Raw genomic sequence first — 220703 nt, forward strand, 5'->3', positions numbered from 1 at the left:
CAGTCTTGCTGAATGTTCTAGCCAGTCTTGCAGATGGAGCAGCTAATTGGCAGTTAGTTGATTATGGATTAGCTAGTCGTTTTCAATTAGTGCTTGCTTGAAGCAGCTGCAGTCCATATCTGCTTTTGTTCAGAGGCATCTAATACGACAGTACAGTCCAGAAAAACGAGGGCCTCTGGTGTCAACAGTGCGAAAACCTCTCTGACCCCCCTCCCCGCAATAATGCTGCCTCATTGTTTCAGTGCTGATCTCCCCCACTCCCTCTCCCCCCGGCACTTTGCTCTCCTTCCCACTCAAACTGCAGATGAAGGTGCTATCTGGCGCAGAGAGCATACTCACGCATTAGATGGGGACCGTCTTTTTTTTTGTAATCAGTGTAAATAATATGATTTCAATTATTTTGATATTGATAATATATTTCTTTAACTTAACTAGAGAACATAGCAATTGCATACGTCATTGTTGAGCTGTGAGTACGTGTATCGACCATAAGCACAAAGGCGATGACGTGAGGGAAAGACATCCTTGACTTTGCTGGGAAAAGCTTGTGTCCAAGAAATCTGTCGATATACAGTATAAAGAGGTTCCACTGTACAGTGGAATGTTTTAGGGTAAGATTCAGGGTTCACAGGCAGATGTTTTTGCAGATTTGATGTGAGACCTCACTGATGAGGAGTAGCTGGAACTAGCGCCCGACCGACACATAAGCTTACCAATGAAATCTGCTGATATCAAGGTTCATCAATTTACTGGTATCAGTTCAAATATTGCCAGTAAAGTACTGATGCATATAAGTAAATGTGTCAATTGCGTCCAAAACCGTAGTATGAGGAAAATGTGTTATATTAACATTTATGTAAAGAGAACTGATGAAAGAGGATTTTTAGCAAATTTACAAATAATCCTAATATCCTGGCAAGCTCTGCTTTAGTAATACATTATTTTTACTCTTTAAAACTCTGTCAGAGTTTTGGTTGTGTTTAGTTTTTTGTAGTTACCAAATTCTCCTCCCAGTTTACAGCTGATGACTGACAGGCATGATCAGTAAAGCATGGGGTAACTAAAACCATTGGAGTCGGTCGGGTTCTAGTAGGTGCATCCGTCTACGCTCCTGTCTGCTCTCGTCATGAGCTAGAAGATTGTTCACAATGCAATACAACCATAACATTAGCGTTTCAGTATCCACATCCTTTATCGATTGATTAGAACCTTTGAGACTTTGGGAAAGGGAAGAAGACGATTGTCACAGTGCTGTGAGCTATAAATGAACGCTACAGTGACTCCAAGACAGAGAGCTGGACAACATAGTCTTAGATCAGATCAATCTAATGAACATCTAAAATGCGTATATGTTTACCTGCAAATATATAACCTGCATTCGCTCCAGAACTGACCGTGACGCGGTCTAAAGGACTCACCCATACTGCTTCTGCTCATTCAACATACTACAAAAGAACTGAACAACCAAACCAAGTTTTGTGTACTTCCACAGGCAGTGCTAGACCGGTTTCACTTGTATTTACATAATTTGCACCACTATTATCTGCCATAATGGATATTACCTGGCATTATGGAAATCAACCTTATTGTGTGCCCGGTAAGGGCCGACTGTCACACCGAAGCAAATAAAGTCTTGTAAAATAAGGAATGTGAAGGTTTGTGGTTTCACAGGTTTCAACCTACTACTTTTTCTTTTCTGTTCAGAACCACATCAGGGCAGTAAACGGCTCAGTGGTTAGAGCTCCGAGCTATTGATGACAGGGTTGTGGGTGCAAGCTGACACTGTTGGCCCTTAAGCAAGGTCCTATACCTCTCTGCTCCCCTGGCGCAACAATGGCTGCCCACTGCTCCGGGCATGTGTGCTCACAGTCATACACAGTGTTTGTATGTGTGTGTGGTTACTGCGGGGATGGGTTAAAGGCAGAAGGCATGAATTGACTCAAAGTATGGAGGTAAAGGTGAGGGACAACCTGGGGGCATTAAACAGTAAAAACAGAAATACATACACTTTAGCCTTGAAGGGTGGTTCCACCAATGCAGAAAACTGACGTATTATAACAGTATTAATTCTCTTCTTAGCGGCTTTAATAACCTTCATTCAATAAACATTCTAGGAACAACATCAGTCCGTTATACTTCTTTGTAGAAGTGGCCATATTGACTCCTGTGAGTCATTTCAAGTCAGTAAGGATGTAGAATAGACCAAATCTGTCATTTTATCAATAGCTACAGTCTAGTCATTCTTTGTGTGTTCTGTTTTAAACCAGTCTGCTGGTTTCACAAGGTATGACCATTAGCAATATGACCTTATACAGGTCAAGTGACATCATCTGCATGACTTCACAATAACGAGGTGGACTCGGGGCCCTGAGGTCAGTTCGTTCATTGACTGTATATGACCGTATAAACACCATGGTGCTATGAAAAAGTATTTGTCCCCTTTGGAGGTTCTCTGTTATTGGATAGTTGTAGTGAATTCTTTTAGATACTCCATCAAAAGGTTCTATTAGATACGTTAAACCCTATCAACTTTATTATTGCATTTATTTAAACAGCAAACTACATGCAGATCAGCCTTGTGAAAGATGCCCAACCAAATTGCAGTGATAGGACTTGGATGATTAAATACAGCCTGTTAAACTGAATGTAAGCCTTACTTAAACTGTTCAGCATCAGATCTGTTTGATCCGGGACCTGTTTTAAACCAGACCCAATATTGCTGGTCCTCACTAAAATCACTATGGTAAAAAGTCAATGTTGTTTTCAATTGCTGAGAAGAACATGGACATGCCATGCAGGACAAGCAGTACATTTCCCATAATGCTCCAGCATCTTTCCAATAGCTTGAGCAAGTAACGCTTAAAGAAAGTCGACCACACAACACACACAGACAAGCTAATGATATCTCATAGATCATTGTTTTGGTTATTGGCACTTATAACTGTATAACCTGTCAATACATATTAGACTGCTGAAGCAAAGTCATCAATAAGTTCATTACAACAGTAGAGACATCAGATACATTAGCATAGGCATAATTATGCTAACTAGTTAAAGGGGGATTGATAACACTGAATGATCTGATCAGAACACTGGAAAAACACCATTCATCCCAACTGACTGCCTGTAGCTCTGCCTCAGTGTAGAGCACAATACCTACATGTGGAGCACGTCATTAATGTTCACCATAATGAAAGAATACTGCAACTGCGCTGTCTGGCGTGTAAGTTTCTGGAGTTAGACGTTGAAGAGCTGCTCATGTTTCTTGTAGCTTCATTTTGAGAATTCTCACAGAAAACCAGCAGTCTAGTTAAAGGCAGTGTTCACATGCCGGCCCCCGGCCTCGTGCGACATCGCTACCCACTGCGCTCATATGCCGGCCTCCCGGCCTCTTCCAACATTGTTTACCATGGCTTTTTAAAATAGATCTTTGTGCCCATAAAACAGTTTATATTATGATCAAATGCCATATGTTAGAGAGAGCATCCATTATTTAACTAACTATATAATTAACCAGTTAAACCAGTTGTGATTTTCTATCATGTCAATATTACCCACCTACCCTGAACAGAGCAACATGCTCATCTTCCTCTCAGTCTCTTCCACACGTCTTCTTGCCTAATCTATTTCTGTTAAACTTTTGTTAATCACATCTTTTCCTTTTTGGCTGTTTCTCAGCCATCTCATCTTCACGATGCATGTAGTTCAACACATCGCTAGCTAGCAAACACCAGATACACAGTCTCCCCTGCCCTGCCCTGCCCTTCCCCCTTCCACCAGGGCTGAGTAGGAACATTGGAATTATGTGTAAAATTGCAATCACCTCAAATCTGGCAGGCTGTGCAAACCGGGTAGCTACAACACCTATGTCATTGCCACAGCATCCCATGCAGATCCGGAGAGTAGCACACACGTGGATAAAATTGCTGGTACCCCTCGGTTAATGAAAGAAAAACCCACAATGGTCACAGAAATAACTTGAATCTGACAAAAGTAATATTAAATAAAAATGCTATGAAAATTAACCAATGAAAATCCAACATTGATTTTCAACAGAATTATTTAAAAAAAATAAACTCATGAAATAGGCCTGGACAAAAATGATGGTCCCCTTAAATTAATAATTTGTTGCACAACCATTTGAGGCAATCACTGCAATCAAACGATTCCTGTAACAGTCAATGAGACTTCTGGACCTTTCAGCAGGTATTTTGCCCCACTCCTCATGAGCAAACTGCTCCAGTTGTCTCAGGTTTGAAGGGTGCCTTTTTTCACATGGCATGTTTCAGCTCCTTCTAAAGATGCTCAATAGGATTTAGGTCAGGACTCATAGAAGGCCACTTCAGAATAGTCCAATGTTTTCCTCTTAGCCATTCTTGGGTGTTTTTAGCTGTGTGTTTTGGGTCATTATCCTGCAAGACCCATGACAAGCTTTCTGACACTGGGCAGCACATTTCTCTCTAGAATCCCTTGATAGTCTTGAGATTTCATTGTACCCTGCACAGATTCAAGATGCAGCAAAGCAGCCCTAGAACATAACAGAGCCTCCTCCATGTTTCACAGTAGGGACAGTGTTGTTTTCTTGATATGCTTCATTTTTCCATCCGTGAACATAGAGCTGATGTGCCTTGGCAAAAAGTTCCATTTTTGTCTTATCTGTCCATAGGACATTTTCCCAGAAGCTTTGGGGCTCTTTTTTCTGGGCTCTTTTGTTACCATTCGTATTATCCATCTCTTTGATTTGTCAACAATTTTCCTCCTGCGGCCATGTCCAGGGAGGTTGGCTACAGTTCCATGGATCTTAAATTTCTGAATAATATGTGCAACTGTAGTCACAGGAACATCAAGCTGCTTGGAGATGGTCTTATAACCTTTACCTTTAACATGCTTGTCTATAATGGTCTTTCTAATCTCCTGAGACAACTCCTTCCTTCATTTCCTCTGGTCCATGTTGAGTGTGGTACACACCATGTCACCAAACAGCACAGTGACTACCTGTAGCCCTATATATAGGCCCACTGACTGATTACAAGATTGTAGACACCTGTGATGCTAATTAGTGGACACACCTTGATTTATGATTGATTACCTTTGGTCACATTATTTTCAGGGGTACCATCATTTTTGTCCAGGCCTGTTTAATGAGTTTACTTTTTGAAATAATTGTGTTAAAAATCAATGTCTCATTTTCATTGGTTAATTTTCATAGAATTTCTATTTATTATTACTTTTGTCAGATTCAAATTATTTCTGTGACCATTGTGGGTTTTTCTCTCATTAACCGAGGGGAACCAACAATTTTGTCCATTTGTGTACTATCCAAAAATACACTAGATGGGCAAAAGTATTGGGACACACCTCTTAATCATTGAATTCAGGTGTTTCATTCAGTGCCATTACCACTGGAGTATAAACCCCAGCAACTAGCCATGCAATCTGCATTCACACGCATTAGTGAAAGAATGGGTGCTTCTAAAGAGCTCACTGAATTCCAGCATTAAGATGGCACAGTTGCACATCTGTAAAAATGTTTCCCTCTTTGATATTCCACCATCAACTGTGAGTGGTATTACTGAACAGTGAAAGTGTTTAGGAACCACAGCAACTCAGCGACTGATTTACAGAACAAGCTCGCTGAGTGCTGAACAGCTAGGAGCATTCATGGCCTGCATGCAAGCCTTACACCACTAATCACAACAGCAAGTGTTGGATGGAGTGGTGTAAAGAACACCACCACTGGACTCTGTTCTGTGGAGTGACTGATCACGCTTCTCTATCTGGCTGTCTAATAGAACTGCAAAGTTGGACCAACTCTATATTAATACCTATGGCTTTAGAATAGGGCATCATAAAAGCTCCTGCAGGTGTAATGTGTAGGTGTCCTAATACTTTTGTCCCTAAGTGTATCTCTAACATACTTTACGACCAGTCATAATTAAAGTGGACATATACAAATAAACAATGAAAAAGGAAGCGACACCTGAGAGGGATGTTTTGGTTGGTTTTATTGTAAATACGACAAAAAGGAAACCATTTTATTTTACAGTTATTGATTTTTATATATTGGCATGAAGTAATATTTCAACATTTGAAGAGACACCTCCTGTGAGTTTCTGGCTTATTCAAGTTGCAGCAAATGCATGAAACAGCAGATGGGGGAGCCAAGTTCATCAGGTAAGATTTGTACTCTAAATAAAATGTCCTTCTTTGACTTTTCCCACCAATAACTGTACCTCTCCTCTCTGCAAATGATACACAAAATAATAAATTAAACATATGCAATGATCAAATCCACCACACCAAATAAAAAGAACAAAAATATTTAGCAAATGTACAAAGTAAATCAAATGTACAGTACTAACCACTCACCTAAATCACTGACAGATTTGCTATTTAACTACTGCATCTCTGTCTCAGTCATATGCATGGCCGTGGTCAACGACCAGGCCCAAAAAAAAACCAAACAAACAAAAAAAAAAGTTCTTTGCATAATTTATTATTCACTGTTTTTTTTCTTGTAACTTTCAGCTGACTTGTGTCATTTACATCTTTGCGAGAAATAAAAGGATACATGAGATTTTTAGTCTCATAATGTAGATCCAAAAATATTGTTTTAGGAGGATGAGGGAGAGGAGAAAACAAACGGCGTCATATTTAAGTGTATAATGTTCTCTAAATAGCTTTAATACTCGTATAAACCAAGCTTCCCCTCCTCAAAAGCTATATGATTGATTTATAGTTCTCTCCTGGCTACAAAGTTATGATATTGCTTACTGTGGTTGTGGTTGTACAACATAATCATCACACATGATTTTAATATTGATCAAATACAACAAACATCGATGCACAACTCATACAATGGAGGGGGGAAATGGGCCTAAATGTGGCTGCTGTCGATCAAAAAATAAAATCGTTACACTAATAATAAATTACGGCATGTTATTGGTGCAAAGTGCCATTACAAAAAACTTCAACATTAATTTTTTTTTTAATCATAAATAATTCGTGTGTGAGTGTGTGTGTGTGTGTGTGTGAGAGTGAGGGTTACTTTTTTTTTTTTTTTTTTTTTTTTAATTCTTCACTCCATTAAGTCCCTCTTACATGCCTGTCTGCTCTAGCCATCACATTATGTACATATATGACAAAACAGTTACCAAATATACAAAGAGGAAAACGAAGCTCGTTTTCTGATAGAACGTCATCTCCAGTGTACTGGCCGCACTCATTTCACATCTCCACCTTTATCATCATCATCATCATCATCGCAGTATGCGTAGTCATGTCATTATTAATACACGTTATTTTACATACAGCAGGTCGTTAAAATTAAAGGTGATGGGACCATCCATACGGGAAGGGGGTGGGGGAATACAAGGACCTGCGCTCTCCCCTCGCAGGGAGGAGGACCTGCTGGGCCGCAGTGAGGACAGATTTCATATTTACAAAGACTACGTTCAGCCCGGACTCCCGGACTCCCCTACCCCACCAACCAAAACCAGAGTAAAAGCATTCTTTGTTTTGTACCGTTTGGCGGTTCGAGTCTTTGAGGGTAACTGCAGTACGAGACTCGCTCTCCTCTGTCTAGGGTGGTGCTCAGGGTGGGTTTGTGGTCATGTTTATGTTTATGTGATCACAGTTTGCAAACGAGGACTTCAGGCAACCTATGTGAAAAGGGGAAGACCACCCAAAAAAAACCCTAAAAACAAAAAAAACCCCAAATGAACCAACAAACAGAAACAGTCCTAAAGATCTAGGTTACAACAGAGATAGCTTTTATGTTCAACGTCTTTTCACTCGGTGTGACGATCCATTCGCTCTATTCCAGAACATCGACACGCTCTGCAGTTCCACAAACCTCTCGACGGACTAGCGGAGCGTGAGTCAGTAGGAATTCTCCCAGCTGATTCTGTGGCCAGCAGGCTGTAGACTAGGCCTCCTCTTTCCTCCTACTCTTCTCTCTGTATCTGTTCTCAGTATCTGTTCTGGTGCTCATAGTGCCAGCGGTTGAAATCGATGTTGAATGCCACGATGCTCCCAGAAGCCATTCCAGTGATTAGAGTTCTGTGCACAGAAAGGTAGAATACGGTCAGCAAAACATCTGTACACTTTTACAATTGCAAACAATGTTAAAAGGATGATTCCGGCTGTTCATGCGGATTACTGTGATGCTGAAGAGGGTCTTTCTTTATTAAATAGTTCATTTCATCAATAATTCTTTCAGATTTTTTACCACATTTTCTACCCAAAACTAGCACGTCACATGACATGACACATGTAAAGTTAGCCACCACCTCTTTCTGAACTGCTAGGTAGCCAGTGCGGCTTCCCAGCTCAGAAACAACAGCTAACAGACGCCTCTGCTGACCATCATCACACTGGGAGAAAGGAAGGCCAGTTGTGCTCTCTTGAACTCTAGTTGCTCATGGCAAGCAGCCTGACCTGGGATTCGAACCAGGTTCTCCTTAGCATGCCTTAGTCCCACCCCTCCTTCCTTGCAGACCATTCATAACATATGTGTAGGTAAGTAGTTTTAACCAACATATGGAAATTGACACATCTATTCATCATGATTGGATGACCAGTCACAAGTGGTCAAGCAGTTCAGACTGAAATGTAGAGAACAGGCTGTTAAGCCTGGGACATGGAAAATGATAAAAAGTTGTATGGAGCATTTCAGCCTGCACATCTGCGGCAGTCTGGCATCTGTGTCCATTTACATATTTCAGTAATTGAGGCTCAGCTGGGATAAGGGATGTAGAAATATATGGAATACAGGACTTTATAACATATTGCATGGACTCTTAATATATATAATTAACTATATCATAGTTGTTATTCTAAAGTATTGTGCAAATGTTTAGGAACGCCTGGTCAAATGTTGATTTTCTAAGTGAAAAAACTGAACAAATCCTCTACATCAAAATACCTCAATTATTATTATTTTTTTTTTTTACATTTTTAACATAATTATGTTCTTGTATTTTTTTTTTACATATTTGACAAAAAAGACATTTAATGTGCCATTTTTGTAAACATTTAAAATAACTCATTTGATTTCCTCAACAAAATGTAAGAAAAATAAAAACTGTAACAAGTAAGCTACCTGATATCACCTTTTGACAAAGATGACACTTTGCGGAAATTACTGGCAAAAGTTTATAAACTGATAATGCTACAATCTCAACTAATAAAGCCATAACTTGTTTAATCTTGACCATCAGTAATATCCTGCGGGATAGGGATGTTTCTCACCTCTGGTCATGAGACAAGTCCATGGCTCTGATGCCTGCGTCACAGCCGGGGTAAATGTAGAGCTGTTTGAAATCGCAGGCCTGCCACACCTCCACCACACCGTTGTCCCCTCCCGTCACCAGGTTCTGCCCATCACTGCTTAGCAGGATAGCCTGAGAGATACAGAGACGGAGATGCTTTTCACTGTGTTATCTGGATGATGTGACACAGCCTTGTACAGTTGCTTATAGGTAAATTCACATTTTGGGTAAGCCATACTGTATCGGAGTACCAGTGCTGATTTGGGTTACCCAAATCAGGTGTCGAGGTACCAAGTGTACTTAACTGGGATCTGTATGGAAAGCTTGTGCAGACCACTGACTGGTTAAACAGTCATTATACATGCACTGGAGTCACATAGCTACTGTTCAGCTACAGTCATTTTCCACAAATTCCACATCATAGAAGCTTCACGCTTGTTCTGAACAGTAACGCATCTTTCCGTCCTTGCTTCAGCCTCTTTAGTTGGCAATCAAGTCGTTATCCCTGCAGTGAGGCTCCCAAAGCAGACAGAGGACCTCTTCTTACTCTCAGGACTACTGTTTAGAGCTGGAAAACGGATAGAAGCACTCCAGCAGGATATGGGTAGTTCTGGATTCCGAGTAGGAGGCACACTATTTGGTGAAAAAAGGGGCGACTGATTGCTTTGCAGTGTGTGTGGAGTGCTTGCTCTTACTCTAGTGGAGTCGTTGACTTCCATCTGAGCCAGGAGTTTGCCGTTGATGCTGAAGTTACAGAAGCGCCCCCTCTCGTAGTAGATGATGCAGTGTCCCTCACTGGACACAGAGATCAGTCGTGGCCGCACGCAGTTCTCTGGCCCCTCCAGAGCCCTCAGCAGGTCTCCCGTGATGGTGTGCACCAAACACGGCCCCTCTATGATAACAACAAACACACAGAACACAGAACAAGTGCAGCAAAAGTGCTTTTAAAAAAATGTTACAAAAAACAGAATGTTGTGGATAATCTCTGGTCAGTTCTTTACATGTTAGCTTTAAAGTGCTAATCTAAGACCCATTAAGAAGTTCATAAGGCATGCAAAACCTGCCAATTTACTGTATTACATATAGGACAGTTACCCCGATGAATCATACAGAAGTATCTGTTTGATACAAAGGAGTTGTGAGAGTGAGAGTGAGAGCGGTGTTATTCAGACTGACCTTTGGCTCCACTGATGACAAGTCCCAGCTCAGCACACACGGACACACACACCACCTCATGGTCGTGACCAGTCAGAACTGCTCGGGGAGCTGGATAATCACCTAATCATGAAAAACCACCACAATCAAACCCAGACTGAGAAACTACCAAACAAACAGCTCTTCACACACATTACACTGGTCTCACACAGGTGTCCCTGATTTTAGTGCAGTTATAAAATAAACATGAAAATCTCATTCATTGGTATTTGTTTATGCAGCTCATGAGCTGATTTTTAAACAGAAATCATGCTTGCTTCAGGGTTTGGGATTTTTTTTTAATGTTTGTATTGGGGATGTGCATAGGCACTCATACTCTGTTCACTGTTAACTGTCAATATTAGGGGATTCATTAGGTTTCCTCAGGGCGATGATGGAGAAATTATTTAGGCCAAACAGTGACTTTGCGTTTTAATAGAACTTTATGAAGTGAGTATTTTACAATCTGTCACTCTGAAATTTGGGCACAATCATACATGAGTCAAAGGTGCATTTTGTGAGGATGTGACCGAGCCCTGCTGAAGGGGTGGGGGGGTGGGCAGCCTGGCTAGCTCAGGTTTTCGAGTTGGATGGCGTAGCTGGTCTACAAGCATGATCAACATGACCAAGCTTGAATGAGATGGTGGACCAGCATGACCAAGCTGTATTCCGCTGGGTCTCCATTGCATTGTTCTACTGCTTTTCCCCTCTTAATCCCAGCGCAAACCCCTCAAAAGGTAAGCCTACAGTGTTTTTCTCCCTTCCCTGCTGTTTATCAATTAATATTTAACTCTCATGGATACTTAAATATTCTAAATAGTCTGAAAACATATATCTATTTTTTAAACGTGTCAGAAATAAGAGTCAAAAGCAAAGTATTTACATTTCAACTGTACAGCAACTACAGTTGTGTTCAAATAATAGCAGTGTGTAAAAACATTAGTAAAGCAGAAAATCTTTATAGTAGTTTTTATTTCCATGCATTGGGAACATTGCATACTGTTTTCCAAATCAAAACACGAAGAAATGTTTATAATTTTTAACTACTTTACAGAAAATAACAAAAAATTAAAATTGGACTGTTAAAAAAAAAATAGCAGCGTCTCCATTTGTCTTTATAAACTCAAAATATGTACTCTTTTTTTTTAGGATTTAGCATTCCTGTGAATCACTAACCTAATATTTAGTTGAATAACCACAGTTTTAGAACTGCTTCACATCTGTGTTGCATAGAGTCAACCAACATGACCTGTTCAAGTATTCTGATATATGCAAACTGGTCCATGATCCCTGGTATGCGGTAAATAGCCCCAGCACCATAGTAAGAGAAACATGCCCATATTATGATGCTTGCACCACCATGCTTTACTGTCTTCAGAGTGTACTGTGGCTTGAATTCAGAGTTTGAGGGTCGTCTGACAGACTGGCTGTGGCCCTTGGACCCAAAAAAAACAATTTTACTTTCATCAGTCCACAATATGTTTCTCCATTTCTCTTTAGGACAGTGAAGGTGTTCTTTGGCAAATTGCATCTGCTTCAGTACATGTCTTTTTTTTTTTCTTTGCAGGGACTTCTTGCTAATAGATTAGCTTTACACAGGCGTCTTCTCACTGTCACAGTACTCACAGGTAACTTGAGACTGTCTATGATCATCCTGGAGCTGATCATTGGTTGAGCCTTTGCCAATCTGGATTCTTCGATCTATTAGAATGATAGTCTTGCGTTTTCTTCCACGTCTCTCTGGTTTTGCTCTCCATTTTAAAGCACTGGAGATCATTTTGGCTGAACAGCCTATTATTGTCTGCACTTCTTTATAAGTTTTACCCTTTCCAATCAACTTTTTAATCAAAGTTCGCTGTTCTTCTAAACAAAGTCTCGAACGACCCATATTTCTCAGGCTTTCAAGGAGAAATGCATGTACAGCATGTGCTAGCTTCACCCTTAAATAAGGGCCGCCTGATTCACACCTGTTTCCTCACAGAATGATTGACCTCACTAATTTAACTCCACGCTGCTATTATTTTGAACACACCCCTTTCAATTAATTATTCAAATACACAGACTCAAGAGCATGCATATCATGAATGCTGAGTCTGTTGGTTTTCTAAGAATCTACTGCACCAACTGGTACATTGCTTGTCATGTGGTAATATCATTTATACCAAAAACAGTGATTATCTGGTTAGTCATATTGGACTGCTATTATTTTGAACACAACTGTACATACAGCAGGGTTTGTATGACACAAATGTATTAAAGCAACTCATCGTCACTGTGGTCAGAAATGAAGCATGTGCAGTGTACTGTCTGTGAACTCACTGTTGTTTGGATTGTCTCCGATGATGTGGTGCCGCCCACTCCAGTACCACAGCAGCAGTGTGGCGTCTCGAGAGCCCGACACAATGTAACAGTCTCCCCCAATGTAAGATTCAGATCGGGCCAGACACGTCACCACGTCCCAGTGGCCAAACACGATCTGAGTCAGTTTACCTGAGGACACAGCCGACCAGCAGAGTCAGAATCACATTCAGATTCAGTGTACAATTATAGCATGATTCAGGACTGCAGCTGATGTGCACTGAGCTGCATTAGAACACAACAGAGCACAGCACTCTTTCGCTATTCAGTTTTTAGATTAATATATTTAGAGGAATCATTCTCAGTCTTTAGATTAATACAAAGTACTGTGCCAGACACAGGCTATAGAATGAGCTACAGAGAAGCCTGAAAGACACGCTAATGTGTGCACACACATATACGAATACATTTACACACCTGTCTCTGTGGAGTACACCCGGAAACTCTTGTCCCAGAAACCGCAGACCAGAATGTAGCGATTGTCAGCAGTGACCACGAAACAGTGTGTGTTGATCTGAATGCTCTGGTCCACAAGATCAGTGATCTGTCTTTTATTCACTCCAGAGTTATTAGCTGAGGTTGTTGGAAACAGAGGAAAGAAAAGTGTGGAATTACAGATAACAAAGAGGTGATCACAGTGTAGGCATAACTGAGGTTAACAACACCATGCTGTCAGTGCTGATCCGTCAATGAATAATCTATACACAAAGCAAAATGTGCTCAGATTTTTATTATTTATTATTTATATTATATATTTGTCTTCTTATTATAAATGATCTGAATAAAACTTCAGTGCTTCAGTACAAAAGAATAAAAAGAAGCATTTGGGAGAGAAAAAAAAATCTAATGATCTAATAAGTTGTAATTATAATAACATATTACATAATACATAATATATAATACAATATTTTTATATTAATATGTTATGGACATGAAATAGGCAATAGTTCCATATCTTCAATATAGAGTATAAATACAAAAAGCTGCTTCAATCTTTTTCAGTAGAAATCAAATCAAATCAAATCATTTGTTGGTCCAAGGATCAAATATGATTTATTATTCCATTATAAACACAATTCCATTATAAAATTGATCCATGTTACCTATCAGAGGATCCATCTCAATGGGTAGGTGATGAGCCTGCTCCAGTGAGTATCCTGGGGCTCCCCTGAGACCTAGTAATAAAATAAAATAAAAAAAGCAACAACAAATTATTAATAATTAAGACACAGTTCCAGTCAGAACCATTAACACATGTACTCCTGAAGGGTTTTTCCCCAGAAGACAAAAGACATCAGAACTAAAATGACACATGGAGTCACACAGTGACCAAAACTGTTTATTATTATTATTATTACTACATAATTTAAAACAGGACTGAAGCAGGAATATGCAGAGTACTTGTAGGCTTCTGAAAATGACCTATTTGGGTCAAATGACATTTTGTTGAATTTCTTCCTTTATTTTCTTTAATAGAAGTAAGTATTAAGTATTTCACTTAAATATCAATGAAATTACCCCCAATTTGTGTTTTCAATGAATGTAACAATAAGCATCAACTTTACAATCTGTCTTACAAAAGGATTCCAAGGGTTTGTTTCATTTGTTAGATCAGAAAAACAAACATTCAGCCAAGTGCGTCCAACCTCTTGGAGCTCTGTATGTGTACAGTGTGAAGAACCCTGTATATGATGAGTGTTAAAGCTTAGAGCTGACACTGCTGGCTGTGTTAGGGGTGGTGAGGTACAGCAGTGCTCACCGACAGTGTTGTGCCAGCGGTTGACAGCGAACAAGCGGCTGCAGGTGACCGTGACTGCGGCAGGCACGCTCAGGTGAGGTAGCGTGTTTGCGGCCACGTGTGTCACCGGAGAGTTAGAGGGAAACTTCAGCACCATGATCACATCCTGCTGCATCTGATCCTTAAACATGAGCGGACTCTGAGGAAGGAAACACTGATGAAAAGAAAGAGAGCGAGAGAGGCGGGCAGGCAGACAGAGAGAGAGAGAGAGAGAGACGCAGCCAAAGAGGTAGAAAAGGAGGGTGAGGAGGAAGAGGGGAGAGGAGGAAGAAGGTAAAGAGGAAGGAAGGAGGAGGGAAAAAGAGGAAGGAGAGAGGTATGTTAAAGTGGAACCATACGAGGTAAGGATGAGGAGCTTTAGGGGTGGGAGAACAGGGACAGGGGTTAGGTCTGATTTGGGTTAGAGGGAGGAGGGTTTGGCTGGTCTAATCTAAGAAAGGCTCTGATGTAGACTATATGTCCAAATGTTTGTGGACACCACTTCTAATGAATGTATTCAGCTACGTTCATTTGTACCCATTGCTGACACATGTGAAAATGCACATATACCTTGTCTACTGATGCTATCTGATGCAATCAGATTCTCACAGCAATGCTCCAAAATCCAGTAGAAAACCTTCCCGGGACAGTGCAGAGAGTTGCTCAAACAAAAGCAGGATAAACGCTTTAATTACCCTTGACTTCAACAATGAATAAGCAGGGTGTCCCAATACTTTTGTCCATATAGTGTATATCATGTGTACACACATGTACACTGTACTTCCAAATGTTAACACCTACTCATTTGTTTTACATTTTGCTTCAGTAACAGCCTCTGCCCTTCTAAGAAGGCCACATACTAGTACACTAGGATCCTGGATCACTGCTGTGAGGATTTGATTGCATTTATCCACAAGAGCATTAGTAAGATCAGATCGACTAATGGATGTTTAAACATTACCCAGCTCATTTTGAGGGTATTCAACCAACACAGTTCCACTGTACTGGGGGATGTGAGGTGGTACAGCTTCCTATTGCCAATGCTTTTCTATGAAGATGAAGACTTGCTTTTTCTATAAAACTGTGTGTGCAGTGGAACAGTTTTGTAATACACAGTTTACCAAAAAAATAGCTGAATTTACTCATTAAAAAGGGGAGTCCATTACATAGAGTGGGGCAGACATCTAACATTTGATCATTATGTTATAGCCACTGCTTGCTTAATAACCTATTTTTATCACATTCTTCAGTTGGTCTTGTGAAAGCAAGAATCCCACATCATCCATGCATCACCTGGTTTCTAATATCCAGAATGTATGCTTTGTGAAGGTGAACTAAAGTCAGCTTACTCCATATATTATATATAAATATATATAGGCATGGACTCCACAAGACATTTGCAGCAGATCCTACAAGTAAGTTGTGATGTGGGGTCTCTAGGAGCATCAATGTGCCTTAGATGCCAATGACCCGGTCACCGGTTCATCAGTTGTCGTTATGGTAGGTACATCAGGCAGGTAAGACCCATCCTCTGACCCGGTCGTCTAGCCATCACAATCTGGTTTCTCGTCAAAGTGGCCAAGATATTTAGTTTTGCCCATTTTTCCTGCTTTTAACACATCGTCATCTGAGGTTTGTATAAAATATTCAGGATCGAAGTGGCATACTTGGTGTTTTTTTTTTTTTTGTTTTGTTTTTTTTTGACAGCATTTCCTGCTTACACCAGGTACAGTTTTCATTACAGACCATTTACGTTCGTGTACATCCAAGTCGGAGACATTACAAATAAATGTTTGTTGGAAACGAGTAAGAAAGAGAACTTTTGAGATCCTGCTGGTGTGGAATTTGTGATGTGATGTGAGTGTAAATGACTCCCCCTTGTAGAGAATCTCCAACCTACTAACCACAGCTTAGTACAATAACCTACACAGAGCCTGTTGAAGATTCTGCAAAAGAACCTCTAAGCAGAGTCACTGACAATTCCAAACCTGACGATGTGTTTATACTTGATGCACTGTTAAATCTTAGCCCTGGATTATATGACAGAAGTCTGCAAGTAGAGGTCTGCACAAGGCGGGTGTGTCTGTGAGTCCTGCAATAACTAGTGGGCAGGATTAAATCTGCGGCACCATGGTCATAGTGGGCAAACATCCTGCAGGTTGTGGGTTAAAACGGGTGGGTAATATCTCTCACTGGAAGAAGCAGAGCTTATAGGTCACTGGCTGCTTGTGGAAGCAGGAAGCAGGGATAAATACACTGCAAGTTAAAGTTAAACCACATGTTAAAGCTGTAAAGACTGCAATTCTAACGGTGACTAGTTTTGAAACACTGTGATAGAGTGTGGTACAGTGTGGAAGTGTGCAGTTTGGCAGACAGCCCCACTAAATGAAGCGCCAGACAGAAAAAATTGAAATAACACACGTTGGGAGGTCTGCACAAAGTCTCAACTCTAACAGCAAGAATACCTGACCGTCTGAGCAGCTTGTTTGGTGCACACCAAACTTCGATAAGCCGCATTTTCACTTACTCCAACGAACCGCACTAACAGAGCAATCGCACCAGGGTTCATTTTAATCAAGCCAAAGCTGAGAAGCATAAAATCAAGTAATCAATTTTAATCTAATAATTGGGACAGTCCTAATGTTGTGCTATATAACATCATAGGAATGTAGTATAACGCATAAAATGAGTGGAGAGCTCAGTCTCACCAGATGCATGGCTGAGCTGCGCGGAGGATGGGGCTCGATCAGCAGCTGAGAGGGTACCTGTCCGAAGGTCTGGATCTGGGTCTCCATGGACTGAAGAAAAGTGAGAAAGAAAGAGAGAGAAAGTGTGTGAGAGCATGAGAGAGGGAGAGAGAGAGAGAGAGTGCTCCAAATAGGTAGCTGTAAAAGAGCCAGCAGCTGAAGCTGAAGTGTTGATCAGTGCCCGTGTGTCTCTTCCAGCTTTGTCTGCCTAATTAGACAAGCAGACAATAGAGCTTTCACATGAGGACCAGAGATGGAGTGTGAGGCCTCTGGCAATGCTGAGAGCCAGCAATAATGGGAGAAATAGAAAACAGAAACAAGAACAGGAAGCAAGAGAGAGGGGGTGGGGAAAAGGCAGGTAACAGAACAACCTGGATGAAGAGAACGCACTGCATTGTACTACGCAAAATAGGCTGAGAGGCTGTCTGAGTTGAGGGTCAGAGAAAAGAACAGCACTGAAAGCTGGCCTCCACGCTGTTCAGCTGAACTAGAAATTACACTGCTGCAGAACAAAGGCAAAAGACAGTAATCGAGGACACTAAACACGTTTTAGTGATTTGGATTTCAGCCCTCATAGGAAAACCGTGTAGGAGGTGGATCACTGAAGCCTGATTCTCTTCTAACTACGTAGGAGGAATGAGTAGAGGAATTGTGTTTGTACCCATGTGTGTGTGTGTCTGCCTCACCTCTCTGAGCTGCAGGTCTGTGATGGTGTCCAGGTTGATAGAGCCTTCGTAGGACATGTAGTGGAACACGTTGAGCGCCCTCACTGCTTCCGGTCCTCTCTGCTTATAGCCAAAGATCAGGTCGATCCACTGGTGCAGCTGGCATGACACAAACTCGCTCTCCAGTGCCTGAGACGGACCACAGCAGTTAGTGAGGTTTGTAGGAATGTAACGATACACAAAACTCAAAATTCAATTCGCTAAGATACAACGATTGCTGTATTGGGAATTCTATCCTATCCAGACAACATTAGGAGTAATATGTTAATGTTCACATCATTCGCTCTCTAATGCACCCTTTGACTTAAAAATAAATAAGTTTTCCCTATCATTCTGCACTCAACAACCCATCATGAGAAAGTGAAATTATAAAATATTGCATTGACATAAGTATTCAGTGCCTTTACTCAGTACTTAAAACACCTTTGGCAGCTCCATACAGCCTCCAGTATTCATGGGGATGATGCCACAAGGTTTGCTGTCTGGCTGTCGGTGGACAGGCATTTTTAGGTCTCTTCAGAGGTGTTTGACTGGGTTCAAGTAAGGGCTCTGCCTGGGCCACTTGTTCTTGGTCATCTCTATTACCAAGCCCCTTCTCCCCTGATTACTTACTTTAGTACGGCAGGCAGCTCTAGAAAGAGTCTTGGTTGATCCAAACTTCTTCCATTTAAGAATTATGGATGCCACTGAGCTCTTGGTAACTTTCAGTGCAGTAGATGTTTTTTATAGCTCTCTACAGAGCTCCTCTTTCCTTCTCATCGTTTGGTTTTTGCTCTGATATGCATTGTCAGCTGTAAGACCTTATATAGACAGGTGTGTGTCTTTCCAAATCATGTCCAATCAACGGAACCTACCACAGTTGGACTCCAATCAAGATGTTAAAGAGCAATGGGAGGACCCCAGAGCTAAATTTCAAGTGGTCTGAATGCTTATGTCCATGTGAAATTTTAATAAATGTGCAAATAAATTCTAAAATTGAGTTTTTACTTGTTCAGAAGTTCAAGTTGGTGAAAACACTCATTGCATGTGGATGTCCGACACAGTTCAATTTCCTTACCATCCTGTTGATGCGAACAAAGTCCTCTGGCTTTTTGGCCCAGACCGGCAGCTCAACGTCACTCACAGGTGTGCGATCCTCCCTCAAGCCCAAATCATAACCATTACTGTTCACAAACATCTCCGGGAGGTAGTAGAACTCAGGGATCAACTCCTGTGCAGCAAAGACATTTAAACAACCATGAAAAGGGTAGGGGGTTCTAGGTGGTAACAATGGAATAGCAGTTCATTTGGCCATTCTGTCTCACCTTGACATCGGACGTGTCCCTCTGGCAGCTCCTCCAAGAGCGCATGATGCCAGAGAATGTTCTGTCCGGGTGGTCAAACTTCTTTTCATTCCCGTTCAGGTAAAAGGTGGTGAAGGGCTCCTAACACAGTAGACACAGAGAGCGAAAGTAGGAAGATCGAGTTTAAGTAGATCTCATTTTCAGTTCAACCCTCTTTGATTAAACTGGTGTCTTATCATAACTAAGTCTATATATATATATATATATATATATATATATATATATTCTGATTGGCTGTGTTGGCTCATTAAAAAAACGCACAGTCCTTCAGTGTGAATGAGCGGGCGGCTGAACTGCACTCAGAATTTTTAAACTTGATGGTTACATACATCATATGGACAGAAGTGTTGGGACATCTACAAGTTACACCTACAGCTGGTTTAAATCCATAGGCATTCATATGTAGTTGGTCCCTCTTTGCAGCTCTGCAGTTATAGAGTCAGCAGAGCATTGTAGACATTTCTGCATTCTGTGACCCCGCTTTGTAACTTCACATGGTCTGTTCCTTCATGGATAACTTGCTGTGGTTCCGAAACACTTCTACTGTGCAGAAATACCACTAACAGTTGATAGTGGTAGACACTGGCTTGTTAAACCAGTGGCATCCTATTACAGTACCACAGTGGTATTCAGTAAGGGTTTAATGGCTAGTATGTATATCTAATGTACGATAACTATGATTCGGGTGCCGTACACACGTGCAGTACAGTGTAAAAGTCATAGTGTAGAACATGAGAACTCACTATTCTGTGAAGCCACAGTAGGGTGGAGGCAGCCGTGGAGTAGAGGGAGGTGTAGTGATGCGGCGGGGTACCATCCTCCTCCCAAGTCTCGTAGTGCTCTGCATAAAAGGCTGCACGCTTTGGATTCAGGGCTCCGATTGGCTGAGAGAAAGAAAGTGCCGGAAGAGTGAGTGGGATAAAATGTATGTTTCTAAGAACTTGTTTTTGATGACGATCTTGTGTTGATGGGTTCAAAATGTTTCCATTAGGATGGTCAGAATGTACCTTTGACAGGTCCCTGAAGTTGCCAGGCAAAGTGAGGTCCAGTTCCTCAGACTCGTAGTTGGTGAGGACCCAGGGGAAGACTGGGTACTGGTTCAGATCGTTATACGTTCTCCCTGGACACAAAAATTGTGAAAGGTCTTCAGGGCTGCAACAACTAACTGAAGATTAATTATCAATAACATTGATAAAATACTGCCGGAAACAAATCTGGTTACTGATTGGCTGGCTTGCTGGTGTTTCTTTTGAACATCCTTGTAATGTAAAAAAAGGAAGCACAGAGTATATATTGTTTTTGCTGGCGTAACAATTGTGCTCTCTTGGACTCTGGCCACCAATGGCAAACCAGTTTAGCTCGGGATTGGCACCCCCAGGCCATAGTGGCTATTCCATGAACTATTCCTTTACCAGCCATGGATTCACATACAAACACTTGTCTTGTCCGACTGTTTTATACAGATATATAAAAAATAAATATGCTGCAGTAAGAATAAAGAACACATAATGGATGTGGAAGGGGAAATAAAAAAAAAACCCACAGAGGAGCAGCGGTGGAGTGATTGCGGTACACTTTGAGCAGAGAGCGGAAATTACTGCCACTCCACTCACATACTATGATTAGAACAGGATAGAGTCTGGTGTTACAAGGACTGCTAGAGCAGTTTGTAACTCCTTGTAACACCAGACTCCATCTATTTTGTTTTCGGCTCATGAACCATCACAGGCTTTTTTCTTCTCACCATATAATCACTAGTGATCAGTGATGTGTAAGGCTGTCGTTTGTTTTGTAGTTATTGCTATATTAGGCTTTGCAATACGAATACAGCTGAAAGCATTCTGACCAATCACAGTTCCATATGAGTGTTTTTTGTGGCTGATGTAATTAATCAACGTATTTCTGTAATTCACCATAAGCAAATGACTTTGGACGAATGAATGCAGGGTACTAGTATACCAGTATTCGGTCCGGACCACGCTTCTCTCGTGGTGTGCGTGCTCACCTGCGATGGTGTTGAGAAACATGAGGTATTCGAAGTTGGAAATCTCCCGCCTCTGCCAGCGCTGGGTCATGTTGGAGGACTTAAAGAGCTGCCGAGGAGTGGCCAAGGAGATACGCCTGCATGAATGAAAAACAGTCATGTAGATGAGAAACATCAAAAGCAACAATACACAAGTTAATGTCTAGAAGCTCGGTTTTACAGGACTGCCATTGGCTGTGTGTCTACAGTACAGGGTTTAAAGGAAAGACCTTTGTGCAGATACTAGTTAATATTCTGGTGCATTCTGGTAAGTACTTAAAGGGACAGTTTGGTGAAAAATGTGATTAGCACGCTTTATCACTTCCCCCAGATTCAGTGGATCAGCCAGGACATGTTTGATATCGGAATTTTGCTTCTTTACAATAGAACAGGAGACGCTAGGCTAATGTTCCTAACACACACTGGATTTGAATAGTTACCAATCTCACCATACACACCTGAAAACATCTTTCAGCCCAATGAAAACACACTCAGATGTTCCACTATTGTTTAGAACTGCTGATTTTATTCTATAAAAACACTGTAATCAAAAAGGGTACTATATCAATTCTATATACAAATAATTTGTAGATAGTGGAGCACGTATTGTGCTATATACACCACATTTACCACTTCATAATTTATTTTTTATATTACTCTTTTTGGAAGGCCATTACCCCATCCATGTGAACACCATTCATTCAAATGGTTTTCCATCCATAAGAAGAACGCTTTAACCAGTCAAGGAACCATTTAAGCACCCAAATGTGTTGTTCGTGTTCTAGACGTACCACTGCCTTTACTAAACAGCCCCTGAGGAACCCTGTTCAAGCCATTTTAAGTAACTGGAGCCACTTTTGACTCAGCAAAGCATGTGGTATCATTTCATGCACTGCAGTCTACTTTGAAAGTGGCTGCTGAGATGAGATTGGTAACAGTCCAAGTCCAGGGTTTGTTAGCAACATTAGCCTAACGCCTCATTTCTAAACTTAACACATGTTGGATATCAAACTTATCTTGTCTTGGATAACAGACTGCATCTGGTGTAACTGATAAGTGATCAGACTATTCCTCACAAACAAGAGAAAAATCTGATCTAATGTCAGTTCTTATCCTATGCGACACATTATAAATGCTGGACGATGTCCCACCTTGCTTGAGGGAGTCCGTAGCTGGTGCCGACTCCGACTCGGGGTAAACTGTACACCACCTTTTTGACTGTAGCCTGGTCCGGGAAGTTAAACATCACCGATGCTGTGGGACAGAGGGTGTTCAGTTTGCGGGATGAAGGATGAAAGGGTGTGAAGATTGTTTGGCAAATCACAAAAGGTGTACAAAGACCCAGTGTGATCCTTACAGTGAACTATTTGCACTTTCAAATATTACAACTTTCTTGTCTTACTTCTATTGGCCATGAAGACCTCCAGTCCAGTGTTCTGCAGCAGATACCGCCTGGCAAACACTGCCCTGATCTCACTGAACATCCACTTCCCATGGAGACCCTCAGAGTATGCCAACACCTGAACACATACCAAACACAATCAGATCCATTCACTCACACACAGAAGTGGATAGTAACTAGTTACATGTACCTTTTGCTGGATTTGCACTTTCAAATGATCATTTTACTTAATATTTCTACTAAAGAATATTTGTCAGGACAGTAATCAAAGTTTCTTATTTAATTAATATAGTAATATATAATTAATTTAGTTAATATAATTAAGTTTTTTTTTTAATCAAACATCATTACAACCTAATCACACTTTTTCTAGGTTTTTCTTTTAATTCAATACCAAACGGATCCAAAAAGAGAAGAATGGGATGCATGCTTACTTCTTTATTTCTAAGGTTCATCCTTAGTTTGCAAGGCAGGCTGGCTTTTAAATATATATTTAAAAAGTTAATACTGTTAATACTCTTGTCTTTTGGTTAGCCTAGAAGCTGGGTGCCCATTAGTTGATTGAAGTGTTGATTCAGGTGTAGGTTAGCCAAAATGTGAATTGCAGGGGTGGTGCTAACAGCCTGGTGTGGACCACGCTAGCTGAGGCAAGGAGGGAGAACTACAGAAATTTGGGCTAGAGTTCTGGGGGGCTTTGATCGGATGGAACTCAAAGCCAGACCCCCCCCTGCCAGGTAGAGGTTGAGTATAACTGGATCATCAGGAGGAGCAGGGGTGGTGGTGGGGTGCAAGTTTTCGTCATGAGAACGAGAAGGGAGAGGAACGGTTTTATAGCGTGTAGTAATGGAGGGGAGGAGTTTGGTCATGGTCCTCCTCCCAAACTTTCAGTTATTACATAACTCCATTAATTGTAAATATAACAGGGGTGTATGCACTCAGAAATCAGTGCGCTTGCTTTTTTACTTGGGTTCAGCCTTAGTTTGCAGTGTAGACGGGCTTTTGACTATACTTTTAAGTAGATCCTGTTAATCTATCCTGTCCAGGCACAGAAGTGGTGGAACGTACTTCCTCTGAGTGTAGTTCGCTGTCCTCAATAACAGACTAAAGACTCACCTCTTCCTAGAGTACTTAGGCAAAGTGTAGTGTATCTTGAGTGCTGAGGTCTCCATACTGACTTTTGTATTTAGTAGTTGTATCTAAGCTTGGAGGCATCTTTTGGATGCTAGGCTATACAAACTAGCAAAGGATTTTTAACTAAACAGTAAAAATAAACGTAAACAGTAAAGCACTTCTGGAAGTCACTCCGGATAAGAGTTTTTTGTAAATGCCTTGAATGCAATGTAAATGTAAATGAATAGAGGTCAGTACCTATGCTCATACATGCACCAAGAAGTTCCACTGCAGTACTTAATCGCAAATGCATGCAAGTGAGACACTGCTGGTGTGAGTTCATGGCAAATTGCTAATTGCTAAAATGCTAATAGTGTCCCCTGCAGGAGAAACTTAATACTGCAAGTCCATGAGTCCCACAGTTTAGAAAAATACAAAGGTTGTTCTGTGGTTGCTGGAGGTTTCGGTTGTTCTGTGGTTGCTGGAGTTCAGCTATGGGTACCTGTGGGATACCACCAATTATTATATTTTGATAAATGTACAGCTACATCTTTACTGAGGGGATCCTGTACTTAAGCTGTACGCAAGATCCTTATGTCAGTGTTTTAGTGGCTCAAAGGCTAAAAAAATTAATAAATATGGCAACAGTATTTAAAGAGCAAGTCACATCCCTCCACATGCTCTGCTCTGATACACAAAAACGGAACGCAAAAGTTCTCCTCTAGGACATTAATCAACGTTTCAAACTGTTGCCAACATTTGAGTTGGCAGCCAGCCAAGAGTTTGCTGCAGGGGATTTTGCACTCTGACTCTGAGAATTACCGAAGCATAGGTACTGATATGTGAGAAACAAAATGAACGTGGATCAGAGACTCGTACTTTTGCGTCTATCTTCTTGAAGGCGGCATCATCTTCATCCACCTCGAAATAAATCTCGGTGGTGGTGATGGAGAGTGTTCCCCTGGCAACGATCACAGGAGCCACCAGCTGAGCCGGTGTGCTCAGAACCACGGGACCTGAGAGAGACAAGGATATTCATCATCATATCAGCACTCAGACATAAACAGTACAGTGCTCAGGGTTGTACTACACAGATTTGGGCAGATTACATGGTCAGTATAGTGATTTTTTTTTCTAATCCAACACTAATCATTTGTTAATTATAGAATTACACAGCATATTAAACCACAGAATCATCAAGAACAACAAAAAAACTTGAACATTAATCTGTTCAAATAAAGATCAAATTAGTCAAGTGTGTTATACACTGTCAGTTGCTGAATAAGGTTGATGAGTGCAGCTGCCGTGCAGCCGGTAATTAGTTCATTTAGTGAATCAGCTTTTGAATGGCGAGTGTCTCATCAGCAGCAGCTTTCATCAGCTGTGGAGGAAGCCTCTCTACACTCTTGTGCAGATTCAAGAGCAATTTCTACCCAAAAAGCTTTCGGCTTCTTGTGTTTGTTAGGGTACCCATGAGTTTTAGAAGGAAACTTGCCTCGGGAGGTAAATACTCTGGGACGAAAAGACACTAGAAATAAAGTACATTTACAAACATTTACAAACACAGCAAATAAAAACAAACTAAAATGCAATATCCAAGAAGAGCTCATCTGGGGATGGGGCAAAAACACTTTAGTCTGATCTAGGTTGGCTTATCATTTCGCTTCTAAGACTTTCAGGAAGATTCAATTCTTAGATCATGGCTTGAAAGGTTTCTTTACTTCAGAGTAGGTAAGATACCTGCAAGATTGTCAAGCTCCTTCTCCTGCAGCAGGCTTACTGCATCGTCATCCCCCTCCAGCATTAGCTCGGTCTCCGGGTTCTGGCTGACCACAGACTGGCTCCGAAACGTCTTTTTCGACTTCTTGTTCTCCTCTTCTTCAGGAGCTGAGGACACAGTGGTGACCAAAATCATTCCCAAACTACCACCAACAGGATGCTGGAAAAATACCATCCCAACCTAATTACCAACTGCATCAACAGAGTTGGAAAATCTACCAAATCTAACAAACTGGACAATGTTATTGCAGTTATTTGAAACTAACCAATTAACTGACTACACCTCTCCTAACAAGGTGCACACAAATATAGACGTATATAATATAACATGAATAACAAACTTCTAAAAAAAATTTTTTTTATTTTCTTATCAGGTCAAATAGGCATATTTTTTCCCTATCTCTCCGCATTGGTGAACATATTTGTGAAGCAAACATAAGTGATGCACTCACAAGATTCACTGGAAGCTGTACTGGGAGCTGTACTACTTTTACACACACTGACTTTATTAGTATTTTTTATAAAGAGCCACACTTTTATTACACTTTGTTTAGTGTAAGTTCTATCTGTTCTCTCCTCTGTACCAGTTCAGGTTACTCACTGGACCTCACTGGGGCTTAAATGTCCAAAAATCTAGAAAAACATTGGGGTATTCTAAAACTTCTAAACGTACAGACTATAACTATGTTTACTGATGTAGGCTATAGTCATATACTTTGGCTATTGGATTAGCTCCACTAGCATGTATATGAAAAGCCTTGGTTGAGGAGGAGAGATACCTGGAATAAATGTATGTAGCTACAATCAGTGCAAGACTTATTACTAAACTGAATTAGGTAGTGCCTCGAGTCAACAAGACAGAACAAGACAGTCCAACTGGGTATTTCAACACCCAATTCCTCCTCCCATGCATTCTTTTTTGGCTCCACAGTTTTAAAGTTCTGAAAAATAGCCGACAAATTGGAAACCACACCTCTTATACCAATGCCTGCTTTTACACTCCGATCAAGAATCTGATTTACTCTTTTAAACATCCATGTTCCAAACACCTTATCCTGTAGATTGGGACCCATCCACTGCTGTTAGAATGTGAGGAGAGCTAGATAAATCACTGACCATAGTCCTCCAGGGCTTTCAGTGCCACATCTGGGTGGGTGGAGCCAAAAGCATTGCGTACAAATCTCCGCCTCCTACGAAGGTCATCCTCCCAGTAATCCAAACGCCAGAAATCATGCAGCTGGCTGAAGAGGGCAGAGAGGAGTGGACAATGGGTTACGTAAGCACACTTTCTCAACAACAGGATGTAATCATCTTTCGCCCTCGAGTGCACTGTAATCATTTCACAAGCGTCTTTTCATGCTTCATTCTGATGTGATCTCGCGTCTCAATCCAAGTTTAGCAGTGTGGTGAGCAGACAGGGGGCTCATATCCACAGTGAAGCTCTGCACACTGATAAACATCATTATGAATACCTTAATATCCTTCCAACCACGCGCAGTAAATTACAGCAGTCATAACACAGAAGCAGCTCATTGAAGCACTTTGTCAGCGTTGCTGGGAAGACTTGGAATGGCCGTGTTGGTGTGTACCTCTGTGACATCGTGCCCCATGCTCCATGTTTATTGGTGAGGATGTTGAGGATCTTTTGCTTCAGCTGGTTGGCGGTGACGTGGTCTCTGTGCTTGGCAGCACTGATCAGGTGATCGCACATCTTCTCTTCCTCTCGTCGATCTGCTGCATACTGAGCGCAGTTCGACTAATGAAGGCAGAGTTAAAAGGAGAACAGGGTAAACATGACTGTGGATTCCGGTCCAAATCTCATAATAAAGGATAACTGAGTGCAATCTCGTCAATCTTCTACCCATTCAGTCTTTTTAACTGAAGCTCTTACAACTCAAGCCTTTTCCACTCTTAGAGATTTCGCTGAAGCTTTCCTTTACATGTACTCTAACTATTAATCCTCTAACTGTTCTTCTTCTTATTGTTATTACTATTAACCATCATTACTTTTATTATTAAAACTACTACTGCTGCCATCAATGACTAGATCAGTACTCCCAAGCTTTAAGGTGACTTTACACCATTTATTAGTCCTTTATAAGTGGTTCTGTTCAGAGAAGCATGGGTCCCCCCCTTGTGAGTCTCTCCTTCCTCCAGCTTTGAGGGAGGTTTTTCTTTTTGCCACTGTTGCCTTTGTCTTGTCTCACTTGGGGTCACATGTTACGTAAAAGAATAGTGACTCTAGACTTCTAATGTGCGCGAATAAGCAATGACTCTACACTTCTAGCGCTACGCAAATGAGCAGTGACTCTAGACTTCTAACATTACATAAATGTGTAGTGACTCTAGACTTCTAACGTTATGTAAAGGAGGGTTACTCTTGACTTCTAATGATTGCAAAAAAGCAGTCACTCTACACTTCTAACGTTACGAAACTAAACTAGTGACTCTAGACTTCTAATGTGCGCGAAGAAGCAGTGACTCTAGACTTCTAACATTACGGAACTGAGTAGTGACTCTAGACTTCTAACCTTACATAAATGTGTAGTGACTCTAGACTTCTAACCTTACATAAATTTGTAGTGACTCTAGACTTCTAACCTTACGTAACTGAGTAGTGACTCTAGACTTCTAATGTGCGCGAAGAAGCAGTGACTCTAGACTTCTAACATTACGTAACTGAGTAGTGACTCTAGACTTCTAATGTGCGCAAAGAAGCAGTGACTCTAGACTTCTAACATTACGTAACTGAGTAGTGACTCTAGACTTCTAATGTGCGCAAAGAATACATAAACATGTGGTGACTCTAGACTTTGTTTTATGTAAATGCGTAGTGACTCTAGACCTCGAACTCTGCGTGTTTATGGACATCCTCTGCCCTCTGTCTGTTAAGGATAAACTCTGCCTCGTTGGCTACACGAACGATGTGGTCCTTCATGGCGTGACACAAAAGCCTGAAACACACAAACTGCAGTTAGCCAGCAGGAATATCCAGCACACGCTCACACAAACTGGGTTAGACTGTGGCTGAATAACCGTTCACTGAGTTAATAAAGTGTATGGTGTGTTTATGAGGTCCATATGATGCACCTTTTCTACATAAAAAATAAACATCCTTACCTGCCCTCATTAATGAGCTCAATGAAGGCAAGTCCTGCGTTCTTCTGGATGGAGTTCTGCCACTCCTAAAACAGCAAACAAACACAGATCAGCACTGTGAAGTCATCCTATCTGTATCTCACAGCATGGAAAGCTGGATTTTCCTCACTTGTTTGTGAATTGGGGAGTGAACAATGTTATTTAAAAGATTAGCGGTGTCTGGATAGTACCATCAAACGCCATTAATTTAAACTCCTTATCCAGAAACTAAGCTGTATAAACAACCCTCAGGTTGTCTTAAAGGTACAGTAACAAATCAGCCTGTTTAATTCTAAGAATAATAAAGATGGACTGGATAATGGTTGTGTAAGCATGAATTATTAGCATTTTTGGAACATCAAGCAAATGTTTATATATAATGTTTATATAAGCACTATGGATGCAATAAGTTATTATGGGGGTTTCTCTGTGATTTCCCTTATCCAAAATGGCCAAGTCACCACCAAATGGCGCCCACTAGCTAGGTCTTTACAGTCACATGATGCTACTAAGACTGTGAGTGTGCTTCCTTTAAATCACATTAAGTGCTGAATCCACCATTTGAGTCACTTCTATGAACTGTGTTGCGTTGTTGACCACTGGCTATAAGCTGGGAAACCAAAAACACTGCTAATGACACACTGCAACTGCAGTAAAATGAAAAAATATTGGATTACATTACATTGTTAACAGAGATACACCAATTGACAATCGATTGGCCGGAGACTGGATCAATCTCATAGAACCAATTCTGTGCCGGTCACATTTACACTGCACAAGCACAAGCACAGCCACAGCCACACACACACACACCATGGCTGAGACTAAAATGGCTCACTGTGTCGTCCACCTGCAAAGCGATCACTGGTCTTCAGCAGTTCTTAAGAAAACTTCATTGGGCTTTAGCACAGCCAACAGGAGGACAGTTCACATGTCTGGAAGTACCTCCAACATGGACAAGGGCTAGTTTGACTAGACCAAAGTACGTCAAGTAGAAATGAAAAACATGTGTGTGACCCTGCACATCTCAGCTCAGCTGTGAGACCCAGCAGTCAAAATTCTTCCACTACATTAGCGAGATTAGCCTTTTTAATCCCAAATATGAGAATGTGCGTCCCATTGTCCAGCCTTGCGTTCACTCCGGTTCGATTACTGGATACTCTGGTGTGATTGGTTGAATTATGGGCGGATTTAGGAACTGGCAGTGGCCTCAGCCATTGTTTACAAAGCAGTAGCAGGTTACTACTAACACTACTACTTATGCTTCTGCACTAATATTTGTTACATGCTTTACATAAAATGTGTAAAATATTTTACAAGTTATATATTAATATCTAACAGTATAAATGCAGCCATTTATAATTCTCAGAAAGAAAGAAAATAGGAAATGTCATAGTAAAAAAAGAATAATAATAAAAATCAGTGCATCTCTAATTTTTAAACAGTATTCCTGTGAGCATATTGAATATGGAGTTTTTATTTTGTATGTTGGCAATGTGCAAACTTTTCCAATCTTTCATTTACCAGTACCAATGTCCTCAAGCAAAATTACATCACTCCTTTTCTTTCCTATGGAAAACCACTCTTATCCAATTAGTTCTATTAAGCAAAAATAAATAATGTTTAATGACCACATGTGGTAATGGACCATCAGGTTAAACCACGCTGAGTACTCCATGCTGTGCTAAATGATGTGCACCTAAAGTGGGAGAATTGTTACATGGACTGGTGGATTTTATGCTTGATAAACTAGAAAGTCAACACATCTGCAGCTCAGGCGCAGGCGTAGTCACAGTCTATCACAGTCTAAGACCTATCGGAGCAGACATATCGATGATCTGTCCTCACTCAGTGGCTGGTTGCCAGGTTCATATCAGAAGTACAGAGAAGAGAGGGAGCGGGTGGGGGTGTATGGACAGGATGCACTTAGGCCGAGCTGCTGATGGTTCTGTAAGGCTCCATCATTAGAAGCTTCAGTTACCACCCTCTTCCTGCCAATCAATATTTTGGGTTCGGTTTCGTCCCCAGAGCCCCTAATGGAGGGCCAGCGTGGAGCCAGCGTAACATTATCTGTGCTGACGGGGGGGATGAGGGCAGAAAGGATAACGGGAAAAGAAGGGGGGAAGGGGTGTTATGGGTGGGACAGATCATAGCTCTAAACTTCTGCTCATGAGCCAACAGCAAAGACCGGAGGTGGACAACTAGGAGAACTAGGATGTTCAGACTGTGTTCGATATCAGTGTAGACCTTTTGGATGACATGCCTTGAAGTTCAAGAGCTCCTTTAAATTCATGGAATGAGTTCAGACTAAGGTAAGCACAGAAGCTACTTTGCTTTTTAACAAAAGGATAACAGATTTCTAACAGTACCTGCTGTAATAGTAGCTTGTGCATGTTCACTACAAACCTGACTAACTATATTTATCACAGACTCTTACGAGAAGGTAATGCAAATGCATGCAAATGTCTGTAAAAGCTGGATCAGTTTAACAAATGAGTTTAACATAAGTGTGGGGGGCTGATTCAACGCTGAAGCAGTAGCACTCAGAGCAGGCTGAAACAAGGATCTGTTGTTATTAGAAGCTGTGACTGCGTACACATTATCAAATCAAGACAGAATCTGTGGAGAGAAACAGGATACAATTTTGGCCAGTGTGAAAGTTTATAGCATGTCTTATGAGGACGTAAGAAAGGCAACTATTTAGGTGAGCATCTTTGCTAGATGTCGAAAAAGCTGCAAAAAAAGACGTCTTTGGTGACCTGCAGGAAAAACTTACCCGATTAAGGCCTGTATCTGTATTTTGATCAGCCTACGTCTTTATGTGTGAATAAAGAACGGCCAGGCTGGCCTAAAACTGGGCGTTCATGTAGCTCTTACGGCAGCTGGTGCTTACTGGGGACGATAAAGGTGAAAACTGCAAAATGCTAAATGCAGGCCTATGTGCTTTTACTGAACCTGAAAACCTGTTCAGGCAGTATCATAGCTTTCCCTCTGAATTCTATTTAGAAATCTGACAATTGGTTTATATATATATATATATATATATATATATATATATATATATATATATATATATATATATATATGCACTCTGTTAAGGTCAAAGCATCTAAAATACCTGAATGGACTGAAAACTCTTGTTTATGAAGGTCAGCGACAATCTGTCACTGCTAAAATGTTGCTCTGATTTTGTATAGGGGGGCTCATATTCGAGCACAACATGCTTCTCTGGGGAAATCCCTGCAAGCTGCACAGCAATCAAACAGATTAACCCTGGACACCTCCAGTGTGTATAAATCACAAACATCAGACCTATACTGTTTTAATCACATTCTTGGTGGCTGTCATATTGCACCATTTTGAAGCACAATAGCAATTCACAGTGACGCAGCTAGCCTGACTCATCAGTGCCTGCAGGAATCATCAAATTAAAATGTAATACTTCTGAAAAAGTTGTCAAAGCCTCAAATGTAATTTAAGACCAAATGCAAAAGCTAAAATCACTATTCAGGTATTCGATATGCTGCACTGCGGAAAGTCTCAGAGAGAACAGACAAGCAAATACACAACTGGCTTTTTACAGGGATGGTAAAGGCAGATGTTTGGCTTATGCTTAAGAGAGGAAAAAAACAAAAAATACGACTACACCAACAAAACACTCCTTTTAAGAATGATATTGGTTGCATTTTTATGGTTGCTATGTTTTTTATGGGTTTCTTTATCAGGCAAAAGATTTCCCATGGCCAGTTTTGAATAATGCATGTTCTGCAATGGTCGCAATAACAGAATGTACTATCAAGTGTACAGTTTTGTTTACAGCTCTTTTGTGCTACTTGTTCATTTAGCCTGCTAGACTCTCCCTGTGAGTAAGAACTACAATGCATCAGACATCAGACAAATAAAAAAACATATTGGTCCGTTAATTGGTTCGCTGATCAATACCTGAATATGAAAGCTAATCAAATGCACATCCCTCCAGTTTAACAGCAGGTAGCAATAGGTTAATGCATGTCCTGCATTGGGGAAATTGCACACGAGACATATCATCAAACCCGAAAAAAAATCATCCAGGCACCAAAGTACAGCCTCCACATGAAGCAGCACATATCCCACAATGCATTTCAAAACTGTTTATGTACTAAAGAGTTAGATTGGAAAGCTAATCTGGCTCAAAAAAAGAATATGTACAGAGGACCCTACTGAATTACTCTGACTGCATTTCAATCAATTTAGTAGACTTCTTAGCAACTCCTACAACTGACTCCCCAGTCTGTGATCGTTAACCCCACCAATGGGACGAGTTGGGTTGTCCCACATCCCACATTTTTTAAAATAGCACTGCTCATAAACAGTAGATGCTTGCTTATTAATCCTGCACAACTACTACAAAATGATCTCTACTGGAATGTCAGTCTCACCTGTGAACACAGCAGCATCACCAGCTCCACCACTGACGTGCTGGACTTCATACACACCAGACCTGCAGTGGAATGGAAGCAAGAGATAGATTTGAACATACAATAAAAACACACATGCTGAAACACAGAGACAGCTTATAAAGCTACAGATCATCGGCATGCAATGCTGTCTTCATGTGATACCAGCAGTGACTAGAACAATCATCTCGGACAAACAGTAAAAGACAAGACAGTCAAAACGAGACAGTGAGGCCGAGAAGGACTCGAACAGAGAGAGCACCAGAGAGAAAAGCATGAGAGGGAGGGAGAGAAGGACAGAAAGAAGAAAAGGTGGGAAGAGAAAAAGAGAGGATGATTGGCAGAGGAGTGAGGACAGTGACAAAGGACAGTGGTAAGACAAAAAGCAGATGGGATCTGAACATGTGCGAGATTTGTTCAGCCTCCCTGACCCTTTATATGTCTTTCAATCATGAGTTAAAGCAGCAGTATGTGAAAACGGGTATTTCTTGCATATGGCTCCCCCTTCTGTCAGGAGGTGGAGTTGGCACTTTAAACCACCCATAAAGGACTTGTTTACATGCATTTCTGGACAAGCTGAAAGAGATTACAAACTGCAGTTGGAAGCGTGCCAAGCCTGAGGTGGAGTACCCCAATGATTTTGAGGCTGTTATTTTAAGGAAAACATGCTACATAGGGTTGCTTTAACTGGAAAAAACAACAACAACTTAAAAGCAACTTAAAGCTGAATATATTCATTACAAGGGGTGTCCACAAACATTTGGACATACTCGGTGATCCTAGGAGGACACCGCAAAAACAGTCCAATCAAGTTGCAGTTTGCAAAGCTTATTTTAATCTGCTAGATGAAGGAAAGTGTAGGGTAGTGCTCAGGGTGAGAAATCAGATTTCAGGGTTAAGCAGCTGTAATCTCTGCCTACTCCGCTGGAGCTGTGGTCAGGAATCTTTATCTTTTCTAATTCCCTAAACACTCCACACAGACTCGGTCAGATCTTACACCATAAAGTGACCTAAACCAAGTTTAGCCGGTACTGGAACTGGAACCCTGCGACATCCTGACCTCATACCTCAATCCATGGAGTTTGTGTGTGCATGAGGCAGCCAGTGGTGCAGACACACACACATATGCACATACGCACACGGCAGACAGTGAGGGACTCCACAGTGAGACGCCAGCTAGAGAGGAAAAAGGAGCACTATACAGCACCTGTACCTTCAATCAGCAACTCCTGCCCATGACTGCCCAGCAGGGTCCTGGACAGGAAGGGCGCAAAGTCCACGAAAATCTCCCTCAGCAGGGGAGCCACCTTCTCCAGCGCCCGCTCCAGCTTAGTGGTTATGCTGTAGAGGAGAGATTTTGGGGGACAAGGGGGGGGGGTGAGAGACAGAGAGACAAAGACAGAGAGAGAGGTATTAAGATGGTGCACAGACAGGAACAGACAAGCCTGTCTCATTAGCTTAGCACATACATATGAGCTATGCACTACAGCACACCCATCCAGCACTAGTAGGTTAGTATGTAAGAGTTAGTGGGTCAGTGGGTGTAGTACAGTGGTTTACAGTCCTGGTTCTGGAGCCCCTTGGCAGCTTGGCAAAAATCCAAATGAACATGATCGATCACTTATCTCAGATGCAGACGATCAGCCAAGATATATTTGGTATCTGATCAAATGTGTGCTTCTTTAGTTTGGAACAGGAGACGCTAGGCTAACGTTGCTAACAAACACTGGACCTAAATGGTCAATTCCAGCCAAACACGTCAGCCTAAATATTTAATTTGATGCTAATTTAATACCAATACCAACTTGTTAGAAGTGAATAAATTAAGATCTGAAAATGTATTTACCTAGAAGAGATTGGTGACAGTCTGAATCCATTGTTTGTTAGCAAAATTAGCCTAGCATATCACGCTGTAATCTAAAGAAGCACACATCAGATAGCAGAAGTGGTTTAGCTGATTGGCTGCATGTGGGGAAAGTGATAAATCATGTCCATTTGTTTTTTTGTTGAACTACTCCTTTACGCAGCGTTTACGTTCTCTCAGAAAACTTGGTGCACAATCGCTAAGCTGAAGAATAATGAATTATTTTGACAAATGATAATTGCCTGCGAAAAATGGCCGCCAAAAACACTATCACGATCCAAATTCTGTTAAAAGATTTGACATGTGAGCATCACAGCCTGCATTTTTCCTGATGGTCATTTTATTACTATATAATGACCACCTGGTCTAGTTCTAATATTCTAGGTCTAGTCTAGGTCTAGCTTCTAATATTACTTAATCATGTCCAACTTTAGCTTGCATTACACTACATGGACAAAAGTATTGGGACACCCTACCCCACTCTCTCCTCAACCCTAAAAGTTCCACTGCTCTACGGCCTAGTACTGGAGGGGCTTTATACCCTCATAGCCCATGCCTGGCATTGTTTATCTGAGTCTCATTCTGCATCAGCAATGAGTGAAAAAGTAGCTAAATGCATTTATTAGAAGGGGTGTCCACATACATTTGGACATACAGTGTACATTTACAAAATATTAACCCCACCTCTTTTAGCTAATCAAGCACGTCTAAAGGCAGTGATTAGATGAATCTGGTAAGGTCGGTTAGGGTTGCAGGTACAGTGTTGAACGTACATAAACATACATGAACTCAACCCACACCGCTACATAGGATATGTACTAGCACAGATTCTTCCACATGAACATTAGCCTCATCCCTGATATATCAGCTTTTATAGATTTTCCTTAGTTATTTTATTAAAATTAAATACTGTATTTATTAAAGTAATATTACTTTCAATAATAGTATTATTAAAAGTAAAAAATATGTATGCTATTTTACTGGTAAACATACCTGTAAAGGTCTCTTCCTGTGTTGAGAGCAGAGAAAACACTAAAATGAGCAGAGCATGGATGCTTCACAACCAGGACTAGTAAAAACCACTGCTCTAGTGTTATGCTGCTAACAAGCACCAAGATTCTTCCACAAGGGGGAGCTGTGGTGAGGGCAAAGGCTTCACAAACACTGCTACAATAGCACCCCCACCTCTACAAGCTCAGCGGACCTATGTCGAGGCTACGGCTACAGGCTGGTGGATGCAAACGACACCAGACTCCGAGGTCTGAGGGGCTGAACGAGGACAGAAAGCCGAGGAGAGACTCTGTAGCATCCAGGGCGGTGAAACCAGGCTTAGAGCAGGAGCAGTTGATGGAGCTCATGGTTGCCACTGTTATTAAGCAGCAAGCGGTAAAAGAGCAGGAGGAGGAGGAGGAGGAGGAAGTGATTCAGTCCCACTTCAGAGTATGGAAAGCCCATTGGCGGATATTGCCAAATGTAAATATAGCTCATCTGTTCATTTTCTGTGAGTCAGGATTTTTCCAGGGATGAAATGAAGTAAATCTGTGAGAATGCAGTGCGGTTATGTGTGTGTGTGTGTGTGTGTTGTTGCGCTGGTCTTGTCCATGAGGTGGGACTGAATCAAAGAGGTAGGGGGCAGTGCAGTCTGGCAAGTAAAGGGTCACTCCCACCAGCATCCACCTCCCTGTCAAACAGGAAAGTCAGCCTAGAGAAGAATATGTGTATGTGTGTGTGTGTGTGTGTGTGTGTATGTGTGTGTGTGTACGTGTATGTGTGTGTGGGTGGAGAAAGTGTGAGAATTATATTTTTACTGGTCACTTTATTAGAAATGTCTACCTCGACCGGCTGCCTTGCCTCCTCACTGGTCAGTTTGTGCCGATTTACTACTGTACTGGTTCACCAACCAAATGACATCCAGTCAAGAGCGGTCCAGCAGTCGAAACTGACCAGTGTAGAATGGGGCAGTTGTGCATGACCACAAATACAGGCTACAGTGTGCAACCAAACACTTGTACAGAGCCTATACCTATAATGTCCATGCACTGTATACAGGGAGCAGAATCACGAGACAGGTGTTTCTGATAAAGTGGACCGTTTGTGTACAGTTCTGTGCAAAAGTCAGAGACCATCATTAGTTTATCGAATTTCCAGTCGAAACAGCCATCAAGTACAAATCTCTCATTTTTCAGAAGATAATCCACCTGTGGAAAATAACTGGTCTGAAACTGTTGGATGTGAGGCTGATTAAGGGTGTACTCACACTAGGCAGGTTTGCCTTGTACCATGCCTGAGCGCTATTGCCCTCCCGGCCTGCGCTTAACGCTTCAGGCCTGAGCATGCTTATGTCATCATGATGTTAATGATCTGTCTGATTTGGACTGCAAACTTCATGGAAAATGACAGGGGCCCGTCCAAAGATATTAAATACTGAATATTTAATATTAAATAAAATTTCTTATTCCAAGAATAAAAAACAATCATAATCTGTGCATTATGAACTGAAGCTTTCCAATCCTGGATTTCTCCCTACATTCCATATTTACTGCCACATATCTTCCTTTCCCCCCCCCCCGTCTCATTCCATCAAGAAGAGTTTATGACATAAACAAGTGAAGTTGTGGTAGATTTAACACACACACTAGATTCGATTTACTTCGAGGCTTATTTATGGTTTTGGGCGCTGACACATGATTTAATAGATTTATGCAATACAGCGACGCATGACTGATGTCATGCCAGAGGTCTGTGCGCGGGAATTGTTGAAAAAAAGCTAATAGACAAACTGCTAGGGTCCAGACCTCAACATCATTAAATGTGTTTGGGGTCAACTGGATGGTGAGAAGCAGAAATCTCCCTACAGATTCCTAAAAACTTAAAAGAATGGAGGCTGTAAAAAGAATGAGGGTATACTTAACACAGATTTCTGATGAATCTACTGTGAGACGCGTCTCCCTGCTTTTGAATGAATGATTAACTTGCACTGGATTGCACTTAGTAGCCGTTTTTGACTGAGAATTAAATAAATTAAGTGTGGCCTCTGACTTTTGCACAGTGCTGAATACGCAGAGAGATAGAGAGACATAGACAGACTGAGAGCTGCAGAGCTAGGTACAGTGGCTATGGAAGAGTCTGGGCAATCCTGCTCAAGTTTCTGTTACTGTGAACAGTAAAGTCAGTAGAAGATGAACTGATTTCCAAAAGGCATGATGTTTAATAAATAAATAAATAAATAATAAAAAAAACACTCTTGTTCTACACAAGTTTAGAGTGGTAAGCAAGGAGCACCATGCCGAAATCTGGGCACCCCAAGAGATATGAACTTTCAGACTTTTACCAATGTCTCGGACCTTAAATAGCTTGACCATAGTCGTTATTAGGAACAGGTGATGCAAATTTTAAAGCTTTCTAAGTACTCTGGACTCCTCAAAGCAACAGTCAGCAGGCATGGGTTGCTCTAACCATCTATCTAGCACACTTAATGCAACTGCTTCCATTAACAGAAACAGGGGAGATGAAATTGAGGTCTGGAAGACCTGCTCGTAGAAATGCTAGAAGCCAAATCAGGGCAAATCGGGACACCCCATCTTTAGCAGATTCTGTAGTGAGGTACACTGTTTTACTGAACAGCAACCACCTTTTCTGGGTGTACTCGCCTTCAAATTTAGCATCAGAAATATTTAAGGAACATCTAAACAAGACCTGCTTACAAATATTAAAGAAATGCATCACCTTTAACTGCCCTTTATGCCCTCGGAAATCAGGTCACCTTTCACCTGCTTAGCTACTCACCAGAACAGAAATTTGAACCAGGGGTGCCCAAACTTTTGCATGCCACTGAAGGTAGATAGATAAATAGATAGATAGATAGATAGATAGACAGAAAGAAAGAAATCAGGGAGGTGGGAGTCATCATGTCTGTCGTGTTTGTAGGGCTGGGTATGGACTAGTTGAAGCTTCCTTGCCTAAGACACTGTCCTGCATCTCTGGGAGCTGTCTGGAATCCTGCCAGTGAGCTAAAGGATTTGAGCTCAGGAGGTGTCAGGCCGGTTCGCAGTGGACACTGGTCCACTTCACAAAAGGCACTGCAATACAAATGGGCACAGACAGTAATTACAGGCACTTTACAGTAGTTCTCACAGACTAGCAAGTAACAGAATGCAGTGAGCTCAGCTTTCCTTGCCCTGATTAACAGATAAATGACGGCTTCAGTCTCAGTCTGCATTCCTGTATTTAATGTATGAAGCTGATTATATCAAACACAATATTAAACATACGTGCATGAATGATATGACAACACACTAGTGGTATTTAGCTGTATGTTTGTTTGTTTTTTTTACTTCATTTAATCTTATTTCAATAGTGCTTATCTAGCACCCAAGTCTCACAGTAATCTGCATTTGCAAGTGTTATACAGAGCAATCACGTTACTTGAGCGCCATCTAGTGGAGGATGGCAGATTGACATGCAGGTTTGCCAGTCTTTTTGCCAAAATTGTCAATACACCCACGGTGTCTGAGGACTTCCTTTCACACACACACACACACACTCACACACACATACACACACACCACAAAAGAGGCAGACAGGCTTTCATCGAGGCCGACGCCTGCACGTGGGGACTACAGTAAAGCAATGCTAGGTCTGTGAGCGAAAAGGAGGGAGAGAGTGTGAAACAGAAGGAGAGAGGTAAAGAAAGGAAAGCAACAGAAGAGACAGGTCAAGTAGAGGGGAACGCAGCACGCTGAACGGAAATAGAAGATGACTCACTTCGCCTGGTGTACGAGTGTGAGAAAGAGAGGGGCGGGGGAGGGGTTCGCAGAAAAAGAAGGAGAGGTCGGAATTCGAGAAGTGGAGGAGAGATGGAGAGGGGAGGTGATGGAAGGAGAGGCTTTGGAAACTGAGCTGCACCTCATGTTCTCCACCGTGTCCTCGGGCATGGGGGCCACCGTCTGCACAGCGGGAAGGTTTTTACTGGTCGCTCCGTTTACGAAGCTGGAGGAAGAGGAGGAGGAAGAGGCAGAGTCTGTGGCACCTGCGGGAGAGGATGAGAGACATGCTGACTTAGAGACAAGCGTACAGCGCTGCAATTGAGCAGAGGCTTTGTTCAGAGAGGCAGCTGAAACCCGGATCTTTCAGTCACGCCACAAAAACTATAAGAACTCAGGCCACATTTGCCTGTTATTTCAAACCTGGTTCAGACTGGATCTCTGGAGTAAAACCTAGGGTCGTTCAGTGTGTGATGCCTTGTAGTGTCCGAAGGTGCGACAAGCAAAGCTTTCCTAAGCAAAAAACAAGCTCTTCTTAAGACTTAGCAATAAATACACTGCTCAGGAACCCATGCATGAGTTTTTACACACTGATCTGCCAGAACATTAAAACCAAGAGCTTCTACCCCTCCACCCCTCTGACATTAGACATGGTGCCAATAGGTTCACATTTATCTGCTCCAGAGAGTCTTATTCTATTGTCAGTACTTCTCTTCAAGTACAAGACAAGCTGTGTGTGTGTGTGTGTGTGTTTGTGTTCATTTGCAAAGTAGCCTAATTCATTCATTAGAGGGGGTGTCTACAAACATTTGGACATAGTTAAGACTATTCGCCAATAATGGTCTCACAAAATGTCTTGCTTTCATATGTAGGACATACATAATTAGCTTGCCGAAGTCATGTGATGACTACTATAAACATCAGATTCAGTTTGAATTTGAATTAAACAATATTAGTGTTAAATGGTTTATATATGGTTTATTATATATTTATATATATATATATAGTGTAATCTGCTTAGTGGCTACGGACGGCAAAACGGTACACCACTTCAACGCTTCAGCAAACAAGAACTAGAAAAGCCTAAAACACCAGATCATTTCCCCCAAGACTATCACCTTTTTCTTGGAATTGAACCCCTTTAAATCCAAAAAAAGGCTTTGCATCACTCCCAATGATTTAAACTGCCTGCAAAAGCAGATGTAGAAGTGAGAGAGATAAATCCCACAGGTCTGGACTACAGTGTGTTCAGTGCATTAGTCTAAGATTAGGTTTAATCTGTGCCCAATTAAACTGAGCTCTGCAGAGCAAATGCACAACTTGATTCAGATCTGCACTGCAGGATTAAAAGTACAGCTGATTAAATGTTTGTGACCACAGACGACTTAAACTTAAACAAAGCGGTACCGACCAGCTCTGTTCTAGAGCTCTAGTGCTGGGAGCGGACAGCTGAAATACCACTCTAGTGGACACTGAGACCACATAATACTGGTACTGAGGTTTGTTGATCTCACCCTCACACACACACAAAAAATGTGTGTGTGTGTGTCCGTTAAACGCTGTTTCTGTACGTCAGAAGATTAATAGTGAGGTTTCTAATGTAAGATATAACCAGCTGGAGTCACAGCCGGAGCTTTAGTAAACAGACATTGCTCAGTGCTGTCCTGCAAAAGAGTCAGGAGTGCTGTTAGGAGTCCATGCATGCTCCAGTAACAGTTAGCAAGGTTTCTGCTTTCTTTCATCGTTCATATGTTCATATTTAGTCTTTCTCTCTCCACCTTGCGTTACACCCCTGGAATGCGTACCTGTCGTGTTGATCATGCTCTTAGGCGTTGCGGTGGCAGCGGCGAAGATGTTAGGCGTGCTTCCAGAAGAGGGCACCGCACAGGTAGTGGGAGTGCCAACCGTGTTGACAGCCAGACTGCCAGGAGGAGGCTTCTTTACAGGTACGACAACACTCCTGTGAGTGTACACACACACACACACACACACACACCACAAGTGATTAGATAAAATACAATGCATAATAATATATACATATATACTGATATATACATATATAAACCAAATTATTATTTATGTCTCTACACTTTTATATATTGTTTAATATTGATTGCAAAGACTTGAACTCTGACTAATTATGGTACACTAAAAGGTGATTTAGTGGATCTATTGGAAGGAAGAAGTCTAGCCATTCGCTCACAACAGCACAAGTCACTATATCAGTTAAAGTCATCTAGCCAGCTAGTTCCAGTTGTTGCATGCATATTGCATGTTGAAGGCAAAGTAAAATCATTACTTAACTGATGCCCAAAATGGCATTAAGAAGTAAATAACTGATACACATAATTACAAAAGTTAAACAACATTTTAAACACCCATTAAAGCAGCATTTTGCAAGATTTGGAATTTTTGGCTCCTGGGTTTTCCCCTACAGCCAGAAAGTGTAATTTGGCACTTGTACTCCATTGCTCCACTCCTCCCTCTGAGGGACACGCTTTACACATGCATTTCTGGACAAGCTGAGAGATACAGAAGCGGCATCTGCAATGAAAGAAGCATGCAGAGGCAGCAGACTGCTATTACAGGATTTTACACTAGTTTGACTCGAGTTATTCAGTGTTACTCAGCATTTTTGCGAGAGGTCCTGTGCAGCTCCACCAAAGTTATGTAGTGCAGCAGCCACGTTTCTGACGTGGTAATGATAGAGACGCTAGTCATCCTCCCCCTTACAAGTCAGTGGAGCATCATTTTTCAGGAGAGAGTTCTGACATTAGACATTAGATTTAAAATGGTCTGCTTGCAAAAGGAGCATCAAAATAAAGAAAGTAAGCGGACAAAAAAGGTTCCTAGGAAAAGAAATATGGAACAATTAAAAAATTGTGTAGTTTTATCTACACAATCTGAAGAATCTGAAAAATGAATATCATATGTACTGAACGGTTGTTTTGGTGGGAAGATAAATAAATGAAAGGTTGTAGGACTGCCCCCCCCCCAAAAAAAAAGCAAAACAAATATGCTCAATACCATTTATAACATGAGCAGTAACACAGTGAAGCAAGCCTTGAAGAAATCTACCCTCTGCATCTCATTTACAACTTACTGCTCAATGGAGGAGTACAGCACAAGCAGACAAAGTTGAAAAAGGAGCTTTTGATAAAATATTAACCCTTTCCTATCAATTATTCATCCTTAAGGAGCTGATGAATGAGAAACAGTGTAATCCAGAGCATGTTTTATTTATCAGGTTTTCTTAATTGGTGAGAACAAAGCAGATTAATGTTCTGAAGAGGTTTGTGTGTACTGTGAAGTCCATGCACAAAAGCATGTATGAACTCCCAACGGCTTGGGAACATTATACTGCCATAAGCAACTCAGGAAAAGCCTGGGGGGGAAGGAGGAGAAAATAGCTACAGACCAGAGACTTGCTCTGGAGTACCAGTGCTGCTGGTCTATAAATGAGGGATAAAGTCAAAACATGCAGAAGCCACATTTAATCTGAAGACAGCAGCTGCAATAATGGGATAATGATAGTAATAGCTAATCATCATCATCATCATCATCATCATCACCATCACCATCACCATCACCATCACCACCCATCCATAGCAGTAGAGATATTTAGCTGTGTAGGACTGAACACTACTGGTGCCCTTCTCTACCTGTCAAATGAGTGGAACTGCATGGGCAGCATGGCGGCGGCCTCCCTCTTCAGGGCGGGGTCAGGGTGGTAGGGTTGAGGCTCAGGCCCCGCCTCTGCCCCCTCCACTGGTGCAGCCACAAGGCTCTTCAGGATCTCCTTCACATTGATGCCCTTGTTTGCCTGGCTGATGCTGGAGATGGACGCGGCTGGCTTCATATGAATGTCCACGCCGGGAGGGGACTCCAGCAGGGACTCGCGGGACTTGCGCACCTCTGAGGAGAGTGTGCAGAGCAGCTCGCTCATGGCGTCTGGACCCCCGCCAGAGCCTGTAGAGCCCCCAGAGGCCTCGCCCCCAAGCTCTGAGCCATTGAGGGCTCCGCCCACCTGCTCATCTCCAATGCCTGAGTCGGTGTGGGGCAGAGAGCCCTCCAGAGGGAGCTCGTCCAGGGGACGCTCGCCACGGCCGCTGTCTGAGAAGGAGGATGGGTTTTCTGTGCACACACACATATACACACACACGATAATAGATTAGCTAGCTTTAAGGAAATAGTTCTACAAGCACTTTACAATGCAGCAAATCTACAGGCTAACGTAGCTAAACAGTAATTATATTTTAAGTACACACTAATGGTCCGATATTAGTCTGACCGGGACCGATCTCAGGTCTTACAAGCTATGGTCATATAGCAGCACAAGACCTACCAAACAGGACCTGCCCAGTCAGCCATACACACCTTTACAAACATAATATTCTAAAGGGACCTTATACTGGAAATGTAAGTGACAGTTTGTTCTGCTTTGTAATTCTGCAAGGAGACTCGGAGCCTGAGACCAGTCTGGTTTCTCACACCCATCGGATTTACAAAACTTTCCCGTTACACCACACTGGTTCCTCAGTTCACAGCTCATCTTAACCGAGTGATTATTCACACTGGTGTGTCTAAAGCATCTGACCTGCAGAATAGCAGTGTGGTACATACACATGTGTGCATCCAGGCAATGGTTATAAACATCCCTGACACACAAACACACTCAACAGCTCTCTCTCCCAAGGACACTGCAGCGGTCAAAGGAGTAAAAGTGTGCAGCAGTGAAGAGGGAGGAGTCCTGAGCGTCACCTGTGCTGGTAGGGGAATTAATCTCTTGTCGGATGCTTCTTCCCGATAGGCTGCTGGACCTGCCAATCTCACGCTGCGGCTCCAGGATGTCCCGGTACTTGGACACCATGAGGACAGAAATGAAGTAGACTACAGCCAGAGCCAGGAACTGAGCCTGCTTACTGTCATCCTACACACACACACACACAGGGAAAAAGACAATCAGATACAGGCTGTAAAGCGAAAAACAGCTCTATCTAGCCTAATCTCTCTCTCTGGGTCTCTGATGTGGAGCATATCTAGTGTGACAGGACTTTCTTTTGAATGATGAGACACCGAACCGAACTCTCATTATTCAACTACGTCAAGGTAAATACAGTGTTCCAATCTATGGCACATTTAAATGAATATGTTGGGGGAAAAATTCTAATTATTATATTATAATTATTATAGAATTCTAACATATTATACAGTGCATACACACAGATACTGCTAGCAAACTGACAGCTCCCTCTCTAGCTGTCCATTTGTCTGTCTCTCACACGCCCTCACACACGTCTCACCACATCTCTGAAGACGACGGCTCGCAGACGGTTGATGTCCACGTCCTGCAGCAGCCTGTCAGGGTCCTTGATGGGAGAGAGGTTACGGGGGACGTTGGCAATGGCACTCTAGAACAGGCAGAACACAACGGCTCAGAAAAGCTACTGTCACTCACTCACACACACACACACACACACACACACACACACACACACACACACACACACACACACACACACACACACACTCTACTGCAGTTAACACGTTAAGAGCCGGCAGCAGTTCGTACTTATGAAACGTGAAATTCTCACAAAGACCCTGACTGTAGCAATCCTTCATACCGCATAACTAATTCTGCAGACTGTGTAGCTGATGCTTCACGGTGTAGCTTTTACAGGCTTGTTTATGCAGCAGGGAGTGTTGGTTTCTGTGTGTGTGTGTGTGTGTGTGTTGAGCGAGAGTGTGTCACCTTGCTGGCGGACGCCGCACTCTGAAGGTTCTCCTGGGTCTTGCTGATGGGCAGTGAAGACTTGCTACCTCGATCTCTCTGCCTCTGCCTGCACTCCAGACAGTTCCTCACAGCAACACAGCACACTGGAGACACAACGAGACAGTCAGACAGACAGGTAGACAAAGACAGAGTTAGATAAGACTTCTAGACTGAAAGCAATCATACATCTCTTTTAGTGGAAGTGAAAGATACAAAAAATAAAAATAAAAATAGCCTGTTCTGACTTTGGACAGCTTAAAAAAAATTGTCCCGTCTATCTATCAGACCTTCAGACCTTTCAGTTTGATCCGTTCCAAAACAGCAGGTGCGAAACGTGTCTTGGACTATGGTCAAAACATCTGGTCCAAAAGGATGATCCAAAAGAGGTGGTCTCAGTCCGGATCAAACTGAACCACGGTTGGGTTGGTTGGGTGTGTAAAACCCTTTTTTGGATGAATCAGATAATCAGACCTACAACTACAGGAAGGTGAAGCAGGCTAACCATAACCCATTAAACTATAGAAGGGAAAAAACACAGAAAAGACAAGTATTTCATTGAGATTTAATCACTTCAAACTAGTCCTATCCCATACTATTAGCATAATATTAGCATATTAGTGGCAACCAAAGCTATCCATTCATTCGTTCATTCATTTTTTTCTGGCTACCTACCAATCAGACATCAGACCACCAATCAGTCCTCCAGGATAGCTAATATCTTGTCCTTTTAAATTCAGTTGGCTAGAGTTAGCTTTTAGCCTAGCATGGACACCCGCTTCCCTTGCTTTCGCTTCCTTGCTCCCAGGCCTCAGGCAAAGCAGTGGTCATGAGGCCTTGTTTATCTTGCAACCTGTTTTCAGATATCTAATGAAGTCTGGCGGTGATGTGCCGCTCTGCAGTGTTACTGATTCATAATCATGTGAGGTATTGCCTCAGAAAACTGACCACAAGCATCAACAATACATTATTCTCCTAAATATGGTCTTCCTTAGTGGCAACCAAAGCTATCTATTCATTCATTCATTCATTTATCTACAAAACTGACAACACACTGACATCAGAAGCACAACCTTCTACAAGCCAATCAGTGTGAAGTATACAGGTGATGCAGCCCACGTAAGTGATGACGACGGGACGCTGAAGACTTCCAGGTGTGTAAACGCCTTTACTATATCTTTATTTTTGTCCATTTTTAGATTTCTAAAAACTACAGGGTTTAGGTTTGAGCCCTGTAACGGCTCTGTACACTGTGTAAATCATTTTGGATGAACAGACCAATAGAAAGGCTCCACATTCCTCGGAATAAACTCTAAATTATTTTACATTGACTTCCATTCAAGGTCACAAACATTTTTGACCTCCTGTAAACTCACCATTTTGGATCAGCATGTTCTTCACTGGACAGAGCTTATATGCTTTGTGACGGTGGTTTATGGTAACAGAATCTTTGCAGGTGTTCTTTTCCAACTTAACCCAAGAGTAACAGTGAAAATCCTGCCTTTCAAAACAACTCAGATTGTTCCCGCAGTTTAAAAAGGCTTTACATCCTGGCATTTATGTGCAACATCCACCAACACCACACACCTAGTCGCAGGCACTGTCGCATCAGTCCTCCAGAGGACATGTTCTTCTCAGCCTCGATCTCACTAAAGTTGAGGGAGCTGGCGAACACCAGCACATCCACCATGGCCATCAGCCTGCTGAGAAACGTCACTGCTGTCTCTGAAGACATGCCCTGCGTTGCCTCCACGTTCTCCAGCTCAGCCTAACACACACACACACAGTCAAGAGAATGTTAACATTACAACATACAACTTAAGCACACACTCACAGCTTGTGTAATACAAACACACACACACACACACACACACATTTCAAACCCTACTTAAAGCTTAAAACAGACACAGTGTGTGAGAGTAAGCAGCCAGGCTATGATTGGTGAACACACACACACACACACACACACACACACACACACACACACACACAGTACGTGTGATTATTGTGAACCCAGGGAGGTGTGAGTGAGGGAGGTAGCAGTGGCAAACAGGCCGAGTGAAGCGCTGTGAGAAGACCTACACAGAGAAAGTGCTGCAGATGCTCAGGCAGTGCTCTTCATCAAGTTCAGCATTCTCACACTTTAACAACTGCCGAGTTTTTAAAAAAGGACCAGCATACAAGCCACTACTGCGACACAGGGTTGTAGAAAACCCTTCAAATGCTTTAGGAGGATGTTTCTTAAGGTATCTACAAAGCCTCGCTCCAGGCTTCGGTGAAACTTCAGTCTGATGCTCCACTGAGGTGCTGTGGTGATGCTCACCTGGTCTTTACCAAACACAGCGGTTCACCCACAGTGGACCCTATGCTCTTTGACCCGAGAAGCCTACAGCCTTTGATTTCTTTGCGGTGGCGGTGACAGGAACCAGGAGTAAGTAGGTTAACTATGTAATGCCAACCTAAACAAGACCTCAGAGTTTTATACATAATGTTGATGGTGGTAAAAGAGAGGTAACATGAATGGAATGGGTCTTACTCCATCATCTTTCTATTTTTTTTTTTTATTATTTATTAATATTACCCCCCCCTTACACAGCGCCCCCGAACACTAGCAACAATATTTTCTTACATTTATTCTTGAAAAAAAAAGCACTGAAAACAAAAAGTCTACATCATGATGTGTTTCTAAACCGCAGAATTGTTCACAGCTCTGTTGTTGCAGTGACAGAACCCGCTGGGTTTCATGAAAACCCTAAAAAAAACTCTCTGCAACACCTTTTTAAATACCTTTCTGTGGTCGCTTTAAAGCTCTCGCGAACACATTTTGATATATTGTTTTATTTGATATATAACTAAACGTAAGGGAGGGTGTTAAGTGAAGCATTTAGAAAAGTGTAAATAGAAAACACAAAGCAGAAATATGATAAAGCACTCCTCAGACCTCTCTGAACGGCCTGGGCGTGGTCCTAATATTCTAATAAACGTGTGTGATTGACAGCCCTCCATCACTGGTGAGCAAACGTGGTTTACATTACATTTACATTTACATTTATGCCATTTAGCAGACGCTCTTATCCAGAGCGACTTACAAGGTTACACGTATTACAGGGGTGGGCCAATGTAGTGTTAGGAGTCTTGCCCAGGGACTCTTATTGGTGTAGCGCAGCATAGTCACCCAGACCGGGAATCGAACCCTGGTCTCCCACATGGTGTTGTTGTAACGCAATGGTAGGTGGTGGTGTTATCTGTTGCGCCACACCAACCGCATTACCATTGCAATGCACACAGTTGCGGTTGTTTCACAGATCTTCAGGGTTTGCAGAGGTTCTGATAACTGCAACTGAATTACCAGCCCATGTATATACATACATACATACATACATACATACATACAAGCTCTCCTGTCAACGATCCAGTCCTCACTGCTTCTTAGCTTTGGTGGCTGGCTACGCGCTGTGCCAGTAGGGAGGGGTACGGGTGGGCGGCCCGTTACCTCTCCGATTTGCTGCTGTGAGGGATGAACACAATAAAGGGGTGTTCGGGGAAGCCGCTCCCCCAGTCAGGGCTCGAGGTTTAGTTTTAGCTTTCGCTCTTTCTAGGTTGCTTAGATTCTAAGAGAGGCCAGAGCCAGGTTAGCCTTGTGATTGGTCAGGGGTATGCTGACGTAAACATGACCCCCTTTTAGGACCGCCCATTTCCACACTGAGAGGAGAGCAATACTGACGAAATGCGTTAGACTTTGGGAAGATCTTCATAAGACGTACTTTGTATTTGGCCCTGAGGAGATCAAGGTCCTTAGGGGCTTTAACCGAATTTTAAGCCATGTCTGGTTCCTAACACCACCACTGCACACACCTCTGACTTACAGCTTAACAACTGAAATGTGGAGCGTTCACTTGAATTAGGTGAAGCAGGTATGCTAGATGAGTGAAAGCAGAAAGATGCACAGCGTTTGGGGTCCCAGGACTGAATTTGGGAACCCCTGTTTGTGTGGACAGTCAAAATATAGTCCTATTTCGTAAAAGTACATCTCCATAACATGAGCACACTAACATTACTTTCCTTATCTTATAAAATTCCCATTTTGGACGTAATATGTTCTGTTATGACAGCTGAGACTAAACAAAACTACTACGATAGAAATCAGTAGTAGACGTCAGTGTGATGCTGAACGTGACTTTTATGCTGAAAGGGTGACAGACTGATCTTTTAATATTAGGATCTGGATTGAGGGTTAAAGGCAGCAGTGCACTGTGAGAGCCTTGCCCAGGGTTCCACCCACCTCTCCCCCTGAACTGCCTGGCAGGGGGTTCACTTCACTGCTCTTAACTCCTCTCTGAGAGCAAGAGCTCCCCTGCTTCTTCATGATCCACACATAAGACACACACACACACACACACACACACACACACACACACACACACACATATATATATACATATACAAATATATATTCATACATACATACAGTCATGTGAAACGGTTTGGACACCCTATGAAAACCTTTTTGTATGTTTATATATTTAAACATATGGATCATCTGTGAAATGTAATTAACAGAAATGCTAATACCAGTCTCTGGCATCAACTGGGAGAATGTTTTTCCCACTCCTCCATGCAGAACTCTTTCAGTTGCAGTGTTTAGACAGATGGTCTCACATTTCCTTAAGCTCCCTCTGATACAATAAAGAATTCTTAGTGGACTCTATATTGGAGAGCACTCCAGACCCCAAACCACGGCATGTCCACCTCCATGCTTCACAGCATATCTGAGATCTTGATTTCAAATGCTGCGCCTGGTTTGCGCCTAACATGTCTTCTGTTACTGTGTCCAAATAATTCAACTCTGGATTCATTTGTCCAAAGCTCAAAAATGTTCCACATGTCCTGGTCTTGCTCTGATTGTTTTTCATGACAGCAAGGCTTTCCTCCTTGCACAGCTCCAATGAAAATCAAACATTTGTCTCTTTGAGATGCTGGTCTTTGACATACTTTTCACTCTGTGGAACGACTGATTTCTGAGTTCAGAGATCTTTTTAAATCCCTTCCCAGACTCTTCTGCAGCCAACCTTCTTTCTGAAGACCACAGAGAACTCTTTGAATCTCACCAAAGTAACACTAATAACACTGGTAATAACACTTACTTTACCAATTAAGAGCAAACCAGACTAAATGTCTGATGATTAAATAAGACAGGCTCCTCCCTCTAATGATGTTCTAATCATCTACAGCTGATGTGCTGCACCTGATTCTAATTTTTAAGGCATTTTAAGTAGTATGAAATGGAGTAGGAGTGTCCTAACTTTTTACTCACAGGAAAACAGTATATTTTATTAATTACCATTTACAAAGTGATTTGTAAAAGACACTCCTTCAGTTCTATGTGTTTAGTTATATCACCTCCATCTCCCAATATTGTTCAAGTGAAGTGATCAAATGTCCGTATGTTCAAATATATTAAAAAAGAAAGGTTTTCAAGGGGTGTCCTGACTATTTCCTACATGATTGTACATATATATATATACCAGGCTGAATACATGTAGAAACACTCTAGGCTTGGATTCTTACACAGATGTAGGACTGACTGTAGGTTTGCGTTCATTTGAAATGTGGAGTTTGAGAAAATTAACAATGTAGGGATGGAAGCACCCAACTAAATTAACTAAAGTAGGTAGCTAGAAGTAATTGTACATTCATTGGGCCTACAAGCAGTAGTGAAGCAAAAATATTATTGATGTTGCTTGTTAGCCACAACTGAAGACGCAAACTTCAAACTCCAAACATGAGTGCATTCAATTGTTTTGCCAAACTACTGCTTTTAAAATACAGCATCAATGATAAATGACCCCCAAATACATTCCTTCACTGTGTTAGTGATGTAGAATGCAGCAAAAACTAAGCAAGAATCTGAAAAAAGTGCTCATGAACACCTGCTATCACTAGGGATGCACATATTTTGATTTTTGTGGTCAATTCTAATTTCAATTTCCTCATAAGCTAACCTGAACTTTTTGGGACGCTTATACCATGTGCCCTAAATGAACACACGCACATCTCTAGTACTTTCTAATCAGCCACAAAATAAATGTGTGCTCTTAAACGGGCCATTTTGAACTTCATAAACAAAAAAAAATATTCACCTTTTTTGAAATAACACATTAAGAGCCATTTCAAAAGTGAGTGGCAACTGCAAGACTTATTTGCCCTAAAAAATTTAAAATAATAAACTGGCCTAAAGCTTGTTTGGAGTGGCTGAATGGATTCCGAGGGTGCACCCCTAGTAATCACTCGATGCTAAGGTTGTTAGTTATATAGCAATGGAAATCAACAGTTAATAAATGTTAGAAAAGTGTAACAAAATGGGAACTTACAGGATTTGCACTAACCTTAGAACTCTGTACATGCAAAAGACAAAAAGAGAGAAAAAAGACAAAAGACAGAGAGGACAGGGTACAGAAAACAAACACACAAAAGAAAATGGTTAAAAAACATTAAAATATTAGAAAATTAGTTAAGAAATAAATCAAATTTGCAGAGTTTAGTAGAAAGATTTAAAGGGGATAAAAAGCAGAGGAATAAAAAGATGCAAAATAGAAAAGTTGAGGAAATTAGTGCTGTTAAATGGGCTGGTTTTGAAGACCCAGATTAAGGCGAATCCTAGACTAAAGGACTTACCAATGCTGCTTCAAGACTAAGCTCAATCCATTAGACTACATTTCCATTCAGAGTGCAGGGAGTAGTCTAGGACAGTGTTTAAACCCAGACCCATGTATTAGAGATTAAACCTGACGGAGAGGCAGCTGAGAAGGGCATCTTTCAGGCCTAAATCCATCACAGTCAACCTGAACATTGCACACATTAGATACTACAAAACCTGTAATTCAGCCATATTTTATCACCTGTTCAAATCTAGGAGAAAATAGCTGGAGGCTAGCAGCTAGCAAATAACAATATCTGAAAAATAATCATTTGAAAAAGCTGATGAAAATGAGATAATCCACTATTCAGGAGATCGTTCGCTACAAAACCAAACCCCAGCTGCACACTGCAGCAGCAGGCGATCTTACTGGCGTGCAGCCCATAGGGGGTGCTGTGGTGCCACTTACAGAAGGCGAGGTGGCAGCGGAGAGCAAGGGCAGGATCCCTCCACAGGCGATGATGATGTTATCAACCATCTGAGAAATGAGGTGGATGGTGTTGTGCACAAATATAATGTTCTCATTACTGTTCACAAAGTCCATGACTGATTTAGTTGAGTGGCTGAGGAGAAAAACAAGAAGAATGGAAAGAAGAGAAAGAGAAAATTAAAGCTTGGGAAATGCATTCAGAAATGTTCAATACTAAATAATATTTAAAATATTAATAGACAGTGTTTTTTTGGTCACTTTCGGTTCAATTGTAACTTACCCAGGACATGTGTTTGACATCCTTTTTCTATATCAATACATCCTACCCACAGCAAAAGAGCCCCTACTAGACACAGCCCCATGCTACTTTTTCTATTTCTTTCAATACTGATATTGTAATCTGTAAAGCTGGGTTCTCAGGTGGCACAGCTGTCTAAGTGTTTGCCCCTGTCACCTATAGGTCGTCAGTTTAATACTCTGCAATGCTACAGCCATCAGTGGCCGGGGGTCCCAGAAAGCGCAACTGGACTTGTTTCACATTATGGGGAAACCCGGCAAAAATGGAGATTTGGAGAGTGCTATGATAGCTAGCTAGCAAGCTTTCACATTCCCAGCACAGGTAGCACTGGTCATGTAATTGGGTTTGGCAAGCATCCAGCATTGTCTGCTAATACCAGCCCAACCACAATCGGTCCACAACGACATGCTACTCTAACCCCTTTAGCCCCCTACTGGACACTCACCTCCTCCACACGTGCACGTCTGTCTCCAGGGCGAAGAGCAGGTCTGTGAGCAAACGCTGGTGCATGGGCGACCACTTGAACTCTGGGATGCGGAACATGGTGGTCCGTGGGCCGGGGCTGAACTGGCGCCGCTGCTCTTCAGTCATGGGCATCCCCCTGAAGCCCAGATCCACCCTCAGGTCCCGCTCTATTTGACTGCCTGAACGTCCATGCAGAGCCTACAGGAGAGCATTCATCACTCATCAGCTTCTCTTGTCACTTTTGGGACTTTACACATTACACAAATGGAACCGCACTGGCCGGATTCTACACTGTTTGCAGGGGAAGACTAGATGGAAACAAATGAAAATAATGGCAAAGCAAAAACACAAGTATGATCGGTGTATCAAAACATCCAATTTACCCAGTTTCCCCCTTACATCAAACATAGTCATATAGACCAGTCGAGATTCAAGTGTTTAGTGTCTGAGGCTTGCTGCTTTATCCAGCTCTGCACTGAATCTACAAAGCTAACGTGGTGGCATGCAATAAGTAGTAAGGGGTAGGCGATAGGGTAAAAATTCTAGATCATGATTTTTAGACACTTATAAACAATACACACTGCAATATGATGACTACCAGTTGAGACTACCAGCTATGCAAGTACTCTCCCATACTTAGCACAGTGACTTGTACCCAGAATAATCTGCATTCCATCCAATCAAACGGCACCAACTCTCTCTGCAAAGAAATGTGCAGTTGGCGTTGTGTTCTGCAGGCTGCTCAACCCCAAGTTCCCCCAAGTTCCCAAGTATTGTGTCTCAGATGGCCAATCCTTTGGACTTTTACTATCTAGGCAGCTGCAACAGGATGTATCTGCCTGACCCTGAAGCTACCGACCCTTATCCTCTGGACTATCTGCATCTCCAGAAAGTCATTCCTGGTTCACCTGGTCATCATCAGATCATACTACATTTTCCTACATGTAATGTTCAATGTAATACTCGACAATAGGTCAGTGATCTGTAAGCACTGACCGATTCCACAATATGCTCATAAAAGCGATTACCATTGCCCAGCTCTAAATGGATTTAGAGCAGATTTGTACCTGTGTGGTGGCTGTAGTTTGGATCTTCTTCATTTCTTTATCCTTGCCATCATCTGACCTCTCCGTGTCTGACGTGGTGCTGACCGCATCTCCACTCTTGGCTGTGGTGGCATCTCCAGACCTGCTCTCAGGTCCCTCAGCCCCCCTTGCTGCAGCCTGGGCCTCGGCCTCAGCCAGCCTGCTGATGTCGGCCAGCGAGTCCTGCAGCTTGAAGCCCTCATCCTCTGGCAGCGTCCCTCCATGGCTCGGGCCAAGGTCGGCGCCGCAGGACGTCATGTGGGCCAGCAGGCTGAGGTCGTCGCTGGCACTGGAGGCGCAGGGCGGCTTGTCGCGGCCGGTCAGCGCGAGTGGCTCTGCTGGGGCCAGCGAGGGCAGGAGCTTCTCGTCAGCTTTTGGGAAGCTGAGGAAGCCATTGTTGCTGGGCACGCTGTCCTTTTCGTCGGCCAGCGTGATCAGGGGGCCCAGGTTGCTGTCTTCTTCTCCCAGGCCCACTATGCCCACTTCCTCTTCCTCCTTGGGCCCCAGGCCACCGTTGAGCTTGCGGACGGCCGCGCAGTAGGCGCTGTCCAAAAGGGAGTCCACTTCCACCAATGGGCCGTTTTCCATGCCCCCTGTGCCACCCAACGCCTCTGGGGACAGGTCCAGGTCATCCAGCTTGACCTCCGTGGCCTCCACCTTTTCGGCTTTGATGTCTACCAGCAGGTCATGGACCTCAACCCTGACCCCAGGCCCAGTCCTCTCAGGCTCCGCTTCAGGGCCCTTGGCCTCAGCCAGCAAGTTGCGAGAGTCTCCACCCTCGCCGTAGTCGGCCTCGCTCTCGGGCGTCTGCGTCTGGGAAGTGTCGTCCATCTCACGGATCTCCAGGTTGCCGTTGACTGCGGCCGGCTGTGCCGACAGGCCTGAGATGGTGCTGACTGAGCCCTTCTTTCCTTTCTTGATGTTCTCCTCTTCCTGACGCTGGTATTCCTCATACATCTTAGCCAGGTACTCCTTGTGGGCCTCGTACGTCACCTGTCAAGAAAATATAGCAGGCTCTGGATTGAACATAGAAGACCTTGACCTTGAGTGTTTCGGATCTCATTTGTTACATACAGAAGCACACTTTAACATATACACTGCTGGTCTTAAGGGACTTTTCCTATGTTATTAAAAAACACCTACAATGAGTTTGATAGTATAAAGCAGCTATTTACCAATACTGGTACTGCATACTACATACCAGAATGATATGGCCACGATTTGGATTTTACCATATTGCTGATGCCATGATAAGGTATAATACTATTGACAACAACCTAGACTATTGACAACAACCAAACAAGTTGTATCTTCAAATTACATATTATATTAAAGTAGAAAATACTTAATAGTGCACAGTCAGCACTTAATACTCCTCTTTTGCAGCCAAGCTAAGAGTCTTCATTTTATTCTTTTCACAAACACTTCCTTGCAGAACACTTGCCTAGCTATGCCATATTCTTGGCCAGCCTTGGTCAGCTAACTCGTCCTACATCCTTTTGCTGTTTAAGGGTTTATTACATTCTCTTTCTTGGCTAGAATATTATATATAATCTTCCCTCGACTTCCACAGTTACTCTTAATCTTTATTTTACTTCGTCAATCCATTTCATTCATAACTGCCGCTAGCACTAGCAATGCGCCCCAAACTAGGAGGGCAAGCACTTTTCCCAATACACGTGAAGCCAGCCACCACCTCTTTTTGGCAGAAAATCGCCGGGTATCCAGCCCCGCCACACCATATAACGGATGCCTGTGCCAGCCAACATCACTCAAGAGATGTGGGGAGAGAGCACCATCTAATCGCCCGGAGAGTGCACAGCCAATTGTGAAGAAAACGTCATAGTGATTGCCATTTCTTATAGACAAGAACAGGGAAAACTGTGAGCTGTAGGCATTTCTTAAGATTCACTTCTGCTTCAAACAATAGAAACATCACCGCCCATATACTTCTATGCGTCTTTTACAATGGCATGGAGGTTAAGCAATACATCCACTAGCGGGAAGGTCAGAGTCAAACGTGTCCGTACGCCAGCGGTCAGGTTTGGCTTGTGCCACCTGACATGAATGAGCCTTTATACTCTCTGTCTGATCCTCAGCTATTCAGAAGAGCCTAGTTTGCTAACTGGACAACTTCTGCACATGCCATTTTATATTTCTGCAGGTGTCTTCCCACTTCAAAAGTCAAGTAAATATGTAAATTGACCTGTGCTGCACAATGTTTTGTATGTTGAGTGTACAGTCTGGTGTCATCAGAGCAAAACAAACTGTGACTCGAACCTTAGAGTGGGCGATGCTAAGCGTGTCCACCCACACGCGCCAGCCACCCCACTCGTACTTGATGGCGTGGTACAGCAGGATGCGGAAGATGTTGTAGACCATCTCTGTGATCTTCTGCTCCTCTGGGTTCTTAGGGTTTATGTATCCGAGAGAGAACATCCAGTCCTGCCACACTGAACACTGCAGCAGACACCTACGGAAACACACACACATGCACGCGCACGCACACGCACACAGTGGAATAAGTATTAGAACACTTCAGAGGAACTGTTATGGTGTGCAGTGCAGTTCCCTCCATCATTATCATATGTATAGTTAGAAGAGAGTGAAACAGCTGTCTGGCACACATTTTGCTGCTTGTGTGTATTTGGCCTGCAAGTTCTTACAGCAGTGTTTTGGCTCCATCTGCTTCCAGCATAATGACAGCGTTCCAGGAACTACGAAAATACTCATCTGAGTTTTTGGCTGACTGTTGTTAGCGTGGCGACAGCTGAGGCGCTGCCACTCGAGAAGAGCGAGCTTTAAACTTGTTTAGAGAGGAGCGCAGCACGAGCTAACTGCAGCGCGCTAACGAGGCGCTGAGGCTAACGTCAGCCAGCGGGAGACAAAGCCAAACTCAGCCTCCATAGGGGCCATTAAACAGGACACAACAGGGGCCAGTGCCCTGTTTTCTCCCTCCGCTAGGGGCTGCAGTAATTATGACGGTAATTGTTTTAATGGAGAAAGGACGGGTCCTACTGTGAGGATGAGGTTCAGCGTGCATGTTTCTGATGATTATTGAGAAAGTGTGAGTGTGTGTGTGTGTGTGTGTGTGTGTGTGCGTGCGTGCGTGCGTGCTTGAGTGCTAGTGTTTATGTGTACCGTCTGTTCTCTCGGCTGTTGCTGAAGAGCTTGATCATGTCGGACAGGAAGAGGCGGCGCACCTCCATCAGCTCAGTGCTGGGAGTGGAATTCTTCAACAGTGTGGCCACCACCTTCAAAATCACTAAAAGAGAGAGGGGGGGGGGCAGAGAGGGGGTGAGAGAAAGAGAGAGGTAGAGGAAGTGACAAAAAAAAAAGAAAAAAAAAGAAAGGAGAAAGTGATGGAGAAAGGACAGGAAGGAGGAAGAGAGAGAGGATGGGAAAGAGAAAAAGACAGAACGGGAGGGGGAGAGGGTCCCGAAGGAGAGGCAGAGAAAGGGGTGAGAGACACAGAAGGCAAGAGAGAGAGTGAGAGAAGGGCAGAGAAAAGGTTTGAGAGCAAGAGAGACAGAAAAAGGGAGGCAGAGAGAAGGCGAGCGCGAGAAAGAGCGTGAGAGAAAAGTTAGAGAGCGAGAAAGAGTGGCCGAGAAACGGAAGGAGAGGGAAAGAGAGAAAAAGAAAGAAAGAGAGAGAGAGAGAAAAAAAAGAGTGAGAATGAGAGGCAGAAAAGGGGCGAGAGAGAGAGACAGAAAGAGACAGAGAGACACAGAGAGAGAGAGAGAAAGAGAGAGAGAGAGAGAGAGAGAGAGAGAGAGAGACACAGAGACAGAGAGAAAACGAGAAAGAGAAAGAAGAGAGAAAACGAGAAAGAAAAGAGAGAAAACGAGAAAGAAAAGAGAGAGAGAGAGCCATTTCCATCCTTGCAGTGTGTGTGTGTGTGTGTGTGTATTCTACTGTTCTTCCGTAAGCACACTTACTGGGATTCTGGATCTTGACGGTGGAGTCGGGCTCTGGGTGGGGCTTGTGGACCACCTGAGTACACACCTGCTCTGTAAGAATCTGCAGGGACAGAAGGACAGGTGTTCAGCAGTCAGTACAGGACTGAATAACTTAAGAGGGTAATCCTCCACACATACAGGAGCGATGTGGAGAACGGTCTCCGCTCCGCTCTGGACGTGTGTGAGAGGTATGTAGTAGTTGTGTGAAAAAAAACAGGACAGAGAACAATAACTGATGCAAGCCCTTAGACAGAGAGCTCCTCATTATCCGCCGGCTGTGCTTGCGAAATAAGACCAACACAGCGAGCCAGACCAACAGTTTTAGAACAGAGCTACAGTACTAGAGGGGTGTGTGTGTGTGTGTGTGTTGGTCAAGGCAAAAACGAAAGCCAGAACCAGCAATGTAATCATTCCTAACTGTAGCCTGCGCTAGCTAGCATCGTGCTGAGTAATGAGGAGGAGGGACAGGGGGGCTCTCTTGGACTCAACCATGCACAGACCTGTGATCTCCTAATGATGGGGCCAGTTTTATATGAATAAGGAGAAATAAAAACGGCAATTAAGCTGTAAAAAGTTGAACATTCAACTTCATGCAGAGGAGTTAAGGTGTGTGCATGGTGACACTTGCCACAGTAAAAGGTTTTTTGCTCCCAATTTGGTTCTGTCAATTTACTCACACATTCGTAACTCCCCCTATCACTAGCAACACTCCTGACACTAGGAGGGTGAGGACTCCGATACATATGAAGCCAGCCAACTTGGTCAATAAGGCATTGCCAGGCAGCTGACATGCTTGGAAGAAAGCACTGGGACCAGAGCTCCACTGCACCAGCCAACACTGCTTAAGAGCGTCATCTACCCACCCGGAGAGAGAATGGCCAATTGTGCTCTCTGGGACTCCGGCCACTGATGGCAAAGAGGCATGGCTTGGGATTCCCGGTGGGGATACACAGTGTCGGATCATGGTTCGAATCTGTGAGCAATTATTCATTCTTTTGTTTTCCCCAGTAACAATAAAAACACAGCTGAAATGTGACTTACCAAGACCTGTACATCTGTTCCTTTATCTAATCACAGCAGCTTTAGAAAAAAACATCCGAATGGATCAAACAAATGTGACATATGGCCCTCCCTCTCCCCCATAACTCAATGCTAGGCAGCATGGGTGCAACAGAACTGGGAGTTAGTGCTCTCCTCCAAGTGCGTCTAGCTGTCCAATGACTGTTCCATCTGAACCTCACTGCATGACCATGCTTCTGACCGTTTATCTGCACGGACTTCATCATCTCACTCACGTTTTCATCTTATATGGCTTGACGGCACATTTGCCTCTTTTGTTCTATTCAGTTTAGTTTTATTGTTGGTTTTTATTCCTGTTTTGCTTATTATTGTTATTATCCAGTGTCGACCTGAGGAGGACGGGTTCCCCTTTTTGAGTCTTGGTTCCTCTCAAGGTTTCTTCCTCTCGATCAAGGTTTTTTTTCCTTGCCAACAGGACATGCAGTTGTAGGAACACTGTAATAGGTGTAAAACTTTTGCCTTATGTCCAAACCAAAAGAAATGATTTAAAAAATAATCAAATTAAATAAATAAATAAACATATATGGTTCTTGGCTTGGACATGCAGTTCTAGGAAAAGCCTTTAATGTGTGTAGAACATTTGTCTTATGTTCAGGTTCTATAATATTCACCCCGTCAAACCCACAGTCTTAAAAATAAAAAAATAAAAAATAAAATAAAATAATAATAATAATAATAATAAATAATATAATAAATAAATAAATTGGTAAGGCTCCTACCAATTTATTAGAACTGCACATCCAAGCACCAAGAACCAATTAGCAAACCTTTACTTTTAAAATAAAAAAGAAAAATAAATTAATAAATACATTTTAAAATCAATTTGTTCAGGAATAAAAAGGAACTAATTGTTCCTGAACTAGTTGTTGTTGCTGTTGTTGTTTTTTTATTTTTATACCGTGTCTGAACCCTGGTGCTGGTTGAGTGTGTTTGTGGCATACCTCATAGAGTGTGTTGTAGGTAGTGACTGTCACAGTGTTGGTGTGCATCATTAATCTCTCGCCCAGCAGCGTGAAGAGGCTGTGTGTGTGCATGATCTCCACTTTCCTCCTGCAGTGACACACACACACGGACACACAATTAGTGAGAGGGCTGGGGGAAAAAAAAAAAAAACAAGCACATTGAAAGTCACGGCGTGTCGTATGAAGCTGAAGGTGCAGGTAAGCATAACTTACAAATCCTTCCAATTTCAACACACACTCCTTCACACCATTCAGATCAATCAAAAGTTACTCTGAACTGACAGGTTGACATAATTGTTACAGACACCGCGCCGCTCAGGGGCACATCCCACACACAGACACACAATGAGGTGCAGGAGATCCCCCAACACACATAAAAAGGCATCCATTTCTCTTCTCATGTCCCTTTTAACACCCCATAAGATCGTCAGAGGAGCATGCCAGTGCCAAGGCCCCGACTTCGCAAGGCATGGTTTTTGGAGGGCACCCTGTTTCTAAGTGTGATATGTCACGTTGCGTAGCGGCACTCTCTTGCTGGTAAGCTCAAGGTGTCAGGTTTCGCTCTACCGTCATGTCATCAGCTATACTTTCACTGCTACAGGCCCATTGGAACTAAGATAATATCACTAAACCACTTAAAAGGCTTAGCCACAGTATCAGAATGCACCAGAATTTCATACTCATGGTATGCAGGAGCTGCTTTAAATAGTAATGGAAGGTTAAAATAAACAAATCTTTAAATAATGTTTTCAACACTGGGCCCTATATTAGCAATCTTTCGGGTGAGTCGTCAACCGTACACTGCGCAGCTTGATTTAGGGCTGCTTAATTAATCATGGGTGTGTTTTGAGCGTAACATGCAATAAACCAATCAGCGGGTCACTTGCCATTCCCCTTTAGAGCCAGGTGCAGTCTGGCTTTGGCAGAACGCTAGTTCAGGGGGTATATGCGCATTGGGCACACACCTGTGTTGACAATTCACTGCCAAGATAGCAATGGACGTCTGACTGTTGCCGTCTGCCTAGGTTGTTTTCAGTCAGTGTTCACTGGTGTTTTTTAGTTGCCAAGACAACAATACGGCAGAAATTTACCTGAACACACCTCATTTCGAGCCCACCACGCCCATCGGCGTAAATATATACCCAAGCACCGTCTATCTGCGTAAAAAATGGACTATTGGCAAGGTGTAAGATAGCAACGAGCATCGCGGCGTGCCTTGTGCAGTGTGTAAGATAGGGCTCACTGTGTAAGGTTCCTTTAGTGTAATCTTAATAAACGGTCCAATCAGAGTGGTTGGACTTTCCTTTAGCAACTTTCCGTAGCCGCACCCAGAAAGCATGGTTTATCAATGGCAGCTTATTTAGTTTAGTAATGCTATCATATTTTTTTTAGCTTATCCTGTAATACCCTGTACTTGGAAAATACAGCAATCAGCCATAGCACTAGTAACATTAGTATTGCAGCCTAATACTGACAAGGTCCCCCTTGTGCCGCCACAACAGATCTGACCATTTGAAGCATGGACTCATTTGAAGCAAGGCCCTCTGAAGGTATCCTGTGGTCTCTGGCACTAATAAGTTAGCAGCAGATCCTTTAAGTCTTATAAGTTGTGAGGTGTGTCACCATGGATCACATCAATGAGCCTAAGGCGCACATGACCCTGTTGCCGGTTCACCGGTTACCCTTTCTTGGAGACCTTTTGGCAAGTACTGACCACTGCATACCAGGAACACCCCTCAAGACCTGCCTGATGTTTTGGAGATGTTCTGACCCAGTCGTCAAGCCACGTCACCGGTTGGCTGATCAGTGTTTTGCTTTATTGAATTTGTTAAAATCACATTGTAGGATGCAACTGTCGCTAAGGGCAACACTGCGCTAACGAATAGCAAATGATATACTGCACAGCCCAGCCACACACACAGACTCGAACTGTGACAAAAAAAAGTCATTTTGACATCAGTTCCTGCAGAACTATTCCTCATCATTCTCTCTGCAACGGAGATACACTCAGTGTGTGTGTGCTCACACACAGGACAAAGTGGCTCACAGGCTTATTCAGTCAGTTAGCTGCTAACAACGGCATCTGTTCAGTTAGCACACTCCTCTGTTCACGTTTCACGAGATTACAGGATTAGTGCAATCATTACCGTCATTTCACTCTCATTTAAAGTGACTCTGTGATGGGGCAGTCGGTGTGTTCTGGGGAGAACGGTCCTCCACAAGCCAATCTGTTTCTACTCATCAGAATGAATGGAAAAGAAGCAGGAGCTGAAAATTCTCCCAACTTTCAGGAGCTTCAAGAATGATGAATGCCTTTCCCACTATTCACTTCTGCTGCATAGAAGTATAGCCTTAGCGGATGCACGCTCTGTCAGACTGATTATTCTGCTACAGTCAGTCGTGGAGTACCCCGCTCCCTTGCGGAGCTATTTCTCCTTATCGGAAAGTTTTCACGAAGACTGACTTTCTCAGGCTGTTCATAAACTGTGAAACACAACTAGCTTTTTTTATGGAAGCTCAATCTAATATCTTTGAAAGAGTAACTGTATAGGAGAAGGGACTCCTACCAATCCTACCAATGAACCAGCCCTGTGACCCCATCCGCATATCCCTACCGATAAACCAGCCCTGTCTCCCCATCTCCCTACATATGAACCAGCCCTGTCTCCCCATACCCCCAACAATTAACCAGCCCTGTCTCCCCAAACCACTACATATGAACCAGCCCTGTCTCACCATACCCCTAACAATTAACCAGCCCCATCTCCCCATCCCCATACCAACGAACCAGCCCTGTCTCACCATACCCCCAACAATTAACCAGTCCTGTCTCCCAATACTCATCCCCATACCAATGAACCAGCCCTGTCTCCCCATCCCCCTAACAATTAACCAGTCCTGTCTCCCAATACTCATCCCCATACCAACGAACCAGCCCTGTCTCCCCATCCCCCTACCAATAAACCAGCATCAGCAGTTATGTCCAGGAAAATAATCCCCATATATTGTCACTGTCTGACAAAAACCTTGTATCTCCATGTTTGCTGTTCTGTGAATCTGGCAGTTGTTCTTTAAATTGTTTATACACCTGGAGGAAAATAAATAAGTCAAATTTGCAAGATAACGTGATAAGAAGGATAATCTGATGTCACTCACTTGTGTCCGAGGTGTTTCAGGAAGTATCCCAGGACTTTGAGCGCCTGCACTCGGATGCTTTCACTCTTGGAGGCCAGGAGCTTGTAGATGACCCTAATGGCCGAGAAAATAAGAGTCAGAGGCTGTTCAGGCTCATTTTCCACATCAGCCACTGAAGTGCAGTAATAACGTGTCTGTGGTTTTATGTACACAAAGCAGTCACTTATTAAAACCTTAACTATGTTCACACAATACAATACTTTCCCTTATTTCTAAAACAAAGTGAGGAAAACCGTGCCTTCCATGATCTAGACCCTTAGGCAACCCACAGGCACAGTGCAGGGGAAAGCATTTTGGAAGGTGTCTTGGCTTGAAGGTCATTAGCTCTGGTCTAAGGGGAAGGAAGGAGCTTGTATTGAACGGAGCCAAGTGAAGCACAGACAGGCTGAAGGGCCATGTGACTGATGTGGCGGTGACAGGTCGAATCTACTTCAGTTATGTAAGTGCAGCAGGGGCAGGCGTGCATGTGTGTGTGTGTGTGTGTGTGTGTCTCTCTCAGGGCTCACCGTATTCCGTTTCTCTGGTCGAAGGCTGGGATCATGGACGCCGGGTGCTCGGACATGAGGGCCACCAGAAGTTGCAGAACGTCATGGATGTTCTCGTCCTATAGATGGAAGGAAGGAAGGAAGGAAAGAAGGAAGGAGAAGAGCAGATAAGATAAGCAGAGAGCTATTAAAATCATTGGAGAGTCCTCTAAAAGTATTGATATTAGCAGTGGTGAGGACATTGCATAAGATTTCAGGATTCATTTCCTTTACAAGAAATGATCTCGCTGTGTTACATATATAGTGTTACAGCAGGTTCCTGGGAAACCGCGACCGTCGCTTCACTGCAGTTTGTAATTGCTAAGATCACATCCCAAAGGACAAACAACAGAACCCAGTGCAGTATCTACAAAAACACCACAGAAGAGTACACACTAGTGGTCAAGGGGTTGGAATCACTTGCTACTGTGCCTTTTTTTAATCATGTGTACAACAACAAACTTTTACAATGTGAATTTAAATATTTAAATAATTTATGTTTTTATATAATATTTTTACCCTCATGTAAAAACCTCTCCAAAATGAAAACTTCACAGGTGGTGGACAAAAAAACTTTGTGGAAAGATTATGTGGAAAAAAAAACAGGGCACCCCCTAAAACGTTTAACATATTTATTATGTTAACAAATTTGAGGGATAAAATATAATTAACAGAAATGCAGTGTAGGAAAAGTTAGGACACCGTATGTCCTAATAGCTGTTTGTCCCCGTTTGGCTGAAATAACTGAAATTTTTTTCTATGACATTTTCTATAACCATGTACCAGTCCCTGACATGGACTAGTAGGAAGGTTGGTCCCCCTCCTCCATGCAGAAATCTTTAAGCTGTGTAATATTTGGGGTATATCTTGCATGCATATCCCATTTCGAAGCACCCCACAGCATCTCTGACTTCTGACTATTAAGCCATTCATTGATGCACTTGCTGGATTATTTTTGTCCATTGTCATGTTACATGGCCCACTTTAACTTTTTTTTGGGCAATATGGTCTCATATTTTATATCGCCACCAGTTAGCATCATCACGCAAACTGTACACCTAAATCATCCTGCACTGGCAACCCACATACATCCATGATATTAATTGCTGGGGTACAGGATACCATTTCTTGTAAGCTATGATGGCATTGTAGCTCCAGTGGAGCACTACAGAAGCCTTAAACACAAACATTTGCCGGTCGATTCATTCCTTCCATTCAAAATGCAATGAATTCTTGCTGTGCAGCCGTTCTTACAGAGCAAATGGTAGAAGGCTGGTAGTGTATATTGGGATCATTACCTCATGCATGGTTAACAGGTAGTTCAGAATGCTTTGTAGTTCATCTTCTTTCACACCTCGGTCCTGCAAAATAGGTGGAGATAGACAGATATGGCACATTTTTGAAGTAAGAACAGTAGTGTTACAGCACACATACGACTCATCACGCTTTACTCTTTGCTTGCAGTACACGTGTGTTAGCTACTTTCCACCAGACTGCCAGCATATAATTATTTCCTATGCCCAGTGCTAGTGAGAGTCTTTGCTACCAACTAACCTGATAACTTGTCGAGTCCACTAGCCCTGCTGCAGCGAAAGTCTCTGGGGGACTGAGAAGCTGCTCCTAACTTATAGAAAGTGGATTACCGAATACCAAATTCACAGTAGCACAGAAGTTCTGATAGCTCTTGGTAAGGTTCGGTAGTTCTTGGCATGATTTGGTATTTTTTAGGTAAGGTTTGATAGCTCTTGGTAAGGCTGGGTAGTTCTTGGTAAGATTTGATATTAAATTCATAGGGTTTAATATGATGTCAGGCCACCCTTTACAGCTAAAACAGCTTCAACTCTTCTGGGAAGGCTTTCCACAAGGAGCGTGTTTATGGGTATATCTGAAGCGCATTTGTGAGGTCAGACACTGATGTTGGACGAGATTTGAGGCCAGGATTGAGGCGCAGGCCAGTCAAGTTCTTCTACACCATACTCGCTCATCCATGTTTCATCAGGACCTTGCTTTGTGCACTTCCCCAAACTGTTCCTGCAAAGTTGGGAGCATGAAATTGTCCAAAATCTCTCAGTATGCTGAATCATTAAGAGTTCCTTTCACTGGAACTAATGGGCCAAACCCAAACTCCGGAAAAACAACCCCACACTATAATCCCCCCTCCAGCAAACTTTACATTTGACACAATGCAGTCCGCTGTCCTCGGGATGCTAGATGGAGAAGCGTGATTCTCCACTCCAGAGAACACCCCTGTATCCGAAGCTTGGTGATGTAAGGCTTGGATGCAACTGCTCGGCCATGAAAACTCATTCCATGAAGCTCTCTATACTGAGCTAATCTGAAGGCCATATGACATCTGGAGGTTTGTAGTGATTGACCCTCTGTCATTTCGTGGCTGAGTTGCTGTCGTTCCCAATCGCTTCCACTGACAGATGACTGTGGAATATTTAGTAGAGAGGAAATTTCCCGACTGGACTTGTTGCACAGATGGCATCCCATCACGGTACCACGCTGGAATTCACTGAGCTCCTGAAAGCGACCCATTTTCACAAGTGTTTGTAGAAGCAGTCTGCATGCCTAGGTGCTTGGTTTTATACATCTGTGGCCATGGAATTGATTGACAACACAGTGTGTATAGGAAATATACAATAGAGCATTTTTTCTGCCTATTTTAGAGCACAATTTCTATGTTTAGTAAAAATGAAGCAAATAATCAGTAGACCAGGGATGCCAAACATTTCTAGGTCACGACTAATATGAACATATTCCCCAGATATATTCTACTATAGCTGGTCATGGGCGTGACCCGCTGAAGCTCTGCTATATGTGACCATGTCAAATGAGCGTTTAACAGTCTTTTACTTCCAGGCAGACTGTGATAAAAATAAAAAGTGAGGTCCAATTAGTGGTACACGCAACCCACTGTGAATACCTGCCTGCTTCATGTGCATGCGCCATAACTAATCTGATTAGTGCGGGAATGTGTCTGGGTGATAAACCGGGGCCACTCACGCAGGTCACTAATGCAGCTAACATCTGGATGCAAACCAGGAAAATGGGAGGGGGGGGGGGGGGGGGGGGCAGGGGGTTGTTGAAAATGGCAGCAGCGAAAAGCGAAAAAGGCAGCGGCTAAACGAATAAAAGACGCTGCTTAGCAACCGCATCATGTTTTCCCCAGACAAGACAAAAGCCTAAAGCTAGAACACTGTGTCCATGTGACATTTCTTTCTCTCGCTCTCTCTCTCTCTCTCTCTGTCTCTCAAACACACACACATACACGCTTTCTCTTCTTCGGAGCGTTGATCCATAATGCAATTCTCTCTGCGTGCCGGCCCGCTCTGTAGCTGAACATTTTCATTGTTTCAAACAGCATGAAGACAAACAAATTTCTGTATGACCGCCTTACACGCTTACACACACACACAAAACACATAATAAAGCTCACCAAAGAATGAGGATAAACAGCTCTGCATATGAATAAAAGCTCAAATCCTCTTTCTTCTTCTGTCTCTGTTTGAAAACTAACAATTTATTTATGACTGTATAAAAGCAGCATCTGTATGAATAATTGAGAGACAAACTCCAAACATTACCAATATCTCAACGGCCTGGAGAGTGGGGTCACCCGCTCCACTAACACACCCTGAACGTACAGGTAGTAGAGCACGCTAATTAAAATGACACCGTATCACTGCATTAAAGGAACGAGGAGCGTGATCTCTCGGTTTCTCCTCTGCTTGATGCTGATTATTATGCAGTAGCAAAGTGTCCAGTGATAATTATGGGGCTCACGCAGCATACGCTTCTATAGCCAATTAATCACACTAAGCAGAGGGTGTGCTCACCTTGAGAATGAGCTGCTTGAGGAAGAGAAGCATGAAGGCGCGGAGGGAGATGATCTCCTTCTGTGTGGGACGAGGACCATCTGCAAAAAAAAAAAGGAAAAATAGCAATTACACACAGGTTATACACAGCCACGACACACGGACAGCGGTTTTAAACCTGCGCTGCTCAAAGTGCAGACGCCAGTGATGACCAGTACTGTAACAAAGCTATGTGGGGGGTACAGTGCCATCTACCCACCCTGGAGAGAGGTCTCTCAGGGCCTTGGCTGATGATGGCTAGCAGCATGAACGGGATTCGAACAGGCGGCATAGTGACAGCGCCTTAGTCTGCTTGGGGCCCCATAAAGTTCTGATAGAACGTAGTTATTATATACATATTAAAAAAAAAAAAACACACACACAAACACAACAGATTCACATTATCCTCAAAGTTAAAATATGAAGAATTGAGTTTTCTGCATGAGTTGAAAATGTATTTTAGCAACAAAACAGTCTTTTTGCCCCTCGACCACCACCACCACAAATTTTGCACTTTAAGCCCAAAACTTAGGACCTAGGCACCTAGGATCAGCAGATACATCAACTGGCCAATAAAATCAACTTGCCAGATTTGTTGGCATCATCAACAACACCACCACAAATATAACATATAACTACAACAAAACCATACTAAAGTATAAACTGTGCTAATGAGAAACAAGCAAAATCAGAGCTAATTTCAGAAAGTTTCAGACGTTTTCACAATAACACGTGAATCATACCCGACAATTCTTAGCTGACAACAGACAATCAGATTATTCACAAAAGCACTTGAACTAAAACTAACTGCATCTGTTTAATGACAGCATAAAATTCTACTGGCAGGCTCCCAAGTGGTGCAGCTGTCTTAGCTGTCACTGGGAGATGGGCGATGACACCGCTGTGCTCCCACTTAGCACGATGCTAACCAGTGTGGACATCTATTAGCTCTCATCAAGTGCATCACGCCGCCGTTCAATGACGTTGCATCAGCGGCCGTTTGAAACTATGTGAAGGTGCTTACACAGTGCAAGTGGACTGCTGAACAGAATGCCAAGGGGTGTGAAAGTAGGACACCCTGGCCAATACGTGGGATTTTTTTTTTTTTTTTTTAACAAAAAACAATAATAAGAATAAAAATGTCCCACTGTCTGATTTGAACGGTTATCATACATTTACAACTGCAACTATTGCTCAAATATCCCCATTTCTGAATAAACAGCATCTAACTTACCAGGCGTCTACACATTAAACTGCATCACAGTACCATTTATGGTTAAAAGTATTCAATATTCTTGCAAAGTATGCTAAGGTTAAACATCAGGCCTTCCTCTTATTTGTGGCCCTGCCCAAGTAAATACTTGTCCCATTATTTTCCCCTAATTCAACCATTTGTAATAAAAATTCCAACATTAGTGAAAGCTGTACATGCACAGATTTGAGGCAACTTTTATGAATGTTTGAAAAATCAGTCCCACAGTCTCACAGTTCCACAATATAATCAATAGGTCCAACTCCAGTCCTCATCAGATCTTGCATGCCACATATATCTCAATTGTAAATCCACTTTTATTGGTTGTATTTATTCAGTTCAGTTATTCGTAGAACAGCCAGTCATCTGGATCCAGCATTTGTGGGAATTTCTCCTTGTTTTCCACTGGAATCAATTATTCCCTCACCTGGACATCCCTACAGATTACTACTCAGTGGCGTGTTTTTTGCTTTACAGGATTAATAAGAACTCAAACATACTTAAAAACTAAGGAGGTATGTTATCATATGAGGGAAGTAAATGAGAATAAAGGCAGATCTCAGTCCTCAGTGATTTTGCCAACTGTGAAGCTGGATGAACTGGCAAATGTAGCAAATGTCATCCAATGCCGTGAGTGCAGGGCTGTCTGTCTGATGGCGATGACTGACGGAAGAAACCTGGCTGACTCACTATGACATGAATTCATTCCTAATGACAGACAGCTTCGGGGCTCCTCGGCGTATGGACAGTGGCTGAAAGGTAACAGGGGAATCTCAGAGTACCTCTCCATTAAAGTGACAGTTCAGCACATTTAACAGCGTTAGAGGCAGTTGATCAGCCAAAACATGTACGCTGCTTCTTTAGATGGCAATACTCTGGTAGTGAAGGTCTTAAACTATTCTTAGACTTAAAGCAACATTACGTAACATTTTGTCTAACAGCTTCAAAATCACGTTGATGCTCCGCTGACCTACTGGAGAATAGTGTCTCTATCTCTGCTACTCCGGGCTCGGCATGTTGCTAACTGCAGTATGTGACTTTTGGTGTAGTGAGGAGAACAACCAGAGTCATATTTGTATTAAGCCCTGTACTATTACTCTACTGCCTCAGTCCACATGCTTCTTTCACTTTCAGATGCTGTATGTTCTGTATCTCTCAGCTTGTCCAGAAATGCATGTTATTTAGTGGTCGTTCAAAATGCAAATCCCACTTCCTGGCTGTAGGGGGAGCCCATGAACAAGAAATGACTCAATTTTCACATAATTGGCCGTATTTATTCAGTTCAGTTATTCGTAGAACAGCCAGTCATGGCAAGAAATAACTCAATTTACACATAATGCTGCTTTAAATTGATGGAGAAAAAAAAAAAGCAATTCCTGGTACTAAATAGAGAAAAGTGCCTTCTGAGAAACTAGACTGCTTTATGTCTTATACTAAACTTCCAATACAAAAGCTGAGTGTAGTTTTAGATGCTAAGCTTGCTTTTATCCCATGTACAAATGCTCACAAAGTCACTATAGTAGCTTTGTATCATTTGAGAAACGTCGCTAAGGTTAGGTCTTTCTGAGAAACCTGTCCATGCATTTGTTACAAACAGAACTGTAAGACTAGAGACCCTACAGCGAATTGTGAGGACAGCTGAGCGGGACATTTACACCTTGTGCTATGTTGGCAAAGCCACCAGCATTGTTGACGATGGCTCTTCTCACTGCTGCTGTTTGGCAGAAGGTACCACAGCATCTGAGCCAACAGTGCCAGAATCTGCAACAGCTTCTACCCCCAAGCCATCACACTTCTCGACCCTCTCACTTCATGCACTCACACACACATATTTCATATGCACTCACACCTATTAGGATACTTGCTGGCAAATACTGTATTATATAAAAACTGCTCTTCTAGCTCTGTATCTGCTGTGTTCACATATGTCATAAGCTGACTGGGTATAGATATATGCCATAGCCCGTTACATACCTCTGCACCTCACCCCCCCACACACATTTAGTACAGAGTGCTGGGATAGCGTGGCACTGTCCGTGTTACACCATGGAGGACCTGGAGGAGTGTCATTTCGCTCCGCTGTGTACTTGTACTCAGACGGAATGACAATAAGGGCCTCCTGACTCTTAGAAAAGTACATTTCCTTAAGGAAGTGCAGAATGGCCATGCTTAAGCTTAAGTGATTCCCACTTCCACACAGGTGCTAGGCTGCTGCTATGTGGTCTCTAGGGTGAAAGTGCTTTTTGCAAGGTGGTTACTATGGTATACCAGGTGGTTGCTATGGTGTAGCTAGGTAATTTGTTTGAAGAAAAAAAAAATCTCCTAAATCTCCTAAAGGAAAAAGAATTGCTCAGTTTCAGGCAGATGCTAGACTGTTGCTATGTGGTCACTAGGGTGAAACCCTAGGGTGTTTTTGCCAAGTGCTTTTTTGCTATGGTGCTGCTGGGTGGTTGATATGACATTTACAGTACATTTACCTACATCTGAATCATGTTAAACAGGTAAGAGGACGTGCCCCACCTCCTTCGTTGCCATTGAGTTCCTGGTATCCCAGGTGGTTGATATGGTGTCTAAGGTGGTCGTTAGCGTTTAGAAAAAAAGTGGTTGCCATGATAACCTCATGTGGGTGTTGCCAGAGTGGCTTGACAATTACAGAAACACCACAGTCACATTCGGTTGACACATTTATAGTCTTCTTGTATAAACCGATCAGAGAGAAACTAAGTCAAAGTGAGAGAGTGAGAGAGAGTGAGAGAGAGAGAGAGAGAGAGAGAGAGAGAGAGAGAGAGAGAGAGAGAGAGAAAGAGAGAGAGAGAGAGAGACCCAGTGAACAATCGCAGTCATTTCAACACTGATTTCAAGACCAAACGTTTGGTGGGCAGACAGAAAAGGAGACAAGAGATGGTGAAGCAGGAGAGAGAAAGGGAAAAAAAGAGTGCATGAAGGGTGAGGGTCAAACTGAGAGAAATGCAGAGCGAGAGAGAGAGATGGAGATAAAGAGAGAGAGAGTTAGAGGCAAAGAGGCTAACAGAGAGAGAGATTAGGATTCTTCGTGAGTTATCAGTGCAGCTGCAGCACAAACATTAACATCACATTTTCAAACCAATAAAGCTGTTAAATAAGCTGCATTTTTTTAAATAAATAAAGTCAACACAATAAACGAAATGTCAACATCAGTGAACAACGTAATTATTTCTCAGCTCTAGTACTCTGTGTAATTCGAGGAGTTAAAGGATTCCCCGGGTTTCTAGAAAGCCTTTAAAACTCCTCTGTGCAAAGAGAAAATGACCTTTTTGGAGGCTGCTGACGACACACTGAGCCAAGCTAAAAAAGCAAAGAGCGGGAACAAGAAGAGCCAAAGCGAGGTGTGGAGAGATCCGAGCGGAGCTGATTGGAAATCTTCGAGCTTCCTGGGAAGCTGCTCTGCTGTGAAAACTTCGGCGCTGTGTCACGACAGGAGCAAACTGCAACGGTTTTGACAGAATGCTTTAAGCGGAGAGATGACCTTCGTAACTTCACAGCTCTTCACACTGTAGCTTACGTCAGTGCTGAGAGGGATAAGAGGCCTCTTTCAGCACATAAACAAACAGCCCAGCTCCTGCTAATAGTTACTCAAGAGCTGAACTGAACGGTGTTGGGCCTTTTTTTTTTTTTTTGGAAAGCACCGATGGCTCCACAAGTGATCCTGTAGTTGCGGCTTTGCCCTTTGCAGTTGAAAAGCCACTACAGGAAGACACATAATGAGGAATCTTTATTTAGCTTTTAGACCTGATTTCAACACCGCAGTCTGGATAGCTGGCTTTTACAAGTACACCCTCTGAGTGATGAAACCGCTGGTTCAGTCTGGGAGAACCTGAGAGTACATTTGGCCTTGCACTCCCAATCAGCTCTGTGCTAGTCTTTTTTTACCTGATTTAACAGATTTGGTAGTCAGTGGTCTCCTCCAAGCATGTTCAGCTCTCATTTACATTTACCCACTCAGAACATAAGCTTAGCTAGTTTGTATAGAGTAGGATCCAAAGAAACCTCTCAACACAGAAGTCAACATGGAGACCATAATACAAGTACAAGTACTCTCGGAAGAGGTGGGTCTTCAGTCGGCGTTCGGACACCCAGGGGAAGTTCGCTCCACCACTTCAGTGCCAGGACAGACAAAAGCCTGAATGCTTGCCTTCCATGGACCTTGAGGGATGGCGGGTCAAGCCAAGCCTTACTTGAAGCTCGAAGGGTCTTGGTACTGATCGGCTTTTGACCAAGTACAGAGGGGCTGGTCCAGTCTTGGCTTAGAAATGTTGAAGACGACCTGTGCTGCTGCATTCTGGATAAGTTGCAGGGGCCTGATGGATGCAGAGGGAGACCACGCTTAAGGGAGTTGCAATAATCAAGTCGTGAAGTGACGAGAGACTGAACGAGCACCTGGGCGGCCTCTCTAGAGAGGAATGGTTGAATTCTCCGGATGTTGTACAGGAGAAATCTGCATGACAGGGTCAGATTTGCAACATGACTTGAGAACGATAACTGATCATCCATGACTACAACAAGGTTTCATGCTTTTGTAGATGGAGTGACCAGTGAGTTCTCAAAGGAGATGGCAAGATAATAAAGTCCAGCAGTCCCTGGGATGTACAGCACCTCTGTCTTGCTGGGGTTGAGTGCTGTGATTTGGGTTTCCAAAGTGTTTGTGTATTAGAGTTAGTGTTAGCCTCTACTCGGTTCTGAATGCACTCTTCGGTGCAAAGAAAGGTGTCCGGTTCTCCTGCCAATAAAACAGAGCGCTTTCATGCTAGTTTTATTATTTACAGTTTTATTTACATTCTGAGAACGCTCCCCAGTGCTGCCAGCTGGGAGTACTGTCCGTTAATGGCGCCTTCAAGACACTAGGTGGCGCGTTGAACACTGCGAACACTTAAAACAAAGACTTCTTATAACTTATTATTAACTTATTATATTAAAATAGTCAATTCTATACCTTATCTATTTAAATATGCCCGGATCGTCCCAGATCCCAATCTACTATTGTGGAAACTTGTGTGGAAATAGTGGAAATGCTCAGTTTTCCCAGCGGGAAAAACGTGCGCCTTTGTTTGTTTTTAAACCAGCACTGAAAAGCACACTCAGAGTCCGATCTCACTTGATAGGATCAGGATCAGGATATCCCTAGTGGGAACATAAACTGTGACCAAATGCATTAGCTTGGGCACTGCAGTAAAATCTAATACTGCAGCAGCAGCAGCCTCTCCCACCGACCATAAACTTACACAGGCTTAACTGTTTGGCAAACAGCCCCCCAGCTCATACTGGCAAGTTGATTGGTTCTGCTGCTGAGTTTGATTGCCTGCATGATGTTCCACACCCCCACCCCCCTGACCCACCCGACCCCCCAAGACTGAGATTTCAAGACCACCATATTTACCATTTCTGTGTTAGACAGAGATGAAATTAGGCCTCTGCCCTTTAATTCATCCAGGTAGTAAACTTAGACATACACACTAATAAGCAAACACACACCGTGACAGTGGGGGGCAGCCATCGCTGCAGAGCCCGGGGACAAGGGAGAGGGAAGGGCCTTGCTCAAAGGTCCAATAGCCCGGTGCTCTAACCACTGAGCCACCACTGCCCCACCCAAAACTGGTCCTGCTGTGGAGATTCACCATCGCTTTGCAATTATGGGACAGCAGACACATTCATTTTTGATCAGTTCTCTGCAGTACTGTGAAAAGCTTGGCTCTTTAGTCCAGCTTGTAGTAGAAGCAACAGCTCTTAGGCTGATTAGAACCTCCTCATCAGTTCAGTCTTGGTAGTCATGACAGCGCTGCAAGGTGAATTGCATAGGATTTGCAATGGTGCAGCTTGGTGCAGACTGAGCTGAATCTGGGGAAGAGACAGGTAGACAGATTCCTGTGACTCAGCATATTAATACATTCTCTAAATATGGAGCCTCTGTAGAGATGCATAGATTTTCCTTTCTTTCTTTTTTTTTTCTCCTCATGAACTCACAGAAACGGAAGCGCTCAGCAGCGGCTACCTTTTGATGGCTCAGGGGGAAAAAAAAAACAACACTTGACAGGTCCTCTTTGATCCCCCCAATAAAAAAAAAATCTAATAATAACAACACAACAATATATAAACAGCAACTCCACTCATTTAACACTGCGTCAGAGGAGAGGGAAAACCCCGCAGGCTTTTAAGGAACTCTAAGCTTCCAATTCCAGCATCTAAACCATTCGGATTCACTCTAGTGGATGTGGGGGTGAAGCAGGAACCCCTGGCTGTCAGAGTGGATTAGAACAGCAGAGGCAGTTTGTTCAGAGAAGAACCCGGGCCTCAGAACTCAGGCCTATTAGAACACAAGCCACCACCGGGGAGACAGGCCTGAATTACCCACATCACCACACACATGGAGTCCCCTACAGCATCTCTGCCATCCTTCCTTCAGCACTCCCTTATTCATTTTCCCCTTCCTCTACTCTCTCACACACACACACAAATTCCAAATACTGTGTGCGGCACAAACACAACAATCCCCATTCTTCAGCAAACATCCCAGCAGTAAAGCATGGGGGTGGCAGCATCATGTTGTGAGGAAGCTTCTCAGTGTGCACTTGGCGTGTCTCGTTAAAGCTGAAGGACAGATGGATGGTGCAAAATCCTGGGAGATGCAAGATGCAAGACAACCTGCTTCCGTCTGCAAAATAAACTAAAGCTGGGGAAGGAACTTCGCTTTATGATCCGAAGCACAAGCCCAACCTGAACAACCTGGAGCAAATCTGAGAGGAAGGATGTGTGTAAGTTACTCCGAAACAGTGGGCCGCTAGAAACTCACCCAAAACTAACTAAGGCTGTTACTGCAGAAGAAGGTGGTTCCACCAAAGACCAGTCAGGGGTTTACTTCCAGCAAAGATCTGCTGACATATAATTAACTTTGAATTGGAAAAAACACAAGTTTGGCTGCGTATCTTATGTGGTTCCACTTCCAAGCAGCTGCTACATGATCCCTGCTGTTGCTCGATGGAGCTGCTTAGTGGCTGCTGGGGGGCTGCAAGGTAGTGCCTAAACAGTTGCTATGGTATCCCAGGTAGTTGCTATGGAGTTGCTAGGTGGCTGCTATGGAGGTGCTAAGCGGTTGCTTTGGTAACACAGCAGTCTCTAGTATATTTTTGCTAGGTGGTAGCTATGGAACACCAGGCAGACGGTATGAGGATGCTAGATGGTTACAATGATATTGCAAGGCGGTTGTTATGGTGTTGTGTGGTGATTGATAGGTGTTTGCTATAGTTCTGCCAGGTGGTTTCTTAGGTGTTGCAAGGTGGGGGCTAGGCAGTTATCGTGGTAACCCAGATGGTTGTTATGGTGTTGCTAGTGTATGTGTCATCATGATATAAGAAGGTGGGCAAACTTTTTTTTTTTTTTGCAGGTGGAAAGAAATTAGTAAAAAATAACAACAACAAAAACAGCTACGTAGAACTAGAAGAGCCAAAGAGCCGAACACCAATCTGAAACTGTGTGTGTGTGTGTGTGGGTGAGTGTGTATGGGATACCCACAGCCTCCTTCTAACTGCTTCTCCATGAAGCTATGCAGGGATGGGTTTGCAGTCCTACTGTGTGTGTTAGCGATGCTGGAGTGTGAGTCATGTGCTCTAAATGGTTTTTAGACTATTCCTGGACTGGAAAAGCTTTTAACCCTTTGAGGAGAGAGATAGAGAGAGAGAGAGAGAGAGAGAGAGAGAGAGAGAGAGAGAGAGAGAGAGAGAGAGAGAGAGAGAGAGAGAGAGAGAGACAGACAGAGTGAGCGAGCGAGAGTGAGCGAGCGAGAGAGAGAAAGATGCACTGGCTGCCTTCAGACAAATCACAGACTGCAGGAGAACGGCTGATATGCATGGCAATGGCACACGCTGTCACAGCCTGAAGTGCTAATGCAGAGGTGTCACATTATCTTCCGTCTGTGTGTGTGTGTGTGTGTCCTGAAGTGATCCTGTCTTACATCCCACACTGCTGTTTGCTGACTCTCCTATTTCCCCAGAGTCAACTGAAGGCCTCAGTCTCAGTGATTATATTAACACTTCTAACACAGACCGACCCACCGACCCACACACACACACAGAGGGACCCACCCCCGCAGACACACACACACACACAGAGACCAACACACACAGAGACCCCCCCAGACACACACACACAGAGACCCACACGTGTATAGGTTCATGAGCGATGGCCTTTGGGTGACGGTTAAGAGTAAATAATCACTGTGGAGCTTTATGCGCATCACACACACACATACTCTCCCTCTGATAAATACACATGGCAGAATGGGGCGGCAAACAGGGTTGTCATGACTACGCAGTATGTGCATCCGGCAGTGAAGAGTGGCCATAACTCAGCGTTATCTGAGGCACTCAGCACAACATGGAGGAAAAAACATCTCTCCATTCTGTCTCAGCAGGCTTATCCTAATTGATCTGTAGTGGAGAATAGAGTGCAGCCCTGTACAGTAAGAAAACACACACACACACACACACACACACATATATATATATAAATATACACACAACTACGGACAGTCCATTTACTGTCCACCTTCTGCAAATAAGAGCAACTGTAAAGTAAAAGTGAAGAAAGACTGCAGCACTGGATCGATTCCTGCTGGACTGTAGAGGAGAGGCTTCACATTTTGTCCTTCAGCACTATTGGGTTTTTGCTAAATAATGAAAACCAATTTTATTCAGACAAATGAACAACCTGAACATCTCTGCAGACAGGGTTGTTTCTGACCACAAACACAAAATCAGGCTGCAGTTTTTGTTTTAAATCATTTGAATTTGTACAGTTTTCGGACAATTAACCCACCCCTTCCTAGCTCCCGCTAGCACTGCTCCAGACACTAGAAGGATAAGGACTTAACACGTCTCCTCTGACCCATGCGATGCCAGCCACTGCCTCTTTTTGAACGGCATCGCCAGGCAGTCGACACCAGCTTCGCTGCACCAGCGAAAAGACCAATGCTGCGGCCAGCATAGCATTGAGAGTGAGGGAAAGTGTCACCCGGAAAGAGTGCGGCCAATTTTTGCTAATGGGATTCGAACTCATGACCTCTAGCTCTCCCTGTGAACTGTTTATAAGCTGGTGCTATTTTGTGTAGTGGTGCCACCAAGAGAGAATTAACATAGCGTTACAAACTAACATTAATTATTGTTATGAATTAATATTAAGAATTAGCATAATGCACTACATGTCCAAATATTTGTGGACATCCCTTCTAATCAATACATTCAGCTACTTTAAGCATGCCTAATGCCAGGCGTGGGCTAGAGGGGTATAAAGCCCCCAAGCATTGAGCTGTGGAGCAGTGGAGCAGTGGAGCTGTGCTCTGTGGAATGATGGTGCTCCACCCTATACTTTTGGAATGCGCTGGGAAGATGGGAATAAGGTGGGTGGGTGTTTGTGTGTGTATGTGGGTGGGGGGGATGCTTGTTTATTAGAGCTTGTAGACTGACTATGCCAGATCTGCCTGTGCTCCAGTAAACCATATCTCAGCTCAGCACCACAAAGCAAGGCCCTTTTTATGCCATCCTTGAGCACAAGGCCATCCCTGCCACTGAATTTGATGGATAATGTGCTTAACAGGGGTGTGTGTGTGTGTGGTGGTGGGCATGGGTGCTCTAATATGAACATGATGTGCGATGGCTATGCCACTTTTAAGCTCCTTGGTACAGCAGCCATACTTACAAAGTATGTAGGTATGTTTTGTCATGTCACACACTGGCCATTCATACGTTTGTGTTTGTGCCATTGTGTGCCTGAGATACCGGCCTAAGGTTTCACGCTACTGTTAGGAATGAGCCATCAAAGCAGAGGAGTCCAAGAGAGTCGATGTGATGTTCTTCCTCTCCATCGCGGAATAAATAAACGTACAACACAGAGGAAGAACATGCTAGTCCTTGTTCTTCAGGACTGGGGGAAGGCCTAGCTAGCAGGTGGAATTAGCAGGAGACTTGATTCCATGTTATTTGTAGCGGTCTATTCTGAAATGGCCATTCAAGACCAAACTCCTGACCGACAGAAGCTACCAATCAACGCTTCTAGCTCAGTTGGAATATGAAGTTAAGCTGTGAATAACAGATTCACAAGTCTCACTCGCATAAATGAAATGAAATTGCTTAGCCTCACTTCTCCCGCTATTCACTACCTCTTCACAAACTGGCTGTTTTCCAGCTGAGAGATGATCGAGCTGTACAGGGCTCGCATAGCAACGTTAGTTTAGATAACCTGGTCTCGTCACATCTGTTTGTTTACAAAAATACGGGCTGCTGTTCTCTGTGTCAATGTCAAGTCATGTGATTTACTGTGGCTTTCTGCGGTCTCAATACGGCTTTAACTTCACGTAGGACTGTCAGCATGCTGGGTGGTGCACCAGCTCAACACTAGTATAATCTGCTCGTATAATCTGCTCGACTGTGGCTGCGCCCCCCCAGACACTGAATTTGGGGCTGATTTTCTTGTCCAAAGAGACAATATGGAGACATATGGAGAGTATCCTACTCAGGAAGTCTGTTAAAGATTTTGGAGTGACATCACTGCGTGCACGCCCAGAGACCATGTGAAAATGGAGAAGGCAACACACATCATAATGTATATATTCTCCTTATCTAATACAATAAGCACTAAAGCAATCATATAAATTTAGGGTTTAGATAAAGTAACACGCTCCCCTTATTTTCGCTTATTTGCCTGAGCTTCAATGTTCTATATGCAGTGAACACACCGCAAGTACTGTACGTTCAGTAAAAGTTTATTAAGGGCCCCATTTCTAACAGGTTGTTATTATAATATTTGATATACTCACTGACTTTTTATTGGCATTGGTATTGTAGGCAATGCTTTTCAAAATACTTTTTGTGCTAGGGGGGGGAAGCTTTTTAAAAATTATGCTAAAATCACTAAAACATTAAATATGCGCTAAACATTGTAACCTTTTACATACCACTGCTGTTACGTATCTCCTGTAAAACCTTATATTTACAAGAAACTAAAGCCATTCTGGAGCATTCATTCTGAAATTTTCACACAATGTAATTATAGAGATGTTAGAGATGCACTATTTTAAAAAACAAAAATAACCACTGATTTACTTTCAACTGTATTTGCCATAAACATATTTTGTTGAGTTTTCCATATATATATATATATATATATATATATATTTTACCTCTGACTTCACGTCAACAGTGGATTAAAAAGGCAAGCATGCCTTGTCGGAAGAGGTAGACTACAGAAAAATATCAGAGGACAAAATACAGTAGTTTACATAGGCAAACAAAAGTGACACCGATGAGTAAACAAAAGCAAGCCAGGGCCGAAGAGCCATTAGACGAACAGACGAACGTGAGAGCTCATTAAACAGTAAAGAGAATGCATCCACACAAACACGCTTACTCCAATGTCACGTTACCACTGCTCATGTACAGACTAGTCAGTAATTGGACGCTATTTTATTTGAATGGCCTCTAGAGAGAGAAGCGGCAGCACACAGACGACATTGTGGGGGCAATTATCTGTTGGCTTTCGGGGAGGTAATGATGGGCGCTGGCAAGCAACTCTCTTTAGCTGGGGAAAAAAAAAATAAAATCATTACAGCTCTTTGAGCCGCGCCATGGCAGTGCTGCATCACGTTACGCATGCAGCTGCTGTTGTGAATGATGGCTGCAGCTCATGTGACCTCAGGCTTCCTGTTGACGTTTGTGTGGCGTGGCAGCAAAGCGCCATTCATCAGGATCTTCTGTTCTAGTGACGCAGTGTTTGCAAAAGATTTTGAGAGGATACCCGATTAACCCTCTGAACGAACTGGACTGATTCCCAGCCTCTACTGATCCATTTTTTAAATCTATTTTTTGGGGTGAATTCATTGAAGAGATTCACCTCAACAGATTTGAATCTTTTGCGCAAACTGAACTGAATCTTTTCCTATAATGAGTCAATCTTTCTCAGCTAATTTTTGGGGTGAATGCACTGTATCTTTCTGGTGTTATTAGAGACTTTTGGAGACTCTAAGGTGAACACATGTTTTTCAGTTACTGTCCTCAGTAGCAGGTGCTACCGGGGTCCCACAGTCAGAGCAGACCCACACCGCTGCACGTCCTCACTGCAAATGAACTGCGCATGCCCAAAGTCTTCAGTGTGACACGAGTTTTACTTCGTCTGGCAAAGTGTCTCTTTTAAGGTCCCTTTGCCGGTCCCAAGCCCGGATAAAGGAGGAGGGTTGAGCGCAGTTCCACCCCACATAACAGTCTCTTGACTCAATTTGATATGCTGACATTTAACAACACAGGACCAAATTGATTTATGCAATTTACATAAAAATGATTTATGTAATGTGGGTCTAGACAAAGCATTAAAGTCATGGAGTTATTTTGGGATATGACGGCCTATTTCAAAGGCTAAAAAAAGGAATGGAAGTTCATTTGTAGTTCATATCACAACTTTTCTCTCTCCCACAACATTATTCCTTTATTCTACAGCTTCAAATACAAGCAAATCAACAATGAATTATGCAAATTAGGCAATTACATCATTTAGCGACTTCTAGAGACTTTTAGGACAGCCAATTGCTACTTTCCTTACTGAGGAGTTGGCAACACTGGGTGAATGAAAGGAATTGACCTGCTCGAAAGATTCATTCTGCTTAGCTAATATAGGAGTTCATATATACAAGAACAGTTTCCTGTTATGCTGGTTAAGAAAGGCAAGTGTTGAAAATTGGACGATCTGAAACTTTAAGTTGCCGATTAGTGATCGATCAACATGGATTAACATTGATTTTGGTGTCGAATTGATTTGGCTACCGCTACTGAGGAAAACGAGGTACGGGAGATTTCGGAATTACAGTAACATCCTGACTGTGAAATCTTGTCCGTTTAATCACCAATACAACTTCAGTTAGGACTGAATTTAGAATGGAATCCATCACAGAATATCATTTCCTCAATTCTTCATCTTATCCGAACTCCAGATGAGAAAAGAGGATTACAGAAGTATCCTTTCCCAAATACGGCCCAAGCTTCAGGGTAAAAGAGGGACGCTTTTATGATCTAGGTGTGAAATGTGAACAGTAGAAATGCTCCATTTAGTGCACTTCAGATTGCATTTTCGTTTTTTAATGACAGTAACTGTCTAACTAGAACTTATTAGCTTAGCTGTGCTGATTATTGACCTTGAGTATTGAATAACAATAATGAATTTTATAATATTCATTTTTGAAAAAAATCTTCCCATCAGCTTGTTATACTGCTATTTCTTTAAATCTGTGGTAGGACACTGCAGATGTAAGCTTAGTTCTGACTAGATCACAGATACACTATATGGACAAATGTATTGGGACACTGGATCACTCGTTGTTTCTTCCGACATCAAGGGTATTTCTCTTCATCCAGCTTGTGTTGCTGCCCATGGATGATCTCCACCCCACCTCATCCTCAACTCCCTATCTCATCCCAAAAGTACAGGATGGGCATTAGGGCCAATAGGTTCATGTTCATTTGCTCCAGATTCCTATTCTATTGGCAGTACCTCTCTACAGGGACTAGACAAGCTGTGTTTGTACATTTGCACCATCTGTGTCAGCAACATGAGCAACTTAAAGCAGCTAAATGCATTCATTAAAAGTGTATAAAGCACTGTTTGGATTGGCTGAATAATGGCCTAACTGTTGCTGTGCTGAAAAGGGGCAGGAGTAAGGACCCCAATTTATCGGAATAATGTTTCCCAATCAACAACGACTAGTTTGCATGAGTGGCGATAGCCTATGTGTCCTACGGTATTCTTGAAGTGTTTCCTTCAGAAAAATCAAGCTCAATATCAGCGTTTGCTGGTGCATGGTTTCAGATGGTCTAAGATAGCCTACGCTGGTCATTTCTGCAAAAACACAGCCTATGCTTTAAACTGGTTAACTAGCTTAGCTCTTGACATGGCTCTACGTTTTCATTTGGGATTGATGGACTAGCAGGTGCATCAGCATGACCAACTTGATGAAGCTGGTCATTCAAACTTGTCATAGTCACTAGTCACTAGTCACACTGGTGCAGATGCATGGTCTTGTTGGTCAACAAATGTGACCATTCAGGTTAACTAGCTCGGTCAGGTCTGTAATAGTGGTAGACCAGCTACACCATCAAACCCAAAATGACCCCCCCCCCAAAAAAATTAAAGCTAACTTTACTGTATGAGCTTAAATGCAGTAAACCAAGCAGCCCACAAGCTACCGCATGACTTAGTCTTCACTCCTGAGTCGCTAAACAGAAGCTTGACTAAACTGTGAATGACTGAGACAGAAGGAATCTATTCAGTTTGTTTCTGAATGAATCACTGAAAAGAACAGTTGCTAGAACCAGAACTGCACCGCTCCCTTTTTACTGTCAAACCGCAGCCTTCCATTACGCAGTCGACGTGAGGATGCAGAGATGAAGAGCCAGTCTTCATCTTGGGGGGGCAGTGTGATGTGAGGAGCAAAAAGAGTGATCTGAGTGGGAGAACACGAGAAGGACAAAATGGAGGGGCGAGTAAACAAATGATGAACGGCGCATCAGACGCACAGGAGAGGGGAGAAAACTGCAGATTCAAGCCAGGAGCTAACACATGCAACTCAGTGCAAAACTACAAAGAGGGCAAAATGCTGGTTAGTTCTTCCCTTCCCACTGGATCCTGTCCCGCTGTAACACCCTCCCCCCCCCGCCCTCCTCCTAACGCCATGTGTTTTCCCCTTTTCCCCCCCGTATTGAGATGCCCAGTTCCAGCACCCTTCTGCAGGATTACGCTCCTGGCTGTTTACCTGCATGGACTTTATTATCTCACACACACTTTCATCTTGTATAGCTTGACGGCACATAAATAAATAAATAAATAAAATTCACTTACTGTCCGCTAAACCCCTCGTCTCCTCCACGCCCTTCTTTTAACTACTCTCAACCCACTAGATAAATCAATTTGCTATATAAATACATGTGAATGAATGAATGAATAAATGAATTAATGAATGAAAGACAAAGGAAACTGGTGTTCAACAAAATTAAAGCAACACTATGTAGCATTTTCACCTTAAACTAACAGCTTCAAAATCACTGCAATAGGAAGAATAGCAATGCTGCCAACTGCAGGATGTAGGCAGGATAACGCTCGCGAGAACTGCGTAACGGTCACGTGTGTGTGTGTGAAGTCCAGTGATTTTACTCTACAACGTCAGTCCACGTGCTTCTTCCACTTTCATTTACCGTTCTGTAACTTTCAGCTCGTCCAGTAAGACATGTCCTTTAGTGGCAGCTCAAAGCCTGAATTACACCCATGAGCAAGGAATGCCAATTTTCCATAGTGTTACTTTATGGAAAAATATGCAAACCTTGGCACACCAGCAATTATGCCCCCATTGATATAAGCAGCAATTAAGCAAATACTTTAATCTAAATGTAGAGGGTGTTTGGGTGTTTGGGATCGCTTGGATGATGAGAAGCAGAAAATGCTATAGCTTTCTAAGACGCTGAAGGTGTGGGAAAATCTTTCTGGAAGGTTCTGCTACATATACAGATGGTCAGAGACAAAAGTAGCCTAAAAGGAAAGAAGGGAAATAAAGAAAAGAAAGAAAGACAGAAAGGGACATAATGAAAGAAAGTAATGTGAAAGAGAATGGACTGGGTGAGTGGTAGGCAGAGTGAGAGCTGCATGGCTGAACCGGTGTGTGAAGCAGTGTGTGCTGCAGATAATGAAAGGCATTAGCCTCCTGGCCCTCCAGAAGCACTGCTACTGAACCCCCCAGCCTGTCTCCTCCACTCCACTAAGCACACATACACACACTCAAAGCTCAAAAGCCCAAAAGCCAGAAAGAGAACAGTAGGCGGAGACGTGCCAAGATCCAGCAGTACTATATGTTTTGTGCTGGACACAGCTGGCTGTTTATGACTTCACACTGCAGACGCTGGTGAATCACACAGCGCTTTGGGCAGTGGATGGAAGGTCACCGTAATAAATGTTGCAGTAGATTTGATTCCAAAAACAGAAGGGTTAGAGTCTGACTTCTTCTTCGCAGAAACCCTCAGATTTCCAGCCCACAAGTCCACACGGCAATGAAGAACACATGAGCCAATCTGAGCCTCTGCTTTACTGATACCCACAGGAACAGAGGCCTTCCACAAATATCTGGACACTATGTAAACACAATCTGTGTGGCCCTGCAGGGCTTTATGAAAACGCTTGGAAATATTCCTTTATTCAATCAGCTATTGACAAATTGTATATTGTCACTCTTGCGCAAAAATATTGCAGCTTGGAGAAGGAAATTAACTTCTTACCTTTCAATGGATGTAAAAAAAGATTTAATTAAAGTAATTTTAGGAGCATTTCTATTGGTCCACTGGAGATTTTTTATGACACTCTATATGGAAAGATAAGAATTAGCCTTACATAAGCCAGTTATTTCTATAATTACATAAACATCAACTAATCTAGGACAATTAATCTAGGTTCTTCATTTCCAACCCTGCAGGGCACGCCTGGTTTAACTAATCTGTTAACTGGAAGGTATAGCAGAGGTGTTAAGTAGAGACATCACCAAGCTATGCCAGATACCATCTCTAAAGAACCACAACCCTGTGTTGCTCCTGCCCCTGAAACTATAGAAAAGCTAGAAAAGGTAATACTAATGTAAATGTTATCAGAGGATGTCTGTGATCTTGGGAAATTACAGTCTTGCATTCAGTATACAGCACTGTTCGCAGTGTGTGTGTGTGTGTGTGTGTATATGTACTTACCGAGCCCTTTGGGTGTGATGCCACTGCTCTCCAGTGGATTGCTGGCCCAGTAGTAGTACTTTAGTGTGTGCATGAGCTGCAGCACGGTCCCCACTCTGCGGATGGTGGTGTAGATGGTGGCTGTGCCGATGAACTCTGCCGACAGATAGGTGTACAGAGAGAGCTGCACCTGAGAGACGTAAACACACACACACACACACACACACACACACACACACACACACACACACACACACAAAATGATTTCATTAAAAGAGTCTGGTTTTAAGTAAGGACTAGAAAAGTGTCCTCACGTGAGCTTTGTCCCATCATTGAGGGGACATTTGATCTGCACAGATAGTATAACACACACACACACACACATTTTGAGAAAACAGCAGCAACAAGAATAAGCAAGTGAGATCTTCCTCATTTGAAGTGCTTGTTCTCTCACTCTCGCTCGCTCACTAATCTCAGAGGGACGCACACTTACATGCATACACATACACGGACGTGCTAATTAGGCACATTCTTAATGAGGCCGCCTCGGAACACCAGGCTATCAGTGGAGCTAATCTCAGGCCCAGCTGATTGGGCTGTGGCTGGGATGTATTCTTCTAACCTTTACTCAATTACAGCTGTACACACACACACACACACACACACACACACACACACACACACACACACACACACACACACGCGGACCACCACTGTAGCTTTGTCTGCAATCTACTCATGTTGAAGGAGAAACAATGAAAAAATAACAAAAATCCCAATGCTAATCTACTGGGCCGAGCAGGAGTAGGCTGGCTTTGGCTTTGAGGCGAGTGGTAAAAGGAAAGATTACGGGTGGGCGTGTGGGAAAGGTTCCTGAAAACTGGCCTCAGGCACCATCAAAGCTGGCTGGGGAGCATTCTGGAAAAGGTCGAGCGATGACCCTAAGCTTCTTCATCTTTTTGAGCGGGGCAGTGGCTGAAGGAGTGAAATGCGCCTCAGGAAAATGATCACTCTCTCTCTCCCCCCCCAGTTACTGTGGCATCTTTCCTCATCTCTCCTCCTCTGGTCATCTCTGCTCTCCCGCTCATAAAAGGCGCACAGTGACCGCGGGGGACCTGGTCAGCCAAGTGAGAGAGGAAAAAAAGTTCTGAAGGAAGCAGAGGCGCCGTTCGTGTCCTCCTCAGGCTCGGCTTCCCAAGTCATTATCCAAATACCGACGCTGTCGGCCTTCTCAGACGACTGCGCTTCCTCCCCCCCAAATTACCTCGCATCGGCCTTGAGCTACGAGACTCCAAAACACTAGCTGATGACTGAGCAAATCCAAATGGACAGCAGATAGCTATGTTCCAAATCATTTTCCTTTCGCCCGCTCCCAAAGTTCTCCAAAGCCCTCGGTGTGCATTTCTGCCTGCACTGCTGCGGCTCAGACGCCTCCGTGGATATGGATGCTGGGTGTAATGATGGTACTTCAGCAATACATGAAGTGTGTGCTCCACAGTGGTTGAGTAATGATAACTCTGCAGAGTGTGAGAGTGTGCTAAATCACTGCGAGAGGGAAGCGGGAGGAGAGGTGCTCCAGGAGTAGCACACTTTAGGATTTTAGCAGTGCTGGTATTCGTGGATGGTCACATTCCCATAAAAAAACAGCAAGCCAAAGTCATCATGAAGTGAGTAACCTGTCCAAGCCAGGGATTAGACGGTACACGTTCGACGGTAACTATCCAGTCAGTTCTTGTAGTCTGCAGGCTCAAGCAAAGCGACAAAATCCAGACGAATGGGTCGCAGAATTTCCGAATTGGCAAGGTTTGCAGGGCTCCTAGGTCAGCTGTGGTGGGTAACTACCGACAGTGGTCCGAGGAGGGGACCGTGAACCAGCAACAAGGTGCCAGGAGTCCAAGGGTAATCGTATCCCATCTGAGCCAAAGTGACAGAAGGGCTACTCTGGCACAAGTCACAGAATTTTTTTAATGATGGCTACGGGACAAACGTGTCACAACACCGTTCTTTATGAGGCTGCACAACCACAGAGCCATCAGAGTCCCCATGTTGACTTGTCCAGTGAGTGAGGGAACAGGACCCTGAAGCAGTGGAAGGAGATAATCTGAAAGATCTGATGCTGGTGTCTTGGTGCCAGATACAAGGCACCTTCAGAGGCTTTACAGAGGACCAAACACAGTTTGGACAGTTGTTCTAACCCTCCCACCAAACACACTGCTGTTAAACTGGAGGAACTGAGGAACGTAGTCATTTGAGCAAATACACCTCAAACGTGCAACATCCATAATGAATCTTTGATGTTTTATGGCCCACCCCTTAGCCATACTACTAGGATTGGAAGAAGGGTTCTGGAGCTGACCTTGGCTGGAGTGTGGATCCAGATGGCTGCGTTGAACAGGACGTGATCACAAAGCTGCTTCAGCAGAGGAGCTCCATGAGTTAACCCGTCTAGATACTTAGCAAAGGACAGGAACTGCTCCAGAACTGCCCTGGTGATGTGCACACGGGACGACTGAGAAAGAGAGAAAGAGTGAGTGAGTGATGAGTCAAATGTTACAGTTACACTCTGAAATTCACATCAACAGTTCACAACAGTTGTGTCTGGCTCACCTTCTCCAGCAGGTAACCAATGACCAGAAAGCCCTTCCCTCCCAGCATCTGCTCCTGCATGGCTACTGAACTCTTCAACAGCTCCACCAGGAAGGCCAGGAGAGTGGCACTGTGGACACAGACAGTGCGTTTGTACTGTGAATCATGGGTATTACATCTACACAATATACCCCAAAAGTAGTCAATGAGCTAAGACATGTTTGGCGTGCAGCTACGAAGCCAATGCATACTATAGCTACCAATTAGCATGAGCAATTTTGTGCACTGGGGTCATACATTGCCAGAAAGTATAAGCAAAGTATGTATCCATTACAGGTAAGCCATATTCTCCTTGTCTTTGCAGTGCAAAACCTAAGAAGCAAACTCCAGAAACCAAACTGACGCAGAGTACCTATACAAAAAAACATTGCTACAAGGTAAAAAACAAAGAGTATCCCAATAATTACCCTACCTTTTATCACAGCTTGACACAATCACAATATTTCATTAGCAAAATGAATGGGGATGTCCCAACCCAGGTATTTTTGCCCCCTATCTGATCCAGGTACATTTTTGTTAAGCATCAGTGTGCGGCTAGGAATGTCCAGCTAACTGAGGCTCAAACTGTCAAGTGAATGGGTCTCGAGTGTGTTTTTTGACCATTTTCAGGCACATTTAGTATTCTGGTTCATCCAGGTTTGCTTGCTTCTTTTCATTGGACCTAGCATGTCTACAGTGGGCTTTTTTTATCCCAGAGCGTGACTTCACCACTCTGTGAGCTCCCCAATGTTTCAGTGCCTGGATTCCAACTGCCGCACGCTTTCTCTCTTCACTGCATCACTGTAGACTGCTGTGCTGAAAATCAGCAGTTTATAGAACTACTCAAGCCAGCTCATCCTGCACCAGTGATCGTGACGCTCGAAATCCCAGAGATCACAGATTTTTTTAAAACCTCATTCTGATGGTAGATGTGAACACTACCTAATTAGATAACAAGGGAGAAGATGGTGTACAGGTCTTCCTAATAAAGTGCTTTGTGAGTGTATATTATATTCTCTTAAACATGCTTCTTCCACTCGAATACAAACATTACAGGAATCCCACAGTATGCATATCCTAAAAGCACTATCGGTATGCGTAACACTGTGTTAGCCACCGTTTACTGTCGCTTCTGCTTGGACGTAATGTATTTCACAGCACAGTGTGCCAGTGAAGCAACTGATACTCAGCAGTAATCAGTTTGGACGTGCACACACACATACACACACACACACACTAAAACCATTTCCCCGCAGCAGTGCACTGCTGCTGCAGTCGCGGTGAACAACTGAGGCTCTGCAGTCTGAACGATGGGCTTTATACAATCAATCTCCTCATAAAATCTCCAGCATCTTTCCTTATTCTCATAGTCACTCTCTCGCTTCACTGCACAGTCCTAAGCAGAAGAATGGAGGCTCTAAACCCGCACGTCTTTGTTTGTCTGCAGCTCTCTTTTTTTCCTTTTTTTTGCCTGCATCGGCAAAAGCATCCCCCAGAGGCCCAATGCTACAACTGATAGATGCACTGCAGATCTGGATTCCACTGATGATGCCTGCCAGCTTACTACAACTCGGCTGATTATGCCTGGGAGCTGAGGGACCATGGCCGTGCGATGACTAGACATGGCTGCGTTTGATCATAACGCTCATGACTGCGCCGGTGTGTTAGCGTGGAACTGTACCGCCGGAGTGCACGCGCTTCAAGTTTTGCAAGTCTTCTAATCATCTCTGGAAAACCAGAGCTCGGGGCTTGAAACTCAGGGCTCTTCCTCATATTCAATATATATATATTTTTTGTTTCATAATAACTGTGTGAAATACAGACCAGACCTACTGAAGCAAGCAGTGATTTTAGATGTTTTACAATTATATTAATGATCAATTATTCAACTACACATTTATTTACATGCAGTTTAACCCAAGAAGATTCCTAAACATTCTGTTAGCTTGAAGTGTTGCATTATTTAAGGAATAGTTTGGCAGAAAATGAACATACATTTTTTGTTATTATTTTATATATATTTAATAGCAAAACACCACCGCTACGGTTTATAGATTCTAAATCTAGAACTGATCTGAACAGGTTTCCATTAAGTTTAAAGTAGCCCTATTAAAAGTCTAAAGAATTTGTGGTAAATAAGTATTTTTTGGTGGATAACTATGTTAGCCTCAGCGCTATTCGTTATTTATCAAGATGAACCTCAGTGAAATTCCTAAAAAATGTATCCAGTTGTGCATTCTTCAGATAATATATGATTTTACAAAAGTCTCAGAACAGCATTAGGTTTAATTCATGTGACGTAACGTGATGTCAGGGTGGACAGGGGACCGGGCCTCAGTGTGCTTTTTACATGTAATGCTTTCACATTCATCGTTTACTAGAAAAGTCTTTCCCAAAACTGGCTGTGACACACTGCTCGGCACGGAATAGTGTTTCCCCTGCATCGTGATGTTAACATCGTAAATGTCATGTGTGCCTCTTCACTTCCGAAAAAAAGGAGATGCGAAGCTAACGTTGCTAACAAACACTGGACATAGACTGTCACCAATCTTCCTAAATACAAGCCCATCTGCTTTTAGCTACAGTGCTCTACAGGAAACTCTAAAGACTGGCTCGCTGGATTTTTATTTTTTACTTTTGAAGACTTAATGGAAGTGGTAAAAAAGAAAAAAAAAAAAAAAGTGAGTAGTTTGTCTTACCTTTCAATAAATTAATTTACCATAGGGTCAATGCTATTGTTTTATGTTTACCACTCTTATGTGTGTATTACCTATTAGTTATTTATAAATGTTTAGCTTCAATTGGTACGGGTTATTTAAAGTATTATTTAATTGTTTTAAATAATTTGACATGTAAAATGTTTATAATATATAAACATTTCTTTACATGTCTTAGTCTACATTTTATGTATTGACGCTACGTTGTAAATGAGGGTCACTCTCGATGAACTGAGAGTTTAAAGTGATCATTCATGCTGACTTGATTTTACTCTTCCCGTAGGCCACGGCACAGCAGACGCTGCAGCGCGAGGAGCGGCATTAGGAGTTTCTGAATGCGAGAATCAGGTGGATCAATCTGACTCAGCTTTTCAGCCTGCGTTGTTTTAAGGAAAAAAGAAAACCTTAGGGCCAAACAAGTGACATGAAAAACCAATCTCTGAAACTGTCTCTGTGAGCAGAGCTGCCGCTCCGAGACGAGAAGATCTAAACAAGCTGAGCAAAGCTAATTTACAACAGCATCACAGTATGAGCTCAACTGCTGTAGATGCGGAAGGAAACTGTTTGATTTTAAAGGACAAGGCAAAGCTCAAGTGTTGATACAGTGCCAGAGGACTGAGGCACTCACCACACAGTGGTCTCCACTGGACTGTCGTTGGGCTGCCGGTAGTCCAGCTGGGAGAAGAGCGGGAACAGGACCTGGATGCCCCCGATGGAGTGGATGGCACTATGAATGGAGTGAGTGACAATGGCCTTCACATCCTGTTGGAGCAAATAGACACATACATACAAAGAAGGTGAGAGAAAAAATGCCCCTTCCTAACATTACTTTCATTGTATATGGTAATTCGATATACTATGGTAGTATGGTAATTCAATTAACCCTCAAAAGGTGACAACAATCAAGTGGTCATACCGATGACCTTTGTTCTGTGATGACCATCAACCCCCCTCACCTTCATCCCTCTCCTACAACTCCTTAAATTCCTCTTCTTCTTCATCTATTCCGCTCCCACAGTTCCCAATGTATATTAGGTCCTTCAGAAATATCCCTAACCAGACTGGATCGGATCAAATTAGGCTGGGTCGGACTGGCCTGGAACGGACTAGACATGGTTGGACTAGTCTAGACTAGACTGTCCGTGATCAACTAAGCTGTGCCCGTGTATGATTTTCTGCCTGCATGTGAATAAACTCCATCGCTAAAGATCCAGTCTCCTGACTCCTGAATCTGCCTCATGTATGCCGGATTTCTAACAAAGGTAACCATGGAGTAGAAGCGGCAAGTAAACTGAAGAGTATGCCGTCTTTATTCATACAACTCAAACATTCATGCTACGACTGCTAAACAAAGAGCTCATACTCATAAAACATTCAATTGTTTGTGTGCTTTTATGCATCAACAACAGTTGTAATGCACCTTACCTCTCATAGCAACCACAACCACCATGACTACTTTAAGCTGGGCTGTTTTTTGCAGCATGTATATGGACAGTATAGACTGTGGATTCTGGTTTACAAGAAAAGATGCATGCTGATATTGAAATTATAACAGTATCGTCTGATAACTGGTTATATGATATGATCATTACCTGCCAGATGTAAACTGATGTATTAAAATACATACATTAAAATACATTTCTTAGACCCAGTTTATGTATTGGTATAGGCAGATAAGTACATGAAAAATATCAGATATCTGAATCTGCTCAAAACTCCCATACTGGTGCATCTCTATTTACAAGGTTGCAGCAGTCAGATCATATTTGTCTGAAAGTCTGTGTTTGTTTATGTGAGTAGGTGTTTACCTGCAGCATGAGGGCGTGTGGCGAGTGGACGAATATGGAGGCGTTCTCTCTGGGTGAGGACTCCAAGCAGAGCTGGGCGTCTGTGGCCTTGGCATTGTAGGTGAAAGCTATGCTGTTGGCCAACTTCCCATCGTACAACACCTGCTTATGATGCTCAGCCAGGTGGATGTCACTCTCCGACTTAAACTTGAAGGTGCTCTACAGGGGGAGGGAGAGAAAGATTTCAATTACAATTTCAAATCTCCAAAACCTCTGCACATGCAATATCTGTGTATGTCATCATCACAGTATTAGCCTTTGCAGTACCGATACTGCAGAAGGCTGGAACATGCAACTGAGCCCTCACCGATGTTCTTTGGCCGTTTTCTGGATCATATAAATGTCTTGATTCACCCAAATATGAATCATTTATGTCAAACTAATGTGAGTGTTCTGTTTCAGTACCAGTTTTAGCAAGCACTCATCCACCTGGCTTCACCATCCCTGACATATTTTGTATATAAGTGCTGTTCCATGACTTTCGTTCACTTTTAGAGGCATCTAGTGTCGACTTCAACAGCAAAACATGCCAAGAAATCATTATAACCTGACTTTCTCCTCTTTTTAATCTAACCACAACAAAAATAAAGGCAACAAATCAAGCCTTACAGCCAGACATTCATGTATTTATACATAAATATAGTGAATCTATACTCAGACTGCACATTGGAAAGTTTGTATGCTAGCTGACGAGCACATTGATTAGCACACAAGCAATGTAGCACTTTTGAAGAGTTGAAATTGCTGAGGGCATTTGGAAATAACTCAGGTTTGTGGACGGTGGAGCAGATGGATGCCAGTGTTTTTGGGTGCTCCCATGTCTGTGTTACCTTCTGGCTCTGTCCTTTTATTTAGACAGTTATAGTCAGATCTGCCGGAGTCAGTTGCTACAATCTGATGATGTTCACATTCTCTTTACTCCATAAATCCACCACGCCGATCGATGGGGTCTCTTGCTACCTATCCCCAACCAGTTGGCTAAGTTCCATTCCCGGCATCTGCAAGAGTCAACACTTTTAAACTACAGCTCAGTGTCATGCTGATGAACCACTGGTTCAACTCTTGGATATATATAATGGGAGTGATTGGGTGTTGAGATGTGGGATGGGTGTTTTTACCATTTAAATAGTCATTTTTAAATGGTTTTGATCAGAAGAGGTCGAGTCCTGCTTCATTGGTTCATCCCAAGGTTTCTTCCTTTCTGTAAAGTAGTTCTGCTTAAACAGGTGGTAAAAAGTGTGTATGTATATATATATATATATATATATACAGTGAGTCCAAGAAGTATTTGATCCCTTGCTGATTTTCTTTGTTTGCCCACTAATAAAGACACTATCCTTCTGCACTTTTAATGGTAGATATATTCTAACATGGAGAGACAGAATATCAAGACAAAAATCCAGAATATAATTTTAAAGAATATATTTTAATTAATTTGTATTTCAATGAGGAAAATAAGTATTTGATCCCTCTTGCCAAACACACTCAATACTTAGTGGCAAAGCCTTTGTTTGCAAGCACAGCGGTGAGACGTTTGTTGTAGTTAACCACAAGTTTAGCACACACACCAGGGGGAATTTTGGCCCACTCTTCTTTGCAGATCCTCTCTAAATCATGAAGGTTGGTGGGCTGTCGCTTGGCAACTCTGACCTTCAGCTCCCTCCATAGATTTTCGATCGGATTGAGGTCTGGCGACTGGCTGGGCCACTCCATGACCTTAATGTGATTTTTCTTGAGCCAATCCTTTGTTGCCTTTGCTGTATGTTTAGGGTCGTTATCATGTTGGAAGACCCAACCACGGCCCATTTTCAGATCCCTGGCAGAGGGGAGGAGGTTGTCCCTCAGGATTGTGCGGTACATGGCTCCATCCATCTTCCCAGTGATGCGGTGAAGTAGCCCTGTACCCTTGGCAGAGAAACACCCCCAAAACATTATGCTTCCACCTCCATGCTTGACGGTGGGCACAGTGTTCTTGGGGTCATAGGCAGCATTTTTCTTCCTCCACACATGGCGGGTGGAGTTGAGGCCAAAAAGTTCAATTTTGGTCTCGTCTGACCACAAAACCTTCTCCCAATAACTTGGTTCATCTTTCAAATGATCATTGGCATACTTGAGGCGCGCCTCCACATGTGCTCTCTTCAGCAGGGGTACCTTTCGGGCACTGCAGGATGTGAATCCATTGTTGCGCAAAGTGTTGCCAATTGTTTCCTTGCAAACTGTGGTCCCAGCTGCCTTCAGGTCATTTGCTAACTCCTGCCGAGTGGTTGCAGGACGATTTCTGACTGTTCTCAGCATCATTGCCACCCCACGAGGCGAAATCTTCTTTGGAGCACCGGGCCGAGGTCTGTTGATTGTCATGTTATACTCTTTAAACTTTCTGATAATTGCACCAATAGTTGTTACTTTCACATCCAACACCTTACTAATCTTTTTGTAGCCCATTCCAGCTTTGTGAAGGTCAACAATTCTGACTCTGAGGTCCTGTGACAGCTCTTTGGTTTTACCCATGTTGGAGACTTGAAATCTGTGTGATCTGTCTGATTCTGTGGACAGGTGTTTTTCACACAAGTGATTAGTGAGAACAGGTGGCTTCAGGTCAGGTAACAAGTTGATTGGGAGTGTCTAACTGGTCTGTAAAAGCCAGAACTGCTAATGAATACTAAGGGATCAAATACTTATTTCACTCCATGAAATACAAATCAATTAATATATATTCCTTAGATTTATTTTCTGGATTTTCTTTTTAATATTCTGTCTCTCCATGTAAGAATACATCTACCATTAAAAGTATAGAATGATCATGTCTTTATTAGTGGGCCAACGAAGAAAATCAGCAAGGGATCAAATACTTCTTGGACTCACTGTATATATATATATATATATATATATATATATATATATATATATAAACACTATGCATACAGACGTGTGGCACCACTGTACTAAATAAACTCTACTGTATTTTACATTCTGTGAGTCATTACATCATTAAAAACCCAGAAGGAGGAAAAAAAAAACAAAAAGATGAATTGGTGACTTTCATCAGTCCTGGTTGCCCGAGTTCTCTCTCTTGGCAGGCTCTGCAGCAGTGCTTGCAGTGGAATATAAAACCCTGCTTTAATTTCTAAATCACAGCGCGGGCCACACAGCCACATGCGACAGTGCATTATCCTAATGAAGAGGCGGAGGTGCCATCCTTCTAATGGCCTGGAGATTGCCTGCCTCTGCAAAATCTCTATCGCGCCATCACACAGCTTACACACTCTCGCCACCATTACAGCATCAGGCAGCGACCCTGAGCACACAGCTTACGCCATCTTGTCGTACACGTCAGATCTGCTGTCTAAAGAACCCGTATGGCTGGATTTGCGCTTCTTCATTGCTTTTCATCACTTTCCAAATGTTTGTGGACACCTCTTCTAATGAGTGCATTTGGCTACTTTAAGCTGCACGTTTTGCTGACATAGATGTGCAACTGCACCATGACCATGACTAATGGCAGGCGTGTTCTCGAAGGGTATTGAGCTGTGGAACAGTCGAGCGGTTTTCTTTGGAATGATGGTGCTCCATTCAATACGCTCAGGATGAGTTGGGGACGAGGTGGGGTGGTGATCATCCAACATCCTGACCTCACTAACGCACTTGTCCCCACAGCAATGCTCCGAAATCTAGACAAAGGCCTGCCTTTGACAATAAGGACAGTTGACAACAAAACCAGCAGGCGTCCCAAAACTTTCGTCTATATAGTGTAGTATAGTGTAGCTATACTCTAATGAAAGAAAAGCAGGAGCCATGTTTTTTTTTTTTTTTTACAGCAGCAGACCTATTCTCCTGTGCCTGCGGGAGGCAGAATTAAACAAGCTCTAAACACACCTAAGCTTTAGCAATAATTACGGCAAAAGACAGGAGAACACTTCGGGGAATTCCAGTTGGGAAGACGCTTCGAGATCTCGCTCATGACAGCAGACTCAGCTCTATCTAATTGAGCTCCAGTTTTATTAAAACACCCTGGCTCCTGGATGAGAGTTAACACACTGTTGATTAATGAGGCGAGATTAACGGAGATGAATTCTCTCTTTTACTACTTTAATATTAATATTTTATTAGAGATTAATACTCACTTTACGCACAAGTGCGTGGACAGTAGTACAGGATGGGTGGAGGGGGTAGACTCTCAGGTATAGATCTGATGTGTGTGTTGGTTTGAGGCAAATATAGGCCAAATATATACACACACACACACACACATACACATACACACACACATACACACACACATACACACATACACATACACATACATACACACATACACACATATATATTTATTCACTGTATTTGTAACCCTACAGACAGCAGTGCAGCGTAGTGGGTAACAACACTGCCTTGCTATAAATTCTATAAATGTAATGTAAAGTGAATATAAATAAATGTTACATTTCACTGTAATGCTAATGCTGATCGATGTAGTCCCAATGTCTTAATTTGTTCAATATTTATAAATTTACATCAAGAAATATGTATGTTAAAATAAATCGGATATTGTCATCCCTATACTGAAAACATCATGGAAAGTTGGTTAGCCCAATTCCTATCCAGTAACCAGGACATGGTCACCTACACTGGAAGGGTTTAAAGCCAACATGTGCTTCCTCCAGATCACACAAAGAGCCACTGCATACTTTCGGACAGCAGCCAACACATCACTGGACAGCTGAACACGCTCAGAGGAGAACACTGCTGTGCCACTTGGGAGTCCACATTTTGGAAAGTTCCATCCAGAGCCAATTTAATTTTAGAAAGCTTTCTATATATTATTTAATCCATGATGTATCTACTGCTGTCATCACACACCTAATGATGGTGGTGGTGTAAGGGTGGTTCACACAACATTTTGGCAGGCTCAGGTGGGATTCGAACAAAACTAGCTCCTGTGGGTCAGAAAGTTGGAATGTGGCCAAACTTCCAGGCCCAATTAAAGCTCTTGTATGTGTTTGAGGCTCTGTGTGTATGGAGACATTTTTTTTATTTTTTAAATATGAATGCATGATTTAGGTATTTTGGTGATTGTCATCCTCTGCCTCAATCTGGTATTAGATGCAAAGGCCTGAACAGTTTATACTTTGATATACTATTTGGCGATGTGCACATTTCACTCATTAGCAGGGAGGAAGAAGTCTAGCCATTCACTTAAAACACCCCCTAGAGCCAAACAGGTATCTGGTTGGATATTTTTGGTGTGAAGAATGGAAGACGGCGGACTAAGGCACTGCCTCTATAATGCTGGTTCGAATCCCGGGTTCATGATGCCTGCCAGGGAGCACAACTGACCTTATCTCAGCAACACTTCAGTGTGATGCTGGCCGACACAGGCATCTGCTAGCCGATGCAACAGAACTGGGTACCCGGCTTTGGCTTGCCCGCTGACGTTGCATTAACGGCGGTAGCTGATTGTGCATGTGCCGGAGCAGGCATGTGTCAGTCATCACCCTCCATCACGTGTTAGGGGGAGTACTAACAAGTAAGTTGAATGAAATCCAAAACTTTTACACGTGCACCTTTATTTGGGAATTTACCATTCATTAATTGTGAAGAGGTGAAGAATGAACATAAGACAGAAAGGGGAAAAACTGCATTCAGTCTTGCCAATGCATGTCTCTGGGATTACACCTCTCCAAAGCTGAGCTTTATTTATTATTTATCAAGAATGATTATTTTTCTTGATAAATAATAAATAAAGCTCAGCTTTAGAGAGGTGTAATCCCAGAGACATTATAAATTAGTAGACCAGCCACTGGTTGAAATATGTATTTTAATATATATTGGAAGTTCTCATTATGAACAACATGGTCGTTCATGGTCGAAAAACGTGAGCGTAGGCTTGTGGGACTGAAAATAACTGCCCGGTGGCGTTGCAAAGATGGACTTGCCTATAAGGACTTTGGTAATCCTTACCTAAGCAAAGCAGATAAATCACCAAGTATCTGAGGAAGAAATGATGTGCATGAATTATTAGTTTTCCTATATAATTTTTCCCTCCATCTCACCTAGCCCATGCATTACCTTATCCTCATCACTCCATCTATCCTTCATGTCAATGCAGCATGGCTGTGTCATCTGCCGCTCTGCAGGTGTGGAGGCTTCACTGCTCAACCTAAAAAAACCCACGCAGGTCACAGCGCCCAGGCTACAGCTCGTCTCTTGGCCCTACACAGTTTCTGAACGAGGCTTACAGAGCAGCAAGTACACGTTATCTGGCAGGTGTTTGGAAGAACAGAGAACCAGCGCAAGTTTTTCATCTCACGACGTGCAGGAAATATTAGACAGAGGCGCGTTAAGCACTTCTGAGGCCCGATTTTACACGCAACAAAACAAAAAGCTGCACAGAGCCGACACCGGTGCCTGTCCAAGTGAAAAAAGCAGCAAACGAAATTAAGCGAGCCGCCATGTCCGTGAAATGAAGTCCATTAAAAAGCTCTCGGCTCAGCAGCCCGCCTTTCAGTCTCTCTGCTAACAGCTAAAGTGCTACCTGTCATATTAGAATACATCAGAAACCCTTTTCCCCCACATTTAGAGACATAAAGCAGGAACATCACAGCCGCAAACCATACGACCACACACACACACACACACACACTGACAGACCGACAGAGCGCCAAAGAGGGACAGCAATAGGAGGCCTGTCACGACCAGGAATTAGGTGGTGGAGGGGTCGTTTGGGGATTACTGCACAACTGTGAAAATGTCCATAAGATGGGGCTCAGAGTGGTGCAGTGGACTAAGGTGCTACCACTATGATCCCGTCCTGATATGGTTTGAATCCTGCTAGCCTTTATAAGCTGTATAACCAAAAACAAATCCCTTGTATGTGCATTCAGGATAATAAAGCCTGATCCTGAAGTGCACCAAACAAGAAGGAGGTCAGTTTTGGACCCCGTTCAAGTGAACTCTGGTGCAGTTTTAATGGAGTTGTACCAGAACTTGGCCCAAATACATCTAAATGGATCAAACCCAGGACAAACCATCATTGTATGTGAGAGAGAGAGAGAGAGAGAGAGAGAGAGAGAGAGAGAGATTGAGACAGGAAAAAAAAATGCCACTGAGATAATTTGGTTTAAATATGAGCTAGGCTACACAGTCTATTGTTGGTTATCACATTACAGCTCATCACAATAATACGATTGCCAAAGCTCATGAAACGTAAAGCCTCCAAACTAATCATTAAAGCCTTTATTGTGAGCTGTAAGCATCCCCACCAAATCTCACGCATCTCAGATGAGTTTCTGTGGGTGTCTGAATGAATCAAGTCACATTATACAACAAATAAATTGGTTTCGTCAAAATCCAGCAGGCTAGGCTTTAATCGTGTCACATTCTTTATTAATTTATGCATTTTTTCATATATGGGAGGCATACTGAAATAATAAAACTGTGATAGGGGCTTTTTTTGGTTAATGTTGTGCAGACGTAACCTGGCCTACTGCAACCCACTATGATATCGTCCTGTGACTGGGCGCACTGAATTATTTGAAGAGGGCATATCACCTTAAAAGTGCCACCAGAACATCTGTATCTTAGCATAGGTAAATAAGGAGAATCCGGTGCAAGGAGGCGCATGGAAATGCAAATGTGAACCTCAGAGACTGCTGCGCCTGCTTCAAAAGAAAGACTAACAGAAGTAAAACTAAAGCGAGGCTTTAAAATAAAATAATAATAATAATAATAAATAAATAAATAAAAAGGGTAAAGGCTAATGCTAGGTCGACCAGAGCAACCTGAACTGTGGTCGGCTGTGTGTAGGTCAGGGGACTGTGTGAGGTGCCTGGAAGTTAAAGGAGCGAGAAGGGAGAGTGGAGATCGACCTCAAAAGGTAAAGGGGCCGATCAAGTGCAAGGCGAGCAGGTGCTTGGCTAATAGCTATCCTAGCCAATCGGCTACGACCTCTTCATCTAAAAAACTGGGTGGAGAAGGCACAGCGGGCACAGACACAGACAGAGTACCAACTACCTGGTAAGACTCAGTTCTAGTTCTAAGCTAAGCTTCACTAGATTAGACTAGGCAAGACTGTGGGACATTGCAATTACATAAACCAACCAATAAATACAGAGCCCCCCCCATAAGCCCACCATAAGAGGAAAATCGAAAGTGTTTCATTCTAAGGCAACATAACAGGGTTGTAAATAGGTGTGTAAAACCGCATACATCTAAATAAAAGCATTGTGTGGCACCTTCAGCTCTCAACAGAGCTGAACCTCACAGTACTGCAGCACACAGCTCTAGCTGCAGAGCTTTCATCAGGACAGAGGGCAGAGGGGACGGCCAGAAAACTGCCCAGGAAACGGGTCATCTAGTCCCCCTCCGCTCCCTCACCTCTGTCTTTCTGACTTAGCGCACTCTCTTTTTTCCTCTCGTTCTTGGCTCAGACACGAACTGCCAACAGTTCTCAAGCACGTGCCTCTGTCTAAACCTTATACAAGGTCAAAAACATCCAACACACACTTAAAAAAACAAAAAAACAAACATGAGGTCCATATATCTGTGCATCAAGCCCAGATGGTTTTCTGAGTAAAAACATGAAAGCCCCCACACCCCACACTGTTCGGACATCTGGGCACCCTTTGGTATAGCGGAGGGTCATTGGTGGGTCATTCGCTGCAGTTCCACAAATGCACACATGCATCCATATAGACTAACACAGGCATACACACAAATCAGCGTGTGCTTGAAGAACGCAGGGTATGAGCGTCACACTAATTCGGTGAACTAATTCGAACGACCACTTAAGTCGAGGGTCCGCACAGTGGGTGCCGCTCATGTGCTTTCGGTCAAGATCATATAGCAAGAAAGTCACACAGTGGCATGCTGTGTGACCGGGAGACGGACACTGAAGTTTTTCTCCTCGGCACGTACACGGCTCTGGAATTCACTGAGAATTAACAGAATCACATTTAGACATAAGGAGCATTCGGTCATTTCTGGCGATTCTGGTTCTAGATTTTCACTTTTTTATTTGAAGTCAGGAATGGGTCTCTGAGCCATTTCTAAGCAACTGCATATTTCACAATCGTCAGTTGTTTTTTGGGAGGTTTTCCAAGGACAAATTGTCACCCTTTACATAAGAGGAAATTGGTTCGGATGGATCTGAGGATGGATGGTTCTGAGGCAGGATGGCTCTAAGGCTGATTTGGAACTGGTACAGTGCTCAACGTTGATGGAATAATGAAGGAGGAGGACTCCAACCTGGACCACAAACCTTCCTAAAGCCCTGACCTCAATATGTGGCCTGTGCTTAAAAGTCAAGTCTGAAGCTTGTTGAATGCTACCGAGGGTGTCTGATGAGGGTGCAACTTGCTTAAGAACAATTTTAAAGAATATTAGGTGTGGTGTGATGTCATTTGTAATGTGATCTGGAATTTTGACCCTGTGTTGATTTAAGAAACCAGCTCAGCCAAAAATCAAAACTTAGGCACCAAATTTGGGTTTGTTTCTATTAAAGATTGAGGCTTTTAAATAAAACCCTGAATTAAAAAAAATAAATCAACCAGACAGCTCTAGAATTGCCTTAGCATTTCTGTCCATTAACTTCCAACATGGCCAGTCACGATCATTATGCTTACTGTACTTATTGTATGGTATACAAACATAACCTCAAAATAATAACTGTCACCAATATTTTAGCCTTTACAGCCAGTATGAGAATAAAAGGGAAAAATATTAATACACATATCTTCCAAACTATTATTAATTTAAAGTCCACTGCTGTTTAAAAGGGTGTAGCTGCATTATTATGCTAATAATATAATAATATTGCTTATTGCAATTAGCATCTGCTTCTAACGTTTTGGTGCCCGACACATCAGAACTCCTTCAGAGGTGTAGGTAGGTGGTACTAATGTTATGGCTAATCAACCTACGCCATAATGCTACCAACACAAAGATGATGAAGGCACAAGGTCAGTGATAGGTCAACTGTTACCGGACAGCTAGCTGTCGATCCTGATACATCACCTACCCGAGGGTCACATCCCACCCACCCAGAGAGCAATGCCAACTGTGCTCCCTCCCCTCAGACCACGGGTAGCTGTGGTATCACCACGGGTTGAACTCCTGATCTCCTCATGACCGGGCCGGACGACTGCACCTCTTCCAAGCTCCTTCTTTTTCCTTTAACGCGTAGCACAGCGCGCTAGCTAGCTATCCAAGTACGCGATCCTCACAATACGGCACTGCTCTCACTGCTCAGTTCACATTCCCCACAGCAGGATGAGGCAGCGTTCCCCACTTACGGCCTGCCTCCGCCCCACAACGCATGCGGCCTGTCCCGCAATAAGCATATGAATAATCCACAGGCTCCGTCCGTTTGATTCGTCTGTGCAGTTTGAGCGAGCAGCAATCAGGGGCAGTGGAGACTTGTGCAGCTTCGCGCTATTCATGAATAATTAAAGCCTTCAGCCGGCAGCCTTCAGCCATGATGACTGGAGTGTGGATCAGAGGAGGTTAACTCACTGTGCTGGAACTAGCCCACAGACGGGGAGTACAGAGTGGGAGAGAGAGAGAGAGAGAGAGAGAGAGCAGGGAACTGAGAGACAGTGAGAGCGCGAGAGAGAAGGAAAGAGAAATATGCTACACTCTCACCTCCATTTTTAACGCGGGCGTTTAATGACCTTGTTTAGTAGGAGAACACCATCACTGCAGCTGCTAGCTCCCAACCATGATTCCACATAATATCACAGCCTCTACAGAAACACCATACACCATCGCTAGCATTAAGCCAGCTAAGCCCTTCCTATAGCGTTCCAAAGCCCAATAAAGAAGATAAGAAGAAGACCACCTCCCACTGCAGGTCAACCAGCTCATCATTATCAAGCAAAAGCTGGTGCTCCAGCAAAGCTGTTGGAGCGTAAAGCTCACTGGAAGATGCTAGAAGAGCAAATTAAGCACTTAAGACTAAAAGGAAGAAGCTGGACTGTGAAAGATTTTCTTTTTTTAGTACAAACTAATTAGCCACTTGTATTCCTGAGTCAGTAGAGCGCTGTATGCTAAAGCGCCGTGTCCTTACACTGCTAAGTCACCTTGCGACTAAAATATTCATTGAAAAGTCAGGTTGGCTTAGATTTGGTAGGAGGTGTTCGGATAAACATTTTTGTCTTAACCTCAATAACATCAGAACCACCAAATAACAAGACTGTAATTTTTCTAAATTTATAATATTTTAAAGAATATGATCCACGACTTAATAATATATATTTTTATTATTATATTAATATATATTATATATAATTTTTTTTATTATAAACATTATATATTTCTAAAAACAAACTAAAACCTATAGAACACAAAATTGCATTTAATCAATCATGTAATTGCACAGATTTTATTCATGATTTGATTTCCTTATTTATTTCATTCATTATCATTTATTTTTTTTTTTTTGTATATTCTATGTTTTTATTTATCATTTAAAGTCATACCATTTTTAATGATCACACTGATGTCAGAGCTATGAAATATCACACTTGGCTTTAAAGGGTTAAAAGTAACACACATTACATGTCCAAATGTTTGTGGACACCCCTTCTAATGAATGCTTTCAGCTACTTTAAGTTGCACCCACTGCAGACACTGGTGTGCACCTACACACACACTCAGCTTGTCTAGTCCCTGAAGTGATCCAGGGTTCTCTCTACAGTTGGGAAGCGGGACAAGCTGAGAGGTACAGAACCCACTTACCTGAGCAGGAAAAATGGGCTAGAGCATAAGGATCTAAACGACTCTGACCAGAATGAAATGAATAGAATTTTTTTACTTTCAGTTAACAGACCCAAACGCCCAACCAACTAAGCCTTCACATGCTGCACAGTTCATCTGGACCTTTTGAAAGTGCTGTATTTACATGCACCTTGCTTCATTTCAACTACTGAAGAGAATTCTAACTGACGGATTCGATTTAACCGAGCATTGCCGTCCTAACTGGTTAGTCGATAACGACAAGCATTGACGTGACCTATTAACTTCGCTCATCTAGGTCCTCCACATCCGTATGGCCTGCTGGGGAAAACCCTGGCTCAGAGGACCCCGTCCCCACCAGGGTCAGTCAGCAATCAGTTCCTATCAACGTTTGGAGTAAAAAGGCTGTCCAATCAGACGTCTGAACTAAGAGTTAACAAGAGAGACACCTCCACTGTGATTGCTGATGAGAGAGACAGGAAGAGAGAGAGAGGGGGAAGGGGGAGGGCAATAGACTGCTGGTGGGAAGCTTTCAGCAGAATTCAAGTATTGCATTGCCATCAGATGAAGCTTCAGCAATACGTACAATATGGCCTCAGAAACAGAAAGACCCCCCCCCCCCCCCACACACACACACAGATTTCTGTCTCCAAGAGGAACGCATCAACGTGAAGGTTGTCTCAGCAGACATAAGAAAATGAATTCACTTCATCCTGCTTCTGCTTGAATTCATTCCGGACTCCGGTCCCAGCATCCCTGCTGAGGATACTCTCCTTTGATTGGCTTCCGAGACGGCCAGGCCCTCAAAGTACTAGCATGGTTAGTGCATATTAGTCCAGAAATAGACACGTCACACCAGAAAAAGGACTGTTTGTTCCGATCACAACGGAGACCGAACTGCGGCAATAACAGAACACTGCAGCAGCCGAGAACGTCCAATCAGCTTCTGTTCAGCGCAGGAGATCTGTTCCCTGACTTACAGCAAGAAGTTAAGGAGGCACTGAAGACTATCGCCTGAAGACTATCCATTATCAGGATCAAATCCATCACATTTCACTGCTCTGAGGATATTGTCTACAGCACTAAACAACTCAATAAGTCGTTGTCGATGTCAATGCTGAAAATGTATCCAAGTCAATATTTAATATATATATATAATTTTTTTAATTTTAATTTTAATTTTATTATTTTTTTTTTTAGGTGTCCTTATGTTCCTCATCACCACTACGTAACTGCTTAATGAGGTCAGTCGTTTCTGGCTCCACTCCAGTTGGGTCCATTCAGAGAAATCCACTGGGGCTGCAGCAGAGTCTGACTCGGCTGCGAAGGAGGTTTTTAAAAGTTTCTAAAGCATGAAACAAGAAAGTGGTTTGTACACTGGCCGAAGTTTCAAAGGCATACAACAGCAACACTTGCGCAATACATGAGCACCTGAACACACAGGCACTTTTGTCGCCGAATAACTGTTGTCCATTCATGTTTAAGGTGTGTTCACACAAAGTGCAGAGACCGTCACAATGCTTGATGTTCATACCTGTAGCTCCAGCAACACTGGCGACTGCATACTTCGACACAAAGGCTGGAAGCTGCCCTTTCACGCACAGTACAAACCGTTGCTAGGAACATAGGGCATAGACCCCGCTGTTTATATGTAAAGGAGTTTTGGGCTGGCATGGATAACTGGGAGAAATTGGTCCCAATTTCTCTTAAAATCACATTCTATTTGATATTAGCATAAAATTATGTGAATTAATTTTTTTGCTAACCTTTATCACTGTATGTAAACACTCTGAACTCTCTCACATACAATCAAACACTACCTGCAAAAGCATTATTTACAGTTTGTTTAAAATAAAAGGAATTTTAAAATGCTCAATTTTCCTTTTTTGGAAGAAAATTAATCGTTTCAATTAACCGACTAATCGGAATAAAAAAATAATAATCGACAGATTAATTAATAAAATAATAGTTGTTAGTGGCAGCCCTAGAGCTTTCCTAACATTATAGTACACACTGCACTGTTATCATAAGCTTTCTTCTCCTACATGTTCACAAACCTCAGACGAATATAGTTATGCATGTTAGGGATGGGAATTTCAGTCAAAGCTGATATTCAAAGTTGTAATTAAAAACACTAAAAGAAAAAACACTGCAGGCTTATTATATTTTGTATTATATACCTTCTTTTAGCTCAAAAACTCTGGTAAAGAGTCATTTAGAAAACAATAAATCATAAATCAAACAGTGTTAAAAGTTAAAGATTCTGACCATTTATCTGATGCATTTTGTAAAAAAAACTGGCTTGTTGGTCAGTGGTTGGTGTTTGCAATCAGTCAGTAGTTTCTGGCTGGTAGACTGTAAAAGCAAGCAACCTGAGCGGTCGATAGAACCAGAGGAATATGAGAGAGAGAAATGCTTGAATTTAGCAATAGCCCCAGAATAAGACCCATATCTTCAGTAGCATCTAGTGCCATTCAATTTCTGTGATATTGAGGTTTCCACAGCAATACTACCAGTCATCTGCACCACTACATCCACAGGATACACCACTCACCAAGCATCTGAGGACACCTGTACTGTGTCATATATATCATTTACTGTCCAGGGAAGGCTTTCTGCTAGATTCTGGAGAATTGCAGTGAGGATGTAACTGCATTTAGCAATCCTGAGGTTGACTCTGAGGATGACCCAACTCATCCCATACGTCCAGAGAACACCCAAGTTCCACTGCTTCACAGCTCAATGCTGGGGGCCTTATAACCACTCTAGCCTATGCATGTCTTTAAGGATGGTGCCAAAAGGTTCATGTTTATCTTAGAGTCCGATTCTATTGGCAGTACTTCTTTACAGGGACTAAACAAGCTGTGTGTGTGCGTGCGCATTTGCACATTTGTGTTAGCAATGGGTGCAACTTAAAGCAGCTGAATGCATTCATTAGAAGGGGTGTTCACAAACCGAGAACTGTGTTCACTGGCGTGATGGTGCTCCATTCAATACTTTTTGGATGAGTTGAGGATGAGGTGGGATGGTGATCATTCAACATCCTGACCTCACGATCTGAGCTCTTGTCTGTGAATCCTCACAGCAATGCTCAAAAATCTAGTAGAAAGCCTACCTTGGACAGCAGAGACAGTTACACCAACAAAAGCAGGATAAAGCCTGGATTTCAAAAGAAACAATGAAACAAAAGTGTCCCAATACTTCTGTCCCTATAGTGTCTCAGCAACTATGTCAAGGAGTCCTGAGCTTTTGGATGGGCAGTGTACCTGTAAAAGTTCTTTGACGGTGTCTGTTCACGCAGGCAGTTCAGGTACAATACCTTGTATCCAGGTCCCAGCTGATGGATGGCGAAGATCTGCGCCGGGTTGAGCGCTTCGCTGAAGACGTAAACAGCTCCAAGCTGACCGCAGAACACCCGGTTGGCATCGGCCGTCTCCGACGAGCCCAGGAAACATTTATCATAGCTCTGGAGGAAAGGAGGAGGAGAAATAAAAAAGCAGAACAAGATTAAGCAGAGGAAAGCGTTAGAGGGGTGATGAAACCGACAGCACGGGTTTATCCTGGAATCTGCGCTGCTTTATCTGGGGGTCTGCACTGCAGCCTTTTGAACTTGTTTACCTGCTCGTATCCGATCACAGCTTTGCGTTATCTCACTCTTCATATCCTTTTATCAAATTTAACCATGTTACTATGTAAAATACATGCCTGCGGGCATACCCACACTCGCCAACCTGCATGCGCACACAGACCATGTCCAATTCATCATCCTTGCTGCTGCTGCCCCCCCCCCCCCCCCCCCCGCCTCACACTCCTTCCTTGTACTTGTTCACTCTTTCAGAGTGAAGCGTTTATCTAGACTGCGATCGGCACGGACCCGCAAGGCTTAGTCTGGCTGCACAAGGTGGTGATGAATAACTTTCATCTCTTTATGATCCTGGCCATTACTCATGCCCACCGGTACAGTTCTGTTGTCATGCAGGGGATACAATGCATGACATATCGACGGATGAAAAATGAGAAAATCCAATTATTATTATTGGCCCAATAATGGAACGAAAGCTGTTAAATTTCATAGATAATTTAATGCTTCATTCACTTACCATTAGGACTGGTCTCAATAATGAGCTGTTTCTCTATTTAGTACTTTTTCTTAGTTTTTAGAGGTTTTTCAAAGCCACAAACTGGTACTGCTAGTTATTTATACAGAAAAAAAAACTTTAGATACAAAAGTTATTGCATTTTTTTGCAATTTAACTTTGAATAAAAGACAAACAAATAAATAAATAACAATAATAAATAAAATAAAATAAAATAAAAAAAGAATAATAGAGCTGGTTTATTTTTTTTATTTTTTTTATTTTGGAGATTTTCATGGTATAAAAACCATCCTACAAAATATCACGGTTATACAGCATTCCACAATTATTATTCTTCCTATTATTATTAGTTACAATGACCTTTTAACTGTAATACATAAATACATAATGTATATAATAATGCAATGTATATATATATATATATATATATATATATATATATATATATATATATATATATATTGCAGTTATTTTATAGAAAAATAAACTAATAAATAAAGAAAAATCAATTTAAGAGAAATCAAATATTTGAATATAGTAAAAGTAGCCTAGTGATAACTGTGATGACTAATAAGGAATTTGTTTCGGTATGAGTTAATGCACATGTATTACATTTAATTACAGTACAGTAGCGTTATTGCACATATGAACAGTATAATTTGAGTATTGCACAGATATATAACGAACTATAGTGTTATAAATATTATAATTATAAATATGGATTAACCTGCTGATCAACCTGCTATTTTCTCTATTGACCAACTAATTTGGTTTTTGTAACCAAAGAAAATTAAAATCATAAGAAACTGATGAGATTCTTTGATGGGTTACTTCTGCAACCCTCTAGTGGATCTACTGCTTAACATCTAAGCCAACTTTAAGGACGCACAGGCTTATGGTAGCAGTGCCGGTTATGGCAGCACTGCTTGAAAACCCTACACCCCTGCATCCCTAAGAGAGAGGCCCCCTAATTACAGCTGTAATACTTACATCATTGGTGTTGACGTGCCAGGCCATGTCGCCGTAAGACACCAGTTGCCCGTTCACATAGCAACGGATCTCGCTGTTCCTCCAGCGGTTGTAGATGTGCACGATGCTGATCATGTACCACTGCGGAACAAAGCAGAAGAGTGATGGAGGCATGAAAGCAGGTGGGGGGAACAGGGAGCACATGGAGAAGATAGCATTTTATCACCGTTCTGAGGTCAGACAGCTGCAGCACCTTCCAACACAATGAAGCCACACTTGCTTTCACAGGCCTCAGACCAAACACACCCACACAGACGCACGCCCGTGCGCATACTTTCACAAGCCTCAGACAGAATTCATATCGAACGCTCTGAAGGCTGTCTGGATCGTAGAGATGAGCGGAATAATGAGAAAGAACCCGTCAGACTCTGGATAGTATTTAGAACCTTAGGAAAAAAAGGGGTCTTCTACTGGTCCATTAATTTGGGGGGCCTTCAGTCAGTTGTACATAATTCCTAAAGTTCCAGAGCGACTTACGAAAGTGCTTCACTGTTAACTCAGAAAAGACGAGTCCAGTAGCCGGGCTGTGCTAACGGTGTGGTGGCAATGTCAGACAAGTCTGGTTGCCGGGCTGTGCTAACGCCGCGGTGGCGATGTCAGACGAGTCCGGTAGCCGGGCTGTGCTAACGCCGTGGTGGCAATGTTGGACGAGGCCTGCAGTCGACTCAAGTATGCTACACTTCGCTACAGTGCCCTGCTGAACGGAAAATGCTCATGTGACCTCATTTGAGTACTAAACACACTTGTCTATGACTATGGTAATTTTCCTGCGGATGTGAGAGTTTGATCACTTACAGACGTCCCCCTAATGAAGTAATCCAGTCTGAATAAGGCTTCAGCTGTGGTAGGGGGTGACACGTATGCGTATTGTACTAAACGGTTCCTTTACCGCCATTTCTGTGCTTCAGTACGGCTGTACGAGGAGTTAACCTCCCTCTGGTTTAAAATGCAGAGTGCATCCGTTCCAGAGACTGAGCCGTGTCACTGTGAGGAGAGCTAAAGTGAAGTGATTCTACCCTGACATGCGACTCTTGTGCAATCAGTGCACCTGACGATTGCCCAGCGGTTCAGATCCGTTCCATTTCCCTCTCCTTTATCCTCTCTTTCTGTCTTTACTGATTGGCTTCTCCCTCGTTTTCCTCCGCTTACACCCCACTATCCTTCTATCTCGTGCACACACACATACAGACACTCGCGCACATACAGACACTCGCACACACAAACGACAGCCGCTTCAATTGTTGAAACAGGGCAGCACACTAATTAGGTGAGCAAGTTTCAGTGTAAAGCAGAGAGAGTGTCTGCGTCTGGCTGCATGCTGGAGGTGCAACCGGCATTCTAATAGGCAGACAGGCCTCTGTTCTCCTCCTGCGAGAACAGCCTGCACGAGGTCCAAAAATCCCCGGCCAAATTCATTCTCACTTGTCATTAAACAACGTGGGTTTATGGAGCAGAAAGCCAGAGGGGGCTGAGGGCGAACGGGGGGGACGTGATCAGTCAGACGATACCACATCTGTTACACACACACACAGACAGAGAGAGAGAGAGAGAGAGAGAGAGAGAGAGAGAGAGAGAGAGAGAGAGGGACCGAGAGAGGGACCGAGAGAGGGACCGAGAGAGGGACCGAGAGAGGGACCGAGAGAGGGACAGAAAGGCAGGTCAAGAGACAGAGAGAGAGAGAGAGAGAGAGAGAGAGAGAGAGAGAGAGAGATGGGGACATAAGCAGAGAGAGAGAGAGAAAAAGAGAGACAGAAAAAGAGGGACAGAGGGAGACAGAAAAGCAGGCCGAGAGACAGAGAAAAGGAGAGCGCGCGAAAGACAGAGAAAGAGCGGGACAGAGAGGACAGACAGAAATATGAGTAGAGCGAGACAGCGATAGAAAGAAGCGGGATGGGGGACAAAAAGATAGGTAGAGGGACAGAGAGAGAGAGAGAGAGCGAGGGAGACAGACATGGGGAAATGGGCAGAGAGGGAGAGACAGAAAGAGAGGGACAGAGGGAGACAGAAAGACAGGTCGAGAGACAGACAGACAGAGAGAGCAGGTGGTTGGGGAGAACTGTAGTGTTCTGTCCAGCTGCTGCCCCCCTGAGGCCATGCTGCGAGGTGCTGGAGCGTGAACACCAGCATGGCATCTACTTTGCCGCCAGTCTGTGTGTGTGTGTGTGTGTGTGTGAGAAAGTGTGTGTGTGTGTGTGTGTGTGTGTGTGTGTGTGTGTGTGTGTGTGTGTGTGTACCCTCCAGCCCTCCAAGCTGGTGTATTCGCTGTGCTCCTTCCTGCACTGAGGGAGACCTAAACAGGGCTGAAGGGCTCTTGTGGCACTCTTGTGAAGTCATCATGAGATGCGACTCTAGTGACTCCAGGTGATGTTCTGCCCATTAACATTCTGGGGACACCTGGCCTTCCTCCGAAACGTCAGAAATGAGTGATGTCTGATTTTCACTCTTGCTTTCATCTCTTTCTCAACCCTGCTCATGCTGTGAAAATATTCCGCTTTAAAATGAGCTGGTTTTAATTGAAGCCCTTCACTTAAAGCAGCATTATGTAGCATTTTGACCTACAAACACCAGCTTCAAAAATCATGTTGATGCTTCACTGCACTAGTCAGATTAGCACCTCTATCATTGCAACTCCGGGCTATGGATAACCCAGTTTAAGTGAGGGTTCTGGATCTATCAGCTTGTCCAGAAATGCATGTGTAAAGCATGTCATTTAGTGGGGGCTCAATGCATTAATTCCACTTCTCCTGACTGCAGGAGGAGCCCACAAACAAGAAATGCTAATACTCGCATATTGCTGCTTTAAGTAGTTTTAGTTTTAAGTATAAGTTTGACACCTTTCATATCAATGTGCCATCTGTACGAAAAAAAGAATTTCTAGGAATGACTGAAAATACTGAAAAGCTAGATTTCTCCAGCACTGGAAAGGCAGTGTCCACTCAGCAGTGACCGAAACCCTGCTCACATCTGGAATTTACATGAATCTTGATTGATCTTAAGTGTGAACGTAATGTATGATTTTCTCAGAGAAGCCATTAGAAGCTAGAGCATCTTGATGGATTCTTGACAGTAACTAAGTACCGCCAACATCAATCACATCCTTGCTGGAAAAATACGTTTTAAAACAAACACACACACACACACACACACACACACACACACACACACACAGAAATACTGTACTCAGTGTTATTTTGAGACAGTTTAAAGGTAAGGTACAGGTTTCCTGGGACATTTCAGCCTCAAGACAAAGGCAGTAAGAGGACGATGCTGTAAACGTGCAGGGATCTCCTCCACCTTCAAAATGCCAGGTGAAAACAGCTCCGTGTTTGGGCAGTCGCTTGTGATCAGATCAAACAAGACACATGTTAATGCCAGGTGTGAACGGGGCCTGAGAAAGCACAGCTGGTTTCTCCCTGTCTGAACTTCAACAGAAATGAGATCTCCTTCACCTGTGATCGGAAATCCGAGAAAACTCAGTGTCTCACCTTCCTGGGCTGGAAGTCGTACTTCACGCAGTGCTGGAAGCCTTTGCCTTTGGACTTCAGCGACGTCACGATCAAGCAGTTTCCCACGAAATGTGCAGAGTAGCCGATTCCTTTGCTGGTCCGGAAACTAGCGGGGGATAAAAAGTGCAGTGCAAAACGGTTACAGGGGAAAGATGCATACAGTCACAGTTCCTTACTTTCTTCCAGAGAGGCATTTCTGTGAAGGCTTGTCTTGCTTAAGGAATTCTCTTATTTGTAGGCAGGTGGGGCTAAATCATCTGGCATCATTCACCTTTTTGAAAAACAGTAGGAATACAATACAACCAAGCTTGTGCAAATGCTGGGGTATGAACCTATCAGCCATAACATTAAGAATTGCCTAATATTGAAAAGGTCCCTCTTTGTGCCGCCACAACAGATCTGAGCATTCGAGGCATGGACTTCACAAGACCTCTGAAGAAGGCCTGTGCTGTCTGGCACCAAGACATCAGCAGCAGATCCTGTAAAGCGTGAGGTGGAGACCTGCCTGATGTTTGGGAGATGCTCTGACCCAGCTTGTATTGCGGTCACAATTCAGCCCTTCAAGAACTGACTGTTCCCTTGCTGCCTAATACATCCATCCTTTGACAGATGCCACTGTAGATGAAGATGTTCAATCAATGTTTTTCACTTCACCTGTCAGGAGTGTCAATGTTATGGCTGATCAGTGTGTGTGGTCTAGACGGCTGCTGCTCGACAAGGCCGAACCACAAAAAAAAATCGACAGAATTCGGGTCTCGGAGCAGAGAGGGAGGGCCATCCTACCTACCCAGAGACACTCTAATGCTCTACTGCACTGTCAGAAGGAGCCTCTCCTATATCCACTACTGTCGATCTTTCTAAGTATGACCAGAAGACAAAATAGAGCCCTAACCTATCTTTAGGATATCATTAGAAAAGTCCAACCATGGCAATCATCCATTGCTGGGGTCCCAGAGATCATAAGTAGCCTCAGTCTATCTGTGCGGGTGGGCCGATGACCCTGCCCATAATTCAGAAGTGCGATGCTAGTCAGTGCCGGCATCTGTTAGCTGACGTAACAGAACTGGCAGTTGCTGTTCTCCTCTAAGCACATTCAGCGGTCCAGTGATGTTGCACTAGCAGCAGTTTAAAAAGGCTGCACTGTGGATGTGAAAGGCCCAGGACCTCATGAACATGGCTAGTGACTAACGCTGTGGAAGGGTTGCTGGGTGAGCGTTGCTGGGTGAGGCTGACAGTGATGTTAACATCGCAGTGGCGATGCAGGGCAATGCCGGCGTGGTTGTGCACGCAATACTATGCTAACGGCGCAACATCGATGCAAACAATGCGGTAGGTCGATGGCTAGTAGTGTAGTGGGGTGAGGCCGGTGCTGTAGTGCTTCCATAGCGATGTTAACGGTGGAACCGCAATGCGAACACTGCGGTACAGATGCCGGGCAAGGCTGGCGGCCAGCATGCTGGGGAAGGCCAGTGATGCTAACGCCATGGCAGTGCAAGGCCATGGAAGTGCCATGACCGTGATGTCAACGCCGTGGTACTGATGCTATTGTCGTGGAAACTAGGCTGGGACCAACAATTTATGCACATTAATGCCACGGTATGTCTTTGTACTATATATTGCCTTTACAATAATATAGGTAAGCTGAGGTTGAGCCTCCTTGCTGGGTAAGATTACGCCTCCTCTTGGCAGCAAACAAGAGGCAGTCCTCAGTCAATCCCTCAGTTCGTCAAACATTAGTATATCTTCAACTTAACTGATGACCGTGGATTACATAGCCAGTCCATTTCAAAATCAGCAACACTACACTGGACTCTTGCTGACCAAATGAGGAGTACAATGCTCATAACCCCTTATTTTCTTGCCTCAGCAGGATTGTGTGTTTCTGACCATGCTGTCATCAGCCTGTAATCCTGTTTCAGCTCTGGGTCCAGACATTTAAAAACCATTCAAGCTCCAGCCCCACACAGCATCCCAGCAGCTCTACTGTCTCCTCCACCACCGATGACTCAGCAGTAACTGAATATGAGGTAATCTCCTGTTTTTTTTCCCCCCATTTGGAAACAGGAATATGTCTGCAGTGCCGGTTTTCCAAAAGAAATGCCATGTTTCTTCTTTAGCTCTTTCCCCTCGGAAGAGCAGAATTCATCAAGGCCTTATCACAGCCTTTCAAACCAACATGGCTGCCTGTTTTTGGCAGCATGTAGCAGCAGTGTTTGCAGAGGGAGCTGGGTTGTGTCGATAAGGTGATGGGTTATCAGGGTCCAGGACTGCACTATTCTTTGCTCCTGCGCTCTCTCTCTCTCGGTTATGCTGCATACACCAGAGCAACATACAGACATGAAACAGGATTAAATGCAGGTTTCAGCACAGCTACAAACAACCCCCCCCCCCCCTTAAAAAATGTGAACATGGAAAATAATTAAATATTTCATATTTACATACACAGTCATAACAGAATATTATGACTACCCCTCTTCTTCACCCTGTTCATTAAGGCTCAGGAACACCACACAGGGCAGATAGTATTTGGCAGGGGGGGGCAGGTTATTCTCAGCACTGCAGTGACACTGATATGGTGGTGGTGTGTTAGTAGTGTGTGTTGCGCTGGTACGAGTGGATCAGACACAGCAGGGCTGCTGTAGTTTTAAAAACACTGTGTCAGGGGCTCGTCTGTTGCTGCACAGTTTGTGTTGGTCATCCTCTAGCCCTTCATCAGTGGTCACAGGACGCTGCCCACAGGACGCTGTTGTCTGGGTATATTTTTGAGGCTGGTGGACTGTTCTCAGTCCAGCAGTGATTCTAAGATGATTACACACTACAGCAGGACTGCGGTGTCTGATCTGAAATGTCAAAATCATGCCGCTTAGCTTAGATCAGACGTACATAAGTGACTGAGACTAGAGATTAGCATGGCGAGTACTATGTGAACAGTACACTAGCATTAGCAGCATGTTCATCATAGTCTGCCTAGTCTAACAGTATGTGGAGTCAGATGGGAAGCAGTCTATGGCTTCCTGGTATTTAACTGTGAAAATGATTTAGTTTGGAAACAATGGAGAGACTGGAGCGCTAGCTACCAATAACAGACACCTGCGCTGACCAGCAGCGTATCAACGGGGATCGACCCAGCGACCTCCCAGTAATAGGGCAACAACTAGACAGCTGCATCCATTAGACCTGGCTATGAGACCTACTTGAGAAGTGAGGACTGGTAAAGGTAAAGGTAAAGGTGCACGTATTTGTCACTGTACAGTGAAATGTGTCCTCCACATTTAACCCATCTGGTAGTGAACACACACTCACACACACACACATGTGTTAGGGGCAGTGAGTACACACACACACACCCAGAGTGGTGGGCAGCCAACTCCAGCGCCCGGGGAGCAGAGAGGGTAAAGGGCCTTGCTCAAGGGCCCAACAGTGGCAGCCTGCCGAGCCCGGGAATCGAACCCACAACCCTGTTATCGATAACCCGGTGCTCTAACCGCTGAGCCACCACTGCCAAGACACAAAACTGATAAAGAACTAGAGAGGACTCATTTAACTTAACTTCTAACCTTATAAGTTCATTACGGTCATAAATAACAGCACTTTCGAAGGCCCTAAAGTTGAACCTTGGGGGACGCCACACGATATGTTGAACCAAACGCATTCTCCTCTTTTTCTCTATCCCTCTCTCTCGTGTATGTGAACAACAAAGCCAGATTTAGACTGTGAAGAAACAAAGCTGACTAAAAAGGAACTTGTTAATATTCCACATGAGTCAGGGACCTCTTCGCTGAGGCAATGTTATGACCTGGTTGTTACATCAGATAAAAAGCACACTGGTCACATACAGTGTAGAGCTGGCAATGTGAGCTACAATGAGCAGGGGAGCTGGCACATCGCGTCTGTAGCATCCCATTGGCCGCGGACGCAGCTGTAGCACCCAGTGTCTGTGTCAGACTACTTCTCTGCACCATTTAAGTCAGTGCTAGAGAAAAAAGCTCAGCTTTCAGTGTGCAGGAAGTGTAAAATAAGTCAGTCATAAGTCAGTCAGTCAACTGAAGAGCCTGATAAAAAAGCAAAGCACTGTAACGCTGTTGGTGAGAATCTATTACTGTTGCGTTCACGAGGGGTTCAGGCTTCATGGGAGGACCTCTGCTGCTTTCACCTCAGTGCTTCCACCTTAACTGAGCATTAGTCCATATTCTCTCTCCTTTACTAACTTGAAAGACAGCACCCTGGCCCAGCCCCTGCCTGTGTTTACACTGACCTCCTGCAAGTCCGTATGACACTCTTCAGCACCCCATTACTTCACTTCCACCTCCATCTGTTCAGTTGAAACAACCCGGCCGAAGCCGGCAAGCGCCCCGCATCTCTGTGGGTGAACCTCCTTCAGGGAAGTATATGTACATATATATATATATAGCTAAGTAGTGACTGATAAACTAACGGCTTTCATTTCACTATCAGCAAGCTAAATGTCGGGGTGGTCCAGCAAACTAAGCCACTGTCACTATGATCAGATGAAAACACTGTGTCAGGAATCCCGGTCATACTGCTAGACATGGGCAGTTGAGGCCCAGCGAGAGCACAATTGGCTCTGCTCTCTGCAGGGTATATGGCTAGATGGCGCTTTTCTCCCTCCCCACATTGCTTTGTTGTGGTGCTGGTCGTCACTGGGGTCCACAAGCTGGTGCCTTAAAGGTGGGTAAGCGCCACCTAGGCGCGTTGGTCGCCCGCCGATGTTGCATGAGCGGCTTAACTGTGCAGACGCCGGATGCGCAAGCCCCTGACACCAGTGAGGTGGACATTGCATGGGATGGCGGGACATTACGTACAGGTTAAGATATTGGCAGTTCAAATTGGGGAGAAAATTGGTGAAAAACGGGTGTCGTACAATGTCGTAGACTGTCATAGTGGGCTGCACTACACATCAGGGTAAAATGCTAACATCATCACGCCCCTCAGACATGGGACTTTGATGCCCGCGCTGGTCAAACAGATAAATCTGTAGAGTATGTGGGGAACGTAATTAGACAATAAGCCTAAGAAAATTAATGAAAAATAGTTTGTGTTTTTTTTTCATCATATTTCCTCATCCTTGCTACTCCGGACTCGGCACGCTGCTAACTGCGCTGTGTAACTTTGGTGAAGCGGACAGGACAAGGCATGTGAGAACTGCACATTGTCAATACTGCTGCACCATGTCAGTCAATGCTTCTTTCAATTTCTGATATTTCAGAAATTATATATCTCGACTGTAGAGGGAGTCCAGGAGCAAGATACAGCAATGGTTAAGTCTATAGGAATAAAACAAGGCCTTGAGATCCTTCAGGGTGCTTTCTTCCTTCAGTAGATCTTTCTATGCCTCTGTCTCTGGACTAAATAGGGAAAAGTTCACAAAAAACACCAAGGAATAAATAAATAAATACATAAAAAATATCAAAAGACATCAAAAAAAGATTAAAAACACTGAACGGGGTTAAGCAGTTTTGGTAAAAACTGGGTCCAGATAAACAAGTGCAAACTCATAAGACTCATAACTCATAAGGTTTTACAGTCATATGCTGGAGTACGGACTTTACATATCTCATGATTGTTCAAAAGCAGAACGTATAAATGTTAGGCAGAAGACAAATTTGGATATCCACATGCTTTCAATGACTATGTACTGTATATTTCCAAAAATAAATCATAGCAAAGCCTTATTTTTCTTTTGCATTCTCAAACAATCTGGGTCACAGCATGAAAATGACAAAGACGACTAACCCTGAACTATCAAAAGACTCCAAAATATCAAAATACCACTTTGGTAAAAACACCACCAACATTACCATTCCTGTAGTTGAGATGTTTTTTTTTTTTTTTTTTTTTTTGCATTTCCCACATACTCTCTCTTTAGCCTGCACAATTAGACCTGATTGTTCATTACTCAGCCGCGAGATTATGTCTGATGTTTCCCCAGTAGAGGATTTCCACAGTGGTTTTACACTTTCACAGTCATTTATCTGGATCTAATTTTAAACTCCTCGTTTCACCACAGCAACAGCACTCAGATAAGCTCTCCAGCATTACTCTGCACACCTGTGTACAACACTGTAATAGCAACCTTGAAACTGACCTGACCTGAAAAAAAAACAAAAAAAAAAAACTAAGCACAACGGCCTTGAGGAAGACTAGACTGAGAAACATCAAATGAATCTGACTGTAGCTTTGGAAAACTCTTTTTCAGCTCAGGAAACAGAAAAGAACAGGCACGGTGCTCTGTTTTTTTTTCTTTTTTTTTTTTTCTCTAAACAAACGCCGGGACAGTTTGTGCCATTCACAGTAATGAAGCCGTTTTTCGTTTTGTTTGGAAGCGGCGAACGCCACAGTTTCGACGCTTTGTGTAGGCAACGGTGTAATGAAATCAAAAGGTCAAACCTAATGAGGCTTCTCATCGCCGCCTGACGAGGGGCCTTCGGTGCCTCGCGACAGTTTGTTTCTGGAATCAACGGCGCGTCCGGCTTAGCGGCTCCTTGTGACATTTAGCTATTCACATATTTACCCACTCCGCCCTCCAGGGCACCTTCCAGCACACAGGGTTTTTTTTCCTTAGTAACGCAAAATGTAGGCCAACGCTCCGCGCTGAGCAAAATTAGCCGTGGCCCTCCTGAGGCCACGCCAGGAGAGACTGCTCTCACCGAAAAGAGAAACGCTTCATGTTCCACACAGAGGTCCCTCCGTGTTTTCAGGTTTGGACTCCTGAGATCACAGGTGTTTGGTAGAAACGACCATAACGATGATGTTCTGAGATCAGTTCTGGATTCATGCTTATAAAGGAAAGCTGGCGCGCGAGTTACTTACCAGTACAGGTAGGGTTTGTCTTTGTCTACATTGATGTTGTTGAGAGGATCCATACGGAACCATGTGTTGAGAGTGAAACCGTTCTGGTAAGGCCACTTAGCAATGGGAGGCAGAGCGATGGCCTAGTGAGAGAAAACACTTAGATAAACAGACGGTCAGACAGAAATGCAGGTTTTAAAACAGTTACTCACAACGGCAACAGACAAAGGCCACACATATAACCCTTTACAGCCTGAATTATTTTATAATTACCAAAAAATGAAAAATGAAAAAAATAAAATAAACAACATATGTGACTTATTATATGCTATATTTGATAGATGAGGAATTGATCTGCTTGTAAACAAACTAAAACATGTAGAACACAATTGTTTCACTCCTCATACTCAGAGCTGCTTTAAAAATTGTACTAAACTAAATTTATCTCAGAAATCTCACTGTTTAACACATGTATCTGATTTACTTGTGGAATGAATGGTTATTTATTGAATGTATTATATATTATTGTTCTGATTTATCTATTACTAAATAATTCTTCAAGATAATGAATGACTTCATTAACACACTGATGTCCCACTGATGTCCCCCCTTCATTAACACTGCAGATGTCCCAAAAACTCTGATATACTGATATGTATCAAACAGGGTATACCTGGCTTAACATTTTGGAAATGCATTGTTTGCTAACGTAGCTTTTTAAGCACCTAAAAAATGAATGAATAAACTATTAAAGATTTCTATGTTTACATTTGAAGATTTCGACTTGTATGTGAAAGTGTGTGATGAATTCGGTCTGTAGTCTGCATAATGCTTATTAGACAATATGGCTGCAACCATGGCATCAAAACCTCATTACTTTTAATGTTTTTCTTATTACTAATTAATATAACAAATATTTTAATGACTATTACATCTCTAAGACAACAACAATGACGTATGCAGATGTGCATAAATATGCATGTACTGTACTTTAGTAGCATTTCAACTTAACATAATACTATAGGATGATGAAAAAACATTTATAATTATTAACAATATATTTTTGTAATAATTATTCCATTGCATTTCAACTCTGCTAAACTGGTTCCCTATCTGACAACCCAGAAGAGGTTGCTGGCTGTTTGAACAGCAGTGAGCGGCTTATGAGAACAGAGCAAACAGGGCAAACAGGGCCTCATTAACGATCATCTAACAAATGAAAAGTTAATGATCAAATAGTGTAAGAGAGCATTCGTTAAACTCCACCACGCCGAGTTCATCGTTAGGCGCAGTCCGAACATTCTTCTACAGCACTGAACAGAGCTCATTATTAACAGTAATAAACGCCACCGAGGACACGCTAGCAAGCTGCCAACCCGCAGGGGTAGCAATCGTATGTGGACTGCAGTGGTGATTAACTGTGAGGGTCTCCACGGTGAAGCACCCATATGCCAATTGCATGCTACAGGTGAGCTCCTCACATTTGGCTTTGATAAACAAGAGGATGGAAGCCCACAAAAGTGCAAGTGGGAAATTTGTTGCAGGCATCCATTACTTCAGGGCCCTGGAGGGCCAAATTTCTGCACAGTTTTGTGCTTTTACTGCTTAAACACTCCTGATTCGACTCACCTGTTGATTGGCAGGTTTAGTAAGCTTATTAAAGCTGGGGAATCAGCAAACTGCACTGGACTTCACCTCCACACTCCCCCTCCTGCATTATTCGGTAGCTGAAGAACCAGTAAAACTACAGAACCAAATTTCTCTGCACGTCTTGTCTGATCTACTAGATTTGAGTGAAGGTGGATGACATCTCACTGAACTACTCCTTTAAGCTCTAGAGGACCCTCCGTTCTGCCCCTAGCTTCTACTGTGGAGAACAACAGAGCAAGCTCCTCACCGCTGCGCTGCGTCCGGGGAAGTTGAAGAAGGTATCTGGGCCGTGTCTCTGAGGCATCTGGTTCAGGACAGACAGCAGCTTGATGGCGTGCCTCGGCTACATCCGGCAAACCGACAGCAGACCGGCCGCGGACCAGAGGAGAAGAACACAGGAAAAGACTAGTTTAGAGAATCGCTTGGAGGGGAATGGGGTGATAACAGAGTACAAGAGGAATGATGGAAGCAGAACATGGAGAAAAGGGCAAAGTTGTCGGAATAGATGACGGGATGAGTGTGTATGTGTGTGATGGGAGGGAGAGAGCAAGAGAGAGTGAGAGAGGTGCAAATAGAGAAAGAGACCGAGAGACAGGCAGTGTCGGACACAGAGTGTGAGACAATCAAACAAAAAGAGAGACCGCCAGAGTGGGAGGGGGCAGACAAAAGAGAGAGACAGAGCTGGAGAGAGACAGAAAGAGAGAGGCAGAGAGAGGGTGTGCCCCAATTGCAGACCTATCAGTGCTACTGACTGACTGCCTTTGGTGGGACAGGCAGAGAGAATAGGGGAATAGAGCAAGAGGGGGACAGGAAGAGAGACGGGCAGACAGTTTCATGAAGGATGTCTGAGATCATGCTCAGTGCAACCCCCACTACTTTGACCAATCGGCGGCCTGTCCATCACTCCAGCCTGGCCGCGCAGAAGCACGATCGATTCGCAGGCAGCCGTGAGCACATCTCAGGCCCGAGGCTCTGCTCGACCGGTGCTCAGGACCGCAGCTCTGTCTCGGGGGTCACCCATTAACCTCCTCTGAATGAAAGTGCTGATCCACGGCCAGGTTCCACCATCGCTGCCTAATGGATATGAAGGCAGACGGACGGGGAGCTGACGCCCAGATCAGCGTTTTTAGTTGACGTTGGACGAGAGTGGGGCTTCTACTCACCCATACGCCGTTGTCTCCCCTCAGCATGCTAAACAGCAGCTTCAGCTCTTTCACTGTGATACTGTAACTGGCCAGCACTCCCAGCATGTCCACCAAGAGGTCTGCGAGAGAATGAGAGAGAGAGAGAGAGAGAGAGAGAGAGAGAGAGAGAGAGAGAGAGAGAGAGAGAGAGAGAGAGAGAATATATTACAATGAGTTTGCATTAACTATGTTATGAAGTCACCGCATCAGGGCACGAAGCCAAATCAAGCCTTAAGGCACCTACTGTATCTCATTTCAGTATGCAACATCACACACACACACACACACACACACACACACACACACACCTGCAGGTACTAATAGTACAGTAAATAGCTAAGCGATGAAAATACGACCAGATTGCCAAAAGGAATGAAGTTAAGTATGGAGTAATAATATAAAAATAATCTAATATAATAATATTTGGAGCAATAAAAAATAAATAAATAAATAAATAAATAAATAAATAATAATAATAATAATAATAATAAAGCAAAAGTTTAAGCACCCTGTATGGTCAGTACTTAGTGACATCCCCTTCAATCAGACATATCACAGCTTTTAAACCAGGGATGTCCTGACTATGTTATTTTCCCCGCCAAACCCCTCAGTCTCCAAACGCTGAGTATCAGCAGATCCTGATCCGATCTGATCTGATCTTTGTGCAGAGCGTCATAGAAAGACAGGCAAGTGTCAAAGAGAGACAGGAAGAGAGACAGGCAGATAACAATCAAGCTGGATACAATCTAGATACGGGCTGGCAGTCTGAACATAGCCTGAACTCCCTTATTTAGCTTCTGAGAACGCCCCTTAGTGCTGTGCCTAGCCTGGGAACTAGACGTGGTAAAACGGCCGATTTCCGATCCATTAGAATATGCACGAATCGGCTCCTGCCCAGATCCACTGGATCGGATCAGGACATCCCTACTGTACCCACTGTATCCATAGCAGATAAAAAGTCAAAAGTCATTCACTCCCTATTTAGAGGATTTTCACCCCTTCTTCCTTGCAAAAGGCTTCTAGCTCTGGACAGTGGAGATTTTCGCTCGGCCAGGTGTATGATTAACGGCTTTACAGGGCTGATGAATGGCCAATTTTAGTGTGGGTCACTAATATCAGACTTTACATGATGTCAGACATACACAGACAACTATTGTTGTTGATGTGTTTGATCGCTGCTGGAGAAGTTGTGGTAGAAGCAGCTAACCTCCATCAGATTGCTTGTACTGCTGGAAGCTTGTACTGCGTTATTCTCCTTTACCGTTTCTGCTGCTTTCACTCACAGTAAGATACAGATTTTGAGGACAGTGCAGAAGATCTGTAGCTGTACCCTTGACGGATGTCCTTTATTCGTTTGCTTTTGTAAATATGAGTGACAAGAATGGAATATTTATGAATACAGCTCTACTGTGTTTTTATTATCATGATATCCAAGGGTTACATTTCCAAGGACTTTAATGGATCGAGTATCTGATATATACAAGTATGATCTCGTCCTAATCCTCCATTACTTTTTCTGTACATTGTTTACGTAAAGGATACAAAAGTAAACCAACTTCTGAAAAAACATTTCACTGCTGCAATTTACAGAAGCTAATAATCAGGAGTGAAACCACTTTAAAGTGGGAAATGAAATCAGGTCAAATCCAAGCTCGTCTTTGCATGTATTTGAGTAAGCAGAAATTATAGTATGTATTTATAACACTTACAAAATAAAATAAAATAAAGTATTCACATAAGACAAAAGTATTGGGACACCTGCTCTTCTGCAATCACCTCCTTCTTCTTCAAGAGTAACTTTCTCTACTGTCCAGGGAAGGCTTCCTACTAGATTCTGAAGCACTGCTGTGGGGTTTTGACTGCATTAAGCGACAAGAGCATTAGTGATGCCAGGATGTTGGATGATCACCAGCCCACCTCATCCCCATCTCCCCAACTCATCCCAAATACTGATACAAAGGACTACTGTACAAGGATAGTAAGCACCAAATAACTTACTATAGCCCACATCACCATTCTAGAGAACACTGTCCACTGCTCCACAGCTTAATGCTGAAGAGCTTTATACCCCTCTAGTCCACGCCTGGCATTAGGCATGGTCCCAAACAGGCTCATGCTCCAGAGAGTTCCATTCTATTGGCAGTACTTCTCTACAGGGCCTAGACAAGCTGTGTTTGTGCATTCTCGTCTAATTGTTTATAACAGGGGTTTTGGTGAGCCAGACCTGAATTTGTCCCGTGATGAAGACTGTTATCCTGCTAACTAAGCTAATGCTAACCAGCTTCTCTCTCTGTTGATTCAGAGCAGTTTCAACTTTGCAGGTATACCACAAACACGGTATGAAAAAACGTGGCTACTGCCCATTCCAAGTGGGTTAGCGGGGTATAAAGAGCTAAGCGTTGAGCTGTGGACCGGTGTTATCTTGATATGATGGTACTCCATCCAATACGTTTGGGATGAGCTGGGGAGTCTGCGATGAGGTGGGGTGGTGATCATCAAACATCCTGAACTCACTTACGCTCTTGTCGCAGAATGCAGTGAAATCCTCACAGCAATGTCCAATAATCCTGTAGAAAGCCTTTCTTGGACAGTAAGTAGGGTTACTCTGACAAAAGCAGGAAAAACAATACCCTTGATTTCACAAGAAACAATGAAGAAGCAGGTGTCCCAATACTTTTCTTCTGAGCCTGCATTAAAGCACACAGACGTCAACGGCCTGTTAGCGTACAGAAACATGCACTCCTCTGTAGATCTGTCAAAAGGACATGGAGAGGAGACTGTCTCCCAAACATGCCTACAGAGGCAATTTTACACATTAGCTCTGCATTAGCTGCACTGCACGCTCCGCTGCGCCTAATTATATAGACATATTGGTCACGGACGCACACTTCCGGAGTCAAACTGCAGCCTGTTTTCTTGCCATAATGGAGTATTGGAGCATACGGTGGAGCATGTGCTACCCTAAATGACACACAAAAACATTAAGCCTGTCAATCTTTCTTAAAAAAAAAAAAAAAACTAAATAAAAAAGGTTTTGACCCGTGAATAGCTAAGCGAGTAAAAGACGCCCTGACTTTCAAAATGCATAACGTTAATGATGTGTTTCCTTCGAATTAATATCATCTTACTGACTTCATCTTCTACAGTTTACAAAAACAATAAATACCTCTTGCTTGGGCTTCTGACATTTTATGTATTTTACCCTCCACCACTGAAATATTCCCCATGCCACTGGCTGCAACACAACCTCAACAGTTGGAGAGGTGTTCTTTTCTTAAACTTTGCACCCTTGTTTCTCCCAACATGCCTTCGCTCATTAATCTACAGAACATGTTTTCAAAATGTTTCTTTGAAAACCTCTGGTGCCAGACATTCTTATTTTCTTCTGATGACTCTTTTGTGAAGGAATGGAATATTTATGCAGGTGCCTGTGCACAGTAGACCAGTGCACCCCTAACCTAGAGTCTGCAATTATTATGACCACCCCTGGTTGGGACGTCCCAGGCTGAACTCAACGTTGCCTCCACAACGTTGCTTACTTTCCTACAATAAAAGTTTGATTGTATATGATGTATATTATGTATATCGTGTTTGTTGGGTTGCTAACTAACTAACTGGGTTTCTAGCCGAGTACCAAACCATCCTCATGGGCAAACGACACAATCTGACTGATGTCCAGAATGGCATGATAACAGGCTACCAGATGAAGGGTGGTAGCATCTCAGAAACCACTACGGCAGCTCCAGAGTTAGCGAAGGTGTACAGAGAACGGACTTCTCGGACATTGCTGGGAATGTCTCCCAGTGGCTTAACTGTGGTGCCCCACAGGCCATTGATTCCAGAGGTGAACGACGACTCGGCGAGTGGTACAGAGCAATTGACGCACCACTGTGGAGCAGTTAACCTCTATAACGAACACCTTCCATCATCTAATACTGTCCACGCCACAAGGTCTCGCTAGTGTTGTCCCAGCCAAAGATAGTTATTCTCACTGTTAAGTAGGTGGTCATAATATTCTAATGACCAAGACTGTGTATTCAACTTTCTAGCAATTAGTTTATAACTTTGTCGTCATAAAAAGTGCCAGGCAGCTGCTCTAGAAGAAGCCATGGCTGCTAATTTCTGGGGTAAGGTTTGAGGAATCTGAGTATTTCTTAGGCTTTAAAAAATTGTACCTGGTCTTTCCTAAGAAGGATTGTGAACAAGCCATAGCCCTAACAAGATAACGAAGGGGTGGGTAAAAGTCACACAAGGTTAGGCACAATTATATGATGCATGCACATCTAAGCACTTCTCTGAACCTGCCAGAGTAATCATAAGATGTTGGGATTACAATGAGCTTTGGCCCCTAGGTCTTCTGAACTGTACAGCACACAGCATGATTTAGCCATCAACCTAAAGATGCACGTGTGCTCGGCTGTTGCCTCCTACCTGCGATCATGTCATCGACGGAGCTCATCTTCTGCAGCACCTGCTGGATGAGGCCCACCTCTGTGCTGGTCTGTAGGTTGCGCACACTCTTGCGCAGGATCGCCGTGAACATGCTCCAGATCTCCGCCTGGCACGTCACGTCGCAGTGCTCCAGCAGCTCCACCATGCAGGTAATGCTCTCAGCATCCTGGATGATGAAGTTCATCTCCAGGTCGAACTCGCCGCCCACCAGCTGAGGACGAGAAGGAGAACAAGCAGGGGGTCAAGAAAAGCAAAAAAAGTCATCCAGAGCGGTGCAGATCAGAGAGAATTAGCTTAAAGCAACACACACACACACACACACACACACACACACACACACACACACACACACACACACACACACACACACACACACCATCCTCCCCCATTAACCTAACAAATAAGACATGGTCAGTGTCCAAGTTTGCATCTTAGCTACTGGAATTAAGAGGCTAATGTAAGGGTTTTAGGGCTTTTTTTTTTTTACATTAGTGTCCATGTTCCAGAGCAATGACCAAATACTGAACACTAGCCATTTTTCATCATTGTATTAATAAAATGTCTGCAAACAACCATTCATGGGTCATTCTGACACTAAAATTCTCTAAAACGGTTCCACATGGATTCCAGGAGCGGTCCAGAGAACCAGTCTGTGTCAGTTGTGTGGTTCATCTCCTGCATGGCTGAAAACCTTCTCCTATGGGAACGGCTCCTTGGTTGCAGGTGTTCCTGCACAGTGAAATTCCAGAACTCTAGAAAGCACTGTTCTTCGCCGCCTGAGCGCTTATATCCAAGAACAAATAAGGAAAAGTGCTAAACGGATGAACCTGCACACAGAAAAGTGACGTTTGAAATCTGAAAGGGTCAATGAGTCCCTCCCCAAAATAAGCTCATAATTAGTTATGATGTAGACTTGTGTTTGTGGGAAAAAACGGCCTTAACGTCTCAAATTGAAGGCTTTATATTTCACATGAAAGTGACAATGACGATAGACCAGATGTACACTCTGCCAGCTGAACCAAATAAACCTCTATTTTTAATCCGGAAATGCTACATCCAGTAGCGCCGTCTCACTCGCTAAAATATGAACCTGGCAGCTAATGTGTGGGTGATGCATCTATGTATTGCTCAAAATATCTATTTACACTTGACATTTACCCTGACCGGGTCCTTTAAGCAGCATTACATTAAGACCACATGATTTTAGAGTGATAAAGAAAATACAAGCTAATATTCTGAATGTATTTAGATACTAGGACCCCCAATCAACCTAAGACCTAATGCCAGGTGCCCATTGTGTGGCCTGCCTGGGCTATATGGAGCAGTGGCTCTACTGGGAAGTAATTGCGAGCCCGGGCAAACATGGCAAGGATCAGTTGAATTTGCATGTCTTCATGCAAGGGAATTACGGGATTTCAGGATCTATCTGCATCCCTACTGGTTTTCCTTTGCATGTTGCTGTTACATTATTTATGTTGCAAACTCTGATTCCGCACTGTTGAACGGATGATTAGGCCAAGCATCTGAATTGCAGTATATATACACACACACACACACACACACACACACACACACACACACACACACACACACACACACACACACGTCTGCATGAAGCTACAGTATTCCATGTAGATGCAAATTACACTAAACATGTCCTGGTTGATGGACTTGTACATAGTGGAAAACTGGCCTCTGGGCCTGATGAACTCTGATTGCCATTTGAGAGTCTCACTCGGGGCTGGTGGCAGTGAGCGAAGGTAATGACACATAAACTTCCTGTCTGACAGAGCGCCAAGCGGGGAAGCGGCTCGGACCAATCGGAACGGAGGCCCTGCAGAGAGCAGTAATCAATGGCAGCGCTCCAGTAGCTCAACAGGCATGAAATTGGCCAGCTCTGATGCAAAACCCTGAACCTTGGGGTAAACAAGGTGGATGCTGGAAATAAAGGCTACGTTCCCTGTAAAGGACGCTTGGGGGGGAATGCTGCAGAACTGCCTCTGCTTCCCCAGAGCTTTCCAACTGTGTTTAGCATTAATCATGGATGAAATCTTTAAACCGCTGCCAATACAGAGCTGCATAACCAAACCTTCCACATGTTAAAACGCTGAACGAGTGGAACGTCAATACCACAAGCCGGCTATCGGGGACAGCACGACTTTGACCTTGACGTCAGACTTTGACCTTGTGGGAGCTGTTTTTGGCCACTTTCAGGTGCTAATTTTAAGTGTGCTATTTTATTTTTAGAAATTCTACATAATTTAGAAGCTCCGCTCATCCAAAGCCACTTACAACAACAGGTAAATAAAACATTAGGCGTGGGAGTGCACTGATGGGGCAAACGAGAGCCGACCCCAATATCAGAGTCATTCATCTACATGTCTGATGCTCGAGACACCTTCAAGCAACACTATACAGAACTGGCATTTCTTGCTCCTGGGTTCCCCCTACAGATAGAGAGTGTAATTCGAGCCACTACAAGTTTTTTCTGGACGAGCTGAGAGAGAGAGGTCACTGAAAGGTCCAGTGATATTTACCAGATTTTACACAAATATGATGCTGGTTATGCAGCTCCCTGTTAGGGGGTCAGCTGAGCATTATGATGATTTTAAAGCTGTTAGTTGAAGATAAAAGTGCTCAAATTAGGTTTTTACAAAGACTAAAGAAGACAATTTCACTATACATGATATTTATTGTGATATTCTGTCATGCAGACATAGTGAGTACAGTGATTTTACAGTGATCAATATAAACAAATGATGAAAATTGGTAAGAAATAGAAACACCAATGAGTACTGAAAGAATAAAATGTCAACATACTTTTATGGATTGGTATTAACCCCATTTTATCCATCAGTATTACTTTGTAATTTATTAATCAGCAGTTTAATCAGAATTACCTACGGCTGTTCACATGGACTGAGCGGTCATATCTTAGACAAGGCCAGACTTTTCCCTGATTTCTGTTTTTGTATTTAAAACTGTATGTCCAGCAAAGTCTCTGAATAATGTGGCGAAGCTGGTCAGCTGCACTATTGGCTGCTTTTTCTGGACATCCAGTTTCTGGCTTGATATTTTTATTCTTCTAGTATTTAAAATAGGAGTATCTGAGGCCTATGAAATGCTGAATCGGAGTTCAGCCCCAGATTACAGTAATTCAATCTTCCAATTTATCGGCAAATACCATAGGCTGTAATTCCTCAAAATAGAGATATCTATAAAGAAAGAAATCATGTATGACCGAGGCATTCCCCTTTGACTTCAGAAATCAATACTAAATGACCTTTTCCAGGAATTCAATCTCACCTCAGAGTGTTTTCAAGCGCGGACTCGCTGGACTGAGGCGGCATGCATGTTCGGGAGGGTAAAAGCCGACCAGGGTTTTGACCGGCAATCACCTAACTGGCTAACACTTGATCCATTAGAGACTGCAGCAACGGAGCCCAAGGATGACCATCGCTATGGATTTCTGCTGCCACGTTACTCTCAGCGGCCATTAGTAAGTGGAAGATTAATTGTTTAGATGCTAGCCAATCTATAACTGGCACTGACTTAGATAGTTGTGTGGACTCTTAAAGAGGATTAAAAGTTACAGGCTATGGTGAACAGTATGGTGAGCAGGCCATGGGTTGAGGTATTTATACAGATACGGCAACAGCAATAACGTGCAACCACAGCTCTTCTATACAGGGCCTAGCGGTCTTGAGAATGCGCATAAATTCATGGAAAAGCTTCAAATGCAGCGCTAATCCTGAATAAAACATAACCCTCAGGCTACTGGAAGCTAACATACACACACACACACACACACACACACACACACACACACACACGCGCACAGAAATCCAGCCATTTTGAACCGACAAGAGCACAGCTCACAAGGACGGAGAAGGATCACAGCATGCTTGTTTACCTCCTACACATGCGGTTGGTTCAGATAACATACATAAAAGGGGACGGCACAATGCGGCCTTCTTTCAAAAACACTCGGTTCTTACCAGCACCTCGTGCTGCACAGCTTTTTTCATGAAGCCAGGCTCCATCACAGGCCTTCCTGAAGCACGGTGTGACCCAAACCAGCTGCACTCTAAGCAAAAATGCTTGTATTTAGCAGTGGTCTCCATTACCAGGCCCTGGAATCAGGCTTAATCAGGTGTAATTTGGCTGAAGGCCTACAAGAATGGGTGGTGCACGGCCCTCCATAGGGGGCCTGAAAGGTTCTTTAGCAAACACAACAGTTGTGTATAGAACCACGGCCGATCGAAAGAACCATCTGGATTCTTTTTTTGTTCTTTGGTGAAATGGTTTTTGTAGATGATTCGGTACAGAAGTGGCCCCCCATCCCAGATCCTGGAAGCCCCACTGTCCCCAGTGCTTTTTATAGCTAGCAGTACTTCTCTACAGGGACTAGACAAGCTGTGTGTATGTGTGCGCATGCAGCAATGTGTCAGCAAGTTGATGAATGCATTCGTTAAAAGGGGTGTCCACAAATATTTGCACATATGGTGCATCTTGCCAGCAGTTTTAATACTGGGAGCATTTTCAGGTTCTTTATGAAACCAAAAGTGGTTCTTCTATTGCACCGCACAAAAAACCTTTTATAGCCCCTTTACCTTTAAGAGTGTACCTACATACTTCTGCTAGGAGTCTGATATCAGACTGATCTACCTACAGTTTACATTGGGCAGATGTACCACCAGAAATACACTATGGTAGAACATTATTCGTAAGTATGACTTATACATATTTATTTACAAGCAATCCCGTTAAAGCATCCACACTTTAAGATGTTTGATTATTTTCTTACCGATGTAACAAATTCCCCAAATATTCCAAATGGTCAATCTTATATGATCAAATTTATAATGGTCAAAATTATAAATACAGTCTCAAAATATTAGCATGTTATACGATATTACCGGGGGTGAGTTTTAGCATAAGCTGCGCTAGGTGTATACATTCTGCGTTGTTTTAAAACTCACAGACTAAGCGTTAAACCCTCAGTCTGACAAATTAGCTAGTTAAATAGCTCTGAATCAGGAGAGAGAAGATAGTTAGCATTAGCTTAGTTAGTTAATCTGTACAAAAGGGCCCTTCGAGTTTCAAGTATGGCATCGGCTTGACCATTCTCGCCATCCTTTACAATCTATTGAAGACAGAGCATCCAGGCTTTTATTCAGTCCTGGCATTGAATTGGTGGAACGACCTTGCCCTGGGTGTCCAAACCCAGCCTTCAAACGCAGACTGAAGACCCACCTCTTCCGAGAGTACTTGGGTGAAGTGTAGTGAGAGTATTATGGTCTCCAGACTGACTTTTGGATCCTCGTCTAAACAAACTAGCTAAGGGTATTTTCTGAGTAAACAGTGAAGCACTTCTGTGAGTCGGCCTAGATAAGAGCGTCTCCTTGACTTTGAGAAACCAATATTTTTTTTTAAAAAACACCTAAACCTAAAATGGGCTCTCTCTAAAAAAAACCCTTTAAACAACTAGTAGAGTTCACGGTGCTAATAACTGGCATGCCTTAATCTGTGCCAAAAGATGCAACACCCAACAAAACAGCAGTCGCCAAATTCACCCACAGAGCCAAAAAGTCTCCCAGAATCATCAGACACGTCCCAGGCAGGCCGCCTTTTGCTCTGCTTTTAGAAATTAGCTAATTAATCTCCAAATGAGCCAAACAACAGACTCCAATAAATAAGGAGGAGGAGGGGGGGGGGGAGATGTGATTTGTTCAGGCGTTCCAGCTTACAAAACAACAGCGGGCAAATGAGGCGGATCACATGCGGGCTTAAGAGCAGGCATTACTCAGCAAGATAATAAGATAAATGTAAGGGAGCGGAATACCAGCACTGAAACTACATTAGCCGACGCTCAACTTGCTCGCAGGCGATATGATGTCCAACTCTGCGGCCTGCTTACCTAGAGCGGTCGTGTCTGTGCAGGCGGCCTGGTCCTTTGGCTTGTCTTTTCTCTGAACCGAGACGCTGTAGCAGTCAAGTTTGCATGGATGTGATGGAATTGACATGTTTTACAATTTCTCGTATCGCCAAAAGGGGGCGGATTTACAGGAGAAGCAAAAAACCTTCAGCGTAAAAACATTTTATATTTCAACCAGAGCTGGCCGAAATGATATTCTATCAAATCGTGATCAATTTTGTTATTGTGATAACAATAAGCTTCTTTAAGCATATTGAGGATACTGTTAGTGCTTAATAAACACTGATCAGCTGCAAGTTTCGTTACTAACAGTGTAATTAGACTGGTTTAATAAGATGAAGGGCAGCAGATGTTGAATTAAAATTGCTGTATTCAGTACTTGTATTACATGTATTGTGATAAATAACGTTTATCGCAAAAAAGTCTTTAATTATTGTGATATAGTATTTTTACCATATTGCCCAGCCCTAATTTCAAGTCATTTTGGTCCAATCATCTTCAAATTCTGATGCAATGTAAAAAAAAAAAACAACAACTGCCAGATTCAAAGAAGATCAGAAAAAAGTCAAAATTCAGATCAAAGGTTTTTGCGTCACAATGGCAATATAAACGGTATGACTTCATTCTTTTAATTAATTAATTTATTTTTACATTTGTGAAAAAAAATATTAAGAAACAGAAATAGAAAGAGCTTGTTTAATTCAAAGAGTGATTTAAAAAATTAATTAAGACTGTTTTTGGTCCAGCCATTGGCTGAACGGCATCACTGGCATTGAAACAATCCTATAGCCACATGCATAGTTAAATATATCTTCGAGTCAGGCTGAAATCTGGTCGCTGTGTGGGACGGAATATGCAAATTTAGCTGTTGACTGACAATTACAATTGGGTGTGTTTACACTTGCAGTTTTATGTGTTTTGGCCTTTTCCACATGCAATCCTGATACTCAATACACAAAGTGAGCAGGTGTAAACTGGGTCTTAAGCCAGGATAAACAGAGCAAAGGCCTCCACACTACAGGAAATCGTGTATGTATGTATGTGTATATATATATATATATATATATATATATATATATATATATATATATATATATATATATATATATATATATATATATACACACACATATATATATACATATATACACACACACACACACACATATATATATATATATATATATATATATATATATATATATATATATATATATATATACACACACATATACATACAGGAAATCATATTATATACATATGGTGTGTGTGTATATATAGCTCCGGAAAAAAAAATAACATACCACCCTACATGATCAGTTTCTCTGGTTTTACTATTTTTAGGCAATGTATTTAGGTAATGAACAGCATTTCATAAACCATGGACAACATTTCCCCTAAATTCCAAATAAAAATATTGCGATTTCGAGCATTTATTTGCAGAAATGACAACTGCTCAAAAACAACTGCACAAATAATGCAAAGAAATGATTATAATTATTATAATAATAATTATAATGCGACAAAGATATTATTGAATATTAAACAACACAGGACTAATATTTGATATTCTGATATGAACTTATATCAGTTCATATCAGAAATTACTATGGTGAAATAAGCTTGACTGTCACTGATCACAGCGTTCATGTCTGGGCGGGCTCTCCAATAGTCTTTCACGTTGCTGTTGGGTAACATTATGCTGTTCAGAGTCTGTATATATGTGTGTGTGTGTATTATTCCAGGCATTTCATCAAACAAAGCGGAATTACCTGAATTTGCAGACACACACACACACACACACACACACACACACACACACACACACACACACACACACACACACACACACACACACACTGTTGTGTCCTGCATCAGATGGAGATGGGACTGTGTGGGGGCGGACAGAAAGACCATGCTTACAGCAGGCCATCTCCTGGCCATCGATTCCTAGCATGCAGAATCCATTAGCTGAAATTAGGCCACAGCTTCACGGAATTGAGCTGCAGCGAACAAATTCATTCTCCCCCATATTGAATTTCTACTTTCCTTCGAGAATCCCAATTAGGCCACCGAACATTCCTTGCATTCTGCTAATATTTAGAGAGCCTTCTTCTTTGTGCTTCCTATATGTGAGGAATCCTTAGGAAGACGAGGCCCCTTTTCAAAGAATCGCAGCGAATCGGCAGCGTAGGCCACAATGGATGCTGAGGGGGTGCGCTCTTAGAGGCAGAAAATAACCATCCATTCGATGTTTAATGTGATGTTGCCAGGCAACCGGTTCTTGTACAACCTACGATAGGACGCGTGTACATTTGGGGCGTATGACTAAAGAGGTAAACACTAGACTTAAGCTGTCAGCATTCGAAAAAGCCTGCAATGTCGCTCAGCCTCCCCGTCCACAGGGCAGGCGATTCTTCGCCGCTGATTCGGACAGATGCTATCTGCAGCTACAGCTCAAGACAGCTCGTCACAGGGACACAGATAAAGGTTGTGTGCAGCGGGGTTTGGCTGTGGCACTGAGGATGATGCAAAGGAGGGGCAATATGAAAGAAGGCGAGAGACCTCCAGGGGTACTGGGAATTTGAGTGAGGTTTAATAACAAGCAAAGGAAACTGTGACCCACTGTCTTTTTTTTTTTTTTTTGGGTACCGCTTCAAATTGTCAGATATCAAGCAAGTGAGGACACACACCCACACACACTCAGACTCCAATATTCTCGTGCATCCCTCGCAAAGGAGGACAGACATTGTTGTTGTTGTACGTTGATGAGTCTTTGGCAACCCTACACCAAACACACCCAGGTCTGCTCACTGATTAATGTATCTCACCGGTGGTCTTGCTCATATCCTGAGCGCCGCCATGAACGTCATTCACACCTTCGGCAGCCTGTATTCCTCCAGCCCTTTTTTAGAACGCGGTCGTAGGTCCTGAAATCCTGTGGGGCCCCCAAACACAAAACACCCAGGGGAGTCTTGCCCATTCAGAGGTGAAGGGTTCTTCAACATAGTCAGGAACATTCACTGTAATATGCAATAATTTTCTGCATAAGGAGAGAAGCCTATCTGCATTTACAGTTCACATATTATGGCCCTATTAACCTGCTGCAAAGATCACCCACTTTGTATCAGCAGGATGATCTCCGCCGATAATAGCTCCTACAGCTCTGTCGTGGTGCAACACCTACATGGAAAAGATGACCTGAGAAAAACGGTTCTAAGGAACAATGCCATCCAGCAGGGATGCCCAATGCTGGTTCTGGAGACCACTAATCAGATGCTTAACTAGATCAAGCGTGTTACATTAGGAACCCACTGGAACTCTGTACAGTGGTAGATCTTCAGGACTAGGATTGAGCCCCCATAGAGGCGCCATAGCGGACCTGATTAGTTCCCCAATAAACCTGGCAATGGGTGGTTCTTTAGAGATTGATATTTATATATGAGATCTAAAGGCTTTCAAACCTGTTCTCGGGGAACTAAGGCGGCTGCATCCCAACTTACGACCCATATGGATACTACAAAAATGTGGACAGGGATCTGGGCGGTCCCTGAGGAGCGGCTTGAGATTCACTGGTAAAAAAACAAAGCACTCTTACATTGTTAAGAAGGTTTGTCTAACCTTCTAAAGGTTCTCAGTAATTATTATTTTATATTACACCCCCCCCCCCCAAAAAAATATGGTTCTTCTGCGTCATTACTCCAGGAACCACTCGTGACACCTTTCATTGAAAGAGAGTGGCAACAAACCGTTAAACAAAATTGCATTAGACTATAAAACAACTCTATGCCCTATAGTTTCAACCATCCCCTGCCTCAGCACACCTGATCCAGCTCATCCACTGGTTATTAGGACCTTCACGAGTTGGATCAGGTGTGCTGGGGCAGAGGTTGAAAGTGTGCACTGCTACACGTAGAAATGGCCTTCAAACTCATTCCGGCATATGCTGGCCTCTTCACAGGCTGTCTGAGGTCCTTGATTCAGTGTAAATGTAAAAGAGACCGCTGATGTGACGTCTGAGTAAGAATGGGGGTCTCTTTCCCTCTCCCTTCTGTAGCCATCTGCTCTGGAGGTCAAAGGACTCCACAGGCTCATAGGCACACATCTGAACCCCAGCAATTAAGTCAGCATTCTGCTTTCAAGGGCCTCCCATGGTCCACAGGACTGGCTGGACCAAACTTACCGCACAGCCAATCAAGCTAGCACAAAATGATTTCTGCTTCCTAGAGGAAGGAAGCCTGGACTGGAATTCTAAGCATTCCATGAGCGAGAATGTTAACGGAATGTTAACCTAAACCGTAGCCACACTTGACGGAGCGACACAAACCTATCGTCCGGCCGCATGTCCAGTTGCTCCATACCTTAAGCCTGAAGGACATGACGGACATGAGCATAATTAGAGTAGCTGAAGTTGAGAGAGGAGCGGGAGGTGTGAGCGAAACCTGTTCCAGAGGACCGCTGAGCGTCTAATTACGCAACTGCAAGTCTAGCAATCCACTCAGAGCGGCCGGTGCCAAGTGGAGGGTGCAGCTGGCATGGGCTCCGTAGATGCTGGCACGCTGCTCGGATTCGGAGCAAACGAGGCCTGGAGCACTACAGCCGCCTACAGACCGCTAAGGGCGGGGGCAGAATCTCCAACCTCACCAGTAGCTAGCTAATGCATACGTTTAGGTCAACATCCAGAAAAATATACAAATTAGGCACGTTTCTGGCATTTCTGCAGACATGTTGACAATTAAGGAGTAAATTTAACAGGCAAAATGGCTGCGAAAATAGAAGTAGGTGGCTTTTATAAATAACGGGATTGCGCAGTTCAAATCTGCTCAAGCAGAAAATTGCCTAATTAATTCACAATGGTTGTTTAAAGAAATTATCCACTGCTCAAGCAATGACTACACCATGATTGCTTCCTTGATGACCTACGGGTATTTCCTGTCATGTGTCAGTGAGTACAGATTCTTCGTTTTTCAGAGATCAGAAAATATCAAATATTTTACCTGGTTAGCATTAGATTCTGTATTAGGTGGATCATCAGATAAACATCCATCCAGCTCATCAAGGATTTCTGTAGGTAATTATTAGATGGGGCAGGGGGAGTCCATTAGGACTGGAGCACAAGTCTAAAGGAAGGTCAATCTTCAAGAGCAGGGTTGGTACAGAAAGATTAGCCCACCGGTTCCCCGTCCTGAGCATTTTAGTGTTTAGCGTAGTTCTGACGCGCTCACTCGACCTCAGGAAGGGCCTAGTCAGCTGCTTTGTTGAATCACATGTGTGCATTAGTGATGCAACTGTTTGTCCACTGTTTGTGCTTCTTTCTTCGAGTCACCATAAGTCCTTTTTCGATTGCTTCCCCATCAGATTTTTGAGGGATTACTGCAGTTTGACCATCTGTCGGGCAGGATAACTCCACTTCGCTCCGTTTTAGTCTGGCAGCCAGAATCCAATCCTTATTTCCAACCACACATAGACAATGACTGCATCCGTGAACCGTGGTGGTGACCCACTGCCCCTCTCCTCCCTTTTTCCTCTCCACAGGACGGTACTCCATCAAAACAGCCAGGCTAGGAAGAGCGCCAAGGTGTCGCAGACCGCAGTCTCTGGCCTTTTTTTTTTTTTTCTGGCCGGACACAGCAGTGACCTGGCCTTGTCCTGAGGATGACTCTCGACTGACGTATGATGCCCTACACAGGCTTGCGCCAGAGTACACCCAAGACCATTTCCTATTATCCGTCTCTTACTAGTTCCTAAAATTCAGAAGGCTTTAGCAAGGGGGTGGGGGTGAGCTTGGTTGTAAACCCCTCATTTTTGGAATAATCTTCTAGATAATGTTTGATAATCTTCAGGTCTAGTTTAGCTTTTGGTCATTAATGTTCCCTTTAGATGAAGGTTACAGATCCAGGGGGTTCAAGGACACAGGGAACTGTGGTAAACGGAGATGTTTGTGCCATCACTCCGCTGCTTGCAATCAATCATGTCAAATGTTTGTGGACACTGGAGCGGATGAATGGCAATTGTTTCAAGGTGCTCCCATGTCTGTGTTACCTTCTGGCTCCCTCCTTTTAGTTTGGCTAGTTAGTTAATCAGATCTGCTGGAGTCACTAGCCACGCTCTGATGATGTTCACATTCTCTACTCAGTCTCTTTACAATTTTCTGAGTATATGACTGCCCACTCTGTATGGCCTGACACTGACGAAGTCTCCAGCTGCTTGCTTCCTGTTTTTGACTAGCTGCCCATCCAATATTAAAGCATAATCTAATCTAATAGCCTTCGACTTGCTCACTGGGGGTTTTGCGTTTTGTTGATTTGATTTAAAGAGGGCTATGCCTTCTTTACAAGGCATTTTAGGTGCCGTGGATGACCTGAACAAAAACGACGACTTATTTGCAGCAGTGGGGCGAAGATACGAATGTGGCTAAACTGAATAGGAAGGCAAGGACACTTTAGAGGGAGCTTAGAGAATGGAGGAGCACAGTGTAAAGAGAAAAGCTGGCCTTGAGAACATCATTTCAGATATATGAGGAATTTAAGGGGATAAAACAAGGGCTGTCAATCATAGTCTTGGGAAACCGATGACCTGAGGGCTTTGCGGTTTTCCCCCTACTCTGGCACAACCGATTCAGCTGTAGAAAGGTATGACCACTACTTGAGTACAATCAGTGTGCCAAAGGAGGCACAAACAAACCAAAAATGTGCAGTGCGGAGCACCCGGCCCCGAGGCCGAGAACCACTTGGCAATGACCGCAGCTGCCCAATACCACTAGCGATACAGAAGTCGATAGAATGGACAGAAAGGTCAAGGAATCGGCAGGCGAGGACGCTTCAGAGGCAGACAGGATGCCAGGCAAGCAAGGTGAATTTAACAAGCTCTAAACCCGAAACACTGATAAATCAGCTGAGAGGAACCAAATAAAAATACTGAGTGTAAACAAGAAATTTCATGCTGGGAGCACAGCTGTCTGTAGCGTGACAGATTTAATAATAAACACAAACACCGGGCTGCACTCCGCCTGCAGCTTTAGCCAGTAAAACTTGGGTAGAACAGCGGCGGTCGTGCTCCTCTCCAATATATCCCTGGTTTATTGTAGCCTCAGTCCTCCCCTCCTGCATCTCCCATGCACACCTTTCGTTTTTGTTAAAGCCCCTTCCCAAAGAAACAGCTTTCCCATTCCCCTACCACCGATCCCACCATGCATCTTCCTGCTGTCCGATACGTGTGCAAATGACGCGGCTCGAGTACTGATGCTCGTTTTAATTACACAGAGCTCGGGTCAGAGGTGAGAGGACGCGAGAGTGCGGCTGGTCAGCCATTAGCTGCCATTAGCCTGCAGAAGGGACAAAGGGGCATTGAGGAGCCGCATCATTAATCGGAACCTTCAAAGGGGCCCGGGGCGGTCCGCTGTAGGAGCAGCGAGAGAGAGAGCGAGCCAATTACGTATTCGCCTCCCCGGGGTAATTTGCACCCATTGTACGCTGAGAGCCGAATCAAGACACGAGATCACAGATTAAGCACTTAACGGGAGCTGAGAGGAGCTTTTCAGAGACCAACAGCAGCAGCAGGAGGAGGAGGAGGAGAAGAGAGGGGGATACTGAAGGAGAGAGATGGTAATTACACAGCGGTTTACAGTCATCCCAATCCTCTCAGCTTCGTCTACGCTCTGCCCCCAGACGGAGATTCTGTCCAGAAGCTCCCTCTCACCGACGTCGTGTTTACGTTTGGGCCCACGTCTGAACGGCGCTAGGAGATTAGATCAATTAGCTAGAGTCAGGGAAGAGGATCTGAAGGCATCACTGCATTCATCACTTTCCAACACGCACTTCAAGAACAATACTCAACTCTGCGGCAGCATGGTCGGCCAGGTGGGGCATTTGAGGTCCTGGCTAGGAGTATGATACGCTGGAGAGCTAGAGAAGGCTACTGGGAAAGATTGGGTTTGAGGGCAATACTTGAGAAGCACGAGTATGCCTTTCGTGAGTCTGATGTTCGGACTTGGCAGGTTGGTTCAATTAAAAAGAGTCCTGGTGGGACAGCCCTATTAGTGCAGGCCGTTAAGCAGAGCAGGTCTGTTATTGCTCCCTCCCAAACGAACTCTGGTGCAGTTCACTGGAAGTATTAACCAACATAACAGACACAGTATCTACGAAGGATGAATCTCGGGTGCACATGACCTTCTTTGGGACGTGCACAGGACTAGTTTTGACATAAGGACGTGTCTGATCATCTCTCATCACGTCCTCTGAATAGGTACCTACAGGACGTTCGGGTTTTAAGCAAGACTGAGGGACGACTCTAGTCCTGGAAGGTCGGTCTCCAGCATAGTTTGGTGGCTGCCCTATTCAAACACAGCTCATTTGACTCCTTATTAATTAATTGCCAGGCAAAGTGGGTGTGTTTGCGCAGGGCAACTACCAAACTTTGCTGGAGACCAGCCCTCCATGAGTGGAGTTGTGCTACCCTCGTCCTGAAATATCACAACAACAAGCAAGAGTCCAAGAGTACAACAACTTTTTCCTCACATTACTTTTGAGCTCCTTCAATTATTTGATGCCCAGTATGTCACTGTGAACGACATGTGTAAGGACTGTGTATCCACAATAAAGAAAAGGATGACCAAGCCAATCACCCCAGTGCCAGGGACTTGATGACCTGCGCCGTTTTGATTCTATTGATTTATCTCTAGGAGTGTATGATGATTACTAGAGTTAAGTCAGTCATTGAGACATGCTGGAGAATGGAACAAGCTAAAAAATGTAGTGTATGAAGGGATAGGGTCTCCAGGACACTGCTGGGCAAAGATAATTCTGGCCAAATATGACCAGGGATACAGATATGAGTGGTTCAGACCTCACGATCTAGACTGAATTTTAGTGAGAGAGGTATGGGATTTGGTTAGGCTAGAGATGTGCGTGGGTAGTCAAGGACGTAAGGGCAAACGGTTTAAGATGCCAGTATTTGAACATGCGTGGGTGTATTGATAACTAGTGTGGAAATATTGATAACTAGACTACGTTAACACTTACAGCATTTAGCAGACGCTCTTATCCAGAGCGACTTACAAAAGTGCTTCGCTGTTTACTCAAGAATAACCTCAGCTAGTCTGAACAGACTAAAAATTCAAAAGATACCTCTAAGTTTAGACATTACTAAACACAAGTCAGTAAGGAGACCATAGTACTCTACTCTTCGCCCAAGCATTCTCAGAAAAGGTGGGTCTCCAGTCGGCGTTTGAGGACAGTAAGCGACTCTGCTGTTCGGACACCCAGACGAAGTTCGTTCCACCACTTCGGTGCCAGGACAGAAAACAACCTGGACGCTTTACTAGCTACTGAAGTTGTTGGTGGCACGTCATCCACAGAGGAGAAAATACTTCCTGTGGTAGAAGACTAGTCATGATCAGTGTCCAGGGTCATACCCATCAGTTGGAGAGTCACACCTTGAGTCGATGTGATAACGGTACTGACGAGGTCAGTTGAGTGGCATGGCCAGGTGTTATTACCTGGTTTTGTGAACCGAGGGGCCCATCCCATAGAGAGGGAGTAGCCATGGCCTAAAGGTTAGAGAAGTGGGACTAGAAGGTTGTCGTGGGAAGTGGATGGACGGTTGGGAACAGAGGAACCGCGCTTTCCCATCCCTCAACGTTAATGCCCAAAGTGCCACAGTGAGGTAACCCCCAATAGCTCATTGGGGGCTGAGGTGGCTGCCCACCAATCCGCAGATGGGTTAAATGCAGAGGTTGGAACCTCATGTATTGCCGTGCAATGGCTGTAAAGTGTGTGAGGCTAATAAGTAAGGTAAGGCTCTTCCTCCACTCTATTCTATGGCTCTTTGTAGCAGTCTGTCTCACAGCTATGTCCCCCGGGAGGCAGATCTTTTCAAGCAGTGATTCTCTCGCTCTCTCCTGTGGTCCCCTGACGCCCCCACCAAAGTCTTATTGTCAGCAGACACAAACAGTCACATGTCAGGAACAGAGCAGCCAATCTCTCCCCATCACTCACACTCCTACACACGCGCGTGCGCGCACACGCCTACATGCATACACACACACACACACACACACAAGCGCTGATCAATGAAGCTGGCGGAGAGGGCCTTTTGTTATCTCAGATTAGATTTTCATGAGCAGGAGCACGAGCTGTCCTGTTGACCATCTGCTCATTCACTCCCCCAAAAGCCCCTGAGAAATGCAGTCCAGGGGTCCTGCTAGCTCCCACTGCTTTTGTTGGGTTTCCCTTCGCAGTCGTAGTCAATCAACATGTCACCCCGCATCAGCGTCATGACAGACGAGAAAAGGAAAGCGCTTGCCCGCACCACCAAGGGGCAGCTATTTACCAATGAAGCCAGACATTAAAGATTTGATCAGATTCAGGAGGCAGTGCATAAATACTTCGGCACACAGCACAAAGATCACCGAGTGGTTTCAAGGAAGGTCTGCAATATGTGAAAGCCATAACGGGGACACACACACACACATCCATCCACTCAGCCCACCTCGCACTTAGCATCTCTACAGTCAGTTAGTCAGTCAGTCAACAACACTCATTTCAGTCGGTTTCCGGCCTGGGTTCCGGTCTGGGGTGATGGACCACTACTTCGCTCATAGCAGCGTCACACAAACTATCTACCACACCCGAAGAATCACTGCTGTGAGAGGAATGATCCACAAGCCAAATAACAACAACATCACCTCAATAACTGGCTCTGTTCTCACAAACCAGTGATTAATGGAGAAGAGGGCGGCTGAGGGTGACTGCAGGAAAGCAGATGGGCTACAGTGAGTAACAGTGCACCTATATTGAGGACCTATAAGACAGGCCGAACCAAAAGACGAAACTGGATGGGAAGTCCAACACAGACTAGTCTATTGTGTCTACTGAACTATGAGTAAATGCTGGCACTGGCGTCTGCTGGCCGATGCAGGAGAGCCGGTGCTTTCCTCTGAGCTCGTTGGTTGCCTGGTGCCATTGCATCAGTGGTACCTTCTGAAAAAAAAAGGCGATGGCTGGCTGTGCATGTGATGTAGGAGGCGTGTGCCAGTCTTCACCCCCCCCAGCGCCGGGAGCATTGCATGTGAATGGGCAGAATCTGTATAGGCTGGATAATTGCCGATCCAAATTAGCGAGAAAAACAGGTGAAAAAACGCCAAAAAGTCGCCAACCGTTCTTAAAGTTCTAACACTCAGATTCTAACAGTTTTCTTCGGATTTGGGATTTGTTCCATTTACGAGAATGGTGGGATCCTTCGCTATGAGAGCAGAGCTGTGAACAGAATTCTGGTGCAGACTCAGGAAGATATTGGTGAAGGAGGCCCATTCTCATGAACTTCTCATTAACTTATTAAGGTTTATTTATTTATTTGGATATATTTAGTGACTCTTGGGCCCCTGAAGGCTAATTATCTTCTGGTGTATGGAAGAACTGGCACCTCGTTGGAGATAAAGCTCCACGATAAAGCGTCCACCAAACCCAGCTTTGCTGCTGAGGCTGCTGCGTCAACACTCCCCCAGCTGAACACAGTTGAATGGCCTCTGATCATCTGATCAGTGCATACTGCAGTGTAGTGTGTCAGCAAGGGACAGGAGCCCAGAGACAGGGAAAGAGAGAGAGAGAGAGGGAGAAAGACAAAAGAATGGAGGAGGGGTGAGAGAGCAGGAGGGACACAAAGAAGTCCCAGTTTCCCATGACAAAGTGAGTGTGTGTGTGGGTTTTAGTTTATCAAAAGGCCAAAGAGAAAAGCACACACACACACACATACCTCTTGCATACAATACAGCTCACCCTAATAACAAACAAATCCACTGACTTACCATTAGATACGACCCGCGGATCAATGAGGCCATTGCGGAACTCGCCCAAGCAATTAAACCCAGGACGCCCGAGACACCACACACACACGCTAATAAACTCATCACCAACACTCCCTTTACCCTTAACATCACAGCCTAACTACTGCTCAGCGGAACACCCTGGTCACCAGCACACGGCCGCCCACGGTTTAGTCAGGGACTGAGGAAGACGCACAGTACTACGCAGTGGGCAGAATAACTGCATGATGAGTGTATTAGTAAATACTGGCGTGCCAGGACAGCTAATCGACGTCATCGATTCTGATCTAGTGATTCATCATTAGCTGGCTTGATGACGTCTGCGCTCCCCATTTACATAAAAAAACAGGGACGGCAAAGGCTACAGCACAAGACAAATCAGACAAAGTCATCATGGAAAACTGCGTTACAGCTTTAAAATGCATTATTGTTTATTCATGGAGATTAAGCTGCAAAAACAGTAGAAACAAAAAAACAGTATATACATATAATCACCAATAAATCTACAGCCGTTTAGCCCCGCCCACTCACACTAAAGTTACAAGGAAAGCTTCACCCCAGGACAGCTTTTTGAACACCACAGGGTAGTACATGGGGCGTACACATAGTTCAGTCTTAAAGCCAAAGGTGATTAATTACACATTAATTACACATTAATAAACATTTTTATTCCCCTGAAGCTCAGTAAGGTCTGAGAGAATAATTCCTCCATAATTTCTGGTGATCAATTCATCTTCTACTCGCCTTACTAATCACAGTAGCAGGAACTTTTAAGTAGGGGTATCCAAACTTTTGCACGCCATTGTCACTATGCATTAAAATGTAGGGCTTATTCTGACAAGTGCCAGCAAATACAACAAATAATCAATCAATCAATCAGAAAAGTGATTGTTTAGTGACGGTCATACGAAAATAAAGGCTCTGCGATTGGTCAGGAGAATTTGCCAGGGTTGCATTTTCTGACGCCTGTGAGGAGTCATGTGAGTTGCTGAAGGCGGGGCTTACATGCTGCCTGCACCTGTTCCCTACATCTGCTAGAGGCGGGGCTGAGGAAGTGAACATTCACACCAGTCGCCGGGAGATTTCAGTGTATTTAGGGGGGGGGGGGGGGGGGGGGTAAAACGGCCCTGATGGTTCTTTGGGTCATTGCAGGAATCCAGTTTTTCTGACCAGCTTGATAACCACCATATCGCAGTTTTTCACTAGATTGTATTTCCTCACGCTGATTTTTTCTGGTGACCCTTGGTGCTCTAGACTCTAGAAAAAACACCCTACAGCAGACATACTAATAATGACACCATGGATCACAGCATATCAGCCATGCCAGATGCCATGGCTCCAAACAAGCACTGACTGCACAGCGCTCTTCATCAGAGGCTTACAGGCTGTCTATGATAAAATAAGTAAATGTGACACACCGCTGCTCAATACACTAAACATCTGGTAGTAAATAAGCTCTAACTTGCTGTTGATGTATTTTGCATGTGGCTGCGTGGCGTTTTATGAATGCGGTAGGGCCGGTGATGAGATGATGTCACACACAGACAGTGAGATACTTCGAGATCTTTAGTTGTAACACACATTAGAAACCCAAGGCTACTCCATACTCAGCTGTAGAGTATAAGGGGGCAGGAGAGAGAGAGGGAGAGAGAAAAAAAACGAGAGACGCAAGAGCCTGAGAGGATATGAGAGAGAGCAAGTGTGAGACAGTGTGAGACAGTGTGAGACAGAGGGAACGCGATAGAGAGAGAGATAGAGAGAGCGAGAGAGCGAGCGCGAAAGCAAGCACCAGAGCAAGAGAACACGAGAGCACCTGATCTTCCCACACGTCTCTTATCATCAGTCTGCATAGGCTAAATCAGTCTCGAACAGGCGAAATTCCACCTGCACAAAGACCCTCTGCCCCCTAGGAATGGTCCAGCACTGTCCACACCAGCAGGGCAAGTCAGAGTCCAGGCATTTAGGAGCCTTGTTCAAAAATTACAAGCTAACAACCACCATTCTGAAAACCCAGCATCCTCCACCATCACAGAAAAACGGGTTGAGTGGACAGAAAGCGAATTACACTCCCACCTGTAGGGGGAGCCCAGGAGCAAATGTGACACTATGTGTCCAAATGTTTGTGGACAGCCCTTCTAAGCAATGTATTCAGCTTCTTTAAGTTGCAGCCACTGCTGACACAGACGTGCAAATGCATACATATGCAGCTTGTCTAGTCCCTGTAGTGATGTACTGCCACTCAGACTCCCTGAAGCAGATGAAAAGCATGAACCTACTGACACTTTGCCTAAAAAAGCCAGGAGTGGGCTAGAGGGGTATAAAGCCCCCCAGCATTGAGCTGTGGAGCAGTGGAACTGGGTTCTCCGGAATGATAGTGCTCCATCCAGTATTTTTAGGATGAGTTGAGGTGTTGATCTTCTGACAAACTCGACCTCACTAACGCTCCTGCTGCTAAATGCCATCAGATCCTCACAGCAATGCTCTAAAATCAAGTAGAAAGCCTTCCCTGGACAGTAGAGACAGCGAGTCCAACAAAAGCAGCATCAGCTCTTTTTAATGCCCATGATTACTGATGAAACAATGAATGTTCAGAGCCGGTGTCCCAATACTTTTGTCCATATAGTGTATTTTAATCTCTCATTTTGAAGAAGTCGAGCTGCATTCCATGCTGTAAGATACTGTAATACTATGGGAGGGTAGAGACTGGCTTCTAAATGTCCACCTGCGCCCAATACACACACACACAAACCCATAAACCAGAGTCTACTACCATCTCACACACCAGCGAGGGGTGGTCAGGCTGATCCTGCAGGAAAGAACAGGAGGAGTGTGTGGCTGCATGCATGTGTACTCATTATGCAAGAAAATGACATTGCAGATTAATACCTGACACACCTAACCTCACACCTTTAAATAATATAGAGTGTGTATGGCTGTGTGTGTGTGTGTGTGTGTTTGTGCCAGGCAGGACCTTGATGCACTGTATACATTTCCATTCATTACAGCCACAAAACGCAAGCCACTGTATTTCTCTATTTCCATGCTGATCATGAGCTTCGTGCTGCATCTCCTTGTAACCCCCATACTTCCTAAAAGGCAACTTCACCATTTTCAGACGTAAACGCTAGTCATTTAGGGTGGTTTGATGTCAAATGCTCTGAAATAGAGAAACTTAAGAGTCTCCTAAATTGTGTAAAAGCTAATTCAGTGCTTTGCTGCGGCTTTTGCTCTCTTTCTGTATCCGGATGCAACCAAACATCACAGTCAACAAACCACCCAGCCAGTGCAGGTATTTGATGTGCATCATCTCAAGCGCACCTGATGCAGCTAACGAAGCCAGTCCTTGATATACACCTGATTTACAAACGTGTGCTTTAATGAGGGATTCTCTTCAGGGGGCTGACTGAGACTGAGACTTCTAAGACTACAGCGGTGATTAAACGTGAGCTATTTAATCTGGCCTTGTTTACAGCTGAAAGTTTGTACTTTTTGCTAATAAACTATTTGTCCAACTGTACATTTTGAGAAAGTTCCCTTTAAACTCACCAGTAACACTCATTTGATTAGCCATACACACACACACACACACACACATACACACCATCTGCTGTGTTACGCGCTGGTTAGCATTGTTTCACTGGAAGCCAGTGTGTTTCTCCGGTGCTGGCAGGGGGTTCTGGTTATGGCAGTCAACGGCACACTGGGCCACTATTAAGCAATGCAATACCCCAAACGTCTCTCCCTCACACACACACACACACAAATACATTAAAATAATAAGGTCCCAGTTTTTGTCACCGTTCAACCAAACATCGGCCAGTTGCTGCTCTTGGTACGGTCACTTCCACAGCATCTTGTTTACCAGCTAAATCATCGAGTGCGATTGACAAAAACATGTTTCAGCCAATCAGAGTGCGGCATGGCAGGGATCAATGGCAGCTGACTCCCTTCCTGTAGACAGGGTGATGCTCCCCCCCCCACCAACGCTCGCCTCGCTGCACTCGGGCAGCAGTGGAGGCAGCCGCTCGCATCTATTCAGAGACATAATTAAACATTAAACGGCAGACGAGGGGCGGACTAGCAGCTTAAGCCCAGAAAACACGGCTCACGCGCTTCACTGCACATTAAACCAAAGAAACGGTTCCAATTTCGATATTTCTGTATCCGTAAGAGTTAAGGGACGGATTATTTAATGTAAAGATCGTGTTAAATACCGTAACCTGTAACGTAACTGAGGCTAGCAGGCTAAAAACCTCCATTTAGCAACTCCTAATTGGCAATGGAAATCTAGCCCCTGTAGGAGTGACTGGGGCTGCCCCTTTCTGACGAGCTAAATTAACACTAGTGCTAACCAGTGCAGCATTAGCTGGGGAGAGGGGAACTCCAGCAATGCCAAAATACCATGTACACCATTAGAGAGAGAGAACAATGCCATGGCAAGCAATTAACTTTAGCTAGGTAAGCACAAGCTAGTTTGTGGGTTATGTTCTTTACAGCGAAAAAACATGGTACCACACCGAAAGTGCAGACTGTACATGCTAATGTCCTCTGTCAGCAGATTTAAACCAGTAAAAACATATACTGGCCACTGGGGGGGATGTGGAAATGGGTATTTAGGAAGTTGTAAGGTCAACTGCACACGCATGTAGATCCAATACTCTCTCGCTAATCTACAGAACACATGGAATTAACTGCACACCTAGAGCTGGCAGAACACTTCCAATGACCAAACCACACCAAACTGCTGCACCAAACCTGCTGAACCTGTGAACCTGATGTGTGTCTCCTTCTCTGAGCACCGCTGGAGGCCTGTTCCCCATATTGGAACAAAAAAAACATGGTTTCTGAAGCCATGCTGAAGCATTTCCATCCATACACACTCCATCTTTTACCTTACTGCGGCCTTCTTTCCATGTTTTCTGCACATAATACAATTGCAAATTGCAAATACAGTTTTTGCCTTTTTTTGTTGGGGTGGGGGTGGGTGGGGCGGGGGTCCTCACATACTCCCTTCATCCTCGCCTGCCTGTTTGGACACTCCCGTTCTTGCTGCATTTACACTGTCAGCCAGTTCACCACATACAAAAGAGGGAGGGGGTGGGAGCAAGCGAGCACAAGCAGATAAGGCTTTCTGCATTTCTGCTGAGGTAAAAGATTTGGGGGGGGGGGGAGCTCCAGAATAGCTGTCTTAAATAAACACACTCCTGCCCAAAGCGCTGATGCGCCCGCAGGGCCGTATCTGCAGCGGCTTTACCTGCTGCAGTGTGCCGCGGCTAATCTCTCGCAGCTCAGGTCAAAATCGCAGACAATTCGGCACCATTATCAAAGGAGTTTCACAGCTTAAAAAGTCACATTTTGCTGCACATACACACAGAAATATATAGAAAAAGCTCTGATTATTACCGAAAAGGGTCCTTTAGAGCAATACCAAAGCAGATCCACTTCTGGATCCATAAAGAGCCTTTTAATGAATAGATGGTTGAGTCGAAAGGTCCTTCAGGGAACTAAAAGTGCTTGTTCTATGGCATTGCATCAAAAGAACCCTAACAGCTTTAAGGGACTCTTTTTTTTTTTTTTTTGCATTAGGGGTGGGCAATGTGATGATATTTTATCATATCTTGAAACACTAGACACTTTTCTGAGCTGGATATGGTCAGTGCCAAAGGAAAACTCAGACTGAATCCCTCTGTATGAACACACACACACACACACATATATATATATCACTGCACTAAGAATGGGACTGTATGTGGGTAGCAGTTTTTAAGAATTTGCTGATACTGATGTATTTTGTCTGAATAAATATTGCACATCATGATTATCAGAGCTGCTCAGATCACATGACCCATATTTTGCGAGTCGCTGCAGCTCGGGGCGAGGCCCGTCAGCCACAGGATGCTGCAGTTCCTCATTCCACGTTCTTCTCCACAAGGTACAAACAATGGAAATGTACCTTCAAAGCGGCTCCTGATGTGCAGTGGTGTTCCTCAACCGGAGACTACATTTGCATATTTGTGAATGTTCCTAACCAAACTGCTTTTAAATAATGAAATAAAAGTCAATAATGCAAAGTTCAGAAGATATACCTTTGAGGATACCAGCCCTAATGGCAAATGATATACCAGCCCAGAGACACCTGGTGAGAAAAGTGCAGATCAGATGAGTAAGTAGAGCAGTATGTTAACAATGAAGGAAATTAAGGAAAACTACAGCTTTGCCTGAACATCCTGCTTTAAAAGGGTTCGTCAAAGGCAAAACTGTGCTTCTATATAAACTGTTAAAAGCAGAAGATCCCTGAGGAACTTTTGGAGGTTCTTCAGTTTGAGACTGCAGTGCTTTGAGGGCACCTTAAACCCCTTAAGAAGTTCCTCCACAGTTTCAAATTAAACAACCTCCAAAAGTTCCTCAGGGATCTTATACTTTTAACAGTGTAGAACCATGACGATTCCAAGAACCATGTGGATGCACACATTAGGCTCCACTATTTAGTGAAAGAACCCTTCTCCAGTACTATACAGTAGCCTCTTTGATTAGAGACAGTGTGGGGATTCCTGATCGGGTACAAATGTACAACATGTTGCTGTCTGGGTTATAGACGGTCTGCCTTGATCAGGGGATTCCAAACGTCTGAGGGCCAGTGTAGGTGCGTGACTGTGTTGAGGCAGTGTGTCTGGGCTATTCCCTCCACGTCCTGCAGGTGTCACTGTGACGGGCTGCACGGAGGATGATGAAACAGGGAAATCTTCTGTGGTCCACTGTGGTGGGGCACTAACGTGTCAACGCTGGCGATGGAGCCTAAGCAATGTTCATGCAAGGGCGGCATTAAAAAAAAAAGGGGACCTAAAACGAGTGCTGAGAAAAATGAGTCTCTCACACACACACAGACACACACACACACACACACACACACACACACACACACACACACACACACACACACACACACACACAGAGAGAGAGAAGAACCAGTCGTCTGGTTCTCGCTGATTACAGAGATCCCATTTTTGACTCTTTTTTTTCTCTATGCAATCAAATGCTGCACAGACAGAGGAATTAGCACAATGATGCTCATGCCCTCAGACACCACACACCCCCCGCCTCGCCCCAAAACACACTGCATCCACGGCAACCGCCCCAGCCAGAGAGGGCTTAGCTGAACTGCAGTAACCATGGCGACGGGCCAGCACAGGCCGAGAACGGGTTTCAAGGTGAGCCGGTAGGAAGCGGCACACTGGAGGGAGATGGATGGAAGGGCTGCAGCTGTGTGTGTGCGCATATTTGTGTGTGTGTGAGTGTGTATGTGTGTGTGTGTGTGAGTTAAAGAATGAGGTCAGAGAAAGGGCGATAAACATCCTACCAAATCGAGCTGCTGTCGTGACTGGCAGGTGCTTTCTTGGAAACAGGCCGCGCACACACACACACACACACACACACACACACACACACACACACACACACACACACACACACACACACACACACACACACCACGTCTCCTGCCTTTAAATCTGAGGCAGGTTTACACGCTGCCAGGCGCACATTGATACACACCACTCTAAATTTGACTCCATCCAAAGCATTTATCCATACAGTAACACGTAAAGCGCCAGAATATGTGCTCTAGCTCGCTTCTTTTAACAAAATCACATCAGGGGTCATTTTAGTTGCACACACACACACACCACACCACACACACACACCTAAAGACCTTTGAATACACACATTTTTATCATCACTGTTAGTTCCTGTCCACCCAGGGCACAGCTAGTTGCCGTCCACCCAGGGTGCGGTTTTGGATAAATAATGAGATTTTCTTTCAAAAGCATGAATTTGAGTGTATTTAGGACCTTTACCATTTCAGACATGATGATGGCCAAGTCCAGAAATACTGTGTTTAACTATTAAATCATAGAATTTCAGTGGAGACGTTCATTTTCGTACTGAGAAACGCCCTCAAGTCCTCAACATAGAAAAACAATGAATGTTTCAGCTCTGCAGACTTTAGCTTTACAACTGCAGTTATAGACAACTCCAGCGTCAGCTCGCCAATTACTCAGCACTCAGTAGCAGTAATGCTAGCGTCTCTGGGGGCCAAAAACCCATTTGCTGTAGAAAAAAACGGAAATACAGGTATGTTTTCTTTGCTTTTAAGTGAAATACATTTAGTAAAACTTTTATTTTAGTCATTTAGCTCAATTCACCCCCATTCACTGCTGACATTCAGCTCCTTTTTTGATACAACAAAGAAAATAGGATGCGTTCAGGCCTTCCATGAACCGCCTTTGCCCATCTCTACCTTACCCTAACCCCAAACATAACAGAAATCCGGGTCTGCATCATGCATCAAGTTCCACTCGGAAAACTTAAGCTGTAAGGGATCACCAAGTTGACAACGTGCTATGTGCTACTGCTATGCTTAGCTCAATCTGGCTGGCAGCCTACGCTTGACCCACAGCTAGAGTACCCACCTGCTTCTTCCAAATCAGCTGTATGTGTGCAAAAATGTCCAGTTCCCAGAAAACAACCAAACCTCTTTATTATTATTATTTTTTTTTATTTGCTTTTCCGTTGTGCCATTCCAAAGCCAAACTGAGAAGCGCACCGAACTGTTACACCCCTTCTGTACACACAAGTATGTCACCATTTTTCTCAGCTTTGTCAGTTAGAGCAGTTTTAGTAGTGTGGCACCGATACCAATACTGTCTCAGTATCAGTGCCGATACAGGCACTTGCACACAGTATCGGCAACAAAGAGCACTGATATAATGATGCTTACTGACGCCATACTTTTATTTATTTTATTTATAAATGTATAAATAAATTTATATATTTTTACAATTTAAAAAACATAATTTGGTTTGCATACTCTATGCAACCAAACCTTTAAACAACCAGTAAACAGTCAGTCATAAATAGATATTACCATTAAACAGACATTTAATGAACCTTTAGCTCTTTTTCTTTCCAAGTGGTGTATTTTTGGTTCTAAAACCAAAGGTTGAATTCAAGCAGCTTGTTTTAAGGTCACACACTGAAGTTTAGTATCTTTTTACACAGAGATGTGTACTTGTAATGAACTGTGAATTTTAAACACCAAATAAAAGCTGTTTGGTTGAGCTTAGCAAGATTATGGGTCCCTCCTTACTTACTGCACTGTGGTGATTTTCATTGTTTTATAGCTCTGAAACTTTATTTACTTATTTTTTTAATGTGCCATTACTCAACCAGTACATGCTGTGCTATTTAAGGAGTATCAGGATTTATTGTCATCTATCGAGTATTTAAGTCAGAGTTGGTATCGGTATCGGCAGATATTTGGTATCGGTATCGAAAAGGAAAAGTGGTATCGGTGCAGCCCTAGTTTTTAGTTTGCTCTTACTGGTGATATGGGCTGTACTGCTGTACAGGGACATGCCACACTCCTGACATTTTGCAACTGTCGCCAGCCTTGCCGTCCCTGCCAGTTATTTACATAGGCCTAGTACTGTCTATTCCTAGTAAAACTAGGAATGGAGGTCAGAGGAAACGCAAATTGGAGCCCAGAGTCAGGAACTCAGATTTTAGCCAAGGATTTGTGCCCCTATTCAGTCGTTTAGAGCCAGGGCTTGCACGTCACGTTATGCACTTTGGAGCTGAGATACAGCAGCTTCCTGCCTTGAAGACATTTTACTAGCACAGTGATCTCCACACTCACTATTACAAAGGCTTAGCACTGTCTATAGTTTTGTCTTGGAACCACCACCCGTCCAATTAAAAACAGACCGTTCATGGCCTTTCTCGATATCCAGCTACAAATCAATGCATTCCCGCTCCTCATCACCATACAATCTACAACCAGAGAAGGTTTGGAAGGATCAGATGGAAGGGTTTATGTAAACGCAGCGCTAGCTCGACCTGCAACCAGCCGGTCCGCATCTGCAAAAGCCCTCAGCGTTGCGACACCACAAGATTTAGCCTGCAAACCAGAGCAAATGAGGTTATAAATAAATCTGTGCTCTTAGAGTAAGGACCTGGCCCTCCTTCACCAGCGCAAGAACAAACCAGTTCTCCACCTCTCTCTCTCCCTCGCTCTTTCTCTCGCTCTTCTCTGAGAGAGCTGCCGGAGCTCCTGCTGGTAAAAGGTCAGCTGTGGCCAGCCACCCCCACCCCCACCCACCCCATATACTCTAAAGAGAGACCATTAACAACAGGTTATACAGCACAGCCCAACCAGCAGGCCCAACTCTATTCAATGCTCTATTCACTTCATTCACACCTCCTAAAGTCAAGCTTCCTAAATGCTTCCTGGCCAGAACATGAAGGATCTGTACCCACCTCATGCACAAAACCCTTAGGAATATTATCATTTTTATAATAAAACACAATAAACCGTGACAGGGTGGTATGGGGTGGGATCGTACGTAACAGGGTGGTGAATGTAATCCCAAAATGACTGCAGTGGCCAAATTCTTCAAGCATTTCTTTTACCAACATGGTTCTTTAGGAACCCTTTTAGTACCTTTATTTTAAAGAGCGTACATTTGAGCTAAGTACATTTGAACACTTTCCCACCTCAGCCCCAAAACCCATATTAATATTAGAATTTTAATTCAGACATTGGACAAATGTCTACAACATTACGTGACAGGGTGGTAAATTGTTTCCTAAAATGACTGCAGTGGTCAAGTTCTTCACCCCCACATATCTCTTTTACCAGTATGGAACAGAAACCCCTTTTAGTACCTTTATTTTGAAAAGATGGGAAACTGGGTATATTGGATTTTGGGCAAACCATGGCTGCAAGTTTCTATTAATAACAGCAGTTTGTGATTGAGTTCTTCAATTCTGCACTGGTGTTGTCCAAATTGTGTCATTCTACGAGACCAGTTGCAATTTACCATTTTTTTTTTTAAATCAATAACCACCACTTTCCCACCTCAGCCACAAAAACCTTATTAATATTATCATTATTTCAGACATTTGAGCCATATTCACAATACAATATGACTGCAGTTATTCAAGTGGTAAATATATATATATATATATATATATATATATATATATATATATATATATATATATATATATATATATATGTTCTTTACACTCATAAGTTTGTGTCAGTAAGAGCAGTTTGTAATTCTGTTAGTGAAGGCTTCACTGACTGCATACGAGACTGCATCCGTTTCATCAACTGAAGGAGGTCGTATCAGTTCAAGTTATTCTGCGTCTAAATCCATGACCAGAATGAAATGAGCTGAAATGCACCTGACCCCACTGAGCTCATCTTCCATTCGCATGACCCCCAGGCTCTCCAGTATTTCACACACTCACACACACACTGCTCCTACAGCTGGATCGGCTTCTTATCTCTCCCTATGCTGCGCACACTAATGAATACACACCATTAACTCACCACCTCTCACACCCCCCAATCACAGCCTGCAGCTTACACAGGGCAGAAGAGCTTTTGGGGGGTCATCTTTACAGAAAACATTTTTAATGAGCCTGAGTCACTGAGGGAGGGGTGTGCACTGTAATGTATGTGTATGTATGGCTTACAAAAACTGTTATAAATATATATATATATAAAACAGTTTTTGTAAGACATACATTAAAAAACCCAACCCACACTTTTTTTTCACTTCATTTTGGGTGCTACATAGAATATATTGAAGGAATCGAACAAAAAAGGGTTCTTTGGTTCCATCATCAGTGTGTATCATTTTAAAAAAGGTTCTAACAAAGAATAATTATAATTAAATTAAGTTACTACATTTTTTGGTATTATTTCATAATGATAGGAACCATTTTTAATACTACACAATCAAGGTTCTCATAAAGAATACTTTATTATCATGGATTTATTCTGATTGTGGAACCTTTTTTTTAAGGTTCTGTTTTTTGCTATTTTTCATACTGACAGTGGAACCTTTTTTGATAATACATAAAACAATTTTTTTATAGGTTCTGATTTCTTTTTATTATTTTTATTATTCATACCCATTGTGTCAAAAAAGTTCTGAAATCGTTTTTTATATTCATGTTCTAAAGGTTCTAAAAAAAAAAAATAAAAAAAAAGGGTACATTAATCTATACTCTTTGATGCTATATAGAATACAGCTTTTCTTTTTAAAAAAAAAATTAAAAGTGGACAGTGGAAACTTGTCTTTGTGCTACATAAATAAATAAAAAAAAAAAAGGTATGAATAATAATACTGTGATTCATAATAATTAAAATAAAACATTTATTGGCGCTAAACAGACACAAACCAGAAGGCTCTGCAAAGGTTTTTTTCAGGGTGCTCATTTTAAAAGGGTTCTCTGGATTATAACAGTAGTGGAACCTTTTTGGTGCTCATTTTAAACGGGTTCCCTGGATTATAACAGTAGTGGAACCTTTTTGGTGCTCATTTTAAAAGGGTTCCCTGGATTATAACAGTAGTGGAACCTTTTTGGTGCTCATTTTAAACGGGTTCCCTGGATTATAACAGTAGTGGAACCTTTTTGGTGCTCATTTTAAAAGGGTTCTCTGGATTATAACAGTAGTGGAACCTTTTTAGTGCTCATTTTAAAAGGGTTCCCTGGATTATAACAGTAGTGGAACCTTTTTAGTGCTCATTTTAAAAGGGTTCTCTGGATTATAACAGTAGTGGAACCTTTTTGGTGCTCATTTTAAACGGGTTCCCTGGATTATAACAGTAGTGGAACCTTTTTGGTGCTCATTTTAAAAGGGTTCCCTGGATTATAACAGTAGTGGAACCTTTTTAGTGCTCATTTTAAAAGGGTTCTCTGGATTATAACAGTAGTGGAACCTTTTTAGTGCTCATTTTAAAAGGGTTCTCTGGATTATAACAGTAGTGGAACCTGTCTGGTGCTCATTTTAAAAGGGTTCCCTGGATTATAACAGTAGTGGAACCTTTTTGGTGATCATTTTAAACGGGTTCTCTGGATTATACAGTAGTGGAACCTTTTTAGTGCTCATTTTAAAAGGGTTCTCTGGATTATAACAGTAGTGGAACCTTTTTGGTGATCATTTTAAAAGGGTTCCCTGGATTATAACAGTAGTGGAACCTGTCTGGTGCTCATTTTAAAAGGGTTCTCTGGATTATAACAGTAGTGGAACCTGTCTGGTGCTCATTTTAAAAGGGTTCTCTGGATTATAACAGTAGTGGAACCTGTCTGGTGCTCATTTTAAAATGGTTCTCTGGATTATAACAGTAGTGGAACCTTTTTGGTGCTCATTTTAAAAGGGTTCCCTGGATTATAACAGTAGTGGAACCTTTTTGGTGCTCATTTTAAACGGGTTCCCTGGATTATAACAGTAGTGGAACCTTTTTGGTGCTCATTTTAAAAGGGTTCCCTGGATTATAACAGTAGTGGAACCTTTTTAGTGCTCATTTTAAAAGGGTTCTCTGGATTATAACAGTAGTGGAACCTTTTTAGTGCTCATTTTAAAAGGGTTCTCTGGATTATAACAGTAGTGGAACCTTTTTGGTGATCATTTTAAATGGGTTCTCTGGATTATACAGTAGTGGAACCTTTTTAGTGCTCATTTTAAAAGGGTTCTCTGGATTATAACAGTAGTGGAACCTTTTTGGTGATCATTTTAAAAGGGTTCCCTGGATTATAACAGTAGTGGAACCTGTCTGGTGCTCATTTTAAAAGGGTTCTCTGGATTATAACAGTAGTGGAACCTGTCTGGTGCTCATTTTAAAAGGGTTCTCTGGATTATAACAGTAGTGGAACCTTTTTGGTGATCATTTTAAAAGGGTTCCCTGGATTATAACAGTAGTGGAACCTGTCTGGTGCTCATTTTAAAAGGGTTCTCTGGATTATAACAGTAGTGGAACCTGTCTGGTGCTCATTTTAAAAGGGTTCTCTGGATTATAACAGTAGTGGAACCTGTCTGGTGCTCATTTTAAAATGGTTCTCTGGATTATAACAGTAGTGGAACCTTTTTGGTGCTTATTTTAAAAGGGTTCTCTGGATTATAACAGTAGTGGAACTTTTCTGGTGCACATTTTAAAAGGGTTCTCTGGATTATAACAGTAGTGGAATCTTTTTTGGAACTATATAGAACAAATGTTAAGGAAAAAAGGTTCTTTGATGACCATGGAACGCTCCGGGTGCTATACAGTACCCCTGAAAAAGATTTTCCACCAAATACAGAGATTCCTTTTAGGTAGAAGAATAATCATTTAAACATCCTGATGTGTCTTTGTCATGGTTCTATATAGAAACGCTGCCTTTACTGAAGAACCATTGGAGAACATTTCTAATTAATTTAAGGTGGTGCTGCTGGTAGTAATGCTATTATATCAGCAGCATCTTTTCAATATCAGGATTTTTTTAAATAGGTTATCGTGCTGTAGAAATGTCAAAGCCCAGCACCCCTACAAGTGACCGTTAACAGCCACTGGCTCTGATATGTGGCATGCCTTCAATTTCTCATTAGGCAGAACTGACTAAAGCCTGTGTGAACTCTGAAGTGTGCGAGTGGACCTCACCCTCGGTCAGTGTGACGTATGACTTATAGCACACTTTTGCTGATATCACGGGTACAGTCTCAGCAGAGCATGCCTGCTAAAATAAAAGCAGAGTCTGAAAGTAAAGCCTTGCTCAGCCCAATCTCTCTGACAAAGCATGTTAAAAATAGCGGCTGCGAGAGTCTTCAAACGCTGCAGACTAAAAAAAGATCCAAACTAAACAAGGCCATGAATGCTCCCACCTTACCGAAGCCCCTCTGATCTAAACACAGCTCTGGCTCGGGTATTTGATGCAGTGCCTTGACAGATTCACAGCTCTGAAGATGACACAAGGTGGACTGCGGTGTTGAGGAGTTGGCATTTTCAGGGCCAAAAACAATCCTGCAGGAAACAATACAGCTGCAGCGCCCGATTCTGCACTGCATTACTCAGCATTAACGGCTGCCGCTGCCTCACCGCACACGCGCGCGCACACACACACACACACACACACACACACACACACACACACACACACACACACACACACCTCAACATCTGCATGTGACAGAAGCAGTTACAGTGAGTTACAGTGAGAAAACAAGAGGCTTTGAACACAAAGAGAGGAAAAAGTAGAACAATTATTCCATTTCAAACACGGCGAGAGAGAGAGGGGGGGGGGGGGGAGAGAAAAGGAAAAGACAAAGAAGGGGGAGAGAAAGGGAGAGACAGAAAATGGATGCAAGAGAACAAAAAAGGTTAAAAAAAATGGAGAAGGACCAACAAAAAGAGAGATAGACTGAGACAAAAAGTAAAAGAGAAAGACAGACAAAAAGAAAAATACAGACAAAAAATGAGAAACTGAGACAAAAAGAAAGACTCAAATAGAGATAGACTGAGAAACTGAGACAAAAAGAAAGACTCAAAGAGAGATAGACTGAGAAACTGAGACAAAAAGAAAGACTCAGACAAAGAAAGACTGAGAAAAAGAGATAGACTGAGAAAGAGAGATAGACTGAGAAAGAGAGATAGACTGAGACAAAGAGATAGACTGAGACAAAGAGAAAGACAGACAAAGAGAAAGACAGACAAAGAGAAAGACAGACAAAGAGATAGACTGAGAAAGAGAGATAGACTGAGACAAAGAGAAAGACTGAGACAAAGAGAAAGACTGAGACAAAGAGAAAGACTGAGACAAAGAGATAGACTGAGACAAAGAGATAGACTGAGACAAAAAGAAAAAGAGAAAAGCAGACAAAGAGATATACTAAGACGAAAAGAAACAAAAAGAGATAGAGTGACAAAAAGAAAAGGATAAAGACTGACAAAAAGAAAGACAGATAAAAGTAGAGATAGACTGAGACAAAAAGAAAGAGAAAAACTGAGACAGAGATAGACTAAAGACAAAGAGAACATTAAAGCTAAAGAGAGAGAGAGGAAGCAGGAGAGCGAGAGGGAGAGAGACACTGATGCAGAACTGCTCCCTCTACTACAATGGGCACTGCTTACTTCCATCCACTTCTTTTACACTCATGCCTGGCGGTTTACGGCGGCGGGGGGTGAGAGAAGGCCTCTAAGCAGTGGTCAGCACAGTCAGCACTATACTTGCAGAAGGAGAGGGTGGGGTTTGATGGTGAATGGAAGTGAGGGGCAGGCTTAGGGTGCGGATGAGGAGAGCTGATGATCTGTCTTGGTCTTAGAGAAAGAACTTTTCACCTTCACTCCTGCCACCGCTTTGGACAGTGAAGGAAAGTTGGTTCTTTGACCACACCAATACTGCTTATTTACCATTGTTGAGGTGTGTGGATGGTGGAGAGACCTCTCAACATCTGAAATGCATGAAAATGGATGAGGAGGTCTCTCTGGACCTGCTGGATAGGTGGGGAACATTGATTTATTTTTGACTTATTTAGTTGCTTACCCTCAACAGGCATGAATTTGAGGGGGGTGGAGCTTCTGAAAGAGCACAGAAAGGAGGGGTGCACTTGCTTTGCTGTTAAATTCAAATAATCAACAGGCGTTCTCCAGGCCGTATAAAGCTCCTTTAAAGCAAACCGATATTGGCATTGACCTAGTCTCTAAGCTTTACATTGAACTGTTTTTACTGAACTGAAGCAATTGTCTCAAAGATAAGCATGTAAAAGCAGACTACCATGCACAACACCACAATAGCTCGGCAGACTAAGACACGGACACTATGGTCCGAGGATCGAAAGGTCATGCTGTTTCGCCATCGGCAGCCAGAGCCTGAGAAAGCACAATTGGCCATGCTTTTTCTGGGCAAGTTGATGGCGCTCTCTCCCCTCATCAGTCCCACTGCAATGCTAGCCAGCACAGGCGTCTGTTGGCTGACTGCACTGGCAGTCTGAAAAGAGATGGTGGATGACTTTGCATGCATCAGAGGAGGCATGTGCTTGTCCCCTTTCTCCTAATGTCAGCATTGCAGGTGATCGGGGGAGTCCTAGAAACTGGCTGAACTAAATTGTGGAGAAACTTGGGTACAAAAGTGTGGACTGGATCAGATTCATTCCTCATATCCCATCCAGCGGTTTCAGCTGATATCAGCCCGACGCTAATAACTACCCGCATTGCAAACAGTAGCTCAACAGTGCTCGTCTGTGGGCCGCCGAACATGCAACAGTGGAATCTGCATGTGTAACAGTGCTCTGGGAGAGTAGAGCATGCTGTAGTTGTGGCACTCAAAAGCAGCGGCAGGCAAAGACTTTTCTGACATGGAAGAAGGCCGCTCCCAGCAGACGAATGTAAACATCTCCATAAAGAGTCCGCAAGCTTGGGAGCCAACTTGACTCATCATTACAGAGATGTGGAGAATCATGGCAACGGGGGGGTTTAAAAAGAGCTTGAACCGAAAACCGTCTGATCTGAACCCAGAGGACACGTCTGCTTTCTGAAAGAGTGGAAAGGAAGGAGTAAAGCAGAAAAACAACATCAGAGATGACGGGGAAGCCAAAAGGGAGGGGAGGCAAACGATCCATCACACAGACCAGAGTCCAGGCTTCGTTTCAGCACCTCGGAGAGCGAACAGATAGCTCTTAACTTTCTCCCTCTCCCTCTCCCTCCCTACACATGTCCCAGAGCAAAGCGCAGCTTCAAAAGCCGCCGCTACATCTGCACTATTAAAATGATGTATGGATCTAGGGGAAAATGATGACATATCTGGTGCGCTGAACCCCTTGAGGATCATCCTTCCTTACCCCCTGCACCTCCCGGATCCTTCCCCTGATTAACCATGCGCGTGCCAGGCATGCAGAAGCCGTGTGCAGAGCAGGGCAGGCTTCAGCGCGTTGCCTTCAAAGGCGATGATAAATGAACGAGACACAGGAGTGTGTGCACGTCTGAGTGTAAGGGGGTGGGATGCGGCTTGGATGGGGGCGGAGGGGGTTGGTGTTCTTTCATCTGACCACAGAGGCTCACATTAAAAGATGAACCAATCTGGAACAAAGAGCTCGGGGCTCGCTGTAAATGCACATCAAAGCCAGAGTCAACCAGGCCAGACTCATGCTGGCCCCATACCAGCCACGGGCCCAAATGAATTTAAAGGAAAAAAAACTGGACTGGTGTTTTGCGGCTGGTGACACTGGCCCAATCACAGCTTGAAGAAGAACTTAAGTCAACAGGGAACTTACTAAAGGCCGTTCTGCATGCAGTGACCGGGATACGTCGTTAACAAACACCAAGAGCGGCCATAAATGATGCATTCGTTCACTCCTCCAGAATCCAACCAGAACTCAGGGCTTGGTGGTAGTAGTGATGTGCAACATGTAGAGATGCAACCATTCGGACTGTTGCTGACCGCGCTTACTGACATTTGCTGCAGTGAGCGGTCAAGTCCTACATACCAGGAAGAGGCAGACAAGTTCACAAACCAGTCCCCTGTAGCTAAGCCTGGTCGGCAATCGCTCACAGAAAACTTGACGCCAAAATAGAGGTGAGGTATCTGCTATCTGCTAAAAATGCATCATTTCTGTTCAACTGGCTCCATAAAGGTGCTTGGACCCCTTACGATTGCCACTCGCACCATCATTTATAAACTGCAGTCAAGCTCTCACGCCTGTTGCTCGTTTCAACTTGCCCACAAACCTCAGAGAGAACCAAGAATCATCATCTACATCATGCATCATGAAAAGGTCTCAAGAGTATCATTACGATTCTTACCATAACACTGTCCCCAGACTAAAATCGATGCTAGAAAAGCTGCATCAGCGAGACACATGTGCCTGGAGCCGAATGTGAAAATCACCACTGCAACAGAATCACACCAGTTCACAAACTCGTCTCTCTCTCAATCAGCTTCAAGAATTAGGAAGGACCCTACATCCAAACACACGAGTAAGTGGTCACTGATGCCAAAAGAGGAGCCTCACTTGTTTGGTTGGATTACAAGGGTTTCATTCCGGCATTACAGGGGTGTGTGTGTGTGTGTGGGGGGGGGGGGGGTCTTCTCAATGCATCTCAATGTGGATGTGGGCGATTCTGAATCAATTCACAGACCTCTAAACCTAAATCATTGACCCCCCTAGCAGTACCAGCATGACTCCCTGGAAGGGCCGTGGCCCACAGGTTGAAAACCACCTGCGTAGCTCATCGTTTGAGTGCTTGGGCCCCGATGATTGCCACTTTCAATTTGTAAACTGCATCAACTGAAGTCCCAACAGCATTTACTACAGTCTGCAGAAATACTAGCTGACTGACTTGACTGCTGGCACGGGACATTTGGACTCACCTTTTGCTGGCCAACTGTTAAAAGCTGCCGGAAAAAGAAATCTAAATATATGAAAGTCTCTAATATTTTGTGTTTATTTTATATCGTGGGATAAAATTCCAATAATTAATAAATATATGACACCTGTATTGTGTGACTAATGACCGTGGATTTTTTCTTACTACTGCAAAGGCCTCCACTTCTGATGTAGCAGCAACTGTGGAACAGACAGGAATAGACACTATATGGACAAAAGTAATGGGACACCTCATTCACTTTTGTTGGAGTAACTGTCTCTGGGAAGTATGTTTACTAGATTAAGATCTAGTAGACTAGTAAGCACAAGACTAGTAGACTAGTAGACTAGTAAGCACAAAACAAAACAGGGGCTTAAAACAATTTATAAATATATATATATATATATATATTCATCAATTCAAAGTGTCCCGTTAGACGAGCAGCTTTTCCCCTGCATTCAGCTTGTGCAATATTTGTAAGCCTCTTTATTTGAGCAGGGCAGAGCCAGACTGATCCAGACGAGAGCCAGTCCACTCCACTGCTGCAACACACACACACTGCGCTCTTGGCGACCCCGCACACACTCCTGACCCGAGAGGGAGAGCGTGAGAGTGTGAGAGCCCGAAGCAGAGTCTCATTTCTGCTGCTGCTGCTGCTGCTGCTGCTGTTGTTGTTTACAAGTGCAAAACACCACATAAATATAAAACGACCATATGCACCAAATAAGAGCGATGGAGAGCAGATAAGAGTGGATGGGAGAGGAGTCAAAGCTGTGATTGGTCGGAGGCTGTGAAGGCCTGACCTCTCACTGGTCAGGGAAATAACCAGGGAGGGAGGCTGTGGGACAGGACTGAGAGTTGTGACTGGTCAGATGTAGAGGGTTTGACGGCTTGTAGGAGGGGCAGGGTGAGGACATTGGTCACGTACACCATCACTGTGAGAGCCATCTGTGTGTGTGTGTGTGTGTGTCTGGAGGAGGACAAAAAGGACACTGGAGGACTGGCAGCTCATACTGTACAGAAGGCTCCTCATGTTTTTCAGCTGTGAAGCGCTCTCTCTCTCACACACACACACACACACACACACACACACACACACACACACACAGGTATAATGTCAGGATACAGGGAATCCATATGTCTCTGATGTACTAGATAATATATATATATACACAATCTAGGCCATTTGCAACTACGACACAATCGCCTGATTATTATTATTATTATTATTATTATTTGAGCAGATTTCAGTCTTATTTTAGTCTTTTTCTCCCCTCCTACAGTTGTCGGAAAACACTGACGTAGGGCGGTGCCTACCCGATGACCCCTGTGAAGGGCTTGCAATGCAGAGGGTAGTTAATATGTGGATGAAGGGGATGGGCTGGGTGTAGGTATTAGGTGTGGGTTTTTCTGTCGTAGTATTTCGTAATGGTAGTGGTCAATTATTTCTGCACACTGGGGGCACATAGGGATCCACTGTAGCTGGTGTAAGGCGTGGCTGGGTCAACGTGTACATACGAGGGTGGAAATACCTCTCAAACCATTCGACATACAGAGTGCTAGTGTACATGACCTATGTGACCAAATAATCCTCGTTGGGCTTCGTCTCTGGTTTTCCTTCAAACTACCAAAGAAATCAGTACACTCTGTCCTGTAAACACACTTATCGCTTTATCAGGCTCGAGGACGTTATTGGGGTGTCTGAAGCAAACAAACGTTTAACTGAGTGGAAGTGGGCGGCAGCGGTGCTGCCGTTCTCCTTGCAGCGACTAAACCCTGGAGAATGCTCGGTAAGCCAAGTCACATGCTTTAGGCCTGATAAACAAAAGCCCCCACATGTGGCCAGCCTCGCTCCTCAACTTCCTCGGAACACACAAGCAGCCCTCTATCCTCACACCGCGTTTAAGATCTACTGCTCAACTTCTGTTACTTTTTCTCTGCTTCATTCTCAGAGGTGGAGGCAGAGGCGGAGGAGGAGGTGGAGGAGGAGAACGTGATGAACAGAAATGAATGAAAGGCTGTTTTATACCTCCCTGCCAGGGGGTTGAGTTCTCCACTGCGGTTTCAAAGCACTGGAGATAATAACTGCACAGAGCCTGACAGAACAGGGAGAGGTGTGCAGGGGTTTGAGTGTGAGAGAGAGAGTGTGTGTGTGTGTGTGTGTGTGTGTGTGAGATGCGATGCAGACACAATGGCTGCAGAGCAGTGGAAGGTGAATGTGTGGTGTGTGTGTGTGTGTGTGTGTGTGTGTGTGTGTGTGAGAGAGATGCGATGCAGACACAATGGCTGGCCAGAGCAGTGGAAGGTGAATGTGTGGTGTGCGTTTGTGTGTGTGTGTGTGTGTGTGTGTGTGTGTGTGTGTGTGTGTAGGATGTGTAAGACTCAGACAATAGGTGTAGAATCTTACAGAATAAGGTGTGCATGTGAAGGATGAATATAAGAGGGGATTAAATGAGTCCGTGTGCGTGTGTGTGTGTGTGTGTGTGTGTGAGAGAGAGACAGAGATACAATAGCAGTGCAGAGCTGAGTGTAGCAGATGTGCATTGCTGTATGTAACTGGTCTGTCTGGTGTTTTGGCTCTGTACTGCAGTACACTGGATTTATTCCAGTTAGCTCTGTCTGTATGAACTGACCATGCACTGACTAGGGGTGTATGAAAATGCTGATATATCAAAGTATTGTGATATTATATTCAGCAATGGTGTATCGATTCTCAAAAGTACAGTATGGTGTTTAAACCCCAACCACTAAAGATTTGTACTCCCACTGTTCGGATTGCTGATACTCATATGGTGGAGTTGTACTTTATATTAGGACGGCTTTCCCCAAACATAGTCATCTTGCTTACAGTATCACAATACATTGCGATATATTGAGTCGTAACCCCAAGAAATCCTTTCATGTATTGAGGCAGCTGAGGATGTCAATTATGACAGTAATGTAACTATGAAAGTGAAAAGGCACAGGGTTACATACAGCGTCTTAAAGGGTTACGCTGAATCTAGTGCTTGGTTTTGTTAGAATACTTACTTGTAGAGAATTTATTCGAGATTTTATTTACTCACGGATCACATCCGCATAGTGAGAAATTCTTTATTCAGATCACTGACATACTGTTCTAGCTTGGCAACTAGAAAACAGCAAATAATAACAATGCAAATAATTCCCATATTTTGTCGCACTTTAACATCATCCTCATTCTGCTGGGGGGGGGGGGTAATAAGAAAAGGGTGCTGATTAATATGGTTCATTCAGAATTCACAACAATTCAATCTGACCTTCTATACTTTAACCTGGAGTCAGTCTAAAAGTCACTAAGGTGCTAAGTTGAGTACAGTACCAAAATGACTGTCCAATTACTTACTACATAAACTGAACTCTAGTGTGTGTGTGTGTGTGTGTGTGTGTGTGTGTGTGTGTGTGTGTGTGTGTATATACACAGAGCAGAGCTAAGCTGAACATCAGGCCCTGTAGGCCTGTAGCTCATCAACTCAGCCCCATTGATCTACACATGAATTCAGTCTTTTACGCTCCGCCTGAACACACGCTACCAAATTCCTGGCCTCACTAACTTGTTGCTGAATGCAACCAAATCCTCTTAGCAATGCTCCAAAATTTAGCAAAAAAAGCCTTTCCTGGAGGATTAATTCAAGCAGAATTAATTATTTTTGTTTAATACCGTTGATTTGGGAAGAAACATCGAATGAGCAGGTGTCCCGATACTTTTGTCCATATAGTGTACCTATTGCCAAAATACCTAATGCCATATGAACATTGGCATCTGAATATTGCCTGGTTTTGTAACACACACACACACACACACACACACACACACACACACACACACACACACACACACACACACGCTTATGGCTGATCTAGTGGAGCATCATTATGCTCTTTACATACGCTCTCACACACACTCACAAACACTGCAGCACTAACCGAGAGAAAACACACTGCAGCAGAAAACACAGACCAGAAAAAAAAAAAGATGATGTGGGAGGGAGAGAGACAGAAAGATGAGAGACAAGCCAGGCAAAAAGACTAGAGAGACAGAAAATGAGGGGAGACAAAGAGAATAGAAACAAAGGTGAGGAAACAGAGAGAGCTATAAATAACGTCATACAGTCCAAGACCCAATCCCAATCTGACTTCAAAATCCGTGGAGGAGAGAAGGAGATGGAAAGCATGAGGGGAACACTGAGGCAGGAGATAAACCTCTCGCTCGGAATCAGACACAAAGACAGCAGACACGAGGAAGACTCCTCCCCACAGAACCTCTTCCGCCACACATCGTCCAGCAGTTGCCTTATTGCCCTCCTTCTTGCAGGCCTGCCTCTTCACTGCTTAAGAACACTCTAAGCTCTTCAGCATCAGAAGCGGCATCCATAGGAGAACAGTAAAGCCTCTATAGGCCTTCAGCTCAGTGTGTTTCACAGCAACTGGACGCTACTCTATAATTGGCAACGCTCCACAGACTCCTTCAGGACATTCCGATCCTCACCTGCTAAAGACGTGCATGACCATCATCAGTAACCGAAGTCTTAATCTGCCTAGGAAGGAATTACAGGAGGCAAATCAAATGCAGCCCTAAAGTTCATCTCTGCACTGGTTAAACGGTAATTCTACCAACTGTTCCCCCCAGATCCGAACAAATGGCTTGAATCTTCTCCTTTAAAGCAGAAGAAGCTGCGCACAGCTGAATATAGGTGGTGCTAATGACAATGACGATGGTGGAGGCCACAGACTCATTTGCTGGCTTTTAGCTCCTTCTAAAAGTATCTATTTGGCAGGTGAGTCAGTGCTAATGGAGGACTGTGAAAGCGCAGCATGGAGAGATGTCCTGCATGTTGCTGTGGGCTGCTGGGGCCAGGACCTCTCCAATACACTTGCCAATTAACTTCTGCTTTTACGTAACTCTGTATTTATAACTGCGAGAAGCATCATCAGAATAATCAGTCGTGTGCAGGCCATTAGTAAGCATCTTAAGGCCACAGTGCAGAGCCATTAGGTGCCCGTTCTCACACACCAACAACAGTCTAGCACTAGAGAGCAGAGACAATATCTCACTCATATATATATCATATCATATCATATCATATCATAGGTACACTACAACTACAAGGAGAGACAAAATGAGAAAATAAAATCCAGGAAACACATTGAAGGATTTTTAAAGAGTTTATTTGTAAATTATGGTGGGAAATAAGTATTTGGACACCCACAAACAAGCAAGATTTCTGGTCTCATAGACCTGTAACAACTTCTTTAAAAAGCTCTTCTGTCCTCCACTAGTTACCTGTATTAATGGCACCTGTTTGACCTCGTTATCTGTATAAAAGACACCTGTCCACTGCCTCAAACAGTCAGAGTCCAAATTTAACCATGGCCAAGACCAAAGAGCTGTCGAAGGACACCAGGAAGAAAATTGTAGACCTGCAACAGGCTGGGAAGAGTGAATCTACATTAGACAAGCAGGTTGGTGTGAATAAATCTACTGTGAGAGTAAATGTAAGAAAATGGAAGACATACAAGATCATTGATAATCTCCCTCGATCAGGGGCCCCATGCAAGATCTCAACCCGTGGGGTCAAAATGATCATGAGAACGGTTTTAAAAAAAAAAAAAAAAATCCAGAACTACACAGAGGGACAATGAATGACCTGCAGAGAGCTAGGACCAAAGTAACAAAGGCTACCGTCAGTAACACAGTACGTCGAGAGGGACTCCAATCCTGCAGTGCCAGGCGTGCCCCCTGCTTAAGCCAGTACATGTCCAGGCCTGTCTGAAGTTTGCCAGAGAGCATATGGATGATCCAGAAGAGGACTGGGAGAATATCATGTGGTCAGATGAAACCAAAATAGAACCTTTTGGTAAAAACTCAACTCTTCGTGTTTGGAGGAAGAAGAATGCTGAATTGTATCCCAAGAACACCATATCTACTGTGAAGCATGGGGGTGAAAACATCATGCTTCATGCATGTTTTTCTGCAAAGGGGACAGGACGACTGATCTGTGTTAAGGGAAGCATAAACGGGGCCATGTATTATGAAATTTTAAGCCAAAAAAACTCCTCCCATCAATGAGAGCATTGAAGATGGAACGTGGCTGGGTCTTGCAGCATGACAATGATCCCTAAACACACTGCTCGGGCAACCAAGGAGTGGCTCTCTAAAAAAGTATTTTAGGGTCCTGGAGGGGCCTAGCCAGTCTCCAGACCTAAACCCCATAGAAAATTTGTGGAGGGAGTTGAAAGTCCATGTTGCCCAGCAACAGCCCCAAAACATCACTGCTCTAGAGGAGATCTGCATGGAGAAATGGGCCAAAATACCAGCTACAGTGTGTGCAAACCTGGTGAAGACGTACAGGAAACATTTGACCTCTGTCATTGCCAACAAGGGTTATGTTACAAAGTGTTGAGTTGAACTTTTGTTATTGACCAAATACTTATTTTCCACCATAATTTACAAATACATTCTTTAAACATCCTACAATGTGAAGCCACTTCATCCAATACTTTTGGGACAAGCTGGATGAGGTGTGGTGGTGATAATCCAACTCCCTGGCCTCACTAACTTGTTGCCGAATGCAACCAAAAAAGCCTTCCCTAGACAGTGGAGATGGTTGCTCAAACAAAAGCAGGACTAATTATTTTTGTTTAACACATTTGATTTGGGAAGAAACAGTGAATGAGTAGGTGTCCCAATACTTTTGTCCATTTAGTGTACCTATTACCACTATACCTAATGCCATATGAACATTGGCATCTGAATATTGCCTGGTTTTGTCCCAATACTTTTGTCCATTTAGCTTGCTGCTTTTTCCTTTGTTGGTTATTTAAATGCATTACATGGCCAAAAGTACATGGACACCCAAACATCACATCTGTGTGCTCGTTGAAGACCAAAACTATACTGAAGATAAAAAATGAAGACACTAATGGTTCTTTGAGTAATGTCATAGTAGAAGCCCTTTCGGTTTCATAAAGAAGCCTCTCCCCATCTCCCCAGTTTTCATTCAGCCACAAGAGTGTGCTTTTTTTGTCCTTGCTTAAAAGCTGCCTACCAGAACCTGAAACTAGTCCAAGGTGTGTGTGTGTGTGTGTGGGGAGGGGGGGGGGGACTTACTGGCCTGGAGAATTTTTCTGAATCTGGCAACCCTTCAGTGTCATGATAAAAATTCACTTCTGATATATTTGTGCTGCTCAACCGACAAAGGAAACATGGCTTTTTTAGGGCGGTGATGCACAGATTTGCCATATAAACGGCTTCATAAGACTGCGTGAAGACGCAGCGGCAGCCATGCCTGCCTTCACACTGATAGGCGGCACGCCGGCATTTCTTCTGACTGGCACTGGGCTGTCACTTCAGATGTCAGGGTGCAGCGGTGAAGCTCCAGCATCTGAGAACTCATTTCCTGTTGCTATGGTGAGTAATACAAATGAATAAATAGAAAGACAGCATTATGGCGCTGCAAATAACAGCTTCTGGCCCGATAGTGGAATAAAAGCACTTTAAGAAAGGGGCTTAAATAAAAAAAAAATAATAATAATAAAAAAAAAAATAATAATAATAATAAAAAGAGTTCAAGCTTTCAAGCCTTAGAGTATTAGAGTTATTGGAGTACAAGTCAGATGAGGACTGGGTTCACACAAAAAAAAAAACAAAAAACAAAAAAAAAAAACTCTGCTCATCCAGTTGTGGAAAGGGGTCAGCACTTAGCCCCAGTGGCGTTACATTAATGACGTGCAGCAAAAACCTTGTGTCCATTTTTACTTTACTTTTTGACATTTCATGATAAATAGACCAATAGTTTTACTGAGTTCCAATGAAAGTTCTGTCCTTTTTCTGTGAAGACATATAGTTTTTTCATTAAAATTATGATTTTTTTAATACATTTTTAATACATACAAAATTCTTAAAAAGAATTCTTAACTTTTAACGGCAGTCAAGTGATTTAGGAGATTTTCTATTGGTGCATTAATCATTACATTTTGACAATAATAAGAGAATAAATAAAGTGATAGCCAGACTTGTTCTACATAAAAAGTATGAAAAAGAGGATATATATTTTATATATAAATTTATTTATTATATTAATTTTTGTCCCCATAATTTTTACATTTATTTTTGTCCTCTTCTCCTGTAAAGTTGCCATTTTGGAAATTTATTTAAAAAGAAAAAAAAAATAATAATAAATTTAGAATGAATACAATAAGTAGTGGTTTAATGTATGTTATGTGGGTTCGCTTAACCATTTCCAAAGCTCTCCTTGAGGTCAGATTTTTTGTGAATTACTAATATAAAAATTGTATCAAATACAGAAAGTGTAGATTTTTATAAAATTCGATAGTAAACGATATAAAAAAAAACAGAAGGCAAGGAGTTTAGCAAGTGTGTAGAATCCAGGAACCCCCCTTTAGAGGCTCAGGGTGGCTCCCAAAAAAATAAACATAAAAAAAATAATCCAGTCTCACTTTCACCTCTGCACACAGCTGTGATTGGCCGAGCTCTGTAAACAAGGTTAGGCAGGAGAGCTCTGATGATGGCGGGTCCCTGAAGGCTCTGCTCTCACTGGGGCCGCAGAGAGACGCTTCACACGCCATCCGCGAGAAGCTAACAAGACTGCGTGCAAAATCAGGCTGACAACACAAGTACCTCTTGGCCTCTCTGCAGTAGCGCAGCTGATTTTACAGCACATAGAGCATACGTAGCATTAGGGCTGGGAGACACGTCACCCACCACCGACACACTGTGATACTGCGGATTCGGGTAGGGTGCAGGTTTAACGTGTTTTGCTAGCTAGTCAGCGTTTACTTGAGATCTAAACTAGCAGCTAGCAAATTCCATTTCAAGCCCATGTGCAGCAGTAATACTACCCATTATTACTATTATTATTATCTAGTAATATTATCAGGCTAATTCTGTGCCCCTTGGTGCAATCAGCTGTCTAGAAAAGCCCCCCGATAAGGGTTGTAATAGTGCTCGTCTAAAAAGCAACTGCAGCTTTTTAAGACGTGGACTTCGTTCCTGTGCTCCGAATCGGCCCCTTCAAATACGCTCCAGCCCCGACTGCTGTTGTATATACATTCTTCACACTCTCCATGCACACAGAAACACATCCCACACACTTCATATACCACACACTGCAGTGGGAGATACAATCCTTTCCACCCCGTTACAGCTCAGACCCTCAGGGACAAGACAAATGTTTAGACATTTAAGTGGTGAACGGCGCCATGCAGGCAGAGCAAGAGCGGGAACACCGTCCAGAGGCCCATTACAGAAAAAAGGTCAGCTGCGTCATCTGCATCTGCGGGAGCAGAGGCCACGCATGAGATGAGCCATAAGGCGCAGCAGAGGCGAGAAACACATACAGTAGGAACAGTACCTTGACAAACTTCCCCATTCGTCAGGGCTTGTAAATCGAGGACGACTGTAAGCATCATAAACAGGGACTAAATGTACAGAGCCTGAAAATGACCAGTGCTGTAACACCATCAAATTAGACCTGTGCTGTTGAATGTTAGTCCATTACTATAATCATATAATTGGTCATCAATAAGCCATAGTAGCCATAACATTGATTATCTTCACTCACAGCGTCATCGGTCAAGAGATGGACATATTAGGCAGCAGGTGAACAGTCGGTTCTAAAAAGTGACGTGCGGGATATAGGAGCCAAACTGTGTTGGCTAGATGACGGGGTCAGAGCATCTCCAAAACATCAGGCAGGTCTTGTGGTCTGACCACTCGACCTATCAAAAGTCGTCCGATTTACAGAGCCAGGGCTGAGTAAACGGCGCCCTGCCAACATACTCATGTGCAGGTGGCTAGGTGGGTTCCAGGTGGGCATGGACTCCATTGTTACAGCCCAACCTAATCTCACATGGGTCCCGACTGACACAATGCACGTGTGCCCCATGACTGACCCTGGTGGGCATGCACATGCAGGGCCAACAATTAGGCTATACTGGGAGGCTACAGTGCAATGCCACATGTCTCCATCCATAAAGCTTCAGAGCACAGCAGCAGCAGCAGCCGCGCTTTAGCAGCTGCGGCCTGTTTCCACAAAGGTTGACTCACTGCTGCCCACTCACTGTTCCCCCCTCAGTCAGTGTTTCCTCTTTTTCCCATCCACACACATCACTGTCCAAACACATCACCAAAAGAAGTCGCTCTGGGTTGCTCTCGGGTTTGAGCTTGCAAGCAGGCATGAAGCAGTTTAAATGACCAGTACAGCAAACTGAGAATACACCACTCATCCCAAACACTTATGACTGGTCAAGATATGTTCTAAATGTGCTTCTTTGGTTCTGGACTGGTGCTTATAAAAGCTCTTATAAAACGTATAATAGGCTTTAACACGGCTGCTACCACTGCTTTAACTAGGAGACTTAGTCCACTTTTGTATGATCTCCTATGTAAAGGGTTTGAACGCTAATTCTTGGGGGTCAGATACATCAGTTTTGCAGAGCGATGGCGAAACTGTGGACACCAAACACGCCTTGGTTGACTGACTACATATCCTCACACCATACAAATCCAGGACATTTAGTCTCCGTTTACACCTGGTCACTTCAAGTGTCTTGAGTATCGGGATTATATCTGAATAAGGTCAAACCACATAAAAAAAAAAAAATGCAAGACTTATTTAAACCAGATTCAAATCCCATCACTCAGATCACTTCAGGAGGTGATCGGAGACACATCTGAGCCACATGTTACAGCAAAGTAAAAGCATCGACCAACCAAAACTACTCCCAGTATGACCAAAATACCAGTAATAGCTGCCTCACAATGAGCAAATTTGCATATTCCCATAGTCCCAAGCAGCAATCAGATTTCCGTCTGACTAACTGGAGATGCATCTGGCTACCAAGTGCTGTTTACATGCTGTATCTTATCAGGATACAATCCAGACACTAGTCACATAAAGTGACCAGGTGTAAACGGGGTCGTAGATGCTACCTGGCAGGAGCCAGACAGGGCCGGATACAAAACAAACAAAACAAACAAACAAACAATCCTAACCCCTGCCTGATCCAGATCCATTTGCATTTGAAGAACTGTGTCTGCATAAAATGCTAGGTGGCTGCTGTGGACATTCTCATTGGTTGCTATAGAACTGCAAGGTGGTTGCTAAGGTGTTGCTATGGTATCCCAGGTGGCTGCTAGCGTGTTGCCAAGTGGTTGCTTGAATGGTACAAGTGCTTTTGCAGTACCGTGACACAGGAAAGGTGCACAAACCTTTAAATCCCATTCATTGCTATGGAAAAAGGATGGATAAAATATGTTGCTATGGGCGAACCGTGCGTCCAACCGAAAAGCTGCATGCAATCACACAATCAGACCAAACAATTGGTGCTGAACCAGTGCCAACGTCTCGAAAAAACTGAGCGCACATAATAATAACGTCATTACATAAGCAATCAATAAACCAGGAATTCCAGTGCTGCTCAAAGCCACCGCAACCTAATGGGAGATAAACACACACACACACACACACACACACACACACACACACACACACACACACACACACACACACACACAGTGAAGTGAAGTGGATATACTGAGCAAAAAGAGTCTAAAAAGTTCAGACAGGCCGACGTCACGCTTTTAAACAGCATTAACAAACTCACTGAAAACTACACCAGTATTAACCCTCTTTTTTCTCTTCTTCCACTGCATTTTTCTTCATGAACCAAGCGGCCGTCATGTCCAGCCCCTCCATATCCCTTCCACACGCCCCCCCCCCCCCCCCCTCCCCCAGCAGTTGCTAGGCAGCGGCGGAGCGGCGCACCGTGGAGCGGCAGCATGCAGGTTATTAACCTGCCTTTCACCACCTTTTACTCTCCATTCAGCAAATGTAGAGCCCGGGAAAACATGGAAAAGCGCAGCATATGATTTATTGCACTGATGAGGGGCCGAGCGGGGCCCCGAACTGCTGCTTGTTCTGCTGTGAGCGAAACGCATACCGGCGACTCGTCACACTTCGGCACCTGCTGAATACTAATGAATGGGCCTCAAGCAAAAAGACTCTGAATAAACGTTCTGTAATGGCACTGATCATTCAGGTGACCCATTCACGGTCATCAGCTACAACCCTGGACCCCCTTGTAGAAAATATGGTAAATGACTGGAGGCTGTGCTGTACAGTCAGGGATGCACCAATCCAACCTGTCTCTCCCAGCTCAGATTTCAGCACTCGAGCATTATTAAAAAAATGATAATTATAATTAAAAATAACTATAATTAAATCGAAGGCCAGTGCTGTGTGAAGCTTGTGTGTTTGTTTTTTTCTCGCTGTATCGAACACATACCAAGTGACTGTGCTGTGGAGATGGGCTTCAGAACAGAGAGCTCCTGTTCAACCCTGAAATGAGGCATGCTCTTCAGGTTCTTACACCTGAGCTGTGGCCGCGTGAAGCCACGACACTCCTGTACCAGGCACGGCATGTAAAAAAAAAAGTTCTCCTCCTCTCCCGGGAACGGCTGCTTTCAGTGTGGGCGGTGGAGAGCAGGATTCAGGATGAGTGAAGAGGATCATCCAACATTTGCATTCGTGCAGAACGGTCCGTGCCATCCCACCCCAATCATTCAGTACTATGCTAGCCAGGCCAGGCTTCTGGTGTAACAGAACTGGCAGTGGTAAAAAACAAACCAACATTTTTTTTAGTAGTATATTAGAATATTATCCTGCATTGTTGGAGCAACTGACTCTACTGTCCAAAGAAGACTTTCTACTACATTCTGGAGCATTGCTGTGAGAATTTGATTGAATCCAGGCTTTTTATAATCTATTAGGACCTATATAATATATATACACACTGCATTTTGCACTAAATAGTATCATGATGCAAATTCAGCTACGAAGTACCCAATGTGTGCACACTGCAATGCTGCACAGTAAATTTCCATTTGCTCAAGTTCGCATGTCACTTTTAACAAAAATGTCTTAAATGCTGGTGGAAATCATTTTAAAACTTTTACCTCTGAAGTCCTGGACACGTATGGTGCGGAAAAGCATGCTGGTGGGGCGTGTAGATTGCAGAGTACAGTGGGTAACGACCCTGGCTTCCCCGTGGCAAACTAAAGTTCAATTTGCCAGCCTGGTAATCACACCATGCTACACCTTTAAGAGTCCATAGGCCAGATTTCCTAACATTACATTCTCCTACCTGTGCAATAAGGCTGCACAACATGTCGTTTTAGCATCGTCAAGAATTATAATAACATTGCAGAATGTGCAGTGTCACATAAGGTCAATTAAAATGAACACACCATGCTACAACTTGCTTAATATGAAAGGAAAATTCAGCTGATACCTGATACCAATCTGATACCATTGTTGAATATACCTCGCCATGTGGGAAAGACTTACAGCATCAGGATTGACTTGTTATAGTTTGTTTTACAAAGTTAGTATAGTAAAATGAACATAACTATAAATGAACATAACTTTTTTTTTTACTAAAATGAATAACTGTGCTGGAGTTTGGTACAGTGTTGTATGGCCTCAAGACTTTTATTGTGAAAAATTAAAAGTCTGTGAGACCAAAAAGGAGCGAGCAGCTCCTCCCTTCTCGGTTCTCCTCATATGGAGGACCAGTTGTGGCAGTGATGTCAATACCCCCTCCCCCCGGCTCTGGGCTGTTCTTGATTACAGACACAAGTCTCCAACCAAGCAGTTCAGCTCTCGTCTCCATCACTGAAAATGGCATGAGGATTTAAATCTGGTATAAACTGATAATTAATAAAAAATAAATAAACAAAAAACCTTAATGGACGCAAAACAGTGTTCAGTCATGTCTGCCTGCCTTCATGTGAACCTAACCTATGTATGTGAGAGAGATCCTTCGCTCGCCCTTCCCCCCCATGCTGCTCTTGAGTAAACAGAGCAGGCTGCCGTACCCCAGGTGTATGGATTTTAGCTGTTTTCTGAGCTGGATTACTCGCTGAGAGTCGATGACAGGTTAGATTGAGTAAGTCAAGGGTCATCAGGTATGTATGTTACTCTGATCCTAAGTTATAAAGCCTAGAATACGGTGTGGGAATCAGGTTTTTCTTTGGATCCTAGCATCAGGTCGGTGCGTCCCTAATTATTAATATGATGGCGACGACGACATGCTGGATGACTGAAGCTGGAGAAATCTGGGGATTTTTTTTTTTTACAATCACAACATTTATATTTGCAGAACAACAAAATATTACCACGTCAGTTTCCACCCAGTATCACGCACTGAAGCATCCAAAGCTTTAAAATGCAAACTTCAGACTCCCAACCTCTCAGAGCTGTCTGGGGGAAGAGGAAGTTGTGTGAAACTATTTTTGTTGAACTATTCGTTTAAGGCTTTAAGAGTGAGACAGAGTCATGTGAGGGGGTGGAATTTAGGTTGGCTACAAGGGTTGAGCAACAATCCGAGCTGAGGTGGAGAAGGATTTGGGAGGGGGGGGGGGTGTTAACCAGCCTTTCAGGGCACAAAATCTGCAGAATGAGCTGAAGTTATTTCTGGCCTGAATCAATTAAGACTTAAGCGTTGTGTTTGTGGGTTTTGGAAGAAAAAGGATCTAAATGTGAACTGCTAGTTCAAAGCAGTACCGGCCGCTGGGGAGGGAAAAACCAAAAAAAAAAAAAAGGAGCTAACGAGGATATGAATATGGCCTGCAAAAACAATGCAAGCAGATCAAGCAAGGTACAGTCAACTGCATACAATCAAGCTACATAGCATTCTGTGGAAATCACGCCGATTGCTTTTCACCATTAGCCGATTTGCTTTTATGAATCGGTGGTGGGATTATGACGCAAAATAAGGAGCTTTTCATTCATGGCAAAGGGACGGGAACCACAACAAGCATGTGCCAGGAAGCTGAAACTCCAATATACATGCACACAAACAAACATCCTATAATACCACAATAACACAATACACAGCAGTAGTCCCCGTTGCCTCTCCTCGTCTCTTGCCATTCTGGCAACATGACAAATTCCCCACAACTTCATTGTGCCGGGATTCTAATTTCAACTTCCGATAAAATCCCAGCCTCTGGATTTTCCCTCTTCTACTTCGTCTCGGGTTCACCTCTTATCGCAGTCAAACACTTTCAATATGTGCGGATTACCAAGAGCTTTCCGAAACTCTTAAAAAGAGCACACGCTCCAGAACGACACGTCTGGGCGCCCGGCGGAGGGTCAGTCCCGCATTCCCAGCCACCACAAGCCCACTTACACTGAGACAGTGATAATGTGTCAAAGATCAGCATTCCAGGCTGCAAAGCCCGCTTAAATCCTCTTGTTTCCCTCGGCTTATCGGCCTCCTCCACCCGGCCGAGCCCGCGCCCTCCTGGGCCCTCCGGAATGTCTGAGTTGAATAAAATGCACTTGAGCTGCTTGTTCCACAGCACGGCCTGGGCCGTCCGAGCAGAGCAGGTGATGGAGGCAGGCAGGGGCGCTCGATTCTGTCCCTCTATTGGTCTCGCACTCTCCTTGTTATGGTTTCCCTCTCAAGTCTGGTTTCTGTCAGTTGCTCCCTCTTGATTTCTCTCTCTCTCTCTCTCTCTCTCGGCTCCAGTGTTGCCCTTCCTCTCTCGCTTCACCACTCTCCAAAGCCTTGGATTTACAAGCACAGTAATGCTGGGCAGAATAGGTGAAATTCGATTGCACAAATATAAAATCACAGAAATAGATGATTAACATTTGCATGAAAGCGTGCTGCTTAAGTACTGGAACGATATGCTAACTGAAGGTCATAACTGGACATAACCTGACCTTTTGATTGGCCCACTTTGTTCATTTTTTTCTTCTCTCCATGCACGGCATCGTAAATATTAACCAGACACAAGGCCGGACAGTTTTAAAAACTGAAGTTTTGGTCTGTGTTTTAGCGTCAGAGCTATATAAATAAATGTAAATATTGTAGGGCTGGGTGATATGGTAAAAATACTGTATCACGATATTAAAAGATATTTTCACTAAACACGATATTCATCAGGGTAGACGTGATCACAGACAATGCATCAGTAGTGATTGATTTTTAAAAACTACTATAATTACACTGTTTGTAATGAAACATGCAGCTGATCAGTGTTGTTTCATTACTGATCATAACCTCAATATGCTTAAAAAAGCATATTGTGTATCATGATGCAATAAAAATAAAATATTGCTCTATTCCAAGTATATGATGCTCTATTTAGATCCTGTGTCTTGCCTAGTGCACTACATACCCTAAAGGTTTTAGTACACTTAATTATTTTCATAGTTTTTATTGACATTTAAGCCCATTGAATAACAAGCAATGGAACAAAGTCCTGTAACCTCAAATAGTACAATATTAGGCAGCAAAATGAGTTTAAAACATTTATGTCGATTGTGGGGGGGGGGGAAAGGCTTCCTTTTTAGGGAACCGTTTTAGGGAAGGCTAGTCTGTAGCAATATAATTAATAAAGTAAATTAGGCTTTAACAGTTAACAATGTAAACAATGCATCATTTCCAACCCCTTTATCTGTATAAAATCAGTGTAGGAACGGCATCACTGCACTTTGCACCGATTCAGATTCCTATTCTAATGTCTCGAAGAAGACACTTAATAAAGGAAGGTGTACGGACCTCCTAAAAAAGTGTTGCTCTGCCCTTTGAGAAATAACAGATCAAGGCAGATCATGTTGTGAGGACAGTTTCATACACCAGGAGCTCTGGTCTGGTACAAGAAGAGGTCTAAAAGACATCATCAGAAGAGTCAACACAAAGTTTCTGAGAGTCAACACCTTGTGTGATGGGCAGCTCACATGACATGACACCACCTGGTAGCACATCTTAACGCCCAAGTCTCAGCTTCAGCTGTGAAGAGAAGGCTTGGAGCTGCAGGTTTGACAGGTGGGGTGGCAGGAAGAACGCTAAGTCAACGCTAAGGTGGCAAAACAAGCAAATCAGGCTATGCAAAACTGACCTTGGACTACTGAAAAAAATGGGGGGGGTTCTTAAACTTTTGACCGGTAGTGTATGTAGGGAGTAGAGTGTAAAATTGTGGCATTTTGAATGTCTCTCTTTAGGAGGTACTGTTGCACCATACAGGGCTAGCATGCTCATGCAAGCGTTTTAGTTTCTGTGTGGACGGAAGCTTTTAAAACACAGATCGATTTCTTTGCAGTGCTGGTGAACCAGGAGTCACAATGTCTACACCAGGGCTGCTCAATCCTGGTCCTGGAGCTCTACCACCCTGAAGAGTTCAGATCCAACACAGCTGACTGTAATGTTCAGTTGCTCCTGAAGGCCTTCATTATCTGGATCAGGTGTGTTAGATTTGGGGTAGAGCTAAACTCTGCAGGGTGGTAGATCTCCAGGACCAGGATTGAGTAGCCCTGGTCTACACAAATACTGTATAGCCTTTGTTACCATCTAAAACCAACAGTTACTCTTCATCTGTCCGAGTTTATATATTTGTGCTGACTAACAAAAATCTTGTATCCCCATTTTTGCCATTTTATATTCTTTATATTGTGTCAAACCTTCGTGACGAACAGACCAATAGAAATGCTCCAAAATGATGTGGAATAAAATCTTCCATTGAAAGTGAAGGTTTTCTCCGTCATTTTTGCCTAACAGCAACGATACAGTGTTGATGATGCTCATAAAGTGTGTTTACACCTGGTCACTTAATGCATCTTCATGAGTATCAGGGTTATATCTGGATAAGGCCAAGCCACATAAAAATGCTAGACTCATTTAAACCAGATACAAACCCCCCCCCCAACCCATCACTCACACTACTTCAGGAGGTGGTCCGAGACGCATCTGAACTAGAGGTTATAGCAATGTAAACACATCTGTCTCTCCAAGACCCCTTCGACAAACGAAACCCCTCCCAGTACAACCAAAGACACCTCCCACGCAGTACGTCGCTGGGCAGGTGATTCGTATCTGCGAGGAAGAGAATCATGGAGGATGAGGCGCCCATCTTTAGCACAGCACTGGTAGAGGCTGCACGCATAACAACTGGTTGTCTTGTAAAGAGCGGATTCGCATATTCCATCCCACGTAGCAATCGGATTTCAGCCAGACTAACTGAGGATGCATCACATGAAGTGACGAGATGTAAACGGGGTCTTGTTTTGTTTTAATGGTGGTTTCTCAAAATGTCTCAAAATGGCATTAGGCAATGTGTTTGTGACCATTTCATGTTTTTACTTTCTGTGAGGCACCCTTTAAAGGCATTAAATTGATCAGATATCTGCCTCCTATTACAATGTCCTACGTCCATAAGTTTCTGAATCTTACATCTGAATCAATTCATTACGTAAATAAGCTGAAACATCTATGAAATTCCCCATTAAATACATGCTTCTATCAATATGACTAAAACTGTGGCAAATAATTAGGGTCTGAGACCCTCACACTAGCCTAGATACTCTGGGTTAACTGCCTATTCTGACTGCCCCGAAATCTGAACCCCCCAGCACAAGACCGGCATAGACCTAGCCTGACTGTGGGGTTGTGCTCATAATAATCAGGATAAAGCTTGTGCAAGGTAATTCTGGGATTGCACCCACACAGCCAGTGAGTCAGAGGGCAGACTATGCCAAAAGGCTCAGTGCTGTGGTGAGGTAGCCACAGTGCAGAGCAGGCCACTGATGCTGGAGGAGAGGACTACAGTGTTCTTCTCTACGCACCAACATTCAGAAGGTTGCCGCCCACGGCTCCGCAATTGAGGTGGAGCTGAAATGATTGTAGGTGGTAATCAAATCTAATGCTACAGATGCAGCAGATAGAGATTAAGATGCTAAAAAACACTTCATTAGTCCTTTAATCAGAATATGAACTAGAAAAATTAATTAATTAATACAGTGAAATAGTACATTGTTGCCTCTTCTTTACTTAAAAGTACCCAACCTAGAAAGCGAACCGCTACTGTGGAGCAGGAATGTATTATATGCTTCAGACCCAGCCATGCTCCATCTAACTGACCAACTGAGGCTCCAAATCCAAGCCAAAATCCCTGCCAATTTTCCCACCACTACTGCCAGTGGACAAATGCTACCCAACCATGAAAACACAGACATGAAGAAAATGCGTAACCAGACAACACCATGGACAGCAAATCACCTGCATGTACTACAATTAATACACTGATTCAGGTTACACTCAATTACAGGTAGGAACTGTAACCATAAATTCTTCATGACACGGATTTCACAAGATTCTGGTCCATGTTGCCATGACTGCTTCAGGACTGTTATGCTGCAAATCTGTCATACTGCCACATCCCAAAGGTGGTAAGGAGATCCGGTGACTGGGAACACCACTGAAGACTGGACCCTCCACTCTGCTAAGAGACATGGTAACACCTTCCCCACACCATTACACCACCTCCACCAGCCTGTACTATGGACACAAGGCAGAAACCGAGATTCATCAGACCAGGCTACATTTTTACGGCCTTCAGCTAACCAGGTTTGGTGAGCCTGTGCCCACTGCAGCCTTAGCTTTCTGTTCTTGGCTGACTCGTGGCGTGAAACCTGGCGTGATTGGCCGTTGGAGCTCATCCACCTTAAGGTTGAACATGTTGTGCATTCTGAGATGGATTTTCTGCGCACCACAGCCATACAGAGTGGTACCTGTGATACCGTAGACAGGTCAGGTCAGGTTGTGGCACCAATAATCATCAATAATCACAGAGATCCTATTTGATCCTAATTCTGATGGTTGGCTATGGACATCAGCTGAAGCTGATAGAGATGCAGTTACAGGCTTGATCACACGACTGGCTGAATAAATAACTCTATGAATGGATAGGTGAACAGGTGTTGCTCATGAAGTGCTAAGTAAGTGTATATGCTGTATACATACGCTGTGGAGAGAAAACAAGACACCCCCATAGACACAGAACATACACACACACAGACAACGGATCTCTGTAACTTCCCTCGCCTTACTTCACCACACGCTAGTTTCCAAGAGCACGTCTCGTATGCGATGATGCGCAGATCCGACACCGCCACCGTCTTTGATTAAAACCAAAACATCAGTGGGGGGAAACTGCCTCCGGAGTGTGTTTAAAGAATAATCACAGCACATTGATGCTGCCTGGCACTCGGTGCAACAACGCACTGCTCTTAATCTGTGCCGGTAGGCAGGACGCATGGAAAGTAGGCCAACATGAATTTCAAATGACTTTTGCCAAGCACAAAGACAACGACGGGTGAACCAGCATAGGGGTGGAATAAAGGTGGTTCCAACATCATAGCTAAGGCGGTGTGACAGACCGGATGAGGGTGTATGTGATGTGATGTGACGCATGCCCTCCGTGCGCACACACACACGTTCCCGGAAACACAGACAGACATAAGACATCGGTAGTGCTCTTCGCACAGAATGTGCGTGTGCGATGTGTGTGTGTGTGGGGGGGGGGGGGTGGGGGGGGGGGGGGGGTGCAGACAGACATACCCACCATTTGTCCTCTAGAAATGGCCTGATACCTCTTCACAGATACTTTACTAAGGCTAACTCAATTATGGCCACATAAACAACCAATCTAAGCATTCGATTTTTTCGATTAGCGTCTTTACTATTATCATCCAGTTTGACGTCCAGATGCCTCATGATCTGAACAGTACCCTGATGTCTGTTCTGTTTGCTTATTGATCTGGAATTATAACTGCAGAAAAAAGCAGCACACTCTCTCCCAGAGTTCATCTCCCCGTACACATGCGTGTGTTTCTGTCACTGCCTAATCGTCACAGCTGGAGCAGAGAGGAAGGCAACAGAAACACATGAAGGTGTGAGACGGGTGTGTGACTGAGACAAATGGGAGACAAAACAGGTAAGACAGGCAGATTGACAAATAGTGGCGAATGCAGAGGCTCGGCGGCGTCTCCCACCGTGCCAGTCTGCTCCAATAAGCCCCCCTGTGGCTCCAACCGATCCTCTCTGTCTGCCACACAAAGAAACTTACAAAAGGTACGGGTAAAAGTGTGGATACACCTGCTCGCATAGGAGGATATAAAAAAATAAAAACGCTAAATGAAAAATGCTGTGACAACAACGTCACACAGCCCTGCCCCTACCAATTGTGTCTCCTGCACCTTAATTTCTGAGAACGTGCACAACCGATGCACCAACGGACACAGGATAAGTGAGGTGTTTACTTCTTAGGGAGAACCGATCTCTGGTCCTCCTGAAATCTGTGGTCTGGGGACTCTAGCGTGGTCTGTTTCGCATGTGGAAGCTATCCGACGCCACAGCCACACATAGGATTGCGTGATTGGTTCATTTTGTCCCATGAGTGCTTCAACATATTGCCTGCATGTCTAAAAACCTTCTCCTAGAAGAACAGCTCCTTGTTTGCAGGTGCTCCTGCATGGTGAAATGCCAGAAAGCCCTGTTCTTTGCTGTTTGAGAGTTTGCAAAATAATGGAAAGCAATAAACAGATGAACCTAGGTCCTACTATTTCGCGAAAAGACATGCAAAATAGTGATGTTCAAAATTCAAAAATCGACCCACAGTTTGTATGGAATTACTCTGTGTGCAAACAAACCAGTGATGGACCCCTCCCCCAAAGAGCCCAGGTCCTGGGTACGAACTTGTGAATTTGGGAAAAGTGTGAAAACACCCAAACGTGTCTTTTCAGGCACAAATTAAAATGGCTAGATTTGCATCATAGACAAAATACCACTGCATAGAAATCCAAGTAAGTGTTTTTGTTTGTTTTGTTTTTTTAATGAAACACATCACATCATAATACACTGAATCATTTTGTTTGCAGATCAATGACTGAATTATGCATAATATCATTTCATTATTAATTGTTTAAATCGATGGATGGTGTTTTCCTCTGAATAGACACATTTTAAATAAGGAGACCCACCACTGGCTAAAATATAAACTTTTGTTAACGCTTAACATTTCATCAGTTTATGGATAAAGTCGTGTGCATTTTTGTGCTCAAAAAGTTGGTTAGTTTTGTAGAGTATTTTAGTTTCTCACATTCACAGAGTTCACAGAGAAGCCTGGACTTGGATCAATCGATGTCAAACGTTTAACTAGAGATTCACCGATTTGGTAACTAGGGGCTGATGTGATCAGATGCCTGATATTTTCTCATGCGCTAACTGATACATATACATAAAAATGCACATGCATTTCTGGAGGGTTCTAAACATGGTTAAAACTAGCCTAAACATTAAACACTCAATAAATTTAATCAGATGAGGAGTTTGAAACACAGGTCAAATCTAAACGTTGGTCCTATCCCGATATATATTTTTATTAATGTGCCACTATCAGCAGGATTCTGATATGATTCTATGACCTCGCTTTTTACTGGTACTACATATTCTGGATCAGAATCCAGACATGCACTATTTTCTCCACTTTACGCTCCACAATATATATTTTTATTATCAAGAAACAAGGCCTTCAGATGTATGAGGCAACCAGCAACACAAAGATAACTCAAAGGTCAGACAATCACCATGATCCATGATCTTGTAGACATGGCTGCAAAAATACCCTAACCTAAAGGAACAGGACATCTTTACCCTGTGTCTGACCCACAGACACATACATACACACACACACACGCGCACACACACGTACATTAGCGGCATGCCAGTGAAAACCTCCCATGAATAATTGAAGGCAGGGGAGCGCTGTGACGTCTGGATGGGCAGAGAGCAAGGGTGTGGTCTCGCTTCGGAGCCCTGAGAGACTACGCAAAGCGACAGCAGGCTTTCTGGTCTGGCTGGCGGACGATTCGACTGATCCTGACGTCACAGAGCATGTCTGGAGTGCCAGACGCCCCAGCACTGTCTCACCGACTGGCAAACAGAATCAAAGTAGCAGAGATTCACTTTGTTAAATGCATTACAACAGTTCTGCTAGGAATCAGGGCCCATTGATCTCTCTGAACTAGAGGCAGGAAAACGCTCTGACTTGTCTAGCGTGTTCAAAACACGCTTCATTCATTCCCCTCGTCAGAACGCTCTTCACCGTGAAAGCAGGTCTCTGGAAACCTCAACAGATTCCACATTCTTACAATGCATTTCATTTTGTTGTTGATGGCCTCAAGAACCTTGTAGTGCCTTATATTCCCGAGCTGATGCAATGCTTTGGGTCAAAGACAGCACTTTCGCAATTGTGAGGCTGCCTAAAATAACAGCAAGATCGCTATTCTCCTTCTTCAAGGGTTTAACGCCTAGGCCAATAAGGCTTATCCGACCGAAATCCGGAAATCGGAGCTTCTAAGAAGCTTGCGAGACGTGGACCTACTAGACGTTTCTCAGAGTATTAAACATCTAAGCTGTACAAGTGAACAAGGCCGAATGTGGGACAGTTTTTATGTCATTTCACTGGAGTCGAGAAGGTCTTAATGAAATGGCATGGACTGCTGAAGCTTATAGCAGATAACTTAGGTTTTACATTAGCACCTGTCTTCATTCCGCCCAACTTTAAACCAGAGACCCACTATATCCTAGATTTACATTGGTTTTCTATATTTTGACGCTACAAATGTTCTAGCTTTCCCAGGTACCACCAATAAAGCTTCAAATAAACTGTCTTTGGTCTCCAAACACAGCAGAGACTGAGTCGTGACTCTTGCCGCTTGCCGCTGTTCAACTTCACCAGCTCTGGCTCTTTTTCTGCTTACTCCACGCATTTGCTCTTTATCTTATGCCAGTGAAAGATCCGATAATCCAGAAAGATGTGACTCAATAGGGGGGAGTTGGATAAGCAAGAATCCACAACTTGTTACGGTTCCCCGGGGGGACAAAAAGTGCCTCGGTGCTCGAGGTTAGGCTGATCTCCAACAGAGTACACTGCATCCTTCACGCAGCAGGCTTATTTTCTGCAACCCCCTTCCTTCAATGCCTTCCCTATGACTCTTAAAACTCCTCTTCCTCAAAGAATTTCCACTTTTCCCACTGATCACGTCTTCCATTGAGGACACTGTGGACGTCCTCGCTCCGTTCCCTCTCTGCCTCTTCGGGTCGTCTTTCATACCGTATGTCAGGGATGTTCCTTTTTGCCATTTCCGCTCCCTCTTGTGCTTCTGTCATCCATCCCTCCCTCCCTCCCTCCCACACGTTGCATCTCCAGCTGCTTTGCTCCAGTCTAAGAAACAATTGCATTCTCTTGACTCATCCTACTCACCCTTCCTTTTGGTTTCGCTTAGGTCATATGTTTTAATCCGGCTGGCCCTCCGAGACATGTACTACACCATCGATAGACTCCACTGTCATACTGAAGTATGGAGCTCGTTTCCTGCCCTTTCAGAACTCCACAGGTTAATCAGTGAAACTACAGCAAGAGGTCTCTCTGATTTATAGATCACAGCCGGTTTAAGACAGATACAAACCAAACAGATAGATTCAACAGAAAAAAAGGAAAAAAAAAGGCTGAATCTGGGTCAATTGGTTCGGTAGAACGTCTTATGCCCTCACCCATGACATTAGCCTCGAAAAAGGAATGGTGGGAAGTCCAGGAGGTGGATTCTATTGCACCCGAGGACAAATCCTGTACCTCAATGCATCAAGGTTGTAGGGTTGTCTTCGTAAATCCTTGCACTCCTGCAGGAGCATACACTCAAAAATAAAGGTGCTACAAAAGGTTCTTTAAGCAATGGCATAGAAGAACCACTTCTGGTCCTGATCACAAAGCAGCTTTACAAAGATCCGTGGGTCCGAGCCTCTTTCGAGCAAGCCAAAGGGAACAGTGGCAAGGACACTACTCCTCTCAGATCAACAGGAAGAAACCTTGAGAGGAACCAGGACTCAAAAGGGGAACCCATCCTCCTCTAGTCAACACACTGGATAGCAGGACAGACAACACAACGTAGTGGCGAGCCAGGTGTAGGCCATCCTGAGGGTCCACCACTTTTTTCTGCCTTTAGCTACAACATACATCTGTCTTAAAGAGTAGAATAGAAGCCAGAGGAATATGGTTGTCCAGAGGACGCTGGCTGGCAGACGTGTTCGTTATCTGGAGCAGCAGACCCGCAAAGAGGTAGTCTCTACCCTACTAGTGTTGGAGGCATTGCTAGTGCTAGGGGGAAATTATGAACCGGTGGGTTAACTGACACTACTAAATCAAGCCATCCTATTATTCTTATTGTCAGTTATACTTATAAAACTTATAAAAGTACAACATAACAGCAGCCACAAGACAATATATTAGCCCGGCTACGAGGCCACAAGACAATATATTAGCCCGGCTACAAGGACTGTGCCCCCCCCCCACACCTTATTTTTCATTTCAAGGTAAAAAGGAAGCATTTCATGGCATAATAAGCCCAAAATTGCAAATTTTGAAATATTGAAGATAATAAATAAACTAATAAAATAAAATCTTTACACTAAAACAAGGTGGGAAAAGTACTTATTTTTTTGAATTAGTAGCGACACATCCAGCCATAAATAACATGATTCTAGCATCAGTTAGCATGGGTGGCCGGTGACTGGAGAAACGACTGGCCCTATGAATGGTCCCATTAAGACATACAGCCTTACAAAGGTTAATTGACAACATTCTGAAATGCTGAATCCAAAGCTGGACTAAAAAAAAATGATACGTCTCCACTCTCAGATGCATGGTGGACGATTGATTCTGCTAAAAATAACGGTAGACGTCATCTAAAGTTTCTTCGCATAGCCTAACTGCAGTGGGTGGAACCCCCATTCATTATTACCTGTATTTCTGCTGGATTTGCTGAATATTCGCAAACCATTTGAATGTACTCCCAGCTATTGTTGGCCTGTAATTTCTCCAACACTTTAGGTAGAGTAACAATCAGTATTTGAATGAATGCTTACTTTGCTCCAGTGTGCTGAATGTATTGTACAGTACCTGTGGCACCGAATCGGGAGGCTGATATTAAATTATACAACACAACAAACACCCTGTACTGTCACACTCCTGCATGGGGAATGGGCTCCAAACCACGACACTGAGATTTCTTTCGCTGTCCTTTTCGGTCTTGCTGGATCATTTCTCTCCCGGGTCTATTCAATTCTGAACGTGATGGCAGAGAGCCATTTCACGTCCACATTATCCATTTAACAATGAAAAACAAAAGGGATTGAGCGCCATGTTCTTCACTTAAAGATGAGAATCCTGTCGCATCGCAAACAGGGATGATCTATAATGTTTTCAAAGGCAAAGTCTAATCTAATATTTCTTCAATGTCAGACTCCGGGCATTGATCCAACGGCAGCAGGGAGCTGCTTCAGAACTATACCCGATGAGGAGCATTAAGAAAAGCCTGACGGTTGGTTTCACAATGGCACCCTATCAACCTTCCAGCAGATACACTGCGGCATCGACAGATTACCCTCGGAGATGCCCCTATTGACAAACATGAAGAGTCCTGGCCAAAATGCAAACACATCCGGTAGATCAAGCTACCAGCACAGTCCACTCTGGCAATTGCTCACTTCCTTAGGTTTACTTAAAATGCAGTAGAAGTACATATATGTAAATTACTTCCATCCTCAGCAGTTTTTTTTCCCTGATCTTGTACCACCTGCAATAAGGTCTCTGTGTTTAAGTGTACCTGTCCAGGTACTGATGAGAACTGGTGAGACATATCAATCCAATAAACGGCCTTTCTTTAACTGTGGCTGAAAAAAGGACATGCTCGAGAAACTGCTGCTTACTACTTACTAAGCTCCAACTTCCACAAGCACACAGCTAACCTGGCATAGATTTGTTACAGGACTGAATATGACTGGATTCTTTTAATGTATTTCTGACACATCTGGTATTAAATAAGGGTGTACATATATCAAAATATCACAATATTATGTTTCCCCAATACTGTATCGATTATCAGTACCAATTCAATGTAATGAATAGTCTGCATGTAAAGATTGGTGGTTCATTTAGTGTGATGTTTAAACCCTGACCGCTAGACTGCGTGTTCTGACTGTAGGCGAAAAAGTAGGCATGTCGGGTTATGTATAAAGTCCCGCCCTTCAACAAATAGAGCCAATCAGCTTGCTGGTTACGGATAAAGTCCCACCCTTTAACAAAAAGAGCCACTGGCTGCACCGCGAAGGTTGGCGCTCTGGCCAGACAGAGTCAAAATAAAAGTCACTAAAACAAACAAAGCAATAACTCAATACTAAAAGTTTTTAAAATTATATACTAATAAATAAAATGGAAGTCAAAATTGCTGTCTCCTATGTGTCTCCATTTTTCTTTTACATTTTAGATTTGTAATTTCTTTATTGCTGCTACTTTGCACATGCTTTTCCTTCGAGTTGTATTTATCTTTTATATTTGCAGAATAGCTAATTAAAACACTGTATTTTTAAATAAGTCATTCATCTTTATTGTCTTCATTGTTAGTTAGCAAATATATAAAAACCTATAAAACAAGGCACCTTTAAAAGTTGAGAGCTACATAAAATCGAATTGATAACAGTGATTCATAATCCGAATAATCGCTGAATCGTTCCAATAAACGATAGATTATTTGACTATCAAAATAGTCGTTTGGTGCAGTCCTAGTTAACTAACTGGTTTATAGAGGGTGAATGTGCTATGATTTGGGTTTCTGTAGCGTTTGTGTGCGTATTAGCATTAGCGTTAGCTTCCATTCGCTTCTGATTGCGCTCTTCAGTGCTGGTTCAAAAACAAAGGACAGGTGTGCTGTTCTCCCGCGAGTGTTTCAGTGATGGTTTTATAAAGTTTCAGACATTATGTTCTGTTTTCATGTTCTACTGTAAAAATAGCTCTACACTGCAGACTCGAAACTCTTATTTACCTTCTGAAAACGTCTGCACTGCTGCCGGCTGGGCAATAATGTCTGTTAATGGCACCTTGAGGTAACCTGCTGGTGCTCTGAAGGCTGTGGTTAAGACTAAGACTCAGAACTGGATTGTGATTAAAGTAGACAATACCAAATCCATTAAAATATGCCTGGGTTGGCTCCGATCCAGATGAGGAGGAACAGGATCGAGATGGTTTTCTTTTACTGTATGCATGTTTTTTTTTTTCTACAGTTGATCCGCATCATATCCCCAAACGTTCTTGTCAATCCACAGCCCTATTTTCAGATCAGCTCAATTCCTAACTCTTAGAAATGCATAATGCTTAATTTGAACAGAGAACACCCGGTGTTACCATCAAGGACAAGCCACTATTGTAGTTTTCACACTAAGAATAAAGTCATTCATCTGATCTTTCTCATGCAACTTCAGAGCAACTTCAAGCAATGTCCAGCTGGAGTTGCATTCGTCTGCTCGTGTACAAATTAAACATCTAATACCGACTTCCAGCAGAGTTCACTCCAGGTTCAGCAGCTGCCTTAAGGTGCCTTAAGGCAATTCTATGAAGACAACATGAATTTCTTTTTCTAATAGAACAAAGTCCTCAAAAAGTACTAGACTGAGTCTCCTGCTCGTTCTGCATGTTCTGCATGTTCTGCTCAGTCGCTTTCAATCGAGGAAAATCAATCTTTTTTTCAGTACACAGACCAATCAAAAAGAGCTGATTAAATGTTTCCTTTTGTAACAATTACTGGCAATACTGACAGACAACAACTACCAAAAAATATCAACACTGCCTCACACCGGCTTGGTCACATTTTCACAGCGTTGGTCTCAAAACGACCCAAATGAACTAGACCCCACATTCTTCACTGCTGTCCATCAACCTCCTATTATAAGAGTTGGATTCTCCACAGGCCCGCAGGATCTCAATGGTTCCGTATGTGGTTACCCACCAAAGAAATAAGGGACAGATGCCCTCAAGCAAGTCCAAAGCAGCTGCTAAACATCAGGGTATGGCATATGTGCATCTGAGCAATTTGACTGGCCGTCTATAGAACAAAGGCTAGAGGTGACAATGTAGAAACTGATTCACACAGCCCCCTGGTTGAATAGTGTGTGTGGGGGGGGGGGTGCTGAATTGGTTACAATCACTTTAAACATACACAAAAGCTCCAGGGGAAATGCGAAGAGAGGTCAGGTCTAGCCTGGGCATGCCATAATGTGTAAGCCATCAACCCTGGTGCTACCCTTCCCTCTGTGCATTGCCTGGCCAAACAAGCTCTCTAGGGGAGCACATTCGGTCATCTCCATCATGCCTTCTATATCTAGGCAGCACGGCAGAGCCACTCCCAGCACCCATTCAAAACAGCAAGAAGGTCCAGACACTCACACCCAGTTCTATGAGGCAACAAGTCCTCGTGAAGAACTTGTCGTGCTCTTCAACTGAGCTCAATGAGGTCAGCCCCACCTCCCCTCCCACTCGGCCCTCCACAGCTGTTAAATACACAAGTGGGCAGAGTGTTTGGAGGAGTCTGATAACGGGTCAGGGCTAGCAAGCGTGCTGGATGCAAATATCACAGGCCAGGGTGTGGGACGCCAGCACTGATGTGAGAAAAGGTCTTTCACGCTCTCTGCAGCATGATAGCAGGCCACCCCTCTCCAAAAGCAAACACAGCAAGAAGGGGGCTAAATGAGTGGACGAATTGACAGAGGCGCATGGCTAGACGGGCAGAGTCTAAACAGGCCCGCTGTCACGGCTTTGTGTGAAGGTGTATACCCAAATATTAGGATTAGGGGTGTAGCGGTACACAGAAGTCACAGTTGGGCCAGAGTTTGGCACAACGGTAAAGCAGCTGTATGTTCAACACGCATGTAGGCTATAGGCTATGCTACACAATGACTTGCCTAAAGAGTCCTTTGGTTGGTCCTCTGGATTTGAATGAGCCGAGGTTTCTGTGCCATGCACAACGAAGCGAATGCCTCCTCGAGCACCTCCTCAAGCGCCTCCATACTTGAGAAAAGCACCAAAAACTCCTTTTCCACAGGGTGTGGCGGAATAGTTACCCACATGATGATTTACACAGGGTTAATATAACCAGATGTTATTATTCCATCTTGCACAGAAGGTTAATAGCACCAGAATCCGAGTCTGCAAAAATGGCCGACATGGCGCATTCGTATAGGACTAAAATCAATGAGAAACTCTGGTAATAATTGAATTACCCCACCTCCCCATATAAAATGAGTCCTGTCCGAGTGGGGCTTTAGACTGCTTTAGACTATAGAACTCTACTCCATCTGCCTCCACACTGATACATTCACACCAGTGCAGAAATTATATTATGGGATTATACCCATCTACACTATCCATCTTTAATAGACTACGGAGCCTGCAGATGGTCAGCCCCAGGAAGACTACCCCCAACATACAAGACACACACCAGTCTATGACTGGCAAACCCAAGACTCCTTTAACTCTCCAGCATTTGTGACGTGTTCTGGAACAGAACAGCGAGGCTGTAACCAATCCCTGCCCTCAGAACGACACAGATCCAAACATTAAGGAGTAAAAGAGCCACGTCCCATTGCTCCATAAGTGATTCACGGGTAAACACGGCTCATTTGCACACAGCATTTCCCCTGGACCGAGAGGGAGTGAGGGAAGCATAGATCATCCGCCTGCACGTAACTAACGACCGAAGGTGTCTGGTCAATAATGACGGATGACATAGCAGTGCGTCTCGTCTGCGGCTCATCCCTAATGAAACGCCCTGGCTTAATGAAATGGCTCCCTCGGTCGTTAACACCACTTTTCACGTCCGAGTCTCCTCGTTAACAGAATAACACAACCCAAAAGATTCCCACAATCTGGGATGACGAAGTCAGCTGCCTCTCAGTCACGTCAGCGATTAAAGAAGAGCAAAAGAAGTGAAGAGCAGAGATTTTGAGGTGGAAGTAAAGAAGATTATCGCTGCCTTGTTCTCATTTTCATTAGTCGTTGCCACGTGGAGGAACCTTGTGATTAATTAATTGATTGGGCCGGCTTATCTGATTGTTTGGGGCGGTTCTGAATTGATTTTGCACTCTGTGCTTTTGTTCTGCATATGGCTGGAGCTTTAAGCCCTTGTCAAGACGCATAGGCTACGTTCACACAGCCGGTGAAAGTGGCCCAGGTCTGATCACTACCTGTGCGGTAGTGTGACTGGCGACAAACACACTGAACCAGACATTTTCATGCAATACAGAAATCTGATTCTAATCCAATACAGGCAGTGCAACTCTGAGGAGAAGAGAAGTGGTGAGGTAGCGAGGTAACAGACGTCAAATATAAAGCATTGCTCATTTGCACATATCCGTCTGTTTAGGAGCATGAACTGTTCACATGTACATCGGATATGGTGAGAAAATCTGATTTGGGTCACTTTACCTGCTGTCTGAACAAAGCCCTAGTTACAGGCGTGTGGATACGTACGGTACTTTGTAGGCTGCTGCGCTAAGGTAGCTGCATTTTATTCCACGGACATTTGTCATCCTCTACTAATTACATGCTCCACTTCCCTGTAATGCTAATCCAATGTATTGGCGTCTGCTTTTACGAACATGAAAAATTGGGGTTTTCAGTCTACGATCCCCAGTACATCAGTACATCCCTAACACTGCTAGAATGTACATAGGACATTCTCTCTGTTAGCAGTTCCAGGTTGGGCTTGTCCTGTGCTATACTGCTATGTGGTACTATGGACATGTTAGTTATCCAAAGCAATAGTAATGGCTGTTGTGATGCCAAATTACTGACACTCTGATGCTGAAGCAGGCCCACAAATGGTTGAAAATGCAGTTCTGCTGTGTCTGTAAGTCTGTCTCAATTGATGAACTGCGTAGATGGTGGGTGGCTGTCCCTCTGAATGTTGACACTCCTGCTGGTCACAAAAAAAAGCCTCCGATTGGCTGCTTTCTACCCTGTCTGTGCCTTACTAAGCCCCGCCCTATACCAGGAGACCTGCTAATAGGAAGAGGATGATGAGAAAACACATACAGTAAAGTAAATACAGTAAAACCTTTGCAACACTTGTTTTTACATACACATGCAAAAAATAGATATGTATATAGGCACACAATTTTAGTAGCGTACCACCAGCATAAACTGGCAAACAGACACAAAAGCTAAACAGTACGAATACAGACGTGATCTTGTGATGTGGAAGCAGCAGAGTTTCAAAACAGGCTTGACTTCACAGAGCCGGAAGCCCAGACCTAGCTGCAGGCCTTGCAGTAGAACACGCCACTATAATGGACATGCAGATCTGTGCTGTGCTGCACTGCATGGGCACCACGGACATAAAACAGTGATGTGGAAGGCAGCGGTGGGCTGCTGCGTTCGACACAGTGCTGTAGCATCTAAGGGCTATTTTTGCTGACTGTATGATCTTCAGCCTGTACTCCTGACCTTGGAGATTTTGCAGAGCGTGGATGGGAATAATGAGACTCTGCCTCAGAGAGACAGACAGTCACATCAGCCCAGTCCTCTCCCTGAGCTGAAAGAGACACACAGAGAGAAAAAGAAAGGACAGACGGACGGACGCAAGGTGTCCCTAATGCGCCAAAAGCCCACACGGCCTGGGGTTTGAAATACGCTGCTCCCTCCCATGCATTTGTGCTGCGTTTGGAATAACAAGATCACAGCTCACAGATCTTCTCCTTCATGTATTTATTCCCATCCTTACCCTAAAAGAAAGACATGAAACAACTGCTGGTCATGAAGCCGCAGTTGTCCGCGTCTTCGTCGTGATCCTGGTGCAGCTGGAAAGACGGCTGACAACAGTTGGTACGGTGGGAAGCGAGTGGCAAAGTCCCATGGTGCCGATTCCATGGCAACAATGATGCTTGGGTAATGGCAGGAGAGTAAGGCACGTTGGGCCCTTGGCGGCAGCGCGAGAGTGTGTGCGAGAGAGTGTAAAAGAGAGGAGAGATTGCCTTAAAGGGAAACTTCAAACACAAAGCATTGTGTGGGCTTTTCCTCACCTCCTCATAGTTCCTCAGACCAGCTGAGGTTCTTAAGTTATCATTTTGGGGTCCTCGGAATTAAAATTAAACATGAGTGGTTGTAATTCAAGCCATTTTAAGGGACTAAAACTATGAGCAACTAATTAACTAATCGGCCAGTGTAACATTTTTATATCATCACGGTCATGCAATAACCATGCATCTCCAGTTCTGCCATAAAATGTCCTTTTAATTTTAATAACAGGCTAGTTAACCCCCTGAACCCTAGGTTTATTATTCAGCTCTTAATCCTAATGTAGAAACTGGTAAACATTTGGTTTAGCATATCTCCGTGTCAGTGGGTCCCTCCTTTTAAGCCTTGGTTCCTGTCAAGGCTTCTTCCCTTGTCACTGTCACCACTGGCTTGCTCAAAGGGGTCTTGGACCTGGATCTCTAAAAGCTGCTCTGTGACAACAGCCATTGTGAAAAGCAGTATGCAAATACATATGCACTGAATGTGTTGTGGAGCCCCACAGGGTTCTATTTCAGGGAATTACGATGGTAATGTAGTTATGAGAGGGACGAAGCATAGGATTACAATCAGATTCAATCACATTACAATCACACCTGTAGATGTTCTATAATCACTGCTGACCAGTCCTGCCTCTTTACACACACCACATTGTATGGCTGGAAATGGTGTACCCTTCAACAGATCCGTATGTGCATCCATACCTCCATACTCCCTCAGCTTCAAAAGATACATATACATATAGTTTCATAGCAGCTCCTGAAAATGTACAGTAGTTACTAAACTATGTAAAATTCAAATCCATTAAGTTAAAATTCACAGAACAGTGGCACTGGTTGCTATGGTATTGCTATGGTATACCTGTTGGCTGCTAAGCCATTGCTAGGCTGCTGCTTTGGCAGAGGTGTTGGTTGCTTAGGTGGTGCTGTGGTATAGGGGTGTGGTAAAATGTGGGTTGGTCCAAAAGCCCATCCAAAACGTTTGGCTAACAGAGCTGTGTCCACAAACTTATGTCTAGGGGTAAATGGACTTAACCTAGACACACAAGAACAGCTGGAGCTCCAGTGTGGAACATGTAGAGGAATAAACTACACAATATAGCACAGCTGAAATCTTTACTTCCAGCATTTTAGGCTGGGTTCATCAGAGAGCGAACAGTGGGAGGCTGCTGCTGTGGCCTCTGCTGCCGCTGCTGCCGCTGCTGCTAGGACTACAATAGCAACTATGTCAGCTCCACTGGGGACACTCCAACAGCATTAGACAAGTCTTCCTATGACCTACTCAACTAAATAGAAATCCAGAAATGAGAGTGCAACCAGTAGTGGATTTATGGGAAAGCCTTTTCCCCTGTCAAATATTGTGTTACGACAGTCCTCTTTGATTGACTGCTACAGGAAACACAGCAAGCGAACAGCCTCGCGGACAAGCCAACACAGTTCCTGGTGCGCTGAAGTAAACCTATAGGGTGTTTGCACTGTATATGCTGCAGACTGAATACTGCAGAGCCTGCTGGCATTTCAACATGCTTACAAGTCTACAACAAAAGGCCAAAGGACACTCTTTCACACTTCCACCTTAATAAGATCATCTCTAGATTCATCTTCTTCACAGTGTGTCATTTTCCACGGACTGCGGAGGGCCTGGCATCCAAGGCTTAGGTTGAGGACACGGTGAATTGAGTTCAGGACATCTCAGCAGTGGCCCAAACAGACACGTGTCCTATAACATGCATCCACATATAAATATAGTTCACTTTTCATATTTATTTCCCCCCCAAAAAACATTTTTGCCTATTTTAAGCCCATATTTGGAGATGAGTGTGGTTTTTTATTCTGGGTCCAGCAATATCATGCCCTAAATGCCATTTCCAAGTTATTTTCACCATCAACACCAGCAGGTTACTGTATCCCTGCATACACAGCAGCAGGCTCCAAGTCGCTTACGTCGTCCCTAGTTTGTTTCTTGTGGGTATGTTCGAAGCTACTTGCATTGCCATGGGTGGGTCCAGTTTCCAATAAGAAAATGTAATAGCCAAAACAAATACTACATATGTATTGCTATTTTTTTATTTTTTTTATTTTTTTGGGGGGGGGGGTGTATTAAATATGTGCACTTAAACTGAATTTAAACTGAATTAAATAACTCAAGTTATGAACCTCTTTTCCTTGTTTAGAAGCACAGTGCTGGGAAAAGGAATGAAATACTAGGAGTTCAGGGAGCAGAAGCTGGGAACCTTGGACCACCACTGGCTACGATTGGTCCAAAGAATTTGTTGGAGCCAATCATTTAGAATACCACTTCAACGCACTGTACTCCCATAAGAAAATGACTGGTCGCTCTGTTGCCTGCTAGTGTGAGCTATGACAGCGTAAGGCACTGGGCTGGCAACCATGCTGCGTTAAAGGCTAAAGACAAGCGAGCAGTCGGTTCTTCCAAACTGGACTAACGCTACCTCAGGCTGCAAGGTGAGGGACCTCTGTAACCTCAAAGTAAGAAAGGCGTGGCATAGTGGAACAACAGTACAACTCAACTCATTCCTCAGACAGAGGAATGTCTGCATAATTCAATGGTTCAAACATAAACAAAGTCATTGAACATAAATCATTTATAGTCGAGGTTAGTAATTAGAATCAGATGTCCAGAGAGCTTGAGGCCTCTAAAACAGTGGTCTCCAATCCTTGGTCTCCAGCCCCTCTCCTGGAGACCCTCCTGCAGCTCCAACTCCAATCTGAAGCACCCCATTCAGCCAGTCAAGCGCTCCTGAAGGCAGTAATTAGTTGAATCAGTTGGGGTGAATTAGGGTTGGAGCCAAAGTCAGCAGGAAGGTAAATCTCCAGGAGCTGGGTTGGAGAGCATGGCTCTAAAGAACAGAAAGTAATTACCCAAGACTGTTATGAATACACAGCCTACTGCAATTCTGACATGGTTTTGAGCCAAAACATATTTAAAACATCCATATTCATGATGGAGAAGTATGTCCATGTAGTCTCCAAAAGACAAATTTAGACATTATTTACTATCATCATAAAAAGCTTGGGCTTTGATTAGAGAATACAATAGATACCTAATTCCCATCCCTACCACTGTAAAGAGTAAGTAAGCCTGTTTATGAACCATTTCACATCAAAGCATTGGATGACTTTGAGATTGGATATCTTAACCACCAAACCCACCAAAATGATGAAAATCTGTGAATTCTCCTTCACCATTTCAACTGGGACACACACAGTAGGCCTCACCCTCATAAAAGCCTACCACTGGCCTCCAAACATGATGTTCTGGTTAAAGCCTGCCATCACAACTCTGACTGGCGCAAAGGTTCAAATAAGAGAAGGGAAGCCATAGAATATTGTAACTCATCCTCAGCCAATTTACATGGAGTCCTAAACACGGCGCAGCCACATTCACTGTTCTTGGCCGCTCAGTAAAAGTGTGCGGGGAGCTGAAGCAGAACACACATTCTGGTCTTCTGGTGGCTCCCCAGGGAGAGGTAAGGAATAACTGGGAATTATCTGATCCTAAACCAATAATGGAGTGTTCTTCCCAAAATGAGTGGCAATATGAGGTTTTCAATCACCCTGAATGTTCAGAAATCATACATCGAGGTGATCGGCCTTGTGGTACGATCTTCAAGACATTCTGCCCCCATACGAGACGGTAAGGCCCCCTCGATAAGCTGCAGAGCGTCTCCGGGATGACACCACAAGGCCGTCCGCCTCAATTTATCAACAGCAGACAGTGATGTACGTTATTTTCAATCATTCTTGTCCAGGAAGCTCCCATGGGTTCCTGTGGCTCAGGCTTCGCGGAACAGCCTATTAATTAGGGCGAGTGGGTGCATCTCCTCCTACAAACGGCATTTGGGGATCAATCGATGGGCCCGTGCTCGGCTACAAGCCTGCGGTTTGAGCCCAGACTGAATAATGCATGAAGGTCTGGCCCACCTACAGCACTATCGACGGTGCTTGCGGTGCCTGGCAAGCACTCAGATGGAGGCTACAGGTTTCCAAGCGCATCGCCACTGCAGCAACCCTCCCCCCACCACCATCACCACCACCACCACCACCACCACCACCCCCAACCTCCCATCCTCTCACACCCACCCCTCCACCTGCTTGCCCATGCACAGAGCAGCCACAGTACAGCAGACCCCAGCAGCTTTGCATACTCCTGCAGTGTGTCCTCCATCCCCCTCAGTGCCACATTTCAGGAGGCGCCAAGTGGAGCTGTTCACCTACGTCATGCGATAAAGTGTAAAACAGTCTCAGCTCTGCAGCAGTGATGGGGAGTTCGATTCAGTTGATGAACGAATCGATTCTTCTGTTCGATGAATCAAACATCGGATCCTAGGATTCATTTCCTCAAACGTCAACTCTGTCCTCTTCACAGTCATATACAAATGACATTACGTTTAGTGAGTATGTCTGATGTCGTCACTGGATCAGTAATGGAGTCAGACTCGGTATGAACAAAGCAAAAACACTCCACATATAGAGGGACTCGAGTGGAGCATACAAGAAGTGAACACAACGAGGTTCTGTTTAATGTAACAGTGCAGTAGATAACACTGCGATTTTATGACATCCATCTGTAAAGATCATTATAACAACATTACGTAGATGCTACAAAACCCGGATCAGCGGCACTCGGTTCAACCGGCGGATTCAAAAGAACCGGTTCAAAAGAATGCCTCGTTCAAGAGTCGAGCATCGCTGCTCTGCAGCCTGAAAATGAGACTGTGAGGGGAATGCTAACAGGCGAGCAGCGGCAAAAGCTGATGTTTCCCCCCTTCCTCAAGCTATCTGCAGGCCTGGCTTAGGTCAGCCTTTGCTGAAATCATGGGCAAAACATGCCGCCTCACGGTGAGGCAGCCTAACCGTCGCCATTCCTGCCTCTGAACCGTCGTTCACATGAAGGGCCGTTTCATAACCAGCGCTAAAAGAGCTGCCGTTGATGTATTAAAAACTGCCTCAATGCGAGACCAGTCTGCGTGGCCTGTACCCTCACAGCAGCCTTACCTAATGCTAAACACTGGTCACTGGTCAGCGATGGAGGCCACAGAGCAAGAAAAACACCACCACACACCACAGCATGACAGCCAGCCCCTTCGCTGGTCTCGGGTATTAACCCGCCCGTGTCTCTGCCTAGTGGATATAGCTGTAGCCTTAAACATCCAAAGCTTGAATGACGGCCTTTTCTCCCCTCCCTGACCACCTGACCACCAGACCTGGAGCATTCAGGCCGGGCCTGCTGTCTGATGGCCTGTCTGAAGACATGAGACACAAAAGCATCTTACAGTGAGGCAGCAGAGAGACCCTATTTGGCAAAGTCATTGTTCCCGGCCGGCGTGTTGATGCTGTGGCTGTTGTGGCTGTTTCTCTGAACTGCCAGAATTAGGAATGCAGCACCACCCGGGCTCTCCGTGGGGGCAGAGGGAACGACTGGACCCAAAACGGAGGATGGTGCTGAGTTTTTTTTTTCCTTCATAGCCCTTTCCCATCCACCGGACACGGCTGCAGTCTCAGTCCCCGTCTCCGTCTCACTGATCGGGCGATCAACAAAAGGCAGCGGGGGTCTGAGCAGCCCCTGTAGGACTGGTGTTTCAGACAGCGGTTAAACTCGAGCTAGTCATCTCACCTCGCTTACCAGCGGTGAGGGAGGTCAGAGCAGCACCTCCAACGTTTTAAAGGGAAAAATAAACACACACACACACACACACACACACACACACAGTAATGCTGTAAAGGCGGACTCACCAGGTTCAGCACCGTCTCCACGATGTCCCTGTTGCTAACCTCGCCGACCTGGATCAGGCCGATGAGCACGGCGAACTTCATCTTGATATTCCGGATGGGCACCGAGGGGTTGATGACCCCGGCGGGCAGCACCACGGAGCCCGAGCCGGACACCATCACCTCGCCACCGGCGGAGCCCGGCGGAGCTTCCCGCTCGGCGAGCGAGGAGGAGCCGGGCGTCGAAAGCGGCTTTTCGCTCGACATTTCCACCCGAAACCCCGACGAAGGGGAGCGGCCGCCTCGCCTCGGTCTCTCACCTGCTTTGTGTCACCGGCCGCTGTACGAACCGCATGAAACTGAAGCGAAACGGGGATGATAAAAACACACGGCGGGGTTTTAAAAACACGGCCGCTTTACGTCGAGGTCCGGGCCTGTCCGTTCAGTCGCTCCGGGAGAAGCATACGACCGCCGGAGGAAAACGTTAATGTAGGTGCTGGGTGTTTTTGTTTTTTTTTCTTCCTCCTCCTCCTTCTTCTTCTCGGTGTCGGCGGCAGAACGGTCCTCTCCTGGCTGCGCTCTCTCTCTCTCTCTCTCCCCCTCTCCTCTCCTCTCCTCTCCTCCTCCTAACGGCAGAGCAGTGAGCGATGCGCTCTGTTGTCTTTCTCAAGGCGCCATGTTGACGCCCCCTGTCTGCGGCAGCGCTCACTGCGCCTGCGTGCCGGCCCTCAGCCTCCCAGGCCCCAGAGCACCGAGCAGCACCTGCCGCAGATCTTCAGCGGAGGGATGGGCGATACCTCTGACTTTCTCTCCGATACGATACCAGCTGATATCCCCAATATCTCGATGCCAGCAGTTCATATACTGATACTTTTAAAATCCTTCTTATGCTTAGAAAAAGAGGATCATTTGTTAATATTACGATTGAAGCCAGTAATTTCAGACACATAAAGCTATATTTGAAAGACTTTATATATGTAAGGTATGATAGATTTAAAAGCTGAATATACTACTAAATAAAAAATTTAAATATATATAAAATTTAGTAAAATATACTAAATAATCAGACATTAGTATAGTGAAATAACTTTAAATGAGCTGCCGTAACTGGGCATTTACTCAGCCTGGCATTGCTCTGTGTGTATATGAGAAGCAGAGGTGGAGGGTGGAGGGAAAAGTAGTTCCACACACTTAGACCATTACAGTGAATTACAATCATTCAGCAATGTCACGTAACATTACACAGATGTAAAGGTGAGTGAAAAACCCAGGTGCATACTCCCTCACGATAATAAAAAACAACACAAATTTATACATTAACTCATATAATACAATTACAATGCATATAAATAATACTATATATATATATATATATATATATATATATATATATATATATATATATATAATACAATATATTGTATTTAATGTGTATAAAAACATACGCACTCTCTCACTTAAATGTACAGGTTTGATATATACTCTGAATGTTTACATTATTTACAAGACACTGGATGGGTATGAATTTAGGTGTGGTGTGGGTGGGGAGAGGTCTTTGTGGGTGCAGTGTGACGGAGCATAAGAGTTCCAGAAGTAAGGGCAGGCTACACAGTGTGTTTATATGGGGTGGAGGTGTGATGATACTGATTAGATAGCTTGTGTAATGTGGATACAACGGCATTATTATTCGTTTTAATTGAATGACGTATCAGTATTGTCATATGAGGACTGGTATGCAGAAAGTTTTAAGCCGATGTCATACCACTAATATATTGCTAATATAATAGCATAATAATCCAGTTACACCTTTTTAGAGAACAACAAACATTTATTTATTAAGAAGATTCAGACACTGGAAACTACTTTTCACTAAGTAAACACAGTGGGCAAGCAAAAATGATTAAGGTCATGTCCATATATTGCACTACATATTGATAATGTCATTACTGGCCTACCATCACTATCAGAACAATCAATATATTACAGTATTAGTCCACTCATCCACGATTAATATAACCATGGATATTTAAAACATTAAAATACAGGCTGCTTTCCTGTATGGGAAGTGAAGCTGATAACATAGATAATGAGTGTAGAAACATGGAGTTAGTGTTAATGTTATGGCTGATCAATGTAAACAGGTGTGTATGTGGTTCCCCGTGATGTGATCATCCCATAGTTCTGACATTTCTAATGTTTATTAGATTGTCAGACAACAAAGACACAAAAACTTCATCAGTAAAGAAAAATAGCGCTGGGAATCGTGCAGATCTCTCTTCTTCTTCACCTGACAGATTAGTTTCTTTTCAGCCATGTTTAAAGAACTTAATTATGTTCTGATCATGTTCTGACATCATGTTCTGATGAACAACATCTTCCTTAACTGCAGTGTTTTTGTAGAGGTGGCACAACGCTTCAAACACAGAAAAGGGTCGTCCATCTAAACCTGCGCTCAGCAGCTGGTGGCATGTAGAGACAAATCTTTGCTGTTTGTAATGGGAGAGTTTGGGTTTGTCGATGCTGCTCACGTGTTTTGCTTGTTGTTTGAACACGGTAAGAAGTCATTCATTTCAACAAACCCATTACTCTTGGCTCGTTAGGCTGCAGTCACTGCAAGATGACCAAAGAGTATCCTAGAATTAAAGGCCTTCTACAAAGAATAGTGGGGGAAAAAGACCCTGTAAGGCACCCAAACCTTTGCACATGCAACTTGGATTATTTATTTATTTGTTTATTTATATTTTAATAGATTTGTTCATCAAATTTTTCCCTTTTTCCTTCCAATTTGGCACTGCCAGTTAACCCACTCGTTCACAACTCCCCCTAGCACTAGCAATCCCAACATCCCATCCATCTACCCATCCAGAGAGAGCATGGCCAATTGGACTCTCTCAGACTCCTGCTGCTAATGGCAAACCATACCCTACCCTACCACTGAATCTGAGTCACATTTCAAAAACACACCTTCCTTGATCTTTTCCTGATTAACCACGAGAAATCTAAAAGCATTGCCATTCAGAGTGGACAACCCCCCCAGTGACTAATACCAAGAACATGCATGAGAGCAGCGAATGTTGATCGCTATGTGCCCATGCCTCGCTCCATTAACATTAACATGTAGGCAGAATATGGGACTGGCAGAAGGCTTTCAGTGAACTAAACTCCCCAACTACCCGTCAGTTTTCCTTCCTTTTCTCAAAATAGAATCAATCTCTGATAACTTAAGTTCTGCTGACATTTCACAGCGTTATGTAAGAGCAGTGGTGATATGAAATAAATCCTTAGGACTGGAAATCAAAGGCTGCCTGTCACAAAGTGAACAGACAATAATCCTATTTACTTAAAACCTAAAGTCAATTCTGGAAACTTCTCTCTTACTTATGAAATCCAGTCATAAAAAAATAAATCATAAAGTTCCCTTCTTTAAATTACACAATTTTTTCAGCTCACACACCACATTTCATACTGACATTCTTACTTTTTAATGAACCACACAGCATATGCACTCATGTAGTCGCTGTATGACTTGTGTGTCCAGAGGCAATTGTAATGCTAAAGTTTGCCTTGTTAACTCATTAGGAGGTGGAGAAACAGGAAAGGAGAGGTCATTACATATATGTAATGCCATGTAGAATTATTGGAACCTTGGTTATAAATTGGTTACCCAATTTACAATACAAATCTGATGGAAATGATGTGGGAGAAAAGAGAAAATGCATACACAATTTTTTTTTGTGGTTTTGTGTTTTTTGCTAAATATGGCAGTAATTATTGGAGATGGAGCAAAAAAAGGACCAAATGAGTCACTTATGCTGAAATCTTGATTGAATAAACAATGCAAAAAACATTTTCAGTCTAGGTGCCACCGTTGATTAGCTATGGGTAAAAACTCAAAACACTGATCTATAGCGCCACCATCAGAGCAATTGGGCTCATTTTACTTGATGAGTAGTGGGAAGAAAACTACACCTGTAGACCAAATTTGGTGTCTAGAGGACATATGGTTTTAGCTCTACAAACATTTCTAGGGATAATTATATATTATCTTAAATATACATATATAAACACTCCAATATTTAAGAATTCACCTTAAATACACCTAGTTCTATGGTCCCTAGACTCTCTGATCAGATGAGGACAACATAGATGTTTTTGGCCACAAATATCAGGTTCTCATTTAAAGGCAAACACTATTATGAAAAAGAGCCTAATATCCACAGTGAAGCATGGTGGTGGCAGGTACAGTCGCAGTCGAAATGATCCAATTGCAAATTAGGTTTATTAGCAGTTAACAAACTTTCAGCAGTTTGCAATGAACCAATCAAACAACGCCAATTTAAATATCTCATCACAACTAATAGAAGAAGTGCATTCTCCAGATTCAACACAAAATGCTATGCAGTCCCTGAATAGATTCCTCTTATAAGAGCACACTATTGTGAATCAGATGGCAAATCAAGGGCCTCATTAGCTAACCCAGATGTGCTTGAGATAAAGCACATCAAATACCAGGACTGGCTAGGTGGATTGTTGACTGTGACGTTTGATTGCATGTAAGAAATACGGCTCAAACCAAGACAGTTGTTCAAAAAGTTCAGAGAATCAGAGATCACTGGCTTCACAAACAAGGAAAAGGATACAGAAAGAGAGCAAAGCACTGAATGCCCCTAGAGATACAGCTGGAAGCAGAGTTCACAGGTTTAGAGTTAAAGGAACACTGGCTACGCCACCTGGACGTGGCAGAAAGAGGATGCCATCACCGATTGCTACCAGATTCCTGAGTAGGCAGGTGGTCAAAAACACTGAGTGACTGCAAAAGACCTGCAGCAAGATTTGGTGGCAGCAGGCACTGAGGTTTCAGTTTGCACAGTAAGGCGCTTACTAATGTACACCTCTACTGACCTAATGGCACAAGAAAAGAATCTGCTCAAAACCAGATAAATAAGCCACAAACATTTTGGGATTCTGATGATAATAATCTGGAACATTTTGAGCTTGTGGATCTGCAGTATTTCTGGAGGAAAAAGAATGATGCATGAGTTGAAAATAAAACCCTGCCTACAGTGAAGCATGGAGGTGGCTCAGTGACGGTCTGGGGCTGCTTTGCTTCCTCTGGCACTGGAAACCAGCAGCGTGTGGATGGGCTAGATGGGTTCAGGAAATTATTAGAGAAAACATCATGCCTTCTGTGAGGAAGCTAAAGCTTAGGTATCAACTTTCAACAGGACATTTATCCCAAGCATACCTTGAAGTCCACAGACGCTTGGTTTCAGAAGAAGCCCTGGATGATTCTGGAGTGGTCGTCAGTCACCTGACTTAAAACCCATAGAAAATCTTTGTGGGATTTATAGAAGATGGTTGCAGCACATAAACCCAAGAATATTAGTGAACTACTAAAGAGGATTGTCATGTAGAGGTTGAATAATACTGAGACTGCAGCCATCAGTAAAAGTTGCATTTTGGTGAATTTGGAGGGAGCGCTTATTTTAGTTGTGCTGAGCTAATTAAAATTGATCTAGTTTCATTGGTTTATGGCAAACATCTGAAAGTTTATAAAGGTTTGTTGGCTAACAAAACCTTTATAAAGGTTTGTTGGCTAACAAAAAGCATTGGGGGTTGAATAATTTTGATTGCAACTGTATGTAATGTGGCAGGATCAGAGGTTGTGTGTGTGTGGTGGTTAAATTTAATGTTGAAAATTCAGCAGTAATCAGCTAATGCACAGAATTGGGCCAAATACCGAAAAGCAGTGCAAGTGCAATGTGTCTTTATTTGGGCTAATCCAGTACTTATAGTCCATGGACCAGGCAGGGGCCAAATACCAGCCAGGCAGGTACAACAACAGCTAATCCATAATCACAAATCCAAGAGCAAAGCAGGCCAACGTTATTATTGTCGCTATAATGTGTCAACAAGCCCTCTTGACAGAAGACAGTCCATGGTCTTTCCCATTAGTGACTGAATCACCCTGGCTCTGGTTCCACCATAACTCCCCCTCCTATTACTAAATATACACATAAATACACCTAGTTTCCAGAACTAATTGCCACCTCTATATATACCTCAGTATTTGGTCCTTCTAGTAGACGGCTGTCCTTCTGAGGGTTTGCCAGTGAAACGTTGATTTGCATTTTATGGTTTTGATCATAGTTCTTCCTCTTTTGTGAATCTGCATGATGGGTGGATTGCACCTTATAAAGCTAGTCGACATGCATCCTTCCTCATCACCCAATTTGTTAGACATGATCAGTGTCCATTTAGTTCATTCTGACCCTGTGTACCTCACTAGACTCTAGCTAACAAATATTAGAACTTCCAAACTCCAGCTTCACAGGAAAATATTGTTATTGACATATTGACATAATATTTTACAGAGTACAGTAAGAAACCAAGGCCCCAGGCAAATGTGTTGTACAGTTAGATGGATGGATGGAGTTTTAAGTCATGGCATCGCTTTTAGGTTGTAACTCCAGCATTTCTAATGCTGACCTGCACAAATACATACAGATGTGTTGTTTGTTTGTTGGGCATGCCCTAAAACAGAAATATTAATATAGCATCAATATATTATAACCACTCATAGACGAACAGATGAGCATTAAGCAAGCAGTTTTTTGGATGGAGAAACGGACAAGCACGAAGACCTGAGCTACCAGATCGTTATGGAAGAAGGTTGTGTCTGAGCCTCTTTGCAAGGCTTGTGGGCTGCTCCTGGACAGCCAAACCAAACCAAAGCTTAACTATATGGTGGCCTTTTGAGGAATAACAAACCATGCAACATGCACCGACTAGCACACCCATACAACACAAGCAGAATAAAGCTACCATCTTGCTACCGATGATGAAACCACAACACAGAAACAAATGAGCTCTCAGGAGAACTTTAAATATGCCTTTATTTAGGAGAAGTGCTGGAACAAAAAGCGATGGAGCTTGAAGCTCGGAATAATGGAGTGGTTAATAAACGTGAACAGCATGTAGGACTAGGTGGTATAACGGTAACTCCATATACTGTGGTACATAAAACTATGGCAGTATCTTTAAATAAGGACTAAATTTCAGAATTACGACATGTCTGGTGTGTCAAATTTCTGAGTTCATTTAGCACACTGCAAAAAATACGAAGTAGCATTCAGGCAATATGCATTCAGGGTGCTGAGGGTGCCCACTGACTGGTAAAAACAGAGATGGATACGCATTCCAACAAGCGCTTCTATCTAAAAATGAAGCACCCGCTACGGCTACATAGTTTCCTGTGGATGCAGTACACCAGTTTAACCAGTACACGAGCCACAAATCCTCAGCGACGACCAGTACACAGTCGATATCAGCTGCTAAGACCATTTACTCAACGTTGTGCTCTCAGATATAAGACTTCATCATTCAAATGTGTGTTTGAGGTTTGGTGCTTAACCTGTTAGCTAACTTATCTAAACCTAGCTGGCCGGCTGCGGGTCCAAACAGGACATAACCTGCCACATTATGACTTTCTCGACCTTGATCTCTCTCTCTCAGACACAAGTTGTTATGGTCAACACTCGTGTCAGACTAGCAGCTGTTCTGTGTGGAACCCGTTGGATCTGTAGCAGTGCTAGCCAAGCAAAGGTTAGGTAGTGGGCTACAGGTCAAACACCACAAGAAAAAGGCTGCAATTTCAGCTTACTGTGCTTCCGACACCAGTCGCTCGTGTTATTGTGTTAACAAGCTAATGCTAACCAAAGTCTCACTCCCGATTCAGAGCAGTTTACAATTTTGTAATTGTTCTCATACTGATAGTTTAACATTTATTGAACAATTGATTTAGTTAGGGATCGTGTATGCAGTTGTTGTTTTAAAATAATGCAGGATGAGATGGCAGCTTATTCTACTCTCCATCCTCACTAATATGGTATGCGGTATACAGTAATCCGGTAAAATCTGACCACCCATCCCTAATAGTATGGACTATTCTGGGTTCCGTAGTTTGGCTGTGGGTCTGATTGTGTTTATTGTTCAAACATCAGTGTGTAGTTTGTCCACCTGAACTCAATCAAAAAAGGGCCATTTCAAACGCCATTTCACCATTTCATTAGGATGGATTGAACTCTAAAGTACCCCAGTAAATATTGAGCGAGGAGCAATGGTCTCAGGCTGCTCTTCCACTTCGTGATGTATTATAGAACACTCCGTACTGTTTTCATGACAAAGAGAGGGTGCCTAGAGGGCCATTCAGATGTTTTTTTCACTAGGTTATGTAATTCTCCCAATGTGCCGAGCACTGGTGAAAGTGAAAACACTTTCTGAAATATCTCAATTATCCAGAATGTTTGACATCGCTTATCTTTCTTCAGCTTCTGTAGATACAAAGTGGAGTTATAAAATAGCTTAATTTTGAGAGAAGGCCCTTACTTCTCTCTTTTTTCATTTTCTTTGACACAAGACTGCCAAGTCGCTGCCCCATCTCATCATAGACTCTGATCATCTAATGTTGACCTCATCATCTGATGGTAACCTCTTCTCCAGCTGCCAGTACCTTTCGTCCCTCAATCCATTGCCCCTCATCTCAAAACTGAGATCCGCTGAAAATGTCCCTGCCACTCGGCCAACTCACCTGGCTCCTCTGCCAGACACTCCTTTCCTCCCTGACCTCTCTTTCTTCGCATGGGTGGACTATGTGCCCCGGGCACTGCAACAGTGTTCCTGCAGCTTCTTGGACTCCCATACACCCACATGCTACTAGCCTCCAGAACATTCTGAAGGACAAAGGTGTCCTTTTTGCTCATTCTTGTCCATCTATGTCAGACCCATTGGAGACAAACAGTGCCTGACTTCCAGCCCAATGACATCCCTACTTCTGCACCCTGGCCTCTCGGGCTGGACCCATTACCGCTCCTTTTCTCCCCACTCTCCATTCCTGTTGGTCCCCCTCTTCTTACTTTTTCTTGCCTACCACAGCACTTCTTCTCAGTCTCTCCTTGCCTTATCCCCACCCCACCGCTTTCTTCATTCCTCCCAACCCCTCCCTCATTCACCCCTATCCCCCCCTCTTGTACTCTCTGTCCAGGTCTCCCTGCCACACAGACGGCCCAGACGTCCCATCACCATGGTGCTTTTGCTTTCCCTCTCTCTGCCGCCCCTCTTTTGTGTTCTGCCTCCTGTCCAAGGACAATTATGAGAGCTTTGCAATCACTTAACCCCCCGTCACTTTCCATCTACCACCTCAATCACATTGCATTGTCACTCTCATGTATTGAGGCAAGAAATGCTTCATAATCAACTTGCTGGGTCGCCATGGCTCTTCTAGCCAGACACCATCTTTTAGTTTAGCTATGGCATTGTTGACCATATCATATGTAGTTGATCTAGCTGGGCACAGTTATATCCATGTTAAAGATCCCCCCTCTTCAGGCCAATTTCTGACATCTTTTCAGGGTGTCCTGCCCCAATGCCCCTACAACTCCTGTCTCTCCTAGGTAACCTCAACTACCATGTGTCCATCATTCCGCAAGGTCACTCCTTCATCTCCCATCTCTTCAGCATTGCTGCTGCCTCCGCCGTTATCCCAACCTATATCGGTTCTGGCTGGTATTTCCTTTTTGCAGCTTTTCAGTGATACTACTCCATCCATTGGTTATGTTAACCTCAATGACAGCTGTTGCTTTGTCTTGGTCAAATTCCTCCATCTCCTTCCTTGGAGGCACAAATGGACCAGAAGAATAATCCTCATTTACCTTGATACTGCTACAGCTGTCCACATCATCAAAAATGATGATCCCAGTCCCTGACACTCATACTGTTCTGCACTTGGCACTTAGTCCAACATCACATTCTAGGTAACTTTTACCACATAACTCTCTCTTGTTTCACAACTGGTAGCTCCATCAGCTTGCACTTCAAGCCCATAGCACAATCGCACATGCCATTGCCATGTAAACACTATTCACTTACTGGACAGGCTGTAAATGCTCACATGCTAACATTTCCGCCAGGCCAATTACTGGACATTGGCAGAGCACAGCACAGCATGGGATGACATTTTAGCCTAGCTTAGCTTAGCTTGGTTCGACCACAGCGTTGAGGACCACTGGCCACGAATGATTGCTCAGCTCCTTGCCAACCTAAGCATTCCTTTCCTCTCCTTTACAAGCTCCTGACCCCTTGTGCTCTGACCACTCCCATCAGAATGGATTCTTTTCATAGGATAAAGATGTTCGGTCAAAATAGCTTTGTATTGATTTGTCTTCACTTTAAGGAGACAAGTGGACCCAAGCGGTGCCAGAAAAATGCCTCCCACAGTATAACAGAGCTACTGGACCTCCTCACAGTCGAAGTTAAGCATTCAGGCCTGTATTGAACGTTTGTGTTCATTTGTCTTTGTAATTAGGGGTCTGCATACTGTAATATTTCTCTATGTAGTGGTGGATTCTTATAGATATCACATAGTCTGATCACATCTTGCACCTGAGGAACTGCTGTTCTGTTTTGCCTTACATTCACAAGCATCCACAAGCATCAAATGCACGTTCAATAACCACAACATTCATCCCTGTTTATCCCTGATGTCTTCCCCAATTGATGTAAATGCAGATGTCTTTGTACATGAAGATCCTATTGCTATTTTAGGACAGGTACGGTTCTCTAACACAAGGCTGATTTAATTAAAGCATGATAGTCGTTATATCCGAATACTTCCAAACCTCGTAGCCAACCCACACACAGGCCTCACATAGCAGTACTGTTAGCCTGTGAGGGCTTCACTTGCTTTCCCTAAGATTTGCATGACCATTCACATCATGTTCAGTTCTGCAAAGTGCTTGGAGAACCGCTATGATCATTTGACAGGTGTGTTCTGCAGTATTCCTAAATAAAGGCCTAAATATTAACCAGTAGAAAAGAAACAGAAACTGACCTTGGGTCTGTCTAAAAGGGCAGCTTCCATCACCCAGTGAGCAGTGAGCAGGCTTTGTGCATTTAGAATTCGGCTTCAGATACCAGATAGACTGAGTCCTCCCACAGACAGCATGCCAGAGGGGATAGCAAAGACAGGCTTAATTCAGGCAAAGCACAGTCCAGCTCCTATAGCAGGCTGAGCAGAGTCAAAATGAATCTAATTGTTTTTATTATAGAAGAGAACTGTCATAAAAAGGCAGCATTGGTTTAGAGGAAACCTTTGGGGAGGTAAGGATCATGCTCCTAGTCTACTTTTCTTTACCCTTCTGTTCTGTGTCCAATAATACGTTGGCCTATCATGCAGTTTCCACCTGTGTTGGAGGTCCCTCAGTTTACTCTGGAGGTAAATTGGAATGTTGTCTTTGTAGGTGAGTAAGCAGAACAACATTCATCTATATCTATATCTATATATATATATATATATATATATATATATATATATATATATATATATATATATATATATTGTATTAAAAAGGCATTCTGTATTGTGGCAGAACATGATGTCTGATATAAAGAATGCTGTGGTTGTGCTGTAAGGTTTACCTCTGCATGGCTATATTTGTAAAGAGGGCTCTCACCTTCCCCATCCCCTTTTACCACTTGCTTGCTAGCAGCTCAACATAGAACCACAAAAAAAGATTGGCCCTGTCATCAGTATCTTGCAGGTCTGATTAAGGTAGCCCTGAGCCCTGAGGTAGCAGATAGATTGAGGTGACCCTCCCTCTCCCCATCACTCGGCATGATGCTAGACAGTATAATTAGTAATTAGTGTTGCCCTCAAAATCTCTAGTTCTGTTCCAACCAGCAGAGTGGCAGGATTGGGATCTGCAATAAGACCCCGCTACAGTGATAGTTGAGGGGAAATAATAATAATAATAATAATAATAATAGTAATAATAACCCTAACCCTAGCTGTTGATTAACTACCACATTTGGTATGGTAGAATTTTCCTTCTGTAGTTGTGGACCTAAATTAAGACAAAATTAACCATAAACCACATTCAATTGTAAAGTAATCTTAAATATACTTGTATGTAATTTCTGTGCTACACAATATGACATGCTATTATCTCTAAAAATGGGGAAACCAATAAACAAACTTTAAACTTCATCAGGATACTACCACTGTTTTAGCTCTCTAACGTGCTTCTATACAAGTTTTCATAGACACAAACCATCAGCACCTTCGCTCTACATTCCCTGGGCCTGAAGGGAAAAAAAACCCTTCAGAGAAAAGGGAGCACCAAAACCATCTTCTCTGCCTTTGGACCAGAAATAGTAGGAGCGTGCAGCATTCGCCCACATTGTACCGCTCCAGTAGAGCACGTGGGTTTGACTGAAAGGCCTAATCTGAACACAGCCCCAGCTCTAGGCCACTAAAGAGAAATCCAGCTCAGACTCTACAGCAAGCTCCTGTTGATCCTGTCACTGCATTCAGACGTTGCCTTTGGTCCCATTTGCTCCATTTTTTCCCTATGCACTACATCCTGTATGTCTTTACCTTTATGATCTTTGCCTTCAGGCAGCTCTGGGGTGCCAGCTGAGCTCTCTGGGTACTCAGACATGGGCAAGGACTAGTAGACCCATGCACTTTTGCTTTTCCTGTACTAATATTGAAAATGTGCGTGTCAGCTGATATCACAATTGCGTAAATTTGTTTTTCTTTAGAAATTGCTAAGAAATGCTATTTCTACATTACAGGTCAATGTATTGATTTTGAAACCATCATATTAAGGTATATTAAGTTATATTAAGGTACATATGCTAGTCAGCATAATTGATAATTAGTGCCCCCCCCCCTCAAAAAAAAACCCTATACTAACATTCCAGCCAGCAGAATGGCAATTGGGGGATATGTAATAAGACGCCCTGTATTTCTTTTGGGTGCCAGCTAAGAACTCTGGATTCTCAGAAAAGAGCAATGACTAGTAGACCCATGAACTTTTGCTTTTCCGATACTAATATAGAAAACTTGAGACTCAGCTGATATTAATATTGCGTATAAATAGATATTTCTTTAAAACTACTAAGCAGGGAGCAAATTAGCAACAATATGGATGCTGTTTTCTAAATTACAGGTCAGTGGAGTCTCAGAGTGGTTTTGAAACCACTATATTAAAGTATATTACGTTGTATTAAGGTACACACGCTACATAATGTTGCGAATGAAGGTAGCCTATCATGCTCAAACTCCTCAAACATTTGACTTCCCCACAGGATGAAATAACCAGCTATCAACATCACATCACACAGTGTGAGTGTGTGCCGTTTCAGTTCCATCTTATTGTGTTTGATTTCATTCTGATCTGTTGGCTTGGCAAGTAAACTGCTTTGCAGTGTTTTCACACCTCTCTCTGTGGAACTTCATTATGCATCCAAAAAACAGAAGAGTGCTTGCTAACGGACATATGCTATGCTGACAGATGCTTGATAGGAGTGTAACAATACGGTCGGCCCAGGATTGGAATTGATTCAGTTCAGGAGACTGGGTTCACATTTCAGTATTCTCACCATGTTGTGAACAAAATGTGAATAAAGAAAGATGATGATTATCAAGTTGTTGCGTAATTTTCTGATGAAACTGGTGAAGAGTTGGAAGGAGGAAAGTATGTGTTGCATGACACGACTGTGCTGGAGTGATGGGGTGTTGATTGGTGCTGGTGGCTTGCAAACGTTGGTTTGCATCTGCGTTAGAAATCAAAATTAATAAAAAAATGAATTCCTGCTTTGTGATACACGTTGTCATATTTTGCTGTGCAATAACACAATATTATCCTTAGTGCTTCTATATGTCAGTTGGAGACTGGACAACAGACAGTCAAACCCAGTGACAGATCCAATCAGAATCTCTATGTCAGTTGGAGGTAGGACAACAGGCAGTCAAACCCAGTGGCAGATCCAATCAGAATCTATATGTCAGTTGGGGGCTGGACAACAGACAGTCAAACCCAGTGGCAGATCCAATCAGAATCTCTATGTCAGTTGGAGGTAAGACAACAGACAGTCAAACTCTGTGGCAGATCCAATCAGAGTCTCTATGTCAGTTGGGGGTTGGACAAACCAATGTTAAAACCACCATTTCAGCTGGGGGAGGTCAATTCTATGAAAGTAGCACTGTTTTTATTGCTATCAATGAGCTACTGTCCTTGGTCACTGTTGATATGCTCCACACTGTATGAAATTTACTAAATGTCAGTAGACTAAAGCGCAGCCATCTTAAACAAACAAGAGAGCTTTCAGTTGTGATTAGTTTGACAGCTTTTCCTGGTTTGAGAATTCAGCCAAAAGAGATTTCTGCTTTACACTCCGACTGTTCAATCCCTGTCAGAGAGCACAGCTTCTTTTCTTTTAGACGACTCTCTTTCAGTACATGTGGAGAAATCTGCAGGGATATTTTCCACACCTTCAAAGTTCAGGCTTAGAAGTCACCCCTAACACCACCAAAGTTGCGGCCTGGGGTGGTCAGTCCATTGTTTTAAGCAGCATAAAGAGATTTTGAGTGTAAGATGAGTGAAGGTGTGTAAGAAGTGCTGTTTCTCTGATGTGGGGGCAGTTTGGATCTACCAGGGACGTCGTTTCACAGTTGTTTTGGGGTCCTATTCTTTTTATTTTTTTTATTCCCCTTCCATATGCATGTGGATTATCTAATGTAATTTTCTCAGAAATATCACTTGAACAATGAATTACTTGTTCAAAATGACAAGTGCTTTGTGACTTTTGCATAAAACTGTACTTTTAAGTGGAATATTATTATTAAAGATTAAAGCTATATTTTATCCATCAGAAAACACAGAAGATATGGATATGTGTATCTCGTACTTCAACCCCTCCCATTCACACCCATTTTTGTTTAATTTTCTTTAATTAATTACAGTGATAGAAGTCTCTTCTCATTTCTTGAATCACTTTTTTTTTTGTTTCAAACCATTCCCTATTTTATACATTCTCTGGACCAGCACCTTACCACCTTTATATGGAATGGAAGGGTGCTTACAGTAAGACACTCATTATTACATACATTTAAATTTGGCGGGGCAACTGGCCCTGCGTAATTTCTTATTGTATTTTGGGTCAGCCCATAATTAAAAGGCTCTTTGTTGGCTTCAGTCTCAGGGATGGCAGTGGTGTAGGTTGGAGAATTATTCCTGTTCTACATCTGCTTGCTTCCTCCTTACCCCTCAAACTTTCTCATTTTGTAAGTAATTAGCCATTGGTGATTTTCACTTTTCTCTGCATTTGGTTTTAAATTAGCCATCATTTAAAGTTCACATCCCCTTCGTTGTTGAGGCCTATAACAGATAATTATTTACTCCTCCCTGCTTTACGTGACAACGCTTTCAGTAAGTGGTATAAGAGAGCTATCAATGCCTTTTGAGATCTTTTTAAGGATGGTACCTTTCAAAGTTTCGCTCAGTTGCTGCAGATTTTAACTTGCCTTATTCACAGTCGTTTCGATATATCCAAATTAGGTTACTGTTCTCCTTCAACTCTCAACCCCTTTCCAGTCCCTAAATCCCTAATATTTAAGATGTATTCGCAACTCATGGCTTTAGATCTACATTATCTTGCTGAAATTAAAAGTGCTTTGGAACTGGAACTGGGCCCTGCTTTCACAGAACAGTGGTGGGATGAAGCCATAGGCAAAGTACACTTACGTACACCATGCTGAAGACTTCAAATGATACAATTCAAAGTACTACATAGAGTTCCTTGATATGATTGAAGTCCCAGTTATCTAAATTCTATTCAGTCTTTGTCAGTGAACAATGTGATAAATGTGATGCTTCACCATGTAGCTTGACCTTTTTTTTTACTCTGAAAAAAAGGTTTAAGACATCAGTCTCTGAGTAAAATCCCTCTATTAAGATATTTGGTTTAATCAGATATGTTAGCATTCACAGCTTTATTGATAAGAGGCCAACATTTACTACTGTGGAGGTCTTCAACCACCCCCCCACCCCCCGCCCCACCATTCTATTTCACTGTGGTTCTGTGATGTTATGTATTTACTCAGAATAGAGAGGATGAGATTCACTTTAAAAGGCAGTGCTGCTAAAAGTCCTTCAGGTTCTGCCTCGGCTGTCTGAACTATTCAGCCCCCACACCTTTTTTTAATGTTGTTAAAATTGAGCTTTTTTATTATTTACATTTTTCATTTTTATCAAGTTAGCTTGATAAAGGGTGGCAAAGACTTCATAGACATGCAAACAGGACAGAGATGGTATTTATAGGAAGAGGATTTTGGGAGGATGGGTTTCCGACATGTTCCTCCTCTTAAAATATGTTTTATTTCATAGCACCACAATATCATTGGATTAGGGGGAATGCCAATGTGTGTGTGTAGAGGGGGTTAACATGCAAAGACTGGACTTCAAGTGGTTCAGCAGTGGTTACTATGGCACGGGGATCTTGAGTTTGAATCCGAAGCGATGCCACTTTGCTATCAGCAGTCAGATAGAGCACAATTGGCCACACTCTCTTTGGGGGGGTGGTGCTTTTTCCCCTGATTACTCTCAAAGCGATGTTGGCCAGCATAGGTGTTGTGTTAGCGTTCATCGTTCATTGTGTCGCTTCAGTGTCTCGTTTCATGTTGATCAAATTGATCATGTTCATGTTTCACCTAGGATCTGGGGTTACTTAAGGACCTCGGCACTTAGTTTGATGCAGAGTTTGGAACCTTTAGGTAGCCCGAGAGGTTCCCGATACGGCTCACGGTGTGTTTAGGCCAGATTCGGCTAAACACACCGTTTCGGGAGCTAAGTGGGTTTGTTGGCAGTACCAAATTGGGAAATATTGATAAAAATTTTATAAATTCATATATATATATATATATATATATATATATATATATACAGTCATGCCCGAAAGTATTCATACCCCTGGCAAAGTTTGACTTAAATTTACTTTTATTTAACCAGAAGTTATATTTTTGCCTTGAAACGACACAGGCATCTCCCAGGAGATAACACGATGATGTACAAGAGGCATCATTGTGGGAAAAAGTATTTCTCAGCTTTTATACACATTTGAACAAAACGTGGCATGTCCAAAATTATTCATACCCTTTGAAAACTGTCACAGTATATGGGAAAATCCAAAGTTCTATACCATTCCAAATAGTCCAAGCTGTTTTAAAGCATCCTAATTACCCTGATTCATTGGGAACAGCTGTTTTAATCAACTCAACAGGAGAAAAACAGCAGCTCTCTGCAGTTGGTTTGTGGACAGTCATGGCTAAGACAAAGGAGCTCACTAAGGACCTGCGGCTGTGCATTGTGGCCGCTCACAAGTCAGGAAAGGGCTATAAAGCCATATCAAAATGTTTTCAAGTTCCAGTGGCTACAGTGCAAAGTATTATTAAAAAATACAAGAAGTTCCGCACTGTGA

The 220703-nt window shown here is 43.4% G+C and overlaps 1 protein-coding gene across 10 annotated transcripts; it reads right to left on the reverse strand.

Annotated features, from left to right (window-relative positions):
* Positions 1–5988: 5988 nt before the first annotated feature.
* Positions 5989–204070, reverse strand: nbeaa (neurobeachin a). Of its 10 annotated transcripts, none has more exons than XM_072659423.1 (58): positions 203409–204070; positions 127898–128129; positions 123446–123546; positions 122530–122625; positions 120654–120775; positions 113802–113928; positions 110278–110397; positions 108510–108656; positions 93425–93622; positions 92245–92378; positions 88882–88990; positions 88631–88783; positions 86296–86464; positions 68239–68318; positions 65695–65757; positions 64379–64476; positions 63834–63926; positions 60657–60765; positions 58615–58696; positions 57818–57941; positions 56957–57149; positions 54659–55669; positions 53572–53789; positions 52808–52961; positions 52073–52096; positions 47289–47469; positions 45684–45808; positions 45235–45300; positions 44693–44861; positions 43594–44065; positions 41737–41891; positions 40074–40197; positions 39128–39247; positions 34512–34645; positions 33287–33348; positions 28851–28915; positions 28576–28684; positions 27320–27486; positions 26847–26971; positions 25692–25838; positions 24831–24967; positions 22842–22959; positions 22591–22693; positions 21422–21537; positions 20424–20536; positions 20160–20300; positions 19378–19497; positions 19131–19283; positions 18035–18202; positions 17310–17399; positions 14584–14776; positions 13928–13999; positions 13242–13397; positions 12786–12956; positions 10449–10550; positions 9968–10164; positions 9253–9404; positions 5989–8061 (listed from the first exon to the last, which is right to left on the reverse strand). In XM_072659423.1, the coding sequence occupies exons 1-58, from the start codon at positions 203649–203651 to the stop codon at positions 7971–7973; spliced, it is 8814 nt and encodes a 2937-aa protein (XP_072515524.1). In that variant the 5' UTR covers positions 203652–204070; the 3' UTR covers positions 5989–7970. The 10 variants fall into 10 exon arrangements, with proteins under 10 accessions (XP_072515524.1, XP_072515521.1, XP_072515522.1 ...); XM_072659420.1 differs by having other exon boundaries at positions 34518–34645; positions 45235–45342; XM_072659421.1 differs by having other exon boundaries at positions 14584–14761; positions 45235–45342.
* Positions 204071–220703: the final 16633 nt, after the last annotated feature.

Source organism: Salminus brasiliensis, chromosome 16 (assembly GCF_030463535.1).
Source record: "Salminus brasiliensis chromosome 16, fSalBra1.hap2, whole genome shotgun sequence".
Classification (NCBI taxonomy): domain Eukaryota; kingdom Metazoa; phylum Chordata; class Actinopteri; order Characiformes; family Bryconidae; genus Salminus; species Salminus brasiliensis.

What these genes read in the sequence shown, in the direction of transcription:
- nbeaa (XM_072659419.1), bottom strand. Translation starts at nt 203,651, where the DNA reads ATGTCGAGCGAAAAGCCGCTTTCGACGCCCGGCTCCTCCTCGCTCGCC. An exon ending in ACCTGTTAACCATGCATGAG is followed by an intron (nt 64,477 to 65,694) that starts GTAATGATCCCA and finishes TTCCATCTATAG; the next exon opens with GACGAGAACATCCATGACGT. An exon ending in TAATTCCCCTACCAGCACAG is followed by an intron (nt 44,066 to 44,692) that starts GTGACGCTCAGG and finishes GTGTGTGCACAG; the next exon opens with AAAACCCATCCTCCTTCTCA.